General features: G+C 35.3%; 1 protein-coding gene across 4 annotated transcripts; it reads left to right on the top strand.

Moving 5' to 3' along the window:
* The first annotated feature begins 2,566 nt into the window (after positions 1-2,566).
* LOC128982570 (mothers against decapentaplegic homolog 4) lies at positions 2,567-175,759 on the top strand. 4 transcript variants are annotated; one of them, XM_054401532.1, is made up of 12 exons: positions 2,567-2,829; positions 23,884-24,461; positions 43,930-44,034; positions 62,240-62,414; positions 71,155-71,343; positions 72,018-72,098; positions 92,779-92,925; positions 99,119-99,295; positions 106,410-106,650; positions 108,921-109,089; positions 122,754-122,892; positions 166,628-175,759. In XM_054401532.1, exons 1-12 carry the CDS (start codon positions 2,754-2,756, stop codon positions 166,837-166,839), a joined length of 2,289 nt encoding a protein of 762 aa, XP_054257507.1. In that variant the 5' UTR covers positions 2,567-2,753; the 3' UTR covers positions 166,840-175,759. The 4 variants fall into 4 exon arrangements, with proteins under 4 accessions (XP_054257507.1, XP_054257513.1, XP_054257503.1 ...); XM_054401538.1 differs by having other exon boundaries at positions 72,015-72,098; positions 99,119-99,265; XM_054401528.1 differs by having other exon boundaries at positions 72,015-72,098.
* The last annotated feature ends 68,034 nt before the right edge of the window (positions 175,760-243,793 follow it).

Genomic DNA, 243,793 nt, shown 5'->3' with positions numbered 1-243,793 from the left:
TGCATTTTCCCGATTCAATGTATTCAGTGTGTTATGTGTTACTCATAATTCAATGATAAATTGAGTAACCTTAAACTTTAGTATAAAATGAATTAAAGTGCAAGTCCACAACCTTTTATACGATATCAGTAAATACCCTGTTTAATTATAATAATTTATGAACCAATCATTATGACGCAACGTCATTCTATTGTTTTGGGACTCGTTAGTCGTTGACCGCGAGCATCGGCCCGGCAGGTGGCTGTTGCCAACCTCCCAACGAAAATTCCCAGTTAATCCCTGCTCTTGAACGACGGCCAGCGTTGGTCTCGGCTAAGCTTGATCTCGGCTAACGCTCTATGTCGTGAACCCATTTTTTGACCGTCGGTTAAAATTGGTCGAGATCAACGATAACCGTGGGCCACGAAACCCCGTAGTTAAAGGCGGCCGTGCCCGTACTCGTGAGCCGCCTCTAAAAGTCCGACGTCCGAGTCCGATCCGAAACCTACTCCGACAGTGACCTACCGGGTGAGCACTTTTTCACCTCAAATTAGTTGACGAATATCGAAACTGGAAAATCGATACTTTTACCGCTCGATTGTTTTAGAGTAATCGAATCGGAATCGGAGTAAATTTTATTGGTTTGACTAAGAAAGCACGATTACTAGTAAAATACCGGTATGGATCATAAACATTAAAAATGACGTTTTTGGCCCGAAAAACATGATTTATCATTGCTTAAATGGAACTAAAAGAGACCCCTTGAGCTGAATAAATTGATACTAAATAAGTTACTGTTACATTCAATTCAATACTCTCTTGAATACTATAATCATATCGACCTCCAGACAAAAAATAAGATTAATGAAGGAATCAGGAATAAAATTTCTAAGAACTGTGAGCAAGGTCATAATTTTGTAATTTTTAATTCATCATTAAGCTTTAAAATTATTAGTCTTAAGCAAGGAAAAGAGTAAATTACACTCCCTCTCAGGAAGGAGGCATTTTGGCATTTTTACAAGAGCTGGGTTGATACTAACAATAATAAGACAAATTAAGGTAAACGCACCAGTAGCTGACAGTATAAGAAACTATACGCACTTAATAATCCGTGGTTTTGAATAAATAGGAACTAAAGAGATATCACGGATTTTATGTGATTCTAAATTTAGTGTAGTTTTCAAATTTGTCATACAAAAAGGGTTTTTTAAATATATTTTATAACATTTTTAAACTTAATTCAACCTTTGTACGTGTTCCAGTGGCTGACAGTGAAAAAAGCGCTTGTACCAGTAGCTGACTGTCAGTTGTCCCAGTAGCTGACACTGGAACTATAAATGTACTAGCTGCTAAACCTAAGGGACAAGGGTTTTATAATTTATAAGACGAATAAAATCTAACTTAATTATTAAATTATAAAATCATGTAAAACGTTATTAAGAAAATTTATTTTACATACCTATTTTTAAATAAAAAAAATATGTACATAAAAAAATACATATTTTTTTAGATCATTTGTATTATTAATTAAAAAATTAAGATGTGTGAAATCAAACACATAAAATTAAACATTAACTATTCATTAGGTTATGCAGAATGGGTTTAGACTGCTAAAAACATGTTCTTTTATGTATTCTCATCTTCACAAAATATCCCCTGTCAGCTAGTGGAACTTGTATGGCTTTTGTGTACCAAAGCCTGACATTGATATAATTTTAAATCCAAAACCCCTAACACCCCAATTTTATCAAGAAATTGTCAACAAATGTATAATTGATAAAAATAATGAGCCTAATCATTTAGCCTATTTAAGAAATTTAGCGAAATGACAAAAAACCAAACTTACCTTCTTAACAATTTCATTAAGGGAATCGACTAAATGTGATGTGTACAGACAGGGTCGCTTTCAAACCACCACCATTCAGTGAGTATGGGCTAAATTTCATTGATTTGCTTGTAAACAAATCAAGAATAAACATATGTTCTTCTAACAATGCAATCATATGTGTACATATTTTTAAGAGACCACATTATAATGTAAAGAAACTCAAACTGTCAGCTTCTGGAGCACTGTCAGCTACTGGTGCATTTACCTAGAAATGGCCTCCATCTGATGATATTCAGTTTTGATTAAAACAAATTCTGGTCCCGTGATGAACATAACCTTAGCAATAATCTTTTCAACTGTTGACATTGAATTTTATTCCTATCTTATATAATATCTTATACTATCTACTGATAAATAGAAACAGAAGAAGAATTTTTTCGTAAGGTATTAACAAATTTATGTATTCTCTTAAAAAATTGACATTACGTCCCTAGGCGCTATATGTTCTCTCCTAATGATCTACCATTATTAAATTCAAACTGTCAAGGTCAAGTCACAACACAAGTCAAAGGAGAACGGGAATGGATGGAGTGGGAGTGGACTATCGATATCGCAATGTACTAAATTCTAAAAACAATCGAGCTGTAAAAGTATCGATTTTCCAGTTTCGATATTCGTCAACTAATTTGAGGTGGTGAAAAAGTACTCACCGAACCGACATACCGACCGACTCGGACAGTCGACAGTCTTGGCAAAGATGTTTTTATGGTGCGCTTTGTGTTGGACGAATTGAAACTCAAACTGTTCGGCTGCAATAATAGGCCTATTGTAAACCTTGGAGTCTTTATGTGTGCTTTTGATGAACTGTATTTGCAATATAAATTGAAGTTGTGTGATTTTACTAGGCACTATGAAGTAAAACTAAGTGACTCGTGTTGGTTTAATAATGATGGTAGGACTTTTTGGTGCTGGGCACCTTTTCCCTAACACTTACAGCAGTAATATTTCTCCACAGCAAGAGTGTAAGTACCCACATTGCCGTGACATCATATGAATTGGAACAATTAAGTTTAGGCTATGTTAAGTTATTGTATTTTCTGATCATGTGGGATAAGTTAGGCTTAATTATTGTAAGTTAGCCTTAGCTCCTGGATCTAGGTAGGTAAGCTAGGTTGGTAATTATTTGATATATCTACAACGCGATACCGTGAAATTTTTAGGTGTAGAAATGTTACAGTAAGCCTATTTTTCACGCTGAATCCAAAAATGCAATCAGTTTTTGTCGGAGAGATTCCTAAGTGGTCTTACAGTTAAATAATTAATATCAAGCTTCGGTTTTGATGAGTTTGTGATTTGGACGAGTCCAAATTCTAGTAGCGACTTAACACTGAAAGGGGAGAAAGGTTTGTGGAGTGGAAACAGCTGTCAGTTGTTTACATTCGATACTAAACAGACAAAACCACACACGACACTGGTGTGAACCTGGCAATAACTCTAGCAATAAGTAGTGCACGCGCCCGATAAAATCTATTGCTGGCCGTTTTGCGGGAAAATACGGCCGCGTAGGCTACCATATTAGGTAGGCCTACTGATGATGTCACCAGATAGAGGACACTTTAACGGACACGACAGTATCAATATAATGTACCTGGGGGGTAAGTTAGGAGGGGTAAAGTCAGCAATAAGTCGATAAAATCTATTGCTGGCCGTTTTGCGGAAAAATACGGCCGTGTACTTAGTGATGTGGGCCGGGCAAATGCCCAGTGGGCGTGTCGTTTATGGGCATTTGCCCAAAGCGATTTTAAGCGCCCAAAAACTGGGCGTTTATAAAAAGTTCAGTTTAAGGCGCAATTCAATAAAACCTGTAATATTTTCAGTGTGGTATTTTAAATAAATATTTTTCTAAATTGTTAAATAAAATCTTATTTACTGATTAAGCAGGTTTCTACTCTGTAATTCATAAATATGTGCATAAGATAAATTTATAATGTCTAATTAATTAAATATAAAGTTAAGTATTAAGGTTTTGTTAGTAAAACAAGTGCTTTTTAGCCACAATGTAAATTTCCTAACATAAATACCCCCGCTGCAGTAAACCTGCAGACTAAGCGAATTTCCATTTGCCTGATTCTGATTAGATTTACACTAAAATGTCTACTTAAAAATTTAACATTTATTTCCTATTTAAATAGAATTAGTTTTAACTGGTACTTAGGTTTGCTGCATCAGGGAGGGTAAAACTGTCTTTCTTTTTTTTTTTTTTTGTAAAATGTTAATAGTTAGTAAGAAATAAAAACATTTTCCAAATTTGATCAAAATATGTTCATAAACAAGCATACTACAACAGTTTACTTGTTCTCCATAAGAATAACATGGGAATTGAACATTTACATTTTTTTTGAATTTTCTCCGTAATTATTAGGCGCATAGTAACACTTCAATATACTAAATTATTTGTTTTTTAAGCTCTACAAAATGGTTTGGAAAGAAATTGCTAAATTTTATGTTTTTTGGGTCAAAAATGGGAAAACCCTATTTTTACCCCATAAAACCCCCCGTAAACCTCCGTTCGCATAGTCCGATCACGCTGGTTCGCGAACTCGTTCAAGTTTATCCCGCCTTACACCCTAAGTTATCGTGCGATGGACACACACACACATATATATATTTATTAATATAAAATATATAATTAAAATAAAAACTAATCATAAATATCAAAATATAGAAAATAATTTATCAGTGATTGAATTGGAACCAAACAAAGCCAAATTATTCATTAAAGAAGAATTCCACATATATAGAAACCATAAAAAAGATCCTGAAAACATACTTAATACAATGCAAATTCAAAAAGAAAACATAATATATGAAAAAATCTTATATAATAAATCATAAGAAAACAACACCTAAACCAACCTATATACTAGACAAAATTCCAAAATCATATGATAATTTACTTATTTATTATTTACATTTCTATTTATTTACTATTTGTTCATGAACTGTGATCATGGCCTAAGAGCCGAAACATGTAAGTTGTTTATTCAATAAATTAATAACTTAAAAAAAGGGTGCTAAATGTTTAATTATTTATTTAATTTATTAATATTTATATATATATATAGATATATAAAAATTTGAACAAATGGTGTTTTTGGCCTCTGGGGACATCAAAATGAAAAAGTAAATTGGTCCCGGGCCTAGGTCTTACCATGAGACCTAAGGGAATAGCTACTTCCTTAGGGAAATTCGCTAAAAGGCACCTATAAAATTATTTTTATTCATATATATATATTCACAAATTCTACTGGAGTTAGGGCTATCATTAGTTTAAGGAATTTTGTTTGATGAACTGAAGTTTTCATTATGCCCATAATTATTTAAGTTAAGACTGATTCATTGTGTATAATAAACAAATGTAAATTAATTCTATTACATTAGCCAGAGATTTAAACGCCAGGGCGTTTTACATCACTACGCGTACTATATTACCGAAAATGTCACCAGATAGAGGACACTTTACGGACACGACAGTATCAATATAATGTACCTGGGGAGTAAGTTAGGGGGGTAAAGGCAGCAATAAGTAGTGGGCGTTCCCGAAAAAATCTACTGCTGGCAGTTTTGCGGAAAAATACGGCCGCGTACCACAATACCGTTAATGTCACCAGATAGAGGACACTTTTACGGACACGACAGTATCAATATCATGTACCTGGGTGGTAAGTTAGGGAAGGTAAAGTTAGCAAAAGGTAGTGGGCGTGCCAGGAAAAAATCAATTGCTGGCCGTTTTGCGGAAAAATCCGGCCGTTTAACATATTACCGATAATGTCACAAGATAGAGGACACTTAAACGGACACGACAGTAGGCCTATCAATATCATGTACGGGAGGGGTAAGTTAGGGGGGGTAAAGTCAGAAATAAGTCGATAAAATCTATTGCTGGCAGTTTAGCGGAAAAATCCGGCCGCGTACCTTATTACCGATAATGTCAGCAGATAGGTCTAGAGGACACTTAAATGGACACGACAGTATGAATATCATGTAGGTACTGGGGGGGTAAAGTCAGCAATAAGTCGATAAAATCTGTTGCTGGCTGTTTAGCAGAAAAATTTAGACGCAGAAAGGACTAAGCAAGAGACAGACCCTCGTCACCCATTACACGGCCACCAACCTGCAGAGCGACGGCTTCGGTCCAGAAAGAGCTTTTTATCACGGTCACGAGTCCTGGATGGATCACTCTCAAGTAATCGGGCTGGCAAGGTGGGAGGCCACGTTGACTAACCCTCCCATCAAGGGAGGAACTGGCTCCTGGTGGAGGCCTTCATTATACGGTGTGGAAGACCCTAAATCGAATCAGGGTCGAGGTACCAAAATGCAAGATAAACATGTATAAATGGGGTCTCTTACCAGACGAAGAAAATATCTTGTGCGCGTGTGGTGCTGTTCAGGATCCTGGCCATCTGCTGATCTGTCCACGCCTAGACCAGTCTTGCACAAGCGATGATGATCTTTTACAAGCGAATGGCAAAGCCATATCGGTAGCTAATTTTTGGAAAAGCGAAGTCTGATTTCCGGACACGGAAAGTAAGTAGCAGAAAAATCCGGCCGCGTACCTTATTACCGATAGGCTAATGTCAGCAGATAGAGGACACTTCACTTTAACGGACACGACAGTATCAATATCATGTAAGTTAGGGGGGTAAAGTCAGCAATAAGTAGTGCTCGCGCCTGAAAAAATCTACTGCTGGCTGTTTTGCGGAAAAATACTGCTGGACATCTTAAAAAAAAGAAAAAAAATCTTTTTTCTGCGGAAACATTTTTGGCCGACTGTCTCCGGAGCATTGCCACTTTTCTCCAGTGATGTCCCATAGCAAGTGCAAATAGTATACAAACGGAAAGTTTTGACCTTAGAAAAAATATTTATTAGTTAATAGTTATGAAGAATCTTGCAGGCATATTGGTACAAAATATGGTACAGCATAATTTATGGTACAAAATACAACCCACAATGTGGATTGTGGGTCAATGTCCCCACAACAGAACATAATGTGTTGATCAAAATCATAACTGTTTATTTTTTTTATCACTTTAACTTAAAAAATGTACAGTAGTTTGTGGCAAGGCTCATGGCATTAGTGGTATTAGTTTGTGGCATTTGATCATGGCACATAATTGTAGTAGGCTACAATTCACCAACTATTAATTATTATACTACGAGTAAATTATTACTTCTTAAAACAAAATTGGGAATTACATTAGGTATGTTAACTGTGAGTTAGTTCGAAGAGCTTGAAAACATTTGGGTTTAATTTAGGTTTTTTCAGGCCAATGGGCACTATTGGATTGATGCTATTAAAGTATAATGTTAAAACTTACCCTTCATCCTGTCTCTCTACTCTCTCATTTCGGCCATCTCGCACGTGCACTACTTTTTGCTGACTTTATCCCCTCTAACTTACCCCCCAGGTACATGATATTGATACTGTCATGTCCGTAAAAGTGTCTTCTATCTGGTGACATTATTGGTAATATGTTATGTGGCCGTATTTTTCTGCAAAATGGCCAGCAATAGATTTTTTCGGGCGCGAGCTCTACTTATTGCTGACTTTATCCCCCACCTAACTTACCCCCCAGATACATGATTTTGATACTGTCGTGTCCGTAAAAGTGTCCTCTATCTCGTGACATCATCGGTAATAAGGTACGTGGCCGGATTTTCCCGCAAAACGACCAGCAATAGATTTTATCGGGCGCGCGCACTACTTATTGCTGGAGTTATTGCCAGGTTCACACAAGTCACACGACGACATGAGAGCCAAATCAGAATTGCAATATGCTGAATTGCAGAATGCAAAGATTTTTAATAGCAAATGGACTTGGGTGCCGTTTAGAAAATACAATAAATCAACTACAATTTACATAAATTATTAATCACATCAATGAAAATTATAAAAAATTGAGTTTATTCTTGTAAAATTCCAGTAATAGAATTTAGGCCTAGGCCACTGCCGATATGATCGTCCTCATTCCAACCCTCACTCAATGTCTGTTAATGACAGTTCATTATTCATTATTATTATTCATTAGCCTTCGTCGTTGACCCTCTGGTGAGGGAATAGACTGCGTCGTTGTTTAATACGGAAAAAAAGACACAAAAACAAAGACTACACGCACATATAAAATGCCATTATGCATAATCCCATAGTAGGCCTACATAATCCCATTGTGCCTAAAAGTGAAAATGTGCCACAGTGCATAATTTCATGTATCAGCAACTACCTAATTAATGATATTAGCCTACATGTGTTTTTATATAACGTTAAGCTCAGCTAATCAATCTAACCTAACCTAACCTAACCTAACCCAACCTTAATATTAATTTTTAAATCACATTTTATGTCAGAAAAGGCATATGAGGAAGATAGGTCGGACTTTATGCGGATTCGTGACGGTATAATACCTTTGAAGTGAGGTTAGATTAGGTAAGTTAAAGGTTAGGTTATAATGAACTGTCTCATTAATTTATGCTACTTCCAGACTGTTTTTGCACAATTAAAGAGTGGGTGGAACAGTCTGGAAGTAACTTGGCATAAATTAATGAGTTGGTTCATTATAACCTAACCTTTACCGTACCTTCCTAATCTAACCTCACTTCAAAACACTTAATACAGTCACGAATCCGCATAAAACCCGACCTACCTTCCTCACATGCCTAAATAAGAACTGATTATTTGGTTTCAAAACGAATTGACTTCATTCCGCATTAAGTCGAGTAGCTGTTTGCTCTCCTCCTCACTCAGTCCTCAGTCCACATACGGACCCGTCCAGACCACGCCATATTACCATCAGTATAGTTCAATGAACCTTAGATTCGTAATTTTGACCTTCGTTTTACGGCCACTTACGAATCTCTCCGACAAAAACTGATTGCATTTTTGGATTCAGCGTGAAAATTACTGTAAGTAGACATCTAAAAATTACACGATATCACGTTGTAGATATATCAAATATTTGCCGTGTTCTCCTTCAAACAGGGTTCTCTTGCTACAGGGTGGCTAGTGACCTGGAAAACCTGGAAATGTCAGGGAATATTAAATATCTGGAAAAGTCATGGAAAAGTCAGGGAATTTGGTCATAAGTCAGGGAAAATTGTAAATTGTTTAAAATAATTTTAATAATTGTTAGGAAAGGTCGATCTGGTAAGAGTACGTATGCCGTGTGGGTGAAAACTAAGAATTATGCCTGTAAAAATAAATTTTGTTTTTTTGTACAAATTAAATTTGGTTTAAACTGTGTATCATCTGGTGAAGTAAGCTAACAGCTGATTATTTTCAAGCATAGTCAAGCAAATGGAAGTGATTATTTAAGGTACGTTTTGCTTGGAGCGACAGTCGCTCAGCCGCAGTCGCGGGGTGGTAGACTGTTTTGCTTGGAGCGACAACGACAACTTCTTCTACCTGGCGTCACCAAAACGTGGTACCGTCAGTGCACCTACCTCAAAAGTGCGCACAAAGTAGGCCTATAGATTCACTAAATAAATTAGATAAATTGACTTTTATTTAAATCATCTAAACGAAAATGTAATTAGAAGTATTTAAAGTATAGAATCTAAATAATCTAAAATGAGGTGTTAGCCCGTCCTACGTACGGGAGTAGTCAGTTAAAACTGTGTAGGCCTATAATTCAGAACAGCTAGTTTACACGTATAAAGACAAATTTTATTGCAGCCTAGAGTAGAAAGAGTAGCCTAATTATCAATTAATTGAGAAGTGTATAGGCCTAGTCAACGATATCACCTTCCATCGCATACCTGCCTCTTCCATAATCAATATCACCACAATACAATTACTCATACTATACACAATTTCCAGTAGTAAGTCTGAATTGAAACTCCCTAAAATAAAACAAAAAAACATCCAATAAAATTCACAGTACACATAATTATAATGTTGGTGTCCTGACATCATTAAACGAATCGTCCACACACATCTTTTATGTCAATTTCACTGCATCAATTGCTAAATAAATTAAGCACAAATAACCACAAATAAGCACAAATAATAAATAATTAATAAATAATAAATTAAACAAATAGATAAATAAACAACGAAAAGCAAACACAACAGTTTGTTTTGTAAACAGCTGAGTCAAAAATAATATAATATTCATTTGAACAAAAGAACTGGTCACATGTTGAAGGAATTTAAAAAGTAAAAACGCTGGTAAAGCTAGTGACGTAATTAATTGTCTATGTTTATTATCCATTCCGTTATCAGTTTTAATATCTTTGATAACTAAACCACCCTCATTGAATCAATGTATACATCGTAACTCCCCATATTCATTTATTTAAACTAAAATATTCAGCACCTTCCAAACGTAACCACAACTAAACACACGCCAAACAACTTTTTAGATTTCATAAAAGGATGGTTAGTCTAATTGCAGTATCCTAGGCCAATGATGACGTTGTGTTCAATCTATGTCATTCATCTGTATATCTTTGGATAAAACCCGTCTGAGGTTGTGGTGGTAATTTAAAATCGTATTCCTGAGGAATTTTCGATCTCCATCTTTATGACATCAATATTTCCGGGCCTAATCCAAACAAAGTTCAAGCATTCAAAAACATTGATTGTAAACAAAAAGCTGCCAAGATGAATTAAAACATGTAAAAATTGTGATTTTCCTACCCTTTCCATAAAAGTTGAGCAGTAAAATAATTTGCATATCTTTTTTTTTAAACTCGTGTACAGAGCCTCAACTTGTACACATCGATGGTGTTACTTATCTCGGTGGTCTACTAATCTTGCTTATTTCCTATAATCAATGACAAAATCAGAGTTAATAACCTCGTAGTTCTATAGGGCATTTTATAATTAACCAGCTGTTAGTTAAAACAAATTATATTGCACTAAAACAAACCGAGGATTACAAATACTACTTAAAAAAATAATTTGAACATCCTAGTATTTTACTATGCACTAAGCAAATTATATTATACCAAAAGCTAGTTTAGAATCTTATCGTCGGCTGCTAGACTTTTCAAAAATTACAAGTTAATTTCTAAATAACTGGGAGCCTAAACTAAAATTATGGCTTCGACAGTCCCTAGTTCTCAAAATTATCTTTCCTTCAACACAAAAATCATGAAAATCCGTTGAGTGGTTGATTCAGAATCGTGAAATAAAAAAACCCTGTTATGTTTTAATATTATAGATATAACCTTATATTTTATATATCCTTATATTTTATAATATATATCTAAATATAGGTATTCAAATAACTTGTAATAATATAACATAATATTAAACTAGTTTTCCGACTTCACCAGCTATTGCCAGCCAGATATTGTCCTTTATTTGTTTGCCTTTGTAGGAAATATTCTTTAAATCATAAAGGTCGAGGTGTTTTGTCACTTCTTACATTAAACAGTCGTATTCATATGCACTAAAACGTTCAATTCATCCCAGACGTTGTGTGGATAGCCAACGACGCCATAGAGAAAATGAAAAGTTGTCAAAATAGTGTATGAAAACAATCAGATATGTAACTGTCGCTCCTGACTGGTCTTGGAGCAGTACCTAGCGACTGCAGCTCGCGGCTCTAGCGATAGTAGCTCCAAGCAAAACAGGACTATGCAAAACCCCTTAGATCAGTGTCCCGCGACTGCCGCTCGGCGACAGTCGCTGCGCGACGGTCGCACCTGTCGCTCCAAGCAAAACGTACCTTTAATTAATTAACTCTGATTCTGCAATTTGAAAATCACCTGATTAAGTTACACTTTTCACTTTCTAAGGCCAAGTTAACTCATTTAATTTAATTTATTATTGTTACCAGTATTTTATTCTTATTAATGATTATTATTTCCCCATTTAGAAAATACATACCTGTTGGTCCCTTAGTTGCCATTAGCTGTATAGGCTATTAATTAACAGCTCTTTCTAAGGATATGTCGGCTTTAGTCACTAACAAGACTACAAGATCCCGCTACTCATCTCCATTCATACTTAGCTTAAAATACCTACTTTGTATGGTCGCCATTTCCTTGAAAAGTATTAAGTATTAATAAAATGGTGCTATTCTAACAACCTAACCAAACCAAATGCTTGCAAGTATTTTTGAAATAGTAGCTTAATTTGAAGTGTTTTTCTCTGCAGGTGACTATCAACCTAACAACTCGATTCAATATTACCTTAACTTTAACTTACCTAATCTAACCTACCTTCAAAGGACTTAATGCAGTCACGAATTCACATTAAGCATGACCTACCACCCTGGCATGCCTAAATAAGAACTACATGTCCACCAGTCCATCTATATCTCCATATTGTGACGAAATTCCTTTTATAGAAAACTATTGATAAAGATACAAACTTCTTGTTTGCCATCTCTTACTTGAGATACTGTCGATTTGGTATAATTTGTACAAACATTGAACACATATAAATATTTACAAACACATAAATGAAAACAACTTAGATACATGGCCATGATCTTTATCAATCCAATCCAGGATTGATAAAGATTATGGCCATGTATCTAAGTTTTTCAATCTATCTATGTATCTAAAGGGCGGTTCCCGAGCTCGGGACTTCATAGTCCGCGACCAGACGTTGGTCCCGGACTATATAAGCGACGACCAAAAAATGGGTTCACGAGTCAGAGCCTAATGATGTGAAAGCAGGGCTTATTGCTGGTCGAGACCAAATCCGAAGCAGAGCCTAATGACAGGGATTCGCAGGGAATTTTTGTTGAGACGTTGGTAACAACAGCCTGGAAACACATGAGAAGCCACTGATGCTGACATACACACTTCCATACAATAGGATGATCGTGAAAAAAGGCTGAATCAAAAAGTCCAAAAACGATTATTTTTCGCGTATTTTAACTTGTTTATAATTGATTTTCCTTTATAATATTAGGAATAAAATGACTACACAGTATGGTTTCTAAAGTCCATAGTGGAAGTGATGTTTATTTACAACAAATAATAAACATAGCAAACACATGACATATAATATCATACATGACAGCTGCTTTAATCTTAATACCAAGAAGGCAATGAGGAACAAGATTACAAATAAATTCCAACATTTTATTGTCTCAATGCTCGCCTATAATAATCTACGTAGTAGTCAACATAATACAGGAAAGATATTTCATAGTCATATTGGATACACACAGCGACCAGTGAGGAACAAGATTACAAATAAATTCCAAAACCCCTCCTTAATCTTGATCCTTCATTGGGGTAATACCAAGGTCGGAAACCATCATGCTTGATTTTGCCAAGAGATTTTGTAAAAATGTCCTCTACCATCCTGGAAGTTGGAACGTAATTCAACACAAATAGTTTTTTCTGGATTACGTCTCTGACAAATAACTGTTTATGAATTATATTTTTGGTCTTGTCATTTACGGGTTTCTTCTGTAAAATCTTCATTGCTGGCATGTTGTCACAATGTAAATTTACATGCTCAAGTAATATTTCCAGCTCTTCCAACAAGTGCTTCAGAAACATTGCTTGCTTGCATGCCTGAACCATTGCTACATATTCTGACTCTGTTGAGGAATCAGTCATGCAACTCTGTTTCTTACTTCCCCAAGACACAGGTCCACCACACAGTTTAAAATCATATCCCGTAAAACTTTTCACATCAAAGTTGACTGGCATGACTGGCATCAACAAAACCATGTAGAGGTTCCTTATCAGCTCTGGCTTTTTAGGGTCTAGCCCTTCTTCCATAGGAGTGTTGGTAGGATTACAATCAATTATATCAAAATCTTCTCAATGTAAGATGTTTGATCAATTCTCAGGATATCATTTTAGCGAATTTCCCTATAGGGAAGTAGCTATTACCGTAGGTCTCATGGTAAGACTTAGGCCCGGGACCGATTAACTTTTTCATTTTGATGTCCCCAGAGGCCAAAAACACCATTCGTTCAAATTTTTATATATGTATATATATATATATATATATATAGATATATATATATATATATAGATTTATATATATATATATATGTGTCCGTGAACACGATAACTTGAGTAATTTTTATCCGATTTTGATGAAATTTGGTTTGAAGGTGTAAGGCGGGATAAACTTGAATGAGTTCGCGATCCAGCATGATTGGACCATGGGAACAGGGTTTTATGGGGTAAAAATTGGTTTTTCTCACTTTTGACCCTCAAAACACAAAATTTCCCAATTTTTCTCTAAACCTTCTTAAAGAGCTTAAAAAACAAACATTTCAGTATATCAAAGTGTTTTTGTACTGTTATTGGTTACGGAGAAAACTAAAAAAATGGTAAATTTAAAATTCCCATGTTATTCTCATGGAGAATATTGTAAAATGTTGTAGTTTGCTTGTTTATGGATATATTTTGATCAAACTTGGCAAATTTATTTATTTTATAGTAAGCTATCAATATTTTACCAAAAACCCACTTTATTAGTTTCCTTGTAGCAGCAAACCTAGGTACTCGTTAAACCTAATGTTATTTAAATAGATCAATTGAAAATCAATTCAGCCAAATGGAAATTCGCCTAGACGGCAGGTTTGCTGCGGCGGGGGTATTCTTTAGTTATTCTCATGCCTAGTACATGTTTAGCATCACCAAGATGTTTGATTTCAAAATATCCTTTTAGCTGTAGTTTTACATTTGATTTTAAGTCATCATCATTGCTGAACAGAAGAAAGTCATCTTGAGGTAGGTCAACAAGAGTCCAGATGTTATTCTTAATCAACAAGGTATACTCCTCCTCCATAGCATGCTTCCACAAATTCTTATTCAGATCTTCTATTGCCTCTTGACAATTACTTGGCTCTAGATGCTCACGGGTAACCATGTAGGTAACAAAATCAGGAAACGTTTTAGGTTTTCTTACTCTTAGAGAGTACCTACCCCCAACATTAATTTTAACACCTTCCTCGTCATTTCCCGAATCCCCTTCAGTCGATTCTCCAGTTCCAACATCGCCATCATCTTGCTCAATGTTGGTACTATCAAAAATGAAGCTCTCCTCTTCTGCCTCAGGTTTCCTGCAAGGTTCATCGAGTTTGGTGGTCTGGATGCTTACTATGGTCTCGACTGGTTGTGTAGTTTCATCACCATTATTTTCTTCACGACTATTATAAAAAACAAATAATTTAATATATAAAAGTAAAAAGTATTTTTGTTCAATTATTAGTAACGGAGAAAATTTAAAAAATTGTAAATTTAAAATTCCCATGTTATTCTTATGGAGAATATTGTCAAATTTTGTAGTTTGCTTGTTTATGGATATATTTTGATCAAACTTGGCAAATTTATTTATTTTGTACTAAGCTACCAATAAAGCTATCAATATTTTACTAAAAAACACACTTTATTAGTTTCCTTGTAGCAGCAAACCTAGGTACTCGTTAAACCTAATGTTATTAAAATATATTTAACTGAAAATCAATTCAGACAAATGGAAATTCGCTTAGTCGGCAGGTTTGCTGCGGCGGGGGTATTTTAATATAGCGTTGTGGGTAATGAAATTGTTCGGAATTTAATGAGGAACCATATTTAAACATTAGTTTTAAAAAAATAATAAAAATAAAGGAGCTAACTAGATAAAACCGGCATGATGTCACCTTAAACCTGCCCCCTAACAGGTCTGAGTTGGAGACCAAACACCATTGTTCTTTTGGGCCCGAACCATCTCATTTGGGCTCGGACTTGACTTGTGAACCCACCGGGACTAATGATCAGAAGCCGGGACTATCTGTAATTGGACTCGTGAACCCAACTTTTAAAACCGGGTTTTATTCCTGCACTAATTGTGTGCAGCCTATCAGTTTGGTCCGCGGCTTATAAAGTCTTGAGCTCGTGAACCCGATTTTTTAAGTCGCGGCCCAAATACCGGATCCTGGGCTCGGACTACGATAAACCCGAGCTCGTGAACCGCCCCTAAGTGTTTAATATTAGTACAAATTATACCAAATCGACAATATCTCAAGTAAGAGATGGCAAAGAAGAAGTTTAGCTATCCTATGAGACAAAGGACTGAGGATAACGTTTCGACGTAGAAACCTAGGTCTCCACTATAAAAATAAATTGGATCATAAGGTAAGCCTTAGATTTAATTATGTTCAATAACGATCCAGAGGCTATATCTTCAAATAATTCAAGATTTATAGAACTTCAGTTTAAGAACAATTTTCAAAACTTGGTATTCTTACTGTTTTTGCCCAATATATCTTTGATTTGATCTTGTTTGTGAAGAATAATTTACCAAAATTCAAGACCCGGGGTTCAATGCCACAGCTACGGGACAAGAACATCGAAGTATATAACACAACTGCAACACCAGGTAGATAAGAGATGTGGGATAAAAAGCGTGCCGTTTCGACAACCTTCCCCCACCACTATGTGGGACCCAACGCAGATATGTCAGTTCCGCAAGCCGTGCACGCGGTTGTTAATACGCTCCTGGCCGTGCATACAATAGGTTGACTGCAATTAAAGTTATATATTCGGAATCTGCATTAATTGCAGAATCTGACAGTATAAATATAATCTTATTTAAATCGTAATTCAAATTTGAACAACTAAAAATGTTAAACAAATATCACACCTTGACATAAAAAAGTTACTAAGCGAGGATTTTTATATTTTTTGTCAGAAGCAAACTTCAAGCGACAAAATTGTAGCTAATGAGATGATCTTCAGCAAATAACCAAGCAATTTCAAATAAAATTTGTTCTAGTCTTGTGTAATGGAGTAATTAGTAACGCAAAGAGGTTCTTTATAAATCGCGCCGTGGGCCGTTCTCCCTGGTTCTGCTGATCTTTTCCTTTACGGTACTCCCAGAAACGTTTTGAGTACAACCAATAGTTATATTAAATTCATTTTTATTACAGGTAACACATAACTAAATACTGTATTATCACCTCCTAGGTAAACTATTTACATACAATGTTACCGTAAATTAAAATATAAAATGTAAACTATATATACAGGGACAGGGACTGGTAATCCCCCTTTGTTTAGTTGTAACAAGGGGTCGTTTACTATCTGCTTTGTTTGGTAATTAATGAGAAATTTCAAATATTAGGGTTCAGAGCAAGTAATTGAAAAGGTCATAAATACTAAACCTAGAAAGTATTTAACGTAAAGGCAATAACAAAAATTGAATAATACATTTACAAATCAAATTGTTAGTCGTGTTCCTTTGACAATATGAGTATTTGTATAATGTTGCAAAGACACGAGTAGTAAAAAAGTGTTTTGAGTGACATTGTTATTCTGTATATGTTTTTAAATTCATATCATCACACATAAGAGAAAAGGGGTTGGTTAATAATACTAAACAGTACTATTAAGAATATGTTTTACTGCCCACAATCGTGCTTAAATATAGTACAAAGGTTGCATTACATGTTGTGAAACAAAACCAATTTCTTCAATCTCTGCCTTACACCTAACTTATTTTTGTTACATTCATTCATAATGTTCCTAGCATTGGAGAAACAAACGGTTTTGTTAAAACAGTGTCCCTAACAGTTTCATTCATGGGTGGCAGCCCAGTACCGGTATTGATATTTATCTTCTGCAAACAAATTAAATATATGATCACATCCATAGAATAGTTGATATTCTAACACGTTCGCTACTGCAATAGTAAGAAATTTTTCATTCACATGGACCAGCGACGCACATATACGACCTTTTCTGCATCACTGTATGTATGTATGCAGTATGTATGCTGCATTATCCTATGTAGCTTTTATATTTGTTCAGTTATAAACTGTTCTTGAATAATCTGTTTTTTTTACTTACTTATATAGGCTTACCTCCGTCAGTAGTCCAAAATTGTGTCTTTTTTAACTAATGTTGTTCCACTAACTTTTAACTAATGTATGTTAACTAAATAAGATACATGTTTTATTTGATGTTTTTGACATAAAGCTCCGACGATGTTGCAGTGCAACGAAACATGTAAGCTTTGAACAACATTAGTTGAAAAAGACACAATTTTGGACTACTGACGGAGGTAAGCCTATATAAGTCATTATTCGTAGTCCAGGGGCTATCAGAATGAATAATATTTTTTACTTACTTTCACCTCAAAACACAAACAAAAATTAACTGCCGCATATATGCGACGTTTGGTCTATTTCAAGAAAACTAGGCCTATGGTAGTTTTCACTATTGTCTTCGCTGTAGACCGGGCGTCGCAAATATGCGACATTGCAAAAAGGTTATACAAAATACAAAAAAACAAGAATAAATTATTTACAAACACGATTGTAGCGTTTTACGATTTAAATAATCACTGTTTTACAGGTTTTCGCCCGTGGTCTGTGTCTGTGTGTACTGTTATCCAAGTGACAGCCGGTCTATGTGTGTAAGATTCAAATGTATACCTCGGTCTGTGGCAATGACCGCGGCTCAGTAGCGAATGTGTTAACTTATATCAACTATTAAAAAAGGTTGAAATTTATTTAGTTTTAACAATGATTGAGTAGCAAAAACATAAAGAGTTGCTGGACTGAGGAGGTTGGTGCGACATAAAATCAACCTCGTCACGCTATTAATCACTATACTACAAACAAACTACACACTTAATTGTAAATTGCTCGATCACATGTTAAAAATCATCTCTTCAACTACTACTTTGTCGTTTGAAGTTTTCTTCTGGCCCAAAAATAAAATACTTCCTCGCATACTCACTTTTTCATGTCACAATGTAGAAATTGTTGACTCTTTTTAACTATGGAAATTCTATTTCAAATCAAAAGTATAATTTATTTATACCATAACATTCTGAATTTAATGCAGATTACAAATATATAAACATTATTGTACTTAAATCTTTGTTATTGAAGGCTAGGAGCGAGTTAACAACTTCGCACACTATTCCATGAATTGGCTAAAATCCGCTGGGTCCCACATGATGGTGGGGGAAGGCTGCCACAACGGTGCGCTTTCGTGAATACGTACTGAGCATTCCAGTTGTGTTATATACTTCGATGGACAAGACACAGACATAAAATCAATTTTTAAAATCACAACTTAAAATTCTGCGAAAAAAAAACTTCATATATGCTGGGATTCAGTTTTATAACCTTCTGCCTGATAATATTTTACAAAAAACTTTTATTTTATCCAAGCCCGTTTATTCCCTAGATGAATTTATTGGTTGACTGTGTTGTAAATGTGCAAGTTATAAGTTTTTGTGTTTTTATTTAGCCTAGCATTTTTATATACGGTTAGTTTTAACATATAATTTAATTATAATTTAATTTTATAACGCCATTCTGGTGCAACATGTTGTACTTTTGAATAAAAATTATATGACTATGACTATCTAGTAAACGAAAATTTTAGGCAAAAACGCAGGTTTCCCACAAACAAAAAAGGTGCAAAAAAAATTCTGAAGGGAAATTTTGTTTTAATGCTTGCATGCCATTTCTATTGACAGTTAACATTTTATAACAGTTGCATCAAAATTAAAAATGTTTACAAAAAAGTGATTATTGTATGAGTCATAATGGATTCACCCTTAGCACCAGTAACAGTTCTCATTATAATTTTAAAGATACTGCATTTTTGCATTGGAATTAATTGTTTTGGCCTAAACTATGTTCAAGGTTGTTAGTAACATTCAGGCACTAACCTAACTTTCTTAACTAAACATTAAATTAAGTTCAAGTAGTAAATTGATGGAATTGCCATAAAAAATGTATGGTTAGTGATTAAAATACTGTAAAAGCTTACCTACTTTAAAAACAATCGAACAAACAAGACCAAAGTACCACTAATGCATAGGTGTGGTGATGTGAACATTATCACCTGATAATATTTATTATTTGATTTGTTTGTAAATATTGTATTTGTTCTTAACTAAAACATGGTTGTAATTTTGAATGAATAAAAGCCATACTTTTGGTTTACTAAGTCTTTCTTACAACAATTTTATTCATTCATTGATAAACTCAGTTAGTGCTACATTACAATGGAGGAATTCCTTAGACCAGACAAATTGGAAATTGACCCGGAATCTCCAACTGCCTCAGAGGAATGGACACACTGGTTACAAACATTCGAAGATTTTCTAACCATGACAGAATTCGTTGAAGACAAGGGCAAACTGAAACTACTAACTAATCGATTATCTTTTAAGACTTATAGATTTATCAAGGAATCTGAAACTTACCAAGACGCTTTGAGAGTTCTTAACTCAATTTACATTCAAACAAAAGAATGAAATATTCTCAAGATATTTAGTAATGACTAGAAAACAGCAACAATGTGAGACTATTGACAAATATGTGTCAGAACTGAAACTTTTGAGCCAAGATTGCGTTTTTGAAGCTGTTGATGCGATTCAATATAGGGATCACTACATTCGTGACGCTTTTATCAATGGCTTAGCCTCGTCATACATACGTCAGAGACTATTTTAAAATAAAACTTTAGACCTAGCTGAAGCAGTGAAACAGTCCATAGAGCTCTTGAAATGGCTCAAGCTCAAGTCGAGAGCTATCCAAAATCTATGTACGGAATGCAAACGATAGCCACAAAATCACGACGTTACTCAGAAGAAGACATGCAATTTATAAAACAAGAAATGGAAAGACTACAGACTGAGGAGATCATTGAACCTAGTTCGTTACCTTGGCGTGCACAAGTGTTGGTTGTTACAAACGACAAAGGGAAGAAGCGACTGTGTGTGGACTATTTGCAAACGATAAACAAAGTTACTCTTTTAGACGCCTATCCCTTACCAAACATAGATGATCTAGTATCCACTATAGTGACGAACAAGGTTTTTAGTGCCATTGATCTAAAGCAAGCATACTATCAAATACCAATTTCTGACGAAGAGAAGAAGTACACCGCTTTTGAGGCCGCTGGTCGTCTTTTTCAATTCAGAAAAATCCCATTTGGTGTAACGAACGGGGTAGCTTGTTTTCAAAAGACCATGGACCAAATCATTAGAAAAGAAAAACTGAATGGAGTGTATGCCTATCTGGATGATTTGACCGTATGTGGAAAGGATCAAAAGGATCATGATGAGAATCTAAGAACATTTTTAGATGCTGTAAGTTATTAAGTATGGACTTGTAATCAACAACGAAAAGAGCAAGTTCAACCAGTCTTCAATAACCTTGTTGGGACATTTAGTTTCCCATAACACTATTCGCCCTGATCCAGATCGGCTAGAATCTCTACTGTCACTTCCTGTGCCCAAAGACCAATGACACTAAAGCGAGTCCTAGGATTTATCGCTCACTATTCAAAATGGATACATCGGTTTTCTGATAAAATAAGAAACCTGACACAAGTCAATTCTTTTCCTTTGTCACAGGAAGCGGTTGCAGATTTTGAAGCCCTCAAACTTGACATTGCAAACTCAGTAATTACTCCTAGGAATGGGCAAGAGCCACTGGTAGTGGAGACTGACGCATCTGACATAGCCGTGGCAGCAACTTTGAGTCATGATAATCGGCCAATTGCTTTTTTCTCACGGACTCGAAACAAATCTGAGAAGCTGTATTCAGCTGTTGAAAAAGAAGCCGTTGCCATTGTCGAAGCCCTTCGAAAATGGAAACCATTTCTTATCGGAAGAGACTTCAGATTATACACAGATCAGCAAGCTTTATCATTTATTTTTGACAAGAGGCATACAAGCAAAATCAAGAACGACAAAGTTATGAGATGGCGACTAGAGCTAACACCTTATCAATATGAAATAGTGTACCGACCTGGCAGGGAGAATGTAAAAGCAGATACACTCTCTCGGGCATGTGCGGTTCGCTGGGACAATGCTAAGTTGTTTGAATTACACAAATCTCTCTGCCATCCGGGATTCACTCGAATGTTTCATTGGATTAGAACTAAAAATCTAAACTACACTCTGGATGATGTAAAAAGGATGACATCAGCTTGTCAAACATGTGCAGAAGTGAAGCCAAGATTTCACCAATTCCAAGAAAAATTGATAAAGGCAACTACTCCCTTCGAACGTCTAAATATTGACTTTAAGGGCCCTCTTCCATCAACAACCTTTTAACCATGGTGGATGAGTATTCTCGTTTTGTATTTGCTTACCCCTGTAAGGACATTAGTTCAGCAACAGTTATCAAATGTTTTTCAGATCTATTTTTTATGTTTGGAGCCCCGTCCTTTGTACATTCAGATAGAGGTTAATCTTTTATGTCACGTGAGCTGACGGACTTTCTTCACAAGTATGGAGTAGCTACAAGTCATACGACACCTTTTAACCCTAGAGGGAACTCTCAGGTTGAACGTTTTAATGGAACAATATGGCGAACCATCCTACTAGCTTTTAAAACCCACAACCTGCCAGTTGCTGCATGGGAAGAAGTATTACAGGAGGCTCTTCACTCAGTCAGATCTCTTTTATGCACTGCGACAAACTGCACACCGCAGGAAAGATTCTTTATACATAGCAGAAGAACTACCAATGGAGACTCCTTAACATCTTGGCTATCTGCTCCTGGTCCTGTCCTGCTTAGAAAGTTTGTAAGATCTAATAAATATGATGACCTTGTGGAGCCAGTTCATTTTTTGGAATCAAATCCACAGTACGCTCTCGTCAGAAGAAGAGATGGGTCAGAATCACAAGTATCCCTGAGACATCTTGCACCCGCTGGCTTACCTCCTGGTGATCTACCTCCTGAAGACAACACTACTGAGAGAGAGAGAATGTTAAAAATATAAATTCAGACATTGACTACAATGAAGTTCAAAATGAAACTCAACAAACGGTATCTCAGACCCCAACTTCAGAGTCGGCTGTGGGGGAACTACGTCCAAAGAATGTCAAGACTCCGTCATATCTAAAGGATTACATATGCTATACCTACCTTGAAAAATAGTGGGGGAGAATGTGGTGATGTGAACATTATCACCTGATAATATTTATTATTTGATTTGTTTGTAAATATTGTATTTGTTTGTAAATATTGTATTTGTTCTTAACTAAAACATGGTTGTAATTTTGAATGATTAAAAGCTATACTTTTGGTTTACTAAGTCTTTCTTACAACAATAGGCACTACAGTAACAATTTCAACAGCAAGTATCTTATTGGGGTTATCAAAATAGACTTCTGTAGTTAAGTTGGTGTAAGTTAGACTTATCGAGGTTTGCAATAATTTACAGTGGTTACGGGTTATGGGTTTTTACAAAACCAAGTGTATTTTGAAAATTATATTGGGTAACACATGCTATTTAGGCTCTTGTTATTCTAAGGTTACTGGCCTACTGTAGAAGTTACTAAATTCTGTCATATAACGTCATATTGCGTATTGAGATGTTTTGGTTGGACTGTATTGACAAATGAAACCGGCAAACGCAATAAATATAACTGACCTGTGTGATTTCCTCGTTGACATTTTGTGACATAAACTTATTTATTCAATTTTTCATTCAATTACAATTTTTCAACTTGTTTAATTTTTTTTACACTACTTAACTCTAGACAAATATGAATCATTACAAATACGTTTCCAGAAAATAACAGACAACATAATATTTGTATTCTCATGAACTTTTAATTTTTTTGGTATTTTGTGATAAAAATTTCTTTCAATGAGCAATAGGCCTAACTAGCCTAAATTTTTACTTCTTAGCCTACTTTATTTTAGACCTGGGAACCCCCTTGTGGCCTTATTGCAGCCACTGATTAGAATGAGGGCTGTATGGTTATTGGTGTTTTTACATATGTTTTTTTATGAAATCAACCTGTTTTTCAGTTATTTAAAACAATATTGATCATTTTGCTTCTTTGATATCAACCGATCTACTACTTTCAAATGATTTATAGAAACAAAAATGAGAGGAAACAAGACTTAAATCAATTCTATGAAAACATTATCTGATACCTTCTTTTTGATAAGAAGCAATGTTTTGTCTAGACTGATTTTGTTACAATCTGGAAAATACCTAGCCTAACACACGTTAAGGTAAATAGACAAAATACAACAAAGCTGTAGTTAGCTCTAGGTTTTGGCTAGTAGATTTTTCATTGACAAGCCATGTTTTAAACGTTACTGATATTTTACAGCACAGGAAATGAGTACTATGTATATGACACCGAGCACTACTACAGCCACAGTCACACCCAGCATGAACAGTGGAACAGCCGCACCAGCTGACGCTTGTCTTAGTATGGTCAACAGAAGCACATCGTACATGCCATCTAGCACATCAACCTCAACAATTGAAAGTGAAGGTCCCACCTCTGGTGACACCTGTATAAACATCGTTAACAGAAGTACTAACTATTTGACTACTAGTTCTTCGACTTCGACTATGAACAGTGGTACTCCGACGTCTGGAGATGGATGTTTGGGAAGTCTGGTGAACAGGAGTTCCACGTACATTGCTGCTAGCTCTTCGACCTCTGCTACCTCCGCGCCGGCTGATACCTCTTGTCATGGTGGCATTGTAAACCGAAACAGCTCCACTTACATGCCATCGAGTACCACAACCTCCACATCCAACGCCACTATCAACACAGGAGCGCCCACATCAGCAGATGCATGCTTGAGCATAGTACACAGTCTGATGTGCCACAGACAAGGAGGAGAGTCTGAAGGATTTGCCAAGAGGGCGATTGAAAGTCTTGTCAAGAAACTGAAGGTCAGTAATCTTTTAACTGTCTACTTTTAAGTCATCAGTAGTTTGCTCAGGGGGAGACTAAACCTTTTATGTCTTAAAAAATGCAATTTTTGTGTTCTTTGACTGTTTTACGAGTTAGAGCATTGAACATGAAACAGTACAGTCTCCCCTTTGAGGTTTTAACTGTGTAGCTAATAGATATAAAAGTGGTTTGTTGTTTAAAGTAGGTATTTCAGCCCTAAATTTTTTTTCATTTTCCAAACCCTACTTAATAGTCCTGTTATATGTAGGTCTTATATGTAGTTATATGTAGGTCTAAAACATAAGTTAAGCAAATATGTAAATTTAGTATTTTACATATCCATCGTGTAAAGATAGTCTTTAAGACACAAGTAGGAAATTTTAAGAGGTTCGAACCTTGGCGAGAGCTTTTAACATCTACAAGTGTCTTAAAGGCTAACTGTAGCTTAAGGCGAGTTGCTTACACTACTTTACCTACGACCGTTTTTTAGTTACTAACAATCACTACCTACTCATAACGTCTTAGGAGAAGATATTTTTTCGTTTATAACCTCTCATTGCCTCTGATTGTGATGGAATGATTCATTGTCCCAAAATTAATATGGTCTATTTAAAGACAGTACAGTTACCCAGAAATCCAAGATAAAACAAAACTAAACAACCCCGCCGCAGCAAACCTGCCGACTAAGCGAATTTCCATTTGTCTGAATTGATTTTCAGTTAAATATATTTTAATAACATTAGGTTTAACGAGTACCTAGGTTTGCTGATACAAGGAAACTAATAAAGTGTGTTTTTGAGTAAAATATTGATAGCTTAGTACAAAATAAATAAATTTGCCAAGTTTGATCAAAATATATCCATAAACAAGCAAACTACAACATTTGACAATATTCTCCATAAGAATAACATGGGAATTTTAAATTTACAATTTTTTTAATTTTCTCCGTTACTAATAATCGAACAAAAATACTTTTATATACTAAATTATTTGTTTTTTTAACCTCTTTAAAAAGGTCTAAAGAGAAATCGGGAAATTTTGTGTTTTGAGGGTCAAAAGTGAGAAAAACCAATTTTTACCCCATAAAACTCCCCGTAAAGCCCCGTTCCCATGGTCTGATCGTGCTGGTTCGCGAACTCATTCAAGTTTATCCCGCTTTACACCTTTAAACCAAATTTCATCAAAATCGGACAAAAAATACTCAAGTTATCGCGTTCACGGACGTATATATATATAAGTCTATATATAGGGTTAGTAAAAAGTGTGGAGACCCCCTGTTATTTTTTTAACGGCCCATACTAGAAAAACTAAACTCGGCACACAATTATGGCACGTTATGAAGTACTTTTTGGGCATAACCGCCACTTGGTGTTCAACCCCAAAATGGGGGATTTTGGGGGAAACTCAAAAATTTCAAATACAAAGACCCATCTAGTGACTTCTCATTTTGAAGGTCCTGGTAAAAGAAAACCAACAACGCAAACTAGAGGTCTCTATCTCAGTTCAGTACAAAATGGCAGCCAATTGAAATTCTCATAAGTTCCTAAACCCAAAATCGGGGATTTTGGGGGAAACTCAACAATTTTAAGTGATAAGCCCCATCGAGTGACCCCTCATTTTGAAGGTCATAATAAAAGAAAACTAACAACGTAAACTATAGGTCTCTATCTTAACACAGTAAAATATGGCAGCCAATCTATATCTATAAAAGAGGAACTATGTATGTGTGTGTGTGTGTATATACGTTATGGACTCCGAAACCGCTCGACAGATTGTAATGAAACTTTCAGGCATTATTAAGCATCTTTCAATGATGGTTCGAGTGAAGTTTGGTGCAGATCTGTCAAAAGGGCTCTGCCCCAGAGGGTTTTAAGTGGGCCAATGTCAGACTTTTTGATCTACAATGTTTACAAATAAATATAATTTAAAAGCAGATGTTTCACCAACTGTTTTGTAGGTTTGAATTATTACAACATTCTGTATTAGCATTAGTCATGATTTGAAATAGTGCCACAGTGTTTCTACAGAGTGCAGCACAGAAAACTATTTTACTTTTGAACACGTCCAAATGTATTAAACCCCAATCGCAGCACACCTTTGCACTCAACAACGTTTAAATCCTCCAATGTTAAATATTAAAACATAAAAACCTTTATCTAAGTACTGTATTATAAACAATAAAAGGGATGACTTTTTTAAATGTATGACAACAGCTAATTTGCAACCAAAAGGTGAGTGAGCGTAGCGAACGAACATCAACCTGGAGGCGAGTAAGCGTAGCGAACGAGCTAACCTGAAAACAAGTGAGCGCAGCGAACGAACTTCAACCAGGACGTGATTGAGCCATGCGAATACTTACGAAGTTAAGCGGGGCAAAGCCCGCGGGTACAGCTAGTTGAATATAAATATGCAAGTTATTTCCGATTTCTAAAGATTTCAATCAGCTTCCATTTTTTACTGGATTGAGATAGAAACCTCTAGTTTGCGTTGTTAGTTTTCTTTTACTAGGACCTTCAAAATGAGGGGTCACTTGATGGGGCTTATTATTTAAAAATTTTGAGTTTCCCCCTAAATCCCCCATTTTGGGTTTGGTAAGCAAGTAGCTATTAGGCTTAAAAAGTACTTCATAAAATGCCAAAAAGGTGTAGAGTTTAGTTTTCCTAGTATGAGCCACTACAAAATTTACAGGGGGTCTCCAGACTTGGAAAGCTGCAAGTTAAATTCAACTTCTGAGAATTTCAATTGGCTGCCATTTTTTACTGGATTGAGATAAAGACCTCTACTTTGCGTTTTTGGTTTTATTTTACCAGGACCTTCAAAATGAGGGGTCACTCGATAGGTCTTTGTATTTGAAATTTTTGAGTTTCCCCAAAATCCCCCATTTTGGGGATGTACACCAAGTGGCGGTTATGCCCAAAAAGTACTTCATAACATGCCATAAAGGTGTGCCGAGTTTAGTTTTGCTAGCATGAGCCGTTAAAAAAATAGCAGGGGGTCTCCACACTTTTTACTAACCCTGTATATAATATATATATATATAAGTCTATATTTAATATATATATATATATATATATATAATATATATATATATATATATACATATATAAAAATTTGAACGAATGGTGTTTTTGGCCTCTGGGGACATCAAAATGAAAAAGTAAATTGGTCCCGGGTCTAGGTCTTACCGTGCCACCTACGGTAATAGCTACTTCCCTAAAGGGAAGGGGGGGTATACGAACAATACGAATAAAATTTACAAAAACGATCAGGCCTGTCGTACAAACTGTACTGGTTGACATTGTTCCCGTCCCAGCAAATAAGATACAATAAGATTAGAATCATCAGCATACTGAACGAGTTTAGTATTATATATTTTGTTTTACAAAGACAGTTTGGCATATTCTTAACATAGCAAATAAAGAGTAAAGGTCCAAGAATAGACCCTTGGGGGACGCCATGCTTTATTTTTTGTGTTGATAATGGAATTTGAGTGTTGTTTATATGACTGATTTCTGTAAACTGCTGCCTGTTGGTGAGATATGACCTCAACCACTGTAAAGGAGTTTTTTGAATTCCAAGATAATGTAATTTCTGTAGCAGCCTTTCATGTGAAATACTATCAAATGCTTTAGAAAGGTCCATGAAAATATCAGCAAGACTTTCTTATTTGACTATTGATTCTATAATTAATCGATTCAGTAAAATTCATCAGAGCTGTGGTGACAGATTTCTCTTTACAAAAACCGTGTTGTTTGTCATCTAAAAGACTATTTTGTTCTAAAAATGACACGAATCTACCATGCATGGCTTTTTCAAAAACTTTTGAGATTGAAGGGAGAATAGAAACTAGACGATAATTTTCGACATTAAGTTCTTCCCCTTTTTTGTAAATTGGAATGATTTTAGAAATCTTTAATTTGTCCGGGAAGATGCCAGAAATGAAGGATGAATTAATCAGGTGTAATAAAGATCAATGGGATTTTTTAAAATGTTATAACTTTTATTGGCACCTCATCATATCTGTAAGTTTTTATTTTCCGGGGAATCAATTAATTTAGCCAATTCGTCTTTATGAAGTGGATTACATTGGAACACTTTTTTTGTAATCAACGAGTTATTTGTCCAAGTCACTGGCTGTGCTGGAGGCAATTCCTTAAGTAAATCTATATAAATAAAATTACAGTTTTGTCTGTACATTTCTTAGAATCATGCAGTTTTTGGTTATTTTTACGTTTCATAGCCTAAGAAAGCCGAAACGAGTCTTATCTCAATTTCTGTCTGTCTGTTTGTCTGTTTGTCCATTCTGTCATTCCATCTGTGACGCCAAAATGTCATTTTACGCGGCCTACTCCTAGAAAACTAGAGTACCGATCAAGGTTCTAATCATTTTTCTGTATTTACTGGATTGGTGAGAGTGTCTTTGGCTATAAAAACATGGCCTCTCTTCGTTAAAGGCAAAATAACGAACCATCAAAACCCCAATTTTCTTCGATTTTTATCAAATTTTCTCCCAATGTTTACTATTACATTTTATGAAATAATGATCAGCTGTTTGGATTAGCTCTCACTTCTAGCAGCTGTCACTGATATGTTTACATTAAATACTGTTTACAAATACCGCAACTATTTCCGATCAAGTTTTATAAACACATCTAAACCAAGTGAGATTAATAACGTTGTGCCTGGTTTAATTAATTGCAAGTTCAATGGTTCTTCTTGAGTTTTGATAACTTGGGAAAAGACCGTGAATCAGTGTTGTATAGTTCTGGGAAACTTACATTTTTTAATCATCGTCACAAATAGCTTACAAAAAAGGTTTCCACACATTAACGGCGCTTCAAATTCAAATTCAAATTCAAATTATCTTTATTTATATTATGTACAAAACGTACAATAAATAGTGTCAAGCTTATAATTACTATGTACATATACTTAACCTAAACCAAAAATACAGAAAATAAAACTATCTATAGCTGTATACATTCATAAACAGTTCATCTATTGAGTAGATGGGTTTTTCTATCAAAAATTCTTTAAGTTTTTGTCTAAACTTTTTTTTATCCTTAATATCTTTTATTTCATCTGGTATTATCTTTAAAAACTTTACACCGGCATATGAGGGCTTATTTTTATACATTTCTAAGTTGTGTTTCGGTAGAACTATATTATTTTTGTTTCTAGTGTTGTATTGATGGGTTTCACTATGTGTTTTAAATTTTTCCTGGTTATTTTTTTACATGTATTATACATTCGAGTACGTACAAACTAAACACAGTTAATATTTTCAAATTGACAAATTGTTGCTTTACAGACTCATTATAATCTAGATTTAACATTATTCTTATTGCCTTTTTCTGTAAAACAAGTATCTTATCTAAATTTTTCTGGGAAGTGCCTCCATACACTACTATTGCATAAGATATATGTGATTGGATATGGGAATGAAAAACTATTTTTAATGTTGCTAGGTCACTCAAATAAAACATTCTTTTCAAGGCATAGATTCCAGAATTTACCTTACGCACAATGCTTCCTACATGATGATCCCACCTAAGACATTCATCAATATGGATACCTAAAAATTTTGTACAATCAATTTGATTTATTGTGTTGTTGTCAATAAAAATATGAGGGCTACACTTATTTTTGTTCTGCTTAGTGCTGAAAGAAATAAAATTAGTTTTTTGTGAATTTAGCATTAATCGATTGTTTACAAAAAATTCTTGGATTTGTGATAATTCTATATGAGCTGCTACTTCCAAATCCATCTGACATTTAGCAGATACAATAAGATTAGAATCGTCAGCATACTGTACGAGTTTAGAACTATATATTACATTGTTACCTAAACAGTTTGGCATATTCTTAACGTAACAAATAAAAAGCAAAGGTCCAAGAATAGACCCTTGCGGGACGCCATGCTTTATACTTTGTGTTGTGGAGGGAATTTTTGAAATTATAGCGTTGTTTATATGACTGATTTCTGTAAATTGCTGCCTGTTGGTGAGATAAGACCTGAACCACTGCAAAGGAGTTTTTTGAATCCCAAGATAATGCAATTTCTGTAACAGCCTTTCATGTGATATACTATCAAATGCTTTGGAAAGGTCCATGAAAATACCAGCAACACATTCTTTTTTGTCTATTGATTGTATAATTGATTCCGTAAAATTGATCAGAGCTGTGGTGACAGATTTATCTTTGCAAAAACCATGTTGTTCGTCATCTAAAAGACTATTTTGTTCTAAAAATAGCATGAGTCTTCCATGCATGGCTTTTTCAAAAACTTTTGAGATTGAAGGGAGAATAGAAACTGGACGATAATTTTCTACATTAAGTTCATCCCCTTTTTTGTAGATTGGTATGATTTTAGAAATCTTCAATTTATCCGGGAAGATGCCAGAAATGAATGATGAATTTATCAGGTGTAATAAAGGCTTTATCAATGCGATTTTTGAAAATTTTATAACTGTTATTGGTATTTCATCATATCCGTAAGAGTTTTTATTTTTCAAAGAATCAATTACTTTAGCCAATTCGTCCTCATTAAGTGGATTGCATCGGAACACTTTTTGTGGATTTAACAAGTTATTTGTCAAAGTCACGGGCTGTGCTGGAGGCAAATCCTCAAGTAAATTTTCAATTACATTTACATAATAGTCATTAAAAATCTTACTAACATGAGTTGGATTGGAGACCAGTCTACCATCAGATTCTATTACAATATTTTCACCAGATTTGATTTTTTTATTTGCTACTTCTGAGTTAATGATTTCCCAAGTTGTTTTGGAGATGTTATTGGAGTTAGCAATTTTGTTTTGGAAAAATTGTTTCTTTGCATTTACTGAATTTATTTTGAACTGCCTATTTCTAGTTTTTCCTTGTTTATGAAGTTCAGTAGACTTTGTTCTTCTTGCCTGTTGGCTAAGTTCTACAATATTGTTTTTTTCCTCTTTTAACTCCTCAGTTATCCATGTTTTTTTATTTTTATTTATTTTTAATAGAACTCGTGGAAAAGAAAGATTGAAATAATATTTAAGTATGCTATCAAAACTGTTGTACTTTTCATCAACATTTGCATTGTAGACTGCGCTCCAATCCTCCTTTACAAGTAATGAATTGAAGAGAGTCATGTTATCTTTTGTAAATTTCCTCCCATACCTAAATAATTGTTTATTTTCATTATTACCTAATGTACATCTAATTTTCAATACCTGCCCATCATGATCAGACAAACCAGTTACTAAACCTTCTATCTGAAGAAAATTGACATCAATGTTAGTTAAAAAATTATCTATCCCAGATTCTGAATTAGCTGTTACTCTGGTGGGAAAGTCTACTAAGTACCTTAAGCCATGCCGAGTAAGAACATTTTTAAACTCAACTGATTCAGTAGAGCTTTGTAAAATATTTATATTAAAATCTCCAACAATTACGATATATTTTTCTTTTTTTAACAGTATAGTTATCAGGTTATCGAACCTATTGAGAAATTCTATTGTTTCAAGGACAGTTGTGTAAAGTGCAAAGTAAAAAGTCACAACTGCAGTGGGTGATCGTGGATGTTGCTGCAATCTTTGAAGATCTTTCTGATTTCGCTGTGATCGTACCGTAACAGAGGTTTAACTTAACAGATGTAGCTAAACTCGCTTTTTCCAATGTGTCACTTTTGATTTCTACTTACTTACATTTCGACAACGGTATCAGTACTTTTCCTACTTAGGAAGTAAAACTACAAACGTCCAAAATTTGTGCGTCTTTTGTCACATTTCCTCCGAATGTTTGCTAGATATATGTACCTATTATCGTTTAGAGATTACGTGATCTTTTGAATAAGAAACCTTTGTTTGGATACAGGTGGTTTCTTCAAACTGTCATTAATATGTTAATATTGAAAGTTGCTTACAAATAATGCTATTAATGAGAAATAACTTTGAGTTTTGAAAACCTAGAAATAAATTAAAACCAAGGGAGATTAATAACTTTGGTACTGCACCACATCAAGTGAAAGTTTTTTGAGCAAACCATAGTGAGTTTTTAAAGCTTTACGTTGTGAACGTTACATGTTACATGTTTTGTGGCCTGAGTATTTATTTATTTATATATTTGCCAACGGATTAACACCTATAATACAGTTTGATTAGAAAGACAGTTTGAATTGGTCGTAAGTACTATAGTTCTTTTCGTAAATGTAAACGTTGGTTTTTGGTACTGCTACTTTTCCTTAGAACCGGTGGTAGCAGTAAGAATCATTTTTACGTACAAACACATCACTATTTACAACTATAGTTATCGTTAGTGCTGCACCTTATTTCTTATTAAATTTAATTGATGTCTTACTGTATAATTTTTGCGTTTTCTGTCTCTACTCCATAATGTTAGTTTATGCTATGAAAATGATAAAACATTAGTGAAAGATTTTTTTTAGCAAACCATCATGAATTTTTAAAGCTTGGCGTTGTTAACGTATAAATTTTTTATATATTTGCCAACGGATTTACACCAATTTTACAGTTTGATTAGGCCTAAGAATGATTATCATAAAATTTGATGACACTATCAAAACTTTCAAATAGGCCCTAATTATTTTTTTTGTAATTTGCTTTAATTATAGCGTAGCAAATCCCCTAATTCAATACTGTATTTGTGTGTGTATGTCTGTTAGTAACGCATTAATGTCCTAATTTCTCAGTCTTTCGTGGGAAACACAAGAGCTCCTTTGTTAATGAAAATTTCAACCCGAATAATGTGTGCAGTAGTGAGGTTGAGGTAGTATTTTAACTACTTTTATTCAGTGTGAAAAGTAACTTTCAATTACAGGCCTACCTTAGGGCTATGCCTCATAGATCTATAAAGCAATTCCTTTTATCATAATATATAAAATATGGACTAACAAGATCGGGTGACTTTTAATTTCGAAGCATTCGTTTTGGCTTTGAAACTGTCAGATATTGCATTTGCCAAGGTTTATATGTATTCATGTACAGTAATAGTTTTGCCAGCATATCTGGAAAAATGCACACTAAATATGCAAACCAACTCCTGTTCTGAATATAAGGTTTCAACTTACTACAAGATTACGGTACGTAGAACGGGCAAACAGCTAGTTCTTAAAAATAATTATAATCTTTACAAAAGTAATAAAAGCAAAATTATCCCACCAACTACATACATATAACACCAAGTCAATAGCAAACATAGGATTCTCTATTCCTAAAAAATTGAACAATAAAGAACAGCTTCTTATCCCTCACAATTTAGCCCACATTATATTCATTAATGGGGGACTACAACGAAGCATTTGCCCAGCTTGAAAAACATTTCAAAACCCAAAAACTGGAGAATCTTTTGTATGCTCACTTATGGACTGTGTTCGAGACCTAATTGACATACATCACTTTGTTAAAAAAATTGTAAATTTTCAAAAGAGAACAAAAGCTACAATTACTATTGCTTCCTACGATCAGCCATCAGCAAATAGAGCTCTGTGGAAGGACCTTTCTCACAATCACTTCCTTGAGGTACTGAGAAAAGAAATTAAAGGATCAAAAGCTCAGCTCGAAAGGTCCATCCTACTGCATGACGAGCCTCTGGAAGAAGGACGCCCGTATGAAGATGCAGAGCAACCTACAAGCATTGTGAGTCAGGTGAGTATCAACCAGCCACTGTCCACAACACAGACACCAGCAGCCTCCCTTCAACGTCAGCGGCATCTTCGTCTCATAGTGCGAGTGATAGTGCAAATCATGGGCAATATAGTGATTGTGAAAGTGGTAGGGGGTAGGGCCGAGAATAATAATAGTACTTTTTTAGCTCACCCTTCAATCTGCATAGAAATATTAGAATAGAAAAAATCCCACCCATTTAAGCACCGTTCTTACAGCCAATCAATTTGTTTTGCTAATAAATAAAACTAGGAATCTTAAAATTTTTCATGAAAACATGCAAGATTTACAGTCCCGTATTGAACCGTTGGAAATAATTTTGTCAGAAATTAAACCTGATATAGTAATACTTTCTGAGCATAATTTTGGTACAGTCGAGATAGAACGTACCTGTCTAATTATTTCTTAATAAGTCGTCAATATGCTCAAACTACCGCTACAGGAGGAGGAGTAATGGTTTTGGCAGAACGGAGTTTGAAGGGGAAAAATGTTGTCTCTTTAAAAGTAAATAGCCTTTGTGAGGATAAAATGTTTGAATGTTGGCTAAGTTTCAAATAGGTAAATTCAAATTTATAACAGCAGCAGTACGTAGAAAACCTAATTTTCAAACAATATAATTTCTCAACAGGCTCGATAACCTAATTACTATTCTGTTAAAAAAATTAAAATATATTGTGATTTCTGGAGATTTTAATATAAATATTTTAAAAAGCGCTACTAAATCAGTTGAATTAAAAAATATTCTTACTCGGCATGGATTAAGGTACTCAGTAGACTTTCCCACCAGAGTAACAGCTAATTCCAGCCAGAATCCGGGATAGATAATTTTTTAACTAACATAACATTGATGTAAATTTTCTTTAAATAGAAGGTTTAGTAAATGGTTTGTCTGATCATGATGGGCAGGTATTGAAAATTATATGTACATTTGACAATAATGAAAATTAACAATTATTTAGGTATGGGAGGAAATTTACAATTGACAACACGGCTCTCTTCAATTCATTACTTGTAAAGGAGGATTGGAGGGCATTCCACAATGCAACTCTTGATGAAAAGTACAACAGTTTTGATAGCATATTTAAATATTATTTTAATTTTTTCTTTTCCACGGGTTCTATTGAAAATAAACAAAAATAAAAAAAAACATGGATAACTGAGGAGTTAAAAAAGGAAAAAAACAATATTGTAAAACAACAGGCAAGAAGAACAAAGTCTACTGAACTTCATAAACAAGTAAAAACTAGAAACAGGCAGTTTAAAATAAATTCAGTAAATACAAAGAAAAATTTTTTCCAAACAAAATTGCAAACTCCCACTTCTCCAAAACAATTTGGGAAATCATTAACTCATAAGTATCAAATTAAAAATTCAAATCCAGTGAAAATATTGTAGTAGAATCTGATGGTAGACTGTTTTCTAATCCAACTTATGTTAGTAACATTTTTAGTGACTATTATGTGAATATAATTTAAAACTAGCTGTTTGCCCGTTCTACGAACGGGAATCTTGTAGTAAGTTAAAACCTTATATTCAGAACAGGAGTTGGTTTGCATATTTAGTGCGCATTTTTCCAGATATGATGGCAAAACTAACTGTTTAGGAATACATATAAACCTTCTCAAATACAATATCTGACAGTTTCAAAGCCAAAACGAATGCTTCGCAATTAAATGTCACCCGATCGTGTTAGTCCACATTTTATATCTATGAAAGGAATTGCTTTACAGTATAGATCTATGAGGCATAGCCCTAAAAGGTAGGCCTGTAATTGAAAGTTACTTTTCACACTGGTTAAAAGTAGTTAAAACACTATCTCAACCTCACTACTGCACACTTTATTCGGGTTGAAATTTTTATTAACAATGGTGCTCTTGTCTTTTCCACGAAAAATAAGGACATTAATGCATTACCAATAGACATTGACACACAAATACAGATTTGAGTCCACACAACATTTTGGAGTCCAGACAGAAAACGCTAAAAATTATACAGTAAGACATCAATTAAATTTAATAAGCAATAAGGTGCAGTGTTTATAAATAAATAGTGAAAATAGTGATGTGAACTTTCACGTTATTTGGTGCAGTACCGAAGTTATTAATCTACTTTGGTTTTAATTTTTTTTTTTAGTTTTCGAAAATTAAAGTTATTTCCTATTAATAGCATATTTGTAAGCAGCTTTTAATGTTAACATATTAATGACAGTTTGAAGAAACCACCTTTATCCAAACAAAGGTTTCTTATTTAAAAGATTACGTAATCTCTAAACGATAATCGGTACATATATCTAGCAAACATTCGGATGAAATGTGACAAAAAACGCACAAATCTGTTGTTTTGTACGGTTGTAGTTTTATTTCCTAAGTAGGAAAAGTACCGATATCGTTGTCGAAATGTAAGTAAGTAGAAACCAAAAGTGACACATTGGAAAAGCGAGTTTAGCTACATCTGTTAAGTTAAACCTCTGTTACGGTACGATCACAGCGAAATCAGAAAGATCTTCCAAGATCGCAGCTACATCCACGATCACCCACTGCAGCTGTGATTTTTTACTTTGCTTTGCACTTTACACAACTGTCCTTGAAGCGCCGTTTATGAGTGGAAACCTTTGTAAGCTACGTTATTGGTGACGATGATTAACACGTTCGCTACTGCAATAGTACGAAATTTTCCATTCACATGGACCAGCGACGCACATATGCGACGGCCGATTCCCACCCATAGACTGCCGTCGCATATATGCGTCGGCTAGTCACATTAAAATAGACTGCCGACGCATATTTGCGTCGGGGTTCTAATGTTATTAAAATGCTCATATCTTTGTAGTGGTCTATTTGAAGCCACTGAATTCCCTGCAGTGGTCTACAGAGATGTCTGACGCACAACTGCGTCGCTTGGTCTGTGGATATGATGATTGGTGACGTCATATAATAGTTGGAAAATATGGTCTTTACTTTTCTGCATCACTGTATGTATGTATGCAGTATGTAGGCTGCATTATCCTCGCATATATGCGACGTTTAGTCTATTTCAAGAAAACTATGATAATTTTCACTATTGTCTTCGCTGTAGACCGGGCGTCGCAAATATGCGACATCACAAAAGGTTATAACAAATACAAAAAAACAAGAATAATTTATTTACAAACACGATTGAAGCATATTACAATGTAAATGATCACTGTTTTACAGGTTTTCGCCCGTGGTCTGTGTGTACTGTTATCCAAGTGACAGCCGGTCTATGTGTAAGATTCAAATGTATACCTCGGTCTGTGGCAATGACCGCGGCGTCGCATATATGCGACGCTCAGTAGCGAACGTGTTAAAAAAATGTAAGTTTCCTTGCACTAATACAACACTGATTCACGATATTTTCCCCGGTTATCAAAACTCAAGAACAATCATTGCACTTGCGATGAATTAAACCGGTTAAGTAAGGCACAACGTTTTTAATCTCACTTTGTTTGGATGTGCTGACAAAACTTGATCGGAAATGGTTGCGGTATTTGTAAACAACTTTTAATGTAAACATATCGGTGACAGCTAGAAGTGAGAACTAATCCAAACAGCTGATCGTTATTTCATTAAATGTAATGTAATAGTAAACATTGGGAGAAAATTTGACAAAAATCGAACAAAATTGGGTTTTTGATGGTTCTTTTTTTTGTTTCCGAAGAAGTGAGGCCATGTTTTTATAGCCAAAGACACTCTCACCAATCCAGTAAGTAAATACAGAAAAATGATTTGAACCTTGATCGGTACTCTAGTTTTCTAGGAGTAGGCCGCGTAAAATGACATTTTAGCGTTACAGACGGAGTCACAGAATGGACAGACAAACACACAAACAGACATACAGACAGTAATTGAGATAAGACTTGTTTCGGCTTTCTTAGGCTATGAAACGTAAAAATAACCAAAAACTGCATGATTCTAAGAAATGTACAGACAAAACTGTAATTTTATTTATATAGATTTACTTAAGGAATTGCCTCCAGCACAGCCAGTGACTTGGACAAATAACTCGTTGATTACAAAAAAAGTGTTCCAATGTAATCCACTTCATGAAGACGAATTTGCTAAATTAATTGATTCCCCGGAAAATAAAAACTTACAGATATGATGAGGTGCCAATAAAAGTTATAACATTTTAAAAAATCCCATTGATCTTTATTATACCTGATTAATCCATCCTTCATTTCTGGCATCTTCCTGGACAAATTAAAGATTTCTAAAATCATTCCAATTTACAAAAAAGGGGAAGAACTTAATGTCGAAAATTATCGTCCAGTTTCTATTCTCCCTTTAATCTCAAAAGTTTTTGAAAAAGCCATGCATGGTAGATTCGTGTAATTTTTAGAACAAAATAGTCTTTTAGATGACAAACAACACGGTTTTTGTAAAGAGAAATCTGTCACCACAGCTCTGATGAATTTTACTGAATCGATTAATTATAGAATCAATAGTCAAATAAGAAAGTGTTGCTGATATTTTCATGGACCTTTCTAAAGCATTTGATAGTATTTCACATGAAAGGCTGCTACAGAAATTACATTATCTTGGAATTCAAAAAACTCCTTTACAGTGGTTGAGGTCATATCTTACCAACAGGCAGCAGTTTACAGAAATCAGTCATATAAACAACACTCAAATTCCAAAAATTCCATTATCAACACAAAAAATAAAGCATGGCGTCCCCCAAGGGTCTATTCTTGGACCTTTACTTTTTATTTGCTATGTTAAGAATATGCCAAACTGTCTTTGTAAAACAAAATATATAATACTAAACTCGTACAGTATGCTGATGATTCTAATCTTATTGTATCTTATTTGCTGGGACGGGAACAATGTCAACCAGTACAGTTTGTACGACAGGCCTGATCGTTTTTGTAAATTTTATTCGTATTGTTCGTATGTGTTAAGTGTTCTAACTTCAACGATGCTACTTCAGCCGAGATTTGTTATCTGACGATGGCATTGTAATGCCCAAACGGCCATAACCAACCTAGTTACAACATTTGAGCTGGATTGACTAATACAATGTAGAAATAATAGAATAGAAAGTAAAGCCTTTTCTATGGATTTTAATTATTGTATCTGCTAAAATGCCAGATTGATTTTGCTATATGGCGGTTTGAGCAGACAACTTGCATACGTTAACACTTTGCATTTAAACAATATTTAATAACTAATTAAGTTTTTTATCATTAAAAAGTTTTTAAAATCAAAAGCTAGTTAATTGATAATGGGAACAAAGGCACCGGAAAATTGCACTTTTGGAGGAGGTTGTTGGCCTCCGGAATCAAAATAAAAGCCTAAAATCAGAAGTTGATGTCCTTAAGGCTAAAGAGAATTCGTCTCGAGAGGCCATTGACAAAATGGAATTAGATTTAGCTGAGCTCGATCAATATGGCAGAAGACTCAACCTCAGAATACAAGGTTTGCCAAAACAACCAAATGAAGAGATTGTAACTTTGATGGACCAAGTAGCCAAGAAGATCGGCGTGGAACTTGAGCCTCACCACATCCATCATGCTCATAGGCTACAGGCCAGACGGGATGGCAATCCTCCGACAGTCTTGGTACAGTTTTACTCTAAGAGAACAAGGGACATCTGGCTGAAGAATGGGAGGAAGACTAAACTAAACAACATGTTTTTCTACAAGAACATGTGCCCATACTACAGAAGCCTACATAAAGAAGCGAAAAAAGAGCTACAACTCATAAGTATGAATTTGTATGGTTTAGTGGCGGGCGGGTTTTGGCGAGGAAAAAGGAGAATGATAACATCAATGTTATTAGGATCTAAGGACGACCTGAAAAAAATAAGATAAATTTACTTATATTTGTTCTCTCACTCTTCAAAGATAAAATTCTCTCTACTCTTATCAGAACTGATAACACTTTTTCTTCCCCAGAAATCCAAGTTCCCCAATACTATATATACACTAGTGGCTTGTAGGGACATAAGTCCCTAAAAAACTCGATAATATAAAACAAATTATTCTAATATTTAAACAAACTAAGAACGATATTATCCTATGCGTCAGAATAGATATCCCTGTACGTCATATCTTTTGTGTAAAAACAGTTTGCTGTTTGTCTTTGTTTGCCTTTGTTGATGTTATTTTCAATAAATCATTCAAATCACAACATGGGTTTAACTCTGCTCAAGGCAGCAAACATATAATTGTTTGTGAATAAATGCTGATTTACTAAGGTCGCTTTGGTCTTATGGTTTATGGTGATGAAAAAAGGGTCTCCTGATTGGAATTTTGGAAATTGTCTTCGTCAAATATAAAAATGCAAAGAAAGGTGTGTTAAGGTAAGCTTAGTTCTTGGCCAAACCCGCTAAATTAGCACCCCTACCCAGTTAATATTTCTAAGTCTATACTCCTTTTGTTAAGGTTTAACTACATTAGTGTAAAGTAAAGGCATCCCATTGACCAAACATAGCCCTAAATTTTTTCTGATCAACATAAAAAAACTACAATTAGTAGTTGGTTTATGTGGTGGTATTCCTCTTAAAGGTGCGATTGACGTTACGATTCTATCAAATTAGGCCTAATCATCGGCTGATTCTTAACTCTTTTGACAGAGAGTACTCTCTCAACAGACAGTACTTGTTTAAAATCTCCAAACAATATTATTTTTCCTCCCATTGGAACTTGTCATAGTACTAACTTAATTAACAAATATATATTTCTTGTACGAACCTATTCCATCTTTATTCCCAGGTTATTTTCTAAGAGTAGCCGTTGGAGGTTATTCCACATCATACAAAATATTGATTAAACTCTACATAACATATGTTTTTAAATAAAAACAAAGCAGAAGTTGTCCTAATCTTGAATCGTTAACTATTTAGTCAATGTAGTTATTTTATGTTAAATATTAAAAATACACAAATTTGAAATGTTTCTCAGTAAAATCATTTATTTCCACATTCTATAACTTAACTAAAAAGTTTTAATTATTATAGGTAACGTTATCCCTGGTTTTATATAGTACATTGCAAAATTGACTGGCAAATAAGTAATCCAAATGTTAACATGGCGTACTGGCTTGATGATAAATTACGATCAGCTGTATTGCAGTAAACAAAATCAGCAGTAAATGGCTTCTAATGCTATTCTTATGGAGAACATTTTACGTTATATCTCGATTTCTGGTAACTTTATGGGAATTCTGCTATTTTTCCCCGAGTCCCTGGGGTCAAGACCTTTAATTTAAGACCCCTCCCACTTTTCTGCGACCTACCAGATGTCCACAATTTTCTGGTAAATAATTTGTCTTACAGAATTATATATAAGGATACTTTTCACTGCTTACTTTTATTATTTTCTACTTATCATCAACCATAGCCTATTTCTTGTTGTTTATCTTTCAAATTCTAATTCAATGTTTCTAACCTTCCAGATTTTATTAGTTTTGTTGTTGTTGTTTATTTCAGAGTTTACATATTGTTATTTATTTAGGACCAATAGTTTATTTCCTGTTGTTTTTGTCCAGAGTCTATTGCTATTTATTGTCCAGATTGTTTTCATTTTTGTAGGCTTAGTGTATCCAGCTGCAACACTTAAATATCATATCAATTAATAAGCACTGGGATACTCTGAATGTACAATTAGGCTCAAGTAGCTCTGCTTTTGATGTAATAATTCTAAGTGAAGTAGCATGTGATAAAAATAATAGTGCATTGTACACCTTGCTAGATCTCATTGATATTGTGTCTGCGTGGGATTCATACTTGGCTTAAAATACATACTTTGTATGGTTGCCATTTAATAAGAAAGTATTAAAGTACTGGCAGAGTACCCGTTCTTCGTACGGGGTTGGCGTATACAATTCTTATTGCAGTTATACTCGTGCTTTGCGTTTGCAATGCGAGAGAACACGGTTTTAAGAAAATTTGGTTCTTTTAATTTATAGTATACAATATTATAGCACATCTACCATAGCTAAAATGTTCTACCACTGCAACTAAACAATAGAAAAAAGTAATGTTCTCATTGTGTATCATAGCTTTTTGTTGCTCATTGGTTCAAATTAGCTATTGTCATAAATTCAAAAAATCTATAGTACTGTTGGTAAACTTTATAATTTTATAATGCTATTGAATATCATAGAACCAACTTGTGTAGTTGAAACAGCTGACTAAATTCTTTAATTCATTTTAAATATGAATACTTAGAAGGTTAATATGGGAAACTTCAGAGCCATGGGGGCAGAGCCCGAAAGGGTTTTGAGATAAGAATATGTCTATATGTTAATCGGGAACGTGAGCTATCATCATACAAAATTTCAGCCCAATCCAACAAGTATTTAATGCATGATTGAACTTCAAACAAACAAACAAACAAATAAACAAACAAACAAATGCACAAACTTTCACATTTATAATATTAGTAAGATAAAGTAAGTATTAAGGGAATACAATTTTGGTAATATTATATTTTGTTTGCTGTTTATTTCCGAATATTTTTATGTGATCACCTTGTAGTTTTGCTGCTTAGTTCTGGCAGCAGCCATATTTGATTCCAAATGTGTCGGAGTTGGACAAAATGGGATGGTTTTGAGTTGGACAAAAGGGGATAGGCATTTTTAGAGTTGGAGCTGGAAGAAAGAGAAAGAAATAAAAAAGAAAATGCTAAAATAGTTAAAATGAAAGAAAAGGCTAAGAAAAATGGGCTGTTTGATATAAAAAAAAATGTGAAAAACAAACAGATAAAAAAAGGAAAGAGCCAAGAAAACCCAACCAAACCATCCCTGTTCAACAAATAAAAAAGTTTATTGTCCAGGAAAAGTCCTCCTCGTCTGAAGATGAAGAAGGTAAAGAAAAATCAACTTCGTTTGGTTTTCAAACGATAGCAGGCTTACAAACGATAGGCGGCTATTTAAGCATCTCCGCCATCGTCAAGCAAACAAAAGGATCCACTTGATGTGTCGTCAGAATAAATAAATAAACACACATTTTACACAAAACATAAAAAACATAGAAAACGATAGTGATAGGCCTATCGGTACTTTCCTGTTATCTGGTACCTGCGAAAAAATTCTTTAACCACAAATACAACTTCGTCGATCCAGAGTCCGGAGCACATACTACCGTTTAGGTTTAGGTTTAGGTTTGGTTAGGTTAGGCTAGGTTAGGTTAGGTTTGGTTAGGTTAGGTTAGGTTAGGCTAGGTTCGTTTACTTACAATACTCATGTTATTGATAAACTAACCTAACCTAACCAAAGTACAACCAGGTACCAGATAATAGGAAAGAATTTTTTCGTAGGTACCAGATAACAGGAAAGTACCTGCTAATCACTATCGTTTTTTATGTATTGATAACGCTGATCTTATGTACTGATAAAACTGATAATGCCGAGCGTGATCAGTTAACCGAAAGACTGATCGTAGATGTTGCCGTAATCGCGGGAGACGATTACCAAAGTCGCAGAGACTGCAGGTTATGCTCCTCCCGATATCCGACCTTTTGGCCGTTCCGATTGCCATGGTCCTATCATGGTCGGATATGAGGGGTTCTACTGTACCTAACCAGCAGATGATTTCTCATATTTGAGCACCAACTAAAATTGCTAAAAACTGTAATGTAAAAAAAAAACAAGCATTGTAAGATAGAAGAACCATTCATTTTTTAACAAATACTCAGACCTCAAGAACTAATTTGACTTATTTTAATCTCTTTGACACTGCCAATTAATTTTAAATTAGTGTTGATTTGGCCAATCTAGTAATTATGTGATTTATCCCATTTTTTGGTCTACATGACTGATTAAAATAATTTTCACAGGAGAAACGTGATGAATTAGATAGCTTAATTACAGCTATTACTACAAATGGGTCCCACCCCAGCAAGTGTGTAACCATACAGCGAACGCTTGATGGCAGATTACAGGTAACTCATATTTTTCTTTTACATTTTAAAATGCAACAATATTCTACAGACAAAAATCACAAAAAAGACTACTAATGGAAGTATATGAAATGTATTTTATAATCAGAGATGTACATAAATTAAATTATAAGGGAAGTTTGATTCATTAGATGTTACGTTACTAAAATGTGAAATTATGAAATGAGAAATAAATACTTTTGTTAATAGACATTCAAACATGTCTTCAAGAAGAACTGGTAATATTGGAATTAATATATATTTAAGATAAAAACTTCACCAATATTCCTGAATTTCTAAAAATTCAGAAATATTGGTGAAGTTTTTTTTTTAAATTTATATTCAAACATGCCTTGCGGAAAATAACATCAATACAGTTGGGAAATTCTAATGTTCATTATTTTCTTCATGCAACACTAGTAGGCAGTGAGTAATCCTTGTTACAGAGTATTGTTTATCTTTGTAGGGACAGGATCTCCAATTAGGCCTTTTTTTATTTACACTTAAATCTATTAAACTAACATTAGGTTCAAAGAGTACCTCGGTTTCCTGCTACAGAGAGGGTAATAAAGTGTGTTTTTTAGTAAAATACAATATATTATAGCTGATATATTTTATATTATAGCTTGGTATAAAATAAATAAATTTGCCATGTCAATCAAATAAAATATATCTATAAACAAGCAAACTACAACAGTTCACTTATTTTCAGTAAGCACGCCCGGACTGGGACCATTTGGGGCCCTCAGCTTCATGCTGTGAAGGGGCCCTCTACCAGGGGATTATGTTGTATTAGGTTTTTTGTAAACGAGTTTTTTTTCTCACTATTTTGGCATTTATAAGAAGGATGACATTTAGCTAGGTATTTATAAAATATTAGAGTACAGTATATTTACTTGGCCTATTATTTATCATTAAAACAGGGTTGGTACGGTCAGGGAAAACCTGGAAAACCTGGAAATGTCAGGGAATTTTGTTGGTCTGGAAAAGTCAGGGAATTTTGGAAAAAATCTGGAATTTCTCTTGAAAGACTACATTTTGCATCTACATCTCAATACTTGGTCAAAAACATGGAAGTTTGACGAAAAAAGCGATGTAACAAAAACATCGGGAACCTACCATTGATATAAAAAACATAGAACATCGACAGACATTCTATCATCACCCTCTGATTACTGGCTTTAATTGAACGCACCGAGCTCCCAGTGTTTCTACACGACCAAAAGAATATAATCCCGGTCACTGGGTTAAGAAATCCCGTTTAATCCCTTAAGATTTTTTATGTTAAATTCTGAGTGTTAAATTAGACATATTGCGTTTAAATAGTTGTTTTAACATTGCTATTATATTTTGTTAAGGAAATTTCTTCGATTGGGGTTAGTTTTTCACTAAAATAAAGCATAGTAAATAAAAACGGACGTCATAGTCAAAACTCCTGTTTTATCCCAAATCCCCTTCAAATCCCGCTCATGCTCTAAAAATCCTGTTTTCGGGATAATAATCCCACGTATGAAAACACGGCTAGTACTGCGATGCGCGGAAGGATAGGCCTACATTCATCGTTTCAATTTCAATACGATACTGAATACAATTCCTCATTGAATTTATACCAATACTGATTCAAAAAACTGCACTTGTAGGAGTTTATAAAAAAAATTTATTCTGTTATTTGAAACATTTAATATTTTAGTTTGGTACTACTTTTTGTCTCCGGTACAAGCATGGTAGTTATTTTTCCAATATCACATGTTTCTTCCGATATAAGCCGATGATATCGCAAGCAAAATATCGATATATATCAGTATCAGAAGCACCGTATCGTCTATCTGCTCGTGTCAAGTCAAGGCCAAGTAGAACATAAAGTGTGAGGTTAAGTTAGTTGGTACTCTTAATTTTCCAGATTCCAGATGTTTAATTCTTTTCTTATTGGTTTTATGAGTAAACTATTTAGGCCTACATTTTTTCTAATAACTCTTGATTCTGACTATTCGATATCGTCTTACGGCATACCTGGAAAAAGTATAATATCAGTCTGGAAAACCTGGAAAAGTCAGGGAATTTCATTTTCCAAAATCAGTACCAACCCTGTAAAATCAACTTTATTGTTTATTGAGATTAAAAATTACATTATTTTTAGGTTTCTACAAGAATACAATACACACATTGTAGAAGTGTCAATAAGTGTTATAACAGTTCAAATTGAAGTGCAGTATTATTCACACCAAAGTTAATAAATTGTGTCAACATTATTTGTGTGGTAATAATGATCACAACAAGATTTTAGGGACTTGAAAAAATAATACTAACAAGACATAGACTGTATTAATCAGTAGGCCTACTTAACAACAAGAGCAAAAATGTTAAACTATAAATACACATAACATCAACATGGAATATTCACAAAAATTACTCACACATTTACAACTACAGTAGAACCTCACTAATTCGAACCTCAATAATTCGAAAACCTCTATAATTAGTAATGTTTGTCTGTTACCCTCAGAAAACCTCTAAAATTTGAAAAATAATATACCGATAATTCAAAGTGATTTTTTCGATTATTGCAGCCTCTACAATTCAAATTTTGTAGCCATTATTCAAATTGTTACCTCCAAAATTCGAAGTTAACCTCTACAATTTGAACTGTGTCACCGTAAGCCTCTGAAATTCGAATTTAGAACAACAAATATGCCTGTTGAAACATGAACTGACAACATGTACTTTATTGATGTTGTCGATGTGTTCATTAGTCTCCGTTTTCTCAAACTCTCTACACTTAAAACTGGGACCTCCATAATTTGAATGTTATTTATTCTGACCTCTATAATTCAAACTCTCTATATTTCAAACTTCCTATAATTCGAAATATATTGTCTTTCCTCTGAAATTCGAATTAGCGAGGTTCTACTGTAATAAGCACTGTCTACAAGCTGAACATTTACTCACAAACGCATACACACATAGGCCAAGACACAAGAATATTAGGTTGTATCATAGATAAACCATCGATATGTCCCAGATTCCTCATCCTTATGGATCAGCTGAGGACAATTTTGCTGTTAGTTCTGTCTGGTGCACTGTAGAGGTCGTGTTTTGTAACAATTTGTTTCTTGTTACTTCAGCTATTTAGAAAACTCAATTAACCAAATAAAACAATGTAATCATAGACAATAACTCGTCAACTCGTCCCCTAGTTATATAACCGAACAGTAAAATAAAAATCACAAAATTACCCCTAAAATAATAGGAACAAAATTTCGTCGACCCATTGATCAGTGTCACCAACATGAACTAGACACGAAAAGACCTTTAACCCTTCCAGGGCTATGGACGGATATATCCGTCAATCTTTGTTTACTTTCCGGGCTGAAAACGGGTATATCCGTCCCGAGAAATTTCTTTTCTGGGATATATGTGTCCAAAAAACGAATTGATACACAATGTTTATAATACGGTAATAAACATTACACTGCATTATAAATGGGTTATTTTGTTTTTGTGGTTGGCAATAATAATTGCCGCAGCTGTTTTGGCTATTTTGCACCATAGAGTGTGCATAAGTAAATATTGCTGTCACTTCACACATGGTTGTTAGTGAGTGATGTTTACATTTTGTGTTTTGTACTTTATTTTTATGTTATTGAGCTAAAGGTACTAATGCAAACGATCTGAAATTTGAAGAAGTTATTGAGATGCTTAATCAATGTCTTGAGAGGGGTTTTATAATTGGCAGTGAAAATAATAGTATGGAATGTGATGGATATGATGAACATGAAGAACAGTCTTTACGTAGTGGAAGTCTTGGCGGGGAATGGGATTAAGGACATGGGAGCGGAACTGAGTGGTTTAGATTTACTTCAGAATGATAGATACATTTTTATGGATAACAAATAAAACAAGAGAAGGAATGGCCTAAGGTTGACGGATATATCCGTCTGCCGCCCATAAGATACTCAAGATTATTGGCAGTGTTCATATTTTGTGATTATTACTGAGGGCGGCAGACGAATATATCCGTCCACCTTATGTTTTTTGTGGGCCAAAGACGGATATATCCGTCAAATCAAATTTTATTTTCTTCATAACTTTTGTACAAAAATTAGTGCAGCCCTAAGGAAAATCTTTTTATGACCCATGAATTATTTCAAGTTAAATAAATACAAAACGCAACCACTTTAGTTTTTAATTTTTTGCAAAAAATAATTAAGCTCCAGCCCTTTATTTAATTCAGCCCTGGAAGGGTTAAGATTTACAAGAAAGTCAAGAAAACCACTTTTGTAGGTTAGTCTATGGTTGTATTTACCAGTACTGTAATAACCAAGTTATATATTGTTGTTTAAATTCCAACTGCTTATAATTTGCCATTTAGTAGGCCTTCTTCAAGAACATGATTAAATTATTCTGCTAAGTCTGTTAAATTAGGCTACATCTTTAGTTAGGCATAGTAGCCGAGATTTATTTTTACTAACTAAAATAATGAACTTTAAAAAATCTGGCTACAAATTTTAATATGGGGATGGAATGTCTAGTTGTATTAATAGTCAAAGCTATTATGTTCTTAATAAAAACATGAATTTGAAATAAAATTTTCTTTCCAATAGAGCAAACTATTGATGCTCTTAATATCACAATATTTTTATGTGGGCAAGACGATGCAGTAGCTGTTTGACTGACATTGAATTGTCCATTGTGCAATACTAGCTGTACTCTCTGAATTTTCTTGTGTTAGAAATTTTAACAGTTTGAATTAATGTGGTAGCCGTGTTTCGTGCGTGTATACATAGCTGACCTTTATGTTACTGCTTTTTAGATGCGATAGTGTTTTTTTTTATTCGAAATTCTATAGTCGAATTTCATCAATTGATTTTCACATTCGAATTATTCCTATCCACTTCTTGGTATCGGTAGCGGCATTGACTCTTGACGATCAATTATTCTCGATACACATACCAATGTTCCAGAATCGGTAACATCGAGAATCAACACATCCCTACCAGAAAGCTTCCAGTGTCTTTTTCTTCTTTTCCTGTCTTTTTGTGCTGTCTTTATGCTGAGCAATCAGCTGATAGAGCATCACTTTACCGTTGTCTGCTAACCACAACACAAGTCTCCGCGCAGACGATGTTATTACCCTACATCAACGTAACTCAATTTACAATAAGCTACAGTAGGTTGTATGCCTTTATATAAACAGCAATATACCACAAGTTGTTAAACACAGTTCTCTAGTTTGGAAAATATAAACAAAACGTTACTGAGAACATGTGATAACTCCTAACAAGCAACAACATTTTTTGTAATTTTATGCGAGAAGGGGCCCCTTTGGGACCTAGCCAGTCCAGGCCTGTCAGTAAGAATAACATGATAGCCTGCTGTACTTTCAAAACAACAGAACTTAATGGTGCAGGACCCACATATGCAAGCAAAAGATCCCTTCGAGCATCCTCTGCTCTCTGAGAGTCTTCTCCCAAACCTTTACCTTGCATAACAAGAAAAAATGTGCTTCATAATCGTCCCACCTAGTAGACTCATCATAGCCTTCACATTTGAACTACTCTATCTTTGATTGCAATGTGCCTTCTTTAGTTTCAAACTTTTCATACTTATCTCCCTCGTTGAAATAATTATTTGTTCTGTTGGTTCGTTTACTCATCCTCGCAAATGTAGAATTACACTAAATTATATTCAAAATACAAAAGAACCATTTTATTTAACTTTTAAACACAACAACATAAACAGAATATTTAGGCCCGGTTTCCCCAACATCATATAAACTTAGTTTTAAGTTAAACGGTGATTTGAACTTAGTTTAACTTTGATTTGTGTTTCCCCAAATTTAAACTAGGTATTAATCTAAGTTAAAACTAAACCACCTCTCAACTTGGTTTAACTACTGGCGATAAAATAAACTGAGTTAATATTAGTAAATTACAACAGTAACATAACCTCAAATAATTTCAAAACAAAAAGTAGGTGTTGAAACAATAATAATTGAAGCAACTACAAATTCATTTGGACGAAAATAGGCTTGGCTTAGGGCTAGCGTATATTGTAAAGGCCTAATTAAGTTATGTTTTATTTATATTTTAATTTATTGTGTTTTATTAAGTTACTTTTTTGTACACTTTTAGCGAATTTCCCATATAGGGAATAAGCTATTAGGTACCGTAGTACTCATGGTAAGACCTGGACCCGGGACCGATTTAATTTTTCGTTTTGAGGTCCCTAGAGGCCAAAAACACCATCCGTTCAAATTCATATATATATATATATTTATATACATATATATTTATATACTAGCAGAGGACCCGTCCTTCGTCCGGGGTTGATGTACCTATGTTTAAATGGTGCTTTTTGAAATCTGCCATGAAAAAAAGAGTAAAATAAGATTAAATTTCAATAAATGTACCTATCAAAAACTTTTAACTTACTAATTAGATAAAAAAAACATTTTCAAACAATAAAACAAACAAAAAACTCAAAGCTTTTACTAAATGATAAAATCAAACATGGACAAACAATAATTTACAACATCTGGGTAATATTACAGTTTTAATTCAATGAAACATGCGATCTTGTTTATAAAAAGCATTGCTCACTAAGCATTGATTATAAAAATGTCTCATTATATACTATGTGAACAAAAAAAAATCAACACTCTTACTACTAAAACACACAGAAATATACTTAGCCCTACTATTTATTGCTCCTACTATTCATGCACCAGAGGCAAGTGCATATACAACCCTTTTATCTATGATACAACTTGGGTTTTTATTGTTGTTTTTAAATTGAAATATTTGATTAGAAAATGTAACGTCATTCAAACAATGTTTATGTCGAGGGTAGGTTAAGTTAAGAGGAACTTGGTTGAAAATATACATGTAGTTACAGTACCATGAAACGCTCGTAAAACGTTATTCATATTAAAATAGAATGTGAAATCTACAGGAAGTAAGTGTCAAAAGTTATAATATAGATAGGTAGTAGCTACCTCTGGATTAGAAAACATCATAACTAACCCATATATGGGTAGTAATATGAAATTATGATTTAAAAATGTGTGAAAAGGAAATGGTGTAAACAATATTTCTCTTAAAATGGTGAATATATACAACTAATTATCTCCTTGAGAAAAAGTTTCAATTTTTAAGGTGTGTGCCCAACTCTAAACACATGTTAATTGTAGACAAATGTTAAAATGATTGAAGTAAATATAAACTGTATAATTTCACTATTTTGTACACCTAAATCTTTCAATACAATTATTCACATTAGCAAAATTTTAAATTATTAATTAGGGTTGGATACAGCAACAGATATACAATCTGACTTATTTCATAAAATCAATAATCAATGAACCATCAAATATAAGAATAAATAAACATGTCACATGATTGTAGAGAACATTATATGCCTATTTATAAGTCAGCTGTGGAATTGTGAATTAATGTGGTTTGACAGTTCAGCTTGTTTACATTTGGGTGGCATAGCAAATTGCAAAAATTGTATTTGTTCTCATGGCAGCCATGGAGACCAATCAATATTTACTTTTAAAATTCTCACCTCAGAACGTTTAAAGCCAAAGGGGCAAAGCCCACGGTCAGTGTCGAATTGTGAATAGTCCTATAATGGTCCTTGATATGGTAGCTATATTTTTGTAAAATTCAAGCCCAGTTGCTTCAGTAGTTTTTGCACCTATTAGTAATACACATACAGACAGACACCATTAGATTTTTATATAATAGTATAGATATATATATATGTGTCCGTTAGCGCGATAACTCAAGCAAAAATGATCCGATTTTGATGAAATTTGGTACAAACGTGTAAACCTACGTTTATTCGAACGAGTTCGCGAACCAGCATAATCGGACCATGGGAACGGGGGTTTATGGGGGGTTTTATGGGGTAAAAATGGGTTTTTCCCATTTTTGACCCTAAAAACAAAAAATTTCGCAATTTCTTTTCAAACCGTTTTGTAGAGCTTAAAAAAATAAATAATTTAGTATATTGAAGCGCTGTTGTGTGCCTAACGGTAACGGAGAAAATTCAAAAATAGTGTAATTAAAAATTCCTATGTTATTCTTATGGAGAAAATGAAAACTGTTGTAGTTTACTTGTTTATGGATGTATATTGATAAAATTTGGCAAATTTATTTATTTCATCTTATACTATTGACGTATGGTCAAAAAACACTTTTTACCTTCCCCGTAGCAGCAACCCTAAGCACTCATTAAATCTAAAGTTATTTAAATTATGAATAAATATGTCTTAATTATTTTAAATATTTGAGTAAAAATGTAATCAGGCAAGTTTAAATTCGCTTAGTCTGCAGGTTTGCTGCGGCGGGGTATTTTTTTAAGTTTGGCAGTATTAATTGCAGTATTTGCCCCTTAACTCAAATGGAAGAGTTAATAGACATTTTCGAAGAAATAATTCTTCTTGTTATAAAAGAAAAATCAACTTTATAACATAACCTTAAACAGTGATGTTATTCTAGCTGCAGTCGCACTTTGCTGTCTGCTCTACTGAGTTGTTGTAGCGTGACGTAGGAAACACTATCCCAAAACCCACCGACGATTCCTCACATTTAATACACATTCAGTATTGCCAACCGCTCGAATTGCCGTTTATCTTAAACGAAGCAAGTAAAATGTTGGAGAAACCAAACACACATTTTAAACGGAGTTTAAAAATAGACTAGTTTATTATAAACTTAGTTTGTACCCCATTTTGGGGAAACCGGGCCTTAATAACAAACTGTAATAACAACAAAAATAATAAACCAGCTGATGAATTAATCTTATACAAATTTAACTATCTAACAGTATGGACTTTGGTCTTTTAACACAGCCTTAACTTATTCATAATATTGTTTGTTGGATCTTGAGGAATAGGGATGTTATTAAATTGTCAAATATCAAAGTCAAAAAAGAATAGTCAATTTCAGTACAACATTTCATTAAACTGTCTATTTACAGTTATGTTTATTCTTTATTCTTTATGTCTGTTTATTCTTTAACAATATTAAAATACCCCCGTCGCAGTAAACCTGCAGACTAAGCGAATTTCAACTTTCTGATTACATATTTACTAAAATATTTCCGTAAATAAGACATATTTATTCCCAATTTAAATAACATTCTTAGTGTTTAGGTTTGCTGCTACAGGGAAGGGTAACAGTGTTTTTGACCAAACGTCAATAGTATAGGATGAAATAAATAAATCAACATATATCCATAAACAAGTAAACTAGAACAGTTTTAATTTTCTCCATAAGAATAAATTGGAAATTTTAAATTTGCATTATTTTAAATTTTCTCCGTAATCATTAGGCATACTACAATGCTTCAATATACTAAACTAGTAGTACGCTTATTCTGCGCGTAACGGGATGAGTGAACATGAGCGCAATAATGAAAAGAGTCCACCCACACCTAGCCTACTTACATGTGTCACTGGTGAACACAATAATGTTATTTGTATGGGCAAATCAACCAAATCTCAGTCCGCAACAATCCTAACTTCTCGTCCATTAATTAACCAAAGTCATTGGTAATATAATATACGTAATGGATTTCCAACAGTTATCGATAGGAGGTAAATCAATCGTTCCTGTACAAAACGTCTCTTCATTAAATGAAGCCTATTTCCATATTTGTTATGAGGTCTATCATAAACAAAACTAAGCCAAACTGAACTAATCTAACTTAAATAAATTGCCAAAGCACAGTGTAAGGAATCTAAAAAATATATCGTATGGCTTACAATGATGATTTATAACAAAGATTTTTTTTTTTTTTTTTTTTTTTTTTTTTTTTTTTAGGGTGAGGAGGGAAAATGCTTTTACGCACACAGGTAGCCAGCCTGTAGTGTGAGACTCCTGAGTTTATCACAGACTACTCACTAAAAAACCCCCTCTACTCTGTTGGACACAGACCTGGAATTGTTTGTCACATTACTTCAAGTCCGGCCAACATGTGACCTAAGCCCACAGGGCTCGCACCGTTTCTGGCATTATTTATTTTTTGACCTACACCGCATCCCGGTCGAGGTCAAGCTTCTTGGCGCGGAGAACACCCTGGATGTAAAGTGACACACAGGTCCAATTGTCCTCACCCTCCATCATCATCGGTATGACCGTGTCCACCGACAGCAGTCCTACGAACTGTTGAGCCTCTAGGCGGGGCCTTTCCCAATGCTGGCAGTGGAAGAAAGTGTGTTCCACGTCATCGGGAATGCCTGGGCAGTATATGCAATCGGGTGACACGGCTTTGCCCATCCTGAACAAGTACGACCGGAAAAAGCCGTGACCCGTCAGAAATTGGGTGAGGTAGAAGTTCACCTCTCCGCACCGCCGATTAACCCAAGGTTGGACCTGTTGTATCAGTCGCCTGGTCCAGAGCCCCCTTGTCTCCTGTTCCCAGCTCTCCTGCCACAGCTGGAAGGTCCGGGTGCGTTCCTCAATTCTTGCCTGGTCCTCCCCACGGCGCTGATAAATTGCCTTCCTCTCCGCCGCCAAAAGTTTGACGGGGATGACTCCAGCAACCACCAGGACGGCGGGTTCGGACACTGTTCGATAGGCAGATGCTACCCTTAGTACTGCCTGACGCTGCACTCGGGCGAGCCGCATCCTATATACCTCCTTATTGAGAGCGTCTGCCCAGACTTCCGCACCGTACAGGAGCACGGACTGGACCGCAGACATCAACAGCCTTCTGCGGCTGGACCGTGGACCTCCGACATTGGCCATTAACCGACTAAGGGAAGAAACCATTTTAGCGGCCTTGTCCGCCGTACGGGTGATCTGGTCTCGCCAGCTGAGCTTGCTGTCCACCATGACCCCAAGGTACTTTGCGGCACGAGTGGTTTGGACTTCAACGTTCCCCACCATCAAAGGCACGATGGTGTCAATCCTCTTTTTAGTCAGAATCACAATCTCAGTTTTGCTCAGAGCGAGCGAGAGACCATGTTCTGCCATCCATGCGTTAATGGTTCGCATGACTCGATTTAGTTTCAGCTGGGCAAGCTCAATGCTACGTGCAGCTATTAAAGCCGCAACGTCATCTGCATACCCAACTAGGACAGTTTCCTCAGGCATCTCGGATCTCAAGAGGCTGTCGTAGGCGACGTTCCAGAGGTCCGGGCCCAGTATGGATCCTTGAGCAGCACCAGAAGTTACATCCATCGTCCTGGAGCCTTCTGTAGTGTCGTAAATGATGAGGCGGTACCGGAGGTAGTCCTCTATCATGCGCATGAGGTATGCCGGGACGTGGAAAGTGTTCTCCAGTGCGTCGAGCATATCGCACCACCTCGCGGAATTAAATGCGTTTCGCACATCAAGTGTTACAAGCAGCACAACCCGACGAGAATAGTTGTTAAACTCCTCAGCTCTCATTACGGCTCGCTTTACCTCCTCAATAGCGTCAACCGTTGACCGTCCCTTCCTGAAGCCGTACTGACGAGGGGATAGATTCCCTGCAGCAACCACGGCTGAATTCAGTCGGGAACGGATCAACTTTTCCAAGACTTTCCCAGCAGTGTCCAACATACAGAGAGGTCTGTAAGAGGAGGGTAGGTCTGGGTTTCCTTTTCCCTTCCCCACGAGCACAAGCCTAGCTGTTTTCCAGCAGAAGGGAAACTTCCCCTCGGCCAGACAGGCATTGTACGTGCTCAAAAGGATTTGTGGGTTTATTGAAAAGACTTTCTTCAGGGCCTCACCAGGTACCCCATCCGGTCCAGGAGCCTTGTTGTTCTTCAGGGACAGAACGGCCGCCTCCAACTCCTCGAGACTGAAAAGCGGTACGTCGTCCACCCTTCCGAACTCCCGCAATGGGCGCAGTGTGTGAGTCGGGAAAAGGGACTTTACGATCCTCTCCATAGAGGCCCCATCCATAAGGGAAGGTGGAGAGCGGGTGCCAAGCTTCTTGGTTACTATCTTGTAACCAAGGCCCCACGGATCGGAATCGACATCGTCCCTTAATTTCTCCCAGCAACTGCGTTTGCTCCGGTTAATGGCCCGGCGAAGAGACTTCCTAGCCACCTTGTAAGCGTCAGACTTAAGACGTCTATCTTCAGGTTCTCTGGCCCTGGTAGCAAGACGTCTGGCTCTCAATGCTGCCCGTCGTAGTTCTGCGATCTCGGTTGTCCACCAGTACACAGGTCGCTTATCGCACCGGGATCTCCTGCGAGGCATTGACTCTTCGCAGGCCGAGACTATCAGCCTCATCAATGATGTAACTGATGTCTCTGCGTGAGCCACGCCAGATGCAGCAGGTACCACTGGCTCTCCCCGTAGTATGACTTCAGTGAATTTGGCCACGTCCAGCCTTTTGGTGTTCCACCGAACGGGCACCTGCCGAGACACGGTAGCTTGTCTCTGATGACTATCCATGACATCAAAAATGATGTACTGGTGGTCACTGGCCGTATAATCCTCTAGGACTCTCCAGGCTCGTATCCTCGGCAAGAGGTACTCAGATGCAAGCGTGATGTCTGGGATCGTTCCCCTCATTCCGGGACGCTGGAAAGTTGGCGTGTTGCCCTCGTTTATGACAACAAGTCCAGCCCTGGCAGCAAAGTCCAGGATGTACTTCCCCCGGGAATTAGTGAGAGTCATTCCCCACTCGACAGCCCTAGCATTGAAGTCCCCCGCCACGACAACGTGCCCGGCGGTATCGCGCACGCTCTCTTCCAGGCGGTCTATCTTTCCACGAAAGTCACGGATAGCCTCGTTGGGGGTGAGGTATACACTAAAGTAAGTGACATCCCCGCACCGGACCCAAACGAATCCTCGGCCCTTCGCGTGACTCCTTACCTGCACTTTAGCTGTATTACGAACCCAGAACGCAGCAGTACCAAGTGTATCGGGAAACCAAAGAGATGGGTCCCTGTCCCGGTACTGGTACTGTTCGCTGACCAAGAGAGCGCGTCAACACCGTGTTCGAGGGCAAGCTGACTGAGAAGCGCGTCAGCCGTCCTGGATCGATCTACATTGCACTGGAGGATCCTTATCTTCGTGGTTGGGCTTTCGCTTGTTGTAGTGCGCCTTTAAATGCACTGCACTGCCCAGACCCAGCTATATGTTTAGCGTTTTTATCATTGAGGCCTTTCTCCTTACAGAGGAAACAGGTCTCAACTTTACAGTCCCTACGAGTGTGACCCACCTCCCCGCATCGAAGGCAGTTCTTGCCTCGGTCGGGCCCTTCGCAGTTTCGGGAGGAATGGCCGAAATCAAGGCATTTAAAACACCTCGTTACTTCCACCCTCCGTCTCAACCTGCAATTAACCCATCCAACCCTCAAATGCTGGAGTGCCAAAACCTTACTGGCGTTTGCGTCTGCCATTTCGGCGACCGCCATCCGCTGTTGACTCCGGTTTGGTTTCGTGAGCCACACCCTCAGATTAGCCGTTTGTCCGGCAAGCTCGGGGACAGCTTTTTTTAGGGCATCAATGACGTCATCCTCCGTTGACACACAATCCATATCCCGAACCTCGACGGACGTCTTGGGCTCGAGAGCACGAACGGTGCCCTGACCTTCCACAGCTGCCTTTAGTTCGGCAGCAAAGGCGGCTTTATCTTTAGACTTACCCAGTTCGAGGAGGACGTCCCCGTCCCGGGTTTGTCTAATCGACCGTACAACCGTTTCGGTTTGCTCTGGCTTAGCCTTGGCCTTGATAACACCCAAGACTTCGGCGAATGATCTTCCCTCCAAAGGCTTGACCAAAATTGCCTCAGTCCTGGGCTTTTTGGGCCGCGACTTTTTAGCGAGTGCCGAGCCAGGCACAGCTTGGGCCACGCCAGTCGACTGCGCCCTCACTGCCACATATGTCTTGGAGCCAACTTCCGCGTGCCTCAATTTCCTCTTCTCTTTTTTCGTAAGGCGCTTTTCCCACACAGTCCCAGATGGTGTTTCTACGACTGACCCCTTTCGGGAGCTACCCTCAATGGGTGTCGCAGGTTGCTGTGGCTGTTGAGGTTTCGCTGGAGCGGCAACTACGTCAGAGAAGGACCTAGAAGTCTGGGTCGCCTTGACCTTAACTTTAGGCTTTGCTGTCTGAACAACCTCTTCTCTTTTTGGAGGGCTTTCTGATGTAGGCCTCCTGCGTTTTTTGGAAGGTCGCGCATTGTCGTCAGGTAGGGACACCACCTTCTCGGCGATCCTTTCCATGGCCGCCTTGCTCACCAGCCGGCAGGCGAAGACAAAACCAAGGTCGTCCTCGAGCTTAGCCATACCATTTTTAACCACTTGGTTAACTCCTCTCTGCGTCTTAAAGGTTTCAAGCATTGCCTTTATGGTCTGCTCCATGTTTCGAAGCCGGTTTTCAATGTCATTTTCTGCGTCGAGATATTGCTGACGCAGAAGTACCATTCCCGACACTTCCAAATCTAACGCTGCTGTTAGGGATTCCTCCGGCATCCCTTCACCAGACTTAGAGGGTAGTCCACCGTTTCCTTCTCCACTTGTCAAGGGAGATCCTAAAGTCAAGTCTTTTGTACACCTGAAAGTTGCAGGTGGTGGGGACGTCTTCACGCCTTTCAATGTTGGCGATCTCTGGACCTTGGAGCTTCGCCCAAAAGGGTCTCGCTCTACTTCCGACTTCTTTTCTTGCTCATTCGAGCTACTTATTAAAGATGTGTTCAGGGTATTTGTTATGAAAGCCATCTTGTGTTTACCAGCGCATCGTGCGGCAAGGGGCGGCCCGGAATAGTCAGGAACGGGTATACCCTTTGGGACAGCGCCCCTACCCCAGTTCCCCGAGGCCCAACCTCCGTTTTCCCAGCACCGGATACCTGACGTGCCGGGGGTCACCCGTCACAATGTAGAGCCCGACCTCTACATCCATGCCGCACTCCCTGACCAAGGACCGAAGTGGCTGGTTTCTCACGACTCACTGAGAATACCCATCGGCAGTGCAGAGCACACATCAACCCCTGCAAACACAACAGGGGCACTCCCAAGGACTCCCAGTGAGAGTGTCGGTCACCCTTTTAGTCGCCTCTTACGACAAGCCCGGGAAGGCTGCGGTTCTATTCTAATCCCGAAACCGCAGGGGGGTATTATAAACAACGATAGCGCTATTATATAATCTAAAAATAATTAAAAAGCCAATATATATTTATCTAACTAGTGAATCTAAATGCCATAAACGGTTCCCACACTCCGCACTGCTTAAATTTATCACTTCCATCGCCACTACCTACATCGTGGACCTGTTTCCCTCCCTTCCCCCACCATTTTAGTATTGAGTGTACATTAATCTAACTACCACAAACTGTTCCCACACTCAGAACTTCTCGCATTTACCAAATCCTTCCCCACTTCCTACGACGTGGGCCTGTTTTCCTCCCTTCCCATTTATCTAACTGCCTCACTCATCTATTATTATTTTTTTTTTAAGCTCTACAAAATTGTTAGGAAAGAAATTGCAAAATTTTATGTTTTTAGGGTCAACAATGGGAAAAACCAATTTTTACCACATAAAACCCCCCATAAACCCACGTTCTGACCCATGGTCCGATCATGCTGGTTCGCGAACTCGTTCGAATAAATGTAGGTTTACACGTTTATACAAAATTTCATTAACCCTATAGCTGGCAGTAATTTTACTCTGTAGTGGCAAGGGTTTTTTAGGCGCCGCGCAACCATTTTTTAAAACACTTAAAAAATATATAAATAGCCTAGAAAACACATTATATTATATATCATTTTTTTCAGCAAAAAACAAGGAATAATATTATATAAATTTTAAATATGAAATTTTAATTTACAAAAAAGATTTTTTAGTATATTTACTAAGCGTAAACTTTTTTTTATTTATATGCATATATAATTCCGTAATATAACACAAATCAATGAACTCAAGAAAATTTTTCAAAATATACAAATTGTGCAGAATTCCATGAAGAAAAGAATGATATATAATACATGTACCTTGTTTCTAAAAAAAATACATATAACAGTTTTTATTACTATATACATATTCGGTGTACAACCTACACTAGGCCTAGTACTTGAATTGCATGTCTCCTCGCTACTTAGAATTGGAACTCACTAGATCGGTCACAGTAGTTACAATCATTCATCTTGAAGTGAAATCAACTCACATTTCAATAAAAAATAAAACTTATAACGAAAAAACACCGAAACTAACCAAACACAACGCGAAATAAACAACAACAGACGCTGGTAATAGGCGATTGCGTCACCATGACAATGTCGTCAGCTGATGCTTTATTTTCATAGACTTTTAAGTTTTCCCAAAGGCGTTTAAATAGTTGAAATGCACATCAATTGACAGATTATTCATTTCTGAACCGAATAAATACTATATTAAGTGAATTTTTTTCATTTTCGTACAAAAATCGGCGAATTCCGTTACAAAAAGCGCCTGATATCGGGCGCTGCCGGGCATGCCAGCTCGAGGGTTAAAATTGGATATATCGGATATATATGAATTCGAACGGATGGTGTTTTTGGCTTCTGGGGCCCTCAAAACGAAAAAGTAAATCGGTCTCGGGTCCAGGTCTTACCATGAGACCTGCGGTAATAGCTTATTCCCTATATGGGAAATTCGCTAACATGTGATAGTTAATCTTCACAAATAAATCATACAGAAGAAATATAAAGATTAATCAATGGACATAACATACAGGGTGGTAAAAAAGTCCCAGGACAGTAAAATATTTTAAAATTTAATGCAGATAGAGCTACAATACTTGGTACAAAGTTACAGGGCATAAAACTCTATTTTAACACATATTCAGTGATCCAATAACTCTTCAGGGGGACGGCCCACAAGGAGTCGGAAGAAAATCTTAAATGGAAGAATAGGTCAATATGCACATAAAATTAAAGGTCTTCTTTAGTAGATTACGATGCCGTAAATTCAAGCTCAAAAGAATGCCTGAGTAAAAAATGGCAGATTCAAGAAATCTTTGAACATCTGCCATTTTGCGCAGGACCAACCTTTTGAAGAACGGTTTGCGGCATTGTATTCTACTAAAAAAGACCTTTAATTGTATGTGCATATTGACCTATGCTTCCATTTAAGATTCTTTTCCGACTCCTTGTGGGCCGTCCCCCTGAAGAGTTATTGGATCACTGAATATGTGTTAAAATAGAGTTTTATGCCCTGTAACTTTGTACCAAGTATTATAGCTCTATCTACATTATTTTTTAAAATATTTAACTGCCCTGGGACTTTTTTACCACCCTGTATATAAGTTAACTAACATTATCTATATATTTAATTATTCATTAACAGGTATATTGTCCTCCTTCTAGGAGTTCCTTCATTTTGCTAGTGTAGTCACTTTTACCTAATAATACTGCCGCCCTACCTTTATCTGCTGGTAGAATCATGATTGTATTATCAGACAAAACTACTAATTTAAAATAAATTAAATTGGTTAACTGTAGATCAATACCATTAAGAGTAATTAATTTACCTACCTCAATTACAACGATCACTAAAAGTAGACTAGGCATTTTCATCCTTTTTTTTCCTGTTTCGTCTCTTGTTTACTATCTGACTGTGGTTAAACATTAAACTGAAGGATCAGCTGTTGTTAGTTACAATTCACATGTAAAACTGTTAAAGAAAGTTGGTCAGCATTTAGCAGAAAGTTTAAAATTGTATTAAAAAATATGTCAAATACTAATATACAAACAATATACAACAAACAATATACAAATAATACACGGACATACTAAGGGAGTGAAGCACTTAACAAACATAAATTTTTAGTTATCATTTGTATCTTTGCTCTGAGCTCTTAAGCTTTAAAATAATACCTTAATCATAAAAAATTGTTATGTAGGACAGGCGGGATGTCACAGGGAAAAGCCTTTTTGTATTACGTACATAGATAATTCAATTCATCATCAGTAGTAAACATAGGAGATATCAATATAAATGACAAAATATCAACATCAAAACATAAATCCCAAAAAATCAATAGCAATTTTATGCAACCGTAGTGGTATGAAATAACAAATAAGTGATGATGACCAGATTAGCAGGACTATGGTGTACAAAAAAATCCAGGAGTAAATTTTAATTATAAAATCAACAATTCAACAATATTATGATTGTAGGCCTATTAGGAATATTCAAAACAAATGTCTCTATGTTGGCTTTTCAGTTTGCATGTTTTGTTTTATTATAATAATCTATTATTATAGTGTCGCTTTGGTACAGGTTGCAGGCAGGAAGGGATTTCCACATGTAATCTATGCTCGCATCTGGCGGTGGCCTGATCTCCACAAGAACGAACTCAAACATGTCAAGTACTGCCAGTTTGCTTTTGATCTCAAATGTGATTCAGTCTGTGTGAATCCTTACCACTATGAAAGAGTTGTTTCCCCTGGAATAGGTAAAGTGTGTTCAGATTTAATAAATACTAGCAGCAAAATCTGACTTTGTCCGGGTAAAATTATACAATGTACAATAAATGGTTTTAGAATTAATTTTGTTCTGTTTGGATAGACATATCTTGGTACTATTAAATCTAGAAATATGTTAAATACTAGCTTTAACTTTAACACTGACATGCCATTTTCAAGTTACAGTAGAACCTCGCTAATCTTTCACCTACGGAACAGGGAGCATGGTCGGAACAGCAAAAAGTTTGGATTATCAGAGGAGCGTTTATTGACATAAAAACGTAGTTAAACTGTATTTTGAAAAGACCTTGGATAACTGATAACCACGGTTAATCCAACATGACATAAAACAGTTATTTCCAACTCGTAAACTAAATGGACGTTAATGTAATAATTTGCATATTACATCATAAAAATACAATTAGTAGGCTATTGCGCAATCATGATAATTATGTTATGTCATTACCCTTGGTTCAGTAATAAAAACCGTAACGTTTAAAATCACAGCTTTTTCAAACTTTTAGTCAAACAAACAAATTACCAAACATTGTACAGCAAAATAAAGAACAGAACATTATAAATTCTAGTAAGCTACTGCTAGTTTTAGGCTACTGCTACGCTGTTTCAGGACAGAAGAATGTCGATAAAAACATTAGATAACGCATAAAAAAAGTATAGCCTAAAATAATAGTAGCCTACTTATAGCATAACAACAGTCGTAAAATACACCGATAAAGATAACAATGTCATAAAAACATCGCTTATTCTTTTTATTTGTTCTTCTATTCTTTCTTCAGTTTATCTTCATCCACCCATTCAACAAGTTGCCATGGTTACTAAACACCAAATCACAGGCTACTAAAGTTGTCATTATTGCCAAATACCCAATCACAAAATGTTGTGACATAGCAAGCGCACAGCAGACAGATGTGCCGTGTGTAGGCCTAAGGAGCAGACAATTGTCAATGCAAACGGATAGCTTGACCTTGTAGCTTTAATCGGCATTCCTTTAATTTGCTTCCATTTAATTTTTGTCAAATGAACGGTGATTTTCCAAAAACAATAATGTGGGAGCCTACTTAATATTAATAATGGACAGACATGGTTAAGTATACAACAAATTTCAACACATTAGACAAAAAAAAAAAACACAATTTATAAAGTTTTATGGGTATTTTTCTTGGACAATGAGGTTATGTTAGCGGAAGCCTATTGTGTTGGCGGAACGGTCGGACCAAGCGAGGAGTCGGACTAGCGAGGTTCTACTGTATAAGAAAAAACCGCAAATTTGAGCATTTGCTCCTCCCACCTCCCCCCACCCAGAGCGACAAGGTTATTTTATTCTCACCTATCATATACAGCCCGCCCTCGCTAGTCCGACGCTTTGAAATCCGACCTGCTACGGGAGCAAAAAATCAAGCGTGCAGTGACATGAAACACTGTGACTCACGTCTCGTTGCCGTCGGAGCACTTCTGTTCAGTGTTCAGTTGACTTTCGGGACGTGCAGTACACTTTCCCAGTGCAGTGGTATTTTCTTTGTTAGTAAGTGCAAGTGTTCGTGTACAGTACAGTTGTAGTTGTGTGAAATGGCTAGTGCAAGTTGTGTTAAACGGAAACACAAAACTTTAACAATATCGGAGAAGTGGGAGATTATTAAAAGAATAGATAGCGGTGAAACGCCGACTGCAGTAGCGAAATTTTATGAAATCGGACGGCCTACGATCTATGATATAATGAAGAATAAAGAAAAAACTGAAGGGTTTATGAAGTCTGTGGAAGACGACGCTTTAAACAGGAAAACCCTGAGAACAAGCGAGTTTCCTGAGGTGGAATAAGCACTGTTCATTTGGTTTAAAAAACAACCCACACGGAATGTTCCTATTTCTGGAGACATACTTAAACAAAAAGCTCAATATTTCTACACAGAAATAACGAAGAAGAATGATTTTCGAGCTAGTCATGGATGGTTCGAAAACTTCAAAAAACACCATGGTATACAATTTATGAAGATGTGTGGTGACAAGGTATCTGCTGACAAGTCTGAGATTGATGCGTTCATTGAAATGTTGGACAAAAAAATTACTGAGCTTGGTTTACAGTAGAACCCCTCATATCCGGCCACCACGGGACCAAGCCCCTGACCGGATAACGATTTGGCCGGATAAACCAACTTACTATGAAAATGACAATTCTTACCTAATAATAATAGGTAATCAATATAATATGCAATCAAAAGTATCATTTAATTCTGTCCTGGGATTATTTTTAGAAAAATGAACATATGTTTGTAATAAAGGAAAAAAATATTTGTAGGTTAAAGTCATTAAGTAATGAATGTACAAATATTATGATTCCAGGTAACAAAACATATTAAATGGAGGTAAAAATGACAATAAATTGTACTTAAAGATCATTAGGACTTAAATGGTAGGCCTACTTGTATTTCTACTCAACATTCTTAACCATTTTGTGAAATACAAAAATTAATGTACTCGTACTGTACTGTACTAAACCCACTTGTGAAATAATCAACCAACTGATCAGAGGTTAGGCCTACTAGCTCAACTGAGTATAGTGACTCAGCAAATAAATGAATAAACAAACAGATAAATATTGAGAACAATTTATTTTATGACTTGAGCAGTCACAAATACTAGTGCTTGCATCTAAACGTCTGTAAGCTGTGAGAAAAAAATTTTGATATTGGCTTCCTGGAAGGGGCCGGATAAACAGAGGACCGGTAAAACCAAGGCCGGATATGAGGGGTTCTACTGTAGTTCCCGAGCAACTGTGCAACGCAGATAAAACCGGGTTGAATTGGCGACAGCTCCCGGCAGAAACATTTGTAAGTGATGAGGAAAAAAAAGTGTCAGGAAGGAAATTGCAAAAAGAACGACTCACGCTTATGGTGTGTGCTAATGCATCAGGCACTCATGCTTTAAAACTGCTTGTTGTAGGAAAATCAAAAAACCCTTGAGCATTCAAAAATGTCAAGGTTGAATCTCTGCCAGTAACTTACAAGTCACAAAGTCGTGCTTGGGTCACAAAAGAAGTTTTTCATGACTGGTACACTAACAGCTTCGTTCCACAAGTTAAGGCTGAATTAAAGAAGAACAAGTTACCAATGAAAGCCCTTCTTTTACTGGATAATGCACCAGGACATCCTGATGCTGATGAATTGAAAATCAAAACTGCTGATTGCTACATTGAAGCTATGTACCTACCAAAAAATACCACAGCTTTAATCCAGCCCATGGATCAAAATGTGATAAAAACTCTCAAGGCTCACTACAAGAAGCGCATTCTTATGGATGTTGTCAGTCAACCTGATGCTGATATTGCAGCGATTTTGAAAGCTTTTAACATTAAGGACGCCATTTTGAACGCTGCATATGCTTGGCAACAAGTAAAAAGCATAACTTTGATCAAATCTTGGAAAAATGTATGGCCTAACAATCCATGTCTTACAACATGTAATCCTACATCCAGCAGCTGCCCAGAACCCGTTTTGGAGGCTACATTGGAACTTTGTAACGAAGTGCAACTTGCCCCCGCATCAGTTGAAGAGCTTAGAACATGGATCATGGAGGACAACCTTGATGCTGACGTGACAGACGCAGATATAATCCTGGAAGTTACAGCAGCTGATGACGACGTGATCGAGGACGCAGCGCCAGAAAAAACCTTCACCGTCAGCTGTGATGAAGCTGTATCGGCAGCTCACAGACTTTTTCAGCAACTAAATACCGTGCTGAAACACGTATGTATTAATTTTACAGGGGCCTACTTTTTTAATGAATTGTGTACTTTTATGCATATTTTTTGGGATGTACGTACAGTACTGTTTGTAACACTGTAAAATAAGTTTAGCTACATAAATTAAAATTGTGTTTCCTTTATTCTGTGTTTTTAATTCTTCCCAAGAATTTAATGGTGATTAATACATTGTTTAAAATGATAGTTATATCTTTTTGGCAATCAAATGCATTACAGAATAGCCATTTTTGATAATCCGACGTTTTTGAAAATCTGACACTACGTGAGTCCCGTACCTGTCAGACTAGCAAGGGCGGGGGCTGTATTCATTAGGGGACCCTCCCCGACACATTAAAAAAAAAATTGGATTTTTTCCTCAATTTTTCCTATTTTGCTTGGGCTAGTGTCACACACACTTAATGTTTACAGCTGTTACGTTAAGCAAATGTTATTATACGAAAAGCTAGTGTAGAATGTTAGCGTCGGCTGCTAGACTTTTTAAAAGTTTTAAATTTATTTTCTAAAACTGAAAAACTGAAACCCTAAACAAAGATTATGGGTTCGACATTCCCTAGTTCAAAAAAAATCATGAACATTCGTCAAGTGGTTGATTCAGAATCGTGAAATAAAAAAACCCTGTTACGTTTTAATATATACGAGTTGTTGGCCCGTCCTACGTATGGGAATCGAGCAGTCCATCAAATCTGTATATAGTGTGCCAATTACTAATTCAAGCATAGTTTAAGCAGTTTAAAATTTATAGTAAAGAAAAAGCTGCCAAGATGAATTAAAACATGTGATCATTGTCATTTCTCCAACCTTTCCTCAAAAAGTCAAGTACAGTATTAAAATAATTTTCATAAGCTTTCTTTTGAAGATTCGCGAGCTTCGATTTGTATACAGCAATGGTTATAGAATGTTACTTATTTCCTATAATCAATGACAAAATCACAGAGTAAATAAACTAACCTCATAGTTCTATAGAATATTTTTTCATTCAACCAGCTGTTAGTTATAACAAATTATATTGCACTGAAACAAAGTAAATATTTTTTTAAGACTGCTCAAAAAATAAATTAGAACACCTAGTATTTTACCATGAATATTTTAATAAACTCATCCTCTTACCGAATAAATGAACGTATCAATGATTATAGCATTACACATACAGTAGAACCTCTTTAATCCGAACCAATTGGGACCAGGGGTAGTTTGGACTATTGAATAGTTCGGATTACAGAACATATTGTTGTTTTTACATAACAATAGCTAAAACATGGCTAAAATTGATCAACATTATTTTGGGAATAGTGAAAAAATGTTTTATAAAGTAAAATACAGTGTTTATTTAATAATGTAGTTAACATGGTGAATAAACAGTACTGTAAATTAAATACAGTATACAATAAAGAACTGCTGTACTGTGTATAGAGTACAGCAATGAGGGGTTCGGATTAGTGGAGGTTCGGATTACGGGGGTTCGGATTAAAGAGGTTCTACTGTAGTATAAATAAGTCATTTCTAAGTAGGGCATGTCATTTCATTTTAATCCAAATGCTGAATTTGTGTCGAAAACGCTGAATGTTTACAGCTGTTACGTCAAGTAAATGGTATTATACCAAAATCTAGAGTAGAATGTTAGTGTCGGCTGCTAGACTTTTTAAAATTTAAAACTTTATTTCTAAAAAACTGAAACCCTAAACTAAAATTATGGCTTCGACATTCCCTAGTTCTCAAAACTATCCTTCTTTCAACACAAAAATCATGAAAATCCGTCAAGTGGTTGCAGGGCCGGAACAAGGGGGGGGCAGAGGGGGCGGTTGCCCCGGGCGGCAGGGTTGAGGGGCGGCAAATTTCTGGTTGCAGAAAATTTGTTTAATACAGTTTGTAAAAGTTTTTAATGAGCCAAACATCATAAGGAACGTCAATTAAGTAATTTCAAAACTGCATAACGTAATAAAAAAACAATAATTTTACAATAGCAATCAATATAAAATTGCAACAGAGTAGAAAACACTGAGAGCCCTAATAGCATAGTTAGCAGCACAGCAAAGTTTGTTTACAATTTCAGCTGATCGCCATCCCAGTCAAGGCGCCATGCCGCCCTGCCTCAACAATATACCCGCCTCAATGTATATCAAAACTACTGCGTCTTTTGTTGCGTTGCGTAGTGCAACTACTGTGTTCCGTGTTTTCTGCTGTCGTCTAGTTTTTTCCTTCTACATGCATAATTATCATCTGTTATCGCACTGGTAATAATGTAATGTTTACTTCTTTTTACTGTTGTCTTGTTGTTTAATATAACATGGATGGTCGAAAAAGGCTTACTGGAGCACAGTACAGTCTAACCTTGATATAACGAACCTCAATATAACGAATTCCTTGATATAACGAATTTTTTTAATCCCCTAGAACTCTCCATAAGAGACTATGTATATTTTACCTCTAAATAACGAACAAACCATAACAACGACCTTGATTTAACGAATTTTTCGTGATTTCGGCTAAAATAAGACACCTCAATATAACGAATTTATCATTGTCAGAACCTCTACATTGCGAATTTAACCTCTTAATAACGAATTGTCTACGTCTTTCCCTTGATATAACAAATCCCCACCACAGTATTGTTTTTGGAAAATCTGTTTCTTTATCAAATTAAATGGAAAGGTGACGTCATCGCTTGCGCTAACATTCGTCTGCTCCGTTTTACACATCTCTCTGTCTGCTGTCGCTGCGCATGCTATGTTGCAACTGAGAACTGATTTCATTCACTGAGGAGGAGTGAGGACTGATGACGACGTAATCTGTAGTAAGCTGTGATTGGGTGATAAGTAAATATGGAGAATTGTACATTTTTTGGATAAAGAGAAATCTAAGAAAGAATATAAAAACAAAAGCAAAGAGAAAGAATAGCAACATCGTTATTTTAACACTCCTTAATTTACGAGTGTTTTTATTATCTTTAAGTTGGCTATTAATATGCACTTTTATAATGATTTATCTAATAATTTATTGTTTTCAATACGATTTGTTTCAACTAGCAACACCAATGCTATAGTTAATGATTATTATTGACATTCCTCTGTTGTGATAAAATAGTACTGTAACTTACTGTAAGTAGCCTACCGGACCGGCCTATCACGTATCACGGAGCAGTCAGTAGCTTACAAAACTTTCTACTGTTTTGTTTTGTTTTTTACATGGTTTATGACTACGCAATGTAGTGTTTGGATAGGTTTTGGGAGGGTTAGAACAAGCTGTGATTTTAAACTTACAGTCTTTATCCTGTACCAAGGTCAATACCATTGTCATGATTGCGCAATATTCAAGATCCCTCACCTTTATTATGCTGGATAATTTAGGTTCTACCATTGACTATTGGATACAGAAGGTTCTACTGTACAATGAACACTGTACTGTAAAGTATTGTAGCCTATGCTACTGTAATTGTGTTTTAATGAGGTCAAATCACAGCCTATATTGACCGACGCTGGTTCTGAACCTCGACTTAGCGAAATTCCTGCAAACCTAACCTCTATATAACGAACCTCATTTTAACGAAATCCTTGATATAACGAATATTCAGTTCGGTCCCTTCACTGAGGTTGGACTGTACAAAAAATCAGCTAAAGAGAAGAAGAAGGGGAATTTGTGAGGGATTTTTTGTTGTGGGTGAAGGGGGGGGGGGGGAGGGGCGGCAAATTTTAGTTTGCCCCCACTCAAAAATTGTCTAGATCCGGCCCTGAGTGGTTGATTCAGAATCGTGAAATAAACTAAAATTATGGCTTCGACATTCCCTAGTTCTCAAAACTATCCTTCTTTCAACACAAAAATCATGAAAATCCGTCAAGTGGTTGATTCAGAATCGTGAAATAAAAAACCCTGTCACGTTTTAATATACAGGGTGTGGCAAAAAAACCGACCTATTTTCTTCGGCACACTTAAAAAATTAAAAATGGCATTGTATAGGCTATCCAACGAGCCTACTCCCACTACCCTCAGACGGGCCTGTTGCTGAACAGTGCACCGAAGAAAATAGGTCGGTTTTTTTGCCGCACCCTTTATATATGATTCTTTGTAGCACACGTTTTCTTAAATTTCAACTATAATATTAACAGGAATAATTAAATTATCCAGCTAAATTGTGTACATAATGTAAACAAATATTGTCTTCATAAGGATAACATGGGAACTTTAAAAGCCACTGGGGCAGAGCCTAAGGGACCTTTTCTAAAGTGTAAGGCCAGTTTGCAAATCTACACACCTAGACGAACATTTTGGTATATAATATGTGGGGTGATATAAAAAAAAACCTTATTCACAATGTTTCATGTAGCGTATTAATAATATTGATAGATCCCTTGCTTAGTTTTTTATTCTTAAAAACACCTTTTTGCACCCACAGAAACGACTAGCCAACTGACATTTTGTTTTCAAGATTTAGTTTTTAATCAACAATTGTTTAATCCATACAATCTGATAATCTGATAACAGTGAAAAACTTTGGAAAAGTCTAAATCTGATATTTATAAATAACTTTGTTTATGAATTGCAAACAAACACTTAGATGTAGGTTAAACTAAAAACCAGGATTTTATGTTTTTGCAATCAAACTCCAATTCTGGATCTATCAGAATTAGATACAGGACACCCTCTCATACCTACGCCCACAAGACCAAGTCTGGGACAAATAACCTAAAAGGTAGATTAAAATAGGCGACTATGCTGTAAACATACTTCATTTGAGAAAGTCAGTTTTTCTTTTTTAAAATTTTTCCTACATGGTAAATATCAATATTAGGCCTAGACTTTTCTGTATAACAGCGATGAAGATTGAAACTTAATGTCTTGAATCTATTTGTACCTGGACAGAGCAAGTTAATCTGAGAGATTGTAGATCCAGGGCCTGCTAAGAGTTAAAAGGTGTCTACTGTACCCTGGTTATTCTATACTTTGTTACCTTGTGACAGCCCTGCCTTGTGCTGATCTGTCGGGTCTCAGTCTACAACCCAGCAGGTTGATCAAGGATGAGTACAGTGCCGGTGCAGGGGTGGTTTCTGCCCCTCCTCCACCCTCCTCTACTGGTGATATGGATGTGGACAGTGACTCTGGTACAGTGCAACATCCTCCAGCTCAGTACGTCTACTCCCCACAGCAAGGTTAGCAATCCATACCTAGTCACTGTTGTCTATCTGTGTTTTTTGTCTGTACCAGCACTTATCAGTAAACCTTCAATGTGTAACTTAAATTTTTAGTTTTTCTTTAAAATGATTAGATGTCGTAAAGTTTTACTGAAGATTGAGTCCCCCAGTTTTTTAACTGAATGAATCTCTTATTTATTCTTTTCACATGTAACAGTTAGTAAAAAAATGTAGTATGCTATAGCTACAAACTACAATCCTTGTAAAAGTTGCAGATCTACAATCATTGCTTGGTAAAGTAGCACAGTACTAGCTGTTACTTCCTTTCTTAGGGAAACTCGTTGCATCTTGTTGTTTTAAGATAAAATAAGAGAATATGCCTTTAACGTAGGCCTAAAGAACTATTGAATACAATAAGTATAATTCTTTTACCAACAGCTGCAAATTTTTATGTGACTCACATCAACCTAATAATTCAGTTGTCCAAACCGGAAAAAAAATCCTATTAATATGTTGTATAGTGTATCAACGATCTCATAAAACCAACAACATAACATATCGTTTGAAAAATCATCTAAAAATAAACAATTAATTTGATGAGTATCAACAGTTTCTGTATTATTTGTTGCTTCACAGTTGACAGTTTTGTTTTGCATGGTTGTGTTACATTGCATGGCTTGATGTGTCAGCAGGGGACTCTCACTCCCAGCCTCCCCCCACCCCTAGTGACAGGCACATGCCGCTGTGGATGCCGTCTCATGTTCCTCATCACAGTAAGTACCCGGCCACTATTCTCTGAAGCTAATATAAAATGTATTTCCAATGGCCTCCAGTATGAACTACTCTTTGTGATTCAATCGTTCCCAAGATTTATCTGTTTGTTTTCATTTTACTGTGTTCATGTTCACCTCTCAGTTCAGCTAGTAGGCCTAACCTCTAAGCAGTTTGTTATGTTTTACCGGTATCTAGTTTTATTTTCTTGGTTGAACTTGAACCTCATTTGTTGTTGACTTTGTCATATGCATGTACCTTGCAAATTACGGCAATAAAAAGTTTCTGATTTCTGATTTCTGATTTCTGTCTATTTCCAGTGCAGTTAGTAAATAAGGTAGGCTAACTGTTTAGTTTTCTCAAATATTAATTAACAAGAATGTTCAGCAGAAAATACTGTTTTAAGGCTTAATAATCCTTTAAGTCAATTTTTACCTCCCTTTATTTAACATTAGTTAATATTATCGAACTTCTAATTATCTATACTATGTTAATTATTCATAATACGAGGGCTATCCAGAAAGTGACAGACGTTTTGGCCTGGCACAGCAGTGGGTGGGGCTAGGGACGCCATCTAAATATATATTTAGGTACTATTTTTCTACATTCCTAAAGTAGGTCAAGTAAAGAAGTAATATATATAACCAGTACGTTTTCTTTATAGTTTTACCACATTTTTTTAATAGATTGGTTATACTACACCAACCTCTGTCTTTATGTCCTTTCATAAAGTATTTTTAGAAAACGGGTTGTTTTTCAAGTAAAGAAAAAAAATTATGCTGCAATGAAAAATTCTAACTAGCCAATTTAAGTTTATACCCTTCTAAACACATAAAAGAACTACCATATCAAAGGTAAATAAAGATTTAGAAAAGAAATTAAAAATAAATTTGTATTATAACTAAGAGGTGTGCCAGCCTGAGATTTTCGATCAAGCCATACTTGAGGTAACATCTTGATCATCTCCCGTTGTCGTGGATACATTTATCGTCGTCTTCTGGAATCACAGAAAAATGTGGTGTTATTTCATGTGGAAATTATTGTAGTCTTCTCTGATTGCAGCAAAATTCGTATCATCTCCTATGGTCGTGTGGATATCATTGTTGTCTTTGCGGTGGTGTAGACATCATAATCTCCCGTGATCACTAAAAGATTTTGATAATCCCTCTTGTGCCTGCAGTCACGGCAAAATCCTGAATATTCCCCGCGGTAACGGAAACATCATAGTCTTCCACGATCACGGTAAAATCATGTACACCTCCCTTGGTCGTGTAGACATTATCGTCTTTATCTGCCATCAACATAGTTATTTGTTTTTAACAGCTGTCAATCGTTTGTCAGGAGTAAGTTTAACAAATTCATCACACTTGTAAATAGTATGACCACTTTTATTACAATGTACACAAGTCTGCTGATCCATATTTGTGGAAAAAAAAGAACAGTTTTAGTCTGTGAAGTTGTCAACTTTGAGTTATGGAATTGATTAGACTTTTAGGATTGAATTTTGAGTAACCAGAGAAACTTTTGGAAGTTGTGTGGGCTAAGTTTGCTGCCTCTAACTCAGTTCATTCCTTTTCAATAAAACCGAGAAGTTCTTTAATTGTCGGTGGTGTTTGTAAGTCTGTTTGGCTATGCTCAAATTTCTTCCTAAAGTCATAATCAAATTTACGTAGAAGATGAATCGTTAATATCAAACTTTCAGACAAGATGTCATGATTTAAGGCGCAAAGAGCATTAGCCTTTTCTTGAAATGTTGACACAAATGTTCGAAGTTGCTTAACAGAACAACCATGCATTGAGAGAAGATCTAAAATGTTGTTGACATGTAGGGTAATTAGCAACCTTGAATTATTGTAACGTTGATGGAGTTGCTCCCAAGCAATGTGATAGTTGGCTGTGGTAACTGGCAACCCCTTGATTAGATTTAGAGGTTCACCACTGAGAAATGACAATAAATAGGTGAATTTTTCTACATCGGTAATGTTTGAGTTCTTATGTATGGAATTTTCAAATAAGTTACAAAAGGAGATCCATTTTTCGGGTTGACCAGAAAAGATACCAAGATCAATTCGAGGGAGACGAAGACCAGAAGAGGCTATTTCAGAAGTAGTGTTAATTGTTTGGGATTGTTCTAAATTGGGTTTATTGACCGGAGCAAGTACAGTACATACACTGTGAATTCTCAAAAATAAATCATTGATTTCATCTTTCAATTGGATGAATTGATCATCATCGATGTCTTCAGATATGGGGTCTGAATTAAAAAGTCTAGTTATGGTAGATTCAAACTCGGTATTTTTTCTAGTGGCGGTTTCTTTAATAGCCCTAATTTTTTCAATTTGAACTTCAGTTAATTCTTCGGAACCAATTACTTGAAGCGCATTAACTTGAGATTCCAGCTGAGTTAAACAAACTTTTGTGAGTTTGGCTTGTTTGGTAAATGTAGAATACCTGATTGAAGTCATAATGTATGTTGAGAATAAAGAATATCTTTGTGTAATTGTTTGTAAAAATTCAAGTAGCCTAACTTATTTTAAAACAAAAACAAGTAGACCTATACTGACATGAATTCAAGTTAATTATTCTTCAGTGGAATATGGCATAACAATGAGAAGGTAGGTCTATCAGTTTAAGTAACATAAACATGTACAAAGGTAGCCTAGTAGAGAAAAGAAAGGAAGAATACTTTGAAGTAAAGAATTACCGAACAGAATGAACACAATAAAATACCTAAAATGAGGTCAAAAAGTTGTTAACAATAAAATAAATCCAAGCAGTTAGTATGGCCTACCAATAGAATGAATTAACTAGGCCTAAACTTAATATTGTAATAATGACAAGTACCTATTTAATTGAGCCTAGCCTATTTGACTATTTAAATACCCCCGCCGCAGCAAACCTGCCGACTAAGCGAATTTCCATTTGTCTGAATTGATTTTCAGTTAAATATATTTTAATAACATTAGGTTTAACGAGTACCTAGGTTTGCTGCTACAAGGAAACTAATAAAGTGTGTTATTGAGTAAAATATTGATAGCTTAGTACAAAATAAATAAATTTGCCAAGTTTGATCAAAATATATTCATAAACAAGCAAACTACAACATTTGACAATATTCTCCATAAGAATAACATGGGAATTTTAAATTTACAATTTTTTTAATTTTCTCCGTTACTAATAATCAAACAAAAATACTTTTATATACTAAATTATTTGTTTTTTTAAGCTCTTTAAAAAGGTCTAAAGAGAAATTGGGAAATTTTGTGTTTTGAGGGTCAAAAGTGAGAAAAACCAATTTTTACCCCATAAAACCCCCCGTAAAGCCCCGTTCCCATGGTCCGATCGTGCTGGTTCGCGAACTCATTCAAGTTTATCCCGCTTTACACCTTTAAACCAAATTTCATCAAAATCGGACAAAAATTACTCAAGTTATCGCGTTCACGGACGTATATATATATATATATATACATATATAAAAATTTGAACGAATAGTGTTTTTGGCCTCTGGGGACATCAAAATGAAAAAGTAAATCGATCACGGGTCTAGGTCTTACCGTGCCACCTACGGTAATAGCTACTTCCCTATAGGGAAATTCGCTGAAAGGATGCAAGCAGTTTATTTTTGTTTGAACAATATTGGTTCAGTTGGGAATATGTGCATACTGGCACAGTTTAGCTGTAAATGTGCATACTGGCACTATTTAGTTGAAAATGTGCATTACTGGCACTGTTTAGTTGAAAATGTGCATACTGGCACTGTTAACATTAATGTTTGTTTTCACAATGGAAATTACACAGTTCATATGATAGGCTATTGACTTCAATTAGTTCATGCAACATGCAACAGGGGCACATTCACAAATTGGGTTGTAGGCTATTGAATTGCAAACATTTTTATGTTGAAGATTAGACTATAGGTCTTTTTGAAGGTATTGCTTGAATGTTCTTAGAAACAACTTTTAAACACAAGTTTAACCCTAGCAGTGGCCAACCATCGTCTGGTGACGGTATGACGTTGATGCTTAGAATGGCCAATGTCGTCTGGTGACGGTATGGGCCGAAATTTTTTTAACGGTAAAAAAAACACTTACAATCAACTCAGATGAGAATAATATATATACCATTCGAAAGATCACATTCTGAACTTTCATTTGATTACATAAAACAAACCCTGTAGCAGGTATATAACAATGTCACGACGATTAGAAATCAAATGAAATTTTGGCACGGTACGACTTTTGCAGCCGACACTTGGGAACTGGCAAAACACGTCTTGTTTGGCATTACCCTGCTCGGGTAATTTTCGTCTTGGGATGTTGCGGGTGGTACCACTGGATAGCCATTGATTTTATCTTCATTGTGGTAGTGATATTTATAACTAAATATTGATTGCACAATCGGTACGATTTTATGAAAACAGCTGTTTTCGAAATTTCTAACAAATGGCCAACAGTCGTCTGGTGACAGTATGGAAAATACGAATTATATACAGTGAAAGTTATTATTACTAGTCATATAGTATATCATTTTGAAGAGGAAGAAATTTAGATTCAGAGAGTGGCAGCCCTGCACTCAGGGTTATTTCTGTATGCTCGCATGTAGACGACGGAAGTGAGTCATTACTGCTACAGTCTGTCAGCTGTCTTGTATTGCCATTGTTTGTTTGTGTTGTTGCCGGTAATAGTTTTATCCGCGATTTATTACTAAATATGTTATTAGTTCGTAGTGTTAGTGTTAGTGAAGTGTTGTGTGTGTGTATAACAGTAATCTTCATGCATAAATATTACTGAATTGTGTGAAATAGTGTTCATAAAAGGTTGTATTTTGTTAGCATCATGTCCTAAAATGACGATTCTGACATTCAGAGATTGTTGTACCTATATAATGATATACCCAAGGTGTTATACATTTTTATAAAGGTAAATGAATACACTACAACATGTTTATAATGGTTTGGGGGTAAAAAATTTTGTAAAAAAGTTATAGCCTATACTAAATAGGCCTACTACTGTATTTTGTTAGCATCATGTCCTAAAATGACGTTTCTGACATTCAGAGATTGTTGTACCTATATAATGATATACCCAAGGTGTTATACATTTTTATAAAGGTAAATAAATACACTACAACATGTTTATATTGGTTTGGATGTAAAAAAATTTGGTAAAAAAATTATATAGGCTAGGCTACTAAATACTGTACACTCCATTTTCTCGAAATACGCAAAAAATTCAAAACGTTCTCAAATTGATACATAGCCTAATCATAGGTGAAAATAACTTTTTACCATCATACTTATGACTTTTTTGGATTCCTTATTTCATTAGCTTTACAAATATGTAGGCTACATATCATCAGCCTACATAATGTTTCACAACACAAGCAAACACTGTAGGCTATAGTTTACACTTATTTGCGGTTTTGCGGTTATTGTATTATTATGTCCCTATTACGTACCTACAAAAAAAATATTTCTCACATGTTATACATTTTTATGTAGGTAATTGAATACACTACAAGATTATTATGCTGGTTTGAAGTAAAAAAATTTGGTACAAAAGTTGTATACTAAGTACTGTGAATTTTTTTTCTCGAGAAATCGCTAAAATATAAAAACATTATTTTATATACGTATGTTTATAGGTAAAAAGTTATTTTTACCATAAACTTTATGACTTTTTTTGATTCCTTACTTCATTAGCTTTACAAACATGTATATATCATTATAAGTATACACATATATTATAGAACTTTTTACAACATAAACTAACACTGTACGGTTTTCAATTTTTTCGGTTCTCCGTTTGTCATTATATTTCGCCCCAAAAACTTATAAAAAAAAATATTTTCCTAACATGTTATATATTTCTTTGTAGGGAATTAGATTGTCTACAAAATGTATATAATGAATTTCCCATAAAAAAATCCGTAGAAAAAAAATACTGAGGCCGCTTTTGAAATTTCAAAAAAAAATTCAATTTTTTATATTTTTTTCATTTTGCCGATAAAATACACTATCTAAATCATTATGATATTACTATTTCTAGATTCTCCTGTTCTTTCCGAACAAAATGAATATGAGGTTGGCTAGGTTTACTTGTACGGTTGAATTTTTACGAATTTTCAAAAAAAGGTCTGCAAAATCGCCAAAATGGGTTGGCCATTCCCCACTTCTAACATTGGCCACTCCTAGGGTTAATCCATGGACCAGAAACAAGATGATAATGGATCAAATAGATTGGTAAAATAGTTTAAATTTTTGAGTAAGTGGACTGTATTTTGTATTGGAGAATTTTGTTTTATTTACATTGAAAGAATAACTTACTGTTCTTGGTAAAATAAATCTTCTTAAATAAACTTTATCTTTTTGAAGTTGAATAAAACTTTAATAATAATTTTCTTGAATTTAGTTTTTCATACCAACACTTTTTTCATAAGCATCTTCATTCAGGTAATTCTGTCTTCTCTGTTGATCTTAATCACAGTCACATTCACATGTTTTTTAAATATTTAATTGTTGTACATTTAATTTTGAGTAGTTAAACTGCTTGCATTTACAGTGTTGCCAATTTTAATAATGAAATATTCTTTTAGATTCAATGTGATATAATATAATAACATATGATAATTAGTAATATTGAAATGAATGGTAATTTAAACTAATAATAATAAATTGTAAACCTAAACATTGGTTAATGAATTTTGATTGACTTATTTGGAATAATTTAAATATGAATGAAATAAAGAAAACTAATAAATACTTAACACTATCTTATTCCCAATTAAATTAGTTTCATGTTAACTAACTGTCTAAATAATTTTATATAATCAGGGTAATTAACCGCTGAAGCTCAACTCTGCTATTTCTACAACATCAGGTTATGGGCCTCATGTTTACTGAATTTTAATTTCTCTGATTATTTTGTCCAAGTTCACCAACTTTGAAAATGTATCAACCTCCTTCAATAGAAAAATTGAAAGGCCGTGAAAACTATGATACATGGAAAGTTGCCGCTCAAGCTTATTTGGAAGATTGTGAGCTCTGGGACTGTATTTTGGGAACTGAAGAAGATAGAAAGAAAGTGACAAAATGTAAATCCAAAATGATCTTGCTAATTGATTCAGCTAACTATGTCCATGTTCAATCAGCAGAAACAGCCAAGGAAGCCTGGGAAAATTTAGAAAAGGCATTTTCTGACAGGGGTTTGACCCCAAGAGTTGGTTTGCTGCGATTGTTAACAACTACAAGGCTAGAAAATTGTAAATCCATAGAAGATTATGTAAATAAAATTGTATCAACGGCCCACAAGCTAACCAACATTGGTCTGAAAGTGGATGATGAGTGGGTATGAACAATTTTACTTGTTGGACTACCGGATCAATTCCAACCAATGATTATGGGTATTGAAAGTTCTGGTGTCAATATAACGGCTGATTCAATCAAAACTAAACTACTTCAAGATGTATCCGTGGAAAATGAATCTGCCAAATGCATTGCGATGTACGGTTATGATTGAAGAGAAAATTCAAGACCAATTTTTCAAAACAGCCACAGACACAACACTTCATGTAAAAAGAAACCCACCGAAGACAAGAAACGGCAAGATAGCAAAGGTTACAAGGGTCCTCGATGTTTCCAATGCAACGGTAATGGTCACATATCGAGGAACTGTGAGAAATCCAGCAACATCAGTACCAGAAATGAAAGAGACTGTTGTAAGTCTGAACAGGACAATTCACTCTTTGCTCCCTTCTCAATGCGAACAGATGTAAGTAGTGATTGGTATCTAGATTCAGGAGCTAGTGCTCATTTATGTGTTGACAGTGTGATACTTGAAAATAAAAGGAAATCTCCACAGTTGAGTATTACCACCGCTAATAATTCCACTATGGTAACTGACACAATTGGAGATACAAACCTTTCTGTAAATATTTCAGGTACTTCATCAGATGTTAAAGTTCAAAATGTATGTTATGTTCCTCATTTGAATGTAAATAATTTACTGTCTGTCAGTCAAATTGTGAGCAAAGGAAACACTGTGATTTTTGACATTGAAGGAGCTCAGATTTTCAATAGTGACAATGAAGTAATTGCTACAGCTTCTAAGGTCAACAACTTGTTTAAATTGGATGTTCAACCCTCTTCAGGCACAGCCATGACTGCAAAATGCAATGATCGAATGCTCTGGCATAAATGTATGGCTCACCTGAACTATGATGATCTGACAAAATTGTAGAATGGCTTGGTGCATGGAATCAATCTATCTGATAAAAAGTCTGATATTCATTGTGAATCATGTGTACTTGGCAAAAGCCACCGACTACCTTTCCAACCAAGTAGCAGTAAAAGTAGTGAACTGCTGACATAAAAAAAAATCATATATTACACAAAAATTCCTCAGTCAGTATCAGTATCTCCAAACTAAGCCTTTAAATTACAAAATCTCTAAAAATTCATAACATAATTTTAACTAATTAGTTGTTTACCGCAAATAACAATTAAATCACATAATATTTTTAATACATTACTAGCTAGCAAAAGAGTTTAGAATAAAATTATAGCCTACATTAAACCTTGAATGGGAGTGGTAACTGAAAATTAAAATTGCTTTACAAATATAGTCTGTGAAATATTATAAAAGATTCTAGAGTAGTTCAGATGTATCAAATATTACTGTAAAAATTGACAATTGTCTCAGCCTAAATTCTTACACAGCAAAATTATTTTCAATACTAGTGTACATGTTGCTCGAAATCGAGCAATTGCAAAGAAGTAAAGTAGTTATTTAAACATAAATAACTTATTTAAAAACTAATAAAAGTCACAATTTCCAATCAGTTTAAAAGACTCAACTCATAGATACGTACCTAACAGCTCCATATAATAAACATTTCTTGTAAATATTTTATCATTTGTCAAAAGCAGATCTGGTTTTTAGTGTATCTTCAAATGTTTCCCACTTACTAGGTTGCATAAGGTTGTCCATGTTGATCTTCGTCAATGATAATGTAGTCAGATTGGTACTACCCATTGTCGCCAGTACGTTTACAAATTTCAGTCATTTTTTATAGAGATAAAATGATGTTTACATTACTTGACTTTTTATGAAAACATATATTTAATGTCCTTTCCGTAACAGTTTAATTCGGCCTTAGAGGGGTTTCCTTTGCCAATCATCATAAAGTTAAGTCCGTGTTTCCTACAAAATAGTAGCAATTCGGCTAACATCCTTGTTCATTGTTTGTGGGAATCTTCATATTGTAGGTGTTCTTCATTATATATAGGATGATAACGATAGTATTTTTTTAAATCTCTATTTCTTCTACTTGGTTGTGTTCTATTACTTTCCTATGTTTCCATGGATAACAAATCAGTTCTTTCAATGATTGCTCAAGAATTACAGTTTCCTGACAATTTATTTTTCTTATTTTGTAAAATTATCAAATTGCCCAGGCCTTCTCGATTTTTTACATCGTAATATGTACAAATGTAAATTAAAATATTAAATATTTAAAAACAAAATCAGTAAATGTACCCAATGCGTTTTGTTGATTTGAAAAATAAATAACAGCAATTAAATTATACAGCTGATAAAAATGTAAATATGTTCTTCATGAGGATAACATGGGAACTTTGAAAGCCACTGGGTCAGAGCCCAAGGGACTTTTTCAAAAATGTAAGGTGAGTTTGCAAATCTACACGAAACGCTCTTTCCAATGAGACACCAATGGATAAAATCGGTTAAGAAATGGCGGAGGAATTCAACCGACAAACTTCGTGTTCGCATATTAATTATATAGATGACTAGCTGTTGTACCCGTGCTTTGCAATCGGAAGAGAACACGAAATAGAAACATTTTCATCTTTACATCTGTTGATAAAATAGTTACACATAAGCCTTTTAAAAACAAAATTTTACCTTTATGGCCTTAATAGGATAGCTGTTGTCATAAATGTAAAAAAATAATAGTACTGCACCCTGTTGGTAAGCCTTGTAACTTTTTAAAGCTATTCAATATCATAGAACCAACTTGTGTAGTTGAAACAGCTGACAAAATTCTTTTATTCCTTTCAAATACGATTACTCATAAGGTTAACATGGGAAACTCCAGAGTCACTGGGGCGGAGCCCGAAAGGACTTTTAAGATAAGAATGTGTCTCAAATCAAATCAAATCAAAAATCACTTTATTCACCTTTATAAATACAGGAATACATTATTAGGGTAAGAATAGTATTCCCCCGAATGGACTGCAATTCTGTGCTCGAGGGAAGAAGTCTATATGTTAATCGGGAATGTGAGCTATCGTCATACCAAATTTCAGCCCAATCCGACCAGTATTTTTCGCGTTTACTTGTCACAAACATACATCCATCCATCCATACATCCAAACTTTCTCATTTATAATATTATTAGTAGGATTAGTAGGATAAATGACAGCAATTAAATTATACAGCTGATCAAAATGTAAAAAAATATGTTCTTCATAAGGATAACATGGGAACTTTAACAGCCACTGGGGCAGAGCCCAAGGGACTTTTTCAAAAATGTAGAGTCAGTTTGCAAATCTACGCGACACGCTCTTTCCAATGAGACGTCAATGGATAAAATCGGTTAAGAAATGGCAGAGGAGTTGAACCGACAAAGTTTCATGTAGCGTATTAATTATATAGATTGGCACAATTCATTTTGACTTCAAGTGATTACTGTTTTTACCAAAGCAACAGTCTAACCTAAATTTTATTTCTCTCTTTGGCAAACATAAATGACTTTTAAAACCTTTAGACATAAAATTACATACTTACAATTTCCACAGATTGAACATGAATGGTCTAGGCCTACATGCAACTTTACAGGATTACATCACATTAAAAATTGATCACAAATAATTAAACTAAGAATTTACACTAGACACTTGGTTACGTTCTGAATTTTGACTAGGTTTCAAAGTTAAAAGTTTCCTTTAACAAAATTAAAAGTCCATCATACTGCTTACCATGCTTCCATATAATCCGTAGACATACGTAAGAAGAATGGGTCTTGTAGTCGAGTCAGCGATGTCGCTCCTCAAGTGGTCCTGGCTGTTCTGAGGCAGAGTTATCGTGGAAAAATACTGGCGTAAGGTTCGACAAACTTCGACAGGATAGGCAGACGGAATGCAAGGCTCAGCTGATAACGAAAGGTTTGAGCGCGCATCCAACAATAGAGAGAGATAACGTTGTACGGTGGCCAGCCGTACAACACTCACAGCCTTTAAAATGTTCTGTCTGTCCGTCTAAATCATGTTACAATGGAGGTGGTGAGTATTGTAGCAAGAAAATTTCTGAGTTCTATGAGAAAACAGGTATTGTGCATCAGACTAGCTGCAGTTATACACCACAACAAAATGGTAAAGCTGAGTGATTGAACCGCACACTAATGGATCGTGCCCAATGTTTATTGCTTGACTCCGATCTGCCTAAATGTTTTTGGGCTGAAGCAGTTAACACTGTAACTTACCTGTTAAATCACTCACCGAGTAGGACAATTTCTTCGACCCCTGAAGAATTGTGGTCAGGCCAAAAGCCAACCCTCTCTCACGTGAAGACATTTGGTTGCAAAGCTTATGCACATGTTCCAGAAACAAATCGTAAGAAAATGGATGCAAGATCGACACCATGTATTTTAGTAGGAATTGCTCTACAACAAAAGGCTACCGTCTCTACAATCCGAGGACAAAATCTGTACTAATTTCAAGAGACGTTACATTTTCTGAATGTGAAAAAGGTAGTATTTTGCTGAAAAATCAACAAGATCAAGAGGATTACATGTTTTACATTCCTCCAGAAGATTGAGATTTTCCTATAGCAGCACCCGAACAATCTGAATATGACTCGACAGATTCTGTGAAGTCAATGAAAGTTCTAAACTTCAAGAAAATCCGCTGCCAGTATCCAGTGATCAACCTCAGAGAGTCCGCCAACCTCCCAAATCTCTTGAGGATTATGTAACTCTTAATGCTGCAAGTGATTATGATTGTGCTAAACCTCAACTCAACCGTTACAGCTCTGTAAGCTATTTATTAGCATTAGCTGCCAAAAAGGACCTTGAAATAGACCAAATGGATGCTGTCTCTGCATTTCCCCAAGAAGAACCCACAGAAGAAATATTCATGAATCAATCTAAACATGAAAAAGCCTCTTGTAAATGGAACCAGAAACTACACTCATGTTAATCTTTACAGCCTGGGAGGACAATTTAGTAGTTTTTCACAATGATAAACATCTCAAAGAAATCCTTAAGACACGACTAATAAAAGAATTCAAAATGAAAGATATGGGGACAGCAAAATTTATTCTGGGATTAAGAATAACCCGGAATAGGAAAAACAAGAAGATTTTCTTCATCAACAAGCATTAAACTGTTAAAAAGGAAAGAAGCTGCTAAGAAAAAGTTCAAAGAAAAAAAGTGAAAGTTTTCTGACGATAACACAAGACAAAGACAAGCTCATGAAATATATCAAGAAGCGAGGAATATGCAAGTTGGGAGGATGTTGTAATGTCTAACTTTCATATTCTAATTGCCTGCCTAATTTGTTATAACATATGGTTAATGTTATATTTCTATATTGTTATGAGTGTGTTTATAGTTGACCTGTTTACATTCAGTTGTTGCATTAAATAAATAAACAATGTCTTTATTCATGAGCGAATTTTTTTTGGGAGTTGAAAGCTCTGAGTTATTAACTGCGACTTTGATGCTATGTTTTTCCAGCTGCTCATAGATTGCTGCATTGGCAAAGTGTATAGCGGAACATTTTTCGGGGTTTAGCTTTAATCCATGATCCTTAGACCATTCACAAACCTTTGAAAGGTCACTACTCAACTCATATGCTGTAATGCCTCCCCAACCAAAGTAGGCTGGCATGATAAGAAGATTTGGCAGTCATCAGCTTAAGAATACATAATCCCAAAATCCAAAGTTTATTAAAAATTACAAAATATTTGAAAAATCAGTTGTCCGAGTTTTCATTTGTCCGAGTTTTGATAAATAACTAATAATAATTAGATAAATCAACTGTCCGAGTTTTCATTTGTCCGAGTTTATTAAATTATTTTTAAAAAAAATCAAAATATCAAGTGTCCGAGTTTTCAACTGTCCGAGTAGCATCAACACCAAATGTGACACTGCGCGCCGAGACTAGCGTGTCTAAGGCGCCTGGTCAGAAGCCGATGTAAACCTCTTCTGCGAAGGAGTCAGGCATTTTGCAAGCCGCGAGAGCCCCTCACGTCGACTTAAGAAAAATTATATTATTTTTATCATAAGACTAATTTTACAATTTTTAATTATAAAATCAAACTGTCATCACCTAACACAATAGACCAAACTTGCTGATAATATAAAATACCCCCGCCGCAGCAAACCTGCAGACGAAGCGAATTTCGGGAGACGGACAGCGGTCCAGATCTTTGTTTGGGTTAATCCCCTGATTTATGGCCTGAGGGTAGTGGTCACTGGAGGAGGGGTGGGGAATCGAGAATTCTGAATCCCACCGTATCAGCAAGTTTGGTTAAGTTATAACAGTTTAATTTTGTAATAAAAAAATAAAAAAATTGAATTTTAGGCATTTGTAATTTTATTTTATGAACAGAACTATTTTTTTATTAGTACACCTTCATTCGATATTTCATTATCAGCAAGTTTGGTCAGTTTTGTTAGGTTATGACAGTTAAATTAAATTAAATTTAAATTTAACCTACAAACGATACGTTTTGACAGCGACAGTGATAGTGCTAACAATTTGCCGCGAACAGTTCGGCTATGCACGGTATGATGCCGAAGCAACCGACCATGATTAAGAGGATTACAGCCTGGCTCACGTGCCTACACCCGCGAATTTCAACTTGTCTGATTACATATATACTAAAATATTTCCATAAATAAGCGAGTGCTTAGGTTTGCTTCTACGGGGAAGGTAAACAGTGTTTTTTGACCATACGTCAATAGTATAGGATGAAATAAATAAAATTTCCAAGTTTGATCAACATATATCCATAAACAAGAAAACTAAAACAGTTTTAGCGAATTTCCCATATAGGGAATAAGCTATTACCGTAGTACTCATGGTAAGACCTGGACGCGGGACCGATTTTTTTTTTCGTTTTGAGGTCCCTAGAGGCCAAAAACACCATCCGTTCAAATTCATATATATATATATATATTTATATATTTATATATATACAGGGTGTCCCGGAACTCTCTACCAATATTTTAGGGCATTGTTCCTGGGTAAGAAACATATCTAAATATCATATTTAAATTGTCCGGAAGTCCTTAGTTAGTCAGATAGCCGCCATTTTGTTTTTTTCACTTATTAATTTTTTTCTGAAAATTGGTTAAACATACGAAGTTGAAACTTTGCAACAACATTTATGACAACTAGACAAAGCTACATAAAAATTATGACGATTTTTCAAATTCATAAAACAAAATGGCGGCTGTTTAAAATTTTGTTTCTTAAATTACTCAAAAACCGTTGATTTTACAAAAATTTTACAAGAATAACTTTTTTAAGGCAATTTTATTACAAATCGATCGACACCTTAATCTTTAAGATCGGACGAGTATTAACTGAGATATGGCAGTTTTAGTGATACGTGACCGCCAGATATTAGTTGCAGCGCATGCTGAAAGCGGTCACGTATCACTAAAACTGCCATATCTCAGTTAATACTCGACCGATCTTAAAGATTAAGGTGTCGATCGATTTTTTATAAAATTGCCTTAAAAAAGTTATTCTTGTAAAATTTTTGTAAAATCAACGGTTTTCGAGAAATTTAAGAAACAAAATTTTAATCAGCCGCCATTTTGTTTTATGAATTTGAAAAATCGTCATAATTTTTTTGTAGCTTTGTCTAGTTGTCATAAATGTTTGTGCAAAGTTTCAACTTCGTATGTTTAACCAATCTTCAGAAAATAATTAATAAGTGAAAAAAACAAAATGGCGGCTATCTGAGTAAATAAGGACTTCCGGACAATTTAAATATGATATTTAGATATGTTTCTTACCCAGGAACAATGCCCTAAAATATTGGTAGAGAGTTCCGGGACACCCTGTATATATATACAGGGTGTCCATAAAAAACGTTTCAGGACTTTGGGAAATGAATCCCCATACTAAAAGGAAGAAAAAAGTGTATGGGAAGGTATGTCCGAAAATGCATATTAACCCAGATATCCGCCATTTTGTTTTTTATACAAACATATTTTTATCTGTGAATTTTTTTTTCCGATGATTATGAAATTTGGTAAACATGTTAACATACACAAGACCTATAATAGAAAAAATTATAATATTGTTCCAATTCTAAATTTTAAAATGGCGGCCGTTTGAATTTTTATAACTTAAATAACTCAAAAACGGCTAATTCTACGAAAAAATGTCAATAATAGGCTACTTTTTTTAGCATTTTTAATTTCCTATCAAACGATACCAAGATCAAAAAGATCGGACAAAAGATAACTGAAATATAAGTTTTTTTGTGTAAAAATAAGGCAAAGTTAGTCGGGGAACCCTTATTTTTTGCCTTATTTTTACACAAAAAACCTTATATTTCAGTTATCTTTTGTCCGATCTTTTTGATCTTGGTATCGTTTGATAGGAAATTAAAAATGCTAAAAAAAAGTATTCTTGACATTTTTTTGTAGAATTAGCCGTTTTTGAGTTATTTAAGTTATAAAAATTCAAACGGCCGCCATTTTGAAATTTACAATCGGAACAACTTTAAAATTTTTTCTATTATAGGTCTTGTGTATGTTAACATGTTTACCAAATTTCATAATCATCGGATAAAAAACTTCACAGTTAAAAATATTTTTGTATAAAAAACAAAATGGCGGATATCTGGGTTAATATGCATTTTCGGACATACCTTCCCATAAACTTTTTTCTTCCTTTTAGTATGGGGATTCATTTCCCAAAGTCCTGAAACGTTTTTTATGGACACCCTGTATATGTGTCCGTTAGCACGATAACTCAAGCAAAAATGATCCGATTTTGATGAAATTTGGTACAAACGTGTAAACCTACGTTTATTCGAACGAGTTCGCAATCCAGCATGATCGGACCATGGGAACGGGGGTTTACGGGGGGTTTTATGGGGTAAAAATAGGTTTTTCCTATTTTTTACCCAAAAAACATAAAATTTAGCAATTCTTTTTCAAACCATTTTGTAGAGCTTAAAAAAACAAATAATTTTGTGTAATGAAGCGTTATTATGCGCCTAATGGTTACGGAGAAAATTCCAAAAAATTGTAAATTTAAAATTCCAATGTTATTCTTATGGAGAATAAGTAAACTGTTGTAGTTTGCTTGTTTATGAACATATTTTGATCAAATTTGAAAAATATTTTTATTTCTTACTAACTATTAACATTTTACCAAAAAAGAACAGTTTTACCCTCCTTGATGCAGCAAACCTAAGTACTTGTTAAACTAATTCTATTTAAATAGGGAATAAATGTTATATTTTTAAGTATACATTTCAGTGTAAATCCAATCAGTCAAATGGAAATTCGCTTAGTCTGCAGGTTTGCTGCGGCAGGGGTATTTATCTTCTCCATAAGAATAACATGGGAATTTTCAATTTGCATTTTTTTTCCGTAACCATTAGGCATACAACAATGCTTAAATATACTAAATTATAAATTTTTTTAGTTCTACAAAATGGTTGTGAAATATATTCCAAAGTGTTATGTTATAAACCCCCGTTCCCATTGTCCGGTCAAAAAAACACTGTTTACCTTCCCCGTAGCAGCAAACCTAAGCACTCGCTTATTTATAGAAATATTTTAGTAAATATGTAATCAGACAAGTTGAAATTCGCTTTGTCTGCAGGTTTGCTGCGGTGGGGGTATTTTATATTATCAATGCCTGACTCCTTCGCAGAAGAGGCTTACATCGGCTTCTGACCAGGCGCCTTAGACACGCTAGTCTCGGCGCGCAGTGTCACATTTGGTGTTGACCCTACGCGGACAGTTGAAAACTCGGACAGTTGATATTTCAAAATTTTTTTTAATAATTTAAAAACTCGGACAAATTAAAGTTGATTTAACCAAATATTATTATTATTTATACCATACTCGGACAGTAGAAAACTCGGACACTTGATATTTCGATATTTTTTAAAATAATTTAATAATCTCGGACAAATGAAAACTCGGACAGTTGATTTATCTAATTATTATTAGTTATTAATCAAAACTCGGACAAATGAAAACTCGGGCAACTGATTTTTCAAATATTTTGTAATTTTTTACAAACTCGGACAGTTGAAAACTGACAAATGAACCTCACCCATTATTTTAACGTCTAGTTTAACAACTTTGTCTGATTAGCTCATTGATGAAGTCTATACACAGTAGGCCTACAGTACTGAAGTTCTATATTGTCAATTGTATTTACTGATACTATCGTAATTGTTTCCACTGTAATACACAGAACTGTTTCTTCACTTTGTATGTACGGTACTACTTTATTAAATAAACGTTGTATTTGACTCTATTAGGCATTTTTCACTTTTCCCGTAACAGTTATGATAGGTTTCAGCCACGTTTTAGCTATTGTTATATATAAAACAAAATATGTTCTGTAATCCGAACAATTCAATAATCCGAACTACTCCCGATCCCAGTTAATTCGGATTAAAGAGGTTCTACTGTACTTTTTGGGCACAACCGCCACTTAGCATACATCCCCAAAATGGGGGATTTTGGGGGAAACTCAAAAATTTCAAATGGTGCGACCAACAACGCAAACTAGAGGTCTCTATCTAAATCCAGTAAAAAATGGCAGCCAATTGAAATTCTCAGAAGTTAAATTTAACTTACAGCTTTTCAAATCTGGAGACCCCCTGTAAATTTTGTAACTGCTCAAAATAGGTAAACTAAACTCTACTCACCTTTTTGGCATGTTATGAAGTACTTTTTGAGCCTAACTGCTACTTGGTTTCCATACCCAAAATGGGGGATTTTGGGGGAAACTCAGTAAATTTAAATGTTAAGCCCCATCAAGTGACCCCTCATCTTGGAGGTCCTGATCAAATAAAACTAACAACGCAAACTAGAGGTCTCTATTTCAATCCAGTAAAAAATGGCAGTTCATTGAATTCTTTAGAAATCAGAACTAACTTGCAATTTTATATTCAATTGGCTGTCATATTTTACTGTGTTAAGATATAGACCTCTAGTTTGCATTGTTAATTTTCTTTTATCACAACCTGTAAAATGAGGGGTCACTCGATGGGGTTTAACAATTAAAATTTTTGAGTTTCCCCCTAAATCCTCCATTTTGGGTTTGGGAACCAAGTAGCAATTAAGCTCAAAAAGTACTTCATAACATGATAAGATAAGATAAGATCTTTATTTCCATTAGATATTCTTTTGAATACATTGGATATGTCAGGTTACAATATATAATCTATACAATAATAAATTGAACAAAGGGCTCACCCATCTTACACAAAATCATTGCAAGTCAATTTTTTTGTCAAATATTCATCAATTGAATAAAATGCATTTGCAAGTAAGAACCTGATTACAACAGTTTTAAATTTAATAATGTTCATGTCCCTAATAGCAAGGGGTAGCTTATTAAATAACCTTATGGCTAGTACAGATGGCTTTTTCATTGATTTACTTAATCTAACATAAGGCAATTGTAAGTCATGTCTTATTCTAGTATTGTAAGAGTGCACGTCATTATTATGCACCAAATCTGGTTGATCTTTAATGAATAGCAAGTTTTGAAGAATAAAGGCAGAATAAAGAGTTAAAATTTTTAAATGAACAAACCATGGTTTACAGTGAGTTTTATAATGAACTCCTGCAATGATCCGAACGGCACGTTTTTGTAGGATAAAAACATCTTTTGATGCTGAGGCACTGCCCCAGACAATCAAACCATAAGTAATCTTAGCATGAAATAAACCAAAGTAAGCTGTTCTAACTACATTTTGCGAGACGACACCACAGAGTCTTCTTAGAGCAAAAATGTCACAAGCCAATCTCATGCATAATTCCGATGAGTGATCCAACCAAGAAAGAGTAGGATCCAGCCGGACACCAAGGAACTTGGCTGAAATGCCCCCCTCCTCCTTGGTAAGATCCCTCAGGCCAAAAAACATAGTGGTGGTTTTTTCTCTATTCAAAATTAAATTGTTGGCATCCAGCCAGCCACTAACCTTGTTTAAATTTTCCTGGATGTCAACTTCAGCCAATTCTTTGATTTTGTTTCTAGCGATCAATGTAGTGTCGTCTGCGTACATGAAAATTTCAGATGACACATTAACTTCTAAATCATTAATTAATACTAAAAAGAGCAGGGGCCCCAATACGGAGCCCTGCGGCACGCCCTGTGTAACATTTAACATCTTTGAACATTTACCATTGGCAAAAACACATTGACTTCTATTCTCTAAATAACTTTAAAAAAATGACAACTCCCTGCCTCTAACATTATAAAAACTTAGCTTATCCAACAAGTAATTGTGGTTGACTCTGTCGAAAGCCTTGCTGAGGTCGCAAAATGCGGCCCCAGCAAGCTCTCTCGACTCAAAAGAGTCCAAAATTTCCTCAACCAGATCTGTCAAGGCTGTAATTGTTGAAACACCCTTCCTGTAGCCATACTGCCTTGTGCTTAGAATGCTACACACATGCCAGGTGTGTAGAGTTTAGTTTTCCTAGTGTGAGCCGTTACAAAATTTACAGGGGTTCTCCAGACTTGGAAAGCTGTAAGTTAAATTTAACTTCTAAGAATTTCAATTGGCTGCAATTTTTTACTGGATTTAGATAGAGACCTCTAGTTTTCGTTGTTGGTTTTCTTACCAGGACCTTCAAAATGACGGGTCACTCGATGGGTCTTACTACTTGAAATTGTTTAGTTTCCCCCAAAATCCCCCATTGTGGAAATGTACACAAGTGCCCAAAAAGTACTTCATAACATGCCATAAAGGTGTGCTGAGTTAATTGTTCTAGTATGGGCCGTTAAAAAATTTAACAAGGGGTCTCCAGACTTTTTACTAACCCTGTATATATATATATATTTATTATGTGTGTGTTTCTGTGAACACGATCACTTGAGTAATTTTCGTTCGATTTTAATGAAATTTGGTTTGAAGGTGTAAGGCGGGTTAAACTTGGATGATGGATGAGTTGGCGAACCAGCATGATTGGACCATGGGAACGGGGTTTTACAGTGGGTTTTATGGGGTAAAAATTGGGTTTTCTCATTATTGACCCTCAAAACTCAAATTTTCCCAATTTCTCTCTAGACCTTTTTAAAGAGCTTCAGATACACAAATAATTCAGTATATCAAAGTGTTTCTAGGGCCTAGGTCTTACCGTGCCACCTACGGTAATAGCTACTTCCCTATATAGGGAAATTCAATAAAAGAGTTTTTTGGAAAGTTTGTCCAACTGGACTACACCCCTTCTTCCCCTGGGCCTTTGACTAGTAAGTTGACTTATATTACACAAAAATTAGGGTATTTTTAAGAACTGCTGTATAACAATGATTCGGCTTTATCCGGTATAGTTGATCATCCAAAATGGGTCCAGTTCCTACTCAATTTAAACTGCATTGTATTTGGTTTTGAGCTAAGCCTAACAATTATAAGGTACATGAAATTTGTGTCTGTGCTGCAGGATTGTCTACAATAGCCTCACCAAGCAGTGTAAGTTCCACACAGACCAACCCTACTACCCCTCTGGTTTCCCCTACCACTGCCTCATCTACATCGACATTCTTCAGCCCTCCTCAAGAGTCCATCACCCAGCCGGAGCCAACAATATGTAAGTAACTAAACAGTTTGTTTCCTGGAAGAAAAAAAATATTTTTAGTTTTCTTGGAATTAGAATTGGGTTAAATGTTATGCGTGATATGTTCATTTGTACTTAAACTTAAGGGTAAAATTATTTCCTTTAATCTGTTTTGCGTATTGGGATGACCAAGCACAAGCATCAGTTGATTTTCTGTTTACGTTTGTTAACCAATGTTGCTAACTCTGTAAATCTATCTGTCTTATGAGGGGTCTGCAATGAAAACACGCCTTGCTGCTAGAAAGTCCAGTTTATTAAGGAGGGCATCTAAGCTAGATATAGAGCTTATTAAGCCAGAACGAATTCACACTTTAAAAATTAGCGGTTGCCCATCAGCTTTGCCCGACATACTTTTAAGTTTATTTATGAATCGGCTGAAGTTGTGACTTCGTTGCGGGCTAATATGACCTTTTGCATTAATTTTCTGTATAGTAGTGTATAGTGTGTAGTAGTTATTGATTAAACTCCATTATTAGTCTAATCACCTAAGCTAATTAAACATATGGGACTGCTAATGTCAAACTAAGGGAGAACTTTTTCATTTGAAAATCTAACTGCCTTTCTATCAAGAGCTTCAAGCTACTCTCTCTAGAACAAAATCACAATGTTTTTACCAAAATACTATTCCCGTTCTATTTCCTTTCACTTAAAATACCCTTAAACCAAATTCACCAATAGTACAGTTTAGTTAAATAGCCTAACTTTATTGAACATTGTTAGAAAGGCTATCTTAAAGTAGGATTAAGTAACATAAAAACCCCATGCTTTGGCTAAATATTCTCTGATATATTTACTAGGTGGCGTTCGCAGAGGCATCTACAAAATTGAGCGGAGTCATAAAGGGTTCATATTATATTGTTTTTGTCATACTGCAGTAAAAACAGTCGTTTTTAATGCATGCGTTGCGGGTCTAAAGTAGCATTTCACTCTTTAGGGAGTAAAAATCGTTTTTAGCCTCTATGGAGTAAAAATCAGCTGTTGTCAACTCAGTTGTAAATTTCTATTGTAAGCGATTGCATATATCGAAAATATGTATCGATTCATGATTTGTAATCATTTTAACCTACAGTCAACAGTCTCTTCCCATAGCATTTTAGCATTGCAGTTGCAGATACATTAATCCATTCCCACACTCAACACTGCTCACCTTTACTACTTCCTTCATCACCCCCTACGTCGAGGACCTGTTTCCCTCTTTTCTCATAGCATTTTAGGATTGCAGATACATTAATGTAATAGCCACAGACAGTTCCCACACTCTGCACTACAAGCCTTACTACTTCCTTCACCATTTACTGTGTCATAGACCTGTTTCCTTCCCTTCTCATAGCATTTAAGTATTAGATACATTTATCTAACTGCCCCAACGGTTCCCTCACTCTGCACTGCAAGCCTTTACTACTTCCTTCACCACTTCCTACTTCCTGGGGCCTGTTTCCTTCCCTTCTCATACCATTTTAGAATTGAAGATGCATTAATCTAACTGCCACAGACGGTTCTCACACTATGCTTATACTTTACTACTTCCTAAGCCACTTCCTACATCGTGGACCTGTTTTCATCAATTTCCATAGCATTTTAGTATTTTAGATACGTTAATTTAATTGCCACAAACATTCCCCACACTCCACACATATATCAGCCTTTACTACTTCTTTCACCATTTTCTATGTTGTGAGCATGCTTCCATCCCTTCTCATAGCATTTCAGCATTGCAGATACATTAATCTAACTGCTACAAACAGTTTCCAGTTCCCACACTCCACACTGCTCACCTTACTACTTCCTTCACCTCTTCTTACGTCGTGGACCTGTTTCCCTCTCTTCCCATAGAATTTTAAGATTGTAAATACCTTAATCTGATCGTCATAAACAGTTCCCACACTCCGGACAGCTCGCCTTGACTACTTCCTTCAGCACTTCCTACATCTCGGACCTGTTTCCCTCCCTTCCCATAGCATTTTAGGATTGCAGATCCCTTAATCTAATCGTCATAAACAGTTCCCACACTCCAGACTGCTCGCATTTACTACTTCCTTCAACACTGTGACAGCACTAAAAAATCTGTTTTCTGGACGTATGGCCATGGTTGGTATGTCCTAGGCGTGCGCTTGGTTGATCACTGACAGGACAGGTGTGTGTGCTAGTTCTTGCGAGTGTGTGTTGTGTGTGTGCGTGTGTTTGTATTCACCAAATAGTGGCATCTTTCACAGGCACACGGCCGTACTGTGGCACCTTCAAAAATTGTGGCACCTTTTTCAGGGTGCCACAGCTAATTCGATAATTTTTGAGGTTTTCCAGCATTATTACGTCGTTTAAACATCACATGCCACAATTGAGTATTTTTGAACTTGTTGATGTGAGTTTAAGTTGCGCAGGTACACGCCGAATTATGGAACACGAAACCATACAGGTAGCTAGCGCGCCTCGCGCCGTCCGCCGGAACTATAACTTCCCTAATGCTACGTTGCCAATTCTCGCGCCAGGATACACTCTAAATAGTGGCTCCATGCCGCAATTCAATATATATCAACAGTGTGTGGACAGGATGCCACTTTATGGAGTTGTAGCGCTTGATCAGTGTGTAGAACAGTGCAAAAAGCAACTAATAAACTAATAATACTGTTCTTCCTGTGGCAGGTCATATATCAATAGCCTATTTGCAAAACAAAGCCTAAATAAAAAATAGCCAACATATTAAAGCCTAACTATTTAATCAGTTACTAGCCTAGGCCTAGTTAGGCTCAACTAACTAATTTCTACTGTAAATTATGAATAAATAGTATAAACCTTCTGAAATATATTACATTAGTAGGAAAAATGGATAAAAGGAATGGTATTTGTTTAATAAAATTTTATTCTGATCCTCATAACATGTTAAAAATCTGCATTCAAATCATACAACCAAATCGGTGGGTAAAAGCGATCGTTAACGGCAAACAAAAAACCGTGATAAAAACCTAAATAATGATAATTCATATTTTTCTGCCGAAATCGTAAATAATGGTAATTTAGAAACATAACCATAAAACATTGCAGACGGAAAGTTAGATTCAAATCAAAAAGGTGGATGACGTCAGAACTCGAGACACCAAAGAGAACTAAAATAAAGAGGTTAGATCAAAGATCGGGAATAGTTTTCAATCATTTTGCAACGAAACTAAAAAAAAGCTGAGAGAAAGCTACATGCAGACAATATATTTGGACTAAACCACGTAAATTTCTAAGCCAATAGGATTACGAGTTGACATTCAAGTCGGTGTAGGTGAACAATTTCTGAAAATTATCTCGTTTTTAACCAAAAAAAAAGTAAGTAGAAGCTAGCCATCTTGAATCTGAGGCAATGAAGAAAAGAACTAACGTAACGTACTTCTCTTTCTTCTTGGGATAACGAGTCAAAGGAAGTGGCCATAAAATTATGTTCTCAATTTTAAGAAATTAACAAACTGTTTTTAAACTTTGAAAATGGCATAAATTCTATTAATAAATCAACTACAAGCAAAATAGGCCTACAATTATTAATTATAGCCTACATTAAAATTAGCGAAGAAGACTGTAAGTAAACTATTTTGAAGATCTGCACGTTGACCAAATTCGCAAGTACATACCAACTTTTACAAATTGAACTAATATAAAAACTTTTGATAACAATCTATTAACCAAAGACTCCACTATAAACTCTATGATACCTTTCCCATATAGTTTAAGTCAGGTGTAGGTTTAACCTCAATTATCCCATCCATAATGTAGATTAATTAATTTTATCATAAACTAGGCTAACTCTATTACCTATTGTATTTAAATTATACCTTGGGCTATGTAAAATTAACTTATTGTAATTGATTCTAAAACAGTAAATAACTCTTTCCGTAATTGATGTTGTAAGTTATCATTTTCACACAGCTCCACCATGCACCCTAATATTTAGATAAATAAAAAACGACCCTGAGATTAAGACAAAATAGCCTAATTAGATTTGCGTATTTCAACCAAATTTTCTTTCAAAATTAATTTAGGCTAAAAGGAAGAGAATTGCAACATTCCACGTACTATAAATCAATTTAAGTACCATAAATAATATACTTTTGATCCGAGTGGTGAACAATGTTGAACATTAAATAATTTGTGTAGTAAATAATAATTTAAATTGTTTTATGCCACCATTAAAAAAATTATTTTTGTTTACAAACATAAATTGGTAACGTAGTTACTTTGTATCAATTGAATTTTTACATTGAAACAATAACAATGTTTTAGGTTAGAACACTATATAAGTTGTCCTATGCTGCATTTTTTATCTTACAAACTATTTTGTGCTGATATCTTTTTTATTAACATTCTAGTCATGTTGACAAAATATTTTACAATTACATTTCTGAATCACTCAGTAAAGGTAAATTTTGATGCAACATTGCTGAAAGTTATGTTTAGCTTATCACTCTCAGAGTATTGAATACAATGATTACAATGAATTTATTAGGCTAAATGTCATGCACTGTGTTTTCTCATTATTGAGCACTAATTTATTGTCAACAAACCAATTTGAGGCTGACTCAAAAATCTTCTTAACAGACAGCTCTGCTTGTTCACGGGTCGCTTTACATGATATAAGGGAAGTATCATCTGCATACAACATGCAATTACCTTCAAGTCTGGTATAGAGGTCATTGATTGATACTAAAAATAACAGAGGTCCCATAATGGAACCTTGCGGAACCCCGTGTCTAACAGCTAATGGTTTAGATGTAATACCATTCCAACTTACAACCTGTTGGCGATCACTGAGGTAGGATTTGACCAATCTCAGAGCACTGCCTTCTAGGCCATATTTTCCCAATTTCAGGAGCAAAATTTCATGTGACACGCAATCAAAAGCGCAAGAGAGGTCACAAAGTATTACGGAGGTAGATTTCTTAGACTCAAAAGCATCAACAATTAATTGTACAATAGAATCAACAGCCAATATAGTGGATTTGGCTTTCCTGAAGCCAAATTGACCAGGCACCAGAAGGCTGTGTGCTTCAAGGTGGTCGTACAATTGAGCAAACATAATAGCTTCAAACAGTTTAGAAAATACAGGAATCAACGATATTGGTCGATAACTTGCAACATTGTCACGGGACCCTTTTTTGTAGACAGGCACAGTTCTAGAGACTTTTAATGGAGCAGGAAAAATACCTACTAAAAAGCATACATTAACCAAATGGGCTAGTATAGGTGCCAGTGCCCACACAATGTGTTTCAAAAGATTTGGTGTCATGCCATACACATCTTTACTGTTAGAGAGTTTAAAGCCCATAACAGCATGAATAATGTCTTGGACCGATACAATTCAAAAGTAGGTGCACCATCAGGTATGCTTGACAGGATCACAGGAGAGGATTGCGTTATATTTGGAATGGTTGACAAGATGGACTCAACAGACTCAACAAAGTACGAATTGAATTCATCAGCAGATGCAAAAGACGGATCAAGAATATCAGACTTTGTTTGAGGTCTATTTTGATTTATTAAATTCCAGGCCGCCTTACAGGGATTGGAAGCCCCTGTTATGTATGCGGCATTTGAGTTGATCTTTGCATCCCTCACATTCTTACGGTATTGTGTTCTAAGCAGCTTAAGCAAGTTAGACAGATCAGGTCTTACACTAACTAAATCATTAACTAAAGTTATCATGCTCTTTAGCCTAGAGAGTTCAGGGGTATACCAGTCCTTAACAACAGGCAAACCATTATTTTTAGAAACCCCTGACTTGCCAACATGCACCTTTTTACATTTTATTGGGAAAAAATGATCAAAGGCCATGTTGAAGTTGACATGAAAAAACATGAAAGCATCATTTGCCGTTGTAATGTTATATTTTTAAGTAGACATTTCAGTGTAAATCCAATCAGTCAAATGGAAATTCGCTTAGTCTGCAGGTTTGCTGCAGCGGGGGTTTTTTAAGACTTATAACGACCTCCTTCCAGTGACATATTTTACGTCTAGCTTGACAATGACACCATAGATGTCAGAACCGGTCGCCTTATAGATGACTTCAGGATTACTTGATTTTTCAAAGAACCTTTTGCCAAATAACCTAATTTAATCTCTTGCATATTATGAAAGGAGAAAGCTTCAAATTTGCTTCAACATATTTATTCACAATCTTGACGTTGTGTTGTAGTGAGTTCAAGTGAGCAGAGTCTTCACAGTGGGTCAGTTAACGGATTCAACGCAGCAGTGACTCAGTCCCCCAGCAGCAGTGCACAGACAACGCAGTTCACCGCACAGGCAACATGGACTGGCTCCAACACACTCACCTACACTCAGAGTATGCAGCCTCCTCTTCACAACACTTACTGTGAGCTTCTTCTTCTGCTCACCCTTCTCTCTCTCTCTCTCTCTCCCCTTCTGGCTGGTTACACACTGCTTGTGTCACATATCTGAAACATCATCTGTATATCAGACATGTGTCATGCAAGATGGGATGGTCAGTAGGAGAGACATGTCATCAGGTCGCACATGCGCTCGTCCCCCGAGCAACTAGGTTATTCGGCCGTATACAAAGCACGTTTTAAGTAGTTAATTGATCATAGTGTTTCATTCTGAAATATTCTTGAAACATGATATGTTATTGTATATATCTGCTTGTTTTCATTAGGGAATGGGTCAGTCTTATTTAAAACCGGGTACCCTTGTTTTTAGCAAATTTATCATCTGAAAGGCATTAATTTTAGTTCTGTAACTTAATTTCAAATTTGAATTTTGGAAGGTTTTTCTTGTTGCTTTGTTTATGGTTGTATGGGGTATGCAAATATAATCTTTTCTATTGTTTTCTTTAATTGATCTTTGTGTTTCAAATTTCTTTTTTCAATGATATAATCAAATCAGGCATTTATCAAATTAAATAAACCTACGTTTATTTGAACGATTTCGCGAACCAACATGATCGGGCTATGGGAAATTTCTATTGTTTTCTTTAATTGATCTTTGTGTTTCAAATTTCTTCTTTCAATGATATAATCAAATCAGGCATTTATAAAATTAAATAAACCTACGTTTATTTAAACAATTTCGCGAACCAACATGATCGGGCTATGGGAACGGGGGTTTATGGGGGGTTTTATGGGGTAAAAATTGGTAATTCCCATTTTTGACTAAAAAACATAAAATTTCACAATTTTTTTCCAGACCATTTTGTAGAGCTTTAGAAAAGAAATAATTTTGTATATTGAAGTGTTGTTGTATGCCTGACAATTACGGACATAATAAACAAATTTTAAATAAAAAATTCCAATGTTATTGTTATGGAGAATAAATTAACTGTTGTAGTTTGCTTGTTTATGGATATATTTTAATCAAATTCGTCAATTTTGTTTATTTAATACTAAGCTATCAACATTTCAATAAAAAACAAACCTACCTTCCCTGTAGCAGCAAACCTAGGTACTCGTTAAAATTAATGTTAATAAAAATAGGGGAAAAATATAGGTGTGGGCGAGTAGTGATTTTTCAATTCGAGTCGAGTCCAGTCGAGTATTTGAGTAAAAACTCGAGTATCGAGTCGAGTCGAGTAGTTGCGCGTTAAGTAGGCCTAGACCCAGGGTTTAAGCTGCAGTAGTATTTTTAGCATCTTGCTATTCACAACTTAAAAATGCTAAGTTTACATTGTTTTGCAGGCTAGGCCTATGGCAAATTTTCTACAAATAAAATTGAAAGATGTAATGTTCAAACAAATGTAATATAAGCCTACTAGAATTTTTTCTTTTAAATGCTTAAGTTACTGAATAATATTTTTTCTACAGTTAACTTAGTTTTTGTCTTTGCAGAGAGTTTGCAGCATTTTGCTGAAACAAATTTCATCCTAGCCTAAACCCTGCCTAGGCCTAAATAGGTAGTTTAAGTACTTAAAATACCAACTTTTCTAAGTTATATGGTTACTAATTATTAGTACCTCCTACCTTTACCTTTACCTTTACCTTTACTGATTCTTCATCGTTGCCCAGCCATAGCTGGATAGATTGCGTTAAATGAAAAAATTAAAACTTTAAAACTCTGTCTATATACACTATATACAAGGCGGTGGATCATGATGTCCAAACTGAGTCAGGGGTTTCAAAAAATTCCCTGATGGAGTAAAGGGGCCTAGTCTTCAACTCCTTAGACATGTGCGCTACGAACGCTTTCACTGGCAGGCCTCTGATCTCAACACTGAGGCTATTATACAGCTTTATGGTCATAGTGGGGAAACTGTTTGCAGTCTTACTGAGCCGATGGGATGGAAGGTCAAGTTGGCCATGGTTACGAGTATTGCAACTATGAAGGTCACCCCTTGAGCTAAAATCATTTAAGTTTTTCTTTATGTGTACAACACTGTTTAAGACGTACTGGCTGAACAATGTCATAACTCCCAGACGCATGAAAAGAGGTCTACAGTGGGCGTCAGCTTTGCTAGAAGTTAGAATTCTGATTGCCTTCTTCTGGAGTTTGAAGGATCTCCTAGAACCAGGTGCATGACCCCACAACTGCAAACCGTAGTTCAGATGACTATGGAATAGGCCATAATACACTGTCAGTAAATACTACTCAGATATCTCCAGCTTGATTTTGCGCAGCAGAAAGATTGTTTTGGATAGCTTGTCGTTAAGGTGGGATATATGGTCTTCCCATGAGAGCTGGCTATCCATCCAGAAACCTAACAATTAGACACACTGTGAGTCTTCGATGGGAACTATGTTTCTTTTTAGGGTACAGATTAGGTTTTGGGTCTTAGAACCATTCAACTTAAGCTTATTCTGCACAAACCAATCCTTGGTAGTTGCCATGAGAGTCTCGGAGTCACTTTGGAGCAGGTCCAGTCGAGAATTTCTGGATATCAGGGTCGTGTCATCAGCGTAGAGGAGGGACTTCCCATCGCATCTCAGGTCATTGATGTAGATGACAAAAAGCAGAGGGCCTAGGACAGAGCCCTGTGGGACGCCATGCTCAATATACAGTTCTCTTGAGAAGGCACCTTTAACAGAGACCGTTTGACGTCGATTCTCAAAAATCAAAAATCAAAAATTTGGCCTAGACTAAACTTGTTGGCTGCAGCATTAAATTATTGAGGCCTACGATTACACATCACTTGTTCTTGTGTGTTTTATTTTTTCTTGCCTTTAATTCCTCCTCACTAACATGATAATCATCCTAACTAACTAACTTAATAAGGTAACTTTAAGAATAATTTCAATTCAAATAAGAAACAGAATTTTTAAAAATAAATTTATTTATAAAACAGAAAACTAATATCAAACTACATATTGTATCACAAGTTAAAAACATCAATATGCAATTAGGTATTTAAAAATAATCATTTAGATAAGCACTTCATCTGTCTTAAGTTTGAAGGTTATGGGTACTAGGGCTATCCTCTTCACTCAGTACATTTATAAAAATGATTAAGTCACTCGTCTCTGACAGACTGAAAATATCAAACAAAAACATAGTAGGCCTATTATATCGAAATAAAATCCCACATTAAACACTTATTTAAAATAAAACACATTTCACTGTAGCCCGGTATAGCCTAAGTTATTTGGCCTTTCTTTATAAACTCACATTTTCTGGGTTAAGTTACAATTCAAACTGTCGTTGTCATGTTTCTGCCACCAGATTGAAAATTGCACAATCAAAATCACAAACAGAATATGTTTATTTTACTTTCTACTAAACTTCCACTAACAAAATCAATTTTATTTTAAGTTACAAATTCACTTCAACAAAGTAAAAATATTCAAAACTGACATTGACATAACTTCAATCACTCCAATCCATTGTTTTGTTGTTACGCCAGCTGTCACCATATCTGCTCTCTCTCTCTCTCACTCTCTCTTAGTCATTCTGCTCATTCTGCTTCTGCTTTGTTTTCCCATCAAACAGCTGTTTTGCAGGGCTGACGTTGCCATATTTAACATTACACCATTATGGTGAATGTCGGTAAAATTATCATAAAATTTCTATAGCTTTTATTTCGTAAAAAAAATTAATAGTTTGACTAATTTCATGTTTATGTAAACTGATTAGAAAATAAATTATACTTATAGTTTGTTTACGCCAATACCACAGTTGTAAAAGTACAACAATTATCGTCCATCTGGCAACACTGAGTTTAAAGTGGAACTGATCTTTTCTTTCTGCCAAGACCCAATGAGATTGCGTCATTCAGATGCATCGATGTTCCTTGCAGTAACTTATCGGTTTGTAAAACTAAACACCAATACCGATTAATGTGAAAAAATATTATGCTACAACAGGTTATTTTTATTTGTTGTATTTCTATATTTTGGTATAAAATATTTTTATGGCAGTTCAAACTAAATCTGATGCTGTACTTTATAATATCTTCAAGAATCGTCTGCCATTGTAATACTAGTCACGGGACTCCCTTGTTGACTATCGACTATTGCAATTCGATAGATTCATTCAATGCTTTATTTCAACTTACTGTATCGTTATCGAGACGTATTGTTGACTGTTGTAGGAAAGTGAAAGTCTGTTAGTAGTCCTCTTGCTAGCTCTGCCGAATGACGATGGGTGTTTGTTGAACATTTGGTTTACGCTAATCTAACCTATATGAGGTTAGTTAGTTGTTTTTTGTAGGAATGGGTATTAAATAAGGCATAAACACAAAACAAAATATAATTTATTAAATATGGGTGTAGAAAATCGTGAAGTGGCATTATTTATAACTACTCGACTCGAATTTTCTAGTAGTAATTACTACTTGACTCGAGGTCGAGTATTTGAAAAAACTCGAGTAATTACTCGAAGGTCGGGTACTCGCCCACCCCTAGAAAAATATAACTATTTTCAGGGAATATTTTTGTAGAAATCCAGCCAGGTAAATGGAAATTTGCTTAGTCTGCAGGTTTTCTGTGGTGGGGGTATTTTTTTCAAGCGCAATTAACTACAATTATTACACACTACATTGTAGCAGGAGAAATGGTTCAAACATGTAGAAGACATAAGACGTGCAAAAGACAAGCATTTTTCTTTCAATTTTATCAGACACAACACAATGTCTGCCATACCAGTGTGTAACCCGCCTCTCCCTCTTTTTCTCTCTTTCTGACTCTCTTTAACTCACTTTTAATGTTTCCTGCCTACTGGTAGCACATATTCAAGACAGGTTTTATGGGTTAATGTTTACGTTGTTTAACGTTGAAATGTTAGCCTTTATATACGTTTTTAGTCGCTATGTTTATTTTCTTAGACAGCCTTCTCACTAGGTCACAGCTACAGCGTCGCACCAACACCCGTCAGCTACTAGATCTGTAAAATTGTATTGATTCAAATGGAGCCCCTCCCACTATTGGGTCGCAGCTACCCACCTCGGTGGCAGCTTATACTTACTTGAAATACCTGTTGTACACTTACCGTGGTCAACTGAGTTGATCACGGTTTCAACAAAAGATACAGCTGCTCTGACAACAGATCTCCCCCTTCGGAAACCATGTTGATTTTCATCCAGCATTTTAAAACTTTCAAAATATTCATAAAATTGTAGATAAACAGCTTTTTCATATATTTTAGAAATGGACGGAAGTATAGATAACGGTCGATAATTTGATAAATTTGATGTGTCGTTCTTTTTATGTAATGGAATTAATTTTGCTTGCTTTAATTTTTCTGGGAATATTCCTGATACAAATGAAGAATTTATAATGTCACATAATTTTATTAATGTTATTTTTAACACCCTTAATCACTGTGACTGGGATTTCGTCATGGCCACAAGAATACTTGTTCTTAACGGATTTATGATTACTTCCACCTCCCTCTCACATATTGGTTTAAGTTCAAATTTTTGCTTAATGTACAGGTCATCGCTAAAACTATATATGGGTACATCACAATTCACAGTATTGTTATTACTAGTCAGATCGGTTACAATATTACTGAAATGCTCATTTAACATGTTTGCAATTATATTTGGATCAGACACAATGCCAGAATCTTGCTTTAAAGTTATATTTTGTGATTGTCTCTCATTTTGTCCAACTTCAGAGTTAATTATAGACCTAAGTGTTCTTTGAATATTAGTGGAATTTTCAATCTTTTTCTGAAAATAATTATGTTTTGCTTGATTGATTTCAGTTTTATATAATTTTTTTCCTTTGTCTAGATAAGATTTAAAACCCCTAATCTTTTTACTCTGATACTCTTTAGTTGTTTCTATTATCTGCTTTTGTTTATCCTTCAATTCTTTAGATATCCAGGTACATTTCTTCTTTCTTTTTATATCCAGTAATTTAGGAAAAGCCTGATCAAAATAGAAGGCAAATAATTTGTGTAATACATCATATTTATTTTCAACCTTAGCATAGTACACGTCAGCCCATGTTTCCTCGGAAAGTAGCTTTGAGAAAAGATTTATATTTTTTATGATGAGAATTTACATATTTCTTGTTTTATTGGTTCTTAGGTACTATATAGTTTTTTTTTAGTTATAACAAAGAACAAAGATTTATGTTAAACTAGAGTTCGTCCAGTGGTCGAAAACTCAACCAAAAATATGTAATGTACAGACTTCTCCATTTTTACCCCATGCTGTAAATAAAACATGTGATTGGAGTTTGTTACATTTGTTTTGATTTTCTGTTTATATTTCGTTGTTATTTTGTCACCAGCATGGCAACCCATAAGGTCCATGTTAATATTTTTAAATTTTAAATTCATTTTTTGTGCTAATTTTTGGGCCTATTGTAATTTATAAAGGAATTCTGCACATCTACAGAAAAATATCTTTCCAACAGTGTGCGTAGATTTTCCCTGCGATGCACACGAGCTGAGAAAAAAGGTATTAAAGAAACATGCTTGCCTATTAATATATAGATAGATACTGACACCATTCTCTTCATAATGTTCAATATGAATAAAGTAATTTTGGTTGATTGATTGGCTGGGAGATAGTGTCTTCAAAATTTTGTTTATACTATTTTAGAATTAAATTTAGGATTTTGTTTTATTTTTTGTTATATAACCAGGGGACAAGCCGTTGTTTATGGGTAGATCGTTTTATTAGACCACTTAATAAATGAGGTTTTAAATAAAGGTAATAAAGACGGAAAGTAAATAAAAGAAACGTCTTATAACACTTAAAACATATATTTACGCTTATACTGTTACTCACAAGACGGTAAATATACAAAAAAGATGGTAAGTGGTGATCGATTTCGATTGGACACTCCAATCATCATCAGACCCAATAGGTGTAATAAAGAGGAAACATATTTTAAACAAAAATACACCCCTAGAGGCACCGGACGGAACTAACATTAAAATTGTCTTAAAGGATCAAAAATCTACTAAAGGAGTGTGTTTAAACTCTATATCAGATTTGTTTAACGAATAATAAAATGTACATTTCATATGTTGTGGTAGAGAACATTGTAAATATGGTAGGCTATATAAATGATGTTACATTGTCGTAGGGGGTCATGGAGTGAGTTCAGAAGCATCACTAAGTGGTTTGCTGTCCACACAACCTGCACCTGAGTACTGGTGCTCCGTCGCCTACTTTGAACTGGACACTCAAGTTGGTGAAACCTTCAAAGTGTCCTCTTCCTGTCCCAACGTCACCATCGATGGTTACGTGGATCCTTCCGGAGGAAACCGGTTCTGCCTCGGTGCTCTAAGCAATGTCCACCGCACTGAGCAAAGTGAAAGAGCTAGGTATTCACTCATCTGAACAACATATTTTTATTGAGTTTATTCATGTATCGTCAGGTTTTAAGTTAATTAACCACATAGTCAGGTGTTAACACTTTTATTTTTAGAATGAGCAGTGTTGTGACTTTTTTAATGAGAATTTAAATTGGCAATGTTTATAAATTTATTTAATTAGTGTCCCAAAAAGATAGTTCATTGTAAAACATTAACATATTATTTACTCGAAGGACCAGGTGCCAAATGTACCAATATGAATATTTAAATAGGCCAGTGGCTAGTTAATGTTTAACACTAGTAGAAAATTATTTACGCACTAACCATTAGTTTGAAGTGGTATCACAAATATTCCACCATTGGACGCGAGGGGCTGGACACGCCATGGCCCGAGGACGCTGTCAATGCAGCTCGTGGAGAGATATCTATATAATTAATACGCTACATAAAACTTTGTCGGTTGAACTCCTCCGCCATTTCTTAACCGATTTTATCCATTGACGTATCATCGGAAAGAGCGTGTCGCGTAGATTTGCAAACTGGCCTTACATTTTTGAAAAAGTCCCTCGGGCTCTGCCCCAGTGGCTGTTAAAGTTCCCATGTTATCCTTATTAAGAACATAATTGTTTACATTTTGATCAGCTGTATAATTTAATTGCTGTTATTTATTATGCGTATTGTGTACATTTACTGATTTTGTGGAAATTAAATATTTACTACTTTAATTTCCATTCGTACATACAATGTAAAAAATCGAGAAAGCCTGGGCAATTTGATATATTAAATAAGAATAATGAATTTACAGGGTACTTATTTCTTGAGCAATCATTGAAAGAACCGATTTGTTGTCATAGAACACCACCAAGTAGAAGAAATAAAGATTTTTAAAAAGAATGTTTTATCGTTATCAACATAAATGAAGAACACCTACAATATTAAGATTCCCACAAACAATGAACAAGGATGTTAGGCGAAGTGCTATTATTTTGTAGGAAACACGGACTTAACTTTATGATGATTGAGGCCCTCTAAGCCCTTCTAAGGCTGAATTAAACTGGTACGGCAAGGACATTAAATATATGTTTTCATGAAAGTCAAGTGATTTAAAAATAATATGACTACATCCAAGAAACCAATAAAACTTTCATTGAAGGATTCGCATTATTCACTTTATTATTCACATTTAAGGGAAACAAAAAACCATCTGAACAACATTAGACCTTTCAATTCTGCATTTTTTTCAGGTAAATATAACTTAAGTTATAAAAGTAACTAGCCAAATTAATGCCAATTGAAGCAAATAAAATTGTGACAGAGAGGTTATGCAGAAAATCCGGCAGTTCTTAAGTAATGTAAACAAAATGTTATCGCTATAAAAAATGACTGAAATTTGTAAACGTGCTGGCGACAATGACAATGACAATGATAGTACCATGCAGACTTCATTATCATTGACGAAGTTCAACATGGACAACCTAATGCGGCTATAAGTGGGAAACATTTGTAGAATACACTAAAAAACCAGATAAGCTTTTGAAAAATGATAAAATATTTACAAGAAATGTTGATTGTATGAAACTGTTAAGTACGTAATCTATGAGTTGAGTCTTTTAAACTCATCGGAAATTATGAATTTAAATCGTTTTTTTTATAAGTTATTGTTTTTAAATAACTACATTACTTTTTTGCAATTGCTCGATTTCGAGCAACATTTTCACTAGTTGGAAAATTAATCATTGAGGGATCTTGATGTCTTGAGTTTCGATACTGCACAAAATTCTGATGTTTATGAACGCTCTAAACCATAGTCTTTGAATTAAACACGGTTGCCCAGCCAAGTCAATGCACACACATTGAGAACACTGAGAAAAAGGGATTAATACACAAAGTTACAATTAAATGGGTTAATTTACACAGGTTCATAAAGCCAACTAGGTGGCACCAATTAAAGTAATGAAAAGAGTTACATTGGAGCCACAAACGACAAGAGAAATAACTCGCGATGGAACGCGATTAGTGCAAAGAGAGTTCTTCTTCACTGAGGCAAAATCGGTAGCGTCCCTATTGCAACCACGAGAACGGAAAATTACTGCCTCGACCAATAGGAGAGCAGGAATCCTTTCATGGGTTGAGTCTCCACCTCTCTAACTCGCCCTTAGCAGTAAATTTGAAATTACAAAACATATTTGTGCTTAAAACTAAATACTTGTGTCTTATCACAATTAAAAACAAAATATGTTTTTGTTATGTGTTTGTTTACTTGAGTTGTTGTGTCACAGGTTACACATAGGCAAGGGTGTGCAGCTGGACCTGAGAGGAGAGGGGGACGTGTGGCTCAGATGTCTGAGTGATCACTCTGTGTTTGTTCAATCTTACTACCTAGACAGAGAGGCAGGTCGAGCTCCTGGGGATGCTGTCCACAAGATATACCCTAGTGCTTACATCAAGGTCTGTGCTGTCTATAACTAACAATAGTTAACACATTAATATTCTTGGTAAGTAACTAATTTATCCAGGAAGGCTGTATCTTTTAAAGGATTTTGTCAAACTCTGTTAATTTATATGAACATTGCTGCTGTTAAAGCTAGGGGTCTGCTGGTACCCAACATTATCAGGTTAGGCTGGGCCTACACATGGCCGAGTGCTCAATTTAGGCCGAAAATATTTTTTGGTCCAAGCTCGGGTTGGTTCTTTTAACTAAGGTGTGCTAGTGCCTTAATTTTTAAATGTTTAAGTGTCTACGTAGATGGCGGTTAAAAATCCTGATTTCACCGTGATTGCGGGGAGACAATGATTATGAAGAGGTTCTTGATTTCACTATGATGGCAAACGTCTCAACTATCTTTGACTGCAGGAGATACTCATGATTTTTTCAGGGTGTCTAGTAGTAAGGAAAAACGGGAAAGTCGGGAATTAGTATTGAATTTCTAATGGTCATGAAAAGTCAGAAATTTTTATGATTTTGCCGCAAACGCACAAGACGACAATCACGTTTCCAAGACCGCGGGAGACGATGATGATGTCTACATGGCTGCGGAAGATGTTCATGGTTTAATTCAATTCAAACATGTTTATTTGCTCATGTACATCAAATACTATAAATAGTGTCACAGCAGTTCAAACTTAAATCCAACCTAATACATTTAAGATAATTTTTATATAGATTTCACATTACTTAATTTAAATAGCTCTTCAAAAGAATAAATACCCCGCCGCAGCAAACCTGCAGACTAAGCGAATTTCAACTCGTCTGATTACATTTTTACTAAAATATTTCCATAAATAAGACATATTTATTCCCAATTTAAATAACATTAGATTTAACCAGTGCTTAGGTTTGCTGCTACGGGGAAGGTAAAAAGTGTTTTTTGACCATATGTCAAAAGTATAGAATGAAATAAATAAATTTGCCAAATTTTATCAACATATATCCATAAACAAGCAACAGTTTTCATTTTCTCCATAAGCATAACATGGGAATTTTAAATTACACTTTTTTTGAATTTTCTCCGTGACCGTTAGGCATAAAACAGCACTTCAATATACTAAATTATTTCTTTTTTTAAGCTCTACAAAATGGTTGAGAAAGAAATTGCAAAAATTCTTATTTTAGAACCCATTTTTACCCCATAAAACCCCCCATAAACCCCTGTTCCCATGGTCCGATTATGCTGGTTAGCGAACTCGTTCGAATAAACGTAGGTTTCCACGTTTGTACAAAATTTCATCAAAATCGGATTATATTTGCTCGAGTTATCGCACTAACGGACACATATATAAATATATATATATATGAATTTGAACGGATAGTGTTTTGGCCTCAGGGGACCTCAAAACAAAAAAGTAAATCGGTCCCGGGTCTAGGTCTTACCATGAGACCTACGGTAATAGCTTATTCCCTATATGGGAAAGTCGCTAAAAGGTTTTTTTATCAAAAACTGTTTAAGTGCTTTTCTACATTTATTACAATTTTCTATTATAAATATTTCTTTAGGGATGTGTTTTTAAAATACAGATGATTTTAACACAATCGCGCTAGACGGTGATAACGTTTTTGTGACTGCGGGAGAAATTCATGATTTTGCGGCAATCTCGCTAGACGACGATGATGGTCCCTACACGGCCACGGAAGATGTTCATGTTTTTTCCACGACAGCGCTGAACGACGATTACATTTTCATGACCACGGGAGACGACAATGATGTCCATACGGCCGCAGGAGATAAACGGAATTTTCCCGCGATTGCGGAATACGATGATCATCACACTGCTGAAAAACACTGCTGAAAAATCTTAATGAATTTGCCGCGATCACGCAAATCGACAATGATGTTTCCGTGACCGTGGAAATCGATGATGATGTCTACATGGCCGCCGGAGATAATCAGAATGTTGTCGGGATCATGGAAGATAACGATAATGTCCACACGATAGCGGAAGATGTTCATGGTTTTGACATGATTGTGCTGGACGACGATCACGTTTTTGTGACCGCGGGAGTTGTTGACGATGTCTATATGGCTGTGGGAGATAAACAGAATTTTTGTCATGATCACGGAATACGATGATAATGTCTACACGGCCAAGAAATGTTAGTGGATTTGGCACGATCGTGCAAGATGAAGATGACGTTTCCGTGACTGCGGAAATCAATGATGATGCCGCAGGAAATCTAAATTGCCGCAGGAAATAATCAGAATGTTGAAGCAATCGCAAAATATGACAATAATTTTAGAATTTTAGAAAATTTTGCACTTAACAGTTTGAAGAGCGAATTTGAGATTGGTCCGCCCGGTAGAAGCTGCTTAGCGATTCCTGTCAACACCACAAATACAACCACAAATCTTTTAAAACAGAAGAACTAACTTATTTCTGCGTAAAAATGGTGTGTAGACAAATTTTTCTCCAGATCTGCATCATGCCAGATAGATGTGTTGTGCCTGGGTGTAAAAAAAAGTGCCTGGGATTACGAAAGCTTGATTAAAACTGAAGGATACATACAGTGTTTAAGATTCCAAGAGATCTGGTGCGTAAGCAACAGTGAATTCGTGCTATTCCACGGTCAGATTGGACACCTTCAAACAATTGTCGTGTCTGCATGAATCATTTAATGAAATAATGAAATAACAATGAAATAATGAATTTATTTTCTCTTTTTGACAAATAATTCACAATACAATCAGTTACAAAATCAAGACAAACATTGATTAGCTTATATATACTAGGTTTTATAAAGATAATTAATTTATACAAAAAACAATTAAAAGCAAATTACTGATTTTATGCTGTAGTATATAGAAAAGAAGTATAGAAAAGAGAAAATATAGGGCCTCCATGGCTATGCCTGTTTGGAGGTTCCATTTTTATTTTCAAAATAACAAAAAAAATTCAGCGTTTGACAATAATGAATAGTAAAGAAAAACCAGTCTCACTTAAAAATAATATACAGTAGTTTAAAAATAAACAAAACACCTGTTCAGTTTTCACAATCAGTAAAATCTTAAACCTACTCTACTATATTTAAATTACTTAACAAAATCAAATGGTAGCCTAGCTTACTATTTTTTTAATGTTTGAAATTACTTGAAAAATATGAAACTGATATTGTATTAACTGTACATATAAATAAAAAAGAAATTGTATAATACACAAAACATCTAAATTATGCATGAATATTTAATATTAAGTCAACTTCATCAAGTTCAAACAACCATTTCTTAAGGTTTTTTAGAAAATGCTTTTTGTTCCTTGAGGTTTTAATGTTATCTGCCAGTTTATTAAATAACCAAGGTCTCATAAACATAAAAGTCTTAGTAAAAAATGTCTTATTGGGCTTTGGAACTTGGAAGTAATCTGCGTTCCTTAGCATTCTCCTGTATGAATTTTCTTCTTGTAGAGCTAGTATGTTACTCCTTTCATCATAAAAAAATTTTAAAACTTTAAACATAAACAAAGATTTTATTGAAAAATTTTTTAGGCTATTAAACAACGGGCGTGAAGGTTCAGTAATTTGTTTACATTTGATCAACCTTATGAGGTGTTTTTGTTGTAGATAAATTCCATGTAAATTTATTTTATATGCGCTTCCCCAGAGAAAAATTCCATAATCAAGCGGGCTGTGCACAAGTGAGAAATATAACATACGCATAATCCTTTCAGGACACATGTCCCTCAGAAAATAGAAAAGTCTAATAACATTGTTAATTTTATTTTTTGTACTATTTATATGTGTTTTCCAGCTTCAATCCTGATCTAAAATTATACCGAGGCATTTTAAATGATCACAGCACATTCTTTAGTTGGGCAGATATGCCTACTTAAATTAGATAGGCAATCAGCACAATTATATGTCATTGGCTCCAAAAATGTTGCATTTTTCCTGAGGCTTAAGTTAATATATTTGGTTTTATCTGTATTTAGCTTCATATGATTCATTGTGAACCACCACTGTATTGCTTCAAGATCCTTTTTCATGTCATTTTGCACATCAACAGATGTGTCTCCTATGTAACTAAAAGCTGTGTCATCAGCAAAAGATGTTAAATTACCGTTGAAGTTACCTTTACATAAATCATTTATGTATATTATGAATACAATTGGTCCTAAAATAGAGCCTTGAGGTACTCCATGTAGAATTTTCCCAACATCGCTATATTCAGATCCAATTTTAACACACTGATATCTTTCTAACAAATAACTTTCAAACCATTTATGTGCTACACCTCTAATACCACACCTAAACAATTTATTAAGTAAAATTTTGTGATCCACAGTGTCAAATGCTTTTCTAATATCCAAAAATAATCCGCTTGTAAATTTATTTGCGTTTAGTCCGTTATAGATATCATTCATAAAATGTATTAAAGCACTTTCAGTATTCAATCCTTCTCTAAAGCCAAACTGATTGCTATTAAGAAAACCAGTGTAATTTAGAAAATTTAAAAGTTTCCTCTTCAATACTTTCTCATAAATTTTTGAGAAGCAAGAAAGTAAGGAGATGGGACGATAACTGTTGCAAGAGTTATTTAGTCCACCTTTAAAAATAGGTACTACAGCAGCAGTTTTCAATTTTGAAGGAAAAACACCATTCTGAAAGCTTAAGTCGATCAAATATACAAGAACATTTATTATTTTGGGTGCCACTGTTTTTAAAACACTAGAGCTAATTTGATCATAACCTGGAGCATTATTGCTTTTTAGTGATTTTATAGCATTGATAATCTCTTCTGCAGCTACTGAATCTAAGAATATGGATTGAAGTTGGCTATGTTTTGAAAAGTAATTCTTGTAATTTAGTGAAGAAAAATTAAGTGGCATATCAATATTTAGCTGCAGATTCTTTACGATACCTAGAAAATAACAGTTATATTCTTAATAACAGTGTTGTTTCTTAATAGTTACTATTAAATTCATTAGCAACTAATTTACCGTCATATTCCACATTACCATTGATGTTTAAACCTATTGTTTTGTTATTTTCCTTATGTTGGCCAGTTACCTCATTCAAGACCCTCCAAGTGGCTTTACTATCACTTTGATGTTTTTCAAATTTGTTTTTATAATAATTACTTTTTAATTTTTTTTAATTCATCATGCAATTTATTTCTGAATCTTAGGTAATAGTTCTTCAAAATAAGATTGTTTCAATGTTTCTTAACTAGTTTTAACAGGGCGTTTCTTTTCTTTATTTTACTACATAAAGCATCATTAATCCATGGTTTCAGTTTCTTAATTCTACCAATTTTAATGACATTTTCCCTACACTTATCTATACATCCTGTAACTAATGAAATAAAAGAATCAAAAGCCACAGAAGGATCAGTTTGTCTGTAAACACAAGACCAGTCAGCGCTGTCCAACAGCTGATTAAGCTTATCATAGTTTATGCGATAAGTCACTGGAGGCGGGGCAGTGGTGGAGCAAGAGCCCCCCCGCTCCCCCTCCTCCAATGCCAACTGGACACACAACAATGAATGATCTGTGATCCCTGCGTGCACCACTGTCGCAACAGCTGATGTTTTGTCCTTGTCTGCTAGACGAGCGAAAACATGATCTATACAGGTAGCGCTGTCCGCTGTAATTCTAGTGGGCTCGTGCACAAGTACTTCCAAACCATTCATTGCCATTAATCTATAGTAATTGTCTACTGTGCTATTATTTTCAAGAATATTTAAATTTACATCACCAATAAATAAACAAATAAATAACACACACAAATAACAAATAAATTCAAACAAATAAATTTTTTACACTTCTATAATTATTTTAAACATGTTCAAATTCATTTAAAAATAGTTCTGCCGTGTACATGTGCAACCTATAAATAGCTAAAATAGTAAATTTAAATTCTAAGTATTTAATTGATATATTTATCAGCCGTTTGTAGTTGTTCTAACGATGAATCAATAATTGTAAGAGAATTGTTTACGTATATTACAACGCCTCCTGCTCTTAGCTCATCATTACAATTTGAAAATTGGGAAAAACTAGGAATTTTATATAGATTTAATTCATTGCTGTTTATCCATACTTCCGAGAGTATAATTATATCTGGTAAATTGCTTTCCTGAGACATTTCAACTAAAAACGAGTCAAAATTTTTTCTCATGCTTCTAATATTTTGATGGACTAATTTAATGTTTTTGAAAACCGATAAAAACAAACATTTTTAAATAAAAATTTGTCTTAAAGCATGGAGAGAAATTACTTATTTTAATAATATGAATAATGAATATGTATGTATGGCCATAATATATACGCATACACACATAGACATACCAACAGGATACACAAATATTTAAAAAAGTGGGGGTAAGAACTCAATACAATACATCATTAATGTAAACAGACGGACAGTAAAATTGAGAATTAAAGTTTCATAAATGTCAGATAAGAAAACAATTCAATACCGTTATTGCCTCAAATAAAACATAACTTACAGCTTAGACAAGTCAGCCTGGCAAGTAACATTGATCACAACAGCGGACTCTTCTGTTCGCAGAAAGATTTTTCCACCACGAACCCAGAGATTATTACACCATGCGAAACGTTAAGATTTTTTTCTAACTCTTTTTGATTTTGGAAAACCTCAGAGATCTTCGCCATCACGTCTTCTAAAGTGAGCTTCCCCTACGCAGTGTCACTCTCAAAGCGCATGCTTTTGCGACGGTACTTGGCACATGGTTGACATCTCCATACCAGTTCACCTGCAGTAACACATTCTATATCGGCTTTACTCATCCCGAGACATCAACCGTGAAATTCGAAATTCAAGCTTGCACTCACTGCACATCAATTTAATTTGCTTTTGCGTTATAGATTTCCCGCACAATCCACAACTCAACATTTTACAGGTTACGGTAATGTAAAGAAAATCAGTAGAACAGAAATTATTAACTGTAATGATATAATAGAAAAGAAATTGTGAGAATATGCGAATTGTAAAATTAACAGAGTAGGTAGTAATGAACAGGTTGCAACTCGAACTCACTTATAAAGTTTAACCTTGAAGACGAGACTGAATTATTTCACGAATATTTTTTTTAATTTTTTTGAATTATTTTCATGAAGATGGCCTTAGTTTTGTGACGCCTACATCACAGCTGACCGCATCAAACCGTAAATCAGCTAATAGCTGGAGAACTTAGGGGGGGGGGATAGGAAAGGCCATGACGTGAGACGGAGTCGTGCGGCAAGAGTACCTGAGCGGATCAGTGATGGACACCGGTCTACAGTTGGATAAGTTTACACTAGTATTATTATTATAATGTGCTATTTTTTTCAGAAAGGGGGGGATTAAGGGGTTAGGGAACTATTAACTATATCAGCTTAATATGTAAATTATACTTTTGAGCACACTCGTACCCTTAAGGTACGAATGGAAGTTTTACTTGTTCTATACCTTATTATATTAAGTCAGATGTATTAGAAATATTAGATCATCAAAATGGCTGTGATATGGATGTGGTTTGGCTTAGTAATTAATTTAAGTTTATTATTATTCACCTCAGAATGTTGCACGCAGCAATAAATTGATTATATTGAGCCTTAACAATCCTTATGAGTCCAGTACCGTTACTATAAATTATAGTACACGCTTCAGTTTTGTGGAAAAATCAAGAATAAAGACTGTGATTGGTGCGAATATAGACGCGAGAAGCCAGTTTTAGGTGAGAATGCCTAGACTTTTTCCCAATTTACCTTTTTTTTTTCTTGATACACGAAAAACGACAAAGAGAAAGACTCCTGAAGACAAGAGGAAGGCAACAGGATAAAGAATAGTCAACAGGATGAAGAAATTCGACTTGCAAAAGAAAACCAATTTAGGGACTTTACTTCATTATGCAACAATTAAGGCTGTATATAAGCACATAATTAATAAATAAATAATAATTGAGCGAAGCTCACTTTCCCTCACTTTGTAACTTCTTTGTAAGAGCATCAGAATGTAATGGCTTGACCAATTGATATGAAATTCAGCCAACAGCTAAAGAATACTGAGCACAATGTTTATGGTAAAAAATATTTGCAAATTTCCTTCTGGATTTTATTTTACGGGTCACGCAATTTCGCTTGTTATTTTAATGTAAGTTGAAAGAAAAATTATATTGGGTTTATGACATATGGGTTTATCTCGTTTCATTTAAATAAGATAAACATATGTTAATTGTTTGTAACTGTTTTGTTTACATTTCAATGTTTACTTTCATCCTAGGTTAAAGTTGGAATGTAACAGTTTATCAATGGAAGTAACAATTTCGCTATATTTGTTTTGAGCATGCCTCAAAGGCCACGTCGTAATATTGGTCGTCGCACAAATAATGCAAATATTGTAAGAGAGTGGCGTCGTGAACAAGAAGAACCAGATGAAGCAGTGGTGGAAGAAGCTGATAATGATAGGCAGTTAGCTAATCAATTCCAACATGAATTAGATTCACTAAAATTGTACACTTGCACTAACTGTCATCGCCAACAACTAACAGCTTCAAACCAATCACTGATTTGTTCGCGTTGTCGTTCAAATGCAACTAAATTCACAGCGTTAAATAATATAGATGTGTCAAGTGTCCGGAACGAATTAACTGACCTGGCGATTGTAGAACAAATGTTGATTGCACGAGTACATCCCGCTATGCGCATTTACAAAGTACAAGCAAATGGTCAGGATGGCCAGTTTCACTACAAAGGTAACATCATTAATGTTGAGCAAGATATTAATGAAATAGCATCTGTCTTACCTACACTGCCCGAAAACTTAAAAGTCATCATTGTCCAACGTCAAGGCGTCTTTGGCCATATCGATTTCAAAGTTCGACGTGAAAAACTACAGCAAGCACTTAGTCATTCTTTAGAACATAAATAATATCGGGCAAACAAACGGTGAATCTGTTGAAAGGGAACATATTGTAGGTTGTTAGCTGCTTTAGCCATTGACAATCTTTAAATAATGCTTCGCTCATTTATGCATCTAAAGTGTAACGGCAGACCACCCTAGTAATAAATTGAGGCTCATTATTAGCGTAATTTTGCACATTATAATGAATGTGGAAAGCCATATGTAGGCCTAGCTTCTGAGATCGTTTCCACATTGGCTAACGTATTGCTAAATAATTATTCAAAGAAAATAGATACAAACATAATGTTTTTGGTTGCATTTATCATATTGTAAGTACAATGAATGTGGAAATAGATGGACTTTACATATTTACTTTGTTAATTTGATAATCTATACTATTAAATAACAATCTCATGGTGTCTGTATTATATGTCTGTTATTCAACGTAGTAAAAACTACTAGACAGATAGGGCTTAAATTTTACAAAATATAGCTACCATACCAAGAATGGTAATACAGTAGTAGGACTAACTTATTGCCACTTCATTATTTCTAGAGACTTTGGGATTTGTAGAGACTAGCATCTAACAATTTGTTCAAATAAAATTAATTTTCAATTTTCAATAGGAATATTGTGTTTTAGTCTACCTGAGGAAATCATAAGTTAGCGACAACAAAATTTGAAATTTTCATTTTGAAGGCATACTTACTAAAAAATTTATTTTCTTCGAATAATTACTAAGCAAAACGTTTGCCATTTTTTTAACGATTTCAGAATCCAAGCCTCCATATGGTTTTCCACAATATTAATAGAATTTTTTTTCACATCAACATTCAGACTGGAGTCTGAGACTATGATGCTTTTATTGTTAGATGGTGCAGTAGGCTACTTATTTTTTACTAGTATGCTTACTTAACAGAAACACCGGTTTATTTATTTGAAGTGCTATTTATTTAAGTTATTTTAATCACTTAACAGCAGCTTTTATCAATAAGATAGACAAATAAATAAGGAAATAGTACGGCATTCTCACCTAAAAATCACTTCTCGCGTCTATATTTACACGAATCAATGTCGTATTCTAAAATTTTCTCAAATCTAAGTTAACATTCGTGAAAATGTTTCACATAAAAACGAGAATTGTTTTAAGATGTCTAATTTGACCGAAGAATAGCATGAAGCCATTGTTGCTGATGCTGCTGATCGCTTAGAATCTTAAAACACTGTATTCATTTTTGATTGAGCTTTCGTAATTATTCTTGCATCCAGGCACATCACATCTATCTGACATGCTGTAGTAACAAGCTCAATGTCATTACTAATGATTAAGGGTAGTAGAAACGTGATTATGTAAGTCGGTACGCGACTCCTCCATTCACTGTAATGGTAAGACGACCGCGCATCAAGACACGGATGCGACGTTGCCTTGTTTCGCTCGCCGCGGCCTTGTATTAGAGGTGGCTGTGGTTCAATACATTGAGAGCAGATGTTCGAGAATTCCCTAGATTTTCAGCAGACTCTTTTAGAGAAAGTTTAACAACATACCTTCCACTTTCAGTCCTAGAGTGTGTTGATTGAAAGTGTTCTTCACAAGTTTGATTTTCAGGAGATAAAACCTGAACTGGATCTTTGGCAAAATCCTCCTGTTCCCAAAACTTCCCAAAATCCACATGGCCCAGATAACACCAAACCAAAGATGGTTGATTGAGCAATAGGAGTTAGAGGCGGACCCTTCATAAGTCCAGGAAGAATGATACTTCCATAAACATCAGCTCCAAGTATCAAATCTACAGACCCAGGGGTCATGAAATCTTGATCAGCTAGTTGAAGCTTCTTGATATGATGCCAGTTAGATTTACCTGGGCCCTATTGCATAAAACTACAATTTTACAAGTTTACAGGCAAATTTCTGAAGAATTCTTCAGAAATTGTAATTACAGGTGTTGCAAGAACTACAAGTTACAGACTTGTAACAACTACTCAAAAACCCAAATTTACAGGCATTTTTTAACAATTTTACAGGTATTTTGTATTTTGTAACTTGTATTTTCAATAAAGTTATTACAGTTTTACATATACATACCTGTAAAAATGTAAGAATTTTTTACCTAGCTTCTTTGGCCTGTAAACCTTTGCTGCTATTGTACAAGTTATTCTTTTTTAAGACAAAGATGTGGAATAGTGATGATTCTCCTGATCCACAACGCCGAAGAAGGACCTTCAAACTGGAACTTAAAACTAAACAACTATAATATTTTTATAATGTTATAGTAAGTGAAGATGACATAGTCAAATAAGGAATATAGCATTGATGATCATTAAATTAATTAGTTAACTATTGATTAATATTAATTTAATAGACTATCCACTAACTATAAATACCCCCGCCACAGCAACCCTGCCGACTAAGCGAATTACCATTTGTCTGAATTGATTTTTAATTAACCTAAATCTATTTAAATAACATTAGGCTTAACGAGTACGTAGGTTTGCTGCTACAAGGCAACTAATAGTGTATTTTTCAGTAAAATAATAATAGCTTAGTATAAAATAAATAAATTTGCCAAGATTGATAAAAATATATCAATAATATAACCAAGCAAACTACAACATTTTCAATATTCTCCATAAGAATAACATGGGAGTTAGAAAAATTTTAAGTTTTTTTTTAAATTTTCTCCGTTACCAATAACCGTACAAAAATACTTTGATTTACTAAATTATTTGTTTTTTAAGCTCTTTAAAAAGGTCTGAAGAGAAATTGGGAAATTTTGTGTTTTGAGGGTCAAAAATTAGAAAACCATTTTTTACCCCATAAAACCCCCCATGAAACCCCGTTCCCTTGGTCCAATCATGCTGGTTCGTGAACTCGTAAGAATAAACGTAGGTTACACGTTTGTACCAAATTTCATCAAAATCAAATCATTTTTGCTTGAGTTATCGCGCTAACGGACACACACACACACACACAAATATATATGAATTAGGTCGGAAGGTGTTTTTGGCATCAAATCGAAAAAGTAAATCGTTCCCGGGTCTAGGTCTTACCATAAGACCTACGGTAATAGCTTATTCCCTATATGGGAAATTCGAAGACGTATGTGTAATTTTATTGTAAAATTGTAATCAGCTGTTAACATTTTTTGTACTTGTTCTTACAAGTATACAAATTATTCTAGCAACACCTGTAATTGATAAATTGTAATTACAGGGACCTGTAAACTCTAAATATGTAAACTTGTACTTGTAGTTTTATGCAATAGGCCCCTGGTGTCATAGTAGGTAACTTAGCAGTGAGTTTTGGCAGAATATGAGCTGTTAACGGACAGATGAATTTGTCATTAGATGGACTCCCAAAGTTAAGGGACACTACTCCACGAGTAGTTGATGTTTGATTTCCTCCGATACCGATAAGAGAGAGTGAGGATGAGGAGCGTTCAATATGAAGAGTCTGCACTAGATGCTCGCTGATGAAGGAAATTTCGGAGCCTTGGTCGATTAGAGCTCTACACACAATGTTGTTACCTTTCGGGCCGATTACTCTAACTTGAGCAGTAGCTGAAAGAACTGTGTGTCGATTTCCAGTGGGAAGAGAGTGATTTGAGGACACTTGTGGTGTGTTTGATGATTTTCTGTGGATTTAGGGTTTGATAAGTGGATTTTATTTGACTAGATGTATCAAAAGATTTACTGGCAGCATCATGAATCAATGTATGGTGGCGATTACCACATTTTACACATGATTTTTGAGATCGGCATTCTTTGATTAAGTGAGGGCCAAGACAGTTGAAACATAACCTTTTATTTGATAAGAAGTCCTTACGTTGAACAGGTGTTTTAGCGAGAAACTCTTTGCAATATACTATGTAATGAGCATGAATACACAGTTTACACATAGGCTACCTTTTTCTTTAGATTCTGCTACCAAAGCTGCATTTATCTTAGGATTGTGCTGAGGTTTACCTTGATGTTTTGGTTGATTCACCATTCCACTCGAGTGAGACACTTCCCTGGCTTCGATATTCTCTAAAGCCCGTACACGTCCTTCGATGAAGGTCTGTAGGTCTTGCAGCGATGGTTCCGTCGATACGCCTTGGTGAAGCTCCCATGCCTCATGTGTATCAGGGTCAAGTCAAGGAGGTCCAGCATTTCCGATTTGTTGATGAGGTAAGCTTCTTTTCCGCGGCTGTAGTGGTCTTCATTAAGATAGTCGAGATTTTCCAGCAATTCGGTGTATTTCCACAATACACACTGTCATAAGGGCGGGTTAAAAAAACGTATCACTTAGATAAAATCCATAGGTGATTTGGCGGGGTTTGAACCCGGGACCCCAGGAACCGGAGTCCCGCGCTCTATAACCACTAGACCAGCTCGCTCCCCCAAATTTGAATGGGGAATAAATATGTCTTGTTTAAGGAAATATTTTAGTAAATATCAGACAAATTGAAATTCGCATAGTCTGCAGGTTTGCTGAGATGGGGATATTTTGATATTTGTCGTAGATGATTGCTCATGTACCGCTGTAATGTCAACGGAAACTTTATGTTGAAATTTACGTCCTGGAAAACTAATGAAGATTCTGTCTCAAATTTTAAAATATATCCATCCGAAAAAGTTGGATATTAACGGATAGTTTCCAATATAAAATTTAGGCTCGGGTTGAATCCAACCCAATTTTCCAGACATCCGTACACCTCTATTTACATCATTCAATAGCTGTCTTATGAAAAGCTACTCTTAAATGAAACATTGAGTGAGTTATGGTTATTTGTGCAGGTGTTTGACTTGCGCCAGTGCCACCGCCAGATGCAACAGCAGGCGGCAACAGCCCAGGCAGCAGCTGCGGCTCAGGCGGCAGCTGTGGCAGGACACATACCAGGTCCTCACAGTGTGGGCGGCATCGCACCAGCTATCAGTGAGTCAACACTTGTCAACTACAGTAGACTCTCGCTCATCCGGATCGGCCTTGTCCGGACTCCCGCTAGTCCGGATCGGCAATCGTGATTTTTTTTTTTTTTAGCGGCACAGTTTTATCAAATAAACTTCGGATCGGCAATCGTGATTTTTTTTCTAGCGCCGCAGTACGTATATTCAAATAAAAACGGACCTAACTTTACGTTTCAACGCCTTCAATTTATTGTGCGAGCAAGCCCGCATCACATTAACGGCATACATTTTGCGTTTTCAGGCGTTCTTTGAAAAATCAATAATCATAGTGTCGACAACACGTGCCATTTTGGGAGTGGGAGGGGGCATGTCATTAACCTTTGTCTGACCGTCTGCGACCTCACCTGTACCTGTCAATCTGACCGTTGCGTCGCGTGCATATTGTGTTCTGTATTGAGTTCTTTAAAGTTTGACTGTTGCGTTGTGCGTATTGTGTTCTGTGTGTGAGTTCTTTAAAGTCTGACCGTTGCGTTGTGCGTTTTGTGTTCTGTATGTGAGTTCTGAATTGTGATAAAATGAGTTGTGATAAACGTAAGAAGTTGTTTGTGTCAGTTGAAGAGAAACTCCGTGCTATCAAGCGTATTGATGCTGGTGAAACGGCGAAAAAGGTTGCCTTCGAGCTAGGAGTTGGGACAAGTACCGTTTCAGACTGGAGAAAAAATCGGGAACAAATTGAAAAATGGTGCACCTCTCAAACTAGTGTAAGCGCAAGTAAGGTGAGAAAAACAATGCGTACCGGTAAACATAACGAAGTTGAAGAGGCGTTATTTTTGTGGCACGAACATTTAAGAGGTAAAGGTGTTCCTGTTAATGGCCCCATGCTCCAAGAAAAAGCGAAGTTTTTCAAACGTGAAATTGAGGGGGATGATGGAAAATTCGCTGCCAGTGACGGATGGTTAGATCGCTGGAAAAAGCGATATGGAGTTCGGCAATTGTCCGTAAGTGGGGAAGCTTTATCTGGGAACAAAGACGCTGTCCCAGAATTTAAGACTTTCCTTCATAATCTCCTTGACGAAGAAGGAATTACCGGCGATCAGTTGTACAACTGTGATGAAACTGGCTTGAACTATAAAATGTTGCCCACTAAAACGCTTGCCTCAAAAAAAGAAGCTGCTGCACCGGGGTACAAAAAAAGCAAGGAAAGAGTCACGGTGTTAGCTTGCTGCAATGTCACTGGCAAGCACAAGCTCAGGTTAACTCTGATTGGAAAATCAAAGAAGCCTAGGGCCTTCAAGAATTTGAAGAAAGACAAAGTGTTGCCATTATGGTACACTAACCAGCAAAAGGCTTGGATGAATTCGGCTATTTTTAAGACTTGGTTTTTTAATGAATTTGTTCCAAGTGTAGAAAAACATCTAGCAGCTAACAACCTGCCGAGAAAAGCAATTCTGTTGTTAGATAATGCTTCAACTCACCCCATTGCTAACGAGTTAAAGGACGAGGACATTAAAGCTGTTTTTTTGCCACCAAATGTCAGTGCCCTTTGTCAGCCAATGGACCAAGGAGTACTTCAAGCACTTAAGTTGAAATACCGCCACCGACTTCTTTCTCACATCATATCGGCAATAGACCTTGATGAAGATTATATCACTGCATTAAAGAAAATTGATGTCTTGGATGTAATTAGGTGGGTGGCTGAAGGATGGGAAGAAATCCCGCCCATGACGATTGTTTCATCGTGGAAAGCTCTGTTAGACCACGAGGGCAACAAATTCACGGAGATTGACGGCGGGGAATTTAAACACGACGAGAACCATGTGGAAACAGAAAATGTTGTCTCACTGTTGGAGAAAATTCCTGGATGTGACGAAGTTAATGAAAGTGATGTACTAGAGTGGATGAACAATGACGACGAAGATGAAATCACCGACGACGACTTCATAAGAATGGTGTCAAATGACGACGAAGTGGTGGACGAAGAGGACCTACCTGAGCCCAAGCCAACCATTCCACACTCGGAAGGGTTCAAGATGCTGGACGGAGCCCTGGAGTACGTCAGTCGTCTAGATGGCGTGTCTGCTGCCGACATAATGTGCTTACGGAAGCTGAGGGACATGGCGGCAAAACAACGAGCCAAGACGGTAAAGCAGGCCACGATAAAAGACTTTTTCAAAACATAAGTCGTACTGAACTGTAAGTTACGTCAGTTTTAAAATACGTTACAGTACATTTTTTTTAAATTTAACTTATAGAGTAAACTGTCTAAAGTTACTGTACTGTATTTTTTATTTACGTCAAGTTTGTGAGGTTTAATTTTCCAATTGTAACTTTTTGTTTTTTATGACAGTTAACTTCCTAAAAGTAGGCCTATGTAGCTAAAGTTTTATTTTTTGCTTTGTTATTTACGTCAAGTTTGTGAGGTTTAATTTTCCAATTGTAACTTTTTGTTTTTTATGACAGTTAACTTCCTAAAAGTAGGCCTATGTAGCTAAAGTTTTATTTTTTGCTTTGTTATTTACGTCAAGTTTGTGAGGTTTAATTTTCCAATTGTAACTTTTTGTTTTTTTTAATGACAGTTACAACTTCCTAAAAGTAGGCCTATGTTGCTAAAGTTTTCTTTTTTGCTTTGTTATTTACGTCAAGTTTGTGAGGTTTAATTTTCCAAATGTAACTTTTTGTTTTTTATGACAGTTACAACTTCCTAAAAGTAGGCCTATCTAGCTAAAGTTTTCTTTTTTGCTTTGTTATTTACGTCAAGTTTGTGTTTACGTTTATATTTTGTTGTTGCAATAAAACAATTTTATGTTCATTTCGTGAACTATTTATTTAACTCCTGTGATTTATTGCTGTACTGTTGTACTGTATAGGCTACTGTAAATAGTTTATACATTTAATGTATGGTAAATTGCTTTATTTTTTACAGTTCCCGCATTACTATGCTACATTTTTTATCAATACAGTACAGTAGTGCTATTGTAAATTACAGTACAATAGCCGACTGTAATTTATTACGATAGTTTTAACTTGTTTTAGACGCTCCCGTTTGTATTAGCGCGTGTTTTGACGAAACCGCTCGCCGTAACGGCAAAATTTACGAATATTTGCTTGACTCTCGATAGTCCGGATTTTTCGTAATCCGGACCGGACGTCCGCCACATTAGTCCGGATGAGCGAGAGTCTACTGTATCACTAAAACTTTACTAGTTTGAATACCAAATGTTTTATTTTTTATCCTTTCTTCTGAGGAAATTCTTGAGAAAGATATTTTCTAGTTATAGCTAACGTTAGAGTTCTTGTTACAGATAAGTACCTGGGGACAGAGCTTTGCTCGGGGAAATTTCTGAGAGTATTGTTTGGTCAATGTCATCTGACCCAAAAATATTGTTTTGCAGTCTATTTAACTTCTGTTAAAATAATATCTTAGTTGAATTTGACTGAAATAATAAGAAAAAATAGTTTTTAAAAATTTGTTTAAAGCCCCTAAACTACCTAAACTAAAGAAAATGCCCAGTATTTTTCACCCTGAATTTGAAAAAGGCTATCAGTAGGAAGAAAATCTTCCTTCCTTCTCTTGAAGTATTAGTCATTGCAAAAACTTGCTCCCCAAAACCTTAATTTTCCTAATATGTAATACCATTTTCCGGAAACTCAGGACTTTTTCCATTTGAAAATTATTACATTTTTGGATTTAGTGAGAAGAATTCAGTAAGGGGACACATTTTAAAGCAATTTTTATTCGGGTGGGTTGTATTAAACTTTTGCCATAAACAATACTTTACACTAAAATGTTAGTTAGGAGGTGCATTTAAAGACCAAAATTAATCTCTTGACACAAATCCTCATCTTATGCACACAAAAGAAACTAATGTTTGTACAATGCTGAAATATATTGATAGATTAGCCTCTAAAGCAAGTGTAGGCTTTGGCATTTGTCAGCTTGCAACATTTCGCGACAGGCGACACGCTGTATGCTGATCCAACCTATAACCAACTTAACTGCAATTCATAACCTATCAAATGAATTTGCCAAACATAGCTTAGTTTTAAAGCTTATGGTTGTATCTATACCAACATTACTACACCATTGTACATAAACTTGGCTTATTCCTTAGAAAAAGCCATGAATAGGTCTAGTATGGTAAAAAATAAGGTTTCCGAGGGAACCGCAGTTAAAATCTGTGGTAAATTTAAACCCAATGATTAAAACTTGTCACAAATGACTCTTGTTTAATTTGTCACAGTAACTTATCCTATATATAATATGAGTAAAGTTTGAATACTTGTTACTTCGATTTTAGAATTGGCACATATTAACACTTTTATACTTACAGTATAACTAAGTTCTGTGCCAAAAATAAGTTCTAGACCTTTGTTATATCCAGAAAAAATCTATAACCGCCATAATATGTGTATAAACTTGGGATATTTTCGAGACGAGATTATAGGCCGTTAGCTAATCATCCAGGTGAGACCCGTAGCCTCTTTAGCTGAAAACTATCGCCACTTCGAAATTTGCGTTGACCGAGAAACTTTTGGGAGCTTAAATTACGCACACAATTGGACAAAATGGGATTTATTACTTCATTAATTCACTAAAATTAAACAATTATGATCTCACTAAAATTATACAATTAAGGTTTAACAACAACTTTTTACAAAAGAATTTATATATTGAATTTAGAGTAAAGAAATAAAATTTAGGTTCAAGGGAGCGCGGAGTCGCGCCTGTTTTAATTGAGATTTCATCGCGGACTGCGGTGTTCTTTAGTTGTCGGCAGTGCTGATGCACCTCGCGGACCAATCAGCGTTCAGCGTAGTCACTGAGTGGCACCCTGCGCAAGGCTCAACCTCTTTGTCTGCCAAATGCACTCCCTAACGGAGGCTAGCTCCGTCAGCAGAAAGCCCGAGTCTACACCGGCAATGAACATATTCCAGCTTCATAACTTTTGCTACTAGAATATTGTTGTAATTTAAACGTGGTTGGAGATAGTTTGGCGTTGCTAAGATATTCATATGGAGACTCAATTATCTTCAAATAATTACTCAAATAATTATTTCCTAAGTTTCTGACCATTGGTTTGGACGATGATCATATTGATCAATTATTGATACTAATGTATTGATAAAGGTGTGATAATCGATGTTAACACCAAACCAGGCCATTTATACAAATTTGGCAGTTACTCCTACCCTGCCAATTCCTTATTTAATTATCATATCTCCTGAGCAGTCGGTTAGAAATTAATTATTAGAAGTATAAATGGCTAGGCCGTTACACAGGTACAAAACTAAAAACTAGAGGTGTGTAGATATCCGAAAAATTGGGTCGGATTCGGTTCGGAAAGATATATGCCCTTGCCATATAAGTTATTTGCATCAAGAGACAAACACTGAGACATGGCCTTGCCATATAAGTTATTTGCATATAGAGACAAACACTGAGACATGGCCTTGCCGTATAAGTTATTTGCATCAAGAGACAAACACTGAGACATGGCCTTGCCATATAAGTTATTTGCATCAAGAGACAAACACTGAGACATGGCCTTGCCATATAAGTTATTTGCATCAAGAGACAAACACTGAGACATGGCCTTGACATATAAGTGTTGTAAGAAAGACTTAGTAAACCAAAAGTATGGCTTTTATTCATTCAAAATTACAACCATGTTTTAGTTCAGAACAAATACAATATTTACAAACAAATCAAATAATAAATATTATCAGGTGATAATGTTCACATCACCACATTCTCCCCCACTATTTTTCATGGTAGGTATAGCATATGTAATCCTTTAGATATGACGGAGGCTTGACATTCCTCTTTGGACGTAGTTCCCCCACAGCCGTCTCTGAAGTTGGGGTCTGAGATACCGTTTGTTGAGTTTCATTTTGAACTTCATTGTGGTCAATGTCTGAATTTATATTTTCAACAATCTCTCTCTCAGTAGTGTTGTCTTCATGAGGTAGATCACCAGGAGGTAGGCCAGCGGGTGCAAGATGTCTCAGGGATACTTGTGATTCTGACCCATCTCTTCTTCTGACGAGAGCGTACTGTGGATTTGATTCCAAAAGTTGAACTGGCTCCACAAGGTCATCATATTTTTAATTAGATCTTACAAACTTTCTAAGCAGGACAGGACCAGGAGCGGATAGCCAAGATGGTAAGGAGTCTCCATTGGTAGTTCTTCTGCTATGTATAAAGAATCTTTCGTGCGGTGTGCAGTTTGTCGCAGTGCATAAAAGAAATCTGACTGAGTGAAGAGCCTTCTGTAATACTTCTTCCCATGCATCAACTGGCAGGTTGTGGTTTTTCAAAGCTAGTAGGATGGTTCGCCATATTGTTCCATTGAAGCGTTCAATCTGAGAGTTCCCTCTAGGGTTATAAGGTGTCGTATGACTTGTAGCTACTCCGTACTTGTGAAGAAAGTCCGTCAGCTCTCGCGACATGAAAGATGAACCTCTATCTGAATGTACAAAGGACGGGGCTCCAAACATAAAAAATAGATTACAGGGGTAAGCAAATACAAAACGAGAATACTCATCCACCATGGTTAAAAGGTAACGGTTTCTGGTTGTTGATGGAAGAGGGCCCTTAAAGTCAATATTTAGACGTTCGAAGGGAGTGGTTGCCTTTATCAATTTGCCTTGGAATTGGTGAAATCTTGACTTCACTTCTGCACATGTTTGACAAGCTGACGTCATCCTTTTTACATCATCCAGAGTGTAGTTTAGATTTTTAGTTCTAATCCAATGAAACATTCGAGTGACTCCCGGATGGCAGAGAGATTTGTGTAATTCAAACAACTTGGCATTATCCCAGCGAACCGCACATGCCCGAGAGAGCGTATCTGCTTTTACATTCTCCCTACCAGGTCGGTACAATATTTCATATTGATAAGGTGTTAGCTCTAGTCGCCATCTCATAACTTTATCGTTCTTGATTTTGCTTGTATGCCTCTTGTCAAAGATAAATGATAAAGCTTGTTGATCCGTGTATAATCTGAAGTCTCTTCCGATAAGAAATGGTTTCCATTTTCGAAGGGCTTCGACAATGGCAACGGCTTCTTTTTCAACAGCTGAATACAGCTTCTCAGATTTGTTTAGAGTCCGTGAGAAAAAAGCAATTGGCCGATTAGAAAAGGTTTAAATACCTGCTATTAAGCAATCCAATTTTGTTGTTAGAACAACTAGTTTCGGTGTCTGTGTGACACCATCATCATCTCGAAACTAGTTGCCACTAAAATGCCACTTGAACTAGTTGTTCAAGATGATGATGGTGTCACACAGACACCGAAACTAGTTGTTCTAACAACAAAATTGGATTGCTTAATAGCAGGTATTTAAACCTTTTCTAATATTATTTGGCAATCCGGAGGCTAACAACTACAATGAAATTGGCCGATTATCTTGAATCAAAGTTGCTGCCATGGCTATGTCAGATGCGTCAGTCTCCACTACCAGTGGCTCTTGCCCATTCCTAGGAGTAATTACTGAGTTTGAAATTTCAAGTTTGAGGGCTTCAAAATCTGCAACCGCTTCCTGTGACAAAGGAAAAGAATTGACTTGTGTCAGGTTTCTTATTTTATCAGAAAACCGATGTATCCATTTTGAATAGTGAGCGAAAAATCCTAGGACTCGCTTTAGTGAAACTTGGTCTTTGGGCACAGGAAGTGACAGTAGAGATTCTAGCCGATCTGGATCAGGTCGAATAGAGTTATGGGAAACTAAATGTCCCAACAAGGTTATTGAAGACTGGTTGAACTTGCTCTTTTCTACTCATTGTTGTGGTTTGCCCCTGAGCTGGTAAGACAAATATTAATAGTGGTTTATTTACCTTGTATTTTCGTCACAGCTCAAAAATGTTGTATAGAAGCTACAACCATGGTTTCGACGCCGTTTGCGTCATGGTCACGTAGGACGTAGCCGGCTGGAGAACACTCATAATTGAGTGTTCTCCAGCCGGTTCCCGCGACGGTACAGTTAAATAAACACAGGCCTGTATTCCGTCCCCGAGAACCTTTTGTTAAGTGTTAATATGTCCGTATGTGTTCGTGTTTGTGTTCATGTGTTTTTGACGACGTCCAAGCGACCGACTATGACAACAACAACTATGCTTTGATTCTCGACATGTCCTACGTGACCATGACGCAAACGGCGTCGAAACCATGGTTGTAGCTTCTATACAACATTTTTGAGCTGTGACGAAAATACAAGGTAAATTAACCACTATTAATATTGCTCTTTTCGTTGTTGATTACAAGTCCATACGTAGTTACAGCATCTAAAAATGTTCTTAGATTCTCATCATGATCCTTTTGATCCTTTCCACATACGGTCAAATTATCCAGATAGGCATACACTCCATTCAGTTTTTCTTTTCTAATGATTTGGTCCATGGTCTTTTGAAAACATGCCACCCCGTTGGTTACGCCAAATGGGATTCTTCTGAATTGAAAAAGACGACCAGCAGCCTCAAAAGCAGTGTACTTCTTCTCTTCGTCAGAAATTGGTATTTGATAGTATGCATGCTTTAGATCAATGGCACTAAAAACCTTGTTCGTCGCTACAGTGGATACTAGATCATCTATGTTTGGTAAGGGATAGGCTTCTAACAGAGTAAATTTGTTTATCGTTTGCGAATAGTCCACACACAGTCGCTTCTTCCCTTTGTCGTTTGTAACAACCAACACTTGTGCACGCCAAGGTGACGAACTAGGTTCAATGATCTCCTCAGTCTGTAGTCTTTCCATTTCTTGTTTTATAAATTGCATATCTTCATCTGAGTAACGTCGTGATTTTGTGGCTATTGGCTTACAATCTGGAGTTAAATTGCAGAATAGTTTGGGTGGTTCAACTTTGGCACAGGAGCACACCAACAGAGGTGGTTTCTTACCTCCAAACCAAACCTGTATATTTGAGTGGAGTTTCATGATATCATGTCCGATAAGCACGTCAGTACAAAGATCTTCAAGAACAGTCAACTTAAAATTGTTGTAATTATTGTGATTCAACAGATTTAGGTTGATTTTAACAAACCCGTGGACGTTTGATTTCATATTAGAAGCAGCTAGTGATAATTGTCCACTTTCATTATACATTTTAATTTTGTTTAACTGAACAAACTTCAAGTTTACAAAGCTTGATGTACTCCCGGTGTCTATTAAGCAATTTGCTTTCAGGCCATTCACTTTAGCTTCAACCGTAGAGTCCTTCAATACAGATGTATTATGTGTTGTTGCTATTAGTGCAGCTGATGTACTCTTCTGATGTCTTCTGTTTTACTTTAAAATGTTGAGTTGGATTACTTTTACAGACTCTCGCATAATACCCTGTCTTGTTACATTTCCCACAAGTTGCTTCTCTGGCTGGACAGCGATCTCTAGAGTGTCTGTCATGCCCACAAAAATAACACTTGCCATCAAAATTTGTAATAGCGGAAACAGTCGCTTCTTCCTTTTGTTGTAGTGGGAATTCGTACTGACAAGCTTGCTTTGCCAATTCATTCGTTGCACAAGTTTGCATTCCGTACATAGATTTTGGATAGCTCTCGACTTGAGCTTGAGCCATTTCAAGAGCTCTAGACTGTTCCACTGCTTCAGCTAGGTCTAAAGTTTTATTTTCAAATAGTCTCTGTCGTAAGTATGACGAGGCTAAGCCATTGATAAAAGCATCACAAATCTAGTGATCCCTGTATTGAATCGCATTAACAGCTTCAAAAACGCAATCTTGGCTCAAAAGTTTCAGTTCCGACACATATTTGTCAATAGTCTCACCTTGTTGCTGTTTTCTAGTCATTACTAAATATCTTGAGAATATTTCATTCTTTTGTTTGATGTAAATTGAGCTAAGAACTCTCAAAGCGTCTTGGTAAGTTTCAGATTCCTTGATAAATCTATAAGTAATAAAAGATAATCGATTAGTTAGTAGTTTCAGTTTGTCCTTGTCTTCAACGAATTCTGTCATGGTTAGAAAGTCTTCGAATGTTTGTAACCAGTGCGTCCATTCCTCTGAGGCAGTTGGAGATTCCGGGTCAGTTTGCAATTTGTCTGGTCTAAGGAATTTCTCCATTGTAATGTAGCACTAACTGAGTTTAATTTTGAATGAATAAAATTGTTGTAAGAAAGACTTAGTAAACCAAAAGTATGGCTTTTATTCATTCAAAATTACAACCATGTTTTAGTTCAGAACAAATACAATATTTACAAACAAATCAAATAATAAATATTATCAGGTGATAATGTTCACATCACCACAATAAGTTATTTGCATCAAGAGACAAACACTGAGACATGGCCTTGCCATATATGTTATTTTCATCAAAAGACAAACACTGAGACATGGCCTTGCCATATATGTTATTTGCATCAAGAGACAAACACTGGGACATGGCCTTGCCATATAAGTTCAAGAATCAAGAATTTATTTGCCATTAGATAACACAGTTACAATAGGCTTCGTCAACATATAATTTTTGTATAGAAAGTCAAAGTAAAACAACATTAATAAACATGATTTAAAAATTCCTCAGTTGAATAAAATGCCTTATCTTTAAGCAACTTACAAACAGTGGTACAAAATTTCTTAAATGGTAACATTTTTATATCTAAAGGCAATTTGTTGTAAAATAAAATCTGATGGTAACTATGACTATTGAAATATTTTTGCAATCTAATACTAGGCCTAGCTATGTGGTCTCTTTTCCTAGTGTTATAGGAATGGGCAGATGAGTTTGTATTAAACTTTTCAATATTCTTCTTGACAAAACAAAGATTGTGAAAGATAAACAAACTAGGGAGAGTAAGTATACCAAGATTAGGGAAAAGGTTACGGCATGAGGCCTCTGCATCTAAACCAAACATTGCTCTTATAGCCTTTTTTTGCCAAACAAAGGTGGTTTTGGCAGCAGCTGAATTTCCCCATAATCTGACACCATAGTTGAGATGGGTGTGAAAAAGACCATAATATATCATAATAATTACTTCTGAGCACACACAAGACCTTAACTTTCTTAACAAACAAGTGACACGTGACAATTTTTTACATAGATTATTTACATGTTCCTCCCAACACAGCTTACTGTCTAAATAAATACCAAGAAGTTTTACAGGTTTTAATAAATAATTATCATCTAATACTAGATTTAGCTGACTGCTTAAAGAAAATACAATGTGTTCTGTTTTACTTTCATTAACATTTAATTTGTTTGCTAAAAACCATGATTTTGATTCCTCCATAGCTATTTGTAGTCTGTGTTGAACAGTGAAAAAATCTACATCAGAATGTATCAGGGTGGTGTCATCCGCATACAAAACAGACATCACAGAAACATTTGAACTGTAGTCATTAATAAAAACTAAAAATAAAAAAAGGGCCTAGGACAGAGCCTTGCGGCACTCTGACTGTAACTTGTAAGAAATCAGAATCATTATTATTACAACTAACCATTTGCTTTCTATAGCTTAAATAGCTTTGGATCAAATTCAACTCTTTATCAACAATACCATAATGTTTTAGCTTATTACACAGAATATCATGCGAGACTGTATCAAATGCTTTGCTTAGATCCACTAAAACAGAACTTACTACTTGTTTTTCTCAAAACCATTTAAAACAAAATCCACAATCCTTTCAATCGCATCTATTGTTGAAAGGTTAGGTCTAAAACCAAATTGAGAAGGATAAAAGAGGCTATTGCTGACAAAATACTCATTAAATTGGGTTGCAATGCATGTCTCAATAATCTTGCTCAATATGGGAACAATCGCTACTGGCCTATAGTTCTCTGGTTGGTTTACATCGCCCTTCTTATAAGCAGGTATTACTTTGGTAACTTTCAAGCAATCAGGAAAACATCCAGTGGCAAGAATTGAATTTACAATAAAAGTCAAAGGCTGCAATATTACATCAACAATGTTCCTCAACAAAAAGTTTGACATTCCATAGACATCTTCTGAACGAGAATTGCTCAGTTTACTAACCACAGACAATATTGTTTGTTCATCAACTAGTTTTAGATTAAAATTACTATTACTAGAATCTGTCTTCTTAACATAATTCTTCAAATAATCTGAGTAGTCAAGGTTACTCACATCAAGACTATTGTTTTGCTCTGTAGAAAAATGACTAGATACATTAACAAAATATTCATTAAGTTGCTTAGATGTAATAGGAATCGTAACGTTTGAGTTTATTTCAAGGTTCCCTTCTTTTTTAGTGACTGCCCTAGCAGCTTTACACTGGTTTTTGGAACTAGCTATAAACTTGCTGTTAGCTGCAATTTTGGCCTTGGTAATCTCTTTTCTGTACTGGTTTCTAAAATTTTTAAGACTCAATTTATCCTCCAAACTTTTAGAAATCTTCCATCTGTCATTCATAAGCAGTAGGAGTCTACGCATATTACTCAACTCAGGAGTAAACCAGTTTATAACCTTAGCCTTGCTCTTAGGACTAACAGAGATCTTAGGACAACTTATGTTTAAATAAAAAGATAAAATATTAAAAAAGACATTCACTGAGCTATTAACTTCATTAGTGTATACTCTTCCCCACTCAGCATCCACCAGAAATTGCTTGAGACAGTTAATTTTACCCTCAGAAAGAAATCGGCATTTTTTAATTTTATTCTCACCTGATTTTTTAAAATCTTTTATACTCAGGTCAGTGCTGAAACTAAAGGTAGTCCATACACCTGCATGGTCAGATAGAATATACTGATCCAGCAATCTAACCTCCACCTGGTCAGACATGACATTAGAGGCTACAACATCAAGACATGAATTGAACCTGGTGAATTCTTCATGAACAAAATATAAATCAAAAGATCTTAAGATATAACTTAATTCTAGGGTTTCATTGTCATGGGATTTGAGAATATCAACATTCAGGTCACCTGCAAGAATTACATATCTAAAAGGCTTAGGACTAGCAGTGAGATCAGTTAATAATTTCTCTAAATTGGCAATAAAACTCTTAATGTTAGACACAGGGGGGCGATATATACATAATATTAAAATATTCAGCTTTGTTAGCCTAACCGCAGAAACTTCACAGGTGGAACTGAGGCAATACTTGGTAATGTCTAGTTGCTCAAACAATGTATCCTTTTTTACCAATATAGAAGAACCTCCATAAGGAGAAAGTCTACAGTAGAAGGAAGCTAAGATATAACCTTCAGGTACATACAGTGAAATATCTTCTTTCAGCAGCCAATGCTCATTTACACAGATAACATCAGTTGGGTTTTCATTTAGAATAATCTCCAGTTCACATAGTTTATTACGTAGCGACTGCATGTTAATAGTTAAAATGCTAAGACATTCTTTAGATAAAAAGGGGAACATTGCCTTGTGTTGGTGGAGAGACGTTTCCCGATAGAGATTCAGTGCCTGGTGGAGGAGGTTGTACATCATGTGCACTCATTGGACGCTCGTACTCCTTAGCAGCAACAGCTTCAGCTATCCTATCGGCAAGCCACTTCTTTCCCCTGTTGTTGAGATGGAGACCTTGGTGTGTATGAAAATGTCTTTCAGCCTTGCTAGCCTCCACAATAAAGACATAACTGTGTTTTTGACATAGATCCTTCAGGCGTAGGTTGGTTCTTCGTACTTCATTATTAACGCATGATCAATTTGGTAAGTCATACCTCATTGGTAAATCTACCAACACACTTTTTTTTGTTTCACTTTGTCCAAGAAATTTGATATACCCTCAACACATTCATCCGCTTCATTTTTAGCCACATCGTTTGTACCACAAATGATCACTAGAACATCTTCTTCTTTGAGATTTTCACCCTCAACATTTTTTAGATTTAAAATCTGATTTGTTCGACCACCCGGTCTAACAAATCCTAGTGTTTCATACTGATTTTGGGATTTTTTTAGGTGCCATGCTAAATCTCTCCCATGGCTGTCAGCGCAAACCAGTATTTTTTTAGTAGAGGGCAGTTGGCAAATTGTAGTATTTACAACATCAACTTCATCTTCAATAGTCTCATCTTCCACGACAAGTCCTTCAAAGCGATTCCGGGTTTCAACATCTTCATGCACGATTGAGTTATTTATAAAACTAATTGGTGGTTGAGCTACAACATTTGGTTTACTCCTACTTCTAGGTGTAGATTGATTTACCGGAATATTCTGTTTTGATTTGGAAACATTATTTTTGTTTTTTAATGTTGGCCAATCTGGTTTTCTATTGATAGTATTCAAATCCTTGATTTTCTCCTCAAGCGTTATTATCACCTCTTCTTTTTTTAACACTTAAGTTTCTAGCGATGCTTTTTGAGATTTTAGATCCTGTATTTCCTTATTTGCCTGATTAAGTTTCCTCATTCAAAGTCTTAATAATTTCAATTTGATTTTCCAGTTCCTGATTTATATCCGCATTTAACTCTTCTGTTTCTCGGTCAATTCCTAAAGTAACATTCTTGGACTTGCATGGATCACACACCCATTTTTAATCACCAGTAGAAATTTTATTAAATTCATCTGCTGTAAGTGTGGTACATTTAAAGTGGAACCATTTACAACAAATACCTTTACATAGCACAGCTTTACACTTTCCAACATTTCTACAACAATTTCCACAGGGATATTGTTTTTTATTCACCATTTTTAAATGAATAAATTTTAATTAGTTATACTGTTGATCAAATGGATCATTTATTTTGGCTAAGTTATTTGTTTTGAATGTATAAGCTATAAATATAAAATATATAAGTATAAATAAAAAATAAATACTAGGTTTCAAAAGAAAACCAGGGTCTTAGCTTATCACTGATAAGCGTTCTAGGCCTTTGACCTAGGCTGAGCTCTACAGGCTTATCAGTTAATGATACACCTCTTTGGCAGTTGTGTGGTTATCACTGGTACCTATTGCAGTTTATTTGTGATGTTCGTAATGTATAGCAATCACCAAAACTCTTCTTTTATAAAATTTATTAGTGTGTGAAATGCAATGGTAAGCCCACTATGCTCATCAGCTAGTTGAATTATTATGTTACTTGCCTGCACTGTATTACTGCTTCAAACAAGTCCTTTAACAGATTTGTAGTTTTCAAATTCTTCACTGTTAATGTTTTTTAACTCTTAACTCAATAGAAATAATAATTATCCATAATGTTTCAAAGCAAAATATAGGTTAACTTTGATCAGTACCTTAAAACAGTTTTTAAACAGATATTTAACACAACTTTTTTAAATGTATTTGTTTAAACTATTTTGGAGTACTATTAAGAGGCACTTTTATTATTTATCTATACTAAAACAATTTTAAACACACTTTTAAAGTTATGTTTTTAGGAAAAAGCATTTAGCTTGGATGAAATAAATAAATATAGGATGGAGAGGACACAGCTAACTCACCTGATGAAAGGTTGCAGACGAGTCAAAGAACACATAAAATCACACACATAATATACTTAATATTTCGCCTCTTTCAGAGGCTTCTTCAGAAGTAGGCCTAGATTGTAGCCTCTGAAAGAGGCGAAATATTAAGTATATTATGTGTGTGATTTTATGTGTTCTTTGACTCGTCTGCAACCTTTCATCAGGTGAGTTAGCTGTGTCCTCTCCATCCTATATTTATTTATTTAAACACACTTTAAAGTGACTTTGAAAATCATACGTTGCTATGCCTGTCAATTCCAGTTCAATCCTGAAGGAAAAAAAATAAATAAAAAAAATAATAATTAATTCATATGTTCAGTTATTTGCATCAAGAGACAAATACTGAGACATCGCCTTGCCATATAAGTTATTTGCATCAAGAGACAAACACTGAGACATCGCCTTGCCATATGAGTTATTTGCATCAAGAGACAAGCACTGAGACATGGCCTTGCCATATAAGTTATTTGCATCAAGAGGCTAGCACTGAGACATGGCCTTGCCATATAAGTTATTTGCATCAAGAGACAAACACTGAGACATGGCTTTGCCATTATAAGTTATTTGCATCAAAAGACAAACACTGAGACATGGCCTAGCCATATAAATTCTTTGCATCAAGATACAAACACTGAGACATAGCCTTGCCATATAAATTCTTTGCATCAAGATACAAAAACCGAGACATGGCCTTGCTATATAAGTTATTTGCATCAAGAGACAAAAATTCGGGAAAAAATCGGTCTCGTACATGGATACAGACAGCTTTGTGATAATAAAAAATCGGGAAAAAATTGGAAAAAATCGGATCCATCAAAACCGGATCCAGCCCAAGATCCAGAATTTTTGGATCCGATTTGGTGCCGGTTCTAGCTCAGATCCTGCGCATCCGGTAGTCCGATATCTGGATCCGACCATCACTAGTTTTATGCATAAGATTTTTTACATTATAATTCTATACTTTCCAGCGTAATAAGTTACTAATCCAAAACCAACTTATTCTAAAAACATAATACTAATACTGTTGGTTTTTAATACTTTTGCTAACAAAACAGGCGATATATCCTATTTTCTATATTTTTTTAACTAAAGTTAACTGTTAAAAAAAAAAACATCACTGAATTTACTCCTTAGTTCGTGGGTTGTCGTCTGGTTCTACAGGTTGTCTACCAACCGGGAAAACCGGGAATTGTACTTAAATCTCAGACTATGTCCTTAAATAATTTTATGAGCCATTTTAAGTATGGCATGATAAGTCGTTGTTGGTTAGGAGCACATAAAAGGTTTATCAGATGTTTGTTTACATTTTTACAATTTATTACTAGAGTAATTATGTAATAAAAACCCCATTAACAGTTTCAAACCCATAAATATATTATCACGACAATCAAGTGTCAAGTCAAGTACTTCCAAGAACTGTTGACCCAGTAGCTTAGCTCATAAAAGTTGTATCACTTTTATTCCTTTACAACCTCTTTATTATTACTAGGGTACCGTAATTATCATTAGATCCCAAACCTATTTTATCAAGGAAATAATAGTTTTATAATAACTGTTAAATTTAACTTCTTACTTGTACTTTCTTCTTTAAGATTCAATTTGCCGTTGCCTACTGCCATAAAACTGTTATGGTTTCATACTGGTCTTTTTGTAAGTTAGAACCATTTTTATGGGTATTTTATCTTTCAATTGACCAAACCACAAGCATTGTTGTTTTCATTAATTTTGTATCATTACGCAAGCCTACTTGGTCTCAAATCACATAATTTAATTTTATGTATCTTTGTCTTATATTGTTGGCTGTTCAGGTTTCAATGTTTTTTGTTTCCCATTTTTATTTATTGTGTTGTAGGCTATGCTTTAAGCAATATAAATCTTATGAACCAGAATGATGATAGTGGCTTTGCTATATAACCTCATTGTTTCTTACTCAGTTTATATAGGCCCTCCTAAATAATTAGGTCTAGGCCTGGGTATTTTAATTCTTTGAAAGAGCTGTAAAATATACTAAGAAAATATAATTGATCCTAAGATAAACTAATGATTGCTAGAAGCCTATCATGTTGATGTTAACTTTGCAAATGAAAAGACAATAACTTAATCTTATGTGCTTATACTGGTAGCCACTTACCATACCAATTTTGTACCAAGAACCGAGTTAGTATATAATGCCTTAAAGATTTTTTTTTCAAAATTAGTCGAGAACTTAACGTTGTGCTAGGGTGAATCATGCAAAATTAATCCTCCTAGATTGGATATCATATGATAATGCTTCCGTGACCTATGGAAATAATCAGGATTTCGTTGCTATCGCGGAAGTCGATGATTGAGTTTCTCTGTTACACTATAAAGCTTTACCTAAAGTAAATGGTTTTTTGCTTTCAATAAATTTCTATTTTGAAATTTGACTCTTGTCTATTATTATTTACTTTTCTCTCCGGTACAACTACAGTGAAAAACAAGTTTAAGTTAATACAGTTTAACAAATCAGAAAAATATTCGGTAATGACACCGACAAAGATTACGACAAAGTGTCCTTAAATGTACGGGAATTGTCTATGAATTTTTCATCCACAATGTAGTAGACACCCTGGGTTCAGTTCTCAGTAGGGGTCTGCGGGTCAGACTTTTTTGGTTCGGATCGGGTCGGGTCAAAAAATCATTAGTTGCCGGATTTTTTTGTTTTAACTTCCATCTGTGTTTATAATATTACTTGATAATAAAATATAAAAAAAAATTTTACTTGTATATATTATTTTATTTTCATATCTTATTTACACTTGGGAATTGCCTCAACTGCAAGAAAGAAGAAAATAATTTTTTTTCTATCAAGACATTCTTTCCCATTTTCATAACTGTTGAAATTACTAAATCTAAATTAAAACAAATTTTGAATGGACCTTAACACGTTCGCTACCGAGCGACGCACATTTGCGTCGGTCCGGTCACTCCTACAGACCGAAAGGAATGATCATGACGTTGCTTACAGACCAAGTGATATAGAAATAACATTGCCGACAGACCAAAAGAGAAATATAGTTTAAATGGACTAATTGACTTTATATTAACCTTAAGTGAATTAGTAAGCAATGAATATTGTTTTTTATTTATCGTTTTGAGCAAATTTTAAAACGCCACATATATGCGTCGGTCAGTCTATTTAATGAAATCCGGTTAAAAAAGATAGGTTTATAGGCCTAGTAGGCCTATTGCGTTTCATGATCAAGCTTTTACACAAACAAATAAAGAAACTCCACTAAACACTTACTAGCCAAAACTGCAAAGGTTAGAGCGTTTACATCTGTTCTGTGATGTCGCGGAATACACAATGTAAACAACAATGTTGCCAACTGTTGTGTGACGTCATATCCACAGACCAAGCGACGCACATTTGCAGCAGATATCCCTCTAGACCGATACGATAAAATTAGGGCTTTAAAATAGACCGTTGCTAAGAAATACGCTGCTTAATAACATTAGAACACCGACGAAAATGTGCGTCGTTAGTCTATTTCAATGTGACCAGCTGACGCAAATATTTGTCGGTGGTCTATTGTGAGATACGAGTCGACGCACAATTGCGCTGCTGGTCTATGCGAACGTAAATTCCATATAATTGTGGTAGCGAACGTGTTAATATAAAAAGATCATAAACAAATCAATTAACATATCACAATTTTAGGGCCTGTTGATTGGCTTCAAGACTGCAAGCAAGAAGAAAATGAAACTTCTATGTTTCCATCATGCAATATGCATAATTCATTCCCTGCCTCCTAACCTCCTAAGTATAAAAAACTCACACTTGCAATAGCATTATTAGTTACATCATCATAAATACATAATTTATCTATTATAGGCATTAGTAGGCTTACAGCATTACATCAGAATTTTTATAGGGCCTCAAATAGTAGGCTAAGCAACATGACAAGTGGAGAACTCATTGAAGAAAAGATGTGGTGTAAACTGATTTACTATAAACTAAAAAAAATAATTAACACAAATTGCTTATGGTATAATTAATTAGGAAGGACTGTAAAAATTGCATATCATGTCATACAGTAGTATATAGACATACTGCAAGAGATTAAAATCTAAAAACAACTGATTTTGATTAATAAATTAAAAGAATTAAAAATCCATAAACTCAATTCAAACAATATCACAATTAATTAGGTACCCAAAAAGGAACTCTTAACTACCATATAGAAGATTATATTAAATCAAGAGAAAAGAAAATTAAATGCCAACTTTGCAAAACAGCAGAGCCACTATTGCCCTTAGCAACACAAGTCAATGTTTTTAAACTAAGTCAATGTTTTTAAACTGTAAGTCATGTTTTTGAAATTGCAGGGCCTTTTCCTCGGAAGGAAGGGTAGTAGAATGTAAACAAAAAACAATAAATCATTCTCACCATCCAGGCCTGGGTTGCACTCAAGGTCATAGACCCTCCCCCTCCCCTCTTACACCACCCTGTTGCTCCAATTGCTGACAAAATTGTACAATGAAACAAGGAAGTAGAGACAAAAAGATATATTTCTTTATTCAAAAACATAAAACTGTTACTGATTATTTTCAAAGAAATTAATTCGTGGTAGTGTGGGTATGTAAATATTTTATTTTATCTTAGAAATATGTTTTTTGAAACCCTATCTAGCTTAAGAAAAAGTAATTTTACCGTTATAAAACTTTACTAAAATTATAAACATTTAGGCTTAACCTCTTTCTGGACTTACTTGCTGATGCCGGAACCAGACGATCAGAAGGAGTATTGTTACTGAATGACAAAAAGGACAATAGGAAAATAAAGGAACAAGATTCAGATCTGTAGGCCTACACTATATCAGATATTTCTTTACTTTATAATTTACTAGCAGAGTACCCGTCCTTCGTACGGGGTTGACAAATAAGTATAAAATGCTTATTGCGGTTATACTCGATCTTTGCTTTTGCAATGTGAGAAGACACGGTTTAAGAAAATTTGCTTACTCAAATTTACGGTATACTATAGTATTATACATCTACCATAGCCATAATGTTCTACCACTTACTACACAATAGAGAAAGATAGATTATTAAAAATTTGCAAAATATCACAAATTATTCATGAAATTAAAAACATAACCATACTGTAAACAATCCTACTTTGACAGTTCTCATTGCGTATCGTAGTGTTTTATTGCTCCTTAGTTCAAATTAGCTGATTTCATAAAAGATGAAAAAAATAATGGTGCTGCACCGTGTTGGTAAATCTTATAAATTTTTAATTGCATATCATAGAACCAACTGTTTTAGTTGTAAATTCTTTAATTCCCTTTAAATATGGATACTCATAATTAAAATCCATATTTTTAGCCCCTGAGCTGTGATATAACTAAAAAATTGTTTTTACCTTTGTCTACAGCTCAATCAGTTGTAACTTCCAATATTTACAAAGTTTTTAAGCATATTCCATCCATCAAGGCAGAGCTAGACAGTTATTAAAATTGTATTTTATGTTTTTCTTTCACAAAATTGAACCATGTTCTTCGTAAAATACATCCGACGAAGGTTATTCACTTCGTCATAATTCAATGTCTTCAAGAGGGTGACCATTTTCTCTCCAGATATTTCGATTGTTACAGCATTGAATACAGAGAGTACCTTTATTGCCTGGTGAATAGCAGTCCATTCTTCCCTAGGAATAAAAAAATTGTCTCCAAGCTGTAAAATTGCTGTAGCCGACAAGATTGGCTCCTTATTCTTATGTACTCTAACCAGCATATAAAATGTAGAATTCCACCTTGTGGACACATCCTGCTTCAAATTTTGCTTTGGAAGCCCCATTTGCTCCTGTATTTCTTGAAGCTTTGACAAGTCAGTGCTGCTTCTTTTGAAATGTTCAACGAGGGACTTGACTGTTGACAATGTAGAATTTAGGTGTTCCAAACCTTTCTGTCACTAAGTTCACGGAATGTGCAAAACACCTAACATGTCTCCATGTTGTATTTTTCACGGCTAATACGATGTTGGTAGCATTGTCTGTGGTTATAGCTGTGCCATTGTTTGTCATCTCCCATTTTTGTGCAGTAGACTGAAGAGCTGCAGTGAGGTTTTCAACTGTGTGAGAGCCAATAAATGATTCGCATTCCAACAACTTTGAATGCATTTCAAATTTGTGATCAATATAATGAGCCGTGATAGCGATGAAACTCTCATTAATTAAGTATGTCCAACAATCAGTAGTTAGAGCCACAGAACGTATGTTTGTAGGACTTAATTCCTGCTTTAGTTCTTCCACTGCAAATTTATAGTACATTGGTAACAGACTATACGTAACTGCATTTCTAGTAGGTAGTGAGTATGAAGAATGGATGGTATTCCTTTACTATCATTTTAAGTAGTTGTTTATCAATGTTCTTCGCTTTTTGCATGGACACTGGTTTACAAAGTCTATGTAAGTCCTTAGAGAAGATTGGTTCTTTTTTGGTTTGGAAGATATAGTAACTTGCTGGGTTTGTTGCTTATCAAGCTGCTCTGCCACACCAGATTCGCCATTGGTAATGAGATCCACTTCCATCTGTGGGGTGGGGGGGGGGGGGGTCATCAGGATCAGGCTCTTCCATGGTTTCTCCAACAATGATGAGTGATGTGCTTGGTAAGGCATTAGGGGCTTGTGTTTGTGATGTTGACTTATTGTTCTCAGTCTTCCTTCCCTCTAGTCCTAGTGGCACTGATGGGTGCTTGGTAACGAGTGACGAGTTGGTGGGTGGTTGATGTGACGAGTTAGATTTCCTGTGGAGCCACCAGCACAGCTTAACCTTAGAAAAAGCAGTATTTGCATTTTCCTTTATTTCCTTCTACTTCATCGAAATGCAGCCACACAGTACTTCTTTTTCTGGTTGACATTGTAAAATAGGACTGAAACAAAACAGGGAATTCAAGGCAACCAAACGTTTTATAAGTAATATTGAAACTAAAATAACTAAGCTTTGTTTCTCCTGTAGCAAGGGAGGAAATTTTGACCTTGACATGCGCAAAACAGGTGCGCGGTGGTAGGCCAATATTGTGACCCATAACTAAGTACGTTTTCTGTGCCCATACGCCACTACGCCAGTCGCTAGTATAACATTTACGGACGGTACAACAGAAGACACAAATTGTAATCTGAGGCTTTTAAATCTACCACTTGCACGTCTGTTTCACAATTATCATTACTTTTAATTTCAATAGCAACGTTCGAACCATTCAACCATTATCTTTGTATTTGTCGGTATCAGAGATTTCAACTGTATTGACAGTTTGAACTTTAACACTATCATTGTCTGTCGTATTAGTTATCGCACTCGTACTTGGGTTAACAGAGAACTTGTCGTGTTTGCTTTCATTTTCTTGTTGACTATTTTCATTTACTTGTTCTTTTTTTACAAAAATAACTGTCCACTTTTCACAGATTTTAAAAGGGAAGTCTCTCTCTCACGCTTTTCCTTTGACTGCTTGCGGAATGCTGCTCCACTTAACTTTTTTCGTTTTTAACTCATTATTGTTATTTTCTTCATGCATATTTACGAAATTAAAATTACTTAAAGAGTAAAAAATCAAAAGCGGTGACACACAAAATTAGTTTTTTCTTTTAAATTGAATAAATACCGGTAGGGCCTTTTATTAATACATTTTACATTTTAGATTAAACTATATTACATTAATTCGATTAAATTATTTAATTATATATTGTTCTGCCAAAACAAAAATAATTTTAACTGACCTTTTCACGATTTTAACTGATTAGATTCCACGAATCCATTCAGTTATTTGTTATGGGCCTACTTTTATACTTTATGCATTTAAATTAACTAGCGGACCCAATCTGATCCGCAGAGTTAAAATAAATAGCAGTTACCCATGGGCTTCACCCGCTTGACTTGTATTGTGCTCGCTACTGCTACTCGCAGTCTATATTATGTCTGCATCTGCACGTCGGGACATGAAAGTGAGTCATCTTCACCGATCGATAATCACCTGGCGCCCGCCGCCCGTAGTCGCGCCGCCCGTCACGCGCCGGCCGCGCCCGTCACGCGCCTGCCGCGGCCGGCGGCCTGGCGGGCGCCCCTCAACGGCTGGCGACCCTAGGCACGTGCCTAGTGTGCCTTATGGTAAATCTGCCACTGGCAATTGCTAAGTATTACAGGCATTATTTTAAAACGAATAACAGTCATAACTTCTGATGACTTTAAAAGATTTGACTCAAGATTATGGAAATACTCAAGATGTACATAACAGATCGATATAATCAACATTTCTTGTAAATATCTTATCATATTTCAAAAGCTGGCCTTGTTTTTTAGTGTTTTCTACAAATAGCCTAACTCATAGCCGCATTAGGTTGTCCATAATAACGATTATAAATTTTAAAAAATATATATATATTTCTATTTCTTCTCCTTGGTGGTGTTTTATGACTTTCCTTTGTTTCCATAGTTTGCAAATCGGCTCTTTCAATGATTACTAAGAAATGCAGCACAGTGTTAATTCAGTTTTCTTTTTAGTATATCAAATTATCCAGGCTCTTTCGCTTTTTTCCATTGTAATATTTACGCCAACCCAAATTCAAATAGTAAATATTTCATAGTAAATGTTTGTAGCAAACTGTTAAATTAGCAAACTTATCTACTGTTTACAATTAACATATGTTCTTCTTGCCCACTTTTAATTTCTGACGACAGCTGGAGTTTCATAACAATTCTTGTTTCCCGTGTTAATCTTATGGAGAAATACAAAACTTTAAAGGGCCCCAGCGCCTCACTCTCTAATTATTTTTCTAAAAAGAAAGTTTCCTGCACAACTTCACGTTACGCTCTTTCCAATGACACCAAAAACATGTCAATCGGTTCAGTAGTTTTGGAGGAGTAATTGTCACAAAAAACCTGCTTGCGTATTAAATAAGTAAATATGTAGATAGATTAACTTACACTCAAATGTAGGTAGTTTAGGAGAAAATACCTTGACTTGACACCGTTTAAAATCAATGTACAGATAACTTAAGTACATAACTTAGCTAACTTAGTTACCTTAAGCTTTGACATTTGTCGTTTTATGACATTAGTCTACAGGCGACACGCTGAAACACATGCTGTGCCAACATTTTAAGACTTTGCTTCAACATAACTTGCCAAACTTAGCTCAGATTGAAAACGTATAACCTTATCTATAGCCTATAATAAATATTTTACATAACTTAACTTAGATAGGACAGAGCTTGAACTAAGCCTCCTCTTAGAGAAAGTCATGACATAGGCCTGAAAAGTTGGGAAGCTTAGCCACATAGGCTAGGTAGCTGAACTAAGGGGTAAACGTTTGCCAGGTTCCGGATTGATGCTTAACTTATAACATTATTGGAAGGCCTAGGTAGGCTACCAGTAAAGAAACTTACGTGACTTATTTCAAACTTGTTCAAACCAAGTTTGGTTGTCATTGATCAAATTGCACTATTTTATTGACCCTGACAAATGATAGGCTATGCTATAGGTTAGTTGGGAGTTACTTTGATATTGTTGAAGAATAAAGATTGTTTGCCTTGAATGAGTAGGCTTAATTTAACACAATTCAAGTAATGGAATTCGTAAGTAAGTGTTAAATCTAAAGAATGAAATAATGATTAAAAACATTTAACATAAACAAATAAAATAACAATGTCCAACAACAGCTGGGAATATTGTCTATCACATTCTTCCCCGCCAATATAATTTAAAGTCTTTAAGATGAGAAGGTAGTCTCTTCTGTATTGAGCTTCGTCTCTGTAATTGGGTTTCATCAGTCCCTAAGGTTTGTAGATTCTCTTGAGTTGTAGATTCTTCTAACACTTCTGCATCGGGATGAGAATATACATCTTGGGTTTCGTCTACTAAGTTTCCATCGTTACTCAGTTCTATTGTGTGGTTCTCTGGTGTTGATCCATCATCAAAATCTGTTCTCTCAGCTTGTTTTCCGCAAGGAGCTAAGTTGCGTGTAGACACTGTTGTCTCACGCCCATCTGGCAATCGTACATGAGCGTAATCAGAGTTTCCTTCCAGCAACGTCACCTCCTGCACTATTGGTTCATACTTAGAGTTTCTGATAGGACGTCTCATCAACACTTTTCCAGGAGTCATCAACCAGGTTGGTGTGGAAACACCATTTTGTGATCTTCTGGGATGTCCAAACATTCGTTCATATGGCGTACAATTCGTTGCAGTACAAAGCAAGGATTGGATAGAGTGAAGAGCTTCATCCAGAACTAATTCCCACTTAGGAAACTCTTATATAGTCCAGTAGCTGAGGGGGTTTGAGCATGCATGAAAGTAGTACGCAATGTTATTGATGATTATTGTAATATGTAATGGATCAAAATTACGTATGTCGCCTAGTTCAAAAGTGGTCGAGGGGGCAAACATGGGGGTTTTTGCTATGCGTTAAAAAGCTGATATTACGAAAACGGTAAAAGATAGAACATCGGTTAAAACGTCGTTGTAATTCTAAAAATTTGGACTACAATAACGGTTATTGGGTCCGAGGTCGTATCTCTATAAATAAACAAGTTATTGTATAAAATATGTAAAAATGGACTTTTCGTGTAGTTTTTTTTACCGAAAGTAGAATTAATTTGTGAGTGTCGCAAAGAAGTAATATCACATATCTTTGCTGATAGTTGTAATATGGACTGTGGTGATAAAAAATACGCATGTCGCCTACTTTTCAGGTGGTCGAGAACTTGGGGGGAGGGGGGCAAAGATGGCGGAACGCGCTATACATTGAAACGACTGTAGCTCGATAACGGTACGAGATGTGACATCGGTTAAAACGTAGTTTTAATCAAAAAAATATGGCCAATAGAAAAGGTTATAGGGTAAAAAGTTGTATCTTAACTAATAAAAACGTTATAGCAATAATAAGTTTAACAACATCTACATTATGCAGCTATTTTACTTCAAAAATCATATGGATTGTTGATAAAAAATAGTGTAATTACTTAATTACTCGGCTTAATATTAACTAGATGCATTTTCTTATAAGCAAAAAATATATTATTACGCATACATATGGTTTAAAATGTAAAACACGGCCTCCAAACGCCTTGGGGTTCGTCCGATAGGTTGCGTCATAATTGCTGCGCAGTGCTGCTGATTTCGTCACAACTGTTAATCCCCCCAAAGATCATTGCCTTCCAACTCAGTGATATCGGGGTTGTGAAAGTATTTGTACAGTTTAAGACTACTGACATTTATTGTGTTTTATTTATACAAATATCAATTCAACAAATAAAATGAACAACCAGTACAATTGTTATGGATGAGATTTACCGTATTTTTATTACAAGGTATTTACTTTTGTAGTTATGTTTTTTATTTCATATTACTGTATTTAATAAGAATCTGTTACATAATCATATTGTAATAACCTATTATATTATAAGTAAAATTGGATTTGTAGTGGTAGTCAGTATTATGCATTTGATTGCGGCGAAACCCCAAGTATTATACGTAGTTTGGAGGCCGTGTTTTACATTTTAAACTATATGTATTCGTAATAATATTTTTTTCTTATAAGAAAATGCATCTGGTTAATATTTAGCGGAGTAATTAAGTAATTACACTATTATTTATCAACAATCCATATGATTTTTGAAGAAAATAGCTGTATAATGTAGATTTTGTTAAACTCATTATTGCTATAACTTTTTTATTAGTTAAGATACAAATTTTTACCCTGTAACCTTTTCTATTGGCCATATTTTTTTGATTAAAACTACGTTTTAACCGATGTCCCAGCTCGTACCGTTATCGAGCTACAGTCGTTTCAATGCATAGCGCGTTCTGCCATTTTTGCCCCCCTCCCCCCAAGTTCTTGACCACCTGAAAAGTAGGAGACATGCATATTTTTTATCACCTACAGTCCATATTACAACTATCAGCAAAGATATGTGATATTACTTCTTTGCGACACTCACAAATTAATTCTACTTTCGGTAAAAAAAACTTCACGAAAAGTCCATTTTTACATATTTCATACAATAACTTGTTTATTTATAGAGATACGATCTCGGACCCAATAACCATTATTGTAGTCCACATTTTTAGAATTACAACGACGTTTTAACCGATGTTCTATCTTTTACCGTTTTCGAAATATCAGCGTTTTAACGCATAGTGCAAACCGCCATGTTTGCCCCCTCCCCCCTACCTTATCGACCACTTTTGAAATAGGCGACATACGTAATTTTGATCATCACAGTCCATATTACAATAATCAGCAATAACATTGCGTACTACTTTCATGCATGCTCAAACCCTCTCAGCTCCTGGACTAGTCAATCAATCAATCAATCAATAAATCTTTATTCAATACATACAAAACAAGTGTACATGAATGTGTCATCAACCTAAAACTATTTCACATGATTTCACCTACTTCCCTACTTGCTTAGTCATACAGTTTTTTTTGTTACAGTGTTCAAAATTTTCTAAACTATAAAATTCACTATCAATTAAAAACCCCTTAAGTTTATTTTTGAATTTATTTACACTACTTTCGTTTCTAATACTGCTGGGGAGGGAATGCATGTATTTGATTCCAATATAATTAGGACTTTCCTTAAATTTTTCTTTTTTATGTTTTTTTAGTTATGAAGTTTAGTTTGTTTCTAGTGTTATAATTATGTACGTCTTTCTGTCTTTGAAGTTCTGATTCATGATTTTTAACATACATTATCGTCTTATAAATATAGAGACTGAAAACGGTAAAGAACTCTAATTCTTTGAAATGATTTTTACAGGATTCGTCTATATCGAGATTAAGGATACACCTAATGGCTTCTTTTTGTAAATGTAAAATTTTGTTTGAATTGAATTTACTTGTTCGTCCATAAATTTCTATACCATAAGAAATATGTGAGTGAATAGTAGCAAAGTAAACGTTTCTTAAGATTTCTCTGTTGCATAATGGATATAAGCGTCTAATAGCAAAAATACTTGAGCTGATTTTATTACATAAGTTGTCAACATGTGAGGTCCAATTAAGTGTGCTATTTTAGGTGAGGCCTAAAAATTTAGTTTCATAAACAAAATTATTAAACAGTTCTTTTCTAGATTTTTTAGATTCAAACTCAATAAACAATGTTTTATTTTCATTTAGTAAAAGATTTTTTTCATTCAAGTAATCTTTAATTATTGTGAGTGAATCATGAGTTTTATTTTTAAGAAGCTCCATATTCTTATCATAAATCGACATACTTATGTCATCTGCATACAAGCACAGAGTATTTTTTTCTACATGTTCCAATAAATGTTTTGGCATCCCTCCCAAGTAGCACAAGAACAAGAATGGGCCCAACACTGATCCTTGTGGCACTGAGTATTTTACTGTCCTAACCTCAGCTTGGCCAAGAAGCTTGGCACCCGCTCTCCACCTTCCGTTATGGACGGGGCCTCTATGGAGAGGATCGTAAAGTCCCTTTTCCCGACTCACACACTGCGTCCATTGCGGGAGTTCGGAAGGGTGGACGACGTACCGCTTTTCAGTCTCGAGGAGTTGGAGGCGGCCGTTCTGTCCCTGAAGAACAACAAGGCTCCTGGACCGGATGGGGTACCTGGTGAGGCCCTGAAGAAAGTCTTTTCAATAAACCCACAAATCCTTTTGAGCACGTACAATGCCTGTCTGGCCGAGGGGAAGTTTCCCTTCTGCTGGAAAACAGCTAGGCTTGTGCTCGTGGGGAAGGGAAAAGGAAACCCAGACCTACCCTCCTCTTACAGACCTCTCTGTATGTTGGACACTGCTGGGAAAGTCTTGGAAAAGTTGATCCGTTCCCGACTGAATTCAGCCGTGGTTGCTGCAGGGAATCTATCCCCTCGTCAGTACGGTTTCAGGAAGGGACGGTCAACGGTTGACGCTATTGAGGAGGTAAAGCGAGCCGTAATGAGAGCTGAGGAGTTTAACAACTATTCTCGTCGGGTTGTGCTGCTTGTAACACTTGATGTGCGAAACGCATTTAATTCCGCGAGGTGGTGCGATATGCTCGACGCACTGGAGAACACTTTCCACGTCCCGGCATACCTCATGCGCATGATAGAGGACTACCTCCGGTACCGCCTCATCATTTACGACACTACAGAAGGCTCCAGGACGATGGATGTAACTTCTGGTGCTGCTCAAGGATCCATACTGGGCCCGGACCTCTGGAACGTCGCCTACGACAGCCTCTTGAGATCCGAGATGCCTGAGGAAACCGTCCTAGTTGGGTATGCAGATGACGTTGCGGCTTTAATAGCTGCACGTAGCATTGAGCTTGCCCAGCTGAAACTAAATCGAGTCATGCGAACCATTAACGCATGGATGGCAGAACATGGTCTCTCGCTCGCTCTGAGCAAAACTGAGATTGTCATTCTGACTAAAAAGAGGATTGACACCATCGTGCCTTTGATGGTGGGGAACGTTGAAGTCCAAACCACTCGTGCCGCAAAGTACCTTGGGGTCATGGTGGACAGCAAGCTCAGCTGGCGAGACCAGATCACCCGTACGGCGGACAAGGCCGCTAAAATGGTTTCTTCCCTTAGTCGGTTAATGGCCAATGTCGGAGGTCCACGGTCCAGCCGCAGAAGGCTGTTGATGTCTGCGGTCCAGTCAGTGCTCCTGTACGGTGCGGAGGTCTGGGCAGACGCTCTCAATAAGGAGGTATATAGGATGCGGCTCGCCCGAGTGCAGCGTCACGCAGCACTAAGGGTAGCATCTGCCTATCGAACAGTGTCCGAACCCGCCGTCCTGGTGGTTGCTGGAGTCATCCCCGTCAAACTTTTGGCGGCGGAGAGGAAGGCAATTTATCAGCGCCGTGGGGAGGACCAGGCAAGTATTGAGGAACGCACCCGGACCTTCCAGCTGTGGCAGGAGAGCTGGGAACAGGAGACAAGGGGGCTCTGGACCAGGCGACTGATACAACAGGTCCAACCTTGGGTTAATCGGCGGTGCGGAGAGGTGAACTTCTACCTCACCCAATTTCTGACGGGTCACGGCTTTTTCCGGTCGTACTTGTTCAGGATGGGCAAAGCCGTGTCACCCGATTGCATATACTGCCCAGGCATTCCCGATGACGTGGAACACACTTTCTTCCACTGCCAGCATTGGGAAAGGCCCCGCCTAGAGGCTCAACAGTTCGTAGGACTGCTGTCGGTGGACACGGTCATACCGATGATGATGGAGGGTGAGGACAATTGGACCTGTGTGTCACTTTACATCCAGGGTGTTCTCCGCGCCAAGAAGCTTGACCTCGACCGGGATGCGGTGTAGGTCAAAAAATAAATAATGCCAGAAACGGTGCGAGCCCTGTGGGCTTAGGTCACATGTTGGCCTGACTTGAAGTAATGTGACAAACAATTCCAGGTCTGTGTCCAACAGAGTAGAGGGGGTTTTTTAGTGAGTAGTCTGTGATAAACTCAGGAGTCTCACACTACAGGCTGGCTACCTGTGTGCGTAAAAGCATTTTCCCTCCTCACCCTAAAAAAAAAAAAAAAAAAAAAAAAAAAAAAAAAAAAAAAACTGTCCTAACCTCAGATTTAATATGGTACATTTTATTCCCACTTAAATGAACAATGTTAACAAACTGTTGGCATCCCTCCAGATAAGATTCAGTCCAGCTTAACTCTTTGCCACCAATTCCATACATTTTAAGTTTATTTAGTAACTTTAAATGGTGCACGCTGTCAAATGCCTTGGACATATCCAAAAAGGCACCAATTACTTTGTTGTCCTCGTCCAACTTTTCTAACACATTTTCAATATAAGATATAAGTGCTGTAGTGGTGGATTTGTTTTTTCTATAACCATGCTGCTCTTTATCTAATAAGTTATTAATATCAAAATAATCCACTAGCTGAAAAAGAAAGCATTTTTAAAATAATTTTGAAAGAGCTGGTTGAATTGCCAGTTGTCGATAGTTATTTGGATCTTTTTTGTCTCCTTTTTTGTATACCGGGATAATTTTTGAAATTTTCAGCTTTTTAGGCACCTGTTATAAGTGAAGTATTAATGACGTGTAAAAGTGGCTTTAATAAAACAGATTTAGATTCTTTTATTATTCTAATCGGAATTTCATCATAACCTGATGACCATTTAGGTTTTAATTGGTCTATTATGGATATTAAAATTGGTTCATCAATTGTTTTGCACTTAAACTTAGTGTTTGAAGCAACATTTTCAGAACTAGTTTGGGTTTTATTCAGATTTGGTAAAACATGATGATCCACCATATCAGCAAAATTATTGTTTAATATATTTGAAACAGCATTATGGGTCCTCTATTTCGGCACCATTCTGCATTAGTATAACATTATTATGCACCTTATCTTTTTTACTTTTAGTTTCAGAGTTCACAATCTGCCAAACAGTTTTGTTAACATTGGTCGAGTTCCTAATTTTATTGTTAAAATGATTTTTTTTCTTAAGCTTTATAATTTTTCTATATCTTTTTTTACGTTCTTTAATACAATTCTTTAACTTAATGTTACTTCTATCATTCCTGTACAATTGGTGCTCTGCAATTAATTGACGGTGCTCATTGATAATTTCATCATCGATCCAGCTGTTATTTACATTACTCGTGACTATTTTAGTTTTTGGAAAATGTAAATCAAAATAATATTTAAGTGTGTTATAGAAGTAAGTAAATTTGTCTTCAACATTACAGTTATAAAGCTTTGTCCAATCCACCTTGGAGAGATCATGAATGAAGAGTTTAATGGTTTCAGGTTTAAATCTTCTTTCAAATTTATGCATTTTAGAATTTATATTGTTTTTACTTTTAAAATTTAAAATTTTGAAGAGTTGTCCATCATGGTCTGACAAAGCTGTGATTAAACTTTCTACTTTAAAACATTTGTCATCTATGTTGGTGATAAAATTATCAATAGCTGATTCATTACGTTCAGTAACTCTAGTTGGTATTTTAATAGTATATTGAAAACCATGCATTTGTATTATATTCACAATTTTTTTTTCTTTTTGTCTACCTTCAAAACATCAATATTAAAATCGCCCCCCAGTAGAATGTTACGGTTAATTTTATTTAAAATTCGCAACAGTTCATTTAATTTGTCTAGACAAATTTCAGCATTTTCAGATGGGGTTCTGTAAAGACCCACAACAAAAAATTTTTCTTTCCCAATTTTAATTTCAGTTATACAAGATTCAAATATTTTATCTTGATTAAGTGCTGTCAAAGAATTAAATGATACATTTTTGAAATTGATATTTGTTGATACCAGTATTAAAACGCCCCCTCCTCTAAAATCAGTTCTAGCAAATCAGGTAGCCACTTGAAACCCAGGTATTTTGAGTGTCATAATTTCATTTTGGTTTAATTTATGTTCCGTTAAAATAATAATTTGCGGCTTTAGTTCTTCAATAGTAATAATTAATGAATCAATTCTAGTAGCTAAACATTGTATGTTTTGGTGGAAGACAGTTATGCTAGACTGCTTATTTATGTTTGTTAATACAGTCTTAGTTGCTTTAGAATTAGGCTCAATTACTTCACAGGTAACCCTGGCCATACTTGGGAGTTTAAAACATTGCTTGCAAAGGTCTGATTGTTAACATTTTCAAAATCAATATCACTATTTTCTAAGCTAATTGCACTAGTTACATTTTTAGAACTTATGTTTAATGTGGGGTAAGGGGACACTTCACAAAACACAATATTGCCCATATCACTTTGATTAACACTTTTTTCTTCCCCAGATGATTGAACAGTCAACTCAGATTCTTGTTTACTTTCGGAGGATTCAGGTAGAGAAGGTAGATCTGTTGACTCAGTTGCAGGGTAGATGTCGAGTACTGGCGGAAGTGTTGGTTGATTGTGTTTCATATTTCTTCTCTGATGTTCTTGTTGTAATCCTCTATATTAGTGTTAAAAGCAGTTGTATTTGTTTTTACTCCCAAAGTAAATTCACTATTGGAGTTATGAATTTGTTGGTTTTGCCTATCACAGCCCTCCAAGTATTGACCAACTATGATTTGCTTTAGGTATTTTACGAAAGTTGTTTGCTTCAGTCCATTTTTTAGATATTTTTGTGATTCATTTTTACCCGTTATGATAAATACGGATGCTCCTGTTGAGTTTTGAAACCTCATTAGATTAGTAATGAAATGAACAGGTAAGACTCGATCACGATTACATCCCATAGTTAAGCATATCAGAGTTTGGTGGTTACGAGTTTTGAAATCTTCAGTTAGTTGGGAAAAGGCCAAATCATAGTTATTTTTATACTCAGGCAAATTGTTAGCATTTAGAAAATATTTGGGTTTTGGAACAAGGCTGTAAACACCGGCACCGTTGTCAGTTTTTTGGTATGTTAAGTTGCTGGAACACTAGTCATCCTTCTTTGGTCTTCCCAACTTGTCCCTGAATACCGTAGCAACTCCCTGACTCATATGTTTCGTTTGATTTTCGAAATCTGCTGATATGCAGTGGGCAAATGAAACGTTGGAATTGCTGCAATATTTGTCTATGTAGGAATCCATACCATCCTCAATTACTTTCAAAGATATTTTTGATTCAATTTCAGTCAATTGCTTTGAAAGTTTTAAGTTCAATACAATGTTCGCAATTCTCCTGCTTAATACCTGCTTTCCAAACTTATTCATGTGCAGCCCGTGAACTGTGAAAAATCTTCGTTGAAAGTCGCTAATGTGTAATACCTTGAGATGCCTTATTTTTCTTAATTCACTATTGATTGTATTTATACCTTTGTTAATAGGATCGTCAAGTTTCAAGTCAAAACGGTAGGGCAGTGACACATAAACAATATTTGTATGACTGTTGTCTTCAGCAAACTTTTTAAATGAAGCTGGAATGTTATCTACTCCCCTATGCAATGTCTCATATCCAACATTATTGGTTCCTGCAATGATAACAGCAGTGTCATATTCCTTAAAATCTCTTATCATGTGGGCTGTTTTTTCCATAATGTGGTCAAGTTTGTCTCCAGAAGTTGCTGAAACAAAGGTATCAAAGGATCGAGGCAGTAATGATTCCAATAAATTTCCCAAGCCTTTGCCATGGCTGTCTGCAAAGACATGCACTCTTGTCTGTGAAGTTCGGCATCCAGTTTTATTAGTTAAGTGCACTTTATTTTGATTTAATAAATGTTTTCTATTGCTTGAAATGCTAGGTTTAGTTGCATGTTTAGTTTTATCATGAGTTGTCTGCTTGTAGGAAGATCCAATTGTTTGTGAAGATGTTTCTTGATCTAATGTAGGAACACTCAAGGCTGCTTCTTCAGGTTCGTAGTTGGTCAGAGATGAAAACCTGTTAGTTATGGTGGGGTGGTAACTTTCGACATTTATTGGTCTAGATGCTTTTTTTTAAACCTGAAGTTATTTGTGTTCATACCGGATGTACCTACTGTGTCAATAGCCTGTAATGTGGTTTTGGTAGTAGTACAAGTAGTAGCCTCTTCCTGGTTATTGTTTTTGTTATCACTGTGGTGATGTGCATTAGGTATTGGGGATGTTTTTGGTGCAGTCATCAAATTGCTGAAAGTGTCCGATGTCAGATTAAGTACCAGATGTTTATCAGACTTGCAAATCATAATTGAAAAGATAGTTTCATTATTCATTGCTTCCTTGTTAATTAAAACATAACAAAGTAATGAGCGTTTACTGATTATCTGAGCTGATGTTAACTTGCACTTCGCGAGAAACTCTGTATTTATTTCCCCAGAAGTCATGAGGTCATGCACAATTGATTCCACTGTCCAGCACATGAACACCCCACAGTCATGGCTATTTGGTTGCTGTGGGCCATCAAGAGCAAAAAAGTCAGCTTTATTTGCAGTACCAAGGTAATGAGATAGTTTGTCAGCAACCTGCCGCGCCGAACTCTCGTTGTAATTTCCCAGAGAATCAAAGTAATAATATTTATTCTCTTCCCTCAAAAGTATGAGAGTACTCCAATGAGAACCACTGTCGTATGATGAGAGTTACAGAGTCATTTATCGGCAATATGACAACCTTCATACCATTGATCTTGAGTGGATCCAGTAAGTCGGTGAACTCATTTGTGTTCTTCACTGCATGCACAATGAGAGGATTAATTATTATGCATGCTTTATCATGTAGGAATCTATCATTTAACATCTGAAAATACGTCTGAATTGTTACATCCGTGAGAAATTCTTTGCTAAGCAGCTCCTTAGATGTTTTAAGACTGTTGTTTTGGTTTACTGTCAGTAATTTTTTATTTTTTATTGTATCAGAGGATGACATGAATTTATCAGTTAAGGGTTGATTATTAATAGCTAGATTTTTAAGCATCAGGTTTTAATGCTTAATCGAGTTGAGATCATCTTTTAAATTAGATATAATCTTCTCTAATTCACTAATTTGGGATGACGATTTGGGTAGGTTTTCTGGAGTACAGGATTTAATTACAGATTGTGAATCTTCATCATGGATCTTTGATTTCAGTTTCAGCTCATCATTTAATTTCTTGTTTGTTAATTTAAGGTCATCAATTTCATTCTGTAGTTTTTTATAGATTTCTTCTGCTTCACTTTCAAGCAGAATTAATGAGTCTTCTGCCTTTTTCTTTTCAAAGCACAATTGATTTGCTAACTCAGTAAGATCCACAATGCTTAGGTCCTTTTCATTTTGTTAGGAATTTTCAGGGTCAAGTTCAAAAGTTTCCTCGTTTTCATTAAGTAATGAGCTGTTATTTTGCCTAATACCAGTATCACATAAATTATTTATTTCTGACTCAGATAGGACCGTGATGCTTGTAAACCCCACAACACAACAAGTTGGTTGTTGATGGTTGCCCTTAGGGCAGCACCATTTACTGACTAACTTTTTGTCCTGAGATATGTGTTTGAACTCCTTTTCGGACAGAGTGACACATCTGATGTGATACCAGCATTTGCAATTTCCTGTGCAGAAAATTGCTGACGTTCTCACGCCCTTTCCACATTTTCCACACGGATATTTAGATACCATATTAATTAATCTCTTGAGAGTCTAAATAGTTGACTTGAATTAATTTTACATGCCAATAATCTAATTATGTGCATATAAATAATAATAAATGAATAAATAAAAACTCCTCCGATATCAACAAAATCAAATTAAACAACCAAAAACAACAAAATAGTTTTAGTTCTCAAAATGTAAACAACAACAATAAAAGTCCTTGTAGTCTACCTGCCACTATCAGCTGCAAGCGACCCTGACCTAGTCCAATGTCCTTGACCAGCAACAGGCTCTAAAACTTCCAGTCTTATCAGGTTTCCACTTATCAGTTCCAAGAAGTGCTTATCCCGTTTCAGTTTCCTTTATCGGTGGTTAAGAGGTGAATTAGTTTAAAAACTATTGCAGCACAAAGTGGTATGTAAAAACAAAGTTATAAATAACTTTTTTACTAGAATTTGTGAATAAAATTACTTTTTTACGTTTTAATAAGAGAGCACTTTTACAGGTTTGTTAACTATCCGCCATCTTGAATAACCGTTTCTTTTGAAGTATTCCGTTTCTTCTTGAATAAAGTAGTTCTTTTGAAAGAAAAGAAGATCCATGATCAGAGTGAATGTAGCTAGGAGTACCAAACAATGAAAATAATTGTTTCAGTCTGCAAATAACAGTCAAAGAGGACATATCAGAACAGGGGTACGCAAATGGAAATCGTGGGTACTCATCAATGATTGTTAGCATATACCGATTTCTTGTAGAAGAGGGAAGAGGACCCTTAAAATCCAGGCTTAGACGCTCAAACGGTGATGTTGCTTTTTTATTAATTTTCCATCATGTTTGAAGAATCTTGGTTTTACTTCAGAACATACCTTACAGGAAGCAGTCATTTTTCTTACCTCATCAAGGGTGTATGGTAAATTTTTGCTTCTGATCCAATGATACATACGAGTTTCACCAGGATGACACATTCTTTCATGATATTGATGAAGTCTGTTCATTTTGTCGCTCATCGAGCACACTCGTGATAGAGAGTCAGCAGCTACATTCAGTTTACCAGGTCTATAAACTAGTGATGTGTCAAAACCAAATCTCAAAACCATCAAAACTTTGGAAAAGTTTCGGTTTCGAGATTCGATAGGCAAGTTTCGATATTCAAAAGTTTCTAAATAGAAAGTTTTGGCACTTATATTTTTGAAAATGATGACATTTTTGTGTCATTATTATTGTTTATACAGACAAGCTGGTAGCAATGGAGCAAACACATCCCCATTACTGTCACTAATGAAACAAGTAAATTGTAGGCCTATTCTGAACTGCAAAAGGCATCTTAAATACTGGAACAACTTTACTTACAATTCAGTTTCATATCGATATTTATTAAACATTAAGAAATATTGACCACTAAATGTTCTAATTAATGTAATATTCATGTTTATTTCAATGTCAAGAGTTTCATTTATTTTAATGTTAGTCGTTTATGTTTATTAAGAAATATGTTATTTTGGGTTTGAAGTTTTTTTGTCACATATTTATGTTCTTGTGTCTGGATCAGGAGTCAATCTCTTTCAGTTTTGATCGCATAATCATAATGAAAATTTTATCATTAGGCCCTACCGTACCTGTATTTTTGTTTTTTAGCAACCTAGACCAGGTGACTAAAAAGTTTCGTGTTCAAGTTTTGAGATTCGAGATTTGGGATTCGATTTTTTAAGTTTCGGTTTTGGTTTCGACATTCGAAATTTCTGGTTTTGACCATCACTACTATAAACAATATCATAACTATAGCTCAATAGTTCTAGTCTCCACCTCATGATTTTGTCATTCTTAATTTTCCCCGATATCTCAAAGAGTTGAACATGAAAGAGACAGACTTCTGGTCTGTTATTAGTTTGAAATGTCTGCCTAGCAAATAGCGTCTCCATTTTCGTACTGACTCCACGATTGCATATGCTTCCTTTTCAATCAAACTGTGCTTTAGTTCACTATGAGACAGAGCTCTTGAGAAAAAGGCTACAGGTTTTCCTTCCTGGGTCAGTGTTGCTGCTATTACAGTGCTAGATGCATCGGTCTCAACGGTGAAGGGTAGATCAGGATTTATGGGACACATTGAGGCATTTTCAATCTCTTGTTTCAGTTCATCAAATGCATTTGTGCATGTTGTGGAAAGAGCTGGTTGTCAGGACTTTGATCTTTTCAGAAAATCGTGGGACATATCTTGAGAAATGGGAAAACATTCCTACTGCCCTTCTTAGGGATGATGCGTTTGTGGGCAAGGGGAAGTTCTTTAGAGGTAAAAGCTGATCAGAATCTGGCTTAATGGTTTTGTTGCTTATCGTATATCCAAGGAGACTAATAGATTTCATTGAAAAAGAACATTTATTTTCATTAATAGTCAAGTTATACTTACTAGCAGCGTTCATCAGCCTGTTTAGGTTCCCATCATGCTCCTCTTGTGTTTTACCACATACTGTTATGTCATCTAAATAAGCAAAGATGTCATTAAGATTTTCTGATTATGCCATCAATAACTCTCTGGAATGCAGCAACTCCATTTATCACCCCAAATGGAATTCTGGTAAATTGGCACAGCTGACCACATGCTTCAAAATCTGTAAAAGGCTTATCTTCAGCCTTGATCGGGATTTTTTGGTAAGCGCTTTTTAAATCAATGGCACTAAACACTTCATAGTTAGCAACTTTATCGACAATTTCTTCAAGATTTGGGATTGGATAAGCATCGAGACTTGTAAATCTATTTATTGTGTTAGAGTAGTCTATTACCATACGCTTCTTGTGGTTTTCGGAGCTGGTAACAAAAGCTTGAGCTCTCCATGGAGATATACTTGGTTCTATTACCCAACCCCTTCATGCAATAGTGAGCGAATTTCTTCTGAAATAAACTGATAATCTGTTACTGTGTGACGGCGAGATTTCACAAAAATAGGGTGAGAATCATGTGAAATATGCTCAAATAGTGAAGCTTGTGGTACATTTGCAGCAGCTACAGATACTATAGCAAGAGGAGATTCGGGTCCGCCTAATGTGAGTTCTAATTTAGAATGACGACTGAGTAAATCATGACCTATTATCAAATCACAACAGAGGTTGAGTAAAATGCACAAAATCACATTATTGTATGAGTTACCAAGAATCTTCAAATTAACTTTGCATTCACCTTTAGTTTTAGAAGTTATCTCAGAAGCCGCCATTGATACTTGACTGATTTTAGAAGGATAGGTTTTTATTTTTAGTTGATTTACTAAGTCACTACTCAGGAAACTAGTGGTACTACCAGTGTCAATTAGGGCTTGAGCTGCTTTACCATTTACATTAACTGGGACAATAGCTTTTGAAACACCTAGGGGATAACTTGAAGAACAACTTATGTGGCTTATGACTGATGAAGATGTATTTTTAATTTTTGAGTTTTGACCAAAACTTGATTTATCTATTTGAAAGGAAGAAGTAAAAAACCTTAACAAAGTGACCCTTTTTACCACAACCTTTACAGTGAGAATTTCTTGCGGGGCAGTCATTTCTTGGATGTCTATTAAATCCACAGAAGAAACATCTATTATTACTCCCAGAAGTAGCAGCTATGGTTGGATCATTTGTATCATCGTCTTGAACGATTGAGTTTTCTTGTTTTAAAACTGAATTGAGATTTGAACTGGGTTGATATAGGAGGGCTTGTTGTTGTGCACTTTCCAAACAACGGGCCTGTTCATAAGCATCTTGAAGAGAAAGCTTAAAGTTCTCTAGCAGTCTCTGGCAAATGTGTGGAGCAATCAGACCATTTACAAATGCATCTCTAATGCAGTCATCTCTATTTTCTTCTGCAGAAGTAGCTTTAAAATTGCTGTCTTTGCTGAGTATCTTTAAAGCTTCTGGATATTGGTCAACTGATTCTCCTGGTTGTTGCTGACGAGTAGATAACTTATGGCGAGCAAATACTTTGTTCACTGGCTTACAATATAGATTTTGAAGATTACCAATTGCATCTTTAAAATTCAAACATTCACTTATATAAGTATATACTGAAGGCACCACGTAGTTGATTAGAAGTTTCAATTTCACCGCTTATGCTATGTTTTTGTTAAATCTAATTTTTTACCACGTTGTATTATTTATCCAAAACGATCTTTCACTGCTTCTAATTTTTATTGTTATCGTTTTTCCTTGTCGCTTTTGTTATTTTTGTTATTGTTATTCAAGATTGTTTATTTATATAGTATCTATTTACTTATTACTTGTTATTCATTCTATTATGTTCTTGCTGTTACCTTTTTACTCAGGGGCGGACTGACCCGCCGGCCCACCGGCCGGTGGGCAGATACGCCTTCTCAACATTCCAATATTTGCGCCCTCGTTAAAGGAAAAATTCATAAAAAATTTTTAAAAATGAGTCGAGATGTGTTTTTAGAAATCAAGAGGAAAAACTTAGAGTAAAAGTTTCAGCAGTGAATAGCAAAACATAAAGTCGGGTGTGAGACCTGAATAGACACTGTCGACAAGCGAGAGCAAAGCAGCTCTTCTCTCTCGTACGTGTAGGCCTACTCCGAGTTGAAGGCACTTTAACTCTGTGGTCTGAGGTACTTAAAAACAGCTGTCCTCTTCCCGCGTCATTTTACGCCGAACCCGAAAAAACCGCACTGCGACTGCATCCGACATCGGTCGGTGTCACGATGTCGTCTGTGGTAAACAACTAGTGAAGATAATTTAATATTATCCATATTTGTTATAATATTTAATTATTGCTCACACTATAACTATTTCAGTTTAAGTCACATTTAATTTTTATCAATGTCAACTCAACTCTCTTGTAAAATGGCGTTTGCCGTGCATGTAATAAATAAATAAAGAGTGTGAGCTGCCAATTAAAATGTGTCTCTCTTTAGTGAGTGTCTGATTTGTGTCTCTGTGTCGAAAGCTTCAATTTATTTTTATATTATTTACCTACACAGGAAACATGAACGAAAGCAGTATTGTAGAATCACTACTTTTACAAAATTTAAATTAGATTAAGTGACAGTGTATTTGTTAACTTAACCATTACACAGTAAAGGTAAAACAGTAAACATTATTTTAATACCGTATGTGGCTACCGCCACATTAATTGAATTAATTCTTTCATTAATTCTTCTTGAATTAATTATTTCAATATGCACTATGGCACTAATTTGGTCAACTTTCCTATTTTACTTACAGATAGCCAGCTCAAAATACCTTCGTAGTTCTCTCTAGGCTATTTCGTTTGTAGAAATAGGTTAGGTAGGCCTACTTTAGGGTTACAGTTTTGACTTAATGTAATGCTAAAAAAGTTTAAGTCAATAAATTGGTTTTGTTCACAGTGAAAGCATATTGTTTGTGTTAAAATAATTTCATAGAAATCTAAAATATATAACTTCTGTTATTTACAGTGCCAAAAAATACAACAGTTGCAAGTTCAGGTTGTAAACAGGAAGCAAATGATTTATATTGTATGCATGCAGCCAAGTCATGCAAGGGAAAATAAAGAAAATACACAAATATAATACGAAAGAACCTAAGAAAATCATTTGTATTTTTATTTTTGTTAGGATATTTACTGTCAGAATAGCACCAAGTCATGTGGGTAAATAGTCTAAATTTTGTAAACCAAACATTGACCAATAGTGTCAGTTATCAGATTTCTGATTTTCCACTGTTAATGCCTCTAGATTGCCTAAAAATGCGAGTTTACAGGTATAATTTTTAAAAAATTTCCCGGGGGAGGGCCCCCGGACCCCCCTCTTTACAGGGGGGTATTCCATACCCCCCAGACCCCCCGGTTGGCGCCTTCGGGCTGGTCAAGGTTTACGCCCTAATAGAGTACCCAGTCCGCCCCTGTTTTTACTGTAATACTTTTACTGTACCACTTTTACTGTTGCATGCATTTTGCCATCTTATAACATTGTATCCATTTTTGTAAACTGGTGTAGACCGTTGGGAAATAAATAAATTTCTCAGATTCATTTGCTTCTGTCACTTCAATAAAATTTGTAAATGTCCTGAGCCAGTGATTCCATTCCATTGCTGCTGTTGAAGAGTTTGGATCTATTGAAAGTTTTGCTGGAGCAAAATGTTTTTCCATGATTGAAGATATTGTGTTAAATAAATTGTTGAAGAATAAAGATTGTTTGCCTTGAATGAGTCGGCTTTATTTAACACAATTCAAGTAATGGAATTCGTAAGTAAGAGTTAAATCTAAAGATTGAAATAATGATTACAAACATTCAACATAAACAAATAAAATAACAATGTCCAACAATATTTTCGATCACAGATATCTAGCCTAGTCTTAAAAAACCATCTTAAGGCATACATAACTCTTACACTCATCCTCTGTAGGCCTAAAGCTACCTATATTTTATTTGGGTTAATATAAGTAATGCTTTGAGACTGCTTAACATTCTATGTATTGACATATAAGTTATTACTTAAGTATTAATGATTGATGAAATTATCCATTTATAAATCAACCTAACCTAAGTAGGTTAGTTTCCTAATATTGTTTAACCTAGTACTTAATAAAAAAAATAAGGCCTAGGCCTATGGATATATGTAGTTTGAAAACGGAGCAAAACTAAGAACTTATAATCTAGATTAGGCCTTTATTAGTGTTAATTAAACTAAAAATGGATCAACAACCAGGTCAATGCTAGGCTATCCTGAAAGGATCCACCTCAATCGCAAAACAGCCAAAACAAACTTTATAATAGTTCTTAAGTTGTTTAATTTATTTTATTTTTCTGAAATAGATAGCCCAATCATCCAGTACAATCCACACTGTTTATTGCAAAACGTAATAACTTAAGTACGTAGGTCGGCTATTACATCAGACCTCAGACTCCTGACAGACAAACCTCTGAATCAGACGACAACCGACGAAAAGAGTAATTCAGTGATAATTAACAGTATTTAAAAGATGAGGATGATTTTTAAATAAATTGGTTTTGGATTAGAAACTTATTACCCTGGAAAGTTTAGAATTATTATACACAATGTAAAAATCGTATGCATAAAGCCATTACTCTATGAATGAATAGGAGCAAGCAAAGTCGTTCTCTTACTCTTTGTCTAAAGTACACTACAAAATTGTAAGTCTTAAAAAGTAAACAAATCAAAACAATGGCGAAATGGCGACCCATAAGGCCCATGTTAAATTTTCCAAGTTAAGTTCATACGCATATTATGGGGATAATAGATTTTTCCTGGATAAAACACAGGTCTAGAACTTTTTTTTACACAGAACTTAGTTATACCGTAAGTATAAACATGTTTATATGTGCCAATTCCGAGATCGAAGAAACAAGTATTCAAACTTTACTCATATTATAATAGGATAAATTGTTTTTCTTATTTCAATTTGACAGTGTATTGTGTTGGCAGGTCTCAGCGCTGCAGCTGGTATCGGAGTGGATGACCTGAGGAGGCTGTGTATCCTGAGGTTGAGTTTTGTAAAGGGTTGGGGTCCTGACTACCCCCGACAGTCCATCAAGGAGACTCCATGCTGGATAGAGGTACACTTGCACAGAGCACTGCAACTGCTTGACGAGGTACTGCACACTATGCCCATTGATGGACCTCGGGCTATGGAGTGACCAACTTACCATAACCAACAACACTGAACTGAAGTTATGAGCCTACACAGAATTAAATGTGACCAAGTATCTTATATTTTGACATCACATAGATAGATACTACCATAGACAAAAAGAGTTAAATATAGACCGTCAGCTGTGTTGCGGTTACCATTGGTTCTGGCGCACACCGCTGGGATCGCCGTGGTAGTTACAGCGTACGCGCTACGTAAACTACAGCGGTGTGCGCCGGAACTTATGGTAACCATGGTAACCGCAGCACGGCTGACGGTCTATATTTAACTCTTTTTGTCTATGATACTACTTCTCTAAAGTAGGGTTATGTTTAAGTTTTCAAAGATAAATGGCATTTCATAACAAATCTTTGAGTGAAAATATTTTTTGGAGGTTTCCCCCGCCTGTATATATATAATACAGTACTAATTTTTAAAAATGAAGCCGCTTAACTATCAACCACATACTTGAACATTTGCTAGATACATATTAGTTTTTTGATAAACCTTCTCCTAATGGCACAAACCTGTATCAAAGGGTTGTAATTAATCACATTTAATATACTGAATATGTGTCAGCTTAACATTTGTTTTTAGCAATTTTCCTTATATCAAATAAGCTATTATTGTTAATCTCATGGTAGGATCTGGACCTGGGACCGATTTACTTTTTCGTTTTAATGTCCCCAGAGGCAAAAAAACACGGTCCGTTCAAATTCATATATATGTATCCGTTCGCACGATAACTCGAGCAAAAATCATCCGATTTTAATGAAATATGGTACAAACGTGTAGACCCACATTAATTTATTCTAATGAGTTCGCAAACCAACATGATCAGACCATGGGAAAAGGATTTTGTGGGGGTTTTATGTGGTAAAAATTGAGGTTTCTAAATTTGACTAAAACATAAAGTATCCTAAAATTTTTGAACTTGAAGAACTTGAAAATCAAATAATTTAGTTTATAGAAGTGTTTTGTACGGTTATTGGTTAGAGAGAAAATTTCAAAAATTGTAAATTTAAAATTCCCATGTTACTCTTATAGGCTAGAACTGTTATAGTTTGCTTGTTTATGGATACATTTTGATCAAACTTGGCAAATTTATTTATTAGCTAATAATATTTCACTAAAAACACACTTTATTACCCTCCCTTTAACAGCAAACCTAGGTACCTGTTTCTAATGTTATTTAAATAGATTTTATATGTTTGACATTGATAAATGTGATAAATAATAGCTGCAGCACTGTCACAGTACCTGTATGTGTTTTCACTTTTCAGTCACCAGGCACTCCAGTTACAAAACACCTTATAGGCTGTATAAAATGTAACCATTGTGCAGAAGTTTCTAAGTCTAAGCATTTGAATACCGGTACCTACGTTGCCGTGGTGCCTAGAACTGTATTGCTGTTTTATGAATAGCCTACACTGATTTCTTATAAATAATAATAAATCTTTTATGAAGAGTTGTAGGATATCAAAACCCTGAATAAAAATATTGAACAACCCATTTGTTGGGAATCGGATTGACCTTAGTTAAATCTTGGACTAAGCCCCTGATGAAAAAAAAACTTTAACTGTATATTTACGGTTTTGAGCATACTGGTACATAACATTTGTATTTAAGCTGAAAGAAAAGTCCATATTCAGATCTCAATCTTTTACTCTATAATATATTATGGTTATGTTTTAAGTAGTTATTTGGTGAAAATATAGTTTTACGTGATTAATTTCTTACAATTAGCCTTCTCAGTACAATAGCATCTTAGCAGTATGTCAGTCAGATCCGTCCAATAACTTAATGCTCTGAGTCAGGGAGTCTATATACTGCATAATATACGAAGCTCTCCCGACAGTAACACCACCCATCACTGCGCCGCCGTGCCAAACGCTTCTGTTGTCGTCTGTCTGGAAACGGGACAGCGGAATTTGAAATGGGATCGGAACATCAGAACGATTTCTTCTAATCACCGAGCATTCTTTAACAAATACTGATAGGAAGGAAGTAGGCTAGCCGTTTAATGTTAAATAGGTAGGTCTAAATAATATGTAATTAATTATGAATTATTTCTAGTTAAAAATTACTAATACGTAGCCTATATAAACATGAATTAAATTGATATCGTAGCTTAACTATATTACTTGTTATTTCCATTCTTTAAATAACAAAAAATAGGAAGAAAAGTGTATTAAAATGCAATATTAAATTTAGAGGTAGGCCTGTATAGAGCTATGAGTATTTTATAAATAGTAACCTACCTTATGTTAATGAATTCTTCAAATCTATTTCTTCTAATCCAAAATATAGGTATACTATTAATACATTATCTATTTACAATATTTACATCCGCCTTCATCTTGGAAACTGGAACAACAAAATTAACATTACAATTTGGCTATTTCAAATGAGGGAATATCTTAATGTGAATCTTGTATAGGCCTATTATGTTTCTTTTTGTTTGTTTGTCACAAAGTTGCTTAGCATGGGGAATGTTTGTAGGTTCAGTATACTAATAATATTTAAGTTTATAGACATCTATTTACAATCCCTTTCATCTTGGAAACTTAAACAACAAAATTAATAACAATCTTACTAATATTATAAACTAGCTGGCCTGACAGACGTCGTCCTGTCCTAATGTGGTATTATGTCAAACGAGTGCACCTGTTGCTCGAATTCGAGCAATTGCAAAATGTTGCAGGTGTTATTTCAAAACGAATAGCAGTCATAATTTTCGATGACTTAAAAGAGTCAACTCAATGATAAATAATCAATCACTCCACACCAGTTATCGAAACTATAAACGAACTGAACTCATTCTGAAAGCGAACGCTCACTCCACTCCAGTTATCCAAACTGAAAACTAACGGTCATGTTTGTATTTATTGTATCATGTATTTAATACGAACAGCTGTAATTATTACACATTATTCGTCTGTTTAAATAAACATAATCTTTTCTTCATAAGAAATACATTGGGATATTAATGGCCTTTGGGGCAAAGCCCGAGGACTTTAATTGCAGAAATTGGTGAAAGGGGGCGTCTACACAAAAAATACTTAATTTTGACACATCGTTTGTAAAAATCCGTCCATTATTAATGGAGGAGTAGTGTTTCGTATAAATCGCCTTCACGTATTATATATAAGGATGCTCGTTAATTTTCAAGATGAGCTCGTTCCCATGGCTCAATCACGTCCTGGTTGAAGTTCGTTTGCCATGCTCACTCACCTTTTGGTTGCAAATTAGCTGTTGTCATAAATTTAAAAAAATAATAGTGCTGCACCCTGTTGGTAAACCTATTAACTTTTTAATGCTATTGAACATCAGAGAATCAAATTGTTTAGTTGAACCAGCTGTTAAGATTCTTTTTCCATTTAAATACGAGTACTCATAAGGTTAACATGGGAAACTCCAGAGCCACTGTGGCGGAGCCCTTTTGACGGATTTGCACCAAACTTCACAAAAACCATCCTTGAATAATGCTTAATAATGCCTGAAAGTTTCATTAAAATCTGTCGATCGGTTTCGGGAGTCCATAAAGGACATAAACCAAACAAACAAACAAACAAACAAACATACAAACAAAAATACATTGGATTTTATATATAGATGTGAAAGTTTGTGTGTTTTGTTTGTTTGTTTGAAGTTCAATCACGCATAAACCACTGGGACTGGACGGATTGGGCTGAAATTTGGCATGATGATAGCTCTCATTCCCGATTAACATATAGGCATATTCTTATCTCAAAAATCCTTTCGGGCTCTGCCCCAGTGGCTCTGTAGTTCCCCATGTTAACCTTATGAGTATTCATATTTAACCCTCCGAGTGTTATTTGTCGATGCGTTGACACATAACACACTTTGTGTAGTGTTTTGTGTCGATGCATCGACTCACAAACACTGTTTACGGCGAAGGCTCTATGACTGACAAAATCGGATTGAACTGGATCGAGTTAGGTGTCGTTTTATTTTGCAGATTCAGAGCTATCTCCGGAGGTCTGTCTCTAAGCGCTTTTCAAAATATTGTAGCAGACAGCTGACGTGCGTATTTGTAAACAGCTTGGTTAACCTCGCACCGATGACTGATGTGTTTTATTACGTTTATCATTGTTTTAGTGTTAAAAATCAAAAGTAGTGATATACGTGGTGCATTATAAGATGATTTAAGTGATTTTGAAGGGCTGGTTGATGATCCTGAAGAAGTAGGTAGTGATATTGATGTAAATTATCAGCCAGATTCCTAGCTATGGTTACGCTATGCATTCTTAGCTAAACGCTATGTACCGAAATCTGTTTTTTACCCATAACTTATTTATTTGCAAATCTACTTCCTTATATTATTATATATTTGTAATCCTCATAAAATTTAGAACAAAGTGGCTACTTTCAAATATTTATAGGCCTATAATTTATACAATTTCATTGAGCGCAAACTTGTTTTTTTTTTGAAAATTTTCCAAAATATTTTTTTTTACCAAAAAAATTTTTTTGAAACAAATGTTCCTTATGTTTTATGTATAATATTGAAGCCCATGATTTTCCAAACAAAATGGTATATAGAACTGTATAATTAACATTGTTTTCAAGCTTCTCAGATCAGTTTTAATAAAACCTTGCAAATGAGCAAAAAATAGGCAGACATTAAGGCCAAAACAAGGGACACTCGGAGGGTTAAAGGGAATTAAAGAATTTAGTCAGCTGTTCCAACTGAAAAAAGTTGGTTTTATGATATACAAAAGCATTAAAAGGTTATAAGATTTACCAACAGGGTGCAGCACTATAGTTTTTTTGCATTTATGTAAACAGCTAATTTGAACTAAGCAGTGACAAAAAAAAGCGTACGCAATGAGAACTTTCAAAGTAGGATTGTTTACAGTTATGGTTTTGTTTTTAATGTCATGAATAATTTGTGATTTTTTGTGAATTCATAATATAATAATTTATTTTTCTTTATTGTTTAGGTGAAGTGGTAGAACATTATGGCTATGGTAGATGTGTAATACTATTATCATACCGTCAATTTAAAGAAGCAAATTTTATCAAACTTTGTCCTCCCCCATTGCAAACGCAAAGCTTGGGTATAACTGCAATAAGCATTTTAAACTTATATGCCAACCCCGTACGAAGGACGGTTACTCTGCTAGTTTGGCTATATTTCAAATGAGGAAATATCTTAGTGTGAATTTTGTATAGGCCTATTTTGTTTATTTGTCACAAAGTTACTAAGCATGGGATGTTTGTGGATACTGGTATCTATGATATATCTGGGGTATTTGTGTGTGTGTGCTCAAGTTCAAAAACTTTTATTTCAGTAAACGATTTAATTAGCATAACACAATAACTTAAATGTGAAATACAAGAATTTTAACTTGGTTCAGAACCCTAACTTGGTTCTTGTATATTTTTTGTCACACAACACATATGAACATTTTAAACCTGAGACACACTAAACTAGAGACACTTAAACGAGACGTTTTGAGTTTGACACTGTCATAACCATAACAATATGCCGCGAACACAAATGTTTCTTGATAGACGACAATAGCAAAAGCGTTTGGCACGGTGGCGCGGTGGTGGGTGGTGTTACTGTCGGGAGAGCTTCGTCATAATGTCATTGTTACTGTCCCTGACACAAAATTGAACAAAACATCAAACTAGATATTTTGTTAAGTATAATCATAGATAAAACAACATACTCCCTTAGTAGATATCTCATCCTTATGGAACAGCTGAAGCCAATTTTATTGTTAGTTCTGTACGGTACACTGTAGAGGTTTTGTTTTGTTTCAATTTGTTTCTTGTTATTTCAGTCATTTAAAACCTTGTTCAACCAAATAATACGATATAATCATCATAAACAAAAACTCGTCCCCTAGTTATATAACCAAACAGTAAAGTTCAAATAATTAAATTAATCTTAAAATAATTTAAACAAAATTTCGTCGACACAAGTGCCCTCTGTACATAAACTAGACACAAAAAACTAGCTTCAAAATTTACATTGGGATGAGAAGTCTACTTGTGTTGGTTAGTCTGTGATATAATATTTAATTTCAATTTGTCATCCGCTACAAAATTTTGGTTTGTTTGGCTAATTTTGTTGCACCTAAAAACTGTTCTTCATTGGTCCATATATCCATATATTCAATGGTTCATACAGTGGAACCTTGATAAGAAGACCCTCGATAACAAGTCGCCCTTAATAACAAGTGTCATTTTCAAATCCCCTTAAAATAATTTTACCCCTAATCACATGTTATTACAAACCTCTATAAGAAGTCAACCTTGATAACAAGTCTTATTTTACAATCCCCATGAGAGTCTTGTTATCAAGGTTCTACTGTATATTCATAAGAGGTATTTTAAATCTACGATTTAATTATTATCAACAATAATTTTGATAAAGTCATTGGCTGGACAGCAGAAGTTTTGCAGCCTTTGAAAAATATATTTTTGTGATACTGCAGCAAAAACAACAGTTTTTTTCAATACAAGCGTTGGGGGATTAAAGTAGCTCTTTTCATCCAAGCACAATGAAGAATCACATCTCAGTTGCTTCGGGTGTTATACTTGAGCTTGTATAAAAAAGAGGGTGATGAAATATTTTTATACCATGTTTTTGCGGCCAAGTATTGTGTTTCATACTGAAATCCAATGGACACAAAACTTGCCAATAATTTAACTATATCAATACTCATTTATAGTAAATGATCAATCTGGGCTTATTTTTATTAACTAAATGTAAATATGTTAATTTTTTTCCTTATAAGCATTTCTGATGTGTTAAAAAGAAAGTCAACTCAATCCAATTTATAGTGTTCTTAACTTTTAATATTATTATAGTAATTCCGTAACTAGCACTGCCTAAGGTAAATTAATGTACTAAAAATGAAAAATAAAAATGTTCGAAATTAGTTAATCTTTTGTAACTTTTTCAATGGATTTTCCAGGATACTTTCTGAAAGAGAAATGTATCACTACAGTTACAGTATCATTAGTTATCAAGGTTGTGAGGATAAATTTCTTAGTATTAGGCTGATCTAAATAAATCCTACTGGCTTAGTTTTTATTTGGCTTGTTTTCTAATAATATATTAAAGCTGTTGTTATTTGTATGAAAAATAAAATAATCATACTAGACTTTGTAAATTAATGACTATACAAGCCTAAAAATATTTCATTCAATGGATTTTGTAAAATTATTTTAAACCCCTAAAGACATAATTTTGCAGTAGTACAGGGAGCGGCAAAATGATCTGACGGTTTTCTTTGCCGCCCTGTTGAGCGAGTGAGTGGTGGAGGGTGGTGGGAATAGGGGCGTTACAAAGCCTACGTTCGAACATTTTTAGTAGCCATGGACCTAGGGACAGCTGAGCACCATGCATTTGTAGTGGAAGTGTTTTTTTCAAAAGTGACAATTCTTGTGTAGCTGTTCAGTAGGCATTTCAATGTGGGTCAAAGAAGAAAAGTCCCAACTCGAAACACCATTTTTCTGTGGGTGGGTAGCTTTAGAGCTACTAGTTCAGCATTAAAACTAAAATCAACAGGCCATCCAAGGTCAGTCCGGACGCCAGAGAACGTCAAGAGAGTGAGGAAGACCGTGTGGTGTGGCTGAAAGTGCGATTTGTCGCTCATAATGACTAATTTGTCACGTGTAAGTAAATCAATCACTTGTTCTGAAAATGAGATGTGCTTTATGTAACCACTGTGCTTCAACTGCTGCACGATTGCCATTTTGTATGAATGAAAGTGCGGGTCGTGCCGTAATACTCATACCGAGCGACCAGACATGTGCAGAGCTGCAGCTTATTTACGTGCAGGCCGCTGAGGACACCTTCTCTCATTCTCTCGATGTTCTCTGGAGTCCGGGCTGACCTTGGACCTGTTGGACTTTTTTCAATGTTAAACTGGTAGCTCTGAAGTTACCCACCCACAGCAAAATAGTGTTTCGAGTTGGGACTTTTCCCCTTGGGCCCACATTGAAACGTCTACGGAACTGCAGCTGAATAGCTACACAGGAATTGTCACTTTTAAAAAACACTTCCACTACAAATGCATGATGCTCAGCTGTCCCTAGGTCCATGGCTACTAAAAATGTTCGCACGTAGGCTTTGTAACGCCCCTTTTCCCACCACCCTCCGCCACTCACTCGCTAAACAGGGCGGCAAAGAAAACCGTCAGATCATTTCGCCGCTCCCTGTATAATATACAAGTAGAGCTGTATCTTACTATTCATAGAAGATTAATTGAGTAGGATTTTTACATTAATAATAAATATCTTTACTTGTATATTGGTGTTGATAGGCCTAATGTTTATATTTGCACTTATGCTCATTCATAAACAAATATATTATTTTAGTATAAGGGCAACTTTGAGTGTTCCGTTTTTAAAATTACTAATTTATTTATGTCGACTAGTAACCTGGCCTCCCTGTGTCCATCTCTTTCTGACTGGGCACAGCTTTGTATAATAATTTATTTTACAATTTTATAACATTGTTAGTTTCATGTTTTAGTGTTTGTGAAAAATATTATATGTCTCTATATAAATAAAATAAGTTTCGTATGTTGTGAGTAAAGCTAGTTAGTAATGCATACCTATTTATCCTTACCAGGTATTACTTGTTTATAGAGGATACTTTTTGTAAGTCAGAGTACAGTATTTTGATGCTGGTTCAAAACAAAGTACATTTAAGGTTATTGTGATAAGAGCTGACAAAAATATTTATGTTGTTGTTGAGTAAATTTTATGAATATTGTTTTTAAAATTTATGTTTTCCACTGTGCAAGTAATATTTATGTTGAAATACTGTTACATTTTAAGCTTTTTAATGTCATTGTAGTTAAATTTCTGTTTTAGTTTATCAGTTTCAGATCTTTGTACAAATTTAAAAAAATGTGGTATTAAATGTATTTAGTATCCATGCATTTACTTAATTTATGCACATTTTATAATACCCAGTAAAACTCTAATAGTGCCACTCAAACAGGGAGGAAAGTGTCGTTTCTGTGGGGAAACTGAGTTTTGAAGGTTAGTATGATAGCTTTACGGTTTTACCAAGCCGTTGATTGTGTATCCAGTTAGAGAATGCGGGTAATAGATTTAGGTCCCTCCATGTCTCCCAAAAGTAGCTAGGGACCATCCTCACTAATGAGGTGTGAATCATACTTTACTCTCACAAATTAATATGCCATGTAAGTAAACTTAATTTATGTTCTTTTGGTAAAGTCTTGAATTCTGTTTATTATTTCATTAACAATTAGTCTAAACACGATTGCCTTAATAGGCAAGATGGCACAATACAAGAATTCAGAATTAGTTCAGTCACTGAAGAAAATCACTGCAAAAATGGAAGGCCTGAGACCAATAACACTAGTCCCAGCCAGTGGTGTAGTCGTAAATTTTCCAGTATGGGAATGCTCTCACAGTATGGGAATGTTGGCACTGCTCTTTTGTGATATGAGATTTTTTAGGCACGAGCCTAGGATTGTTTTCACATTACTTGTGAAAAGACCTAGGCGTTGCGGCGTTATCACTTAGACTAGATGTACAATGCAGTTGTCTGCTTGCAATATTGAGCGGACGGAGCAAGCATATTCATCAAATACTTTTTTAAAGTCAATGCCTTGTCTGTTAGACTTAAATGGGATATCTACTGAAATAAACCCTTAAATATGGTTTGTATTCTAATCTTATCTTATTTAAACAATAATAATTAAGAGGACAGAGGTTTTAAAGTACAAGGTTTATTGGTACATAAGTTAAATGGTTAAAATAGGGTTACAAAAATTGTTCAGGGGTGGGGATTCGTGCTGGCCGAATCAAAAGATTTCCAATTTAAATTTTCAAGTATGGTAAGTTATAAATTAAATAATCTTTTAGAAACAATAAGTTAAACAGGAAGGATTTTGATTTTAATTAAGAGAGGTAAATTGGGTCCAAATGGATGCTTGAAGAGTCTAGTCTGAGTCAATAACTTAATAAAAATGGAATGTTCTCACCAATCTTCTGTAATAATAATTTTCTTCTTAGTATATAGGCTTAAATTCTTCTTTCTTCAGTAAAATTTGGAAATTTTGACAATACTTTCTTTTATAATTTCACAATTAAGTTAATAGATTCTGTGTGTTCTTCTTGGATACTATAACTGCACTGTCAATCTCATTGTTGTACCTCATTTTCAGTTATGGGGTTCACATAAATAAGAACATGGTTGAAATTTACTTGTATTCTTGACCCCAGATGCACTGTATTTTAATTTGGAGGGATTGTTTTGAATAATAATTTTGGATAAGCCAATGAATAAATTTTGATGATCAATTATATATATGTTGAGACAATATGGTTTTAATAATATTAACAATGAACATGAATAACTATTGAAAATATAACAAGGTTGAGTTTGGAATTTAAATAAGGACTATATTAATTATAAACATTGAATTTTGAGTCATTACACTACTTATAGTATCCAAAGTCAGTGCTAAATCTATTTAACGTAAATCGTTAATGAGATGTCTCCTTGCGGGATCCTAAGGCCGGCGCCACACTATCCCTTTTAGCAGGATGCGGTTTTTTCACACTTGTCCTTTTCTACCGCAACAAACGTCGAGTGAAAGCGCGTGTGAGCATCACATTCAGTAAACAATTTGATAGCGAGCGACAACATTATTACCATGTTGTCCAAAGTTAAATTTGTCTGTGCTCTTGAAGCAAGTGTTTTGTTGTGAAAACCTTCTCGTAGGCCTAGGCGTTATTGGGTACATCATACAGTCCACTCTTGCTAATTCAAACACTTGATAAATCGAAACTTTTGATAATTCGAAATGAAGGCTCAGTCCCTAGAGAATCTCTCAATATTTCGAATTTTTACCATGCATTTTGATACACTCGGTATTTCAAAGTCCAAATAGAGGGCAGGTCAATTTGGAACACGCAGTAATTCGAAGTATCGTCGGAAAAACACTCTATAATTCGAAGTAACTCAGTAATTCGAAGTTTCGTCGGAAAAACACTCTATAATTCGAAGTAACTCAGTAATTCGAAGTTTCGTCGGAAAACACTCTATAATTCGAAGTCACGCTGTAATTCGAAGTTTTGTCAAAAAAAACACTCTATAAATCGAAGTCACGCAGTAATTCGAAGTTTAGTCGGCAAAACACTCTATAATTCGAAGTGATCTCCTCCTGTCATAACAGGAAACTATACAGTACAGTACATCCTGTTCTCACTGTAGTTTTGGAAGTTTTGATGTTTGTTTAATTAGAGCAGTAGTCTGGTTGACTGTGTTTGCTTTTAAACCTGCTTTACTTTTGTAGTTTTTTAAGTGTAGTCTTGTGCGTGTGCGGCGTTGTGCATCATGGAACCTAGGAATAAGTACAAATCTCTTTCGATCGAGGAAAAAAAAGAAGTTATCGCTGCAGTAGAAAGTGGTGAAGTGAAGTCCGAAGTTGCCAAAAAGTTTAAAATCCCTCCAAGTACATTGTCTACCATTTTAAAAAATAAGGACAAACTTTGTGGAGTTAATGCGGTTGCGGGGAGGATAAGAACGACAAGAGGTGAATATCCTAGGCTAGAAGAGTGTTTAGTGACTTGGTTGAGAGAGTGCAGAAATCAAAATGTACCTGTAGGAGGTTTGATTTTGAAAGAAAATGTAATAAACAAATGAACTCTCTGTAATTCGAATGGTCTATTTTTCTCCCGATAAATCGAACTCTTGATAATTCAAAACTCTTGATAATTCAAATTTATATGCTTGGCCCACCGATTTTGAATTATCAAGAGTCTACTGTACCTTTTCATTGCAAAAATGATAAGCTATTAATATTTTAATAAAATACACACTTAATTACCCTCCCTGTAACAGCAAACCTTACCTAATTAAAACTAATGTTATTGAAATATAGATTTAATTGAAGATGAAATCAGGCAAATGGAAACTCACTTAATCTGCAGGTTTGCTGCAGTGGGGGTATTTTGACTATTTCTAAATGCAGAGAAGGCATCACAACTTGTAGTACAATAAAAATATGTTTTGACCCAAAAAAAAATTAGCACAACCAAGGAATTTGGTACTAATGTTGGGTGTACCTTCCTTTTGAACATACTAAAAGTCCCCTAAAATTTAAGCTATGCTACAGCCGCCATATTGAAAAATGGCCGCATATTTTTGTATTTTTGGCTATAGTGACTTTATTATTAGAGATACAGGAAAAAGCTAAGTATACAAAATGTAGTCCATCTAAAAATACACATTTTTGTATTTATCAACTTTCTTTAAACCCAACGGTTTTTGAGTTATTTGTTATTAAGTATATTTAGTTTTTCTATTTATCAAAAATAGGCGAAACCCATGGAAATCGACGGTTACTTTCAAAGTTTACGATAATTCATCCTATTTAGTTAAATAGTGTGATAATATAAATTTTTAAAATTTAACTTTATTTCGAGTAAAACAACTCCGTCACAGCTAACCTGCAGACTTAGCCAATTTCAATTTGACTGGATGTTTTATTAAGTGTGTATAAATAAAATTAGGTTTAACAGGTACCTAGGTTTGCTGCTACAGGAAGGGTAGTATAGTGGGTTTTTTTAGTAAAATATCAATAAGTTAGTATAAAATAAACTAATTTTTCAAGTTTGATCACAATAAATCTATAAACAAGCAAACTACAATAGTTTTTTTTTTTTTTTTTTTTTGTCCTAAGGGCGCTAGGCACGAGCCTGGGATTGTTTTTCACATTACTTCAGGCTAGACCTAGGGGTTGCGGCATTTTCACTTAGATAAAATCCATTGGTGACTTGGCGGGGATCGACCCGGGACCTCAGGGACTGAAGTCTCGCGCTCTAACTACTACGCCAGCTCGCTCCCCATAACTACAATAGTTAACTACAATATAGATGATAGATCATCTATATTAACTACTATTGTAGTTAACTACAATAACTACAATAGTTAACTTATTCATAAGAATAGAACGGGAGTTTTAAATTTACAATTTACAAATTTAAATATACAAATCTTGGTTGTGTTTACTGAAAAGATGGCGTTTATCCGTCGCGATTGGAATAATAACCGAAGGGGTTTTTAAAAAGAAGATGGAGCAAGTTAATTAAGTTGTTAATTTGTTTGGTTAAGTTATTAATTCGTACCAAGTACCGGAAATATTGTATGCAGTGAGGTTATCAACCATATTTTGTAAAGTACCAGTACGCAATAGTCATATCTATTCTTTATACTTATTTAATATGCAAGCAGGATTTTTGTGACAATTACTCCTCTGAAACTACTGAACCGATTGACATGTTTTTGGTCTCATTGGAAAGAGCGTAACGTGAAGTTGTGCAGGAAACTTTCTTTTCAGGGAAATAATTAGAGAGTAAGGCCCTGGGGCCCTTTAAAGTTTTGTATTTCTCCATAAGATTAACATGGGAAGTAAAAAACAAGCGTCTACAGCCTGACTGATCACTTATTGCAAACGAAAAAAAAACTGGCCAGGAGCCACTGAAGAAGAAGAAACAAATTTTTCCTACAGTTACCTAACAATGTACATGTTCTCTCACTGATTTGAGAAAGCAAAGTGGCCAATTCGCTCATCAGTGAGACAATGTTAACATTGTTGAAACCCCAATAACAACTAACTTTAATAGGCCTATTTAAAGTTTTATTCGTTTTTCGTAATGTTTTCGTCCCGTCCGTGTGTATGTGTTTGTGTATGTACTTTTTTGTAGAAAACAATGACAAGGATTTCACCATCCAACTGCAACGTTTTGACAATGGCCGATACAAGCCGAAACATGTAAACGACCTTCAATTAAAATGAGCTGTTTGTCGGATTTATAAGGTATGTAACCTATTTATTATATTGAAAAGAAATCATCGAAGAAGAAGAAAAGAATGTACTTGTAAACTGTTTGTTATGACCTAATCACTCTAATAGTGGCCGTGGTCGCCATATACAAAAATTGCAGTTGGAATGAATTTCTAAATTTTTATCTTCTTTCTTGTCACTGTTACCAGAGGCATTTTTTAGGAGAGCTAATCACAAAAACATTCAAGGTAAAGTGGTCCAAACCCATCAAATGTTGTGGATGTGTCAGAAATCGAACCTGTCATTCTTGCTCTGAAGTCGAAGACACTAACCACTAAGTAGGCTAGCAACACACCACCTTGTATTTCCTTTCAAACATAAAAATGTTAAATTTAAATACTTGAAATGCAAGTATGGAAGTATAAACAATAAATTAATAATAGTAATTACAAACCCCAATTCCAGTGAAGTGAATACAAGAGGCAACGTTTTCCAATCTACTTAAAAATTTGTAATTTTAAGTTGAGAATTTGTGTTGTATTGATTTTTGTAGATACCAATGGGACATTTTCGTAGCTTTGATGACGGAATATTTACGTCAAATTAAATTTACGGGTACAGTTTCTTAACTGGGCTATGCTAATATCGATTGAAACTATCGAATTCAAAATATTGATCAATAATCGATACTTTTAAATATCTATTATAAAATTAAACTATCATAACATAACCTAACCAACCAAACCTGCTGATGGTGAAAAATTCGCATGAAGGTTTACTAATCGAATCGATAGTTTCAATCGATATTAGCATAGCCCAGTTAAGAAACTGTACCCAAATTTACTTAAAAACAGTGATTAGCCTACTTAATTATTACAAACTAGGACTAGTATTATAGATTTGCCATTGGTTTAATCTAATCAGAATTAACTTTGGTTTGTTAACATAAAATTATACTATGATTATACTATCCTGGTAGGTTTAAACTAGATTAATCCTCTAACCCTCATATCCAAGAAAGTATGAACGTGTGTAGTTTGTTAAGAACCCAACTTACTAATTTGGAAATCAAAGTAACAAATGGTGTAGCAATAATTTAAAGAACAATAAGATAAATAATAACGTCAAAATTAAAAATAGCTTATATTTATATAACATAATAGGATTCAAGGTGAAATAATATTCAACAAAATATTAGTTGGTTTTGAGGGTTGAGGTTAGGTTAAGTTATATCTGGTGGTCTGTTTGGGAGTATGTTTTATCATAGATAAATCATACTCCCTTGTGTTGCTTAGTCTATGGTTTTATCTATGGTTTGACTTTGTTTATGCTGCTAAGTAACAGACGACAGACCGCAGTCATCAACAAGATGGTTCTTCTTCTTCATGGGCCAGTTTTTTCGTTTGCAATAAGTGATCAGTCAGGCTGTAGACGCTTGTAAACAACAATGATTATGAAACTCCAGCTGTTGTCAGAAATTAAAAGTGAGAAGAAGAACATATGTTAATTGTAAACAGTCAATAAGTTTGCTAATTTAACAGGGGACAGCTCACTTACACTACAAATCATAGACACTATGAGCCCCTAAATGTGTAATTCTTAAAACACATGGCTCACTTACTCTACAGATCATAGTCTATAAGAGCCTCGTAAATAATATTGAAGGTTCACTTACTCTACAGATCATAGTGCCTATGAACCTCGTGTCTTATATTTAAAAATATAGTAGAAAGGTTCACTTACACTACAGATCATTGTGCCTATGAGCCACGAGCCTACGTTTAAAATATTAGATGGTTCACTTACACTTTAGTTCATTTAGCTACACGTTGCGGGGTTTGCGTTCGTGAAACTCTAGGCGCTATGCCCGGCTTCGACTGCTGCGACTGCCTACAAAAGTGTATTGCATCACCACAAATATTTATCATCACGAAATAAATATGTAGGCCTACGCGCAAGCAAATTTATCACATTTTTGGACTAAATACTTTTAAAAATGAGGGAGCGTGATTTGTATGTTAAATTTAATTAAACATTATAGAATAAAAAACATTTTGAGTAATATATCAGGTTATATAGTACACCCTTGTATGATCCAGATAAGACAAACATCATCTGATAACTGTTAATTTATCATTGTACTGTGAATAAATATGTTTGTTACAAAATGGACAGATAAACTGTTTAAAAAATACGTATTTGTTGAATCTTTACTTTTAGTTACTACTCACATAGTACATATATGGAGAAATTATTGTTTTCGTCAAAATTTTTGAGTTTCAATTATGAGCGTAGTATTTTTTTTTTTTTTTTTTTTTTGTTCCCCTGGGCCCCTGGAATTAGTTTAACGAGTGCTTAGGTTTGCTGCAACAGGAAGGGTAAAACAACGTTTTTTGTTGTTATATGTTAATACTGTAGTTTATTTATTTATTTATTTATTTATTTTATTTTTATTTCCCAATACTTTTTCCCCAAGAAGTTTATTAAGTTTTAAAAGAATCACATTTCTATAAGTTCTGAAAAACAAGCAAATACTATTCTGCAAAATGATTTTTAATCACATCTAAAGAGACAAGTGTAATATTACACATTTCGCCCTGACATTTTGATTTGGCCCTTGCATATTTTTTCATTAATGTTTAACTTATACCTTATTGTATCATGTATTAATGGAAGCTTTAGAAAACTCAACCCCTAAACACTAAGAATTTAGTTTGCAAACTATGGAAACATAGGAAAGTCATTGAACACCACCAAGGAGAAAAAATAGAAACAATGTGTTTTTTTATATTTATAATCGTTATAATAATTTATGATTAAGGCTATTTGTAGAAAATACTAAAAAACAAGATCAGCTTTTTAAAAGTGATAAGATATTTATAAGAAATGTTGATTATATCGATCTATTATGTACATCTTGAGTATTCCATAATCTTTGAGACAAATCTTTTAAAGTCATCACCTGTGTAATACTTAGCAATTGCTCGATTTTGAGCAACAGGGACACTACTAGTAGTAGTTTCTAGTTTGACAAGACATGGGACCATCTCTATATCTTTCTAACAATATTTACACCTTCTACTCAGTTCGTGGCATAAGGAAGTGAATCCTCTAATCTGTTAACCAACGGATGCGTTCTGTCTGTTTCTTATCTACACCTCTGATAATTTCCTCTAAACAACAACACTAGGGTCAACATCAACTATGTCCAAGGCTATGGTGTATAAAATAAGAGCATGCTCGTTGTTGTTTCGAATTTCAGACTAAATTCAAAGAGAAAATAATATAATAGAAAAATAGGGGCTTAGATCTTATTTCATCTATGTTCAAAATATTGACTTCCGAGATCTAGAACAAAAACCAAGTTCAAGTTTACGTTTACACCCAAGCAACGTCTTTAATCTAAGACTAAATTGTGTCAAATTAGGACATGTATCGGCGTTAAAACACCATCGTCAGCTTTAGGTACTTGTAAAGTTGATCAGTTGTAAACATCGTAAAAAGATAAATTAACACAGTACGACACGAAAAAAACTACTGAACGATCAAGTACAAAAAGAAACATTCACCGATTTTTATAAACAGGAATGTTCTTACCAAAGTTGACCAGCCGCACAGGTAGGTCGGTAAGTCCTTATAATTTCGTCCTTATAATTTCGTTTAAATAAAAATTAAGGAAAATGAAACGTTTTGAATTTGGGTTGGCATAAATATTACGATGGGAAAAATGCGAGAGAGCCCGGATAGTTTGATTTACTAAAATGAAAACTGAATTAACACTGTGCTGCATTTCTTAGTAATTATTGAAAGAGCTGATTTGCAAACTATGGAAACATAGGAAAGTCATAGAACAACACCAAGAAAATGATAAGATATTTACAAGAAATGTTGATTATATCGATCTGTTATGTACATCTTGAGTATTTCCATAACCTTTGAGTCGAATCTTTTAAAAGTCATAAGAAATTATTGCTTTCATTCGTTTTAAAATAACGCATGTAAAACTTAGCAATTGCTCGAATTCGAGCAACAGGTACACTAGTGTAGCTAATAATCTAAACATATAAAAGTAAAAGCCGTCACTATCAGACTAGATATAAGGCTGAAGTTTGGTATACTGATTCTTTAATCATTAAATAGGAAAACTAAGTAGTTATATTGATCTGAATTTTGGGCTCCAGCCCAGTGGTTCTGCAGTTTCCCATGTTCACCTTATGAGTATCCTAATATCTACTACGAGCAATGTCTGTTTGTCTGTCTGTCTGTAATATACTATATCTCGAATTTCAGCGAGAGGATTTTAACTAAACTAGTGGCTTGTATAGACATAAGTCACTAAAAAGTTCAAATGTAAAACAAACTAGATAACCTGTTGCTCAAAATCGAGCTAAACTGAAAATTTTATAAAAAAAAATAAACATGAAACATAAACAGCAAGACCTAATCAAAGAGTCACTCTAAAATACCGTAATTTATATGGCTGATTATAGAAATATAAAATACTAGCTGTGTGCCCGTTCTACGCACGGGGATCTTATCATAGTCAGTTAAAACCTTCTTATATAAAGCACAGCAGTTGGTTTGCATACTTTCAGATATGCTGACAAAACTATTCCTTCGCAAATACAGTATCTGACAGTTTCAAGCCAAAACTAATGCTTCGCAATTAAATGTCACCCGGATCTTGTTGGTCCATATGTTATATCCAATGATTAAACTAAATAAACGGGTTCAGCATTCTGACACATACTTTCTCCCATAAGTTTGTCAACAACCTTTATCATGTGTAAGCGGTGAGAGTAAATATACGGAAATGGGATTTGTACAATTTTGTTCAGAATTGAAAGGACTATAACATAATGGTTAAAAGTATTTAAGGTACTACCTCAACCTCTTAATTTAACACTTTATTCGGGTTGACATTTTCATTATCAAGGCGCTCTTGTCCTTTCCGTGAAACATTGAGAAACAAGGACATTAATGCGTTACCATCATACATACACACAAAAATACCGAACTTAATTAGGGAATCTGCTACGCTTTAAGCATAAAAAGGTACATATAAAATCAGTACTTGAAATCTTTGATAATGCCATAAAATTTGATCATAACAATTTATATTTGCTTGGACCGGAGATGACTCGAAATTCTGTGGAAATGCTATCTGAACACATCAATTAAATTGAATAGGCCTACGCCTGTAATAAATAAGGTGCAACACCAACGATAACTAATTTGTAAATTACTGTGATGTGTTGGTACGTAAAAATGATTCTTGCTGCTACTAAAGGTTAAAAGGAAAAGAACCAGTACCGTACCAAAAACCAACGTTTACAGTTAAGAACTGTAGTACAGCCGACCAATTATATGCGTTAATCAAGGTTATTGATCTCTTGGTTTTGGATTTTCTCGTAAAAAGTTATCGGCAATCAAAGTTATTTCCCATTAATTGCTTTATTTGTACACAACTCTTAATGCAAACTTATCGGTGTCAGTTTGAAAAAAAAACCTTATACAACATAACTTTCTGTTATTTAATAGATTACGTATTCTCTAAACAATGGTTGCTGGTATATATATTAACATTATAAGGAAATGTGACAAAAATCACACAACGTTGGGTTTTTGGACGTTTATAATTTTATTTCTTAAGTACCTAGGTAGGCCGTGTATTCTATGGAAAAGTACCGGTATCAAGGATCGTTGTCGAAAGGGTTGTTATAAATAATTGGGTAAGCATACGTACCACACGTACCCAAGAGAAGGGCTATGAGCCTATTGGCTGTATGGTCCAGCGATTGCATCACACGGTGAGTAGGAACTATTGACTTTATATAGTCAATGGTAGGAACAGAAAGTGACACATTGGAAAATCGAGTTCAGCATCATCCGTAAACCTCTGTTACAATCACCCACTGCAGTTGTAATATTTTGCTTTACACTTTACACAACCGCCATTGAAGAGCCGTCAATGAGTAGAACATTGTTTCTAAGCTATTGGCGACGGTCATTAGTAAATTTAAGTTTCCCAGCCGTATACAACACTGATTCAATCTTGATTCAATGTCTTCTTTCTGGTTATCAAAACTCCAAAACAATTTTATACACATATTTCTGGTTCCTGACCTGGATGATGCCTAGTTATTTAATTTACGGTTACACTATATTATTCCACTTGCGATTAATTAAATCCTTTATGTAATAAAAACGTTTTTAATCTCACTTGGATGGGATTTGCCTTCAAAACGTGATCGGAAATGGTTGTGGTGTTTGTAAACAACATTTGTAAACATTTCAGTGACAGCTAGAAAAAATAATCTTGATCCGAACAGCTGTTCGTTGTTTCATAGATGATTATGTGATACAAATTGGAAGAAAACTTGACAAAAATCGCACAAAACTGCATTTTTGAACGGCCGTAATTTTAATTACAAAGTAGTGAGACCATATTTTAATGGCTAAAGACACTCTCGCCAATCCAGTGAATACATTAAAATGACTTGGGTCTTGATAGGTACTCTCGTTTTCATGGAGAAGATTGCGTAAAATGCCATCTTGAGTGTGTCAGACAGACAGACAGACAGACAGACAGACAGACAGACAGACAGACAGACAGACAGAAATTTAGATGAGACTTGTTTCGGCTTCTTTAATGTATAAAACGTAAAAATAACCTAAAAATGTATGATTCTGAGCAATGTACAGACAAAACTCTAATTTTATTTATATAGATATGATGTAAAAAATATAAAAGGTAAATCTTTAATATTTAAATTTACATTCACTCTCATACTGCTTTGGTTATCTCCTATGTATAGTAGGTGGGTGCAATCTATGAGCACGTATATGTCAACCACACACTGTAAAGTGAGCTTTTGACCTAATGTAGCTCTTCTCATGACGCCAACCATCGCTACTCTTATTCTAGCAATGTTAAATTATTTCTGTGATGTGTTCTGTTTTAGGCGTATTTAAATTAGGGGCCCCAACCCAAGTCTCTGATTGGGAACATAAGACGGTAAGCAAGTGGATCCAACGACAGATCTATAATGGATACGCGTTTAACATTATTAGTGTTGGAAAAAACTGTACGATTTATTTGGCCAGGTGCTGCTTTTTTTCAGCTATAAAAATTGCTGTGACACCTACATAGGTAGTACCATTGTAGCGAGGGAAGACACTTCTTCTGTCTCTTATTATGTTAATAAGAATCTCACTTGACTCCTCGGAGCTCTCGTCCCTACATAATGTCTGCCACAGTCTTCAAAGATTTGCAAATGGGTTGGCATTGTGACCCTATTTCCCGCATATTTTTTCATTGCTTTTGTTTAATTGTGCTTAGTTCTCCTTTGGGTTCTAGTGACATTGTCGTACTTACTTATATATCTGTGCGTATTCGGGATCATCACCTTATTGAGGAATTAGAGGACCCACTCGGTGGTAAAACGTGTCACGGATCTTAAAATTGTAGATCCCTGTTGAAACTTTCTCATCTAAATGAGCTTTGGAGCTGACCATGGTAAAGGCAGAACTGAATTGACCAACTTTATCCAAATAATTTCTGGATATAAGTCTCACAGTCCTATTTTCAGATTGGGAGTTTCCAATAAGAACCCGAAGTTTATTGTGGTGAATTGCACAAATGAGGTAAACGAACCTTTCAATTATGACAACAAAGAGTACAAACTTAACTGTCTCGGCCAGTCTTTTCTTGCTTAAAAATATGTAAGCCACTACAATGTAAACATTTAACGTTCATTCGTCCGAGATTGGACTATCACAACGGTGGTACTACCACTATGTACCCAGCAAATGTTCAATTGGGAGGTTGCAAGCGGTCATGTTCGCGTTCCCTCCAGCCACTCACAGTTTTTCGTCGTACTGGCGGCATTTGATTTTAAATTTAAATGAAATAAGAAAGTTAACCAAACAACAGAAAAGCTGTTGTTCGGATATAAATACAATATAAAGGAACTGGAATGTTGATACACATTGTAAATTACATGATAATATGGTAGTGTAACGGATAACTGCCCTGTGAATAATCACTTTTAAACATTCACTTCATCCCATCGAACTGTAACTACATGATAATAAGTATAATATACGATGTAAGGTAAATCAATTTAACCATAGACGAAAATAATTAAATATTTATTCTAAAACACTTTGTTGTCTAGTATTGATAGGAAACTCTTCATTACGAACCAGACTTAGTTAACAGATTGAAACAAAATATAAATTCCAGCTTTGCTGTGGAAGTTTTAAGTCCTGCAGTCTGTGGTTAACCTTAAAAACTATTTCAAACTACGTCCGTATGTTATTTGTAAACAAAGGGAAATGAGTTTGATCAAATGTCAACAAATAGCGCCACCTTCCAAACTTTAGCCCTTTAGCCCTTAAGTGTACTTAAGTGGTGCCCTTTCTAAATATTCTAACGGACGTATTTGCACATCTACGCGAAAATACCTTTAATTTGCCACCTCAAACGTTTGAGTTACAGTTCGGTGTGATTAAGTGAATGTTTAAAAGTGATTATTCACAGTGCAGTTACCCGTTACATTACGGTAATGACAATATTATATTATCACTAGTAAAAGAGCCCGTTGTGGTTAAATACAATGGTCTCTAGTAAAATAATGGTTATGAAATCCATACACCACTATACTCACTAATATTAATGGTACAGATTAAGCACATAACAATTTGGAATCACACTCTTAACATAAGGAACACACTTTAAACCCAAATGAAAATTGTTAGCAACAACATTTAATCAAAGAAAAATCAATTCAATAACAATATAACAATAAGCTGTTAAATTATTAACTCATGTTTCGTATGATTAGATAATGCATACTGGTAAACCAATTATTGCCATCTATAAAAATTATTGGTTTTTCTTTCCGAGTCGGGTTAGCTCTTCTACCCGACCGATTTTCATAATTTTGGTCTTAAAAAAAGCTATGGAAGCACATATTTGTCATCAAGCATCATCATTCATTCATCTAATGTATTACTCAACGAAAAATATAAATTTGATTTTTTCGAATTTTTACTTCAATTATAGATGTATTCCAGCAGTTCTAATTACATTACCCTATATTTTGTGGTCTAAAAACTTGATAAATACCAGCTTTCATTTGAGCTATTGATTATTTAGATCGGACTACCTAAAACACACTGCTGAATCACGAATCAACAATAATTATTATAATCGTTTTAGAACTTATCTGCAATAAATGATAGGCCTAGGTAACGCTATTTTTAATAAACTTATTTTATATGTCTTGGTACTTCTAGAAATAAAAGCTTTCATTTGATCTATTGATAGTTTTAATAATTTAAGTTCAAGATACTGTATCGCTCAATCAGAAAACACAAATTTATTTATATTATGGATATGGAATTTATTTTTAGATATATTTACTCAATTCTAATTACATTACGTTATCCTATTTGTTTTGACCTATGAACCTTCAGTGAAATACCAGCTTCCATTTGAATGATTGATTATTAGGATCGGACGTAGCCTACCTAAAGCGTGCTGCTAAATCACGAACAACCCAAATTGTAAAAAAAAATTGAGTAATTTATCATCGATTTATAGTCAAACGATATTGCTTGAAACCTCAACAGTAACTGTCTACTTTGACGGGTTTAGCCTAGTAAATCTAAAAAAATCAAACCTTCATAATTATTTGCAAATCTACATGAATTAGACTTTACAATAATCTATTGATTAACCAAATCGGTTAAGTAGAACTGTAGATTTAATTGTACAAAGTTGAACAACAACTTCATTAATTCAGTATTTTCTCACCATTATAAATTTTGAGGTTGCTTAGCATTTTTGCAAATAACATTAATAGTGAGGAAATCGACCAAGTGGAAGGTGATGTTCTGATAGAGAATAAAATTTCCTACAAATTACTATTATGCATTTCTTGAAAATACTCCATAAAAGCAGCCTAAAGTTGGCTACAAATATAAACTTGTAAATATAAACTTGGGGAAAAAAGGTGTTTTAAATCTATTATTTTTTTATCTTTTTTCTCCTCAAATATGTAATAAAATCAAACTTTCATAATTATTTACAAATCTACACAAATTAGGCTTTCCAACGACCCGTTAATTAATAAAATCGGTCCAGTAGAAATTTAGATTTAGTTGTACAAAGTTTAACAAAAATATATCTAATTCAGTATTTTCTCATCACTATAAATTTGGAGATCATTTAGCTTATTGCCAATAACTTTACAATGGAGGGGAAATTGACCAAAGAGAATGTAATATTCTGAAAGAGAATACAATTTACCACAAACTACTACTATGCATTTCTTAAAAATATTTAATTAAGGTAGCCAAAATCTGGCTACAAATAGAAACTTGAAAACAGAAACTTGAAAAAAACAGTTTTTAATGTATTTTTGTTATTTTTACTTTTTCCCCACAAATAATTAATAAAATCACACTTTCATAATTATTTACAAATCTACATAAATTAGGCTTTCCAATGACTTATTAGTTAACATAATCGGTCCAGTAGAAGTTTAGATTTAGTTGTACAAAGTTAAACAAAAATGGCCCTAACTCAGTATTTTCTAATTAGCCTACTATATTTTCGGAGGTTACTTAGCTTTTTTGCAAATAACTTTTAAATGGTGAGGAAATCGACCAAAGTGGAAGGTGATATTCTAAAAGAGAATAAAATTTCCTACAAATTGATACCATGCTCTTCTTGGAAGTACTAAGAAAGTGTATCACGTTCGTCTATACTTTTCGTGACAATAATAATTAGGAATTAACTAAATTGATAACATTTTATTTGAACATGTCTTTTGTAAGAAGTCTATAACACTAATGACAATATTTGTTTTTTGATCTGATCATAATATAATATCCTAAAAAAATCACATGTTTTATTTGCAGTCTTGAAACAGAAAGACAAACAAAAGTTGCACAAAAATAAAAAGTGCGAAAAACACCCTTTTTAATGCATTTTTTATGGAAAACATGCTTTTTACCATGAATCACCATAAATCATAACAAAAAAACGTTCATAATTATTTGCAAATGAACACGCATTAAGCTTTCCAACGACCCATTAATTAACAAAATCGGTCCAGTAGAACTCTAGATTTAGTTGTACACAAAGATTTTTAAAACTGAATTATATATAGAATAGATAGATGTTATTTACAATGTGTATCAAAATTCCTTTGTAGTGTTTTCTGTTGATTGGTTAACTTTCGTATTTTAACTAAATTTAAAATTAAGTGCCACCAGTAAGACGAAGAACTGTGAGTGGCTGGAGACAACGGAAACGAGACCGCTGGCATCTAACCGCCCAATTTGACGGATACAGAGTGGCATTACTGCCGTGGTGATACATACAATCTCGGACAAATGAACATTACATTGTGGTGGCTTATATTTTAAGAAAAAAAAAAAGACTGGCCGAGACGGATCAATTTTTACTCTTTGTTGCCATAAATGAAAGGTTCGTTTGTAACATCATTTGCGCAGAATTCACCATACTGTCAGGAACTTATTTGGAAACTCCCAATCTGGCTGTGAGCCTTGAATCCAGAAATTATCTGGATAAAATTCGTCAACTCAATTCTGCCTTTGCATGGTCAGTTCTGAAGCTCATTTTGACGAGAGGGTCACACAGGGGATCTAAAATTTCAAGATCCGTGACACGTTTTACCTTTTACCACCGAGTAGGTAATATAATTCCTCAAGAAGGTCATGATCCTAAACACGCACAGATCTATAAGTACGACGTTGGCACTGGAACCCAACAGCACATGTAAAACAATTCAAACAAAAAATTCAATGAAAACATATATTCGGGAAATAGGGTCAAAATGCCAACCCATTTGCCCAATCTTTTAAAACTGTGGCAGAATTTGTTATATTCTTATGTGCATAGTAAGATACAAAAGAAGTGACTTTCTTCGCTACAATTATAGTACCTGTATAGATGAGGCAGCTATTTTAAAGCTGAAAACAGAGCACCACCTGGCCAAATAAATCTTTGTTTTATTTTATTTTCAAAAACGAATAGTGTTAAACGTGAATTCGTTCTACATACGTCGTTAAATCCACTCTTGTGTTCCCAACCGGAGACTTTGGTTGGGGCACCTAATTAAAACACGCCTAAAACAGAACATATCGTACAAATAATTTAACAATGTTATAGTACGTGTCGTACTGGTTGGCGTCAAGAGAGGGATTTAGCTTGCTTACATTAGGTCTGAAAAGTTCACTTTACAGTGTGTGGTTGACATCTACGTTCTCAACGAGGGCACCCACCTACAGTACATAAGAGATAACAAAAGCAGTAAGAGAACGGATCTTTATTTAAATATTGTACCGTAGATTACTTTTATAATTTTTACAACATAATATTTTTCATATTTCTATAATCAGTCATAGAAATTACTTTAGAGTGACTCTATGATTGAGGTTTTGTTGTTTACGTTTTTTGTTCTTCATTATTTTATTACATGTTTAGGTTTTGCTCGATTTCGAGCAACAGGTTATCTAGTCTATATATTAATATGCAAGCAGTTTTCTTTTCACAGTCATAACTCAATAACGGCTTGATGGATTTTAAAGTAGTTTGAGGTGTCAAACCAAAGGTATTTTCACGTAGATGTGCAAATGCGTCTGAGAATATTAAGAAAGAGCACCACTTAAGTACACTTAAGGGCTAAAGGGCTAAAGTTTGGAAGGCGGCGATAACAGTTGACATTAGATCAAACTCATTTTATTTTGTTTACAAATAACATATGTACGTAGTATTAAATATTTTTTAAGGTTAACCACAGACTGCAGGACCTAAAACTTCCAGTATATTTTATTATATTTTGTTTATATTATATTATATTTGTTTATTATATTGTATTATATTTTGTTTCAATCTATTTTAAGTCTGGTTCATAATAAAGAGTTTCACAGGGCAGTTAACCGTTACATTACCATATGATCATGTAATTTACAATGTGTATCAAAATTCCAATTCCTTTATAGTGTTTTCTGTTGTTTGGTTAACTTTCTTATTTCATTTCAATTTAAAATCAAATGCTGCCAGTACGACGAAGAACTGTGAGGGGCTGGAGGGAACGCAAACATGACCGCTTGCATCACCTCTCAATTGCACATTTGACGGGTACATAGTGGTTGTGGATTAATGACTAATTTGCGACTGGTTAGATCTTCATTACCCAGTTATCAAAAACGATCACGAAATTACTTTTCATCAGCATCTTCGAGATGCATATTTTGGGCTAGTTTTAAGAAACGGCAACTACCTCTAGGTTTTAAGGTCAAGGGAATTAATTCTATGTTTCATAAAAGTCAAGTGGTTTCAGGAGTATAGGACTACTTCAAAGAAATATTTATTAAAACTTGCATTGAAGGATTCAAATATTTACAGTTAATGTAAAACCAACTGAATAACATTAGGCCCTTTAAATGTGCATTGTCTCCTCGGTAAATAATATAATTGACGATAATACAGCAACCAACCAAAGTCATGTTTAATGAAGCCAATTAACTTTTGTGACATAAACATAAATAGAGTATATCGGGTAGTACCTGAGTATAGAGGATAATATTGATGGCTATTTTTAAAAAATGACTGAAACCCTCAACTACAGTATATGTATATTCGCGTCAATGGTTGTACGATGTAGACTACATTATCATTAGCGAAAATGCACATGCACAATAACATTTATGTGGCTATGTATGGGTATAAGTTGGGAAATGTTTGTAGAAAGCACTAAAAAAAGGTAATCTTCTAAATAATGTTAAAATATTGACAAGAATCTTTTCTTATAACGAACTGTTCCTAACAAAGTAAGTAATTCTATTAGTTACATAAACTTTTAGGTGAGTATTTAATTAATTGAAAATTATGACTGTTATATGTCTTAAAATAGCTCCTGTACGTAATACTGGTACTTGAAAATTGCTTGCGCTCAAGCAACGAGTACACTTGATAAAAATTCAACAATACATTAACATAATAAGCTCTCTTTCACGCTGCACGACTAGTAATCGGCAGAAGCAGAACGGCATAACGCAACGGCGGTATTGGTTTACCATAAATGCCTGCAACGATACGCTGCAAACCGCCTGACGTGGCTGCACGACTAGTAAACGGCAGGAGTAAAGCAGAACGGCAGAACGGCGGTATTGGTTTACCAAACGCCTGCAACGATGCGCTGCAAGCCACGTGACGTGTAGCTAAATGAACTGTAGTGTAAGTGAACCTCTTCATTCCTGAATTAATAAATAATTCATACGCTTGGCTCATAGGCACTATGATCTGTAGAGTAAGTGAACCTTCCTACTGTATTTTTAAATATAAGACCCGAGGCTCATAGGCACTATGATCTGTAGAGTAAGTGAACCTTCAATATTATATACGAGGCTCGTATAGACTATGATCTGTAGAGTAAGTGAGCCATGTGTTTTAAGAATTACATATTTGGATGCTCATAGTGTCTATGATTTGTAGTGTAAGCGAACCGTAACCATTTAACAGTTTGCTACAAACATTTACTGACTTGGTTGAATTTTGGTTTGCGTAAATATTACAATGGAAAATACCCCCGCCGCAGCAAACCTGCAGACTAAGCGAATTTCCATTTGCCTGATTGAATTTACACTAAAATGTCTCCTTAAAAATATCACATTTATTCCCTATTTAAATTGAATCAGTTTAACACATACTTAGGTTTGCTGCAACAGGGAGGATTGAAGTGTTTTTTTATGTAAAATGTTAATAGTTAGTAAGAAATAAAAACATTTTTCAAATTTGTGCAAAATATGTTAATAAATAAGCAAACTACAACAGTTTACTTATCCTCCATAAGAATAACATGGGAATTTTAAATTAACAATTTTTTTGAATTTTCTCCGTAACCATTAGGCGCATTATAACGCTTCAATATACTAAATTATTTGTTTTTTTTAAGCTCTACAAAATAGTTTGGAAAGAAATTGCAAAAATTTAAGTTTTTTGGGTCAAAAATGGGAAAACCCCATTTTTACCCCATAAACCCCCGTTCCCATGGTCTGATCATGCTGGTTCGCGAACTCGTTCGAATTACACGTTTGTACCAAATTTCATCAAAATCGGATCATTTTTGCTTGAGTTATCGCGCTAACGGACACATATAAATATAAAATGAAATGTTTTTGGGGTACTGTGGTATTTTGATTTACTTAGTAATAAATATATATATATGAATTTGAACGGATGCTATTTTTGGCCTCTAGGGACCTCAAAACGAAAAAAAATCGGTTCCGGGTCCAGGTCTTACCATGAGTACTACGGTAATAGCTTATTCCCTATATGGGAAATTCGCTAAAAAGTGAGAGAGCCTGGATAAATTGATATCTTAAAAAGAAAATGAATTAACACTGTGCTGCATTTCTTAGAAATCATTGAAAGAGCCCATTTGCAAACTTGCCCATTGGAAACATAGGAAAGTCATAGAACACCACCAAGGAGAAGAAATAGAAATGGTTTTTTTTTTAGAATTTATAATCGTTATTATGGACAACGGACAACCTAATGCGGCTATGAGTAAGGCTATTTGTAGAAAATACTAAAACAAGATCAGCTTTTGAAAAATGATAAGATATTAAAAAGAAATTGTGATTATATCGATCTGTTATGTACCTACCATATATACTACGAGTAGTTATATATCGATGGTACCTACATGATGAGTATTTCCAAAAACTTTGAGTTGAATCTTTTAAAGTCATCAGAAATTATGACTGTTATTCGTTTTAAAATAACGCATGTAATACTTAGCAATTGCTCGAATTTGAGCAACAGGGACACTAGTTACAATTTAATCCTCATTTTTTACCAAATAAAAAATTTTTAAATTTTTAAAAACAATCTTCCAAATTTGCAATGGGATGTCAAATCTACTTGTGTTAGTTAGTGTGGTGGATCCATCATGTCTTATCTTTCTATTTTTATCTTTCGTTCTATACCCACACAATCTAACATAAATTATTAAGTGAATAATAATTGTGCGTGCTATCTCGGGTATTCAAATGCCTCTCAATTTGTCATCAACCCACCACATCGTACTGTAATTAAAAGAAGGAACTCCAATATTACTAATGCGAAACTTAAATCCACTTAAGCTGTACAACATTACCAGACTAACGATTAAAAAAATGACGTAAAAATTGATTAAAGCAAAAATTATCATCAGTGGTAGGTTTAAGGGAGAAAAATAGTCTTGATCATTTTAAGAATACTGATGATTTCATCCGAATTACCCTCTGAATTTAAGCAACTACAATTCCTTAGTGTATTGCTTTCGCAATCACCATTATAAGACACTAGGGCAATCCCTGACTATCTTCGGTTTAAATGTAGAAAAAACATGCTTTTCACACATACAGATGTATTTTGTTAGCGCAGCAACGCGCGCCGGGTAACTGCTAGTAAAATTATAAATGCCTAAAATTCTATTTTATAATTTATAATTATAAAATTAAACTGTCATAACCTAACCAAACCAACCAAACTTGCTGATATGAAAAAAACATGTTTGAAAAAAAGTTGGTGCTGCCAGCGGGATTCGAACCCGGCACCTTTGGATTATCAGCCCGACTCGCTATTCACTGCAACACCGAGGCCGATGACTGTGTTCCGTATCGTTGCGATAATGGTGTTCCCTCAAGAGGAGATCTGCCAGCTGACGTACGGTAATCGAAGGCTCTTCTGTACCTCCCTTGAGTAAATACCTTCAATTTTAGGGGACTTTAGTATGTTCAAAAGGAAGGTACTACTGTATAGTCATTATGTTCCTGAGGATTTTGTACTGGCAGATTATTATGCTAGGCTCTCCTCCTTCGGGGGTTCAGCTATCTATGTAAAAAAAGACTTCTCATATGATTGTGTCAACATATCCAGGTATTGCCAAGATAGTGTCTGTGAGGGGCTGCTATTAGACTTACCAATCTTAATATGGTGATCCTATGTGTCTACCGTACACCGGATGTGAACTTCAATATCTTTATTGAAAATATGGAACAACTTTTTGCTCCATGTCACTAACAAATATGTCAGTTCTGGTGAGTGCCTAATTTTAGCGGGTGACTTACATGTAGACTTGCTTGATAGTGATAGCTCTGAGTCTTTTGAACTTTTAAATTTACTAAGATCTTTTGATCTCTATCACACAAACAACAGGCCAACCCGTTTCAAGGCTTGCCTTGACAACATTTACAATAACCTTACACCTGAGCACTTTGAAGTTTCGCTACTGGGCCAGGATAGCATCTCTGATCATGCAGGTGTATGGACAAAGTTCAACTACTGTAATGGTAACAAAAGTAAAACTAACTACCATGTGAAGATACCTAAAAAAAACTGTTCGCCTTCTCAGGGGTGATAGGCTTGGGAACTTCATAAACTATCTATCTCAATATGAATGGTCTAGCCTCTATAGACTAAGTGATGTAAATATTGCATTTTTGTTCTTTGTAAATATCTTGTCCACCTGTTTTAATGATATGTGTCCCTCAATAAACATTCTGCCCAAGAAAGTCGCTAGTAGACCTCGACAAAGTTCAGCGTCTAATAAATGGTTTACACCGCAATTACACCTAATGCGGAGGGTTTTACTTGCAATGTATGACAGATGGAAAAATACTAATAGATGAGTGAACGAAGTGAACGAATCTATGTATCGTGTATAGCGGAGTCGGAGAAAAGTTGTCCGCTTGTCTGTCTGTCTGTGTGTGTGTGTGTGTGTGTGTGTGTGTGTGTGTGTGTTCGTTCGCACCAAAAACTCAAGAACCGTCGCACTTATAGCGTTCAAATTTTGCACAAATAATTATGACACCAGTGGGAAGACACCATTAAAATTCTAGACTATTCCGCTCAGTATTAATTATAAAATACTTAAAAAACATTTTAAAATTTGTCCCATAAGAATAACATTAGGAGCTACCTTCTTCTTCTTTTTATTTGTTTACGTTTTGCGACCAAAAATTTTGTTGTCTACTTAAGACAGAGAGAACGACTTTTACTCTAAGCTATTTCATTCATGGAGTAAACAGTTTGGCGTCTATGAATATATATCATTATAATTTCACAGCTTTCAGAATAATGTTATTAAAGTTAATTCAATTTCACAACTTTCTGAATAATAAATTGAACTTTACAATATTAGTCGGCAGTTATATACCGTTTATGTTCAGTATAAAAATTCACCTTTAAATTAAAAAAAATATATGTATATATTTAGAACAAAGCAGCTTTTTACATTGTTCAATTTAATGTTTGCACTGAATATTAAATATTCAAAGATGTTAGTAATACTAAAATGCTATGCGAAGGGGGGGGGGAAACAGGTCCACGACGTAGAGAGTGGTAAAGGAAGCGGAAAGATGAGCAGTGCGGAGTGTGGAAATCCTTTGTGACTGTTAAATTAATATATCTGCAATACTTAAATGCTATGGAAAGAAAGGGAAACTGGTCTACGATGTAGGAAGTAGTGAAGGAAGTAGTCAAGGCGAGCATTCCGGAGCGTGGGAACCCTTTGTGACAGTAAGATTAATGTATCTACAATAATAAAATGCTAAAGGAAGGGAGGGAAACGGGTCCACGACGTAGGAAGTAGTGAAGGAAGTAGTCAAGGCGAGCAGTCCGGAGTGTGGGGACCCTTTGTGACAGTTAGATTAATGTATCTGCAATTCTAAAATGCTATGGGAAGGGAGGGAAACAGGTCCAGGACGTAGGAAGTGGTGAAGGAAGTAGTCAAGGCGAGGAGTCCGGAGTGTGGGAATCCTTTGTGACAGTTGGATACATATATATATGTAATACTTAAATGCTATGGAAAGAGAGGGAAACAGGTCTACGATGTAGGAAGTAGTCAAGGCAAGCATTCCGGAGCGTGGGAACCCTTTGTGACAGTTAGATTAATGTATCTACAATAATAAAATGCTATGGGAAGGGAGGGAAACAGGTCCACGACGTAGGAAGTGGTGAAGGAAGTAGTCAAGGCGAGCATTCCGGAGTGTAGAAACCCTTTGTTACAGTTATATCAATGTATCTGCAATAATAAAATGCTATGAGAAGTGAGGAAAACAGGTCCACGACGTAGGAAGTGGTAAAGGAAGTAGTCAAGGCGAACAGTCCAGAGTGTGGGAACCCTTTGTAACAGTTAGATTAATGTAACTGCAATTATAAAATGCTATTGGAAGGGAGGGAAACAGGTCCCCGACGTAGGAAGTGGTGAAGGAAGTAGTCGAGGCGAGCAGTGCGGAGTGTGGGAGCCGTTGGTGGCAGTTAGATTAATGCATTTGCAATACCAAAAGGATATGGGAAGGGAGGAAAACAGGTCAACGTCGTAGGAAGTAGGGAAGGATTTGGTAAAGGCGAGAAGTTCTGAATGTGGGAAGAGTTTGTGGTAGTTTAATGTACATTCAATACTAAAATGCTGAGGGAAGGGAGGGAACGAGGTCCACGACGTAGGTAGTGGCAATGGAAGTGGTAAAGGCAAGCAATGCGGAGTGTGGGAACCGTTTGTGGCATTTAGATTCATTAGTTAGATAAACATATATTGGATTTTTAATCATTTTTAGATTATATAATTACGATATCGTTGTTTTAAATCATCATTGTAAGCCATACGATACTTTTTAAGAGATACCTTACACCGTGCTTTGGCAATTAGGTTAAGTTAGATTAGTTCAGTTTGGCTTAGTTTTGTTTATGATAGGTCTCATAACAAATATGGAAATAGGCTTAATTTAATCAAAAGACGTTTTGTACAGGAACGATGGATTTACCTCCTATCGATAACTGTTGGAAATCCATTACGTATATTACCAGTGACTTTGGTTAATTAATGAACGAGAGGTTAGGATTGTTGTTGACTAAGATTTGGTTGATTTGCCCATACAAATAACATTGTTTTCACCAGTGACACCGGTAAGTAGGCTAGGTGTGGGTGGACTCTTTAATTACTGCGCTCATGTTCACTCATCCCGTTACGCGCAGAATAAGCGTACTACTAGTAATAATAAATACCCCCGCCGCAGCAAACCTGCAGACTAAGCGAATTTCAACTTGTCTGATTACATATTTACTAAAATACTTCCATAAATAAGACATATTTATTCCCAATTTAAATAACATAGATAGGCTATAACGAGTGCTTAGGTTTGCTGCTACGGGGAAGGTAAACAGTGTTTTATGACCAAACATCAATAGTATAGGATGAAATAAATAGGTTTGCCAAATTTGATCAACATATATCCATAAACAAGTAAACTACAACAGTTTTCATTTTCTCCATAAGAATAACATGGGAATTTTAAATTTGCATTTTTTTAAATTTTCTCCGTGACCGTTAGGCATACAACAACGCTTCAATATACTAAATTATTTATTTTTTTAAGCTTTACAAAATGGTTGGGAAAGAAATTCTAAAATTTTATGTTTTTAGGGTCAAAAATGGGAAAACCCCATTTTTACCCCATTAACCCCTGTTCCCATGGTCCGATTATGCTGGATCGTGAACTCGTTCGAATAAATGTAGGTTTACACATTTGTACCAAATTTCATCAAAATCGGATCATTTTTGCTCGAGTTATCGCGCTAACGGACACATATATATATGTTATAATACATATATATCTACATTAATCTAACTGCCACAAACAGTTCTCACAATCCGCACTGCTAGCCTTTACTACTTCCTTTACCACTTTCTATATCGTGGACCTGTTTCCCGCCCTTCCAATAGCATTTTTGGACTGCAGATACTATAATCTAAATGCCGCAAAGCGTCCCCTCACTCTGCACTGTTAACCTTTACTACTTCCTACACCACGTCCTACGCCCTGGACCCGTTTACCTCCCTTCCTATAGCATTTTAAGATTGTAGATACATTAATCTAACTGCCGCAAAGCTTTCCATCACTCCGCACTGCTAGCATTTAATACTTCCTTTAACAATTCCTACATCCTGGACCTGTTGCCCTTTCTTCCTATAGCATTTTAGGATTGCAGATACATTAATCTAACTGCCACAAACAGTTACCTCACTCCACACTGTTAGCCTTTACTACTTCCTACACCACTTCCTACGTCCTGGACCTGTTTCCCTCCCTTCCTATAGCCTTTTAGGATTGCAGATACATAAATCTAATAGCCAGAACGTGTTTCCACACTCCGAACTACTAGCCTTTACTACTTCCTTCACCACTTCCTACATCGTGGACCTGATTCCCTTCCTTCCCATAGCATTTTAGGATTGCAGATGCCTTAATCTAATCGTCATTAAAAGCTCCCACACTCAGGACTGCTCGCCTTTACTACTTCCTTCACCACTTCCTACGTCGCGGACCTCATTTCCTCCCTTCCTACGACATATTAAAATTGCAGATACCTTAATCTAATTATCATAAACAGTTCCCACACTCCGGACAGCTCGCCTTGACTACTTCCTTCACCATTTCCTTCGTCACGGGCCTGTTTCCCTCCCTTCCCATAGCATTGTAGGATTGCAGATACCTTAATTCAATCGTCATAAACAGTTCCTACGCTCTGGACTACTCGCCTTTACTACTTCCTTCATCACTTCCTACGTCACGGACCTGTTCCCCTCCCTTCCTATAGCATTTTATGATTGCAAATACCTTAATTTAATCGTCATAACTAGATCCCACACTCCGGACAGCTCGCCTTTACTACTTCCTTCACCACTTCTGACGTCACGGGCCTGTTTTCCTCCATTCCAATAGCATTTTAAAATTGCAGATACATAAAATAACCTTTTAGATGTACCTTAATATAATTGTCTTAAACAGATCCCACACTCCGGACTACTCACCTTTACTACTTCCTTCACCACTTCCTACGTCGCGGACCTGTGTCCCTCCCTTCCCATAGCATTTCAGGATTGCAGATACCTTAATCTAATCGTCATAAACAGTTCCCACACTCCGGACTACTCGCCTTTACTAATTCCTTCACCACTTCCTACGTCGCGGTCCTGTTCCCCTTCCTTCTCATAGCATTTTAGGATTGCAGATACCTTAATCTAATCATCATAAACAGTTCCCACACTCCGGACTACTTGCCTATACTACTTCCTTCATCACTTCCTACGTCACGGACTTGTTTCCCTCCCTTCCCATAGTTTTTTAGGTAACAGGTACAGCCTTGAACTCCTGCACATGCTCTGCATAATATTCTGCAAGGACTTCCATCATGAATTCCTATGGCGCACCCCATCAATATGTCTATCGTTAAAATTGTTTACCCTCCTTAATTAGAAACAATGTCCCAAACTCATTACATGCTTTGCATAATAGAATAGTCTGCTAGGATTTCCATCATGACTGCCTATATCGAACCCCAACTTACGAAATTACTCTAACAAATGCTTCACATTACAATTGTTTCTCAACAACGCGACGCGGCATATATCGGGTTAACGGGAATCATATTTTCCCTACTGTATACCCTCCCATTACATATATTGGTAGCACTGAAGCTGTTGAGAGGACAGCAATTCTTCGAAAATTACAGCTGTGCTCTCAACAGCCATGGACATGTATTTGTACTGTTTCCACTAAATATTACAGTTGAGGGTGGGGTCAGAATTGGTGTGTTATAATACATATATACATATATATATATATATATATATATTTATATATATATATATATATTTATATATATATATATATATTTATATATATATATGAATTTGAACGGATGGTGTTTTTAGCCTCTAGGGACCTCAAAACAAACAAAAAAATCGGTCCCGCGTCCAGGTCTTACCATGAGTACTACGGTAATAGCTTATTCCCTATATGGGAAATTCGCTAAAAGTGGCAAGACCATAAGACGATAACCACTAGGCTTGCACAGCAACTAAACTTTTTTCATTGTTCGTGTTCTGTCCGCGACCGGAATCGTTCCCCCCAAGGGCTTGACAAGTAATTTATCAAAATCTAGTTGATATGAACTAATTATGTTATTAATTTTAATTCAAACAAGTATAAACGGAAAGGTCTTCCCCGGAAAGGCATCCCCTATGTACACCCCGGAATCGTCCCCCCCTGAAACGCTACCCCTCGTGTAGTAGCAGTTGCGCCGAGTAGCATTTGCGCAGCGGATTAAATCGTGCTTCCAGCGCCGCGGAGTTTGATTAGTTCAATGATGCAGAAGTGACGAGGGTCATAATTACTTACACATTACTTGACTGAGTTGCTTGTAAATAGTGTCGTTTTCCATACTCCTAATTAACTTGTACTAGTAGTGCACTGTTGCACAAAAAAATGATGAAACACTTGTATACCACCACATGCAGTATTGAGTTAGTATAGATATTTTTCCTGAGCTATAATTATTATAACCAGTAGATATTTTCTACTTATCACATTACTAAATTAAGAGAAAGGGGGACTTTTGTTTTCCTATGAAATTTTTAGAAAATAGTTGCACCAGGATAGTCTGCGGTGCTATGTGGAATGCAAACAGCTCGTCATATTGGTATTAGGGGGATTTGCTAGGGGAATATATCCCCATACCTTTCGTAGTAACCAACTCCCTTATGTTACCTTTGGTCACTCAATGGTGTTGTCATTGTCAGTTTCGAGTAGAATTTAGCAGAATGAACATCGTAGAATCCACACAGAAGGGCTCAATTTACAATCATTTCGTCTACTACAATTGACCTACTGTAGCCTACATTATATCATCGATAAAAACCTTTCTGAAACCTTTAACCGAATAAATGAATCGATAAATAATTTCGAACCATGCAATTGCTTACAATCGACATTTACAACTGTTCACAACAGTTGACTTGTACTCCCTAGGGACTAAAAAGGCGTTTTACTACTGGTGATTAAAAACGTTATATAGTTTAGACCCATATGGTTTCGTCTTTTGTTTGCTATCTAAAGGTTATACATCGAAGTGAAGGATCACTGGTTCATACATAAAATCCCATTATAAAAAGGTTGTTTGTCATAATTACAGGTTCTAAAAAAGTTAACCATGTAAATAAATCAATAACTTGAGGGGGGCAAGCCCAAAATGACACTTTTAGCACCATTCGTCCCTCTTCTATATCATAAGATGTACAAGGGCACCTACATCGAAAACATTGGTTAATCAAAACGGGTTTAAAAGTTATTTAACAAAAAACCTTATGGTATCAGGTACACAGTTTCATTGTGTGATAGCACTTAAGACGGTGACACACTATCGATCTTTTCCCCGAACAAGACCCCGAACCGAGCAGGGAGAAGGGAGAAGGGAGGTCGAAGGGAGCATGTTCGATAGTGTGTCACGGGTCCGTACACCGATCCAGACGGTGAACCAGACATCAGGCCGAGCAGGGAGACTAGCGCTCTGGAGGCGGTTTTTTGGCGAAAGATCAAAGAAAAGATCGGTCCGATGTACGGAGTGATGTACGATAGTGTGTCACGGTACATTTTTGCCCAGTACGCCGTCGCGAGCGCCGCACCGAGCGGCCGCCTGTGCTAGCGTTGAGCTATAATTTAATATGGCAATTAGACCCTTTAATTGGTAAAACAAATAAATGTTGGGTAATATTTTGCCGTTATATATTATGATCATTTAAGATGTAATGTTGTGGTTTGTTTGGTCAAGGTTGAAAATGTAGAAACCGTTAAATTAATTATATCAATAATATTAAAGTGAATTAAGTAATTGATGTTGTTTTAAATTCTTTCAAAATTAATACAAACATTAATATTATAAAAAAATGATCATTCTGTAACGTTTTTTCAATGAATAAAACCAATAAAAATCAATACATATAACTCAATACATATAAATCCACACATATAAATACATATCATTACACATCAATACATATAAGCATACTTTCTAGAATATTTTATTTTTGCGACAAGTTTTCAAAAAGCGACTTTTAACGCGCTCTCACTCGCACACACTCTCCATCTCTCTCTAAACTCCCTTTTGCCGCGCTCGGTAGAATTCGTCTGGTCTTGGTCTTGTTCGGGGAAATGTTCGGAGTGAAATTTTGCTGAAATTTATCTCCCTTCTCCCTTCTCCCTGCTCGGTTCGGGGTCTTGATCGGGGAAAAGATCGATAGTGTGTCACCACCTTTAGCTAAACTAAACAGACAATACCCCCGCCGCAGCAAACCTGCCGACTAAGCGAATTTCCATTTGTCTGAATTGATTTTCAATTGAATGTATGTAAATAAAATTAGGTTTAACGAGTACCTAGGTTAGCTGCTACAAGGAAACTATTAAAGTGGAGTTTTAGTAAAATATGAATAGCTTAGTATAAAATAAATAAATTTGCCAAGTTTGATCAAAATATATCCATAAACAAGCAAACTAAAATTACTCAAGTTATCGCGTTCATGGACGTATATAAATCTTTACAAAATGAAAAAGTAAATTGGTCACGGGCCTAGGTCTTACGGTGCCACCTACAGTAATAGCTACTTCCCTATAGGGAATTCGCTAAAAACACCCATTGTTTGCGAATTTAACATTATGGTACAGAAGACGTAAGTATCGTTAATTTATTTATATTATACCTATATGTGTAGGTAAATAACAACAGGTTTCATTCCGATATCGGTGGTTCGTAAACTTAATCAAGGTGATTCAACCTTACACATTCATGCCAAATTTAATCATAATCGTATGAGAAGCGATAAGCATAGGCCGGGAGCGCGCCCGAGTTCACGTGCAAACCTCGCACTGTCAAGTTGATGATTTTTAAAATATTCGTGGGAATGGATGGGGATTTGTAATGTTTATTGAGTTGTATAATAGTATCGAACATTTGTATGGGCTTGTATAGGCCGAAAGCAGGGTCTTTAAAAAATGGCTAAAAAAACTCACCCATGTTATTCTTATGGAGAAAAAGTGCCTAAAGTGAGGTCATATTACTATATTATACCTACTATACATTTAATGGGTCAATAAATGAAAGAATTAGCTTTTTAGCTTGATTTCGAATATAGTATATGAGGATTATATGTTGGGATATGTAGGCAAATATCAGGATTTTTGGAATTAGTGGCTAAAAAATGATCCCCATGTTATTCTTATGGGGAAAAACGCCTAAAGTGAGGTATCTTTGTGGTAATTGCCACTACACGTTTTAGAGAGTTATTTTGTAAGCTTAATATGTAACTTACTTGTATTTCTAGACTTAAGATAAACTTAAATTGATATAAGGCCTGTCTCAACTCCCAGGCTTCACGAAGCACGATGTATACAGTACTGCCAAACCTGGTACAGAAACAAACTAATTTTTGTCGTAATTTCCTCTCTTTTGAGTTATTGGTAATTAATTGGTTTTAGGTAGCCCTTATACTGAAACGGCAGAGTGTACTGTGTATTGTTGTCAACCAGTGAACAATATTTGCAGATATTTTTGGTGGCATCAATTTTGCAGTTATAAGATTTAAAATTATGTATGTGTAACCATTAGCATGGGTCACGAGGTGACTCGTGACTGCATGCAACCACTTTACGCTGAAAGTAAAATGTGGTAGGAACTACGTCCTCAATAATCATATCAGTGCAGTTGATTGGTTCCGCCTTTGTTAACCTGTCAAAACTGCTAACCCTCATTTAATTAGCTGGCGCGGCGCTGGTGCTACGCGGCGCAAATACTACTCGGCGCAAATACTACTCAACCCCCCCTGAAACGCTACCCCTAGTAGGGCTGGGCTGCTCGGCAGCCTACCTGCTGCCCGTCCTCCCCAGTCCATTGTTCTGAGGGTCCGCCGCTCGTTCATTATTATTGTCGCTTGGACAACAGCTTTTCCACAGAAGAAAATTGCAGACGCTGTGGTGGAATATCAATCAGTAGATTTAGATGTGTATGAACTTCTAAGACAACTAAATAATGCGAGCAAAGATGGAGTTTAAAAAATGATTCTTTTATACTTAATTCATAACCAACGATTTTTTTCTGTTGCATTAAATGGTAGTTATACTTATCAACATCAGTAAACTTACCTTACACCCTATGGTAATTGTTAAGCAAAACATTTGTTAAAAATAGAATAATTTCTAAATGTATTAAAAATGAATCGCATTGCTTTAGGTTTGGCCCCGATTTAATTAATAATTTGAAAATTAGAAACAGATTATTAAATAAGAATAAACATAATAATATCTTTTAGGGGATTAATCCCTTAAACTTATCGAAATAATTAATTGTTAGTAATTTCAAATATGTAAATGATACTATTCTAAAGGTTATGCCAAAAAGTACCTTAATTCAGAAACAGCCTAGGCTAGTTTCATATCACTGGAATAGAGTCAAAATATAATGAAAGTACAGTAGACTCCCTCTAGTTCGGCCACCTCGGGACCGGACCACTGGCCGAACTACAAAACGGCCGGACAAACCGGATGTAGTGCATTTTACATAATCAAAATACAAATAATAGTATTGCGCAATCGTGATATGTTAAGTCAATAACCTTGGTTCAGTAATAAAAACTGTAACGTTTAAAATCACGCCTACTCAAGCAAAACAAAAATTACACAACACTGTACGTACAGCAATAAATCACGTAAAGAAGAAAACAATAGAAAGTCTAGTACTGCAAGCTACTGCTACCGTAGTCAGCATAGGCTACTACTACATGTTGTTTCAGAACATAAGAATGTCGATAAAAACATTAGACAACTCATAAAACAGCATAAAATCGTACTACTTAGTCTTAAAGATAATAACGAGAGTCGTAACATAGGATAAAGATAACAATGGATGACGTAAAACTCTGCTTATTCTTTCTTCTTTGTTCTTCTATTCTTTCTTTGGTTTCTCTTCATCCACACATTCAACAAGTTGCCATGGTTACTAATCACCCAATCACAAACTGTTGTGAGATAGCAAGTAAGTGCACAGCAGACATAAGTTCTCAGTTGTGTAAAGAGCAGATGATTGTCAGTGCAAACGGATAGCTTGACCTTGAAACTAACGATGGCTATTTCTTTGTTTTGCTTTAATTTATTTTTGTAAAATAAACCGTGGTGTTTCAAAAACAATAATGGGTGAACCTACCGCATATAAAAATGGTCCGAAATATTTTATTATACTCTGCATTTCAACATATTAGGCCAAAGACAAACTTTTATAAAATGTTCTCGGTATTTTTGAGGTTATCTAACATAGTTTTACATAGGTAATATAATGTGCAACAATTCACCCATAGAAGCACCTGTCAACTAAACTGACATGAATTGTTTACTTCTATGGCCGGAAACTAAACATTAAAGTTGAATCATGTCGAAGGCAATTCACCCATGACGATATGACTTGTCCCCCTGAGACCGGGCCGGACCATCCGGCGGCCGATCCAACCGAAGCCGAACTAGAGGGAGTCTTATAATCAAAATATCAGAATCACTTTAAATCGAGAAGAGGACTTACAATCAGTGTTGATATACCAATAAATTAGTTTTGTTATAACATGTATATGTTTAGAAAACCTTTTTGCTACTGAAGTTTGCAAAATTATGTTTCATAATCACTAAGGGGAAAATATACGTGAGTTCAAATTTTTAATATGTAATCAAAATTTGAAATTTTGAGCTGTAAACTTGTATTACATCGCTTAAACGATAGTAACATTCGTATATACTCCAATTAATGTATCACAAAGTGCCAATTATAATTTAAAATACCCCCGACACAGCAAACCTGCAGACTAAGCGAATTTCCACTTGCCTGATTGGATTTACGCTAAAATGTCTCTGTAAAAATATCAAATTTATTCCCTATTTAAATAACATTAGTTCAATATATATCAATATCAATATCAATTGATATTTTTAACCCAAAATCTGTGTAGCTTTGTTACTGACTAAGATCAGCTGTTTCATTAGCCAGGACCATTTATTTAAAACCCAATGATCAGGAACAGCTGGGTCCAGTTTTGAACCATCAAAGTTTAACGAGTACTTAGGTTTGCTGCAACAGGGAGGGTAAAAAGGTTTTTTTTTTGTAAAATGATAATAGTTTAGTATGAAATGAATGCATTTTCCAAATTTGATTAAAATATGTATATAAACAAGCAAACTACAACAGTTTACTTATTCTAAGTATAACATGGAAATTTTAAATTAACAGATTTTTGGAATTTTCTCCGTAACCATTAGGCGCATAATTAACGCTTCAATATACTAAATTATTTGTTTTTTAAGCTCTACAAAATGGTTTATAAAGAAATTGCTAAATTTTAAGTTTTTAGGGTCAAAAATAGGAAAACCCAATTTGTACCCCATAAAACCCCCCATAAACCCCCGTTCCCTTGGTTCGATCATGCTGGTTCGCGAACTCGTTCGAATAAACGTAGGTTTACACGCTTGTACCAAATTTAATCAAATTTATGAATTTGAACGGATGGTGTTTTTGGAATCTAGGGACCTCAAAACGAAAAAAGTAAATCGGTCCCGGGTCCAGGTCTTACCATGAGTACTACGGTAATAGCTTATTCCCTATAGGGGAAATTCGCTAACACAAATTTAGGATTTTGTAACAAAGTTTGGAAGACAGGTACTTAAATTGAGAAATAAATACACACAATGAGTACTAAATCGTCTATTAGGCCTATACATTTTAATTATGGAAAGAAAATACAAAAATATAACTGAATAACAATTTAATATTCTACAAAGTGTCAAGGAATTTATACAGTACCGGTACAAACTTCATTTACAATATAATTTAAAACAATAAAATATATAAAATCAAGAGTACAAAAAGAAGAAAAAAGCATAAAGATAAATTTTTTGTGTTACGCACTTTAAATGTGTGTGTTTCTTATTCTTATTTTTATTTCTTTTTATAAATACACATTTTGCTACTGTAGTACCTTTACCTATTTGGTAGTGTTTGGACACCTTCTTATATGCGAAAAGGTTGAAAAATATGTTGATAATATATTTCAAATTATCAAATCAAATACTTAGTCATTTTAACTACGTAAAAAATAATGTAAGTAAATAATTTAATATATTTTCTTAAATTGTTTTTGGCAACAAATAAATCATTAAAAACCTTATAAACATTAAAGACCAAGAGCACAACAAATAAAGAAAGCAAAAAGAAAAATCATTTTTGTGTCCTAAATGAAAAATGGCTTCAATACAAAAAATAACGTTTTACTAATATGCCTACGGTTATCTGTAAATATCAACCTATGCTCTTATTTAAGATTTCCTTCTGACTCCTTGCGGGATGTCCTCATTATATGACAGAAAACTGACAATCTTTAAAACGTTGTTTTTAGGTGTGGTGTTTATGTACCAAATCTTATTGATTTATCTATTGCCGTTTTGAAAATATTAAGCCCATGCGGGACTTTATAAATACACCCTGTATATGTGACCGTGAGCGCGGTAACTCGGGCAACAACGCTGCGAGTTTGATGAGATTTGTTACAAACGTGTAAGCCTAAGTTTATTAGAACGAGTTCGTGAACCAGCATAATCGGACTATGGGAACGGGTGTGTCTGAATTGCGAACACCTCCAAAATGCTGGAGACTGAACATAAGTCGCCAAGATTGCGCACAAAAAATATTCGGAATCGGGGAAAATGGATGAGTCACTGTTTCTTGTAATTTATGGAAGATTTAATACAATTGTTTTAAGTGTAATGTTTTAAGACTTGACTTGGCATGTACAAAAACGCAAAGATTGGAAAAGTAAACGGATAAGCAAGAATTCATATGGGTGGGTTTCATCGATTTCCACTAGTGTATTCAATTAATTGTGATATATTATATTTTTAAACGTGACAGAGTTTTTTTTCATTTCAGGATTCTGAATCAACCACTTTTGCGATTCCGTGATTTTTGTGTTGAAATAAATATAATTTTCTAAGGAAGGGAATGTCAATGCCATGATTTCATTTTTTAAGTTTAATTTTTTTAGTCTAGCAGCCGAAGCTAATAATAATTTAAAGACGTTTCAGTGCTGTTTTAACTAACAGCTGGTTTCAAACTGTCATTGACGTTTTTATGTTACAAGTAGTTTACTTAAATATTGATCGTCGGTGTTTGCCCGCATACTGTTTCAATTTTAAATGTTGTTTTTTCCTACCGTAACGGATCTTCGTATTCAGGAAATCTGTAGATTTGAACTATACATCTCTAATAGTACTTCTACCCTTGGGTAAAATCAAGATTTGTCTGAAATCAAATCTGTGTAGCCTAAGTAGGCCTATAAGTTTATGCCATGAAAGTTATGTCATGTTTGTAGAATGTGTGTAGTCTATATCGATATACCAAAATTTCGAGGGTTATAAAAATGTGAACCGGTGTAGCAGGTCTCTAAAAACACTGGGGAAAATCACCTACCATATTTTGAGCTGATTTTATTGTTAGTGCAACTTCAGAGTATACTTTTTACAAATAACATTAAAATTTTCAAAATCTGTTTAAAACTCAATGAGGCGTTCTGTTCACAAATTAACCCCTTCCAAATTAATTAAGTACATAGGCTAGATAACACTGATAATTATGAATTATGTTAATGTACGAATTATGGTAAAAAGATAAAACTGACTTTAGTAAATAACTAACTAAACTTTTCCTTGACTATGTTAAACAAACGTATTTGGCTCAGGTATTCTTGGGAGGGATACCTGAAGTGGGGAAGTCTAAGCTATTTTACAAAAAATACTTCCCGCTATAAATACAGTTGTGACGAATTCCATAAATCAATACTCTGAGAATAGTGGATACTATACTTAGGATTATGTTCTCTTGCAAACTTTTAAGTTATATGTATTAATATTCTGCGAACTACAGGTAGATTTAAATGTGTAACTTTCAAAACAATGGGCGACCGTTCATGGAATAACTGTACTACTTCAATGTCAATTTAGTTATTTAATATCAGCAGTGTGAAATCATGAAATAAAGTGAATGTGACACTGTTGCTTGCCTCTCTGTCAACGCAAAGGTAAACAGTGTGAGCTTTTTCCTGTTTATTGCCGAAGAAACTAACCAACCTTTACGGTGTCCTCCTGATTGCGAACAGTCCTGATTGCGAACAGTCCAGACTGCGAACATGTTTGGTTCTACGAGGTGGAGGGGGTCGTCCTTGGGGTGGGGAGGATTCCTGATTGCGAACACATTTTGAGTTGTCGGGGTTTTCAACCCTTTCATAGAAACCCTTAACAGAATGATTTAGCCAAAATCACAACTTAAGACTGGTAATATACATAATGGAGAGGATGAATGTCCTTGAAGACACATATCTTTATGAGACGTAGTATAATTGTACGTAAAGCCGCTTGTGACAGATTCTTTCAGACTCACAAATCCGTTCTGATAATATTTAAAGTGGTTGTTTATTTAATAGTATATTTCGTACCTAAGGCCGAAAATGAGGTTTTGCTGGCTTGAGATAGTTTTTAAGTTTGTCCCGTGGTACGAACGCTATTTTTCACCACACTGTACCCTATTACTATACACTATTCACCACAATAATAATGCACACTGATTGTCAACACAAGTACAACTTTAAGGTTATGTGAAGAAATAATTTGAGGATCAGCAAAATAATAATAAATAGTTGCTAGGCAGCGGTGACAATAAAACAATTCTATTGAAATGCTATGGATACTGATTGTGTATTTAATATGCATTCATGTGTTAAGAAAGTAGGCGGGCAGCTGATTTTGCGACCCTAGGGATTTAAAAACCTGCTCGGTCTCCAAATGACGATGACAGCTGGCATGGCCAGCAAAACGTAACTTCCAGCCACCAATTGACGTATGTAAAACAGCTAAAAACATCATAGTGTGGTGAAAAATGAATTACAGTATGTTTGACTTAAACAAGCAACTACAATAACTAAACAATCTCAGAATAAAAGAAATAAAACAACCATTTCATATGAATACTATAGTTTAACACAATTAGCCGAAATAACATGCATTTGCCAATATCACATTTTAAATTCAATCATTACCTAAAAAACACATCAATTTAACGAGCAATTTAAATAACAACTAAAACAAATACAATAATTACATACATCTTACATCCGAAAAAACATGTATATGCATTACACATTACAAACACATTACAACATCAATCATTTAATCCCATTCCCAACTCAAGCTCAACAACAGCGACTAAACCATCTTTACAGATTCCAAAATATTTGTTCGCAGTCTGGACGCCTAATGTTCAGGTAGTCTACTGCATTTTTGATGTGTTCGCAGTCTGGACGATTTTACCCTTGTTCGCAATCTGGACTGTTCGCAATCAGGACACAACCATATTTACTTTCTAAATTCTTTTTACGGGAAAGAGTCCTTCACCAATATCAAATCAGGAATATTCTCAATGCATTTATTTTACCATAAAATCCAGACAATTATTTAAATGTATAAAAATTATATACAGCATTTATTGCTCAATGTTTACAATTTAAGAATTAGGAAATGTGAAAATATGTTTGTCAAGTGTGTACTGGCTGTATTATGATGTTGAGTGGTTGAAGCATGCTCATATTAATACGAGTTGATTCCTTACTTAATTGTCACTATTACCATAAACATTTTATTTCATTTCCACGTGTTTCAAATACATTTTATACGTTGACGGAAAAAAACTATATGTAATTTATACATCATTTGATGTATAAAATTAAGGGGAAATGTCTAGAGAAAGCACAATATCAAAAGTGTTAATTTGTATATATCTTAATATCCACAACATTTGCGTAATAATACCAAATCCTTCCCATTCTTGCGAGTTCAGTCGAGCGGTGGTAATATGGGACAGTCTCTACCCTTGTGAACAATAGCTGGCTCGAGTCACGAGCCCAAGCCCTACAGCAGGTATACCGGGGGTGATCATGGCAGGGGGGGACCTTTCCGGGGTGTGCATTTTCAAAACGATCGGGGTTAACGTATCCGGTTAACATCAATTCTAATTAGAAAACCTGGTAATTGTATATGATAAGTGAATATAATTATCTAATTAATACGCAAACTCGAAAATAACTCGTCATTGCTGCAACTGAAATTGAGTGTCCGCGGCCGGAAACATCACCCCCCGGTCTCTGACGTCAATATGACGTAGGGGGGTGATGTTTCCGGGGGCGACCTTTCCGCGTCCCCCGCCCCACCACAACTGGAACGTGAGCTCTGTTCGTCATCCTTCATGTCGCTCACAGTGGTTACATAATACGAAAAAGAGAAAAAAGAGGAGGTGTTTGTGTGTTGGTAAATAATAATTTCAAAATTAAAATCAGGCCTGATCTTGGAAAATTTACAGTTGACTCATATTTTGAATGTTGTGGTGTTCAGATCACTCATCCGCTTGATTTAATTGTGCTTTGTGTCTACAGACCTACCGTTTATACCAGAATTGCATATGATACTTTTTTTGATGGCTTGCGTTCTCTATTACAATACTCTATTTTGAAGAATCCTAAATCCTATATTGTACTAACGGGAGATTTTAACATTAATATTTTAAAAACTAATGCTCAAACTGAAGAATTCCTTTCATTATTAAATTCTTTCAAACCTTTCGCAACAATAAAGGTCCCCACTCGGGTTTCAACTCTCTCCAGTACATGTCTTGATAATATTATTACCAATTTTAGCCCTAATATATGTATGTCTTATGTTGTACAAAATGGTTTATCTGACCACCTTACTCAGTATCTTAATGTGAATTGTGAGTCTATCATTAGAAAACATAAGGAACCTGTTATTAACAAAAAAACAATATTTGTGAGACATTTTTCTAAGGTAAATATTTCCAACTTCCTTAATGTTTTAAAATCAGAGGATTGGTCTTACCTCTATCAGAATCTGTATTTAACATCTGATGTAAATATTCTTTATAAGAGTTTTCTACATATGTTTAAACTACATTTTGATGCTTGTTTTCCATTTGTTAAGTCTAGAGATAGTGTTAGTCAGACTAAGGATAAAGGTTGGTTAACAATTGGGATAAGAAAATCTAGTAAACGCAAACGAGAGCTCTATGATCTTAGTAAACACTCTTCAAGCACTCCTTTTAAAAATTATGTAAAAAAATACAGCAAAGTTCTAAGTAAATGTATAAAATTAGCTAAAATTTCATACCACAGAAATAAAATTAAAACATCTTCAAATAAGACTAAAACTGCCTGGCAGATTGTGAAAAAAGAAACAAATACTGCTGCTAGTAACAAGAACAGGTTTCCTTTTTTGTCTCAATCTAGAAATATTAAGGATCAGTTAAATATAGTCAATAAATTCTTTATAGAGACTTGTAAGCTTTTAAACATAAGTTCTAATGCTGATAAGTCAATCAAATTTTTAGAACAAGGAATCCATCCTGAATCCATGTTAATATCATTCAAAATGACAGATCCTCAAGAAGTTCAGCAAATAATTAATGATTTAAAACCTTCTAAATCTTCAGGATGGGACGAAATATCACCTTTTATCTTAAAACAATGCTCATCTTTCATCTCAACACCTCTTGCTCATTTAATTAACACTTCTCCAACGGTTCCCAACGGTCGTTGTATCCTTCCGCGTTACGTCATGGTTAGACTGACTTGTCCATTGCCTGTCGCGGATTTTAAATCTTTTGATTTAAAAATCGGCTCAACCTGGACTTGTGTTATCTAGTTTACTGTTAAGTTAACTAGACATTAGTTATTGTGAATTCATTAATTTTCGACTCGTTTTCCTAAACAGATCTGCCATAGAAATAAAGTACACGCGCATCCACGCAAGACAATTTTTCCTTTTAATCAACGGTTATTGTTTAAAAAAAACTTTTGTAAGATAAACTCACTACAATTTAACGACTTAGGGTCATTCATTTTTATTGAAGACAAAAACATGAAACTTAAATAATTTTGAAAAATAAGTTATTAGTTTCTTAGGATTTTTTGTAGGTGTATACCTGGTTTAATATTAATACCCATACTTATTTTCTTTTTCAGCATTATGACAATAAATTACAAAATAAGTTACCTAACAACTTCATCAATTAATTGTAATTCACGTGTGTATGGCCTAAACAAAAATTATGAAAATGTATTGTTCGGTTATAATTTCTCTTGAAACCGTATTGTGGTGAAAATAATAATACAATCAACCAAAAACATAAAACAAAATATACATCGTTGATACAGAGTACAACAGACTAAAATGTACTTTGTGTGGACTAGCGCGCACCTGTTTTTCTATTTAGAAGAATTTGAGAAAGGATACAGAACTATAGACTCGACCCAACCGGGTAACGTACTTACCTAACGTATTTTGACCTCTTGAGTCAAGGGTATTGCCCAGAGAAGTTCATACCAGATAGATATATCCCAAAAATCTCATTAGGAGATATCTTAAACCAAGATTTCTATTGAATTTATCATGCTCTGCTTGAAATTCCATTTCATGCTTCAGGAAATACCGTACCGTTACTTTGGTACTAGGTGCACGCTCATTCTTCCCGTGTGTGGACGAAACGAAGGTAGCCTAGTTAATAAGGCTGAGCTGGTTAGTAAGGCGACCAGACTCCACCGTAGTACTCTAGGTCGGCGCACAAAGGACTACACTGGATCGAGCAGGCATGCATGCTCAATGCTCAAACAGTGTCTTGCAGAGCAGATCATTTCGAGCATGCCTGAGGCCTTGGTGCAGATGTGGTGAATGTGTATGGTCATAACTTTAATGACAAGTCAACAAAACATTATGGCCTTTGTTGGTTAGACGTCCAGAACAGGCTGTCATATAGGAAATATTCAGTATCCAGAGAATTTTGTTTTATGCTAAAGTTCATCAACTTATTTTTGGTGGGATTGACATCATATTACCTTTGTACTTGGGACAAAACTTTGCTGAGACAGGGGTGCCCATCCCCCCTAGACTCATGACGCACCCCCCCCCAATTGAGCAACAGCCCCCCCTATAAATGATGTACACAACAAATGAGAAACATTATTCCCCCGCCCAGCACTATTTGTAAAACTATAAAAGAAGTTTTATAATTGTTTTCAGATATTTAAAATTCAAACCCAGTTAATCTATATCAATAAAGTTATAGTTTTGTCTGTACATTGTTCAGAATTATACATATTTTGGGTTATTTATGTTTTATACATCGAAGAAGTTGAAACATGTCTTATCTCCATTTATGTCCGTCTGTCACGGCCCAGAAGGCATTTTATGCAGCCTACTCATGGCCTACTCTAAAGAAAACTAGAGTACCGATTATGATTCTAATGGTTTAATTGTATCCACAGGATTGGCGAGAGAGTCCTTATAGCCATTAAAATATGACATCACTATTTTGGAAATAAAATAACGGACGATCAAAAATACAATTTTGTGTGATTTTTCTAGTTTATTTTCTCCATGTTTACTACATACGTCATTAATTTATGAAATACTAATAATCTGTTAAGAGAACACGTTATACAGGGTGACAAAAAAGTCTGGAAACGGTTTAATATCTTTTTAACTAAATTCGTTAGAAAATTCAAACCTTTTACATAAACTTATATGTATGAAAACTACTTTTTGCAATCATTGCCATTATTTGACCTTCACCAGGGGACGGCCCACGAGGAGTAGGTACATAATCTTTAATGTAAGCATAGGTTGATATGCACATCATTTTAAAGGTCTGGTCAAGTGGAGTTCATTGCCGAAAACCGCGTCAAAAAAGGTTCATCTGTTACAAAATGGCGGCAGTTCAAAGTTGTTGCGGAATATACCTGCAGAGGCCTTAGTATTGGTAAATACTCATAGTCAACATTAGCAGGGAAATCTGAAACCCGGTTAAATTTGTTTTGAAGATTGAATACTATTATTCTATGAGCTAGTTGACTTTAAAATACAGTTTAAGCTCTCAAACTAATGTTTAATACGAGTATTTGCCCATACTAAGGCCTGTGCAGGTATATTTCACAAGAACTTTGGACAGCTGCCATTTTGTAACGGATGAACCTTTTTGGACGCGGTTTCCGGCAATGAACTCCACTTGACCAGACCTTTAAAATGAAATGATGTGCATATCAACCTATGCTTACGTTAAAGATTATGTACCTACTCCTCGTGGGCCGTCCCCTGGTGAAGGTCAAATAATGGCAATGATTGCAAAAAGTAGTTTTCATACATATAATTTGATGTAAAATGTTTGAATTTTCTAACGAATTTAGTTAAAAAGATATTAGGACCGTTTCCAGACTTTTTTGTCACCCTGTATATGAAATTACGAACAGCTGTTTTGATAAAGATTCTTTTCCTAGCTGTCACTGATATGTTTACATAAATGTTCTTTAAGAATACTGTGTAGGCCCTAACCATTTCCGATCACGTTTGTAAGCAAATCCAAAACCAAGTGAGATTAATAACCGTGTGGCTTTGGCTTACATAACGGGTTTGATTTATCACGAGTACTATATGTAACTGTAAATTAAATTAAATAACTAGCCATCATCCAGGTCGGGAACCAGAGATTCTGTGTGTATCAAGTTGTACTTGAATTTGATTACAGGGAAAAGACCGTGAATCAGTGTTGTACAGGACTGGAAAACTTATCTTTCTATATAAATAAAATTAGAGTTTTATAAGTCACCTCAATTTAAGGAATTTTTTATTGCCAGAATATCCATAACGAATTGTCAGCGTCTTTCCCGATATAACGATCCTCTCTCCCTCCCTTTAGAAACATCACAGCTTCTTTGATGAAAATGAAATGGAAACAACGCTTGCGCCAACAATCGTCTGCTCCGTTATACACTTCTGTCTGCTGTGCGCTATGTTACAACAGATTTCAGATACAACAGCTGGGGAATGATGACGATATAATGCTTAGTACACTGTGATTGAGTGATAACCATGGTAACTTTAGTAAGGCTGTGATTGGCCAATGAGTAGGCCTAAATATGGCGACTTGTTGAATTTGTGTATGTATTGAAGAGACACCTATTAATGAACAGAAGAACAAAGAAAGAGAATAACAAGATTGTTCTCGTTACATTCTTTTTTAAGAGTGTTTTAATTATCTCTAAATATAATTTTACACTTTTTTTATTACTTATCTATCAATTCCTATGCTGTGATACAGCATCGGTAGCCTATCTGTCTATCATGAGCAGTACCTTATAACACACTTTCTAAAGGTTCCTTTAATATTTACGTTATTTATAGCAATGTAATGTTTGGCTAGTGATTAGTTGAGTTTGAGTTAGCTACAATTTTAAACGTTGCCGTTTGTACAACTGAACCAAGATAAATGATTTGAAATTTACAATAATAATGATTGTGCAATATTGAATTTCGTTTATAAAAATGTAAATCGTGACTTAATGGCTGTTTACAGCGTTTTAATGAGTTTGTCATCTGTTTTTATACTATATTGGATTAACCTATTTTTCATTCCCCCCCTCTCCCTATTAACTCAGGTAATCGAGTATACACAATAGTGTAAAGTATTGTAGCCTATGCTACTTGCTACTTGATTTTATTTTAACGAGATTTATGTCAACAAAGCGTTCTGCTGTGTGGTGTAGCTGGACGTGTCTGTACCATGCGTTATCTTTTATCTATCACAGCAGTTGAGCTATCCCGTGCGCTCCCTCGCTTAGATCTCACGTCTTGCTAATCTTAAATACAGTAATAACTTTCTACACGAATCCTAAACTATCCTAAAATCCTATTTTAACTAATTTAATTCAATAATATAACTATTGTCATTAATTATCCACTTTCTATCTGGCGATTTCGTAATGTATTTTGGATTTTCGTCACGTTGAACACTGTTGCAATTAACTTTAGCCCCCCCCCCATTTGAATTTTTTGAGCCCCCCCCAAGAATTTCAATGACGCAGTCTGCGTCACGGCCCCCCCCTTGTGGGCACCCCTGGCTGAGAACATCATTATCAGCAAACTAAAGAAAAGGGGTTTTGACAACTCTCTTTATGTCATTAATTAAAATGGAGATCAGAAAATATCTAATTTTTTGTTGTTGTCTTCAAGTTAATTTTGAAAGAAATCATTTTCGCCCCATAAAAGCCAGTTCACATGATCTAATCAAGACAGTTAGTAAAACTCAACCTGATGAGTGTTTATTGTATTCAACCAAATTACATTAATAGCGGAGCTTTACCTTAGTCGCATTAGAACTACATCGGAATCTGTATTGGAAATTTTCTCTGTATGGTAACCCTTTATCAAACAATAATATTATGATAGAGTGAGTATGATAAATTGAAAAAAAAACCACAACAATAATAGATCTGACAATAGTAATTGTTTTTTTAGCTTTAAAAAAAACTTCAGCTAGAATGTGGAATTTGGAAGTTTTCAAAGTAAAAAATACAACAATAAAATATATTTGCCCCATAACCCTATAAGAAATTCTGTTCTCATCATATGGCTAGGAAGCTTTCGCTTTTCATGCTAGAAAAGTCTTCACTCTCTTACATCCGGTCATATCAAAAGTGGAGTTTCATCAACAGTTTAGCAGCTCTTGATTTCATCCCAGGGTGATAATTTTACAAATAACATCGAGGAATTAAAGACACAAGATATTAAACTTTGTTTGTTTTTAAAACTCTTTTTAACACATCCACTAAACCCATTGGATTTTGAGGTTAAATCTCATACAACCCCCTGTGAAAGGATATTCTCATGGTCCAGCTAGGATGCTTTGTGTAAATCAATTATATTAGATATGCGTTAACTCTCTTATATACAATCATATCTAAAGTGGGGTTTTATCAACCATAGTCATTATAAATTTCATGGGATACTATTTTTTCCTATATACTACCACCATAACCCTTCATCTGGGAAAGACACAATATACTACTTTGTTTTTAAAGCTCTTTTGAACACATCCACTAAACCCAAGCAAGGAATCTTAAGGTTTTCAGAGTGTATAGTGACAAAAATTCATATTTACCCCATAGGATGATGCTTTGTCCATGATGCTTTTCCAAACTCATCATATTGGATATGTATTTACTTTTGTATACCCAGTTTCATCCTAAGTACAGTAGACTCCGTCTTATCCATACCCTCGGGACCGAGACCAGTCCAGATAACGGGTTTTCCGGTTAAACCGATGTCCCCAAAATCTCGTTAAAACGGACCGTTTGAATGCATACTCTAAACAGTATTTGACTTAAAATTAGGAGAGCATTGTATTTAGACACGTAATCACTGGTCTCAAATCATTCTCATAAGAACAATCGTTTCAGTACCGCCCACTTCCTGCCGATCTAGCCCGGTTAAACCGATGAGCTAATAAAAATTATCCGGATAATGATATGTCACTTCCACCAAGTGTAGTACAGTTAAACCGATTTCCAGTTAAAAGTGTCCGGATAAGAGAGAGTTATACTGTAGAGCAATAAGTGTTGTTGCATTAAAATAACATGTGAACCCCTTTTAGCGAATTTCCCTATAGAAAAAAGTGTGTAGAAAAGTGTAGGTGGCACAGTAAGACATGGAGTTGAGACCGATATACTTTTCTATTTTGTTGTCCTCAGGGGCCAAAAAAACTATTGGTTCAAATATATATAAATATATATACATACGCCAGTGAACGTAATAAAATTAAGTAATTTTTGACCGATTTGGATATTATTTTACTTGAAGGTGTAAGGGGGGATAAACTTCAATGATTTTGCAAACCAGCATGATCGGATCAGGGTTTTACCCCGTACCGGTTTAATGGTAAAAATAAGTTTTTCTAAATTTTTACCCTCAAAACACAAATTTTCCTAATTTCTCTCTAGACCATTTTAAAGAGCTTAAAAAACAAATAATTTAGTACACCAAAGTGTTTTTGTACGGTTATTGGTTATGGAGAAAATTCCAAAAATTGTAAATTTAAAATTCCCATGTTATTCTTATGGAGAATATTGTAAAATGTGGTAGTTTGCTTGTTTATGAAAATAATTTGGTCAAACTTGGAAAATTGATTTATTTTACACCTAGCTACTAAAATTTGACTAAAAACACACTTGATTAGCCTCACTTTAGCAGCAAACCTAGGTACTCGTTAAACCTAATGTTATTTAAATAGATTTCATTTAAAATAAATTCAGGCAAATGGAAATTCGCTTAGTACAGAATGCAGGTTTGCTGCAGCAAGGATATTTTACCACTTTTTCTACAACCCTTCAATAGACAATAGACATTAAATACTAATTTGTTTGAATAAGTTTATCATCCATAAAACCCTAAGGAATTTTGATGATTTTACAGTCAAAAGTGACAAAACCCCATATTCACCCCATACAACTCCTTTGAAACATGATAAGAAACACACATTAAAAGGTCATGTGAACATGGTGGCAGGTTAACATAAATACTGTAAAACTATTGAGAATTCACTTTATACAGCGGACATGTTAGCTACAGCACTAACGATGCCTACTCGACTCGTGCGGCCCTAACTATGTGACGGTATTACAACTGCCACTTATTAATATAATTCCTATATAGGATTCCCACATTTCACAGTACTCAAGCTGAACAGAAAACCTAATACCTAACAAATTCATAGTATTTTTATGGATTCAAGCGTGTCTCAATGCGGATAAATGGAATTGACGTACTGCATTATGGGCACGTCTACAGGAAACCTGATGTCAAAGTCTGGACTTGAGGTGAAAAATTTCCTACAAAGCAATACATGTCCGCTCTACATAGTGTCTTATCATAACCGCTCTATTATAGTGTAGTGGTTTAGGAGCTACCATATATGCTTAGTTGTGTTTTAAAAAATGTTTAATCCATCGCATCTCCTGCCACATGCGGGATAATGTCAGTAAGATTCATGATTACGAGAAGCATATTTGATGCCAACATCCATCACCAGATAACTTAAGGCTATGGCCCTAACGCAATCAGTGAGATAAAAGTGCGGGAATGGGTAATGGAGTGAACAAGACCGTGAAATTTTTTTATGGGGATAGCCCAACTCTGCGCGGTGGTCAAATTTAAGCCGGGAAAAGTTTCATGGTCCCGAAGGGTCCAGTCCAACTCCGCGCGGTGGTCACTTTTAGTGTATAGTCTAACTCCGCACGGTGGCCACATCTAATCTCTACGCTACTTTGTGCTTTCTGATGAGATATGACGTGTTTAATATAAGGTATTCTATATACATACTGTGTGTCCCCAAAGTAATGTTACCGGTACACTTTTATTTGTTCATAGCTACTGTATTCATGTGACACGTTAGGTTAGGTTAATGGTAGGTAAATTCAAATGAAACATAAGTATTCTATTTTGTATAATTTAACTTTATTCTATTAGTTAGAGTGGTTTCATACATTTTTAAGTTAAGTATATTTGTAACAATTTCAAACTTCAAATACAAGCCTGAAGGCTGTGAGAGCCAAAATTGACCACCATGCGGAGTTTGACAGTCGGTTTTGACATATTTATGACCACCGCGCGGAGTTGGAAAAGCCCCCTTTTTCTTTAGTGGTCTTTGGTGAGAAGTTGGGAGTATCCAACAAAAAAAACAAATAAACCTCAGTCATTTGGCAATGAGTGTCTCGTGTTAAAAAGCATAAGAATGACCTTACCACGTACCCAACGGATTCAATGGATTCCAATTCTTAAAATCACAAAGCGAAGCGTACGCCTACATGTCAGTTACAGAGCTGGAAGTTCAAAAGTTGTATGTCATTTTGTTCACGAAGGATGTTAATAATTGGTCAGGAGCCTTGTGTGGGGTATGAAGGAACTATGGATTTTGGTTTGATTTAAACGCAAAAAGATGCATTACTAAATAAAAACATTTTGGTAACTTCAAAATTATTGGTTCTTGCCCAATAAGTTGCCAATAATTGTTGTTGGTTGTTGGATGCTTTAAGTTTAAACTTTTGACCATCTTTGATAACATTAAACATAAATTGTAGTTTTGTTAGTGGATTTTTAATAATAATTCAAGTAGGCCCTAACAGTTTGTTTCTATGATAAGAGGTTAGGCTATTGTTTATAGCCTACCGGATACTTACAAAGCCGTATTTACATCTATATAGCCTATAATACGCCTACACAAAACTTGTTGACTGAACTCTACTCGACTGAACTCATACTGCATTCCAGACAGGAAACCTAATGTCAACGGCTGCACTCACAAACTCTTTTGCAATACATGTCCGCTCGGTCTATTATTAACATTTAAATTTAACCTCCGGGTGGACTATCTACTGTATTAGACCAAATTTCATAAATAGTGAAGGTTTACCTTAAAAACACAAATGAGATGGGAATATAGGTTTAAATTGGTCATGTTATCTCTAATTTTTATTGGGACAAGAAAATTAGATTGATTTTTGACGCAATTTAACAATCACAATTAATGCAAATGGTCTGATTAAGACTGCAAGACTCAACCTGGGAATTGATATATTTGTATTGGACCAAATTTCATAAATAAGTAGTAAAGGTACGGTTACACCAGAGCGAACAGGATCAAACAAGCAGTAACAAATGCGAAATTCACTTCGGTGTGACCTCAAGCGACAGCGAACACCAATCGGCCGTGTTCGGCAGTGCTTGGTAGTCGCATATTCGCGTTCGCACCTGCTCCATCGATTGTCGGTTTCAGCGCGAATGATCAAAGGAAATTCGCTTTCACTCTAGTTCGGTGCTCGCTTCAGTGTGACCACATCGGAGTGACTCCAGTCTGGTCCTTGCCGGTGTCTACATTACTGCTATCAACAAGTTGATTAGGTCAAAGGTAGTTTTTTTGTTGTACTATAATTGATTATTCATATTTTGTTAAACTATGGAGTGGACTGATGACAAAGTGTTAGGAGCTAATTGAAGCAAGGCCAGTGTTATGAGATCCTAGTAGTGGTGATTATAAACTGTTAAATAAAATATTCAAAGTTTTTTTATTAATTTTGTACTATACAGTTAGTCTGCTTAAGAACTGCACGGTGACGATAACAGGGACGATAACTTGTGGTGGCGGAGCACAAGCAAATGACGTTTCAATCAAGACGATTCGTGTGTGTTCACTTTGGTGTGACTACTCCCATTCTCAAATGTTCGCGAATGCTAGCGAACCACAGCAAACAGCAGTGAACGTTCAGTTTCGCTCCTGTTCACTCTGGTGTAACCGTACCTTTAGTGTCAACCTTAGTTGCATTAGAAATACATGCGAACCTGCATTGGCGATTATCTAGGAAACCCTTTATCAAATCATAAAAAGGGTGGTTTACTAATTTGTTAGTTATTGTAAATTCTCCCAATAATTAAATACAAATTTTTTAGTTTTAAGATCTTCAGTGTCATATTAACAAACAACTTTATTTCGCCGTCATTTAACACCCATACCATAAATTCCTTCCCACGAATGTGCGTCTACATGCATAAACTTTGACAAAAATTTCGTCACAATCTGAGCGTTATCATGCTTGAATATTATTGCAATGGCTACAGTTTTGGGCATCAGGGACCCTAAAATTAAAATATAAAATTCACATGCTAAGATATTACTGTACTACTTACAGTAAAAACTTTTCAATCTCTAAAATTAATGAGCAACAGTTTTTCAATGTGTTTTTTTTTCTTCATAATACAATATGTTTGTAACACATTATATTAAGAATCTAATATATCAAGATTGTAACATATTTGCTTAACTTGTTCCTGGAGCCTACCAGAGATTCATGAGGATAATTGTTAAAAGTTATCTATATCATTTATGAGTTCTTTTAAGTTAGGTTACTTGACATTTTCTTTAGCCTACTCTGCAACCAAAACCATGTTGAAAACAAAGTTGGTGAGCTACGAGGGCCATTTCTTTATGAAAGGCATTTTTAGGTACGGATCCGTACTTCGCTTCTACCTCACCGCTAACTGGCATCATCTGTAAACAGATTGACACAATTCATATCTCTGTAGCTACCATGTATGCTTCGCTGTGTTTGAAAAATTGTTTAAACCATTGCATCTCCCGCCTGGTGCAAGATAAAGTCAATAATAGGATTTTTTATATAAGAAACATATTCGACGCCGACATCCATGGCCAAATGACTGAAGGCTAGAGAGTATTAATGCACTGAGTGAGATAAAAGGGCGGAAATGAGTTATGGAGTATAAAAATGGCTGTGAAATATTTTTTCTTCGTGGTCTTCTGTGGGAAGTTTGGATAACTGCCTACCCTACAAAAAACACAAATTCCGCCTATATGAACATTTTCACGGCAATCTCTTAGCCTAACTCTCTAGCCTATTTCTGCACTTAACCAGCTATCATTTTGTCAGGGTCACAGGGATCTGGTGATGAATGTCAGCATTCAATATGTTTCTCATGTCAAAAAACCTATCACTGACCTTATCTTGCACGCGGCAGAAGATTCAACCGATTATAGGCTTAAACAAAACTTCAAAACACACAGTGAAGCGTAGACCTACATGTCAGCTACAAAGCTGATAATTGTGTCATTCTCTTCACAAATGATACAAGTAAGTGGCGAGGAGCCTTGAACTGGCGTACCTACTGGCAAACTACGGATTAATACACAATCACAGATCTAACTTAAAATACCCCCACTCCAGCAAACCTGCCGGCTAAGCAAATGTTCATTTGCTTGAATTGATTTGCAATTAAATCTATTTAAATAACATTAGGTTTAGCGAGTACCTAGGTTAGCTGTTAGAGGGAAACTAAGAAAGTGTGTTTTTAGTAAAATAATAACAGCTTAGTATGAAATAAATAAGTTTACGATGTTTGATCAAAATATATCCGTAAACAAGCAAAATACAACACTTTACAATATCCTCCAAGAATAAAATAGGAATTTAAAAATTATAATTTTTTTAATATTCTTCCTAACTGATAACCGTACAGAAACACTTTGATATTGGCCTACTGAATTATGGTATGACATTCTCTTTAAAAAGGTATCTTTAAAAGAGAGAAATTGGGAAATTTTATGTTTAGAGGGTCAAAAATTAGAAATCGCAATTTTTACCCTATAAAACCCCCTGTAAATCCCTGTTCCCATGGTCCCATGGATAATGCTGATTCGCGAACTCATCCAAGTTTATCCCACCTTACTCACCATCAAACCGGATTTCATTAAAATCTGACAATAATTACACAAGTTATCACGTTCATGGACACATTGATAATGATAACATTATATTAGGTACGGTATATAAAAATTTGAACGAATGGTGTTTTTGGCCTCTGAGGACATCAAAACAAAAAAGCAAATTGGTCCCGGGCCTAGGTCTAACTGTGCCCACCTGCGGTAATAGCTATTTCCCTATAATTAGCATTAGGCAAATTTGCTGAAACCGCCCTCGTAACTTCAAATGTAGTGGTTGGGTAATAGCTATTTCCCTATAATTAGGCAAATTTGCTAAAACTGCCCTCGTAACTTCAAATGTAGTGGTTCTTGCCCCTGTATATGCTTTAAATTTAAACTTCTGATCATTAACTTTGATAACATTAAAATAAATTAGGCCTAGAGTAGAGATAACTTAGTTGTTGTTCTAATTATAATTCAAGTAGGCTATAGTTTATAGACAACTCGCAAACCCAAAAATAGCCTGCATTGGGTCTGATGATGGTTGGAATGTAATATCCAATTAATAAAGCTCACCACTTACCATCTTTCATGTATAAATTATTTACCATCTTGTGAGTGAACAGTATAAGCGTAAATAATGTTTTAACTTTAGTGTTGTAAATATATGTTTTATTGTATAGTATTATAAAATTTGACGCTATCTATCCGTAACTACGGTCAAAGATATCGAAGACAAGTATCCAAGTAAGTAAGTTATTAGACGTATATTGTAAGTTAATTAAACTCTCAGAACATAGCCCAGCCTAGGCGTACATAACTTAACAGGCCAAACTAACCTACACAAGTTTCTAGGCTACTGTAAGTTAGGCTTACTAAAAAAAGTTCAAGCTTAAAGTAAGTTTATTGAACATAGGCTAGCCTTAAATGTTTTAGTGGCTTAGTTACTTAAGTTAGGCTAGTTTTCAAGCATTTGACTAAAACCTGACTGAAGTAAGTTAAATTCTTCATTTCAAACAGGCTACAAATATATTAAAATAAAGTATAATAAACTAAACACTACTTTTACAGAGCAGCTCAAGTAGGCCTAGCTTAAGTTAGTTGTCTAGCGTTCGAAAAAAACATTAAATCAATTTAACGTTACTTGGTTAACTTAAGTTATTTGTCAACTCGAGAGTGTTGTTTTGGGGCCATTGTTATTGATATCAATTCTGTTTATTAACAGAATAACACACTCGCTCATTATTTATGGCCTTTTAAATAAAGTCATTGTCTCTCTCTAAAAATGCCACCAGTGTCGAAACTGAAAAAAGGGCACAGACATTAAAGTTATTTGACAGTTCTAAGTTAATTGATCAAGACTATTGACTGGTGTCTACAGTCGTATAACGATAAGTACACTAACTTAACTTACTCCCATATTATTTGTCAACTTGAGAGTGATTTTTTGGGGCTATTATGGATGTCAATTTTGTTTATTCAATACACTCACTCACTATTTATGACCCTCTAAAGTCATCGTCTCTAGCCTAAAAATGCCTCTGATGGTGTCTAAATTGAAAAAAGCTCACAATGCTTTGAGTTATTTGACAGTTCTAATTGATTAGGCCTACCGACTGGTGTCTACAGTCGTACACCGGTATGCTAATTCAACTTACTCCCATTTAAAATGCTCTCTGTCTCCATACCAAATTAGGTTTAACCTGTTCGACCAACCTAAGTTACAACTCCCTCATTTGAACAGAAGTGGGCTGTTGAAATTTTGGGGGTTCAGCACTAACTTACTTAAGCTAAAATTGGTTAAAAGTATGCCACTCATTTTAAAAACATAATGCCATGGCCTAGGAAGGCCTAACTTATATAGAAATTAATTTGTTGCCTAATTTAACTAAGCCCCTATGCTAGAGCATAGCCCAGTCTAGGCTTTTAAGTTAGAGGCCAAACTTAACTAAACCTTCTACTTCTATGGAACTTCCACTTCATGGAACTTCTATGGTAAACTAAGGCCTAGTCCTAGTGAAAATGATTACATTTAAGAGTCAGTAACCTTAAATATTAAGAAGATAAACACCACTTCAGACTCAATTTCATAGGCTACTACGGAAAGGGGAAAGTTTTAAAGCTTATAAACCCTGTACTTTGTACTGAACCTAAGTTATGTTTGAGAGTGGATAGTTAAGTTACCTAACCTAGGCATTAATTAGTAGTAGTAGGTACTCTACCTTGATCTGGAAAATGATGGTCCAGTACAACTGACGTGACAACTGGGTTGTCTTATTAGGATGATTAGGCAAAGGTAATATCTAAAGAATGATATCTGAGAATAGATGTTTACATTATTTTTTACATTATTATAACTGCAATGAAGTTAGGTAACCCTAGAAGTAGCCAACTTTTAAGCACGGTTTCAATCATAGAGTAAGTAAAAGAATCTAGAGATGTAAGCGTAATGTAACGCATGAAATAAAACGTGTTTTTAATAAAATAAAATTCTAAATCAAGGCAATTAAATAAGTTAACTTTACTAAAAACTAAAACATCACAACAGACATTGTTTTGAAGTTTAAGTTTCACGGCTGCTGACGACGGACGACGGTTGATTTTGCTAGTCAAATGAACAACTAACGGAGCTAACTGAGTTAAAAAAACGTGTCAAATAGCTAACTTTATTGAGTTAAGTTAAATCGAAAACATTCACGAAATTTATTGGAATATAGTTTATTAAGAACTACACAAAAAAATAAATTCGTGGTACAAGAATCAGATTTTTTTATGTTGTAATAAAAAAGCCTTTATTTAACAAAGATTTAGCAACATTTTTTTCAACCCGATACAGAGGACTTCACTTCGTTTCGTCCAATTATTCGGAGGCCACTTGACGTTTTCTAGAGGGATTTTTTTACCTAAGTTAGAAAAACATGATTAGAAAGAACATACTTTAATTAACTTACTGTCCAAATATGAAATGATTGCAATTGCAATTAGCGGTTTTTGAGTTCTGCCTCCCAGAAGGCAAGATTGAGTTGAATGCGTCACCGCCCCTAGCCCTAGCTGCCACACGAACTCCGCCGAGTAGATACTGAGTAAATACTACTGCGCGCTGTAGCGGTTATGTTAGGTTGTGTTTCCTCGTTTCATTATGAATCTAACAATACAACATGAGTGACGATACCTGAGATACAGGCGGTGACAGGTGATGCGCGCGCTCCGGCCATTGGTCAACGACCTGACCTTGGCCTACTTGGAGGGGATTTGGCGATGGTATGACTCATCTGGTATCATTCCATCCATAACGAAACTAAGAAAGTTCTACAAACATATTTGTATGATAACCCAACCTAACATAACCGCTGCAGCACGCTGTATAAGGGTGGCCTCCGGATAATATCAAAGTAGCATTAATACCGTACTTTTACTCTTGGCACAATGGGTTCGGGACATTCCACTAATGTACTGTTGAAATTTGTATGAAATAATTGATTCATATTTAAAAGTATCTTTACTAACTAAACTAAATCTGTGTACAGCTTGTAAACAAATCAAATATAAACAATAACAATAATCACATAATAATGACATCTATCTATCCATCTATCATCTACTAAATCTATCTATACTATTATAAAGAAGAGGTGGTGTTTGTGTGTTTATGATATAAACTAAAAGCTACTGAACCGATTGGACTCAAATTGGACAAAAATCAAGCTACCGCTCCGAGGATTAGAACGGTGTCCGGGCAAATGCGGACACGGAATATTGGGGACACATCATTAAAGAGGGCAAAAGCGGACACTAGAGATTACTGCTACCTGACAAGGGGTTGACAGGTCTCTGCAAATATTTCAAGGGTGGAACATTGCGGACACATGTATCTACGATGGGGAAAAAGGTGCGAGGGAGGGAGGCCACGGGTATTTGGCAGTTTAAATCTTTATCAGCTAGACTATCCCTATACTATTATACGCGTTACGTTTGTGCTTACAATGTATAAATTCTCCAAGGATTTCCAAAACTGGAACTAATAGCCTTCAACAAATGTTGTTATTTATTATGAATATTTCGTGGAGTTTACTGTTAATAATTAAATTTTCATTAGAGAGCGCTTGCCAGATTGACAATGTTTGTTAATTAAATAAAGAATAAAGACGGGGAATCGCTAAGAGATATTGGTTTTCTTACTTTATTAGCAAACAGCTGTCATCTGGACTAAATCATTGTGTGGGAAGTTCGTAAAACCAGTGTAGTGTGGCGTAAAAGTTTTTTACCGTGCACTTAGTCAGCAAAATTCAACGGCCTATTTTATTTTCTGAAATATTAAAATATTATAATTTATGTTATATCCAAACAAATTTTTTCATGAGTTAAAAATGTACTAGGCCTAATTTTTCTGTGTAGTATGATGTCAGGAATCGTAGGCTGGTTTTATGCACCGCGACAGTCGCGAGTCGCGCCACGTCTTGCGGCTGACAAAAATGTCACGCGACAGCGACACTTTTTTGTCGCGTAAACTCACATCCGGTGGTGGGGGAATTAAAGAAATCAGTCTGTTCTCAATCCGATGTTGTTTGTTGTGTTTTGATGTAGAAGTGATTATTAAGTTGTTTAAATATAGACCCTGTAGTGTTGTACACGTTAATGACAAAACCCCAGTTATTTAAACAACACATACAATTTACAGTTGGAATTGGGTCAACCCTCTTAAAAATTACATTACATAATATAATGATGTAATTTATATTACAAATAAAGAGTAAAGAACTCATTTATATACTAACTAGCAGAGTGCTGCACCCTGTTGGTAAATCTTATAACTTTTTAATGCTTTTCCATATCATAGAACCAACTTTTTTAGTTGAAACAGCTGACTAAATTCTTTAATTCCCTTTAAATATGAATACTCATAAGGTTAACATGGGGAATTACAGAGCCACTGGGGCGGAGCCCGAAAGGATTTTTGAGATAAGAATATGCCTATGTGTTAATCGGGAATGTAAGCTATCATCATGCCAAATTTGAGCCCAATCCGTCCAGTGGTTTATGCGTGATTGAACTTCAAACAAACAAACAAACAAACAAACACACAAACTTTCACATTTATAATATTAGTAAGATTATTAACATTAATCAATATAAATATATGGAGAATATACCTAGTGGAGTATGAAAAATACTACTGTCCCTGTCGCGGTGCATAAACGTGCCCATTTGACCCAATAGAACTTGAACCGCGCGCGACACATTTTTTGAAGCTGCGATTCTAAAACCTGTCGCGGGTATTTAGAGTCGCTCCGCGGCAGTTTGTCGCTGTCGCGGTGCATAAATGCTCCCATTTAACTCAATAGAACTTGAGTCGCGCCGCGACACGCGACACGCGACTGTCGCGGTGCATAAAACCGGCCTAAGCCTCACTGTTCTCGCACGAAAATCCTGTGAAAATCCGCGAACTGTCGTGCTTGCACGGTAAAACACCACTTACCGGGCTAGTAGTGTAATATACTATTCCTGTAGGCCTGTCAAAACTGTACGACGTGACTATCGCCTTGGCAATCAATTGACAAAGGTAACCCGATGTCAAATATGAGCCTATAAACAATGCTATATGGTATGAAAACTTTTATAACATTAAAAGCCTTGTATAATTTTAATGATGCCCGGCTTCAAAAAGGGCGATATTTATCTAAAATTTGGCATTTTTATTTGATGCGTGTTTATTGAGAATAATTTGTAATGAATAATTGACAAATAATAATGGACCACACTCTATCCACTTGTTCTAACTATTAATATCATATAGAACTCGTTAACAGAATGATGTTCAACTTATATTCCATTCCAGCTTTCAATAAGTAGTTGAAATACAAACAATTGGTCTTTTTATAAAGAATACATTAAACTTAAGAGATATTTATAACGTCAAATATATTGGGGGTCGATGTAAATACACATTAAAAATGGTAGAGAAATTAGTTTACATTTGTAAACCTATTATACCTGACTGGGACTTGTGGCGTCGTCCTGTAATCCAGCTACTAGGAGGTCACGAATTGTGGATATTTATAGGGATGCACTGTGGATGTGATGCTCCCTGGTTTGGATTAACGTCCGCACTAGTGAGTACTACGACTATCCGCAGTACTATCCTGATAATTAGACCAATTCGTAAATTACAAGGAAAATATGTGGTTCGGATTCCACTATAAACTGTAGGTCCCTTAGTTGCCATTAGCTGTATGGGCTATTAATTAACAGCTGTGTCTAAGGAACATGTCAGCCTTAGTCACTAACAAGACTACAAGATCGCGCCACTCATCCTTCACTCATATTTGGGTTAAAATACGCACATAGTGGCGTCCCGATCTTAATTAATTGATAATTGATAATTGATACATGTAAAACTAAAACGAAACATATCAAATGCACCTCTGAACAATATTATCAATATGTTAGTTATAAAAATTTGGTTTAAGTAAATTGATTAAGTTCACTGGTATTTTTCTGTTTGGAATTTCGCAAACGTACAATTCTTGGGGCGCGAATCAATGCCAGAGTAGGGGTGTTACTGGTATTTTTCTGTTTGGAATTTTGCAAACGTACAATACACAGGGCGAGTTTACCTGGGTTGGAAGGTAACTATTAGATGTCAGTTTGCTTCTTACCGTCACAGTGTACGCATCCTTCGGTATGGAAGTTACAACTACGCAAAAGGGTAGGCCTTGTGCTCTTTATAAGGGATACGCATATTGGTTATTATTCCTATAATCTGTTCAGTCAAATTGTTTATATAGGGAATAATCTATTACCGTGATTCGGCACAACAGGATAGGCATAATACATCCAATACCACAAATGGAAATTCGCTAAACATAGGTGTCATGGCAAGACCTAGGCCCGAAACCGAAACAGATTTTTTTGTTTGTTTTAAGCTCCCCAAATAAAGGCCAAAAACAGTCCGTTCAAATATGAATGTGCAAAATAGAGATATTTGTACATGCGTCTATTGGCACTATAACTCAAGTAAGAAAAATACGATGTTGGCAACATTTGAAACAAACGTGTAAAAATCTACGTTTTTCAAAGGAGATCGCGAACCAGCATGGCCGGATTAATAAAGTAAGCTTAAACCAATACATCTCTTAGCGATTCCCCGTCTTTATTCTTTATTTAATTAACAAACATTGTCAATCTGGCAAGCGCTCTCTAATGAAAATTTAATTATTAACAGTAAACTCCACGAAATATTCATAATAAATAACAACATTTGTTGAAGGCTATTAGTTCCAGTTTTGGAAATCTTTGGAGCATTTATACATTGTAAGCACAAACGTAACGCGTATAATAGTATAGGGATAGTCTAGCTGATAAAGATTTAAACTGCCAAATACCCGTGGCCTCCCTCCCTCGCACCTTTTTCCCCATCGTAGATACATGTGTCCGCAATGTTCCGCCCTTGAAATATTTGCAGAGACCTGTCAACCCCTTGTCAGGTAGCAGTAATCTCTAGTGTCCGCTTTTGCCCTCTTTAATGATGTGTCCCCAATATTCCGTGTCCGCATTTGCCCGGCATTCATTAGAACTACCCCCCCCCCCCCACCTTCGATATTGAACTAGTATCTGGGGCCCTATTTTTGAAATGGTTGACTGTTGAGTTGAGTGTCGAGTCATTCTATTTCCAATCGTTTCGTATTTTTAAAACGATTGACGGTGGACTTATACAACCAAAACTACTCAACACCTATCTAGCTGTTGAGTGGAGGTTGACTGCATTTTCTTCTTCCTCTCTTTCGGCAAAAATTACTCTTTTTGAGTCGACGCCATATTGTTTTGTTATTGCTTTAATTTACTAATTGCGATTTAGAGGTTATGTATTTGTTGTCAATGTCTTAGCACCCAATACTTTATACGATTGTTAATTTGATTTACTGTGTCAATACTAGACTATTTAATCTATTTACTTTGTTATAAGACTATTTAATTTGTTTGAAATACACTAGGCATACTAATTGAACTTATTAAAAGATAATTATTGTTATTAGACCTATGATTTAAGGTAGATTGTGGTAGAGAGAAACAATATCATAGTTTGTTTCAATACCATTCACCTAATAAAGGGATCAAATTAATTTAAGTTACGATAAGCTTTCAGTGCAATGGCAAATAGCCATAAGCTTTAACCTAAATAAAAACACAATTAAAAATAACATGAAACAAAACGATGAAGAAAACTAAAATAAGGTGATGTGTTCTGAAATATATACGAAGAAAGCAAATAATAAATTAATAATGTATTTAGGATATGCCTAAACTTATAATGTGCTACACCATAAAACAAACAAACATCCATAGTAAATTTTATTGTTAATACTTATAAGTTAATATAAGGTACTTTTGCAATCACTAAGATTAAGCAAGACATAACCTCAATCTCTCAAGAACGGAGTTGACAGTTTGCTGAATTTTTATTTCAGGATTAGTGTTGCCTATAGTATTATTTTGAGGCTTCTGATTGGCTGAGGGAACATCATTACCGCGACGATACGGTTAATGCCATCGGCCTCGGTGGTGTAGAGGATAGAATGCTGGGCTGATGATCCGAAGGACCCGGGTTCGAATCCCACCCGTAGCACTATTTTTTTGTATTGGATTTTTTTCATTATCAACAAGTTTGGTTGGTTTGGTTAGGTTATGACGGTTTAATTTTATAATTAAAACATTATGAAATTGAATTTGACCCATTTATAGTTTTATTTTATGAACAGATTTTTTTCGGTTAAACCTTCATTTGATTTTTCATTATAAGCAAGTCTGGTTAGTTTGGTTAGGTTATGATAGTTTAATTTTAGAATAAAAAAATTATAAAATAGGATTTCAGGCATTTATAATTTTATTTTATGAACAGAACTATTTTTTCGATTAATAAACCTTCATTAGATTTTTTCATTGTCAGCACGTTTGGTTGGTTAGGTTAGGTTATGACAGTTTAATTTCATAATAAAAAAATATAAAATTGAATTTGAGGCATTTATAATTTTATTCTATGAACAAAAAAAATTTTCAATTACTAAACCTTCGTTATAGTCAATCAGAAGCCTCTAAATGACACTGTTGGCAAAATTAATCCTGAAAAACAAATTGTGCTGACAGTTTACCTCAGTAGTATCTCGAAATATGGTAGATTGAGATTAGCTGATCCAGATTTTAGAGTAAGAAGAGGTAAAATCGAAGATCACAAAAACTCTGCATTGTGATTGGTTTAAAATGACGTCATCTGAATTTCGGGCGGTCGTATGCTCTACATTTCCAAAACGAGTCACTCAACTAGTGATTTCCAACTCACTTCCAAACTGTTGGATTTCAAAAATACCAAATCCTGTTGTTGGTTGAGTCGAGTGTTGACTGTAGAGTCAACTGTCAACCATTTCAAAAATAGGGCCCCTGCTCCACGGGCTTTCAAAATTCTGAGGTGAGGGATTTTTAACTTATTTAATACGCAAGCAGGTTTTTCTGTGACATTTAGGCCCGGTTTCCCCAAAATGGTGTAAACTACGTTTATAATAAACTAGTTTATTTTTAAACTCCGTTTAAAATGTGTGTTCGGTTTCTCCAACATTTTACTGGCTGCGTTTAAGATAAACGGCAATTCAAGCGGTTGGCAATCCTGAATGTGTATTTGTAAGGATTCTTCGATGGGCTTTGGGCTAGTGTTTCCTACGGTGACCATTTTATCACCCCCACAGTGTTGACAAGATATCGGTTCAATATCGTGTAGTCATATTGACCATCACTTGCTATCGATTATCGATTAAAACACACTAAAAAGGACTTATGAAAATAAACAAAAATGATGAACTATTAATATTTAATTTAATACTAACGCCGGAATGTTAGTCTGCCTTTTATCCCAATTAACTTATATTTACTTAAATAACGCGTCTTGGGTATACCTATAACCTTTTGAAATAATGATTTGACAACTAAGAATCTTTTAACCTTATTATTATTAAACACCGAGTAGGAAAACAAAACACGGCCGGGGTAGTTTGACTCGAAACTCAAGAGAAGGAACTATTTTAGTGTGTTGTAACAGTCCTCTTTTACACAAACCCACAAAGCTAAAATAAACCAAGTGAGAGCCTGTATCACATCACTAGGCTTTAGGCTACTTTTCTTTTTCGTAGTGGCAGCCTTAATGGCATATTATATTAAAGCATTTTCCAGCCAAAAGGTTGTTTAATATATTGTATATTTCAATAATTCATACGCTAGCTGGAACGGACCTGATAAAACTGATAATTACCTATCATTATTGCTATATATTATTTCATAGAAAGTGTTAAAGTTAAAACCTTTTACGATAGCCCTAATGTTCTAATGAACCATCTTGGTGTTTATTTAATTAGGCCTAACTTGCTTCAATTATTTATATTTGGCCATTAAGCAATGCAATACTATGTCAACAAAATAAATAATAAATAGTCCGTCTTGACTCACAAATGCATGCTAGATAAATATTTCGATACACAACAGTGGCAGATGTAGGACTTCACTAACTGAACAATTCCAACCCAACAGCAAAGTGAATGCCCACATAACAATTCAGAAGCATAAGTCATATTTTGGATGTGCTAATAATAACTTAGGCTAAGAAGCCCAAGAAGTATTTTTTATGATAGGAAAGCAATTAAGGCGAGGATTGGCTTTGGCTTTGCTCATGCTTATGGCGGGACATCAGCAGAAAACGGTCGATGGTTAGTTTGGATGTCGTCGACGTCGATCATTGGTTGACTGGTTTGGTTATCGAAAACTATCTGTTCGGTCGGTTGACAGTCGATTGGTCGATATGGTTACGAAAAAATGTCCGGGTCGCCGGATTTCTACCCCCGGATATTTACCCCCATGAAAAAACGCCTACGTCATTTTGACGTCACGAGGGGCGGGGCTTATACATGGTCGAGAAACAGCCCGCGACTGGAAATCTACCCCCGGACATCTACCCCCAGACATCTACCCCCGGACATCTACCCCCAGACATCTACCCCCGGACATCTACCCCCGGAAATCTACCCCCAGTGGTCAGCTCTGCCACGTATCGGCCAATATTCATTGTTGTAATTGATTTTATTAATTGTTTTATGTAAATCAACGTCTCTTTGGTTAATCATTACCCTCTAATATCTAGTATTAAGCATGTGATATGTCATTGCCTTGTTTAACATTATCTATCTTCCTAATAAAATAAGTTGTAACAGCCCTTTTTCACCCGAACTACTTCACTGATATTTATGATTGAGGTCTAATTTTAAATCTTAAGATTCAGCTCAACGCAAAATGGTATTTAAAACCATATGTTGATAAAGGGCTTCAAAAGTGTGACCCTTAAGCATTTGATTCATTTCCAGACAGTGATTTAAATGGTTGACAAACTTTCACATACAGTAACAGCTAACAGCGCATGCATGAGCGCGGATCGGAAGTGTTTATCACAAAAGATTGACCAATACGATTTTAATACTATTTAAAGGTTCTTCCAAAAGAAGAGAAACCGGTTAACATTGTAATAATAACTGTTATGACGTACGGTATGGGAAATATTTTATTCATTGAATGATCAACCATATTTTGTAACTAACGCAATAGTCATTATTGCTTTTACACTTATTACTCATCAAAAAGGTTAAAGAGCTAAATGCTCAAAATTTGTATTACTTCAATCTATTTATCGCAGTTATAAAATGAATTAGCATAAGCCTTGAAAGTAACCGTCAGTGTCGACGGGTTTAACCTAATTCTGTTCTGTATACTACCTTAAAATGCCTCATTTTAACATTTTACTAACAGGAAACCTGCTTATTCACTTCCTATTTGGTATTCTTATGAATGAATCTTTTGAGCACTTATTTATGGACATAAGTTGACAAGTTTTGTTTTAAGGCAGAATTTTCCAATAAGACTTTATACATGCTCTGAATATGCGAATGTGCTGCAATGGGGGTATTTAGGCGTATATATATATATATATATATATATATATATATATATATATATATATATATATATATTAAAAGATGTTAGGCTATGCTTAAAAAATTGAATGTGGCCATTATTTTGAATTTGAATAATTGTCTTATTTTAGGTATTTAAGAGAACATACTTTAAAATCCTTTCTTAGTACGCATCTAAAATCTTAGAAACTAAATTTTTTTACTACTTGGTGATATGAAAAATTTACCATTATACACCTGACTTTTTATTGATCCTCTTTCTCAATTTAACAGTTTACAACTGAATTGTCTTATTTTAGGTAAGAGAAAATACTTTAAATCCTTTCTTAGTACGCATTTAAATCTTAGAAACTATTTTTTTTACTAGATGATATGAAACATTTACCATTATACACCTGACTTTTATTGATCCTCTTTCTCAATTTAACAGTTTACAACTGAGTTTTGTTTTACTAAACAATTATTCCTACTAGGCCTACATTGAATAAACCGGAAGGTCACCACAGTTTATTCACTTTATCCTTTAAGAAATGTGTGTAAAACAATGGTTCAGTACGATGTAACACTTGACCATGTGAAAAGTGCGCAATATTATATTATTTTCATAACTTTTTCATCTCCTGTTTACAGTTGCAGACGATCATTCATGTTTTCACAACCTGACTTAAAAATTGATCTGATGAGTACTCCTCACATTTCACTTTTAAACTGTTACTGTATAGTGTAAAAGTTGGTCAACCATTGGAAGCACCTTCTAGGAATAAATCAAAGGCTTAGGGGTCAACATTTTGAAGCCATAATCGAAATATCCTTTTAATTACCATTTTGTGCTGCGCTAGATCTTAAGCTTTTAAAAGACACCTCAATCGTAAAAATCAGTGAAGTAGGTCGGGTTGAAAAGGACTGTTACAACTTATTGAATTATAAATATGGATAATGTTAAAACAGACATCGACATATCGCATGTTTACTACTGGATATAAGAAGGTAAAGCAATTTATAAAATCAATTATACAACACAATGAATATTGGCCGATACGCGGAAGAGCTGACCAATGGGGGTAGATTTCCGGGGGTAGATGTCCGGGGGTAGATGTCTGGGGGTAGATGTCCGGGGGTAGATGTCCGGGGGTAGATTTCCAGTCGCGGGCTGTTTCTCGAACGTGTATAAGCCCCGCCCCTCGTGACGTCAAAATGACGTAGGCGTTTTTTCATGGGGGTAAATATCCGGGGGTAGAAATCCGCTACCCCGTGTTGGTGATAAAATGGGCACCGTTTCCTACAACCACCACAACGCTACGCTACAACTCAGTAGAGCAGACAGCAAAATGCGAATGCAGCTAGAATAACATCACTGTTTAGGGTTATGTTAACAAGTTATTATAAGTTGTTGCCAAATTCAGATTCATTCCATTTATTGAAATGGTAAATTCTGTCCCTTATTTTAGTAGGCTCTCTTGTTCTAGGTACTAAAGTGTCATAATCTTTATCTTCTACTGCTTCTAAAATGTCTATTAACTCTTCCGCTTGAGTTAAGGGGCAAGTACTGCAATCAAAGTAGCCTAACTTGAAATAAAATCAAATGTAAAAAAAGAACTTAATAAAAACAACAAATTACAATATAAATAAAACTTAACTATAACTTATACGCTAGCCCTAAACCAAGCATATTTTCGTCCAAATGAATTTGTAGTTGCTTCAATTATTATTGTTTTAACCCCTACGTTTTGTTTTGATTTGAGGTTATGTTACTGTTGTAATTTACTAATTTGAACTCAGTTTATTTTATCCCCGGTAGTTAAACCAAGTCGAGAGGTGGTTTAGTTTGAACTTAGATTAGTACCTAGTTTAAATTTGGGGAAACACAAATCAAAGTTAAACTAAGTTTAAATCGCCGTTTAACTTAAAACTAAGTTTAAATGAGTTGGGGAAACCGGGCCTTACTCCTCCGAAAATACTAAACCGATTGGCATGTTTTTGATGTCATTATTGGAAAGAGCGTAACGTGAAGTTGTGCAGGAAACTTTCTTTTTAGGGAAATAATTAGGGAGAGGCCCTCGGGCCCTTTACAGGTTCATATTTCTCCATAAGATTCATGGGAAACAGACATTGTTATGTAACTCCAGCTGTTGTCAGAAATTAAAAATGAGAAGAAGAACATATGTTAATTGTAAACATTATGTAATTTACACAACTATGTGGTAGGTTTATTTATGCAATTGATTATTGAATTGAAATGAAGAAAATTCTAAAACCATAAGTTATAAAAATTATGTTATTGATATATTTTAATGTAAACAGTAGGGTAATTACAATGTAGGGCATACATTTTTGTAAAAATTTGATTGCTATTTGTTTAAAAATTCAATCTACTTAACAAGTGTTTGGATTAGGCAGTATGGACTTTTGGTACATCTTCCCGTTGCGAATCACGGACACAGCAGCTAGTTCCGTTTATTCACTAATTGTAAATAAATTATAACGTAAAGATATAATTGACAGTTAGTTGGTAGGAAGATGATTACACTAAACAGGGGCCCATTTCATAATAAACTACAAGTTACAACTTGTAACTTGTAATTCCCATTAGATTTGCATTGGGCGATCAGCTGATTTACTAATAATATTAGTTTGTACTTTATTATGAAATGGGCCCCAGGTCACCAATTGTTTTCAGATAACGTATTATCTCGTCACATTATGGTATTTATTTGGTAAGTGAAATCATAAATCATAAATCATTTATTTGGCCAGATTTACATGAATGCATTGGCTAAGTCAATATACATTTACAAAAATACAGATTGTCTTATAAACGATAAAATAACTACTAAAACAAACAATATTTACATGTAATCAATTCATGAACCAAGCATACCATATGCCCATGACTACCCATCAGCAATAAAATCACGGACACGGTAGTAACACTTGGACACCAGTAATTTTCGAAGTGATTTTTTAAAAACAACAGGGTTTGACTCAATTTTTAGATGTGTTGGCAGTGCATTGAAAAGCAGTATACCGTTATAATAAAGATGTTTTTTGAAAAAGGTGGTTGAATGTTTTGGTATCTGAAGATTAAGACTGTTTCGCAAAGAATATGGACATGATCTGGAACTTGAAAAAATGGAAATGTTCTTTTTCAGAAAAGAGAGTGTTTCAAGGATGTATATGCATGGAAAAGTTAAAATATTTGAAGACTGGAAAAAATCTTTGCATGAAGTTCGTGAGCTGATTTTAAAGATGGTTCGAATTGCTCTCTTTTGAAGTCGAAATAGAAATCTGGTCCTTCCATTCTCATATCCCCATGCCGGCACTGCGTATACTAAATGAGGGAAAATGACCCCATAATAGGCGGTCATAAGGACGTTCTGATCAGAAAAATTGACAATTGTTTTAAAAGAAAGATGCCGGAACCAACCCTCGTACACACACTGTCGATATGGTCATAAAAACGAAGGTGTTTGTCTATTATTAAACCAAGGAACTGTTGACTCAATTTCCACGTTGTCTAAAAGGATAGTTGTGTGTGGATTGCCTTGGATTGAAAAACGGAGCAATTCAGTTTTGTTGGGGTTGAGATTTAATAAATTGGAGTCAAACCACTGCTTTACGTTATTTGCCTCAATAAAAGATTTTAATTCTAATTCCTCGGAAGTTGAGCCAGACAGAGCTAAAGACGTGTCATCCGCAAAAAGACAGATCTCTCCAGCCTCAACACTTGAAGGCAGTTCATTGATATTTGATATAGATCAGAAACAGCACAGGTCCGAGGACAGATCCCTGGGGAACCCCACAAGTGACGGTGTCCCGAGAGGAGACAAAGGGTCGAGCACACCCAGAACTGTCAACACCTCTGACCTCAACGAATTGCTCCCTCTTTCTAAGGTATGAGGAGAACCACTCCTGTGCCAGCCCCCTAACACCAATAGATTCTAGTTTATTGATGAGCATATCGTGATTTACAGTATCAAATGCCTTGCTCAGGTCAAAGAAAAACCCTAAAGCATTTTCTCCTGAGTCAAGAGCCCGTACTACTTT

Source organism: Macrosteles quadrilineatus, unplaced genomic scaffold, assembly GCF_028750875.1.
Source record: "Macrosteles quadrilineatus isolate MER2022 unplaced genomic scaffold, UCM_ALF_1.0 Scaffold_1__1_contigs__length_201487025, whole genome shotgun sequence".
Lineage (NCBI taxonomy): Eukaryota > Metazoa > Arthropoda > Insecta > Hemiptera > Cicadellidae > Macrosteles > Macrosteles quadrilineatus.
The sequence above is the reverse complement of the archived record's forward strand: the minus strand, read 5'-3'. Positions and strand labels throughout refer to the sequence as shown.

What these genes read in the sequence shown, in the direction of transcription:
- LOC128982570 (XM_054401528.1), top strand. Translation starts at nt 2,754, where the DNA reads ATGATGGTAGGACTTTTTGGTGCTGGGCACCTTTTCCCTAACACTTAC. An exon ending in ACCCTAGTGCTTACATCAAG is followed by an intron (nt 109,090 to 122,753) that starts GTCTGTGCTGTC and finishes TTATTTGTGCAG; the next exon opens with GTGTTTGACTTGCGCCAGTG. An exon ending in CGGCATCGCACCAGCTATCA is followed by an intron (nt 122,893 to 166,627) that starts GTGAGTCAACAC and finishes TTGTGTTGGCAG; the next exon opens with GTCTCAGCGCTGCAGCTGGT.